The following is a 288,358-nucleotide window of genomic DNA, read 5'->3' as shown; positions in this document are numbered from 1 at the left end:
GTTGTAAGGAAAAGAAAAAACAGTAGAAATGTAATATAAACTGGATAGTTTTTATACTATAATAGAATGTTACAGTTATCGTATAGTTCATTATTTTAGTTTTGTGCATTTTTATTACACCAATTTATACACCAGAAAATTAACAAACAAAACGAATAAAAACTATTATTAAGGAATAGAAATAATATAAAGCATCAGCAGAAAACGAATAGTGTGTGTTTTCATAATGGCCAGGGCTAAAATATAAAACCATTTTTTTTCCTTATAGAAATAATAATATCTCTATGAATATTTTATATTCTCATTTCCAGGCAGGAGATGGAGCATTTGGTAGCTTTTCACATGTTTTCCAGGATATCCTAATATTTGCTCTTTTTTTTTTTACACCTCTTTAGCGAAAGTTTGATTTTATATCAGTATAACACTCCACTTTCAAATAAACTCATAAAGTAATAGATGAAATTGATAGTAAAACCATTACAGTTTCTGTTTAACAGTTTCACGCTGTTATTGCATAGTAATCATTGTCTAAACTTTTTATTTTTTTTTAATATTGTCTTTAACACTGTCTACAGTGGCCCTACTGTAATTTAACATCTTCTTGGGCAGGTCTTCATGTCAAGAAGACAATAATTAAAATTGCTTTGTTTGTGTAGCTTCATATTCCAGAGATCACTCTGATTTCTGGCACAGGGTCACCAGAGAACCCAACCTGTTGATTTGTAACCACGGGTTGCTATTGGTTGCCAATCAGAGGATCACCATGATTTGCTAATAATTAGATTGGTGTGAAAATACATATGTTTCTTTTATTCAAGGTGGCTAAAAACTTTCTGTTAAGCAAACTGATACATGCTAAAACTTCAAAACTTGCTCTAATCGCTAAATTTGTGATTACGCCTTGAAGGTAGGTGAAAAATACAGTGGGAGCTTTAAACTGGCATGTATATATGCAGGGTAAGACATTAGTGTTCACATACTGTACATAATTGGCTGTATGGGCAAAAGACACTACTTAAAGTGGAACTACTTTTATTTTTTATAAACAAGAACTTTTAAGGACAACGCAAGCCAAGAAGCATATCTGTCAATCAACTATATGTACACATTCCTAAGAACACTTATGCCCATTAGATCTGTTTCTTCACAGTGGACAATACAAGCTATGACATTTAATAGTTTAATGGCAGTTTAGCAGCAGAAGTGAGTGTGAGTTAATCTCAATTTTAGAAAACTCAAGGCCCTTTGTATTGTATAGCCTGTGTCTAGTGCCTCGTACACATGCAACGATTATCGGCCGACCGATCGTCCGACTTTTGTCCAGAGTGGTGTTTTGTTGGTTGGAATGTGCCTAGACTGCACACGAATTTTCTCAGCCAACAAAAATCTACTTCAGAAGTGATGTCATGTGCTGGTTTACTTTCCGTGTGTTTTTTCTTCTCTGAGCATGCCCAGTCTTGCTCATCAGATTTTTGTCTGCCGAAATCTGTACTGACTGACGGAAAATCGGCCGTTGTGTTGACGGCCAACAAAAATTTTATAGCCTGCACACCAGATTTTTTTTGGCCGAAAAGTCGGAGTCGGTTGTCGGAAGCATCATACTAACAAGCCGAAAATCGGCCGATCGGACGTTGGCCGAAAATTCCCAGCCAATAATCGATGCGTGTGTACGGGGCTTAGGACCCAAGGGAGCTCCACAGAAAAAAAAGGATTGTATTGAACACTTCAGAATTATTTTAGCATAGATATTTTTTTTTAGAGAAGAATAGGTTCACTGTATTAAAGAAGTACAATTGATAGTGTACTAAGCTTTATTTCCTCATTTAACAAACAGCACAATACTTGTCACTGCCCTTTTGTCAGACCTACTGCATTTTAAACAGCCTTAATAAGAGAGAGCTCCATGCAAAGCACAACATTCCCTGCTATATAGGTTAAGTGAAAAGCTGTTTACCTGCCTTCTTCAGTTATGTTTATTTCCATATTCCAAAAAAAAATAATGTTCCAAAAAGCCTTGAGTCTGCAACAGAAAATGAAGCCTCTCTCAGAAAATGTCCTGATTTGGTGGTTCTGAAAATCATATCAGCCATCAGTCACAGTGTACCCTAAACATTGAGTCTGCCCCTATCTACACCCTCTAATTAGAGGAAGTTGCTTCCACCTGCCACGTGCGAACTTGCAGAATTTATCATGAAGGTACTACTGCAACTCTAAATTAGTTGGAGGAACATGAAGTACACACAAACTGATACTGTGAAATATTTTAAGTTTTTTATCTTGACTTTTTTATTTTTTTTAGAAGTTTTTAAAAGTTTATTATTTAAATTATGCAGAGAATGTTCTTTGTTCTCCTTTTCTTGCACAGTCTTTGTGGCGTGCAGACTTCCAGTACGATGATCAGCAATAGGACCGACTTTGCGATCAGCTGGAGCATCTCTTCTGATAGTTGAAGGTTTGCCAATGTGTTGATGTTTACCACCACTGAAGGAATATTCTACAGGATTCATAGCCACACCACGGACATGTGGCCAGCAGTTTCTCTTAGCCTTATATTTGTGGTAAGCACAACCTGCCTTCAGGTTGAGCTTATTAATACGTCCACCACCAGCAACGACTCCACCAATTGCTCTGTTTGCAGATGAGATAATTTTCTTGGAGCCAGATGGCAGCTTTGCTCTGGTGTTCTTTGTTTTAGGATTGTCGGAGGTGTCTGTAGCATTGTTGCCAGATGCACAAGACAACTTGCCACGATCACCTGGCTTCTGCTCTACACAAGCAATAGTTCCTTCGGGCATAGTGCCAACAGGGAGGACATTACCAATGTTTAGCTGACCTTTCTTGCCACAGTACACAAATTGACTGGTATGCATACCCTCAGCCCCAATGAAAAGTTCAGTCCTCTTTTGAACCTGTAAGGGTCATGGAAGGCAATTTTAGCAAGTGGAGCACCCCGGCCAGGATCGTGGATAATGTCTTTCACAATGCCCTTGATGTAGCCATGCCTTTCTGTGAAGTCTACAGCCCTGAGCTTAGCAGGTCCTTTCCTGTGCTTTACATGGGCTCTGAAAACAGACCCTGCACCTTTTCTCTGTCCCCTGATTACACGTCTCATTGTGTACTAGGCCTGGGCTGTCCACAAAGAGGCTGGAGGACCCTTTTAAAGTGTTTAATTTAACTTAAAACGCTTTAAAGATGACTGTCCTGCAAAAAAAAAAAAAAGACCTTAATATTGTTATATTCACCTCTTTTGGGCTCAGCGTTTCCTACTTCCTTACATTCCAGTGCTGCAGTTTCCATCAATGCCTTTGGCATTTGACACTTCTTGGAGGGTCGAATGCCTGTTTCCCCACTGTTGCTCTGGGACACTATCTGGGACACTATCGATATAGGACACAGCAGTGACGTAGGGGTTGGAGGAAGGAACCAAGGCACTTGGTGGGTATTACAGGTATCTGATACTTCTGGAGGTTTCAGAAGCTGTAGACACTGACAGAGGACGCAGTGCTGGAATGGAGAAGTCAGAGACATGGTTCTCCGGGGATTATAAGGGCTCTTATTTTTACAGGACACACTCATTTTGTATTTGTGCTTTGAATAATCAGAGATGAGAGACAACATAAAATATCTTGTTTGTATATTCATGATACATGGCCTATGTAAAGTCCAGCTATGGCTTTATAGTTATACACTTAACATTCAGCTCATTGTGTTGCCTTTGTGCAAGCCGAAGAACAGCACACCACATGGTATCTCTGGCATCTCATTCTTGACCCATGGGACTGAGGTAATGACAGCATATCAGCTATTTGTAAAACAGTCCTAACTTTATATAAAGATTATCAATAAAGTTTGCATGAGCTCTTATCATAACCAGTTATGCAAATATATATCAGGTTGGGAAGGCTGTGTCATGCCAAATGGGGACAATATTCATTTTTGTGACAGATGGTTACAAGGCAGTTATTACTTATGCTGAAATGATACACAGAATGCATTGCATTACATCTTTATGTAGGCAAGTGAAATAACAAACCAGAGGCAGGCCAATCACCCTGTCAGCTTACATATGTCTAAGGAAGAGTTAGCTAAAATGATATTGCGGTTTCAAAACAGACTTTCTCAGAATGCACAGCTATCTAATGGTTGAGTGGCAGTATCATCGGTTGCAGCAGTCAGGGTCATTTAAAAATAATCTCTTTCTTATTAGATGAGGAGGGAGGTAAGTAACATTGTAGAATAGCGAAGCGCAAGCATTGTACATAGCACCAAAGGCCCTCACTGGGATCATTAAAACAGAACTCCTTTTTTTTCCAATGCACAATTTCTTGAAATTCCAACTTAAAAATAGCTCATTCATGCACAGTTAAAAACGATGTGTTTTGTGGCTTTTTCAGGTCTACTGACTGCTGATACAGTGTAGGACCTGGGATTTTCTATGACCTCTTGCGGCTGAACAGCAGAGAGTTCAAAGACTTTCCACACCTCCCTTTTGGTATTTCATTATAGTCCTGTATGTGCATATGGGGCAGAGATCATCACCACAGAGAACAATGTAACTTTTCCCAGGCTTGTCATATGTTCTTCCTGCAATTATTGAAACAATTTACAACTGGCTGATGATAGAATTGGAGAAATGGAGGTAAAGGGGATAATGGTAACATCCTTAAATTACCTCCCACTAATACTAACAACAGACTAGTAAAGATGGTACATAAGGTAGCACAAATTTTCACATTTGCATACATGCAAAATTTTCCCTTTCAGAGTGTTCACATTAAAGAAAGATAATTTAATCTTTACAAGATTAGAATGAGGCGTAGCAGAAATGGGCCTGAAGGTGGGCCACAAGCAAAAAAGCAAAATTTGTTCTCGGTAAGAAGGATGACATAGGAAAGGTAGAGTAGTTTAATGTAGCCAATCATGAATTTTATGGTAGCTTTATGTACCCTGGATTGGTGATCACTGAGAATAATAGTTTGAGAGAAGAGATTTAAGAAGAAGTCACATTTAAGTTTGTACCCAGGAGACAAAGTATATGTAGTACTGTTACGGAACAGGGCACCCCTGAGCAGGTACCTCCGTTGACAGATGCTCCTAGTGCTTCCCGAGGGCTCCAAGCACTCCACCAGACACCGTAAGCACTTCAGACTCCACGAACCGCCGCAGCTTGGTTAGGGTCTTGGCATCTCCTACCCACCCTGGACCAACGACAAGGCCCCAGGATCCTGTGGGTGAACCTCTCTTTCCCCAGAGAGTGCAGCAGAACAAGCTCTTACACAAGCTCTTACAAGAGCTTAGTGATTCTCTAAGGGAGTATGGAAGACCATAGCAATCCCTGCAGCAGATTCCCCCAATAACGAGACAAAGCTCCGAGATGAGGGTAAAACAGGAACAACATTTATTGGAAGAACAGAGCACACTTTTATACAGAAATTGGAACATCCTTCCCCCAACAACCGCTTTCCCATTGGTCAATTGTAAAGTACTTGCAGTTCTCACTAAGATCCTCTCCAGCATATGCAAATGAGGGCTTAAAAATGAGTCAACAGGGATTGGTCAGATAGCTTTGACCAATGCAAGGAGACAGGAGCCCCAGGGGGCAATCAATGTACACAATAGTCAGACACAGAACAATGGTTCCCTAACGAGCCCTCAATACACATTACTCTGAGTGTCAATAGACCGCCCGTCTCCTCAGAACTTCCTGTAATGCCCATATTAGGAGTTGGCTTCCTGTTCCTTACAATTTACAGGAATACGTTTTAGCTTCCAGGAGAGGCAAGGCTCCATTAGCCACATATTTAAAGAAACACAAAAAGACACAAAAATGCATAACTCCCAGTCTACTGAACAGAACCCCTACATTCAACCCATCCCCAGATAGCCTGGATCTGAGCGCTCAACATATCCAAACAGCGCTCAGATGCCACAAACACAGTCAAATTTCCATGGGGTTTACGTTTAGCCTGGGCTCATGAGAGGGTCCATAGTCCCATTGCAGGAGGCGAGCAACCAGGCTTCTCCAACGCCCAGTGGCGAGATTGGTCTCGTCACATCTCTCCCCCTTTCCAAAAAGACTAAGAGGGTACCTGACCTCCTGCCGGTCAGTGCCCTTGTTAGTCCAGCAGCCCACCCACAAAGCAGAAAAAACAGTACGGCCCACCCACAATAAATGGTTACTACACCTGGTTAGAGGAGAAACTTGTCCATGCCCAGGTGCCTCACCACGGCTGTGTAGGGGACTGGTAGGCTGCCTTGGTGGGTTGCTGAGTGGGCAGAGACCAGCGGTACTCTGTCCTGGTGCCAGCACTACAACCGGAGTAGTCTGGTTGGAGCCTGGTTGCTGGAGACGGACTGTCTCCCCCTTAGGTGCATAGCTCTGCTGTGGAATGGGGAGACCGGTTGTCTCCCCCTTGGATACACAGCTCTGTCGTGGGGGGGTAGGACCGCCCATCCCTACCCCCTGTGTGGTAAGTGCAGAGACCACGGTCCCATCTGCACCGGTGGGGGGCTTACAGTCTCCCCGTGGTACATTAAGCTGCTGCTGGGGAGAGGGGGTAACAAGCTCCTCTCCCGATAGAACACTCTGCCCATTAATGATCCGCCGCTGGGGAGAGGTGGTAACAATCTTCTCTCCCATACATACTTCCAGTCTTTGCGGAGGGAGACCGACTGTCTCTCCTCCCAACACAGAGTCCTGCTGCTGGGGAAAGGAGACTGGGCTCTCTATTCCCTGTAGGATACTCTGCCGCTGGGGAATGGAGACTGGGCTCCCAATTCCCTGCTGTATCTCCCGCTGGGGAATGGAGACTGGGCTCCCAATTCCCGGCAGGACCGGTGGAGAGACCTTGGTCCCATCTGCACTGGTGGGGGGCTTACAGTCTCCCCCTGGTACATTAAGCTGCCGCTGGGGAGAGGGGGTAACAATCTCCTCTCCCATACATACTTCCAGTCTTTGTGGAGGGAGACCGACTGTCTCTCCTCCCAACACAGAGTCCTGCTGCTGGGCGACAGGACCGACTGTCTCTGCCCCCTTTAACTCAGCCTGCCGCTGGAGAATGGAGACTGGGCTCCCAATTCCCAATAAATCAGGCTGCCGCTGGAGAATGGAGACTGGGCTCCCAATTCCCAATAAATTAGGCTGCCGCTGGGGAATGGACACTGGGTTCTCCTCTTCCCTTAACTGTACCTGTCGCTGGAGTTCCTCCCAACGTGCCAGCTGGCCCTCTCTCTCTGCCCTGTCTAGCAGAGTCCCGAACACAAAGTTCTTCACAAACCGCTTGGATCTCTCCAGTGGATTGGGTCCGAAAAAGTTCAGCCGTAACCACACCATACGGTCATATTCTCTCAGAGAGTATCTGTACTCCACTGCTGGTTCCATCCCGTCGCTTGCCACCAATTGTTACGGAACAGGGCACCCCTGAGCAGGTACCTCTGTTGACAGATGCTCCTAGTGCTTTCCGAGGGCTCCAAGCACTCCACCAGACACCGTAAGCACTTCAGACTCCACGAACCGCCGCAGCTTGGTTAGGGTCTTGGCATCTCCTACCCACCCTGGACCAACGACAAGGCCCCAGGTTCCTGTGGGTGAACCTCTCTTTCCCCAGAGAGTGCAGCAGAACAAGCTCTTACACAAGCTCTTACAAGAGCTTAGTGATTCTCTAAGGGAGTATGGAAGACCATAGCAATCCCTGCAGCAGATTTCCCCAATAACGAGACAAAGCTCCGAGATGAGGGTAAAACAGGAACAACATTTATTGGAAGAACAGAGCACACTTTTATACAGAAATTGGAACATCCTTCCCCCAACAACCGCTTTCCCATTGGTCAATTGTAAAGTACTTGCAGTTCTCACTAAGGTCCTCTCCAGCATATGCAAATGAGGGCTTGAAAATGAGTCAACAGGGATTGGTCAGATAGCTTTGACCAATGCAAGGAGACAGGAGCCCCAGGGGGCAATCAATGTACACAATAGTCAGACACAGAACAATGGTTCCCTAACGAGCCCTCAATACACATTACTCTGAGTGTCAATAGACCGCCCGTCTCCTCAGAACTTCCTGTAATGCCCATATTAGGAGTTGGCTTCCTGTTCCTTACAGTTTACAGGAATACGTTTTAGCTTCCAGGAGAGGCAAGGCTCCATTAGCCACATGTTTAAAGAAACACAAACAGACACAAAAATGCATAACTCCCAGTCTACTGAACAGAACCCCTACATTCAACCCATCCCCAGATAGCCTGGATCTGAGCGCTCAACATATCCAAACAGCGCTCAGACGCCACAAACACAGTCAAATTTCCATGGGGTTTACGTTTAGCCTGGGCTGATGAGAGGGTCCATAGTCCCATTGCAGGAGGCGAGCAACCAGGCTTCTCCAATGCCCAGTGGCGAGATTGGTCTCGTCACAAGTACTATGTCCTTTCTTTACTTTGCCCCCTGGGGAAAATAACTAATTAGTCAAAATAGAAGTGAAACCTTTTCTTTAGCAATTAAATAGCTTGGATAACCCAGACTTCATGCCAGGGGTAAGAGACACTTGCTTTGGGAACTTAAAGCTTAAGGGGTTTACCAAATTCAACACTTTATTGTCAATGGCTAATGAATTTCCAGGTACTGATCAAACCGTCAAGTCTATCTCTTTTTGGCAGAAGGTGCAATTAGCACATTTCTTGCGGTCGCTGCCCCTGGCGGCTTCTTATGTTAGGCGCCTCATGCCTTTCGAGATCTTATGCATGGAGAGCTCCCCTTTGCGACATGCAATCTCATTGCTATACCAAGTATTGATAAACCACGTGCCTACGTATTGGCCCCCATATATCGCGCGTTGGTAACGAGATCTGGGATTATCCTTTATGGACTCACAAGTGGAGAGACTCATGTTCTTCTCTTACAAAACCTCTGTATGCTCTAAACACCAGGAAGCAGGATACAAACTCTTGACTAGGTGGTATTATACCCCAACCAGAATCCATAAGATGTTCCCACTCTGTTCAGACCTTTGCTGGAGATGTGGGGAGGAGCCTGGTTCCCTCCTCCACTACTTCTGGTCATGCCACCTTCTGCAATCATATTGGTCCGCGGTGTTGCAGCTCACCCAGAAATTCACCGAACATAAGCTCACTTTGGACCCTGCACTCTTTCTGCTGCATCATCACCAGTTTCCCAGGGCGTCCTACAAGAAATCCATCTTGCCGATACTGATTACATTGGCTAAGAGCTGTATCCCCCTGTTCTGGAAGTAGACTCAACCCCTCTCAGTGGCCATCTGGCTAAAAAAAGACTAGCCTATATCAATGAAATGAAAAATCATGTTGCCACGGAAAGCAGCTTGAGGGACCAGTTTCTTGATCGGTGGTTTTACTGGCATGAATTTGTGTGCTCTGAGAAGTACAGCAATCTTGTAACTTAAATCGGCTCTCATTATACGTCATGACATTTCTACCCCCCCCCCTTTTTTTTTTTTTATTCCTCATCCCCCCTCTCCTCATTCCTATCTTTCTCTTTTGACTGTCATACTGCTTATCTCTGCTTTTCTTCATTTCTGAGTACTTTTTAGTGCTCTCTTTTTCTATTTGCTATTTGAAAAAATTTGTTCTCGGGTATGCTTACCGTCTGGATGACACTTTTGTGCCTGTGCTTGCAGTCGCCCATTGGGCTGTGTTCCATAGCCTTCGTTTGCAGGCCAGTAGGTTTGTATATGTATGTATATATCTTGATGCATATTGTATTCATACTATCTTTCTCTTTCTAGTAATTGTACTGATGCTTGTGTAAACCCTCAACTGCCCCTGAGGAAGCGGCTTCCGCCGCAAAACATGTCGGGCTACAGTTTTGGGCATCATCCATCTTCACACAGATGCTAACCAGGGTATTCTTCTGGCTGGTAATGGGTCTGTAAATTCCTACAAAGACCCCTGTGTAGAACACAATATACTGATGGTATGCAATTACGAAATGGCTTGTAATTTCTATGTTTTTAAATCTATACTGTAATACTGATTTCCTTTCCGAAATACAGTATACATTTTACAATTGTTGGGTTTTTTCAATAAAATTATACCTTTTACATTATATGTTTCCAATATATATTGTCTCATGATGGCACCCACTTAAAAAGTCCCCTATACACGCCCCCTCCATGTCCTTTTTCTCCTGGATGGATTGATGGATGAACAGGAGAAGGGACTGAAACCTCTGCAGCTCCCGCAGAAGATCTGTGTTTTCTTCCACATTGGTAATCTATGGCTTACAAACCTGAACAGTGACATAATCTGATCAGTAACTGCTAAGAAAATGTGAAAGAAAGATAGTCAAAAGAATGTTGGCTCTATATTCGAAGCAGGATGCTGTTGAATTAGAAGGAACAGGGAACCCGGAGATCTATAAAACAAGCCTTATATAATATCTGCCATGGTAATAGACTGAGGTGGCTAGGGTTTCTAGAGAAGATGACAGGTAATAGGACTGTAAAGAAGGTATTTTACAAGAAACTGGGGAAATCCCGACAGAGGAACAGGCTCTAAAAAATTGGATGCATTATGCAAAAGAAGACTTCAGAAAGCTTGAGGTCAGAAGATGTAGTTGCATAATGTTGAAGAGAAAAGTAGAAAAGCCCTGTGTATCATAAACAATTACTATGTTTTAAATAAAATGCTGATTATATAATATTTGTTTTCATCGTATTTGCAACTAAGTGCTACTGATCTTTAGCCTTTTTGTAGCAGTTTTTAATACATGCAAGCACTTCAGCAGTGGATACACATCATTGCTCTGAAAGAAAAAAAAATGCAGATTTTAAAAGACTGAAAATAAATTTTAATTATATTAAATTTGCATTACAAAGCTTATATAAGATTTTAGAGGTTTGGTTAAGATTTAGTTTAAAGATTTCTAAATTCTGGTAACATTTTCATAGAGGGCAGAGGCAAAGGGTAGGCAGGAGGGATGGCTGCCCCTGCCACAGAGATTTCATGTGGGGGGCACCATGTGATGAGCTGCACCCTCCTAATCACATGCATGCCCTACCTTTTGTTTTGACTGTGGCTGGTTCAGTGCTAATTACAAACAGAGCAAGAAGACTGGCAAAGGCAGAGAACAAACAGCAGGAAGGTCCCAGGATGTTAATGTGCTCTTTCAGGTCTACATAAAATCTAAATGGTGGACCCTGAGCTGTGCGTAAATACTGAGACAAGCTGGCGGCAGATAGGAGTAAGATACCAGCTGCAGAAGACAATTGGACATATACATCATGGCATCCCTGAGCACTGGATGATCTTTTCCTGACACTGCTCTGATGAGCCTTTGTAGAATTTGCTATTGACTGCCTAGCACTTTGTATACTCCTTTAAATCTTTTTTAATGGTTCAGATGAATGACAAGCCATATAAAAGATATTTAGTACAGTAGCAATTAAATTTGTTTTAAAATAAAAAGTGACAGTAATCAACATTTATAAAGGTTATATTAAAGTCTAAAATATTTGAGTGATTACTATGTAATTGTGCTCAATGGGGTTCATTTACAAAACATGGAAAGAGCAAAATATGGTGCAGCTCTGCATTGAAACCAGTTAGCTTCCATTTTTTTTTTTTGTCAAAGCTTAACCTTTTTCCACCTGCACTAATGAAAGGGCTTACATTGCTGAAAGGGCATCCATGGACGTCCTCCTGTGATTGCACTGCCCACGCGCCCCCCTGGGGTGCATAGGCGGTGCACTCTGTGTTGGGGTAAAGAATCAACCACAGCGGGCCTTTACCACGTGATCAGCTGTGTCCAATGACAGCTAATCATGAGGTAAACACGAGTCAGTTATCGGCGTTCCTTTCCTTAAGCTGACAGTGTGAGGAGAGGAGGGGAGAGGAGAGGAGGGCTGATACCTGGCTTAAAAGGGACATCTACAGTGATAATCAGGGCACTGATTATCAGTGTCCTGATTATCAGTGCAGTGCCCACCAGTGCTGCCTATCAGTGCCCACCAGTGCTGCCAATCAGTGCCCATCAGTGCCCAACAGTGCTGCCTATCAGTGTCACCTATCAGTGCAGCGTCATCAGTGCCTCCTCATCAGTACCCACCAGTGCCATCTCATTAATGCCCATCAGTGCAGCCTATCAGTGCTGCCTCATCAGTGCCCATCAGTGAAGCCTATCAGTGCATATCAGTGAAGCAAAAAAATGACCTGTTTGCAAATTTTTATAATAAATTTGCAAACATGTTTTGACGCAAAAATAAAAAACACAATGATGATTAAATACCACCAAAAGAAAGCTCTATTTGTGTGAAAATTATTAAAATGTCATATGGGTACAGTGTAGCATGACCGCACAATTATCATTATGACAACGCTGAAAGATGAAAATTGACCTGGACAGGAAGAGGGTAAAAGTGCCCAGTAGGCAAGTGGTATATTGAACAAGCTGAAGTTAGAACCTGATTGACTACCATGCACAGCTGCACCAGATTCAACCCCAGTGGCAATCACTTTGCATATAGCACATACAGCATGAGTTGACTGGCAGCAAAAGGTTAAAAAGCTCAGTAGCATGAGATTAAAGTCACCACTGTAGTCGAATCCTAAAAGTCATATCGGACTCATCAGTGAAAATCCAGACCTAGGTGTTACATGGTGTGTGAATAAAAATATCAGTTTTCTTTGTACCTTTGGAGCGCCACAGATAAGATCGGACAGTCAGAAGTCAAACACCTTTCTGGTTCCAATGCCATTAGTGTTGCGTTCCGCTTTGAGCCTGTAATAAATGAAAGCATCTGTGAAAAATCCTTCCGTACAAACTGGCACAATTACCAGGAGGTATAAACAAGAAAACCAACACACGTACACACAGATAATCAGTGCAGGTGTAGCAAATTAATCTTGTAACTGGTAAAGTCTTTCCGGATAAACAAATATTCGTCTAGCATCGAGCCTGCCGAACACTTCAAATCTTTGTTCATAGTTTCATTTATTCATTTTTGTCATGCTACCAAAAGTATCCAAAGCGTGTAAGGATAATATACACTGATGAAATTAATTTGACTAGCCAGCGTAAATAATTTGCTAAAGCCTGAAAATGGTAATGTGTCTGCAAGCTGCCAGCATAAAGATGTGGCAGAGGTGTAGATTAAGATGACTGAGTTTTATTATGATTCAAGGTACTAGCTAGTAGCATGTATTGATTGAATATTTTTATGCACTAATCTTATATCAAATTTCAGTTAACATTGTACCATGGTGCCCTGAAATCTGATTTGTATTTGATACCTGATATATCTGAGATCTTTGTAGAAAAGGGTAAAAAAAAGACAGGTAGGTCAAAAATAATTTAATTGTACCATTAATAGGTAAATACGATATTTTTACATTGAGTCAATTCTCGATACAATGAAAGATATTTGTCTTATTAACCACTTGCTGACCATATAACTTTCATATACTGCGGCAAAGTGGCTCTGCTACGCCGGATCACTTACCTAGTACATGACTTGACACTTCCAGGACTATACACTGCGGGAGGTGATCAGCGGGTACCATGGACCCGATATCCACCGACAGATACTTCGGTACAGAGGGAGAACAGAGGTCTGCCTCTGTAAATAAGCCTGGACTTCTAGAAGATGACACCACATTGTTTACCATTTTGACATCGGCGGGTTCCCGTGAAATTCTATAGGTGTACCAGTTTCGGTACATCTACAACAGTATTTGGGACTTCCAGGGACGGAGTCCTTTTGGTCTCAGTGATACCTATTTTCCTGATTTGTGGCTTTTCCACAGAAAATCCAAGGAACATTATAAGATCATAACTTTATGCCATTGTCTTCTTTCTTAACAATCCTCCATACAGCATGTCAAATATTGGGTGGACAGGCAGAAATACCAGACCATGTTTTTAAGAAGATACATACAATATCCACATGTCTTGCTCTGTGATTGACTTGCAGTGATACCTCCCATATCCCTGATGAAGGAGAGCTCTTTCTCTGAAACACGCCGTGTGCAGGAAGTCACAATTTCACCACTGCACCCTCCACAGTCGGTGCATTTTCAGTTCATTACTATTGTGCTGTATCTATATCTACACTATTATGTATCTTGTGCATTTTTTGTATCTTCACTTGCATGTGCAACTATTTTATAATCTTTTTTATATTTTTCTATGCATTAATAAACAATAGCTTTATTTACATTTTTTTTTTTTCATTTGTCATGATCCAATATACAATGCCTTAAAAGTCTTAACACCAAGGGGAATTTTCTTTCTTCTATAGTATACAAGGGATGTGGCATAGGCAGAGTCTAATCACCAGCATCTCTGGACATTTAAATAAGGCAGATCTCCATTCTGTCAGTAGGGAAGGCATGGATCCTGTGTTCCTGGATCCATACCTCCCACAGTACACAAAATCACTAGCTAGGCACATAAATAACCCATAATTAACCCTGATGTTAACCCCTTCCCAGTCAGTGTCATTAGTACAGTGACAGTGCATATGTTTTAGCACTGATCACTGTATTAGTGTGACTGGTCCCCAAAAAGTGTCAAAAGTGTCAGTTAGTGTCACGTTAGTGTATCGCAGGCCCGCTATAAGCTGCTGGTCACCACCATTGCTAGTAAAAAATAAATAAATAACAGATCCTGTAGTTTGTAGACGCTATAACGTTTGTGCTATCAATATACAGATTATATGGATTACAGATTATATGGACTACGAATATTGGGATTTTTTTTTACCAAAACAATGTAGCAGAATACACATTGGGCTAAATTCATGAAGAAATTATATTTTTCCAATTTCTTTATTGGATGTTTTTTTTAGCCGAAAGTCGAAAATATATATATATTTTTTCAACATTGTTGGACTTTTTTGTTTATAGCGCAAAAAATAAAAACCACAGCGGTGATCAAATACCAACAAAAGAAAGCTCTATTTGTGGGAAAAAAAAAACCATACATTTTATTTGGGTACAGTGTTGCACAACCGCGCAATTGTCAGTTAAAGTAACGCAGTGCCCCATCGCAAAAAATGGCCAGGTAAATCTTACGAAGGGCAAGTGGTTAAGAAGTTCTTAAATGTCATCAAAATGTTTATCTGCACATGTACACATTGATGTAAACCTTGTTCTTAGGATTAGGGAACCTTTTGAAGGATCCATAATCAAGGTAAATATTAATCTCATAAGCCTTTGATTGAATATACCATTGTCTTATTCACATTGTATATGCTAGTTCTGGAGCAGTTAAAGTGGTAGTAAATTCATGCTAGATAAAGTAAAACCCCAGAGTTCTCTTCTGTCATAAATGTCTCCCCTGCCTGTCAGCAGATAATGTGATCTGAGCCACACATGTGCAGCTCAGGTCACATTTACAGCCCGCTCTGTGTGCTGCGGTGACGTGACTCCCATGTGCATGTGCAGGAGTGAGGTCCCCGCAGCTCAGCCATTCAAGCAGTCAAAGATAGGAAACCCAGAAAGAAGAATGGGCGAAGATGGAAGCACCAGGGGAGCCGTGATAGCACTGTGACGGATGGCTCTGCTTGCAGGTAAGTCTATCATAATGTGCTTGTATGCAGTGCATACTAGTACATTATGACTTAAGCCTGCAGGGAGACTGGATTTTTTACAAATGAATGTACTACTGCCTTAAGCCTCTGTACAGCATTAGACCTTGTTTACACTTAGTGGTGTTGGGGGATCTTGTAAAAATAGGCGGTTGAACCAAATTTTATTAACCCCGCAACCAGTAAGCTGTAAGGAGGGATAAACATGACCATGATGCTTTGCACCACGGTGCATCACAAATAATCACCCTGTCAAGTGAATGGTACTTTGCCACAACCACCTGCAATGCATGTGGTTGCAGCACAGTGGTGAGGGCTTTAGGGAGTTAAAACAGGTGGTGAGGCGAGAACATACACATACTCACCGCCTGTCAAATGCCCTTTGAAAAATAATCTGCCGTGGATTGCTATTCAGGGGTTTTAACGCAAGTGTAAATGAACCCTCACAGTAAATGAAGTGACTGTCCAGAAACTAGTATAGAACCTGTGAGATGCGCAATAGTGTTTTTTTTTAAGACTTTGCAGACAGGTTTTCATGAAAGAATGCCACTAAGAGGGTTTAGGGTCATTTTTGTCTTTTAAATCAGGTCTCCCACCTGGTTCTGGAGGACGTATTTGCCCAACTCATGGAACTGGTGCTAGGTCAGGGGCAAGCAGGAAACAGATGGAGGCTGCTTTTTTCTTGTTCCAGGGAAACAACACTAACACTGGAGATAACTCGTGACGATTAATATTTTGAATACTATGATTTTCGGCTTGTTGGTATGATGCTTCCGACAGCCGACAGCGCACTTTCGGCCAAACAGAATCTGTCATGCAAGCATTAAAATTTTTGTATGCCGACACCAGAACGGCCGATTGTTCGCCAGTCAGTTCAGAATTCGGCCGACAGACAGCAGATTTGCAAGACTGGGCATGCTCAGAAAAGAAAAAAGACCAGGAAAGTTAACCATCACATGACATCACTTCTGCAGTCGGCTGTTGTTGGCCGACAAAATTCGTGTGCAGTCTTTTGCAGTTTTCAACAGACAAGACAGCCCTCAGCCAAAAGACGGCTACATTCACATCTAGGCGTTGCTATTTTTTCAGGCATTTTACAGGTGTGTTTTTTTTTTCTGGTGTTTTTGCAGCGTTTTTTCAGCGTTTTTAGGTTGACAAGTAACCAATGAAAAAAAAGGCCTGTAATCTGCCAAAAAAGAAGCTCGTATACTTTTTGAGCGACTGGTGTTTTGCTTAAGGCGACAGAACGCTCAGATGTAAACAGGGGCCATTGAAATGAATGGGATTTGTCTTGTTGGGAGTTTTTAGAGATGGGGCTTAGGCTAGAAAATCGCCCAAAAACGCCTAGATGTGAATAGAGCCTAAGCCATGTTGCTACTACTGAACTCTGAATTTGTTTCTCATAAAGGTGAATCACTGTAGGTTGTCCAACTTTTTCAAAATGTCTTTGCATTGCTCAGGATATTCTATCGTACACACACCTGATGTCAGACTTACTAGTCTATATTTTATAACTTTATCTTTAAATACTGATACGCTTCTTATTTTTGTTAAATTCAAGGCCCATTTTTGATTGAATTTACAAGTACAAGACATACCTCCCTCCAGTACAATATACACTTATCAGCTACTGCCACTTTCTAAAAATGTATCAAAATATAACTTAGATCACTGGAACTGAAGAAGTGGCTTTGAAATGTCTTCAACATTACAAAATACATCTAGTACTGACCTGAATAAATGAGAACCTTCCTAGACAACTTATATCACTGTGCAAATAATAAAAATGTAATGTGTAATATTGTGTCTTGAAAAACAAATTATGTGCCAACAAAGAGCGAACACGCTGATTATTGACCCTTGTAAAGGCAGCTTTTGCTTAGTGTCACACTCAGATTAAACTCATATCCTTCTTTCACCTCTGGTCTTAGACATTTGTGTTGCTTGAAAGAGCAAGCTGAAATTAGCAACTCCACTTAAAGTGGTCATGTCAGGAGATAGTGGTAATAAGTCAACCGTTTTCTGGTCTGTGCAGAACAAATTGTTTTCTTGTCGTTAATCATGAGATGATATTAGATTTTTGTAACAGATATATTGTTATTGAAAGGCAATACTGTAGAAAATAAGCCTGTACTTTTGATAACTCGGTATGTGCCACAGCATAGTACTATGAAATTATACCATAACACTTTAGTGAAAAGTCTGACATTTTTACTAATTTTATTTTACAGTAATAGCTTGGTTTGCGAATAACGCAGTATATGAGCATTTTGTAAAACGAGCACAATTTTTTTTTACATTTTGACTTGATATGCGAGCGCTGTCTTGATATATGAGCAGTAGTTTTAATGTAAAAAAAAAAAAGAATTACACTCACAATTACACTTTTAATGAGTCTGGAACTCATCCATGTAAAGCGGCTGGTGTACAGAATACAGTACTGTAAGTGGCCAGAGGAAAGAGGGCGCTGGTGGCTCCCAGCGCTTCTTGGAGAACTCTGAGTTACTCGGAGACACTCGGACACACTTGCGGCTGGGTGGGGCGGGTGTAACGTGCGTTCGGAGCACCTGGAAGTGTCAATAGTTCCTGAGTGTCTCTGAGTTCTCCAGGAAGCATTGGGAGTCACCAGCGCCCTTTGGCCACATACAGTACTGTACACTGTACACCAGCCGCTTTAGTGTACATATACACCAACGGCTTTACTGTACTGTACTGTTTACAACAGTGGCTTTACATGGATTAACACCAGACTCCCTAACATTGTGAGTGTGATTCTTTTTTTTTACATGAAATCTGTCATCCTTCTAGTTTTTTTTTTTTTCCACTACAGAAGTAATGTACAGTACTATACAGCAGCCGTCACTAAATGGTGGCCCGTGGTCCATTGACGGACCGCACGATGCTTCCGCCTGGACCGCGAGGCTGCCTCCTGTTATCAGTCATTGGTTTGCTGGGACCGCGGGTGTCCCAGCAACCAGTGACGTGCTGTGTGCGCGCCACGCCCCTCCTTACCGCGGCTTCCGGCTCACTCCCAGCCGGTGTCCTGTCGGGCCGCGAGTAGGGGAATGACTTCACCCGCCCCCTGCTCCTGACTGCGGCTCCCATTCAGCCCAGCAGTGAGTTGGGGCGTGACATTATGTGCGTGCCCCGCCCCCCTTCTGCTCACGGCTCCAGGCTCAGCTACTGGCTCCAGGTATGTGGAGCACAAGGGGAGAAAGCAATGTGGTCCCCAATTTCATAGCTGAACTTGTTAAATCTGATGAGTAGGCCCCTTTCACACTAGTGCGACTTGTCCCGCGATTTTGGACCGCAAAATTGCATGACAAGTCGTTTTCCATTATTTTCAATGAGCCCCATTCATATCAGTGCGTTTTGAAGTCGCACCGACTTCAAAGTAGTTCCTGCACTACTTTGCCATGATTTGATTGCGTTTTGAGCCATAGCCATAGCCATTGCTTTCAAAATCGCATCAAAATCAAAATGTGCCCATCAGAGTGCCCCCTAACATAAAATGTGCCCATCAGCGTGCCCCTTATTTTATGTTAAGGGTCACGCTGATGGGCATATTTTATGTTAAGGGGCACTCTAATGGACATATTTTATGTTAAGAGCAATGCTGTTTTAAACGTTTTGTTTTGCCCATCAGCGTGCCCCCTAACATAAAATGTGCCCATCTGAGTGCCCCCTAACATAAAATTTGCCCATCAGCATGCCCCTTATTTTATGTTAAGGGTCACGCTGATGGGCAAATTTTATGTGGTGGTCCTGCCCTAAGGTTAAGAGATTTTGGATTCGGGTTTACAATTGAATTTATTCACTCACGCAAGTTAATCTACCCAAATCCCCCAAACAAGCTTTGCTTGGACACTCCTCTGTGAAGGTGCTGTGCAGGGCCAGGAAACTGGTGGCATTCATCTTCACAGCTGCCAGATTAGCAGTAGCCAGGTCATGGAGGTCCCCAACCATCCCGTTTGATCTTGTAAAACATAAGCTAACGTGGATTATGCTCAATGAACGCCTCTCGGCCACCCTTCTGGATAGACAACCTCAATTCGGCAAAATGTGGGAACTTTGGATCCAATATCTATCAGCTCCTTTGTAGCCTGTGTTCGCCTGAGCCCCCTTAGCATAGCAGCATTTGCAATAACCCGCTCATTCTTGGACATTTGCCTCTTTTCTCTCTTTTTATTTCTGATGCTCCTTTCTCTACTGCTTTTCTCTCCTATTTTCTTCATGTTTTCTCCCTCTTGTTGTTTAGCCATGACAGGGTTAGGGGTCGTTGAACCCCGCTGTAGTTTTTGCTGTGGCGCTCACCCTCTTACCCTAAGACCCTACGATGATTGAGGTCGGGGGGGGGTGAGGGGGGCATCACGCACCCTTCCAGGGTGCCTGGGTGGCAATCGCCCAGTTGGTGGCTGGGCGCTCTGGGCTTCACGGATCATTATGATGATGGGAACGGTCTTCATTGCTAGCCTTGTTGAATGTGTACTGTTGTACTCTCTTTGATTTGATCTTAATCTAATGCTTTTTCTATGCCCTGCAGCCCCCTTTATTGTTTGTAATGTTTAGATCTGCTCTGTTTTACTTGTTATTGCTCGATTTGGAAAAACCCAATAAAAACTATTAACAATGAAACAGAGCAAAAGATAGGAAAGTGTCAAAGATGGATAGAGGAGAGGGAGAGAGAAGGGGTAAAAAGGGGGTGGGTAGACAGCCGGGCATCGCAGACCTCTCTGATCTTGTCAGGTCCATATTAGGCTTATGGACCAGGGCTTCCCATGGATTTTGGCTAGAGCTTTGTTAATGTGCAAATCATAGTGTATACTCATACTCATACTCATAGGTTCCTGGACTGTAGGGCATTGCCTTCAGATATGAAATAGTTTGCCCTGGTAACAACATCCTCGGAAACATAGGGAGAGAATGAGGATAAGAGGCATGAATTTTGCAATCTGCTCTGGAGTCATGTACCAACAGAAAAGTCATTTTGGGGCATTTTCCTGTGCCAAGGCATTGATGGAACAACAGCCTGCAGCTAATCAAATTTTGTCCCATTCTGAAATGGCAAGAGATTCCTCCATATTGCATTCCCAATCGTGGATATAATTAAGTTTAATGTTGTCGTGAGGAGAAACTAGAGCTGCCTATAAGAGTGATATTAGACTGACTGAGTGTGGATTATCTTTACATCTATTCTTGAAAGGGGTCATGAGAACTGGACAGGTTGTTGTGTTCTTAAGAAGCATGCAAATTAAAGGGGTTATTTGAAGCAGACAGAATGATTCTGATAACGGAAGATGCCAAGGTTCCCGAAGGTAGTAAGACAATTTGAAACTGTCTAGTGTTAGAAGTTCATGTACATATTTTATGCATTTTAGCGACCACCTTGCAAAAGCCAACAGATCACTGAATGCCAGGGGAAACACATGATCGGAAAGAATCCAGAGCCTGGGGACTCCTCCCCACATAGCACATAGCTGAGATCAGATTATTTTATAGACACAGCCTCAAGCTGCACAGTGTGTAGCTGGCTACTGCAGCTGTGCTGCCCTTCCAATTAAGGAATTTAATATGTCAGAACTGCAGCAAAGCAGCCACCTACACAATGTGCTGATTGGCTGTGTATGTAAATGAATCCGTTCTCTGCTATGTGCTGTGTGGGGAGTTGGAGATTTGTTGAGTGCCCCATGACCTGTGTGATGTGCGCGCAGTGCTAAGACAAGGTCATCTAGCACCCAGGGCGAAGATGAAAAGTTGTTCCCCCTGATGTGTGAGCATCATGTCTCAGCATAAGTCTCTCCCCCTAAAAAAAAAAAAAAAAAAAAAAAAACACTGATCAGTGCACTCACCCCCTAAGCATAAATTGGCCCACAGATCCTGCCCCCCCCCCCATGTGAAGTAGGGGTACAACATTTTTAAAAGTAAATAAAAACACAAAGATAGTTTTTGACAAGTCCTTTATTAAAAAAAAGAAATAAACATTTCTCTTTCCAGATTCCGATAAGCTACCCCTCTGTATCTCCACAACCACCAAGGCTGTGGGGAAGAGGCCCTTGTCCTCATCAACATGGGCACAAGGTGCTTTGAGGTGGGAGCCCCCCTCCCTTAAAGCACCCATGTTGAGGGCATGTGGCCAGATATGGTTCAGGAGGGGGGGCACCTATTGTTACCCCCCGTGTTCCCAGGACAATTCTCCCACCTGTAAGTTCCACCTCCCCTTTCCCCTCCAAACTTACATGAGGGAAATCCCTACAGAGCGAGAGGAGGTGCAGATAGGCCTACTCCTTTAAGGACAGCTCTCATCCATAAAGCAGATATCACAGGAGCGCTCTTAGATCAGACTGCACACACAAGGTTTGATTACCCAACTCCTATCTCTTCCAAGAACTGTTTTTCTCCCAGAAGCAGAAATGTGAGTGGGGGGCAGGTAATCAAATCTTTATAGTCCAATGTAAGAGCGATCCTGTGTCATCTGCGAGAGGTACACTGTTCTGGCAGGTGGGGGAGATCGCAGCCTGCACCGACACCTCCTCCTAGAACAGCAAGAAGGAAGTGTATTCAAATGATATAACCATTCGGTAGCCTGGGTGGCTTCAACCATAAAAGAAAATAGACTGAAAAATCTGAAGGCCGTCCAGATGCCTTGCGTGGGTAACTCATCTAGAGGGGAGGTATAAAAATGGAGGCCTAAGCCAGGTAGTTGATAGATAGGCAGCCTGAGGTGACCAACCGATCAGTAGAGTAAATTGAGTCTTACAAGCTAACCAAACATAAGAGAAACACAATAAATGAGAAGCTCACTGGAGCAGGCCCTAAGTCTGGGGCAAAGAGTCAGCCAACCACAGAGTATGGGAGGGTGGAACATAAGAGTCTACAAGTAATAATATAATAATGCAAAAAGAAAACAAAGCCTAATAAGAATTACCACCGGTGTATTAAACAATTATAAAACGGAGGCTGAGAGTACTCCATCAGGAGATGGGAACAACAAAGGTAGGTCAAAATAAACTGGTTTTGGTGTTAGATGGGGCTGGGAAGATAGAGCAAAAAAGAAAAAAAAAAGATAAAAGGGGGGAAATTTGGGGGAAGCTGGAGAAGCGGGGGGAGTAGGGGACATACCTGAGGTCGTAATAGTTAACATAGACAAATAAATGCCTGGGAAAGCAATCCCTAGCCAGTAAAGTGTAAGTGGTGTGAGGCAAACCAATATAAAATATAGTGTGGAATATGCCAAATAACAAACAATTAGTCATAGTGCAACAGGATTGGCCATAGTGCAATAAAAAATATGGTATGAGGCAGTCCCGTTGGAGGCAGTGGGTTAAGTATGTGGGCCAATCCATATTAGTCCAAGAAGGGCAGCGTTGGATCCTGGTAGAATAATTTACTACAATAAACAGGCAAAAGTGTCATGGCATAGTGACATACAAGAAAAGTTTAAATTGTAGAGTGGATCAGCCTTTGCCAACTGGTCGAAAGCCCTGAGATCACTGTCTATGAGTTTCTGTCTTGGTTATTGTCTTTGCAAGTTATTTGCACATCAAGTGTACATTAAGATCCAATGCAAAAGGTCCTCAGCCGCAGAACACCGGCTCGAGGACAATACCAAATTTGTGCTGACACCTCCATTTCCACCAATTCCCATAAACCCACCGTTAACTGTGATTACACAGAGGAAGCCATACCAGAGACGGGTCCTTACTCTGATGTTACACAGTAAAAATGGATGCCTCCAAGGACCCCAACTGCCATGCCACAACAACCACCAACAGGTCCCCCATCCACAGGGTGGGACGGTGTGAAGTTTCTTTGTCGTCCGTTGCCTCAAAGTGCTCTCAGACCTTGCGTCCCTGCCTCCACTTTGTTGCTGCCCCTCCCTAACCATTAATGCCACCAATCAAGGTATGTGCCCCTTATCCTGAACTCTTGACCATGCTATTTATTTAACCCTCTGACTCCTGGACTCTCCTGCTAGCCCAGTCATGCCTACCCTTTGCCTATTTTTTTTTTTTTGCTTCAGGCATATCTACCTATGGTATAAATTCACAGAAAGCATAAAAACTGTTTGTGGATTTTCCTACATACAATTCTATTTTTTTTAAACCATTCTGTGTTGTTTGTTTCCAGCACACGAAACAACTCAGCAAGAAGCATTCCCATTGGAATTATCTTAATATGTTAGCCTTATTGCCTTTTGATTGAACTGTATGCATTGTTAGTATAGACTGTACTCACTGGTACATCACTTCACTGCAGTCGCAACAGTATCACCTGCATAGCCTTGTATCAGAGACCCTGCTGTTCCTTATTAAATTTTAACACAAAGAAAGGTATGGAATTAACTTGAATACATTTTCTCCCTTGCATTTTACTTTATTAGATGGAAAGTTTCATTTAAAATTAAGTATATGAAATTTTTGTGGTAGACGACACCTGAAGAAAAAGGTTTTCTATTTTCCTCCTTACTTACAAAGTAGATATGCTGTAACTGTATAATTCTTGTATAAGCATGGCTGAAATTTTTCAGCACAAAAAGGCCTAAGAAAATTAAAGGGTATTGCCTTTCTGCATTTCATATAGTTGCCCGTAGGGATAATGGCCAGACATTTTTGACTATAATTTGTATTCATAAAGTAAAACTTGCTTCAAATATAAAGAACTTGTTCACTGACTTATGTTCTTCAACTGCAGCTGTTAAAACAATCATTATGAAAAAAAATGAAAACATTTAACATGAAAAAACTTTAAAGGCTTTATAGTCTCTTTTCACCTAATGATGTGGCTAGTAACACACCTCCTGTTCTAGTGAGAAACAGTTCTTTAGAAATGAGCGAAAGAGAAACAGCAGACAGCAGCATTGTCAGTGTGGGGGGAGGATAGTGTTAAATATATTAGCAGATTTAGATACACTAACAATATTGAAGCCAAACTCCAGCTCACACTTAAAGCGGAGCTTCAGCCCCCCCACCAAAAAATTAAAAGTCAGCAGCTACAAATACTGTAGCTGCTGACTTTTACTTTTAGGACAATAACCTTTCCAAGGATCTTGCGGTTTTTCCAAACCAAACCGATTCTTGAATTGGCTCTCAGGTGCTGGCGCCACCATCTTGGGTAAGGGAAATCAGCATTGAAGCTTTGCGGCTTCACAGCCTGTTTCCTACTGCGCATGTGTGCCTTTTTGGCTCCAGAGAGAGAAGAGATAACATCTACAGTGAGTACAAGCACTACACTGACACCAGAACACATAGTTAGGCACATTTAGCCCCTTGATAGCCCCTCCAGTTAACCCTTTCTCTCCCTGTCACAGGGTCACTAGGTACAGTGTGCAGATTTTTTACTGATTATTGTATTAGTGTCACTGGTGACCCTAAATAGCATTAGTGTCAGTCCCAGATAGGTTTAAGGTACCCACCACATATTGCCTAATAAAGTTTAAACCCCCATTTAACACTTTTACTGCCCTGTTACAGTGTCATTAGTACAGTGTATAGATCCAAAAGGCCAGAGGTTAAAGGATGGGAAAGTGACATCTTATGTGTGTCAATAGTGACTACTGTGCCAGAATATCTATAGTTACCTTGGGATCAGGTCCTTGCCCAGGCACCCCAGACCTTTTCCAATTTCTTGGGGCATTTTTGGCTCATATACGTGAGTTTTTATAAGGGTAGGACAGATTCAACCATCGACCTCCATTGTGAGACCGTGGGAGTGTAACGCTCCTGCGTTTTTGTAGTAGGCTGGATTTGCAGCTGCAGAATCTCCACTCAGTAGTCATGTAGAGATGTGTTGAATAACCAGATCCAACTCTCCAGACTCATCACTGTGGGCCTGTCAGCTTCAGCATACAGATATACACACTCAATAAGATGTTCCTGGAGTGATAGGATGTATATGTTAGTATGAAGATGATGTGCTGAAGGGACAGGTGTGAACAGTGACAGAGATGGTAAGCACTTGATAGAAATGTTCAGGAGAGTATTAGATGGTATTAGGTAGAATGCAGATAGGTTAGTAATCGAGTATGGTAACAGGTGGTAAGGACAGCAGATGACAAATACAGGATAGACTAACCCAGTGCAAGGATAGATGGTAGTAGACTCAAGAGCTAGCAATCTATGTAACAGTGCAGATGATAGAATTAGTATGCATAGATAGTAACAGTCCTTAATGTGCAGAGGTAGATAGTGTAAGTAAGGTTATGGAGGATTCCCCTGTGGGGTACTTATCACTAGTAAGGTTAGTAGTAGAAGGGTCCAGGAATGAAGGAGTGATCCAGTAGCGAGATACAGGGATCAGTAGCGAGGTTCCGGTCTGTTTCCAAGTAAAAGAGAATAGCTGGAGGTTCCGGTAGCAAGGCAAGCTTGTAAGCATGTGGACACACGGCAGGTTGAACGAACAATGTGAGAGAGAACGCCGGCGGTTGAAATAGCCGCTCTGCGGCGCTCGGCGATGACGTCATCCGTCTTAAAGGTCTATGCGTACCACCTAATTAGAAAGGTGGGACGCATATTTGAAAAGAAAATGGAAAATAAGGGTACCAGAGGTACCAGAATCTTACAGTACCCCCCCCTTAAGGCCGGCTCCGGAAGGCCTATAGCACTGGTTTCTCCGGGTATTTCGAGTGAAACCTTCGTATAAGCCTAGGTGCGTGAACATCAGTGGTATCCAACCAGGTGTCGTCTTGGGGTCCATAGTTCTTCCATCTTATGAGATACTGGAGTCTTCCTCTGTGGATACGAGAATCCAAAATCTCCTTAATCTCATATTCTTCTCTGCCTTCAACTTGTACTGGAGGTGGAGGCAAGATGGTAGGCCTTATTCCTTGATTAGGAACATGGGGTTTCAGTAGCGACACATGGAAGATGGGATGGATCTTGAGATCTGCTGGTAAGGTGAGCTGTACTGCTGCTTTTCCAATAAGTTTCTTAATTGGGAAGGGTCCCAGAAATAAAGGTCCAAGCTTTTTGCTAGGGATCTTTAATCTTAAATTTCTTGTCGATAGCCAAACGAGGTCCCCAATAGCATACTGAGGAGAAGGTTTTCTACGTAGGTCGTAGTACCTTTTTTGTTGGCTGTGGGCGTGTGAGATAGTGGTATTAAGTAAACCCAGAGAGTCCTTTATTTGGGTAAGATAGTCTGAGGCTACTGGGTTACTTGATGGTAGGATGCGTGGTGGAAGAAGTGTGGGATGAAACCCATAGTTCAAGTAGAACGGACTTTGCTTAGTAGTACTGTGGGTTGCGTTGTTATAAGCAAATTCCGCCAGAGGGAGAAGGTCCACCCAATCATCCTGTAGGTATGATGTGTAGCAACGCAGATATTGTTCTATACACTGGTTGACTCTTTCAGTCTTTCCGTTGGTCTGAGGGTGGTAGGGAGAAGTGAGCTTTCGCTCAATCCGTAATATTTGACAAAGAGCTTGCCAAAATTTGGAGATGAACTGTGAACCACGGTCGGATAAAAGAGTCTTTGGAATTCCGTATAACTTGAACACATGTTTCATCAGTAGTTCCGCTGTTTGTTTAGATGAAGGTAGTCTACGGATAGCGATGAAATGTGCCATCTTTGTCAGGTGGTCCACTGACACTAGAATGGTATTAAATCCTTTAGAAGGTGGTAGTTCTACTATAAAGTCTAAGGACACAACTTCCCATGGAACCTGGGGTATTGGTAGACTGCAGAGTAGACCAGATGGTTTTGTAGTGTCAATTTTGGACCTTGCACAGATGTCACATGAAGATACAAATTTTTGTACAGACGTCTTCATATCAGGCCACCAAAACTGCCTAGTAAGCAAATTAAGGGTTTTCGTCATACCCATATGTCCTGCCATGGGCACATCATGTGATAACTCCAAGATCTTGGTATGCATAGTAGGGGGTATGTAGAGTTTGTCGTTGTAGTAGAGGAAGCCTTCTGCATCAGTTTTTAGTTGTGGTGGAGGTGAATCCAATCTTATACTGTGCAAAATCTCTTCCTTCAGGGAACGAACAACCCCAATAATACGTTCATAGGGTATTATAGGAATAGAAGGGATTTCAGCGCAGTTATCTTCGGTTAATCGTGATAGCGCATCCGCTTTTTTATTTTTGTCTGCAGGCGTGTAGGTCACTAAGAAGTTGAATCTTAGGAAAAATAATGACCATCGTACCTGCCGGTGGGAGAGAGGTTTTGTTAGTCTGGAGGTATTGAAGGTTTTTGTGATCTGTATATATTAGTATTGGTAACCGGGTACCCTCAAGTAGATGTCGCCAATTCTCCAGTGCCAGTTTTATGGCAAGCAACTCCTTTTCACCCACTGGGTAATTCACCTCTGGGCTGCTTAATGATTTTGAAAAGAAAGCAACTGGGTGGAGTGGTGAAGTATTTGTTGGTCGTTGGGAGAGAACTGCTCCTACTGCCATATTTGACGCATCTACCTCCAGAATATATTGGAGGGATGGGTCTGGATGGCGTAGTATGGGAGCAGAAGTAAAGCTTGATTTTAACAAGCAGAAAGCTCGATTTGCTTCTTCTGACCATTTGAATGGTTTCTTTATACTTGTCAGTTGTGTGAGAGGTCTCACAATGGCAGAAAAGTTCTTGATGAACTTCCTATAGAAGTTTGAAAATCCAAGGAATCGCTGTAATGCCTTACGAGATGTTGGTATAGGCCAGTCCAGAATACAGGATATCTTGCTCATATCCATCTTAATTCCGGTTTTGGATATGATGTATCCTAGGAATAATATTTCTTCTTTATGAAATAGGCATTTTTTTAATTTCACGTATAGATTGTGTGCGAGTTATCTGGATAACACAAGTCTTACATGTTTTATATGTTCAGAGAGAGATCGAGAATAGATAAGTATATCGTCCAGATATACTACAACACAGACATCAAGTAAGTCTCTAAAGATGTCGTTTATGAACCTTTGGAAGGCTGCGGGAGCATTACACAACCCGAATGGCATCACAAGATATTCGAATAATCCGTATCTGGTTCTGAATGCTGTTTTCCACTCATCTCCGTCACGGATTCGGATTAGGTTGTATGCCCCTTTCAGGTCTAATTTAGAGAAGTAAGTAGCCCCACGCACTTGTTCAATAAGTTCAGGGATGAGCGGTAAAGGATAGCGATCCTTTATTGTAATCGTATTTAATTGCCTATAATCGATAATAGGCCTAAGACTTGAATCCTTATTGCGGACAAAAAAAAGTCCTGCAGCTGTGGAAGAAGTAGAGGGTCTGATGAACCCTTTTGTCAAATTCTCATCCAAGTATTCCTTGAGATGAGAAAGTTCATCCTGTGAAAGAGGATAAACATGACCGAAAGGCAATTTGCTGTTAGGGAGGATCGATAGTGCAATCATAATCCCTATGGGGAGGCAACATTTGAGCATTTTTTTCAAGGAATACTTCGGACCGATCCTGATAGCATAGTGGTGCAATCTCATCTGACACCACAGACATGATCTTTCCATAAGATGGGAGGTTACACGTAATCTCACAATAGTGAGAAGGGAAAGACAAAGTCAGTTTTTTCCAATTTATGATTGGTTGATGTGTGTGTAACCAGGGGAGTCCCAAAATAATAGAAAAATGGGGTGAAGATAGTATATCAAAAGTGGTGGTCTCCATATGAGACTCGTTAGTAGTGACGAGGAGTGCTTGTGTCTGGTTGGTGATTGGACCAGAAGATAGTGGGATACCGTTAATGAAACTAACAGAAACAGGTTTAGGTTTTGAAATAATAGGTATTTTATTTAAGGTAACAAAACATGTATCAATATAGTTTCCACAAGATCCGGTGTCGATCATAGCCTTGGTGGTAATCCTAGTCTGGTCCCACTGTAATGTCAAATGAACAAAGAGATAGGGGTTAGAAAAGGAAGTCGTTAATCCTCCTAGCAAAACATGTGAACACTCACCCTCTTTTTTGCGGACAAGGGGACAGACACTTATCAAATGATCCGGGGATGCGCAGTACATGCAGAGGTTTCTGGATCTTCTTCTGGCTCGTTCAGTAGTTGATAAAGGTGGGCGTATGGTTCCTACCTCCATGGGAGTAGGGTCAACGGCCGAAATCCGAGAAGGACTAGACAATGGCATTCCCATTTTCTCAGCCCTTCTTTCACGCAGTCGCCTGCCGATGTTGATACTGAGTTGTATTAAGGCATCCAAGGTGCCAGGTAAATCCGCTCGGGCGAGCTCGTCTTTAACAGCTTCTGACAACCCGAGTCTGAATTGAGTTCGCAGAGATGTATCATTCCACCCTGAATCAAGGGTCCATCTTTTGAACTCAGCTGCAAAGTCTTCTACAGGTCTCCTTCCTTGTTTTAAAGCCCTCAATTGAATATCAGCAGTACTCTGCCTGTTGGGGTCATCATATAAACTAGCGAGTTCCGCTAGTAATAAAGAATAGGAGTTCAGAAGCTGATCATTTTTCTCAAACAGAGAGTCTGCCCAGGCCCGTGGATCACCCGTTAAGTATGAGATAACGGTACAGACTTTAATTTGATCATTAGGGTATGTACGAGGTTTTAACAAAAAAAGCAATTGACATGCGTTTTTGAATTCACGAAATTTTTTCCGATCACCTGTAAACACTAGAGGAGGGTTTATTTTAGGTTCAGGGGGTTGAGCAGCAGTGAGCCGTGAAAGACGGGTTACCTGCTGTATCAGAGTCTGATTTTCTTCTTTTACTTCAGTAAGAGCAAGCATTAATGCATTTACTTGTTGTGTTAATTGTGTCACTTGAGTGGGTAATTCTGCTGAATCCATTTTTTAGGTTCGTTCAATCTGTAACGCTCCTGCGTTTTTGTAGTAGGCTGGATTTGCAGCTGCAGAATCTCCACTCAGTAGTCATGTAAAGATGTGTTGAATAACCAGATCCAACTCTCCAGACTCATCACTGTGGGCCTGTCAGCTTCAGCATACAGATATACACACTCAATAAGATGTTCCTGGAGTGATAGGATGTATATGTTAGTATGAAGATGATGTGCTGAAGGGACAGGTGTGAACAGTGACAGAGATGGTAAGCACTTGATAGAAATGTTCAGGAGAGTATTAGATGGTATTAGGTAGAATGCAGATAGGTTAGTAATCGAGTATGGTAACAGGTGGTAAGGACAGCAGATGACAAATACAGGATAGACTAACCCAGTGCAAGGATAGATGGTAGTAGACTCAAGAGCTAGCAATCTATGTAACAGTGCAGATGATAGAATTAGTATGCATAGATAGTAACAGTCCTTAATGTGCAGAGGTAGATAGTGTAAGTAAGGTTATGGAGGATTCCCCTGTGGGGTACTTATCACTAGTAAGGTTAGTAGTAGAAGGGTCCAGTAATGAAGGAGTGATCCAGTAGCGAGATACAGGGATCAGTAGCGAGGTTCCGGTCTGTTTCCAAGTAAAAGAGAATAGCTGGAGGTTCCGGTAGCAAGGCAAGCTTGTAAGCATGTGGACACACGGCAGGTTGAACGAACAATATGAGAGAGAATGCCGGCGGTTGAAATAGCCGCTCTGCGGCGCTCGGCGATGACGTCATCCGTCTTAAAGGTGTATGCGTACCACCTAATTAGAAAGGTGGGACGCATATTTGAAAAGAAAATGGAAAATAAGGGTACCAGAGGTACCAGAATCTTACAGGGAGGCTCTGTTTGTTTTCACTTAGACAGAGTGACCATTCTAGCATAAAACACTACATAAAAAACAAATAACTGCTTGTGCATAGTGGGGGAACCTGTATCGAAGATACCGAAGAGGAGTATTCTAGGATCTATGTCCACAGACAGATCCCTTATGGACTATATCTCTGCCACTATTGCATGCCAAAAATTCTGTATAAGTGGACAGGACCACACAACATGCATAAAGGTGCCAATCTGGGCATTGGTCAGACTGAGTAGGGTATACCCTGGAGAGTCTCTGATGGGTGTAATATGATCTGCAGAGGAATTTAAGTTGAATGTACCTGTCCCTGGCTGATATCATCAGGGGAATATATTGCTGAAGTATGTCTTCTTTCCAGACATGAAACAAACAGGTGTTCTTCCCAGTATCCCTACTAGAAATACTTAGGTACAGGGAAGAAAGGATTCGGTCTGCATTGCTTGTTATAAGGAAGCGCTCTACTACATGTGGGGTCAACGTTACCTCAGTAGGGAACTGCAAATGAGTTGCATGTCGCAACTGTAAATAGCGTAAGAGCATCCATGAGGGGAGGTTGAATGTGGCTCTTGAATGATAATAGTTGTCCCTCTGGCATAATATGCTGTAACTTCTTGATATCATACCTAACCCAGAGACTAGGGTCAATAATGGATTGGAAATGTTGCAATTGAGGATTGCCTCAAAGTAGGGTGTGAGAAGAGATAGAATTAGCCGCACTCACCATCGCCGATACCTGTCCCCACACCCTGAATGTTGTGCGCATTGGTATTGTCATCACATGATGTGTCTTCGGACCCCTAAACACAAAATTGCTTAATGCAGAGTAGGAACCCAACACGGCAGCTTCCACGTTCACCGCTGGGTTTATTTGCGACTGGGTAAACCACCAAAGTACTGTTACCAGCACAACTGCCCAGTTGTACTGAGGGAAACATAGTAGCGCCAGTCCGCCAAGAGAAAGAGGCAGCTGCAAGGTAGATTTAGCAAATCTAGGGGTGGATCCTGTTCAGATAAAGGTAGTCACAATTTAGTCAAATTTGTTGAAAAAGGAGTAAGAAATTTGGACTGTGGTATTACAGAAAACATATAAAAATTTAGGAAGGAATGTCAAGGAAGCGCTCTACTACATGTGGGGTCAACGTTACCTCAGTAGGGAACTGCAAATGAGTTGCATGGCGCAACTGTAAATAGCGTAAGAGCATCCATGAGGGGAGGTTGAATGTGGCTCTTGAATGATAATAGTCGTCCCTCTGGCATAATATGCTGTAACTTCTTAATATAAAAATTTAGGAAGGAATGTCATTTTGAGCAGATTTCAGATAGAGTGGTAGGAACCTCCATGTCTGACATCTAAGAGCTAACTGTTGTAATAGAGGGTATATATTATCAGTTAAGTATAGTAGGGGATCCCTCTGAATCTCAATCCCCAAGTAGCGAAATCTGGAGACCCGGGTCAAGGGCGAGGAGGCAAGGTAGGGGGGAGGTGACTGTGAGAGAGAAAATAGAAGCGATTTGATCCAAATAATTCGGACACCCGAGAGATACTCAAATTGATCCATGGTTTCCAAAACCACAGCTAAGGAGTAAGATGCTTCAGGTAAGTAGGTAAGTACAGGAGAGTTTCATCTGCATATACGTTTTTTTTTCTCTTCATGGGCCTACCTGAAGACCCCTAATTGCAGAGGAAGATCGAACCAGAATAGCCAGAGGCTCTATCGCTTGAGCAAAGAGACCAGGAGATAACTGTATTCATGTCTAGTGCCTCTCAGCAAGCTAAAAGATGGGGATAGAATACAGTCATCACTAGCCATGGGAGCCTTGTATAGCAGCTGTATCCAGGAGATAAATTTAGGCCCGAAGCCAAAATTCCAGAGCACCTTCCACAGGAACTGCCACTCCACAGAGTCAAAGGACTTCTCTGCATCAAGAGAGGCCACGACTCCAGGAGACCCATTGGTACCAATATGGGAAAGGTTGGTGTAAAGGCGTGGTGTACAGGTGGCGGAGATTGATGTCAGTGCCCTTACCTGGCATTAAGCCAGACTGATCCCCATGCACCAGAGATAGGATTACCGAGTTAAGGCGGTTGGCCAGAATTTTTGTGAATATCTTGTCATCAATTTTGATGAGAGAGGTTGGCCTACAGGACCTGCACAACTCAGGATCCTTTCTGGGCTTGGCCATCACAACAATCACAGCCTCCGACATTGATGGCGGTAGGCAATTTTCCTCCAGCACAGTCTGCAGCAGCTTGTGGAGATCCGGGACTAAGACCTCTGCATTAGTCTATCTGGACCCAGGGTTTTACTCATCTGGAGTGAGTCAATTGCAACCTGAACTTCCTTAACCATGATTGGGCCATCTAAACTCCTTTTAGCCAAGTTTGAGAGTACTGGAAAGTTTATGGATTCCAGAAATGTGGTTAGCCTTTCTTGGGAATAGTCTATTTAGGAGGCATAAAAGTTCTCATAGAACTGTACAAATTGGGCATTTATCTGTACTGGGTCAGAGTGTTGAGAGCCATTCCCGTCCTGAATATTGGTGATATGTGATGTGGTAGAGTGTTCCCTCTCCAGCCAGGCCAGGGGCCAACCCTCCTCTCTCCTGTTCAAAAATCTGCTGGGATTGGGACAGGAGAAGCTTCCTACAGGCCATAGTACGTATCAAAGCTATTTCTTTATACAACATTTGCAAGTCCCTGTAAGTTCCTTCCTGTTTGTCATTTACATATTGGGATTCTAAAGCTTTCGCCCTTGTTTTGGCTTCCTCTAAGGAGACAGCGGATTCTTTGAGAGCTTTACCAATAGCAGCTTGATATTGACCACTCGCATGTGCCTTAAAGGCATCAAAGCTATTTCTTTATACAACATTTGCAAGTCCCTGTAAGTTCCTTCCTGTTTGTCATTTACATATTGGGATTCTAAAGCTTTCGCCCTTGTTTTGGCTTCCTCTAAGGAGACAGCGGATTCTTTGAGAGCTTTACCAATAGCAGCTTGATATTGACCACTCGCATGTGCCTTAAAGGCATCCCAGGTCACAGCTGGAGCAGCAGTACCTTTGTTATGAACCCAAAAACTGTACAGAAGCAGGACAGCCTCTGGAGGCTAGGACCTGGACCCATGTCCTTTTGGAGCTGGAGGAGCAGTGGGGCATGATCTGATATGCCGCGGGTCAGTATGGTTACATCCTGTGTACAGGAGAGGAGGGGGTCAGTCACATAAATAAGGTCTATACTGGAATATGTAGCATAGGTCACAGAGTGGCATGTACACTGCTCTTCCTGTGGGTGCTTCCACTGCCTCACGTCACATAGACCAAGAAGCTCAGCCCACCGGGACAAGGGAGAGTCAGTAGCAGAGTCTAGGTTGAGTTTATCTAAACCAGGGTTTGGGGGCATATTAAAATCAGCAGCCACAAGGACATTTGCCCTGGGGTACACCGCCAGAGTTGGTGCCAATTTATGCAGTAGGGAAACATTATCCGGGAGGGGTATAGATCCCAACAATTGCCAGCTCAATATTATCACAGATAGCATGCATGAGAGCATAGCGACCTTTGGGATCCAGGTGAAGATCCAAGAGACTAAACTGTAGAGACAGTGCAAGGATGCATGAATAAATAAAACCTGATCATTTAAATGACCCCTGCCAGTGTTAGGTGGTTTGCCTTTTCCATGTAAATTAATACATTCTGCTGGAAAGCTTGAACGTATGAAACACAACATACTTGCTAGCTGAATCACAAGATGAAAATAGAAGAAAGAATGTTTAATAAGAAAACAAAGCCATCACATCTAACAATTTGTAAGCTCCAATATATTAAATATTTAGTTTTTGGTTTAATACTACTTTAAATTCTTTAGAGCAAAGAAGGATTAGGAACCCCATTTTGGGGTTTTCAGTGCTATTGGGGGCTTTCTTAGTGAAAGATTTCCTCTCACCTATTGACCAAATGACAAAGACTGCATCAGTCAGAAAATGAGGGAAAATTAGGAGCAACAAAGACAGAAATATATATATATATATATAATCTACTGCGGAGCCCCACATATCAGTAAAAATCTGGTGGGGGTTCTATATCTACTCCATTCTATCCAAAATTAAAAATACTTTAACAGAACATATATTTTATATTTTTTAATCCAGGTGTGTAAAACAAAGAATTCTGTTATTTGCTAGGGTTTACTGAACTTTACATGCAGACTTTTCTGTAACAAGTGTTATTTAATCCTTGTGGACAACTTACTGCTGGTGATCTATTGTTAAAACTCCTTCCATTTTTTTAAGATACTAACTTTTGCCAGTCCTAGTCTATAATTTTGCACCTTCAGGTGGTGAATTGTTGATGTTATCATCAATATCTATTAATTCATATGGAGGAGTGACCCTGCATGCTTGTCATCACATACATTTACTGTGCATTTAGTTCCCTGAAACTTAAGATTGTAGCCTAAAATATTCCATTTTTTTGCTGCCTGCCAAATTTAATAAACTTCTAAGTCATTAACACAAGTAAATGCCTGCATTTAATAAAAAAATATTTTCAAACGCTAGCCAATGTAATTGTGGTAGTGGGGATGTAAAGGGGAATGCGATCATGGCCAGGGAGGGGCAGCATGGTAATTGATCAGGGCTAGCAGGGGGTTAGAGAGTTGATGGTGTTCAGTAGGAGAGTGAATGTTTTTTGGGGTCAGAAGAAGGGAGAATGATAGCTAATCATGGCTGAAAGACAAAAATGGGACCTGATCATGGGTGTAAAAGGGGGGTGGCAGACCATGACTTAATCATAGCCAAGGAGGGAGGCTGGGCAGGACTTGGTTATAATGGAAAGAAGGAAGGGGTTCATGAAAACCATTGTAGGGGGACATAAGAGAGGAGCTTTACGATTTTTATTCCCCTATTAGTTTATGAAATGAGTCAGACAAGAGGCACATGGCTGTGTAACAGATTTTTTTTGTGCTGCATGCTGTGTTTCTAGAACTTGTACTGTACTGCTGGGAGCGTGATGATAATGCAAACTGGGCACTCCAAAAACTGTGTAAGAAGACACTGGGCAGCCATGATGTTCAGAATTCCTAAGTCAGCAATTACATTTTTTAGAATAGGAGACAAAAGAGCAGCTTAACCCCATAGGCAGTGACCCCCCTCCCAAAACATACCTAAATCTGTAAATATCTAACTGAATGGCTTAACAGATGGTCTGGAATTGAACACTTCAGTATGTCAGGTGTTGCTTATCATCTCAAAGTCTGTTAACAATAAACATTTACAAAGGTTATCAGCATTTCCCACTGAGTGAAGTGGGGTTAACCATCATAAACCCCATTAACAGAACCTAGCATGATACACATGCCTGTCCTGCTCTAAAAAAAAAACCTAAAAGTCCAAGCTTAAAGAATAAGTTCACCTTTTGGAACAGGTTACATATGTTTAGGATGAAACATGTAACACGTTCCAGCAGCTGCAGCCATGCCCCCTCTACCCCCCCCCCCCCCCCCCGGCGACAGGGCGGTCTTCTTCTCCGGGCGTCGGCTGTCAGTTTTTGAAACTAACATGTCTGTGTGCGGGGCGCCGCCACATTGTTTATTCACAATTCTCTGTGAATAGGAAATTACATGTCCTGATAGCTTTTGCGGCTGTTGGCTTGTAGTTCTCAATGATCTACTACGGCGTAGTTGAGCACTGTAGTAGTTCATTCATTCTTCCTGCCAGTGAGCATCTGCTTACCCGTAGGAGGTACAAGCAAACAGATAGCTGATTGCTGGTGCAATAATTTACAGGCTCCCAAAACAACAAATAGTAAATGCTATTTTTTTTACCTGCAAATAAATGTGCATTTATTATTTTTTGCTTAAAGCTCTTTCTGTCCACCCCTTTCTTGAAAATCAAAACTTTAGGGTATTACATAACTCCTGAGATGATAACATTACAGCCAGATTAAGAGCATATTTACCTGTATCAATAACTATCAGCATTTTAAGTCCAAATACCACAACCCTAGGAGGTAGCGTAGGAGGATTAGGCCCATTACATCTCCTAGATGAAATAGCCATGTGATATCCATCATATTTGTATTCATTTAAATGGAAATTTCATGCTGGACATTGACAATATTATACAAATGATTAGAATAGTATAAATTGGTATTCCAGGATATTAAAGTATGTATAAACTAGTATTTGAGGAAGTGGCAGCTGCATAGTCAGAAACGCTTGTGACATCCCATGTTTTGTGTCAAACATGTCAACCATCTTTTGTCCCTGGTGTTTTACGTTCAGCTTTATTAGGGTATAAATCATTGCAACTATTGGTATTTTTCTGCAGTGTGGGGCTACTGCTTCCCGTTAATGTCTCTTTGAAGGGTGCTACTATATTGTAAATCTCTGAATATTCCTGTATTCCTAGGTATTGCAGATGTTTACAGTATTTTAGGCCATAACTGTAATACTGTGAACATTAATATTTATTATAAATATCTGATAGCAGTGCTTTAGGGGTATAAAGGGTTAATTGCATAGTTAACCAAACCCATTGACAATCGCTCTCAGTCTGCTACCATTAATACTGACAATTTATGTGATTATTAAAATCGGTGTACATAAATATCCAAAATTGTCCAATAAATAAAGGTGTATCTTCAATCCAAATAGAGACGATTCAAAAGGTGCATTTGTGCAAAAAATAGTGTGACTAATTTCCTCCACCTGGTGTCACTTCTAGGTGCTCTAAATTCTCATCTCAAATAAGGGAATAAAACGCCTGTGTTTATGTGTCTTTCCTCTAGCGTGGTTCCTTATAGCTTCTGGGACCTTCCTAGGGGATCCTGTGTATGTTTCCGATCGTTGGTGTATCTCTGGGGCTCCTTACTTAGGGCTCCTTGTGATGCGGGTTCTTTGGTTAATACCACCACCTCTGGGGCTCATTGAATAAAAAGGGCCATCATGGTGTAGTATTATGAACACTTTTTATTTAAAATAAAGTATTGCACTTACAGTTATCTTGCTTGTTTTTCGGCATAAAAACAGTCTGAACAGCGCTGCGGGGACACCGTCCCGTCCGTCACGTCACTTCCGGTTTATTGGTACCTCCTCAAGAACAATTTTGGATATTTATGTACACCGATTTTAATAATCACATAAATTGTCAGTATTTTGTTGTATTTTGTAAGAAATAGATTTGTAAGCACTGAGCACTTTAGATATTAATTTCACTACGTGTTTTAAGAAGAATTTTATCACAATTTTATATTGAAACACATTTATAATTTAATTGGATTTATTTCATTCATCCTTGAAGCGCACCATCACCCCCCTTTTTTAACCGATTCTTAGACTGTTTTATAGTATCACTATTGTGGTGCAGCATTAGGGAATGATTTATTTCCAGGATAGCGCAGGAAACATTTATACATATACACCTGCTACCATTAAGGTTGTTGCCCTACGAGCTGTAAAATTTGTGCAAGGTGAGGCTGAGATGCTGAAAGTTTACGAGCTGTAAAATTTGTGCAAGGTGAGGCTGAGATGCTGAAAGTTTACGAGCTGTAAACTTTGTGCAAGGTGAGGCTGAGATGCTGAAAGTTTACGAGCTGTAAAATTTGTGCAAGGTGAGGCTGAGATGCTGAAAGTTTACGAGCTGTAAACTTTGTGCAAGGTGAGGCTGAGAGTGTCAATATCGCACATAAGTGACAGCGTATGCGAGTTTGACCAGCCATTCGTCACACGTTGGAAAGACAGCTACCACAGACAATGAAGGAAGAGCAGATATTGTCAAGGCTGCAGAAAGTGTGTAGAGACGAGGACATCTTAAGAGTCTGTGTAATTATGAAAGAACTTTTTCAGTAAGTAATTTGTCAAAAAGAAGGTTTACCTTTAACTTTTGCATTACATTTAATAGGTGAAATATAAATGAATGTACAATGTTCATATTTACAAAAAAATAACCATAATGATAACTGATTTGATTTAAAATTACTGTTAATAAAATGCCTAGAGCTATTTCTCCAGTCACAAAGTCACGTATAAAAAAATGTTCTTTGCAAATAGGCTTTTTTAAACACATTTTTTTATACATTTCACAGGAGCCATCCTCAAGGTTAGTACACTTAAATGGCTCTACATCATGGGTAGCATAGCAACATAAAGCATACATGAAAACTGACCTAATTTGTCCTAGTTTGTCCTCTGCTCAGGATTAATCAGCTTGTTGTAGTTAAATGGCTATGCTCCATTTTTGTAATTGGCTTTTCTGAAATATAAGCAACAGTAATGAAGGAAAATGTAATGCACCACTCCAGAAATTACAGCTAGCATATTTGTCATAAAAGTGCTACTTCTGACAAATCATCAAAATACTTGGCTGTTTTCATAAAAAGCATAGAGACACTTAAAGTAGTAATATCACTAAATGCTGTATGTTTTGATGCTTCTGAAAATGATTTAAAAAGGTGGATTAAAGGTAATTTCTGCCGCTATAAGAAAAATTAGACTTGTGTGTTGTAGATCACATAGTGTGTGAAAGGCATTAAAGGTTATTTACCAATTCCCAAATTTACAGAGCTCAGACCAATCTGTGCAAACATACCAGCTGTCCAAAGCAAACATTCACTTTTGGAAGCTGCCACTAATGTATTTTTTTTTAAGATAGCAGACCCATTTGAGCACTGTGAATACCTTAGAGATAGAGGAGAGAGAAGCATAACTTTGTAATTGCTTGTTTATTTTATATATATATATTTTGTTTAAATGGAGCAACAAAATGCCTTTACCAAAGCAACAAATCAGGATTTTGCATTAATTTTTCTAGTGTTCCCTAGAAAATGTCAGCTATGTTTATGAAGGGCTTTGTTTTATTTTCCTTTGTCTTAGTTTTTAAAAAATAATCACATTACTTATAGAACATGTCAAATTTTCATAAAGTGGCTGACAACTATGTGTTTGGAAAAGTATTATTTGTAGAAAGGCTTCATGAAATATAATGTAGAGTTTAAGCATCATCATCTATATCATTGTCTCCTGCATGCTTTGGTTAAACCTGTAGGATGTGAGTACAGGAAATAGTTTTGTAAGATATAGGGCTTGGGTGCTCTCACAGTTGGAAATTAGTGATAATATTTTTCTATTGGTGGTTTAGGAGAGTGATATACATTGCTCAAAAAAACTAAAGGAACACTTGGAAAACACATCAGATTTCAATAGGGAAAAATATTATGCTGGATATCTATACTGATATGGATTGGGTAATGTGTTAGGAATGAAAGGATGCCACATCGTTTGATGGAAATGAAAATGATCAATTTACAGAGGGCTGAATTCAAAGGCCCCCCGAAAATCAAAGTGAAAAAAATGATACAGCAGGCTAGTTCATTTTGCTGAAATTTCATTGCAGCAACTCAAAATGGTACTCAGTAGTTTGTATGGCCCCCACGTGCTTGTATGCATGCCTGACATTGTCGGGGCATGCTCCTAATGAGACGACGGATGGTGTCCTGGGGTATTTCCTCCCAGATCTGGACCAGGGCATCACTGAGCTCCTGAACAGACTGAGGTGCAACTTGGCAGCATTGGATGGACCAAAACATATTGTCCCAGAGGTGTTCTATTGGATTTAGGTCAGGCTATCATGGGGGCCATTCAGTGGTATCAATTCCTTCATCCTCCAGGAACTGGCTGCATACTCTCACCACATGAGGCCGGGCATTGTTGTGCACCAGGAGGAACCCAGGACCCACTGCACCAGTGTAGGGTCTGACAATTTGTCCAAGGATTTAATCCCGATACCTAATGGCAGCCATTGTCTAGGCTGTAGAGGTCTGTGCGTCCCTCCATGGATATGGCTCCCCAGAACATCAAAGACCCACCACTAAACCGGTCATACTGAACAATGGCTGCATAATGTCCTCCACGGCTTCTCCAGACCCTTTCACGTCTGTCACATGTGCTCAGGGCGAACCTGCTCTCATCTGTGAAAAGCACAGGGTACCATGTGCAGACCTGCCAAGTCTGGTGTTCAATGGCAAATGCTAATTGAACTCCATGGTGCCGGGCAGTGAGCACAGGGCCCACTAGAGGACGTCGAGCCCTCAGGCCACCCTCATAAAGCATGTTTCTGATTGTTTGGTCAGAGACATTCACACCAGTGGCCTGCTAGAGGTCATTTTGTAGGGTTTTGGCAGTGCTCATCCTGTTTCACCTTGCACAAGGGAGCAGATACTGGTCCTGCTGATGAGTTAAGGGCTTTCTATGGCCCTGTCCAGGTCTCCTAGAGTAACGCCCTGTCTCCTGGAATCACCTTCATGCTCTTGAGACTGTGCTGGGAGACACAGCAAACCTTCTGACAATGGCACGTATTGATGTGCCATCCTGGAAAAGTTGGACTGCCTGTGCAACCTCTATAGGGTCTAGTTATAACTCATGCTACCAGTAGTGACACTGACTGTAGCCTAATGCAAAACTAGTGAAAAACAGTCAGAAAAGATGAGTAGGGAAAAAGAGGTCAGTGGCATCCACCTGCAAAACCATTCCTGTTTTGGAGGTTGTGTCATTGTTGTCCATCTAGTGCACCTGTTGTTATTTCCATGAACACCAAAGCAGCTGAAATTGATTAACAACCCCCTCTGCTACCTAACTGACAGGATCAATATCCCAGGAGTTTAATTGACTTGATGCTATACTCTGATTAAAAAGTGTTCCTTTAATTTTTTTTGAGCAGTATATATAGTATTGCTAATGTAAATAGTTATACTCCTTGGAATGGTCCTTGGAATGGTACAGTGCTATAATATAAGCTTAGCTGCATTGCAGACGGAGGAGCAGCAGTAGCCTTTGTAGACCGGTCTGCCTGCCAGTCTCCCTTTGTAGACCAGTCTACCTGCCATTTCATACTAGCAGTACTGTAGCAATGACCTCAGATGTAGCTGCTGGATTTTAACTGACTCTCCTGCTTTCACTACTGGTGATCTGCCCTGTAACTGCACCCAGACCATCACAGACCCAACAACAGTGACAGACAGGCAGACTTCATTATGTTCAATCCTGTTCTTGCAATTTATTGACTCAAATGGGTCAGGGGTACAGGATAAATATAGCAGCAAGCAAAAAATCTCTCTGCACAATAAACTACTCAGTCGTTTAACCCAGGGCCGGGGCAAGGGATGGGCAGGAGGGCCGGTTGCCCTGGGCGCAATGGTTTATTGCAGGGATGGGGGTGCCTTGATCCTAAACCTAAGGGAAGGGGGGGCGCACTTTGGCATCCTTGCCCTGGGCGCTGGATTATCCTTGTCCCGGCACTGGTTTAACCCCTACCTCAAGTCATCTACTGAACTCTGCCTCTGTGACAGATTAATGTGCACTTTGTAGCCCAGACATGACTACTGTACCATTAGGTATCTTAAGTCTCTGTCACAGAGCAGGTTAGATTTATTCAGACCTCTCTCGCATGTCAGTTGGGGAACTTTAAGCTCAGACAGGCACCTATCTGAAAAGGACTTGTCTTCAGATTATGCTTCCTCCCCAGACAAAGAGCATAGAAGGCAAAGATTGGACCTCTCTGGAGCTATACCCTTCCCAGGCAACAGACCTAGGAGGCAAGGCAAGGACATCTCTACTAGGAAAAACATAGGGGGAAAAGATGGCTCTAGAAGATCTCTCCAAATATTTATGCTTTCCAAGCTTACATCACTGGCATACACCCCTGATTAGCCAAGGCAGAATAAACATGTATTCACTCATCAGAAACAGGCAGAAGCAATCAATGTTCTTGGGCTAGGAAAAACCCAATGAACACAGATAACATAAACAAAGCTCAGGTGGCTACAATCAAACAGCAAACAGTAAGGGTCCTTTCACACGGCAGACAGATCGCGTCCACCTGTCAGTTTTCCAGGCAGACTCGATCGGACCCTCCAGTCTCCTCTATGGAGCAGCAAGTGTCAATGGATGTGTGTCCATTCACACTAACCGGCATCAAATAAGATCCTGTCCTCTAAAAAGAGATGGATGGGGATTTGTTCCCCATCCATCTAGCGGATCAGATGTCAGATCAGAAGTCAGTCGTGTGTAAACGGACAGGCGGTCTGTGTCTGCTCTACATAAGCAGAGGGAATACAGGTCAGCCATCTGACAGATTCCCCGCTGAGCAGGCAGACTACAACGGAGCCCACCCTGTGTATAAGGCGCCTTGCTTTTGACTAGGCATGCTCCAGCTTAAGACAGAGATCTGAATTTTGAATTTGATTTGAATTGCCACTGTGTTCAATGCATATTTTCATATGATATCTATTTTACAAATCAATCACAAAACCTGAGTTTCTCTTCAGGTTTAAACAAGCTCACCCAAATAACTTCTTTATGAAGTCTAGGTTGGTCATTGCCAGTGCTAAATCCTGGCAGTAATATTATTTTTAAAATAAACCTCCACGGCCTCTCTCTCTCATGGCCATCAAAATATTCCATGTGGAAATACTCTGTTGCACTCTGGAGGGATGGAGCCTAAAATCCAGCTGTCAATTTTCAACTGCTCAAAACATATTTTGTACTTTTACTGTGTTCTATGTGATGAACTGTTTTTATATTTATAAAGTCTCAAAACTCTAGCACAGTCACCACCACTTGTATCCCACTTCTCATGTATCAGCAAAGGAAATACAAGTTTATTATCAGACGTATCAGAGCAACATGTTGCAATGGGAACAATGTACCCATACTTAAGCAAGCTCCTTTTTGCTTTTGAAACTTACAATTTTATTTCTCTTTCCAAGTTTTAGTAGACTCTACATATTTTAGTATTTCCGCTTCAAGTAATACATTTTATACAATATAAAATTATTTACATGCTATTTGAGTTTAACCAGTTGCTGACCACCCGCCGCACATTTACTGCGGCAAGGTGGCACGGCTATACAAATCGAAGTACCTGTACATCGCTCGCGCCCACGGGTAGGGGCACGCACCTGGTGATCGGATTTGTTTCGTTTCAGACCCGATCATTTATCACGTCCAGGCCAATTATTTATGGCCTGGACCTGCTGATCGGTTCTGCCGAATCACAGAACATTCTATGTCTGTATAATGTAAACACATGCACAGGGAATTATGCAATCTCCCCTCCTGAAGCCCTTTTCGGTTCCAGCGAGCGAGGAGAGAGCATCAGACAGTGAGTACACAAGCACTACACTGACACCAGTACACATAAGCACATATTTCAACTGCTGATAGCCCCCCCCCCCAGTTAACCCTTTCACTGCCTGTCACAGTGTCACTATATACAGTGTTCAGATATTTTACTGATTACTGTATTAGTGCCACTGGTGACTTCAGTTAGTGTGAGCAGCAGTTAACAGTAGTTAGCATCAGTCCTAGATAGGTTTAGGGTACCAGCCATATTTTTCCTTATACAGTTTTACCCCCTGATCACCCCCAGTTAACCCCTTTACTGCTCTTTCACAGTGTCATTATTAGCATACAGATCTTTTTCTTGATCACTGTATTAGTGTCACGGGTAACGTCAGTTAGCATCAGCTTTAGCAACAATCCAGGACAGCGTCAGATTGCATGCCACATATTCAGTAATTCATTTTAACCCTTTGATTGCCAGTGACACACACAAACAAACACACTAAACACCTCCATTATTAGTATAGTGTCTGAATGGATCAATATATTTGATCAGATCAGAACTTTACAAGCATCCCCATAATATAGTATAGTGTTCCCAAAATGCAGTGTTAGCAGGATCAGCCCCAACACCTGCCAGCACCTGCGTTTAGCCCCTCTGCCCAGCCCCCAAGAAGTGCATTATCAGTAGATCTCTATCACTTCTGATACACAGCACACAAAACTGCAGTGTTAGTAGAGTCAGGCCTGATCTCTGCTAGCGCTAGCAGTTACATTTTTTGCTAGCATTTCAAACAATCCTTGACAACAAGGTGCTTTTTTACCTGTGAGTCTCACTAGGTACCTTTAAGTTTATTGGCCAAAATGTCCAAATAGAGGTACACTAGTGAAGAACAAAATAAGAGGGGTTCCCCTAGTGGTGGGACATTATAGGCACTTCAAACGTAGAAACAAATCATAATAATATAAATGGAACTTTACTCAATAAATATACATATAACAATGTTAAAAATAAGCAAGCAGTGTACAATATATATCACAAAATGCAAGAGATAACCACAGTGGACAGGAGGTAAGTACCCAACGCGTTTCGAAGTGACTAACAACTTCTTCTTCAGGGGTAACCTTGGGTGGTTTTCTGTTGATAATTAAATACAATCACAAACATAGTCTATTTCATTTTAAATCCCATTGTAAATAAACATCTGAATATGCATATAAATAATGCTTATTATCAATTGTCAAACACTTACATCATTTGCTTTTTTGTGGAGTTATACTGCTTGCGAGAATTAAAAATCAACCAGGTTTTGGAGAGCCTGACTGGTAAACCGTGGCCAGAGCAACAAAGTATAGATGGTAGGTGGTGGTCCAAAAATGGCTATCACAGGTGTGTGTTTCCAGCATGAGCTGGTGGGGGCAGCTGGAGTCCAACAGAGCTAGAGATCCTGCTGAGCAGAGATAAAAGGAGTATGATAAATTCTATACAAAAATTAGAAAGATATCTACTTATTAATTGAAACTGAAAAAAAAAATCAGGTATCAAAAAAAAAAAAAATGATATGGAGGGGTACAAAGACCTATTTCCACCCATATATCCTACCCATATATCAACAATGTGGTCTAAGGTTGCAATACATAAAAAGGAAAAAAAGGAAAAACGGGGAAAAAAAAAAAAAAAAAACAGCAAAAAAAAAAAAAAAACTGTTTTTCACAGAAGATCTGTACAGATCTATAGTGACCCAAAGCAATTTATTAGCCGATCAATTTATTGCCGCAAATTCAAATTTGACCCTTGCCAGGGATTTAGAACGAAATGTATCACTGTTTCCGAATTTAGAACCTTTCTGGGACTATCCCTCATCATTGGCATTACTAAAAAGAGTGAATTGCAGTCATAGTGGTCTACTGACCCAATTCATCATATGCCCAAGTTCTCTGTCATAATGGCCAGAACTAGATACGAGAAAATCTTGCGGTTTATGCATTTCAATGACAATGAAATCTGTTGTCCTCGGGATGACCCTGGATATGACTGGCACCACAAAATTCGGCCCCTCGTAAATCACTTCAACCAAAAATTTGTAGCCTTGGATACACCCCAAAACGCTCTCTTTTGAGTTGATGAGTCCCTGATTAGGTTTTCTGGCTGCCTTGATTTCAAACAGTTCCCCCCCAAGCGTGCCAGATATAGGGTCAAGATGTATAAGCTCTGTGACAGGGCATTAGGCTTTACATGTAGTTTCCAGATTTACAAGGCAAAATATAGAAATGTGGAGCCCCCTGACTGCCCAGACTACATAGGGAGCAGCGGCAAGATTGTTTCGGACTTGGTGTCATCCTTATTCGGAAAGGGGTACCATTTATGCTTGAACAATTATTACACAAGAATGCCGCTTTTTAGTCACTTTTTTTGATTCTGGAATTGGCGCATGTGGCAACATGCGGCCTAATCCCCGGGGCTTCCCCCAACGGCTTGTACATGCCCAACTTAAACGGGGGAGAGAGCCTGCTTTAAGTGTAATAAATTGTTTGCAGTGAAGTGGAAGGACACACGGAATGTTTTCGTGCTGTTTTCTATTCACGCAGATATGACAATCCAAATGACCAAAAAACGGCCGCTGGTGGTGTTGAGAAGCCCCTCTGTGTCCATAAATACAACCTTAACATGCACTTAATTGCCCGTAAGGCCAGATGCTGGTGTGACACCCGCTATTTTTATCCCTACTGTCCTGGCCAACCTGGTCTCTGGATAGGGGACTGTTTTCGTCCCTAACACACACTAGTGGAGTATTAGTATAAGGTACAGCACGGCACAGTCTAGGGGACACTTTCACACAGGGTCTCAAAAGATGTTAGATGGCTACCACATTTTTAGACACCCTCGCCTTGAACCCTTAAAGTTTTTTACAGTTACAAAAAAAGTGTATAAAAAAAGTTAAACAAAAAAAAAAAACATAAAAAAATAAATAAATAAATAAAAAAGCTAAAAACAGTTGTCGTTTTATTGAGTTAATTTTCTGTTCTTACTGTTTTAGTGTACTTTATAATATACTGCTATACTGTAATGTTTTATTGTTACTGTTTTTCATTGTTAACCATAGTTTGCTTTGCAGATACCACCATTCTATTATTTTACTGTACTGTACACTATTATATTGTACTGTTTTATTGTTACTGTGTTTTATTGTTAACCATTGTTTGCTTTGCAGGTACACCCATCAGTTGCAGCACTGATTTGTTTATCCTGACAGCAACAGCATTTGCTCTTAGCATATAAGTAATTCAATGATTGCAGTTCTGTAGGAGGTGATTTCACCACTGCAGTTTAAAAAAGAGCATATATGTCGAAACATAGGGGATGGGGTGGACACAAAGGGCAGATCTCCCCTACACTTTTCTTGGAAGAGATTTTTTCATTCACATCAATTGATGTGAATGGAGTATTCTGTCATGTTCTTTTTTTTTCGTTCAGCCCAAAAAGAACATTGCATGTATGCTCTTCATTAGAAGTGGGTGGATGCTGGGAGGTCTAATGGTGGGCATACCACACACTTTCTGGCAGTGATTTCTTAATCCACACCAATCAATGTGAATGGATGTGAATGGAGGAATCTGTTAGCTTCTCTTTTTTCGTTCAGCTCACAGGCTGCATGAAAAAAAAACAAAAACATTACAATATATGCCCAACAAGTACCAGCAACGTAGTGGTACATCACTGGAAATTGAGTGGTCATCATCTTTGTATCATTTTTTTCAGCCAGCAGTCGGCTTCCTTGTAAAAGCAATCCTAGTGGCTAATTAGCCGTTAGACTGCTTTTACAATCAATGGGAGGGGCCTCCCCCCTCCTTCCGCCTTCCATGGCTTTCTTGGCCTCTTCTGTCCCATCGGGTAACCCGAGAATGCAGCAGGTGGTTCCAGAATGGCTCCAATCATCTCTATGGCCTAAGATACCAGAAGCTATGAGCATTTTATCACTTCAGTTTTGCCAGATATAAACAGCGCCATTTTTAATTTGGGAAGGCATCTTATCACACTAATCTTGGTGTGGTTGGATGCTTTAAGGGCAGAGGAGAGATCTAGAGTCTAATAGACCCCACATTTTCTAAAAAGAGTCACTACTTGTGACTACCTGACACTACTATAATAGTGGATATGTATATCCCTTGTGATTAAAAAAAAAAATAATAATGGGAAGGTGTAAAAATTAAATGGAAAATACAAATAAATAAAAATAGATAAAAAAATTAAAGCATCCTGGTCCCCTTCGCCCAAAGGCGAACGCAAGCATTGGTCTCGTGTCAGTAGGTAAAAGGAGAGATATATGGCACCACACACTGGGATTGTAAGAGAAATAAATACAATATAAATGATCCTCTATATCACACCAACATAAACCATGGGTAAATAGTAGAAAAATTGTAAAGTGCTGAATACTATAAAACTGATCAAGTGAAAAATGTATGTAAAGGTGGGGTGATCGATATATTAGCATGACCAAATGCAACAAAGATAAATTAATACAATATAAATAATCCTCTATATTACATCAATCATAAATCATGAATAAATTGTAGAAAAACTATAAAGTGCTGGTCCTCTCCACCTCTCCTTTTACCTATTGATTATTATATATCCCGTTGGAATATATATTAGAGGTAGGCTGCAACTCAGAATTTCTTATATATTATCCTAGCGTGGGTTTTTTCCCCTTTTTTATTGGTCTCGTGTCGTATGTAAACAACAATTGCACCATGCATGTGAGGTATCACCACGAATGTCAGATCGAGGGCAATAATTCTAGCAGTAGACCTCCTCTATAACCTTTAAAGGCTTTTAAATGCTTTTAAAAATTTATGCAGTTTGATGCCGCTCCACGGTCATGCTCAATTTTAAAGCATGTCATGTTTGGTATCTATGTACTCAACATAAGGTAATCTTGATATTTTACCAAACAATTGAGTAATATATTGTGTTTTTGTGCATTCGATTTTAAAAAAGTGTTTTTTCCCCCCAAAAAATTGCGTTTGGAAAATCTCTGCGCAAATACTGTGTGACAAAAAAAAAATTGCAATACCCATCATTTTATTTTGTAGGGCCTCTTTTTTTAAAAAAATATATAATGTTTGGGGGTTTCATGTAAACAAAAAGTGTCCTAAAAGGCTTGTTGTTGTAGTTAGAAGAGTGGGTGATGCATGGCATAAGCTTCTAATATTGGGCAGAAAATGCCAGGACAGTTCAAACAACCCTCAAATGAACCCTTTTTGGAAAGTAGACACCCCAAGCTATTTGTTGAGAGACATGTTGAGTCCATGGAATATTTTAAATTTTGCTACAAGTTTGTGGGAAAATTACACATTTTTTATTTATTTATTTACACAAAGTTGTCACTAAATGATATATTGCTTACACATGACATGGGTATATGTGGAATTACACCCCAAAATACATTCTGCTGCTTCTCCTTAGTACAGTGATACCACATGTGTGAAACTTTTTAGGGGCCAAGCGGTGTACAGAACCCCGAAAACCAATTACCACCTTCAGGCTTTCTAAGGGTGTAAATTACTAATTTTACTTCTACACTACCTATCACAGTTTCGGAGGCTCTTAAATGTCAAGCTAGCACAAACCACCACCCCCCCCCCCCCCAAATGACCTAGTTTTGGAGAGAAGACACCCAGAGCTATTTGCTAAGAGGCATGTTAAATCCATGGAGTATTGGAAGCTGTGTGTGTGCTGAGTGTGTACGCGTGCAGCATGTGCGGCGAGTGTGTGATGAGAAGGAGCTGCGGGGGAAGCCGGGTGCGGGAGACGTGCGGGAGACCTCCGGGGGAAGCCTGTGACCACCGGTAGTAAAGTACCGAACTGCGGCGACGGCAGTGGCGGTGGACGGTCAGGAGGGCTGAAGATCTGGGAGTGAGCTGGTGACCCAGAACAGCATCAGGGATGTGAGTAGGTGACCGATCAGCTGCTTGGCAGCTGGTGGGGGGGGGAACCAGAGGCGAATAGCTAGTGACTGTGGGCGACTGACTGTGACCTGACTGTGACTTGCGACTGTGACCTGCAACTTACTGTGACCTGCGACTGACTGTGCTCTGTGACTGACAGTGCTCTGCGACAGACCGAGTGCTGCAATTGACCATGCTCTGCGACTGACTGTGCGCTGCGACTGACCATGCTCTGCGGCTGACTGTGCACTGTGACTGACTGTGCACTGTGACTGACTGTGCTCTGCGACTGACTGTGCTCTGCGACTGTCCGTGCTCTGCATGTTCTGCGACTGACTGTGCTCTGCGACTGACCTTGCTCTGCGACTGACCGTGTTCTGGGACTAACTGTGTTCTGCGACTGACTGTGTTCTGCGACTGACTGTGTTCTGCGACTGACCGTGTTCTGCGACTGACTGTGTTCTGTGACTGACTGCGACTGTGAGTACCGGTGAGTGTCTGTGAATACCTGTGAGTGTCTGGGGTATCTGTGAGTACCTGAGTATCTGTGAGTACCTGAGTGTCTGGGAGTACCTGTGAGTGTCTGGGAGTACCTGTGAGTACATGAGTGTCTGAGAGTGTCAGTGAGTGTAGCGGTGTACCAGAGGGAGAGAAAGCAGAGTTAGGAAGCTACACAGGATAGACCTAAATTACTGGATCCCCATTAGATTAGATTAGTAGGTACAATGCCCAGCGGGTGTGGAGATGTGATTCGGTGTACATCTTGTGGTATGTATACGTTCCTTGATCATGCAATCGAGGGCGAATAAAAATGCACAAAATGTAAGCACGTTGCTTCCCTGGAAGCTCAGGTCCTGAATCTAGGGAAGCAGCTGGCAACACTGAGACGAATGTCCATACCAAAAGGAGAGCTGGGATTGTACCTGACAGGGGCAGGCTGGAGCCTGGACTGAGGTGGGCGGAGAGACGGAGGTGCATGCATTAGAGCAGAGTAGATGGGTGACAGTTAGGAAGGGTAGAAGGGAAAAAGGCAAGGAGGCCGATCCTGGGCTGGAGCACCCCAATAAATATGCCCCGTTGCATGATGGTGGGGTAACTGGTCAGGGACCAGCATTGCTGGAGCAGAGCGACGCCCCTAGCTGCCAGGGGAAGAACTCTTCCAGTGAGGCCGGGAGAAAGGGAAAGGAAAGACAGGTGCTGGTGGTAGGGGACTCAATCATTAGAAGGACAGACAGTGCAATCTGTCACAAAGACTGTGAGCGCCGAACAGTCTGTTGTTTACCGGGCGCTCGGGTTCGGCACATCACGGATTGGGTGGACAGATTATTGGGTGGGGCTGGGGAAGACCCAGCTGTCATGGTACACGTGGGTACCAATGACATAGGCAGAGGAAGATGGAGAGTCCTAAACGATTTCAGGGACTTAGGCACTAAGTTGAGGAGTAGGACCTCCAAGGTAGTATTTTCAGAAATACTACCTGTACCTCGAGCCACACCAGAGAGGCAGCGCGAGATTAGGGAAGTTAACAAGTGGCTGAGGAGCTGGTGTAGTAAGGAGGGTTTTGGGTTCCTGGAGAACTGGGCTGACTTCTCAGTCGGCCACCGGCTCTTTGGTAGGGACGGATTGCACCTAAATGGGGAGGGTGCAGCCGTACTGGGTGAGAGGATGGCCATAAAGTTAGAGGGGCTTTTAAACTAGGTGATGGGGGGGAGGGTACAGATGTAGAATTAGCCAGCGGGGAGCAGGTTTCAGAGGGCACAATTGGGGACATTAGCAGTAGGGTGTTCAGAGCTCCTAAACCCAAGGTGGGTATGGGGAAAAATCACAAGAGCAGCCTAAAAACAACATCAGACGAGGATATATGCAACCAGTCAAAATTACGAGGTTTGTATACCAATGCCAGAAGCCTGGCCAACAAGATGGGAGAGCTGGAGCTACTGATGCTTGAGGAGGACTTAGATTTTGTGGGGACAACAGAGACTTGGTTTGACAGCTCTCATGATTGGATGGCGACCATTCAGGGGTATTCCCTTTATCGCAGGGATAAAGAAGGTAAAAAAGGGGGAGGGGTATGTCTGTATATTAAGAACAGTGTACAGGTAAATATGAGGGATGATATTAATAATGGAGCTATGGACGAGTCAGAATCCCTATGTATAGAACTTAAAAGGGAAGGCACTATAGGGAAGGTAATATTGGGCGTATGCTATAGGCCCCCCAACCAGAGGGAGAAGGGGGAAGCGGACCTCCTTTTACAGATAGGATTGACAGCAAGGATGGGAAATGTCATTATAATGGGGGGCTTTAATTATCCAGATATAGACTGGGCAGAAGGAACCGCACATTCAGCCAAGGCTCGGCAGTTCCTAAATGTTTTGCAGGACAATTTTATGGGTCAGATGGTGAACGCACCGACAAGAAACAATGTGGTACAGACCTGATCACGGATATAGAAATATGGGGCAACTTAGGAAACAGTGACCATAGGTCAATTAGTTTCAGTATTAATCATAGAAATAGGAAATACAAGGGTAATATAAGGACACTGAATTTCAAAAGAAAAAATTTCCCAAAACTGCGCTCTCTGCTAGAAAATATCAAATGGGACAGAACCCTAGGAACAAAGAACACGGAGGAAAAATGGGAGTGCTTCAAGAGCATACTAAACAAAGGGATTGGCCAGTGCATTCCAAAGGGAAATAAATTTAAAAGAGCAAAACCCTGGGTGGCTAAACTTCAACATAAAAATGCATATTAATACTAAAGAAAAGGCCTTCAAAAAATACAAGACTGAGGGGTCATTGGCAGCATTCAAGCATTACAAAGAGTGTAATAAGAAATGTAAAGATGAAATCAAGGCGGCTAAAATAGAACACGAGAGACATATAGCGGAAGAGAGTAAAAAGAACCCCAAGAAATTCTTTAAGTATATAAACAGTAAGAAAGCGAGGCCAGAACACATTGGCCCCATAAAAGACGACAAAGGAAATATGGCCACAGAGGACAGAGAAAAGGCGGAAGTGTTAAATAATTTCTTCTCTTCAGTCTTCACAAAAGAATAGGGGGGGCTACACTAACCCAGCTTGTAAGGCTAAATTAATAATACACCTCAGGAAGTACCACCATGGCTAACAGAGGATAGACTGAGAACTAAACTAGAGAAACTTAACATAAATAAATCACCGGGACCGGATGGCTTGAACCCGAGGGTTCTTAAAGAGCTCAGCCAGGTGATTGCCAGACAATTATTCTTGATCTTTAAGGATAGTCTACAGACGGGTATAGTGCCAGCTGATTGGAAAAAACTAACGTGGTACCAATATTTAAAAAAGGGCCGATATATATTCCGGGTAACTATAGGCCGGTCAGCCTAACATCAGTAGTCTGCAAGATTTTGGAGGGGATGTTAAGGGACCACATACAAGATTTTAGTAATGAAAACTGTATTATTAGTAGTAATAAGCATGGATTCATGAAAAATCGTTCTTCCCAAACCAATCTATTAACCTTCTACGATGAAGTGAGCTGCCACCTAGATAAAGGTAAGCCTGTGGATGTGGTGTATCTGGACTTTGCAAAGGCCTTTGACACCGTTCCCCACAAACGCTTACTGTACAAACTAAGGAAGGTAGGTATGGACCATAGGGTGAGTACCTGGATAGAGAACTGGCTCCAGGGGAGAGTACAGAGGGTGGTGATTAATGGGGAGTACTCGGATTGGGCGGGTGTTGAAAGTGGGGTCCCCCAAGGTTCTGTCCTGGGGCCAATCCTGTTTAATTTATTCATAAATGATCTAGAGGAGGGGATATCGAGTACAATCTCAGTATTTGCGGATGATACTAAACTAAGCATGCCAATGTCGTCTATGCAGGATGTGGAAACCTTACAAGCGGATCTAAACAAAATAATGGGGTGGGCAACTACATGGCAGATGAGGTTTAATGTTGAAAAATGTAATAAGTAATGCACTTGGGCGTCAGAAACACGAAAGCAAGCTACTCACTGGGGGGGAAACCTCTGGGTGAGTATAGGATGGAAAAGGACTTGGGGGTACTGGTTGACAACAGGCTTGGCAGTGGCATGCAATGCCTAGCCGCTGCAAGCAAAGCCAACAGAATACTGGCATGTACTGTATAAAAAAAGGGATTCACTCCAGAAATAAAGAGATTATTCTCCCACTCTACAAGACTCTGGTCCGGCCACATCTGGAGTATGCTGTCCAGTTCTGGTCACCGGTCCTCAGGAAGGATGTGCTGGAACTGGAGAGAGTCCAGAGAAGGGCAACAAAAATAATTAGGGGAATGGAGGGCATCGGCTATGAGGAAAGACTACAATTACTGAACTTATTCTCTCTGGACAAGAGACGATTGAGGGGGGATATGATATCAATGTACAAATACTGTACTGGCTACCCTAGCAAAGGAACAAACTTTTCAGAGAAAGGGAATACAATAAGGCACGTGGCCACTCACTAAAACTTGAGGAAAAACGGTTTAACCTTAAAATACGTAAGGGGTTCTTTACTGTAAGAGCAGTAAGGATGTGGAATTCTCTTACACAAGCAGTCGTATCAGCAGGGAGCATCGATAGTTTCAAAAAACTATTAGACTGGCACCATAAAGACCACAACATTCAGGGGTATACAATGTATGGTTAACAGCAAACACGCACACACATCATAGGTTGAACTGGATGGACTGGTGTCCTTTTTCGACCTCGTAAACTATGTAATATAAGGACACTTACCTGTCCAGGGATCTATCGATGTCCTCACCTGAGTCAATTCTTCAATCAGTTTCGGATCCAGGCATATTTTGTAATGCCACGCTGCACTTTGTGAATGGTCCTGTAGTCTTCTGTGGCCACATTTGGCATGTCATTTTTTTTTGGGAGGGGCAGGTACCTAGTTTGGACAGGTACCCGCTCCCACTTCCGCTCAGCCCGCCTCCTTCCCTGCATCCTTCTGGGACATGCAACAGGTCCCAGAAGATTACCCGGCCATTCAGTGTGACTTGCTTTTAGTAGCTGCTACACTTTAATGCGCAGCTCTGTTGGGAAAGAAGATGGTTTAGAAGTTGGAGTGGCTTTAAAACTAGGTGTTGGAGAAGAGGTCTCAGAGGAAGGGATAGCTGGCAGTGAGCAAAAGACCGAGGGTACTAGTGCATACACTAGTAATATTATACCTGCGCTCAAATCCCAATAGCTTGTTCATCTATTTGAACTATGAGGTGCTAAAGGGGTGTGAACACATAGTAACACTACAAATTCTGGATGAACCCTCTGTACACTGCTACACCCTTTCCAGCAAACTATGCAATGAAAAACAGGGATATAGTTCACATATATTGCAATACATGTTTAAGCTGACCAACTGCATCAAAGTTATCCCTCTTCTGGCCAGTCCTACACTGCCTTGCCACCGCAAATGCTTCGGTGGACACCATGCCAACATGGGGCATTGTATGGCTGTTACTTATGCAACTGAAAAAATATGAAAAATAAAATGTATTCCACTTGCCTAACTGATTTCCATAGAATGACCAAGTGCCTCCATTATGAAAATGGATCTCTTGCATTTTGTTCAGAACACTTCCTGATGAAGTACTGCTGTATTGATTTGGGCACTAGGGACTGATCATTATAACAATTCAGTAGCTACAACGTAATGAGTTTCCTGAGCAAAATCTTTATCTAGTGGTCACCTAGTTTGAAAAGTCTTAAGGTTATTTTGAGCCAACTCAATAAAATTATATAATCCCATTCTCTGCTCTGTGACTTATATTGATTTATTATTATGAAAGGCTGCTTCAAGACTACATTTCATTAACCCTTTAATTGTTGAAGGTTATCTAAAACACTATCTGTATATAATCTGAGACCTTCTTTCATGCTAGGTTAATTTCATCTAGTAATTAGATTACAGAACTGCATGAACAAATTATAACAATAAACTCAATGAGCAAGTAAGGAATTATGCACAGCCATTAACTGCAGCTTGTGCTTTAATAACCAGTCTACCTGAAACTAATATTTCTTCTTTTTTTTTGTTTTGGTTTAGGTAGATGGCAGATGGACAGTCATAATAACACAAACAGATCTTGCTGCTTAAATTCAAAATAACCTAAGAAGCCCTTGGTTAGTTCAGGTGTCCAGCATGACAAACGGAAATATCTGTTTTAAATTTATTTTATACTCAGCAGAGCTTAAAATCATTTATTCATTGATATCCAACCCATCCCAGTTCACAGAGCTGATGTGATTAAAACCCTTCCAAATACAGGGTTTGACCTAGCTGTATGTATTATGGAACAAGAAGCCGGTCAGGAGAGACTGTGCGATTGCTGACCTCTACTTTGAAAAACGAGTTGCCTGGCTGTCATGCTGATCCTATTGCTCTAATACTGGGAGGCACTGGAAGAGAGCAAAAATGCAGAAAAGGACTTTTTATTTTTCTCTGACTTTCCTAGCCTGCATAATTGTTCCAGTTCAGTGAACCAAAAGTACTGAATCAATTAGCATTTTCAGAAGGAAATCACCAATAGCATATCCATATTTCTCATATCATATTATAAGATAAGTTTATTTTAAGGCTAGACTCCAGGATAACAGATCAGTAGAACATTAACAAGGCAAGGTTGGTTGATTAGCAAAGTCAATCTTGACTATTCACTATTGCAATTAAAAGAGAAGTATGGGATTTTTCTTTTAAAAGAAGCATATTTACCTAGGTGGATGCAGCGTTGGTCCGATGCTGCATCTGTCCCCCGCCAGCTCTAAGAATGAGAACCAAGCAATCAAACACTGCTGATCCCTTGGTTTTCAGAGCTCTGTGAGCAGAGAACTGTCAGTCAACGCTGTCCGATCTGCCCCCCCCCCCCCATTGCTCACTGTAGCTCTGGGCTGTGGAGGGGGCTGGAGCTGGCTCTTAGTGGCTTGCTAAGAGGCAGAGCCAGGTGCCAGTCCAGAGTTGTGGGCAGATCCCAACCATATAGTCGTGATCTTTCCCCAGCCTGGACCTGCTCTGTAACGTCAACTGACAGCGGGCTTTGGTCCACTGTCTGCTGAAAACAGGTCGCAGGGGTGCAGAACAAATGGTACTCATGTGATTCACAGGAGAAGTATAGCCAATCAAGCTTTGGCTGTACTTCTCCTTTAAGCAGTAAAACAGGGTCACCTCTCCATTCTCATCCTGTGATTGGACAATGCAGCATGAGATTATCCTTCTGCTCATTCTGCTCCTTTCACTTACTCCTTGAAACAACAACATCATTTTCTTTGTCGTTGCATGTGTACACGAACCCCCATTGCTGCTCCTCCATCTCCAAAGCTTATTTCTACAATACAGGGAAATACCAAGACAAATTCAGATACTTAGACTAGCTGCATTCAAAAATACATGAATGATTTTATGGATACATAACTTCATTAATTGTTTTTTTTTTTATAACTTCCTAGGGACCATGACATCTTTAAAGAATATAAAGGTAATTGTATAGCAGACATTCAAAGATTTCAGATCCTAATTTCAAGTGCCAACCCACTTCCCTAGTGTACTGTTGGAACCCCCAAAAGATCCTGTTTTCTAGGGCTAAGCATACTTCTCTTACCATTAACATGGTAGTGTTTCCGAATTGGTGATTGGTCACTCATGTATTAAGCACCACATGGTAGGAAGCAGAGAAGGTGTGCCTGTGCTCCATACCTAGAAATGTAGGTTTTAAGGAGGCTCCAGCAGCCAACTGGGAGGTGACTCTTTACTAAAGTTGGCCATACATGGCTCAGTTTTTTTCATTCAGTCAAAAACTGAATTGATTCCCCCATCCACACATTCACAGTGGATGTGGGAATCCTCCCCGCTATGTCACTGTATTTTTACAGCAGGACTCCCCTGCCATCAGAATACACTGGTCAGTGCTGCAGCCAATTGGTTGCATGCAATGATCAAAGCAAAATGTTTCAGCAAGCCGGTTCATGAGAAGTCCATCAATAGAATGACTTCTCATGGATGGGAATGGCCATAGATGGATTGAAATTCAGCAGGTTCCTGCTGATCCAGCCAAATTTCGATCCATGTATGGCCAGCTTTGGAATATAAACATAAGTTCTCAGATGCTAAGATGAAGTTGGTGCCTTTATTATACTCTACATTATAACTACATTTACCAAAATTAGGCGTTTCACTTTAGTCCCTTATCATCTCCATGTAAATTGACGTTACAGAGCACTGTAAACTTTAAAGTAGGTCTAAACCCAAAATGGAGAGCATGTAATTTGATAAAGCACAGTGTAATCCAAACAATTGCCATGTATATATATTTTTTTCATAAAATACTTGTTTTCACCCTTTTTGCATAATTATTTTAGTATCAGTGCTGCTGAATCCCAGCAGCCTTGTAGCAGCCTATGTACATACATTCCTGCATTGGCAGCTTGTCTTATCTCTAATGATGACAACAGTAGACCATGTATGCATTCAAACATTGACAATTACTTTTACAATGACATTTCCATGTCAAAGACTTTAGTAAGTAGGTTTACACATGCTTCAATCTGGCACAATAGCATATATCTGATCATTTTTATACTGTAATTATTATCATATCTTTATTTCTTGAGCAGCACATTGTTGCTTGCCAGTAGGAAAAGTGATTTATCTTTGTATTTGAGTTGCACGACCTTTGTTCTTGGCTTTCAGTGCTTTGCCTTCATGCATTAATCACATATCATGCCAGAGATATTTTTAGATGCATAACTGTGTACATTAGATGTTGCTACGCTCTCTGCATGCAACTCCAGTGCCCTAGTCAGTGCTCAAGCGTATCTAAACACAAGAAAGAAACACTGATTGCAGCTTACATGTCTTTATATGTGGTGGCAGCATTCATTTTCTTTTTTCATGGTTTTCCCTTTATTTTAACCTGGTAATCATATCAATAAATGAGTTCTGTGGTCACATTATGCACTTTTATTGAATAACATTGTAATAGCAATACAAACAGTAGTAATTTTTGACAATCAAATATTAGCTTACTTGAAAAATCTCCTTTCATGTTGTGAGTTCTGCCTGTCTGCTTGTCATGTGTTTCCACAACAACTGCATGCCTTGAAGCCTTTCCTCTGCTGTTTACTTTCCGTTTCTAAGGACTACAATTCCCATGGTACTCTGCTCCCAGTGAACAGTGATTCCTGTTCTGATTCCGCCTCCTGAAACTCCTTCTCTCAGCATCTCTTTAGTTTAGAGGGCAGGCTCTGTGAAATGTGTGACACAGAAGTGCCTACTCTCAGGGCATAGTGAATTTGTGTCACAGTGTTCAAAGAAGTAAATGTGTGGGGGTCTTCACAAAGTATGTTTACAAACTTCAAGGTCATTCTAATTAAACCTGACCTCCAGGAATTTACCCACTTTGTAAAATGTGCTGGCTTACTATGAGTTAAGTTTTATTTATAAGCTGAAAAACAGGACATTGATAGGGTGTATACTAGGGAATCTCATAATGAAGCTTAAACAGCCCAATACCAGGGGAACACCAACCCAGTAATTCAAGAAAAAAAAAAAAAAAAGGAGGCTTTATATTTTGTAAATGTGTTCACATAATACAAAGTGCTCTGTTGGGCAGGAGGAAGTGAGAAGCAGGTAGAGCAGCTACATGTATCCCTGCAGCTACAGAAGCTGACACCAGAAGATCCAGCATGGAATCACTGGAAGTATAGCAACAATTCTAAATTAAAGTGATACATTTTAAATTACCTTTTTCACACCGGTACCTCATGGCTCTTTAAAGATTTATGACACCGAGAGGTGGGGCGGAGCTTAAAGCAGAGAATTTTACCTAAAAATACCCCCGGGACAGTCAGGGCTAGTGCATTTAAGCAATGATAGCCTCTGAACTGTCCCCTGTTTTATTTACCTGTAAGAAGAAATACTTACCTTGAAAATATCTTGTCCAGCGCTGCCATCTCAGGTGTGGGCAGCTGAAGCCGGAGCGTCCCTCTTCGTGTCCTCTTCCGTGACGTCGGAGTCCCAGAATGTCTTGCTCGTCACTTCCAGGGCAGGTGCGTCATCCCTGCACATCTTCTGGGCATGCCTAGAAGCTGTTCAGCAGGGAATGCCGCGCCTAAACCGGAAGTGACGAGTGACTCCCGTGCAGGCGCATTGACTCCTGGGATTGATGATGCTCATCTCCCAGGAGTCAATGCAAGGAGGAAGTGACATTGTGCGCCGTGTCCGCAGAGGGAGGAAGAGGAAGGACGGTAAGTATATTTTCATTAAAAACAAAGTAAGTGAAACAAAAAATTTCTTTTAATTATCCAATTATTTTTTAGGTTTGTGTAAGCTAGCGGATGGTGAAATTTTTTTTTTAGGGTGAAACTCCGCTTTAAGAGCACCTGACCGCCGTGATTGGCTGTCACGGCGGTCATGTAATCAGAAAACTTCAGATCGCAAGCAGCGATCGGGAGCTTTCAGTTAGGCGGCAGTAACTGTGTCGGGAGCGTGCAGTGCGTGCTCTCGGCACAATTGTTTGTGCAGCTATTACCGCAAAAATGCATACTTGCTTGCAGCCGGCGCAAAGGGGTTGAAGGGATAAGTCCATGAGTTGGTATGTACCTCGTTGGACTTACAGTGGATGTAAACCTGATTCATGAAATTTGTCTGTAGTGTTTACTTATCTCTCTTTAAAGCCCTAAGTCCCGTGGATTTCTCCTGCTCTGTTCTTCTGTTATCAGCATTATAACTTCTGACAAGTTCTCCATCAACTGAGATAAAACCAGGCTGAATTTTGTGTCGGGGAGGTTGCTATAAATAGATTAGCAGAGAGCTGGTCTATTCATAGCACAGCTCTTTCTGCTTCTGCCTATGTGGAGAGGGACCGTGTGCCTTTCCTCCAATCAGCTATTTCAGAGTGTATTTCCAAACTTCCCTCCCATAGGTGAATCAGGAAGAGAAAATTCTAACAGGACCTGCACTTTCTAAACAGTGTAGAAAGCTGAAGAGGGCACATATACAAGTAAAACTTATGTAGGAGGATTTGTTTCATCTCTGTGTATCATCTGTGAGGCTGTGACGCTGTGAGGCTGTGAGGCTGGTGACTTCACTGGATATATATGAGTGTTTACATCCACTTTAAAGTTAGATAACAACCTGTATCCTAGTGCCTGTGCTATATAAAAAAAAAAAAAAAAGAAGCAGATTCTATCTGTTTTTTACAGTGCCTCCCGGTGCTCATGTGACTCCCGGCTCTCTCCTCTCTCTGTCTGAAATCTCAAGCAGGCGGGGCCAAGAAATTCCTCTGAGGTCAGCCGGGGAGGCGGGGAGGAAAGGAGTAGAGAGATAGGAGTCACGTGAGCACGGATAGGTGCTGTGAAAACAGGTAAAAATTGGCTTTTTTTTAATAAAGCACAGGTACTAGGATACAGGTTGCTATCTAACAGAGGGGATGGTATAAAGATGAGATTGTTTTTCAGTGGGGAGGGGAGCAGAACGGAGTGAGAGCTGACAGGCATGGAGGGAATGGGGGAGGAGGACAGAGGAAGACAGAGAGCTTCAGATAGCAGCGGATGACAGAGGCACGTACACTGACCACCATGTCAGGGCTCAGCAGCCATGATATACTATGGTCAGTTACCTTTGGGGAGGGCCAAGCCAGGCAGGATCAGCCAGGTTTTTTAGGCGATACAGGGGGCCAATTTACACAGCACAAGCACTGTGTTGTGTAACATGCTTTATCCTCCTCCCACCCAGCCATTGCACCCTATATGGCCAGGTGGGAGCTTCCTCCTTCTAAGCGGACTTTCAGGAACGTCCTTCAGAAGGAGGGATATCGCGCAGCTGCGTGCACACGCAGCTTCGCGATCTCGATGTGCCTGTATCCCTTGGACACAGCGCAACATTATTCGGCAGGTGGGCCCTGTGATTGGCACTCTGATCACATGACGGCTGCATCCAATTACAGCCATCATGTGATGTCAATAGAGCTGTTTTCACGGAGATCAGCTCTCCTTCTCCTGACATAGTGAGGAGGAGGAGAGCGGATCAGTGCTGGCAAGCGGCGATCAGTGAGTATAGAGCTGTTTTACTGCTCTTTACTCACTGATCACCCTGCTAGTGTCTACACACAGTGTCCCCAACACACCAATACAGTGTCCTCAAACCCAGTAAAAACACCTGTCACACATCTGTCCCAGTACAATAATCTGTTACAGTGAACATCTGTCCATGATCATTTGTCCCATCTGTCCATGATCATTTGCCACATCTGTCCATGATCATTTGCCACCTCTGTCCATGATCATTTACCACATCTGTCTGTGATCATCTGGAGCACATCATCTGCCACATCTGCCAGTGATCATCTGGCGCATCTGTCCGTGATTATTTATATTTACCACATCTGTCCATGATCATTTGTCACATCTGTCCATGATCATTTACTACATCTGTCCATGATCATCTGGCGCAATCTAGAGTACATTATCTGCCACATCTGCCAGTGATCATCTGCCGCATCTGTCCGTGATCATCTGCTGCATTTGTCCGTGATCATTTGCAACATCTGTCTGTGATCATCTGGTGCACATCATCTGCCACATCTGTCTATGAACATCTGGCCCTCATCATCTACCACATTTGTCCGAGATCTTCTGGCTCACATCATCTGCCACATCTGCCAGTGATCATCTGGCGCATCTGTCTGTGATCATCTGGTGCATCTGTCCATGATCATCTGCCACATCTGTCCGTGATCATCTGGTGCACATCGTCTGCCATATCTGCCAGTGATCATCTGGTGCATTTGTCCATGATAATCTGCCACATCCGTCCATGATAATATGCCACATCTGTCTGTGATCTGCCACATCTGTGCCAGTGAACATCTGCCACATCCCAGTGATCAACCTCTGTCACAGGGCCTTCAAAAATGTGATTGGCAATGAAATGTGTACTTTATGCCCCTAGAACGCCTGAAGGTGCTACTTGGTTGTTGGGCCTGTGTATGTGGCCAGGCTGTGGCAAAGTCTCACACATGTGGTATTGCCATACTCAGGAAGAGTAGAAGAATGTATTTTGAGGTGTAATTTTTGCTACGTACATGCTATGTGTTAGAAATATCTTATAAAATGACACATTTGTTTAAAAATAAATATGTTTTCATTTTCTTTCCACATTTTCCAAAAACTTGTTGAAAAAAATGACATGTTCAAAAGACTCAATATGCCTCGTAGAATATACATTGGGGTGTTTGCTGTCCAAAATGGGGTCATTTTGTGGGTATTTCCATTGTCCTGGAGCTCCAGGACCTTCAAAAATGTGATAGGTACTCAGGAAATGAAATGTGTAATTTATGTCTTTAGAACGCCTGACGGTGCTACTTGGATGTTGGGCCTCTGTATGTGTATATGGCCAGGCTGTGGAAAAGTTTCACACATGTGGTATCGCCATACGCAGGAGGAGTAGCAAAATGTATTTTGGGGTGTAATTGTAACTTAAGTTTATCTATGCCATGTGTAAGAAATAACTTGCTAATATGACAATTTTGTGAAAAAAAAAAAAATCTTCATTACTCAAATTATTGTGGACAAAAAATTGCAACTTAAAAAAACTCACTATGCCTCTTACTAAATACCTTAGACTGTCCTCTTCATAAAAAAAGGGGTAATTTATGGGGTATTTGTATTGCCCTGACATTTTAGGGCCTCAAGAAATGAGATAGGTAGTCAATACCTCAGGATTTATAAATTTTCAATGATACGTAGCCTAGCTTGTAGGCTCTATGACTTTCACACAAACCTTTTATCATACATTATCAGGGTGTTTTTTACCAAAGACATGTAGCAGAATACATTCTGGCCTAAATTTATGATAAAATGTGATTTTATTGGAATTCTTTTGAAACAGAAAGAAGAAAATATTGTTGGTTTTTTTTTCAAAATTTTCGCTCTTTTTCCCCTTATTTCGCAAAAAAAAAAAAACAGCGGTGAATAAATACCACCAAAAAAAAAGCTCTGTTTGTGTGAACAAAATTCTAAAAATTTAATTTTGGTACAGTGTAGCATGTCATTCAAAGTGCGAGAGCACTGAAAGCTGAAAATTGATCAGGGAAGGAAGGAATAACTTTACGACCGCCCGCAGTTATACTGCGGCAGGCAGCTGCTCCTGCGCAAACCGCCGTAGGTATATGTCAGTCGCGCACAGGCAGCTAGGGGGCGGGCGGGCCGTCGGTGGGGCGCTCCCACCCCTGCTCGTCAGTGGGAAGCCGATGCATGGGGCAGGTGGCTCTGATTGCCGCCTGACACCCGCGATCGTGCCCCGCTGAGAGAGAAGAAGTGTTGTAAACACAGCTGACCATTCTTCTCCCTGGAATGATTATAGAGCCCCTGTGATCCTTCTATATAGGATCAAAGGTCTCTATGATCATTTCACAAGCCATGCCCCCCCACAGTTAGAATCACTCCCCTAGGCTAACCCCTTGATCACCCACAATGTTAACCCCTTCCCTGCCAGTGTCTTTATTACAGTAACAGTGCATATTTTTAGCACTGATTACTGTAGTAATGTCACTGGTCCCCCCAAAAGTGTCAGTCAGGGGTTCAATCTGTCCACTGCAATGTCGCAGTCCCGCAAAAAATTGCAGATCACCGCCATTACTAGTAAAAAAAAAAAACAATGAAAATGACATAAATCTTTCCCCTAGTTAGTAGACGCGATAACTTTTGCGCAAACCAATCAAAATACGCTTATTGTAATTTTGTTTACCAAAAATATGTAGCAGAAAACAAACTGGCCTAAAATGTTGAAACATTTTGATTTAAATTTTTTTTTTTTTTTGAGGTATGTTATATAGCAGAATGTTAAAAATATTGTTTGTTTTTTTTCAGAATTGTCGCTCTTTTTGTGTTTATAGCGCAAAAAATAAAAATCGTACAGGTGATCAAATACCACCAAATAAAGCTCTATTTGTGGGGAAAAAAAGGACATCAATTTTTTTTTAGGTACAGCGTCGCACGACTGCGCAATTGTCCATTAAAGTAATTCAATGCCGAATGACAAAATATGGCCTGGTCATTAAGGGGGCAAATCTTTCCGGACCAGTATTCCAGCACCTGTTTCAAAGTGGTTAAATTCCTGGGGTTCAGCTGTAAAGTGATGGTAAAGGTTGTTTTTAATTTATACCTACAGATAAACCAATAATAAGGCTTACCTGTAGGCACAGTAAATATCTCCTAAACATGCACCGTTTAGGAGATATTTACTCGTACAACGTAGGTGACGTCTCCAGCGCATGCACACTGCTGTCCATAGAGAGAGCCGCACCGCTGCCATGACTCCTGCATGCATGCACGTGAGTGACGTCATCATGGCTCTGCCAGTCATATGGCCACAGACTGCTAACCCAGAAGGAAGACTGGATGAAGATGGAAGCCCTGTCAGCGGTGACAGCGTGCCGCTGGAGGGCTTCATTTTATGGTAAGTCTTTCATAATGTGCTAGTATGCAATGCATTTTAGGACATTATGACATTAATTTGCAGGGAGTTTTTTTTTATTATTATTTTAATAGAAGAAGGCTGTAAATAATTTAAATAAAATATGGAAATAAATATGTGATTTTATGTATTGACCATAGATACAATTTAACCAGTTGCCACCCGCCCACCGTCAAATGACGGCGGAGTGGTGCGGCTCTTGTTCTGTGACGACGTCATATGACATCGTCCCAGAACAGCCACTCTTGCACACCCGCTGGGGTGTGCAGTGCAGCAATCGTGGCTGCGCTATGTTCCTAGGACCCAGTGTGACACTGATCTTGGTAAAGACCCAATGATGTGGCTCTTTACCCATTTGATCGGCTGTGTCCAGTCACAGCTGGTCACATGTAAATGCGGAAGTGCAGTTTATCGGCGCTCCTCGACTGAGACTGTCAGAGTGTGTGTCGAGGAGAGCCGATCAGCATCTCCTCCTCGAAGGGGAGTCCAGGACACTGATCATCAAAAAGAAAAAAAAATAAGCAGACTTTACTTCCCCTTTAGTCTCCTCCTTTACTGTATTTTCCTTAATCTTAAAGGGGAGTTCCACCTAAAAGTGAAACTTCTGCTCATTTGCTTCCTCCGCCCCCTCCATGTGCTACATTTGGCACCTTTCAGGGGGGAGGGGGGAATGGGTACCTGTTTTTTACAGGTACTCTCCCCCACATCCGGGAGATGGCACCACGGCGCTGTCCTTCAGAAGTTTGGCCCCTCCTCCTTCCCCTGCCGCTGAGACAATCCGAATGCGCAGCACGCTTTGTGCATGCGCATTAGGAACCCCCCTTTGAAGCCACAATGCTTCACTGCCGGGTTCCCTCACCGGCAATGGCGGCGGCTGGACTCCAGGACAAGTAAGTGTCCTAATATTAAAAGTCAGCAGCTACAGTATGTGTAGTTGCTGACTTTTAATTTTTGGAGGGGGAGAGGGGATGCTGGAACACCGCTTTAATTTTCTCCTTTACTTTTTCTTCTTCTGAATTTCCCCCTGTATTAATCCCTCATCTGAATTTACTCTTTTTATGTTTCCTCTGAATTTTCTTCTTTAGTTTTCCTCCATCTGAATGTCCTTCTTTATTCTTCCTACATCTGAATTTCCTTCTTTACTGTATTTTCTATTAATCTGAATTTCCTCCTTTACTTTTTCTTCATCTGATTTTTCCCCCGGTATTTATCCCTCATCCGAATTTCCTCTTTTTATGTTTCCTCTGAATTTCCTTCTTTAGTTTTCCTTCATCTAAATATCCTTCTTTATTCTTCATACCTCTAAATTTTCTCCTTTACTGTATTTTTCCTTCATCTGAATTTCTTTTAGTTTTCCCCCATCTGAATGAACTTTTTTATTCTTCCCACATCTGAATTTCCTCCTTTACTGTATTTTTCCTTATCTGAATTTCCTTCTTTAGTTTTCCCCCATCTGAATATCCTTCTGTATTCTTCATACCTCTGAATTTCCTCCTTTATTGTATTTTTCCTTCATCTGAATTTCCTTCTTTAGTTTTCCTCCATGTGAATATCCTTCCTTATTCTTTATACTTCTGAATTTCCTCCTTTACTGTATTTTTCCTTCATCTGAATTTCCTTCTTTAGTTTTCCTCCATCTGAATATCCTTCCTTATTCTTCATACTTCTGAATTTCCTCCTTTACTGTGTTTTTCCTTCATCTGAATTTCCTTCTTTAGTTTTCCTCCATCTGAATATCCTTCCTTATTCTTCATACTTCTGAATTTCCTCCTTTACTGTATTTTTTCTTTATCTGAATTTCCTTCTTTAGTTTTCCTCCATCTGAATGTCCTTCTGTATTCTTCCAACTTCTGAATTTCCTCCTTTTCTGTATTTTTCCTTTATCTGAATTTCCTTCTTTAGTTTTCCCCCATCTTAATATCCCTCTGTATTCTTCATACCTCTGAATTTCCTCCTTTACTGTATTTTTCCTTCATCTGAATTTCCTTCTTTAGTTTTCCTCCATCTGAATATCCTTCCTTATTCTTCATACTTCTGAATTTCCTCCTTTACTGTGTTTTTCCTTCATCTGAATTTCCTTCTTTAGTTTTCCTCCATCTGAATATCCTTCCTTATTCTTCATACCTCTGAATTTCCTCCTTTACTGTATTTTTCCTTCAACTGAATTTCCTTCTTGAAGCTAAAGAGCGATCTCAGAATGAAGTGCATCAATTAATAAACGAAGACATTAAGCAATCATTTTTCAGGCTTGACTATAGCGCTGGGTAGGCTAGTGTGTAATGGGAAGATGAATGCTCAGCGCTGATGTATGGTAATGTGCAATAGTACATTCCCTAGCACTACCTCTATTCATCAGGGAGCTTCGGTAAGGGGAGTCATTTGTTATTGGCTGGCTCTGGTCCTCAAGGATAACATTCCTGCCCTTTGATTGGTCAGCCGACTGCTGCAAGATTCTAAGCATCTTATTTTGATGATAAATATGAAGGCATGCTAGGCTGTGCAGGAGTGTAGTGTGCAGGCACAGCTCCTCTCCTCCACTCCAGGACTGACAGGCTGTGTCTCCCAAGCCCTGAACAAGACAGGGGAAGAGGCAGAAAGTTGTGATGCTTTTCTTCACTCAGTGCTTTGGGGCTGTGTTAGATCTCATCCACCTAAGGTTTCAGCATTACCAAGCCAAGCGGGTCTTCTCCTCTGCTGGACAATTGGTGTGTGTGGTGAACCCAACACAAAACTCAAAGGTGAGTTGTCACATTGAGATCAGAGAGCAGACAGCTCTTCCTAGAGCTTCCAGTGCAGACTGACAAACAGCAGATTCTCCATTCTCCTGGCTTGCACTGAGCTCTACTATTGATTCATTGCTTCTCCTGGTGTCTTATGTAACGGGTGATTTTACAGCATTCCTAATAGGATTCATCGTTTGCATGCAAAACACATCTGTAGGGCAAATGTGTTATCTTAATGTGGGAAGCAATTAGATGAAGTTTTCTTGGTGCGATGGCGTACACAGGATGTGTTTGTCTAGTTGCTGGAGATGCATGTTATGTGCTGCTTGTGCTGGAGGCTGCGATGCACCTTGTAGATGCAGGATGGATGGGAAGGTCAGCCCGGCATAGTCCACCAAAGAAACCTATGGTAGGGGCTCCAGCCTGAACACAACTTTGACCAATGGACAGGCTGAGATGTCACTAGAAAGGTACATGTGCAAGTGCGACTGATTGTACCGATCTCTGTAGCCTGCTATACAAAGGCTAAGAACCAGAGGGTACAAAGTGGGCATGGTGATTATACCAGGCAGATGCTAAGAGAAGAACCCAGGATGAAAGATGGTGGGGAAACTAGTTACTAAGGACAACAACTGTATTTCCCACAGTTATATTTATCTACCACTTTATACATGTTACCAAGTAACTAATACTAATAATAATACTTTATCAACATCATCATCATCACCTGCTAAGGACGACTGTACTTTATAGTAATCTACTACTTTATACATGGTACCAAGTAACTAATACTAATAATAATACATTATCAACATCATCATCATCAGCTGCTAACTACGACTGTACTTTATAGTAATCTACTACTTTATACATGGTACCAAGTAACTAATACTAATATTTTATCAACATCATCATCATCACCTGCTAAGGACGACTGTACTTTATAGTAATCTACTACTTTATACATGGTACCAAGTAACTAATACTAATATTAATATTTTATCATAATCATCATCACCTGCTAAGGACAACTGTATGTTATAACTATCTACCACTTTATACATGGGACAAAGTAACTAATAATAATATTTGATCATAATCATCATTACCTGCTAAGGACAACTGTATTTTATAGTTATCTACCCCTTTATACATGGTACCAAGCGTCTAATATTAATATTTTATCATCATCATCATCATCATCATCATCATCATCATCATCATCATCATCACCACCACCTGATAAGGACAGCAACTGTATTTTATAGTTCTCTACCACTTTAAACATGGTACCAAGTAACCAATATTAATAATTTATCATCATCATCACCTGATAAGGACAGCAACTGTATTTTATAGGTCTCTACCACTTTAAACATGGTACCAAGCGTCTAATATTAATATTTTTATCATCATCATCATCACCTGATAAGGACAGCAACTGTATTTTATAGTTATCTACCACTTTATACATGGTACCAAGTAACTAATACTAATATTATTATTTTATAATCATTATCACCACCTGCTAGGGACAACAACTGTATCTCCACAGTTTTAGTTTTCTACTACTTTATACACTACATTGTACCAAGTAACTAATAATAATAATATTTTATAATTACCATCATTATCATTACCTGCTAAGGACAACTTTTTTTTTTTTTTTTTTTTTAGCTGTTGATATGTAACTAACAATATTTTATAATCGTCATCATCACCAGCTGCTTAGGGCAACAGCTGTATTTTCTTTAGTTGCATTTATCTACCACTTTTGTACATGTTACTGTGTAATAATATTTTATCATAATAGTAATACTCATTATCACCTGCTATGTACAACAACTGTATTTTTTACAGTTTTGTTTACCTACCAGGCTATACATGCTACTATGTAACTAATAATAATCATCATCATCACCTGGTATGGATCAATGAGTGTTCTTCAGTTCTATGTAACTTATCATCATCACCTGCTAAGGACAGCAACAGTATATATATATATTTTTTTTTTTTTTCATTTTAAACATGTTATTCTGTAACTATAGTAATCATGCTCACTTGCTAAGGATAACACCATCTTCTGAAATTTTATTTGCCTTCCACTTTAAACATGTCGCTATATGCTAAAGGCAAATATACTGTGCACTGCAAGTTCAGTTGCTCCAGAGCTTAGTAAATGGGGTAAAGCTTCCCTTTGCAAAGGATACTCAATCACATGCAAGGAAGATAATAAACATAATTTTTGTTTGTACACAATTGGATAATAGAAACCAGCAGAGCTTCCCTTCATTTCAGAGCTTCCCCTAAGATCTAGAGCAAATCCATTTAAAGTGTACAGTATATTTGCCTTTAGTAAATCAACCTGTATGTAAGTAATGCTAATAATAAGTGGTACTATGAAGATGGGTGATGAATAGACAGGACAGCTCCTGTGTGTATGGGGAAGGCAGGGCTGGCAGGAGCTGTCCAGACAGGAGGGTGCTGAAAGATGATCGCTCCCTACTCGCTGTACTCGCTGTGTGCCGCTGGAGAGATTCCTCCACACTGATCAGAGGGAAAACAGCTGTTTACATGGTAGCTGTGTGTAGACTGTGCTGTGATTTATTATTGGTGTATAGCTGTTGTCAGGAATAGACTGAGCTCAAGATTTATCGCCTTTTAGCTGCAGTTAGGATGTTGTTAGGCAAGTGCTGAAACATTATCTGAGATACTCTGTAGATTAGGTAAGTTTTCAAGTTTGTGATTTAGCTGCTAGTAGTAAACTACATCCAGATGGTTGGGCAATCTATATGGGAGGTGGTGTTAACAATTATGATTAATAACCCTAATGCAGATAATGACTATGCACTCTGGCTTACACTGACACAGGCAATCACTATAATCGACTGTGAAGTGCAATTTATGTCACAATAATTAATTATGTTGTTAGTATTGGGATTTAACAGAGATCTGCACATTGCTTTATGGTAATAATGGGAAAGCTCTTTCAGTCATTTTTTAACCACTTTACTACCGGAGGATTTTGCTGTCTTATGTCCAGGCCACTTTTTGCAATTCGGCACTGTGCGACTTTAACTGACAATTGCGCGGTCATGCAACGCCGTACCCAAGCGAAATTTATGTCCTTTTTTTCACACAAACAGAGCTTTCTTTTGGTGGTATTTGATCACCTGCGCGATTTTTACTTTTTGCGCTATAAACAAAAAAAGAGCGAAAATTTTGAAAAAATAACAATATTTTTCACATTTTTTTATATAAATCCCCCCCCCCCCAAAAAAAAATGTAAAAAATCTAAATTTTTTATCATTTTTGGCCAATTTGTTTTCTGCTACATATTTTTGGTAAAAAAAATCACAATAAGCGTATTTTGTTTGGTTTGCACAAAAGTTATTGCGTTTACTAACTAAGGTAAAGATTTCTGTAATTTTTGGTGTTTTATTTTTTAAAGGAGTAATGGCGGCGATCTGCGATTTTTTAGCGGGACTGCGACATTGCGGCGGACAGATCGGACCCTTGACTGACATTTTTGACACTTTTGGGGGTACCAGTGACATTACTACAGTAATCAGTGCTATAAATATGCACTGTTACTGTAAAAATGACACTGGCAGGGAAGGGGTTAATTTTATTGGAGAGGGAGGGGTTAATGTACGCCTGGTGCTTACTGAAATGTGTGGGGGGAGGTGACTGAGTGACACAGGGACAGATCGCAGGTTCAGCTATGCTGAACCCTGCAATCTGACCCTGCCTGTCACTTAGGAGATCCGCCCGCTTTGTTTACACAAGCAGGCGGATCTCCACACTCGATTCCCCGCCGATCGGGGAAGAGCGGCGGTGATCACCGCCGCTCCTCCCCTGGCCCGACTCCCGCTGTGACTGAAAACAGCGGGAGCGGGCCTCCGGCGGTGCGCGCGCGCCGCCCACAAGGGCGTTATCGAGCCACATTGCTGCAGTAGCAGCAATGTGAGCGGGGCTAAAGTGGTAAAAACTCTGTGTATAGCTGTGAGTATAAACCACATGTGGTTCTGCTTTGTACAAAATATGCATTTTATTTATAAAAAATAATGACTGCTCCCTATGTGTACGCATAGGTGTGCGCAGCCTATTGCTTAAGGGTGTGCACCTGAAAGCTCAGACACACATGCCTTTCTCTGCAGCCTCAGCTGCACTGGACAGTAAATTAATGGGAGGTGCCCTGTTCATTCACAAACTGAAGCATTGTAAACAGTTTACTATGTTTCGGTTATAAATAAAAACATGTAGTGTGTTTACTGTATTCATTTAGAAATGGAGGGGGGCAGATAAATGGCATATTTACTAGCCTCTTCCCCCACTGTCCATTCTGAAACATCCCCCACAGCATCTGGGGGGGGGGGGGAGAGAAGAGGAGGGAAGCCAGCATCACTGCTGGGGGAAAAGGTGCAACACGGGGGAAGCCTGGGCAGTAGGGGGAATCTGCATGTAGTGGTTAGGGTGTGCCGAGGCTTAGCCGATACCCCTCTGTGCATGCCTATGTGTGTATGGTATATAAAACAGTTAGAGATCCAGTTAGGTTTAGCTCTCCATCTCAGCAGCATAGCAGCAGTTTTCCAAGTTCTGACATTTCTAGTAATACCAAAGATTAGAGATGTAAATAAAGAGACACAGGTTGCTAGTCTTTATTCATGGCATGCAATAATACCCATATATTTCTTTTATTGGAGGCTTTGGAGTAGCGAATTTATGGAGAAGGTGCTTGCCAACATTTCATCTAATTTCTAACTAGATACAGACTATTATATGGAACACTACATAATCACCTCTTATGATAAGCATACACTGTAAATACTAGTTTTAGGGAATTAAATTATATAATTAAGAATAAGTCAGAAGTTTGCATTGATTATTCTTTTTTCTTTTATAGGCATAGCAATTTCCTTTGTTCTTAAAATAGCTTCCTTTAAACTTGTCAATAATGCATGTTGTTCTACCACTGTTAGCATACTTAACATACACAGTAAAGCACCAGAGCTTATTTAACAGTTGTCTTCAAGGCTCCAGCTGTTGCTAGTTTGATCTCTGCTGTACACCTCTTTGGATCTTTGTTCACATTCTTTACTTTGCTTTTAACAAAAAAATGACAATGCCAATAAGCCTGATTTATTAAAATGTAAAGTACATAAAAAAAGAAGTGATTCTGGGTCACATTTACTAAAACGTGAAGTGCAGAGATCCAGATTTACTAAAGTCCTCCCTGCTCCTCCCTATACCTCTTGCCCTCTAGCTCCCTTGTCTCCTCCTCCCATTCCCACCTCCAGGACTTCTACAGAACCTCCCCATCCTCTGAAACTCCTTATCAAAATCCATGTCCAGCTATTTCGTACTTTTTCTATCTTCTAACGAAAGTGCCTGTGATGATCAGTATCCGCGGATTGTCTGCAGTACTGTCTCCGTGGAAGCCTATTGAGGAGAAACGCCGCGTCAGAAGTAGGAGGAGCCGCTCCGCCACTCTACACACCGCCAGTATTGTACTGCAGACAATCCGCGGATACTGATCGTCACAGGCACTTTCGTTAGAAGATTGTTGTAAGTGTATTTCATCTTTTACAATAAATTTTACTTGGGGATAATGCACTATTTGTGGCCTCCCTTGCTTTTCTCTCATATGTGGAATTGCTGTGGATGGTAAACCGAGTGCAAGTGCCAGGAGAAACTTTCCCATCATTTCAGTACAGGAAGAAAGAAATGTTTTGAAATGCTCTTCATTTACATCTGGTAAGGAGCTGCCTGAACACTTGGTGAAGGGAATATTGATTCACCATGAGTTTTTGAGGTGCTATCAGAAGTTTCTTGAAAACGACCATTTATATGCCCTTTCTATCTTTTAATCTGGTAAGAAGCACATTCAAAAGGTGGTGGGAAACTGTCACACCTTGTCGAAATCACTTCATCACCAGCTTATTTTCGTCACATTTCTACATCACCATTTTCTTTGAAAAGAGATTGAGTTTGTTCAGCACTCATTTTGGACATTTATTGTGTTGTTAAGTTGTTGTTCAGCACGTGTATGAACACTCACCACTTTTCGTTTAAAATTGTATTCACTTGGTGGATAATTATTTATTGATTTTTTTGTTTATATGTATATATGTTTATATGATTTATATTAATAATAATAAGCGTAAAACTAGCTAAAATTAAACGTTGCTCTCTTTAAGCATCCATCCTATGTAGGGAAATCTGAAGGAAAAAAAAAAGAGATTCTCCTTCACATGATTGGATATTTGAAGTGAGCACAGCCTCACATCGGTTCTTTTCCTATCTTAGTAAATCAGGCTTTGGAATCACTTCACTGCACTTCACTATACTTCACACTGATGTGTCATCAGGATACAGCCCTCTTCAAAATAGGCAGCATGCTTTATAGAAATGGACACTTCAGGTGTGCTTGATAAATTTCCATTCTACCGTTAGTAATTATCAGCCATGGCTAGAGTGAGTGTTTTTTTTCCCATGGAGAAAACAATTATTCTAGTGTTGGTTGCCAAGCAGTAAAGGCAGTGTGCTGATTGAAATCACGAACTAAGGTCATGTTTTGCTACGGGATTAACAAAAGTCTGTATTTAAATCCAAATACTCCAGAACTCACTAAAATAAAGGACCTATGGATGAAAATGGACCATACTATAGGAAACACTGATATATCCTTATGTTTCTCCTTCCTGGTTCCAAGCCATAGTTAAATTCTGCCTTAAATAGGGAAATAAAGGGCTTCTTTTATCTTGTTTTAGCTGAATGAAAGGTAGTTGATATTTATATGAGCCCATTCAGTCTCCAATATACAGTTGATTATCAAAGTTTAAAACAGAAACTCCGGGCAAACATTTTTGCTCCTAAAATGTTTACCACTTTAAAGCGTAACTCCACTTTGGTTGAGAAAAAAACATTCCCCTCTGGGTGATCTATGTACATTACAAGGATTTTAACAAACTTTGTTGGAGATTCCTACCTTTTGTTATTCAGAAGAAATCATTGTTTGTTCCTCTGTGCCTCTGTGCTAAGTGGGTCAAATAAGAGTGGTTTCATAATTATCTGTCAGCTGTGGCAGCTGCAGGGCTCTAATGAGGAAAGCTGCTGGGCCTGCATCCCTTTAGACATGTTCCTATTGGGAGTATCTCACCAAAAATGAAATTTTTGTTGCAGGGGATGCCAGAGATCTGAATTGTATTAGGCAGACTTTTCGGAAAATTGGTGAGCCAATCACACAAGCAGGAAATGATGCTTCTAGGGTGTGGTCAGTACACATTCTGTGTACAGAACAGCTCCAGGTAGTCATATTGCATTGCATTTCCAGAAAATTACAACAGCTGCAGATTAAAAAGCAAACTTATTTTTTTAATAACATTAATTTACAATATGATTTGTGTCGCAATTGTATACGCTATATTGTTTTTTCTTTATTTGCTATTTTTTTCCCCACAAAAGTGGAGTTATCATTTAAGGTTTGCTACCCTCTATTTATTTATGCCAGATAGTATAGCTGCATTGTCACTCTTCTCTTCATACCCATTCATACCCATTCATACAGTGCCTTGTGTTCTATGAACCAGATTAAAATAATATAAGTGGTGCGCTACTCAAAATGTGAACATAATCAATTGTCTCCAGTGATAAATAGTAATAAATAAATAAATGTGGAATAAATACAAAATTAAATTACACAACATATATACATATAACAACTGTAAAAATAGTGAAAAAATCATCCACCAATAAATTCATCCACCAAAAAAATTATCAAAAAATGAATACAATGTTATTGTAGTGAGTATAATGGGTAAAAGTCTATAGTCCAAAATTGTGCAATATGTGTATATCCTTCAAACGATGACAGTGAAAAATAGTGCAAACTTGATATATATAAATGGTGAGAACGTACCAAAACCCTTTCACCAAAAAATAGCAAACACCCATGTGTTGAACCATTCACAATATATAGAGTATTCTGTGAATGGACAAGAGGAGAGGAGGGGTGGAAAAATGAAAGTGTGGCTTATGTGTCTGAGAGCCACAACACTTATTGTCTTAGTGCCAGAAGTATAGCAAAACATGTACTTTTGGTGGCACTATCTAAATCTTTTTTTTTGTTTTTGTTTTGTTACACAACAGATTTTAAGAAAAAAAATGGTTTACCTGGAGTTTTGATTTAAAGTTAACAGAACAAGAGGTTTATTCAATGTTAAAGTGATTGCAAAGTCTTTTTTTTTTTTTTTAATTTTATTTATTTATAACAAAGAAACAGAGGAGGTTTATTTGAACAACATTCACAAAGTCTGATCCATTATAATCATTATGCCAGCATATATCATTATTATACATCTATTATTATCATTATTATACATTATACATCTATATTAAGTTCCTCATCGCTTATCTTATCAGGGCCCATAATGTGGGTGCCTAAATGCCTATTTTCCATGTCTAGAACCTCTAGAGTATTCTCATATTGGGATACCGGGGGTACTTATTTTTTTTTTTTTCACAAAAAAAGTGCTTTATTAAGGTAATAAAGAATGAACAATAAAACATAAAAGTTCAGTAAAGACTGTAAGGGGTACTTCTTAGTAAGAAAAGTGGAGTGGGAGAGGAGAGAGAGGGAAAAAAAAAAAAAAGGGGGGTCAGGGGGAAGTAAGGGGGTTAGTGAGGAAACCCCCAACTGTGCAGAATATTTTCCCACTGGACTTATGTATAAATCCTAGATCCTATATACTGTGTCTTTGTGTCTGTGTTCGTCTCGTGCCCTTCTTTCAAACCATCTCATCTTTTCATCTTGTGTCACACCACCTCGTATTTAAGTGTAGCACTACCCCCTAGAGGACTACTAAGAATTGTACTTTCTGGATTCCCCTGGGTTACCCGTAGCAACAGTCTGTGGAAACATCATTTTAGATGCTTAGCTCAGACAATGAACAGTCCAGGGGCTTTTGTTTTTGTGTTTTATTTAGAACTGGGATAGGAGAAGGGATGAGTGGGATACTCCAACTATGAATTATGCAGAAATCTTAGGACAACTAGCTGTAGTGTGCGGCAAGGCCGCTGCTTCACCCCGTCTCTGAAGTGAAGATAAAAAATATGATCCTGTTTTAGTTTCTCTTCAGGGTCCTAACTTGGCACCCCCTTTCTAACTTGCTGTGCTTGCTAGCCCCTGTCCACTGACTCTCCACTGGAGTGGTCCCCTTCCTGGGCAGACCCCTGGCAAGCTTCCCGGTACTCATGGACACTGTTTTTCCCAAGGTTGCTCTGCCTCCAACTCCACTCGTCAGCATTCACTGGATCTCCTGGCTCAGCACCGCACTTCTGGCTCACTAGGCCGACCGCCTGTGACCACCTTCCATACAGACAGGAGGAGAGACAGCCATCACCCTCCTCCTTGGACCTGGCTCCCCGCCCAAAGATACCCTGTCACATGTGCCTGTGGCTTTTATAACATACCCCAGGATGCACCACTGTTTGTGCCAACCCAGTGGGTCAGTTACAAAGCCTGTGTGTAACTGACTGGGTTTCCTCCACCGTCCAACATGCTCCCCTATTGGATACAGTGGGGACACTCCCTCAGCCCAGATGAATCACACATGGACACATGCAACAGGCATAACAATTGATCAGGCTCCCCTGATAAACAGATGAAGCAGACTATGATTTGCCTGCTGCTCCCCTGTTAAGCAGGCAGAGCAAACTATTCTCCTTCCTAGCACCTATCTAGGAGGGTGCTACATCAGCATCTTTCAACCACCCTAGTACATCAGTGCTACAGCTATCTGTCCAAACCACCTGGATGCCCATCACCAAGGTAAATTTTCATTTAGGCACACTTCCAAGTGGTTAGGTTGGTGGAGTAAAATTCATAAGAATTATCCATATTGTTCAAAGAAAATACAATCTGTATGCTTCTACTATAATAATGATTGTTCATGGTGACATTTGTCAAAGGGGTTCACTAAACAAATGACATAAATCATTCTATTTCAAAACACATTATTAACTTCTTCTGTAAATGTAAAATGCATTTTTATTTCCTAAAAAAACAAAAACAGCGGTTTGGTACTGCAGTGTTTATCAATTCCATTTATCAAGAAGTTCCATAACAGTGGCTGAGCTTGTAAGATAAATGGAGAACGGCCTTTTCCTGGAATGGTACATCTATCTCTGCTTGTACATCCACAAAAATAATTCTTATGCATAAACTCCTGCTCACTCTGACACATTCAGATCTTTTGATTTAGTAAACCTATTTAAGCATTATAGGCAAAAGTATAACGTTTTAGGATAAAACACTTTATCAAGTTACAACTCTAATGAGGAATACTACTTACCAGTTTTACCATTAATAATTAAGCACAGTTTGATGTTCTTTGTAGAGGAGAAATGGGAAATAAAATGTCTTTACTGAATGTTTTCTGTATGTTAGGGACTACTCTAAACTCCAGACTCTTAGGTACTTCTATATATATTTGTCTATATGCTACTGCTCATTATTTGAGTGTTGCATGTCACTATCCAGAATACAAGCACATTTAGAGACACTGGACCTGATTCAGCAAGCTGCATTGGCCCTCACATTTACCCAATGAATTGGCAAACCTTGGGTGATACACAGAGATGAAACAAATCGTTCTACATTTGTTGTATCTGTTTGTCTGAAGCCCTCTCTTCTCTCCAGCCCCTAAAACACACAGATCCAAGGCTATTTTTCAGCTCCAGTGTGCAAGGAGTGGGGATTTGACATCACATAGAGAGGAGAGCTAAGTGTAATCTGAGACCTGAGTGGAGGGAAAGGACATACCCCTGTCTACACATCTGAAGCTGTCAATCACCTTCTGTGTGCTGGGGGTGGGGTACTGTGTTCTGAGTTTCTGTGTTGTCAGGATAACATGTCAGAAGCAACTAAAGCAGATAGCAGAAGGAAGAGAGGGGAGACAGAAATAATACTTCGCCCTTTGGAATAAGACTTGTACCCATTATAGAGGGATATGCTCTGTTTATTTTTAATTTTTAGAGGTTTACAATGAATTTAAATTTTATTTCCAGATATGAAAATGTTTATATAGTTATATTGGTCCAGGATAATCCCTGGAAGCCAGAGATCACTGTAGTAGACACTGCTACTACAGTGATCTCTACTAGTCTCCAGATTCCACGATGAGTGGCTGCCCTGCTATATTGTGAACACATGAGGTCACTGTATTAGCTTTGCCTACTGCAGTCATTTTCAGCTTCTCTGGGAATCCCACAGCTATGATGGTATATGCATATTTACATTGGTCCAAGCTGAACTAATGTAACTATGTAAAAATATAGATTAGTGATCGACCGATATAGTTTTTTTAATGCCGATACCGATATTTTGGTCATCGGATATCGGTATAGGCCGATATCGGCCGATATTTTCGGACATGTAAAAAAATTTTTTTTTTCTGAAGGTACTCCTTGTGGAGGGATCTGGGGGTCTAAAAGACCCCAAACCCCTCCTCGGCACTGAAAAGCATTCAAAACGCCAAGTTTGGCTTTTTTAATTCGGCGCAGAGTACCTGGAAGTGATGTCATGACATCACTTTCGGCTTTTTTTACATGGAGACCGGCGCATGCGCACTTGCAGCAGGGATTCTGGCTTTCACGGGGACACATCTTCACGCTACACGGGTCTTCTCTTCAGCGGTGGCGGTGGAGGTAGGATACCCGGGTCTCCCGGTGGCACTGGAGACCCGGGTGACACTGGAGACCCGGGTGAGCCGTGGAAGGTGGCGGGAGGGGGGGGGGGACGTCCCCTCTCACTCCTTGTAATGACAGCCGAGCGGCTTCTCAGCCGCATCGGTTGTCATTACAAGTCAGCCGACCGTTGGCTATGGACACCGGTACCGGGGTGATGCCTCTAGCTGCCGGCATTACCCCAGGACTTTCCCTAATTATCGGCAATATTGGTAACCTCAGGGGCCGATTCCGATATATCGGGGAAAGTGCATATAGGCCCCCGATATATCTGTGTTGCCGATAATCGGTTGATCTCTAATATAGATACCTGGAATCTATCTAAAGAGATTCTTTATTGTACTAAAATACTTTCAGAAAGGATATACTTGCCAAAATGAGGCTAAATACTTACCTCTCCTCCTGTTTTTGCTGCTTAAGGCTGCTTTTTGCAGAGAACTGGTTCCCTGAAGTCAGCCGAGAAACGTACACTTTCTGGGGAGATCTTTTTGATCTCCATGGTCCTCTGCAGCTCTCAATGGTTCTGCCCCCTGACTTCACATCACTGTAGAATACAGTAATGAAGTGAGGTCAAAGAAAGGAAGTTGTGAGAAATGCAGCGGACCATGGAGACCAGCAGACCATGGAGACTAGCACCTCTGGAGCAGTAATTAGAGCACTTGATTGTTTTCAGGTAGGTATTAAGCCTCTTCTTTACAGGTATGTAATTTAATGAAAGCATTCTAGCACATGATAGAGTCTCTTTATTGCACTGGGAGTGCCATTATTGCATGTGATAATATTGCTTAATATACCAAAGTAATATAAAGCTACAGTATGTGCCAGCAAACAAATAAAAAGTGAGCCTTGAGATGCATACAAGGAATGCTTCCTAAATGCTCAGTAGTTAAATTAGAACTATGGGCAAGCCCGGCAAGACAATAAAGGATGGCACAGGGGCTTAACTACAGGGGTTGCAGGGGTTGCAATTGCTACCGGGCCCCATGCTCCAGGGGGCCCGGTAGCAAACCAGTGGGTGAACTTCCAGGATCTCAAAGGTCACACTTATGACCGGGCCCTGGCATTGCACCACTGTGGGGAGGCCCCAAGATTGCAGGAAGGGGGCCCACTGCAGAACTTGTGAAAGGATCCTGCTGCGGGACCATAATAAAAGGCCATGCAACGAGAGTAAAGAGCCCCAGGATCAGTGGGAAGAGCCCCGGGCTTGAAGGGAAGGGCCCCGGCGCCAGGGGTCTGGGGGGCCCTTCATGGTTTCTTGCATCGGGGCCCTGAAGGTTCTAGTTACGCCTCTGGGATGGCATATATGTGGCAGCCAGTCAATAACCTTGACACATAGGGGTTGATTTACTAAAGGCAAATAGCTCCAGACCTTAGTAAATGAGGAAGAGCTCTGCTGACTTCCATTATCCAATCATGTGCAAGAAAAAAATGCTGTTTTTTTTTTTTTTTTTTTTTGCATGTGATTGGGTGTTCTTTATAATTTGAAACTTGACCTCATTTACTAAGCTCTGGGGCAACTACACTTGTAGAAGTGCATAGTCTATTTGCCTTTAGTGAATCAACCCCATTTGCTTTTGTTTTTTCTAGAGTTCTGCTTTAAGTTATTTATGCAGGTATTGCTAAAATGTACTGGCCAGCCCTGTATATTATTTTAGTAATCTGTTGATCTGTGAACCCCATGCTGTGACATCAATCACCAGGTTATGTAAGGCCTAGATTTTGGCTGCTAGGCTCAGACACCATCACATGGGGAGGCATTCTTGCAGGCTAAGGGGGAGCAAGATGCTAAGAGTGTGCAGGTAACATGAATATATGGGGATCGGGGAAAAGAGGGGTCCTTTCCAGGGACACTGTCATCTTTTTCTACATGGGCAAGGTGACAGTGCCTTTTTAAGATGAAGCAAGGTCCTGTATTACTGCAAAAAACACACAGGAGGGTGAAACCACCTCATGCATTACCATTGCTAATATTTATTGAATCCACACAGACAATTGAATACTCACATGCAAATAAAAAACATTAGGCAAAACAGAACAGATCTGCTTCAGCCAGGACGCACAGCTGAGGAAAGGGGCGTGGCCCCAGGAACATGTCAGCTGTCCAACCGTTTATTCCCAGGACGAGAGATAGTGAGTCCCGGCTGGAGCCGATCTGTTCTGTTTTGCTTAATGTTGTTTATTCGCATGTGACTATCCATTTGTCTGTGTGGATTAAATAAATATTATCAATGGTAATGGATGAGGTGGTTGCGCCCTCCTGTGTGGTTTTTGCAGTGTGTTCAGAGGATTTCCTGGCCGGAGGAGGGCTGCACCCTTGATTGGCATTTTGGAAGAATATTTTGCCAGAAAATTCCCCCTGGGTTTAGCGCTAGAACCTTTGTTTTAGGGCCAGCATTATCTAGATTAATATTGCACGGTATTCCATTACAGTTAAGCCAGCCATACATGGAACAAAATTTGATCTGTTCCTGCTAATCCAGATGAATTTCGATCCATGTATGGGCCGGCTGGCTTTACTCACGTCGATCTACTGATTGACTTGTGTACAACCAGTCAGTTGGAACTTTTTCTCTTAATTAGTGCCACCGGCCGTGCTGATGTGTGTATTCTGATTTCGGGAGCAATCTCCCTGTTGCCAAAACACAAAGGCTCATTGGTGATGGTAAGAATTCCCCCATCTGCACTGAGTGTGTGGATGGAGGAATCAAGTCATTTTCTTTCATTTATCCAGCATGTTTAACAAAAGAAAATGACTTGCTTTTGGCCAGCTTTAGCCATTAAAGGCATTATCCTCAGCTATGTTTGCTATAGTGATAAAAAGTACTGTTCTGATTAGCATTTAATGCTTACTGATTGGCTTCACTTCGTAGACCTTCTGGTGGAACTGGAGCAATGCTACATTTCCCAGCATGTTGTAATGTGGACATATAATGCCCACCCATGGTATACATATGGTACAGAGCTAGAACTTAATGTTCTTGCTGACAGATAATAGGAGCACCACTTCATATGTGTGCCTAATTATTTATTAAAGGTACTCTGCTTAACTTCAATGTTACATATAATAAGAAAGCTTGATAAACTATTAAAATGCTATAATAAAAATGTCATTTAGCACTAAGCGTGATCAGCAGAAATATGAAACCAAAAGTCCTTTCGGAACTGAAAAATCAAAATGTATCATTTCTTAATACAATATAATATTTTTTCATTGTACATGTTAATGTTTCTCTGTCAGAGGGAAGCACAAGAGAAAGAGAGCTAATGGCATAAAAGAAGTGATTTGAAATGTCAAGGTTGTGTCATAGAATTGTATCATTACTGTATGCTGAGCTTTTTTTTTATCTTGTAAGCCTTTTATATTCTACTATACTGTACCCTTTGTGTAAAACTAATTTTCATTTACATAAATTACAATCATTCTGATGAGACCCATAAGTCACAATACAATGGAACCAGGCAATCTGAATCATATATGATTAACAAATTACTGTAGGCTGAAGCACTTATAAAATAAAAGGAATTATATAGGATCGGCTTAATTGTTTATGTGGCAGGAGCCCTCCCATCGTATTTATTTAAGAATTCCACCCAACTTATTAACTAAGAATGAGTTTAGGTTGCCAGGTAAACATGTTGTTTGTTCTGTCAGTTTACTTTTAATACACAAATTCATTGATTGTTTTCAAAGGGCTAATATAGGTCACTTCCAGAACTATTGACCACAATTTAAGCAGAACTCCAGCCAAATATAAAAAAAAAATGGAAAGCCCATTAGGACAAACATAAAATAACAAAACCAGCTTTGCTACAATATTCAGCTTCAGTTTGGAGTTTTCCCCCACAGTTCCTTTTTCTGCCACTAGATCTCCTAGATATTTGATGTCCAGCATAATTTTACCCATTTCCTCTGAGCTTATGTCATCCTAAACCTACTCCAGCCTGTTACTGGACAGTCAAAATAAAAGCAGCATAGTAATTAGCTCATCACTATTACACTCCATTTCTTTTCCTATCAGCATGCTCCTTGTCAGAACATGAACATGGCTGATTATGATATTGCTTCCTTTCATATTCTAGCTTTGACATATAGGGACTGCGGGACTGACACCAGTTCAAATCCAACTTGTATGGCATTCATTTTTTTTTTTTTTTTGGGTGTAATCTTTACTTTATTTCTAAAGAAAAGTAACATGAAGATAACATTACATGAAAACAATATCAGCATTGCCTGGTCAGGAACCACATATATTCAACAGCCCTGTGTATGCAATCATAAATCTGGTATACAGAGATGACAAATGGAAAAGAAAAGAAGAAGAAAAAAAAGAAAAAAGGGGTCATTCTCAAACTTATTTAAAAACTTGTTTGCTGACATTCCAGGTTCCTCTGCGTCAAGAGCTTGGCTCTGCGGTACCTTCTTGTTGAGTGATATCAACCCAGGCAGAGACAGTGCAACCCCCCCCAATTCAGACCACAGATATGGCGTGGTGGTCCCCACCCATAGCGACTGGCCATTGGATGTGCCCTGAAAGTCACCATGGAGGAACTGCCACGCGACGACGAGAACCAATATATGTCAAGTAACATAAGCGTATAAGACAAATAAACTCACCCTTCCTGTATGGGTAATTCCAAAAAGGGGGGAGATATTGGGTAAAGGAGAAGAGTATGGCATTCATTTAAATAATACATTTAATGATGAATTAATGGCTACATAGACACAATAGTTTTTCTCTTTTCAGTCTGCTTAGAGTTCAGATTTAAAAATGGATTTGAGTTTATTAAATATACGTGACTTGATACTATTTTCTCCAACAAACTGCATTTATATTTTAGATGTCACCAGTGAAGTAAACAAGTATTCCACTTAGCCACTAAGCTTTTAAAATGTCATTTTTAGGTCAAAGGACGGGAAAGCACTCCTCTGAATGTGACAGAATGATTTTGTCTAGACAATTTACTGCATATTTTGTCCAATTTTAGCTTTGTGTTGATAACTTTAGCATTAAATAATGTTAGAATGTAAATATCTATTTTGACATTGCTAAAATGAACTGATGGCTGTACTGCAACTTTGCTTCTAGTTGACTTTGTTTCATTTGGTACTAAGGGTCACTAAGGGCCTCTTTGAAGTTTTTTCACTATATGAAACATAGCCCATTTTAAATACCAGTGCTGCGTTTTCTTTATTCGAGGCATTCTACTGATGAAGTTATATTAATATTTTCCATGGCTAGCAATCATTTTTGGGAATGTAATGAATTAGTGTTGTTTTTCTTTTTTTGTCATACTGTTGGTGGCAGGCAATTTCTGCACATGCAAACTTCAAGTTCCTTACATGTATGAAGACCCTAGATCTGGGCACAGCATCTGATGATTTCCTGAGAGCCATAATCTGTCTTTCACAATAGAAATAATTCTTAAGTAGAAAATAAGAATGATACCTGGAGGTTAGAGCAAAACATAAAATGAAAGACTGCATGACCGAAGATTGATGACCTTGACCCAGACCAGAGATAGTTTAAGCATCACATTTGGGATTCTGAGGGATAGGTCTCAGTTAATTGGTCACCTAGTGTCAAAATGGAGAGGTTAACAGTAGAGAGATACTGTATGGATGTTCTGTTTTACTTAGTACAGTTGCAGTTTATGCTTGCACTTATTTGTCCATCTGTCTAATTGTAATCATTGCTACCCAGGACACAATTATATAGGTTAATGATAAAGAGGCCATCTCTGGCACAATTGTGTCAATGTGGTATATTTTCATTAATGATGCTTTCCTTGTCTTTAGTATCAGAAAACTGGAGCTTGCATTTTCAAGAACAAGGCATAAAGGGCAGCTCCATTTTTCTATTCTGACAGGTTCTTTTTAAGTAAGCGCAGCTTTACATTAGATTGTTTTTTGCTAATGTCAGTACATCATATAAGCTGAAGCTACCCACACTAATACTACTCTACAGGTCCCATAATTGTCATTCCTTTAGGTATAGCTGAAAAGCAATGTCCCTATTGCAACAATAATGTCTTCCCTAAAGAAAGCTATAATCTGGAGGGCTGCAAACTCTAACTTCACTGTGCTGAAGATCTAGTGGAATCTTCAGTATCAAGCACACTTCCTGATATACAACCCCTGGCAAAAAGTATGGAATCACCACTCTTGGAAAATTTCAATTCAATTGTTTACCGGGTAGAAAAAAAAACGAATCCCAGATATGCATCAAAACTATGTTAATTTACCATTCCAATCTTCTGACTTTAAGTAACATCAAAAAAAAATAAAGAAAACTGTAGTCAATTGTAATTGGTTTTGCAGATCAAACAATGGAAATATATGGAATCACTCAATTCTAAGGGAAATATTATGGAATCACCATGTACTTTGCAGTTCTAAAACAAACATCTGCATCAGAATACATCTGCTAATTATTCTGAAGTTTAACCAGTTCTGGACTGGAAGGATTTTCCCCCTTAATAACCAGGCCACTTTTTGCGATTCAGCACTGTGTTATTTTAACCACTTAAGCCCCGGAAGATTTTACCCCCTTCCTGACCAGGGGGTATTTTGCGATTCGGCACTGCGTGACTTTAACGGACAATTGCGCGGTCGTGCGACGCTGTACCTAAACTAATTTGGCGTCCTTTTTTCCCCACAAACAGAGCTTTCTTTTGGTGGTATTTGATCACCTGTGCGATTTTTTGATCACGCGCTATAAACAAAAAAAGAGCGTCAATTTTGCAAAAATAGCAATATTTTTCACATTTTTTTATATGAAATTCCCCCCAAAAAAAATGTAAAAATCAAAATTTTTTAACATTTTCGGCCAATTTGTTTTATGCTACATATGTTTGGTAAAAAAAATCGCAAAAAGCGTATTTTGATTGGTTTGCGCAAAAGTTATCGCGTTTACTAACAAAGGGAAAGATTTTTGTCTTTTTTTTTTTTTTAACGCGTAATGGCGGCGATCTGCGATTTTTTTTGCGGTACTGCGACATTGGGGCGGACAGGTCGGACCCTTGACTGACATTTGTGACACTTTTGGGGGTCCCAGTGACATTTCTACAGTAATCAGTGCTATACATATGCACTGTTACTGTAAAAATACACTGGTAGTGAAGGGGTTAACTTTATTTGGGAGGGAGGGGCTGTGTGTGTCCCTAGGGGCGTGCTTTCTACTGTGATTGGCTGTGGCTTCAGCTGTAAGGACACTGATCAACGGATCTACATACTAGATCCGTGTGATCAGTGTCTTTACAGCGAGGAGAATGTCAGGTGGCTTGTTTACACAAGCTGCCTGATATTCTCCCTCTCCCCCGCCGATCGCAGAGTGCCCGGCGGACATCGGGTCCGCTGGTCACACGCGCGGGGGGGTCCGTGACCACGCGGGAGCGGGAGCGCGCCTCCGGCGGCGCGCGCTCGCTCCCTAGACCCTCACAAGCGACGTAGACCTACGTTAGTTTGCCTGTGAGGAGCTGACCGCCGACGTAGATAGTCGTGCGGTGGTCGGCAAGTGGTTAATGGAAAATTGCGAGCGGTCGTGCGACACTGTACCGAAATAAAATTGATGTCCTTTTTTTTACCCACAAATAGAACTTTCTATAAGCGTATTTTGATTGGTTTGCGCAAAAGTTATTGTGTCTAAGTACAAACTAGGTGAAAGATTTATGTCATTTTTATTTATTCATGTTTTTTACTAGTAATGGAGGTGATTTGCGATTTTTAGTGGGACCGCAACATTGCGGCGGACAGATTGGACTCCTAACTGACATTTTTGACACTTTTGGGGGGACCAGTGACATTACTACAGCAATCAGTGCTAACTGTTACTGTAATAATGACACTGGCAGGGATGATCAAAGGGTTAATCGTTAGCCTAGGGGAATGTTTTCTAACTGTGGGGGGAGGGACTTGTGAAATGACCACAGAGACCTGTGATCCTATATAGAAGGATCACAGGCACTCTGTGATCATTTCAGAGAAAAGAACAGTCAGCTGTGTTTACAACAGCTGACCGTCCTTCTCCCTCAGTGGGGAGCGATCGCGGTTGCCCAGGCAATCACGGATCGGCATCCCCACTGCCTAATGGGGGTGGGAGCATGCCGCCGGTGGCGCACGCTCGCCCCCCCCAGCACCACTCCCGCGACCGATGTACCCTTACATCGTTTCACGCAGCCGAGCCAACCTGCCGCAGTAAAACTGCGCTAGGCGGTCGGCAAGTGGTTAAAAAGAGTACTTGCACACCTTGGTGGGCTGTTGCACCAACCTGGTTGACATGAATTATGGCTCCAACACAAGAGATGTCAAGTGAAACAAAGGAGAGGATTATAAAACTTCTTCAAGAAGATAAATCATCACAGAATGTTGCAAAAGATGTTTTTTGTTCCCAGGCAACTGCGTCTAAAATCTGGACCAAGTACAAATCAAATGGAAGGTTGTTAAAGAGAAGAGTACTGGTGGACCAAGGAAGACATCAAAGCATCAAGATAGAAAACTTAAAGTAATATGCCTTGAAAACAGAAAAGGCATAACAAAACAAATGAGGAACAAATGGTCAGAAACTGGAGTCAATGTCTGTGACCGAACTGTAAGACATTGCCTAAAGGAAAAGGGATTTACATATAGAAAAGCCAAATGAAAACCATCATTAACGCCTAAACAGAAAAAAACAAGGTTACAGTGGGCTAAAGAAAAGCAATTGTGGACTATGGATGACTGGATGAAAGTGATATTTAGTGATGAATTCCGCCTCTGCATTGGGCAGGGTGATGATGCTGGAACTTTTGTGTGGTGCCGTTCCAATGACATGTACGAAGATGACTGCCTGAAGAAAACATGCAAATTTCTGTAATCATTGATGATATGGGGTTGCATGTCAGGTAAAGGTACAGGGGAAATGACAGTCATTAAATCTTCAATAAATGCACAAGTTTATATTGAGATTTTGGACACTTTTCTTATTCCATCAATTGAAAAGATGTTAGGTGATGATGAAATCAATTTCAGGATGATAATGCATCTAGCCATAGGGCAAAAGCCGTGAAAACTTTCCTTCAAGAAAGATATATAGGGGTTTATTTTCTAAAGCTAGAGAGGGCAGAATTTGTCACAATTCTGCAGAGAAACCAATGAGCTCCCAGGTTTTATTGCTAAAGCTTTATTAAACAAGCTGAAGTTAGAAGCTGATTGGTTTCTCTGCAGAATTGGGACTCATTTTGTCCTCTCTAGCTTTAGTAAATAAACTTCATAATGTCAACGGCATGGCCTGCAAATAATCTGGACCTCAATCCAATTGAAAATCTATGGTGGAAATGAAATAAAATGGTTCATGACAAGGCTCCAATCTGCAAAACTGATTTGGCAACTGCAATAGGAAAAAGTTGGAGTCGGATGATAAAGAATACTGTTTGTCAATAGGTAAATCTATGCCTCAGAGAATTCAAGCTGTTATAAAAGCCCCATAATGTCAATAATATGGCCTGCAAATAATCCGGACCTCAATCCAATTGAAAATCTATGGTAGAAATTAAAGAAAATGGCCCATGACAAGGCTCCAACCGGCAAAACTGATTTGGCAACTGCAATAGGAAAAAGTTGGAGTCAGATGATAAAGAATACTGTTTGTCAATAGGTAAATCTATGCCTCAGGGAATTCAAGCTGTTATGAAAGCCCCATAATGTCAATGACATGGCCTGCAAATAGTCCGGACCTCAATCCAATTGAAAATCTATGGTAGAAATGAAAGAAAATGGCCCATGACAAGGCTCCAACCGGCAAAACTGATTTGGCAACTGCAATAGGAGAAAGTTGGAGTCGGATGATAAAGAATACTGTGTGTCAATAGGTAAATCTATGCCTCAGAGAATTCAAGCTGTTATAAAAGCCATAGGTGGTGCAACAAAGTACTAGTGATGTACTGTAGTGTTTTTTTTTTTTCATAATTCCATAATGTTTTTCTTAGAATTGAGTGATTCAATTTTTTTTTTCTGCTTGATCTGCAAAAACAGTTGTAATTAACTATAGTTTTCTTTCTTTTTTTATTTATTCAACAGTTTCATAAAGCCAGGAGATTGGAATGTTAAATAAAAATAGTTTTGAGGCATGTCTGTGATTCGTTTTTTTTTTTCTACACAATTAAACAATTGAATGAACATTTTCCAAGAGTGGTGATTCCATACTTTTTAGCAGGGGTTGTATGTCTAGGTGTGTGTTGGATGCCTCGATCTCCACTGTGCTCAATGGTTCCATACACTGCCCCCTACATCCACTACTTGACATTGTTGCGATGCAAGGGCCAGCAGATGAAACTGCAGCATGTCAGGTATCCAACAAACTCAAAGGCATGTCAAATGATGAATATTCCTTAGTTGCCGGGTGTTGCAGAGTGGGATCACTGGGTGCAGCGGAGTCCATTCAGATCAGACATTGTGGAGTAAACAGGAACTGGCTTCTTTATTGGAACATAACACAGAAATCAAAAGATGTCTCCTTCTTGTAATAAGAACAACAGACAGGAAAAGATAACCAACAAGTTCAGTACAGTGTACAGGATATTATAACACATCATAGAAAATGCATAGCATATCACTGAGCATTAGCGACATCTAGTGTCCTATTTGTGAACTGCAGTTAATCTGCTAAGCTGAAAGCTGTTGTATCTCCAACCCCGCTTTGGCACATTGGAATTAGAGTTCACAGCCTACTAGAAGGGTAAGTAATAATACTTTTTTCTTCTGCGGGGAGCATTTTTTTGTGATAACAGTGTAATTTTTGGTGTGTAATAGCCAAGTACACACTAACAATGGGTTGCACAAAAAAAACCTGTCAGCTTCAGTCAGAGACACTGTACTAACTATGCGAGGTTGGTCCAGCGATCTCCCCTTAACTGAGCTGTTGTGTTGTGACATGGGATGACCCGTCCCACTAGAACACTCCAATCAGCGCTCTCTGCCATTGGCTAAGAGCCCTGATCAGGAGTGAGTCGGTTGCTGGTTTTCCAGCATACACTTCCGACAGAAGGGGGCCGGAAGGCTGGCTTCTGTCGGACAGACCGACATGAACTAGCAAATGTCTCCCGACATTGGGCCCGTGTGTATGGGGCCTAAGGAGGTTCCCTTAAGCATATAAATACATGTACACTCATTGTTTGTTCTAGCTTTGATTTGCAAAGCTGTTTATTCACTTGAATATTTGCTTACAGCTCAGTCTGGGCAGCAGAGAATTATACAATTCCAGGAACACATAATTCCTGAGTTGTACAATTAAGCACATTTTGAACTAATCTGTATGCATTTATTCAAATGAATCAAGAGTGATAATTTGTCCATTCAGATGACATGCAGATGATAATAATGCTGTCCACCAAGTTCAGCATAATTAAAACTCAAAATCCCAGTTAATTCAGAATAGGGTAACAAAAACAGTGGAGTATGGCCCAGTTTACTATAACAAGGAAAAAAAAATCCCTTTTGATTTTTAAAGGCAATAGAATAACTACTCAGATCTTCATGCTACAATGTGTTATAATATTAGTAGCCACTTATTGTGCATTTAGAAACAAATTCAGTTCTTTTTTTACTACTAACAATCAGGTCAACTTGAACCAGTTCATGTGGATGTGTATTCCACATTTTCACAGCTCTTACAGTAAAGAACACTTTCTTTATGTAAAGATAAAACCTTTTTTCCTTCCAGTGCCAAAGAGTGTCTTTTGTGCCTTAACATGAACAGCTTTTAATATGACTTTACTATATGGGCTATTTATGTTCTATAAGAGGTGATAGTTACCTTTAATTCTTCGCAGGGGGGATAAATTCAGTTTAGTTCATAGTTTTTTCTAGCTGAGGTCATTCATGCCCTTTAACAATTTAGCCTCACTTCTTTGTATCCCCCCCAGATTGCATTTTTAGCCCCCAAGTTTATAACTTTACATTTATCAACATCAAACTGTAAAACCTAACTCCAGGCAAAAATAAAAATTAAAGTGCATTGTGCATTAATTACCTAATTCCCCAGTCTTCATTCCAAATACTAGAAAAACACTCTCAGGCCCATAAATAGGGGGAGATACAGTATCTCACAAAAGTGAGTACACCCCTCACATTTTTGTAAATATTTTATTATATCTTTTCATGTGATAACCCTGAATAAATGACACTTTGCTACAATGTAAAGTAGTGAGTGTACAGCTTGTATAACAGTGTAAATTTTCTGTCCACTCAAAATAACTCAACACACAGCCATTAATGTCTAAACTGCTGGCAACAACAGTGAGTACACTCCTAAGTGAACATGTCCACATTTTGCCCAAATTGTCAATATTTTGTGTGGCCACCATTATTTTTCAGCACTGCCTTAACCCTCTTGGGCATGGAGTTCACCAGAGCTTCGCAGGTTGCCACTGAAGCCCTCTTCCACTCCTCTATGATGACATCATGGAGCTGGTGGATGTTGGAGACCTTGCATTTGAAGATGCCCCACAGATGCTCAATAGGGTTTAGGTCTGCAGACATGCTTGGCCAGTCCGTCACCTTTACCCTCAGTTTCTTTAGCAAGACAGTGGTCGTCTTGGAGGTGTGTTTGTGGTTGTTATCAAGTTGGAATAACTGAAATTTGGGCTACACCAGAGGCATAACTAGAACCTTCAGGGCCCCGGTGCAAGAAACAATGAAGGGCCCCTCCCTCTAATCCTGGTGCCCTTTACTCTCATTGCGGGGCTCTTTATTATGGTCCTGCAGTGGGACCCTTTCACAAGTTCTGCAGTGGGCCCCCTTCCTGCCATCTTGGGACTTCCCCACGGTGGTGGAATGCCAGGGCCCGGTTGCAAGTGTGACCTTTACGATCCTCGAAGTTCACCCACTGGTGTCAGTAATTTAGATTTTTTGGTATTTTAATTATATTATTTTTTTATTATTTTATTTTATTTTTTACAATGTCACTGATTATGACTCTGTCCATTCAGAAAAGGAAGGAGCTGGTAAATTACATATTTACCAACCCCTTCCTGGTTCTCTATTGTGACACAACCCCTGCAGCAGCCGGGAGGAGAGGGGAGGGAGCACAGTTTGGAGGGGGCAGCACAGTGGGGGGGGGGGGGGCTCAAGGGAGCGTACAGGGGCCCAGAGACAGTAGAACACAAGTGAACTGCAAAGGAGGAGTGGTGGGGGCAGCATACAGAGGAACCAATCTCCTCCATTTTCCTACTGCAGCTACAGGAGGAAAAAGGAGGACAGCGATTTCTCTACTTGCTGTCCTCACTGCCCCTCCTATCCAGGTGTACAGGGGAGCCGCACAGGCTGCAATTGCAACCCCTGCAACCCCTGTAGTTACACCCCTGGGCTACATCACTTACAACCTTATTCATTTGGCATAAACTATTATTCTTGAATCCCTTATTTTTGTATTTAAGTACATTTTTTATCCCTTTACATATTTAATTTACATCCACCATCACCTTTTGTCTACATTTATGCTTGTTCATAAAAGATCATTTTAAAAAGAAAAACAAAAAAAATGTTTTTGTTTGTTAACTTCTGTCTTTCCTAAGGCTCCATTCACATCTGAGCATTCCACGAACATGTGCAAAAGTGAGATTTTTTTGCGCACATTCACAGGACATGCATTTGTGGTGCCAATTATTGTGGCAAGCAGACATGTGTTTTCATGCATCAAACCATGAAACCATGAAAAGATACAGAAGCTTTTTGATGCATTTGTTGCACGTAGGGTTGCCCTATATGTGTAGTGCAAAAACGTACAGAAACCTGCAAAAATGCACCAAGTGCTGCAAAAAACTTGTTCACAAAATGCTGGGTGTCAACCTAGTCTAAATCCAGGCTGACTGAATATTGTTTTCTAACAGATGCTTATTTATATGGTGTTTTTTCAGATCTCTTAAGTATCTGCCCTACAATAGAGATTAAAGCTCTGGAAATTAGACAAATTGACCCTTACAGTGCCCCCTGCCCTCACACTACAAAGGTTACAAAGGTTAGCTAATCATTTAGTCTAGGGTTTCAAGGGTATGGTGTATTACTTACCATATTCCTGACTCCAGCAGGCTTCTTCCATTTATGCGATTGGTCCAACTCGGGGTCATAAGTAAAGCACTTCAGGGCAGGCCATAGTCCCAAGCTCACCTTCTTATATGCAATGTGGGGTAATAGCCCTGCACTGTACCTGATCTTACCAAGGGGACTGCCTTACCAAATTTCCAGTTTGAAAGATAATGTTTTCTAGTTGGGTCTTCTATTTTCTGTTATTTAAAATCATCCTGTAATACGTTTATAAATGTCTGTCCATTTGCTGCACTAGCAGTGACATTTTACTGGCTAATTAGGATAATTAAAATCTTTGCCTGTTACTACTACCCAAGCTTGTGCAGCCATTTCTATATGAAGCCAAGTATCTATCCCAATAATAGTGGAAGCTGTAACATACTTCAACAATAAATTTTAGTTGCATTTACACCTGTAGGTAACGTCACTAATCCTTAAAGGATAAGTCCACCCTAACACTAAAATCCCTGCATCTATAGATCTCCATGATCTAACACTAACCTATCTAGCACTGTAAAGAAGAAACCAGTATACTTAACTTTTTTGAAGCCGATCCGACCTGATCTTACGCTGAGCTGTTAGTGGCAGCTTCGCTGTGGAGGCGGGTGCAGAGGACACAGCCGACAAAGGAAGCCCCATAGTAACTCTATGGGTGACGTCACTTCCCATTTTATTTATTTTTATTGTCGGCCGTGTTGTTTGCAGAGCGTCCGATGCTGGAGACCAGATTGGATCGGCTAAAAAAAAAGGTATGTATACTGATTTCTTCTTTACGGGGCTAGATAGGTTAGTGCTAGATTGTGGAGATCTATAGAGTCAGGGATTTTAGTTTTAGGGTAGACTTATCCTTTAAGCTACCTCATACTCTCCATTACCAAAATCCTCTTTCACAATCTCTCTTAAATCACTTCCTACATACAGACATACACCAATGCCTTTTCTTTTTACCCTGCCTGTCAAAAAAAAAAAAAAAAAACATAGCCAGAGATATTAAATCCAGTAGCATGATGCATTAGGCAAAGATTCTGCAGTACCAGCTAAATCATATTGTTCTTCATGCAGCAAAACTTCAAGTGCTCCCCTTTTACTTGACAGACTTCTGGCATTTGCAAATCGATTGGCTCATCACTAGTTCTTATCCAAGCAGCTTCCTCATGTACAATATGCCTGGCAGAGCTGTACAGACATGTCAGACTTACTGCTTTAACATGATGCATGAAACTTGAACAGGCTTGCTTAATAAGGCTGCCAAAAGGGCAATGATGATGTGCCAAGTACAGCAACCTATAGCAAGCAGTCATATTTCTGTTAATTACATCCAAACTGGTGATAGATGAACCCCCGATGTAAAGAAATATTTGTTTAATAAGACTGTGAAAAGGGCAATATAAATGCAAAATACTTAATAGCAATGGGGCATAAATATACTGTATACACATGCATAGATAACTTTTAATATAAAAATAACGGTGAATGTAAACCATACTGGCAATCTTACTCTTAGAGGGCCCTTAAGTACTGTGCAATTTACAGTAACCATAAGGCTTTGCAGGTATTGATCCACTGAGTTTGGAGAAGCTGAATTGTGGAAGCACAGGCTCAATTTCTTGCACTCTCAATTAGCATATTTATGTTACTATTTTTGTTACGATTTCCCCTAAGAATTGAAGGCATTATATTCAGTCTTACTTATGTCATCAGTTCCTCACTGAATTTCTGCTGTGATAGTAATGTTTTTATAGCAGACCAGTTTTCAGTTAGGTGACAAGTGAGGCAAGGCTGCCAAAGTCTGGGACAGCTGTTTATTTTTAAGACTTTATTATTTTCTGTTAATGTGCTGATCACTTTCAGTAAAACTTTACTTTATAGGCTTTTACAATGATTACAAGTCAGCACTTTGATGCTGGTCTGGATGATTGTAGAAGAGGAAACCACAATTTACATTACACAATGTCACATAGCTCTATCTGAGGTCTCTCAAATAAAATGTTAGTGTACTGCATCTGATTTAAATATAGCAATTTTTATGTAAGAAGTGGAAAAATAGGGTAACAAGGCCAAAGGGTATGCCCACGTAATCTGAATTCCCATTTTATAGCAGATTATTTTCAAAGAGTATAAAAGTGGCCAAACCACAACTTTGGAATCTATTGCTCGTGCATGCAAGCAGTCCCTAGGTTACAAACAAGATAGGATCTGTAGGTTTGTTCTTAACCACTTGCCGACCGCACGCCGCAGATGTACGGCGGCACTCTTGCTCTCCCAGGCAAAGTCCCGTACATGTACGGCCCTCGTCTGGGAGGAGCTAGAGGGCGACCGCGCACCGCCGGAGGCGCGCTCCCACACCCGCTGTTCAGCGGGGAAGCTAGTGCGTGTGGCAGGCGGCTCCGATGGCCGCCGGCCACTCGCAATCTCCCGCCGCTGACAGAGAAGGACGGGCGGCTGATGTAAACACAGCCGTCCGTACTTCTCCCTGAAGTGATCACAGATGTCATGTGATCCTGCTATATAGGATCACATGACATCTGTGATGACTTCACAAGCCACGGCCCCCCCACAGTTATAATCACGCCCCTAGGGACACATTTAACCCCTTGATCACCCATACTGTTAACCTCTTCCCTGCCAGTGTCATTGTTACAGTAACAGTGCATATTTTTAGCACTGATTACTGTAGTAATGTCACTGGTACCCCCAAAAGTGTCAAAAATGTCAGTTAGGGGTCCGATCTGTCCGCCGCAATGTCACAGTCCCGCAAAAAAATATGGCTTATTATATTATTGCTTCGGCACTGTAAATGTAAAGGTGCCACATGATGTTTCCACAGCTGGACCTCAACTTACAAATTTCTAACGTTTGATGAAGGTTAGATCTTGCTTTGTGTCTCAAAGTTAATGGTCTAGTCCAGTGCCCAGGCTTGGTAATGGTGTTGATTTACTGAAGACAAATTTACTTCAAAAGAAGTTGCACTCTACTAGGGCCCCAGAGCTTAGTGAATGAGATGAAGCCAGCTCTGCTGACATCTGTCCCCCAAACTGGTGCAAGCAAAAATGCTGTTTTTTGTTTTCCCTGCATGTGATTAAGCTATCTTTATATGTAGTAAATCAACCCTATTGTTTCCACAACTGGGCCTTTGTCAAGTATGCAATGTTTATTGCAGTGAAAAATCCCTGGGTGTTTTTCAGGTGTCTGGCACTGAAAAATACTTTTGACTGTTGTCTTCCTGATAATACACTCTAATTTTTATTTCAAGACAAAACCTGACTCCAATTTCCCTCTTATGTTGTGTCCTTACCAACCAAACTGCTTACATAGTGGTTGATTTACTAAAGACAAATAGATTGTTTTCTTTGCAAGGGAAGTGGCATTTTGCATGGAAATTTTTCCAAGAACCTATAAACAGTAGAAATAAGCTTAAAAGTACTTAATTTGGGTTAGTGTGTTTACAATCTCCGTAGGCAACGAGGACCGAGGCTTAATCTATAAGCAGTTGCTGAAAATCAAGTGAAAGCGTCTTCAGATATAGTTTCTTCTGGCTGGCACAGACCTTCCTTGGTGTTAAGTCATTATGGAGTCCTCCTTGTCAGCTTATGACAACCTTTTTTTAGGAAAATTTACCATCCCCACATGGACGTGGCCCCTTTCCCAAAACGTGTGTTTCAGTTATAGAATCATTCTCAAATTCTACCTCAAGATGGCACTATGATATTGTACATGCCATAGGTTATATACAGTATGTAAAAAAAGCCAGGCTATTTTTTTCCCAAGTTACAAACTTGTTTACCGTTGTTACAGAAAAATAGACTGATCCAACTGTCAACTGAAATGCAACAATGGCATCTAAGTTCCCATTGTTTGAGGAAAGCCTGTGTAATTGTTACCAAGGCATTTGTTTGAGAAGTACCCCTCAAACAAACTTGTGTTTCTATGTCTAAACAGATTCTTTTTAAAACATGTCTGAGGAAAAAAATCATATAATTATATATGTACAGTATATATTTATCAAACGCAGCATAGTATTTATATACTGTCCAACCATTGTTCACAATGTATGGCAATTGCCTCTCAAATAATAAACTGTAATGTTTTTACAGATAAAACCTGCCTCATCTCTCCTCTTACATTGCATCCTTACAAAGCCGCTTACATACTGTCCAGCCACTGTATAATATTTGTGACTTATTCTCTCAGATACAGTAGTACACTGTAATGTTTATTTCAAGCTAAAACCTGCCTAGTCTCAACCTTTTACATTGAGACCTAACCAAAAGTTAATAAAAATCAATTACACATCTAAAATATGTTATGCCAGAATACTATGTCATTGACACTGCATGTGAAAATCATACTGTTTTAACCCATATACAGCTTAAATGCATCTTTCAAGCATGTAAAGGATTGGTGTTTTTTCCATGTAACCCTCAAAGTTACATAACAAGGACCCTCTGCCCACTGTATGGTATCTGACGTTTTTTTTTACCTGGTTAGGTGTTTCCCATGGTAGTGGTAGTACCTAGCTGCCCATGCCCTTTATTGACAACAGCTTGCCTATTAAACCCAAAAATAGGCAGAGTTTTTCAGGAGGATTTGTGCCTTATAGACTTCAGTGGGATTTGTTGTTAAGTATAGGTTTCATGAGTTTTAGATGGGATTCAACAAACCATCCTTGAATCGGACCTGGGTAGATTCACCCATCCTAATCAGTAATTAGTGTAGGGTATTGAAAGAGCATAACAAATGCAATCTCATTAAAATGAAGTACGATCCTTCTTCCATTTGGGGACAGTTCATCTACTTCTCTAACAGTAATATATTATTTATGAGGTTTTGTACACAAGTGAACTGCTTCTTGAAAGATTTTATGTCAGCCTTTGCTTTAGTAATAAGGAAGGTTTGTGTGTTTTGCCCGAGGTGCTTCTAGAAACACTGTCTAGATTGCTACAAACCTCCCTACTAAGCTGCTTTTTACATTTGTCATGTTTACTCATATGGTCTTTTTATTAATAAATGCTGTTATTTCATGGGAACATGAGCTGCATTGTATTTCCTGTCATACTTGGAAGACAATGCTCTAAATATCAAACTAGGCTTCACATGCCACTGCTTTTCCCCTGTGCCATATTGGAACAATGAGGAAAAACATTAAAGCAGATCTATAACTAATTGATAAATCCCCAAAAAGATTTTAGCATATTAATGTAAATAAATTGTTTTAAATTTTTCTGAATACCCAGCCTCATTAAAATAGTATTTAGGTATCCTGTTATGATATTCTTGTTCAGCCACTTCCCATTATAGGGTGAAAGGTGTCTCCTAGTTGTGCTCCTGTGTTGTCACTGACATGCATAGCAATGGCATGGTACACTGTTGCCACGATTAAGAAGCCAATCTAACCAGAACGCTTGCATGTAGACAGGGGGTGAATGAGAGAGGCTGGAGGAAATCAGTAGCACTAAGATGCAAAACAGGATAAAAAAAAAAGAGGAAAACAGTATTTCACGTAACACTGTCTATAATCCAGTTAGGGTTTGGATATACAGTACTTTAATACTACTGTTGGTGGCAGTTGTAAAAATCCTTGTAATAGAAGGAGTGATAACAATTACTTTGCTGTGATCTTGTCTCAAAATATCATTCAAACTCTCCTCCCTGCCCCTCCCAAGAGCTCCTGTTCTCAAGCTCTCTAGTCTCAGGACTTCTCCACAGCCTCTCGCATCCTCTGGAACTCTCTACCTCATTCTGTCGGGGCTATGTTTAACTCTGGCCACCTTTAGGTGATCCCTGAAAACTCATCTCTCTCCCTATCCCGCTTCCACCTAACAATTGAACTTTTAATTCTTCCATCAGCTCATCCCTCACAATCATTACCTTTTGTACTACTTGCCCTACTCTATTAGATTGTGGGTTCTTATGAGCAGGGCCCTCCTAAACCTCTGGTATTGTATGGTATTGTAACTGTACCATACTGTCTCCCTTTATATTGTAAAGCACAAACTGTTGGCACTGTATAAATACTGTATAACAATTTAATTCATTGCTCAGTAAAGACCAAAGATACTTTGTATTAAAGGGTCTTTCACAAAGATGAGCAAATTGACTTAATTGAATACAAATTTTAGACCCCAGATCCCTCCATAAAGAGCACCTGTCACTGCCTATTACTGTCACTGTTTACATTCCTTGTGACAGCAATAAAAAAGATGTATTTTTTTAAATAAATAGAGTTAAAAAATAAATAAATAAATAATAAAATAATTAAGAAAACATTTTTTAAAGCACCCCTTTCCCTCCGTGCTTGCGTGCAGAAGAAAACGCATACGCAAGTTGCACCCACATATTTTTCTTTTTTTTGATTGAACCAGATGGATTTGTGTCTTTTTTCAACCTGACTGACTATGTAACTATGTAACTATATGTACACGTGTTCAAACTACACATGTGAGGTATCGCCGCGATCGTTAGAGCGAGAGCAATAATTCTAGTACAAGATCTCCTCTGTAACTTGAAACAGGTAATGATTAAATTTTTTTTTAAAGCGTCACCTATGGAGATTTTTAAAGTACCATCATTTGTCCCCATTCCACGAGTGTGCGCAATTTTAAAGTGTGACATGTTAGGTATCTATTTACTCGGTGTAGCATCATCTTTCATGTTCCAAAAAATTGCATTTGAAAGACTGCTGCGCAAATACCATGTGACATAAAAATTTGCAACAATCGCCATTTTATTCTCTAGGGTCTCTGCTAAATATATATATATATATATATATATATATATATATATATATATACATACAGGGCTCAAAATTTCAAGTCCTGAGCTACTAGCCAGGCCTTAAGGGTTACTCGCCACTACTTGCCCCACCTAACCCCTACCCTGCCCCGCCCCTAAATGCGCCATCAAAAAATTATTTTATAAAATTACACTGTTAAATGTCTTTGCATGACTGCAGAAGTTGCATAAATAAATATTAATAACAACAGTGTGATTGTATGTGCGTTTTACCTGGATTTTAGGTGCATTTCTATTGAATTCTATTACACAGTGCATTTTCTGAAGCCGCATCAAAGATGCAGCATGCAGGACTTTAAAGCGCTTTCATGAAAACGCACTTTGTAATAGAAATTCAATAGAAATGCACCTAAAATCCAGGTAAAAAACGCACATACAATTACACTAGCCAAACCACAGTTCACCAGTTATTAGGGATAAGAGAGTGAATAGGGGGGGCTGGGGGGGCTGGGGGGTCTGGGTTGTAAGAATATATGTTAATGAAGAGCAGAGTGAAGGGCTGTAGAGAAAGTGCTAAGGCTGCATTTTGGGACAGGACAAGGTTAGCTAAATGGCTGCTTGGAATGCTCGGAGCTGGGACCAGAGGCTGCAGGACATTCAGTAAAGATTTATGGAGAGGACAGCTGAAAGGGAGAAGTGTATGAAGGGTTAATGTGAACAGAGGACTTATGATTGTGCAGGGAAGATAAAGACAAGTGGGAGGAGACAGACAAAGTGAAAGTAACCTGGCAGAGTAGAGCAAACCAACAGGGGAGGGAAGCTTGGAAGGAGAGAAGTGATTAACGGCTGCAGGAGAGATAAGTGGCTGGAACTGAGGAGTCCAGAAATCATGCATTGTGCTGCTGCAATAACAGGAGGGAGAATGACATTCACTCCTGTCAGGCATGTGAAGGCAGAAGCTCCTAGTGCGCCCCCCCCCCCCTCATCACAGATATGGACACTGCCCACCCCTGCACGTCCAGACAGTGTTCTGTTTCTTCCTCTCCTTGCTCGCATTCAGTCATTTTTCACTTTCAAGGCGAGTGAAAAATTTGAGGTCTGTATATATATATATATATATATATATATATATATATATAGTACAGACCAAAAGTTTGGACACACCTTTTCATTCAGAGAGTTTTCTTTATTTTCATGACTATCAAAATTGTAGAGTCACACTTCAAGAGGTAGTCACCTGAAATGGTCTTCCAACAGTCTTGAAGGAATTCCCAGAGATGCTTAGCACTTGTTGGCCCTTTTGCCTTCACTCTGCGGTCCAGCTCACCCTAAACCATCTCGATTGGGTTCAGGTCCGGGGACTGTGGAGGCCAGGTCATCTGGCGCAGCACCCCATCACTCTCCTTCTTGGTCAAATAGCCCTTACACAGCCTGGAGGTGTGTTTGGGTTCATTGTCCTGTTGAAAAATAAATGATGGTCCAACTAAACGCAAACTAGATGGAATAGCATGCCGCTGCAAGATGCTGTGGTAGCCATGCTGGTTCAGTATGCCTTCAATTTTGAATAAATCCCCAACAGTGTCACCAGCAAAGCACCCCCACACCATCACACCTCCTCCTCCGTGCTCCATCCGTTCACTTTTTCTGCGTTGCACAAAGACACGGTGGTTGGAACCAAAGATCTCAAATTTGGACTCATCAGACCAAAGCACAGATTTCCACTGGTCTAATGTCCATTCCTTGTGTTCTTTAGCCCAAACAAGTCTCTTCTGCTTGTTGCCTTTCTTTAGCAGTGGTTTCCTAGCAGATATTCTACCATGAAGGCCTGATTCACACAGTCTCCTCTTAACAGTTGTTCTAGAGATGTGTCTGCTGCTAGAACTCCGTGTGTCATTGACCTGGTCTCTAATCTGAGCTGCTGTTAACTTTCTGAGATTTCTGAGGCTTGGTGACTTGGATGAACTTATCCTCCGCAGCAGAGGTGACTCTTGGTCTTCCTTTCCTGGGGCGGTCCGCATGTGAGCCAGTTTCTTTGTAGCGCTTGATGGTTTTTCTGACTGCACATGGGGACACTTTCAAAGTTTTCCCAATTTTATGGACTGACTGACCTTCATTTCTAAGGGCTCTTTCACACGGGCGATCCGATCAGATCCGCCTGTCAGTTTTTTAGGCGGATCTGATCGGATCCTCCATGCAGCTCTATGGGGCAGCGGATGTCAGTGGAGACACCTCCGCTGACACCCGCTGCCATCCGCATCCGATCCTGTGCGTGAAATCTGGACGGATGGAAACCCTATTTTTCCATCCGTTCAGTAATCGGATCGGATCTGATGAGAGCGGACAAGCGGTCCGCTTTCATCCGATCCCCCATAGAGGGCAGCGGGGGCTGAGACACCTCCCTCTCCGCTCTGCAAGCGGAGACGGAGCTGTCATCCGCCGGCTCAGCGGGGATCGCGGATCGATCCCCGCTGAGCAACACGGATCCGCCTACGGAGGCGGACCGTGTGAAAGAGCCCTTAAAGTAATGGTGGCCACTTGTTTTCCTGTACTTAGCTGCTTTTTTTCTTGCCATAATACAAATTCTTACAGTCTATTCAGTAGGACTATCAGCTGTGTATCCACCTTACTTCTGCACAACACAACTGATGGTCCCAACCCCATTTATAAGGCAAGAAATCTCACTTATTAAACCTGGCAGGGCACACCTGTGAAGTGAAAACCATTTCAGGTGACTACCTCTTGAAGTGTGACTCTACAATTTTCATAGTCATGAAAATAAAGAAAACTCTTTGAATGAGAAGGTGTGTCTCAACACTCTCTCAGAGTCAGTATAAAGGTGGGTATAAAGAGTTTTTTCTAAATACTAACATAGCGAAGGCACCTCCTAAAACAAGCTGTCTCTAACCTGGAGTACTGGATAGCAAGTCTTAATATTGCTAACCTCAGCAAGCTCACACAACCAGGCAATGACTGAATACAGCAAAGGTTTAGTGAATCATTTCATTTTGCCTTTACACTTCATGAATTCTTGCTGGCTAGGGCAGGTAATTTTCCTTCCCAGAAAAACCGTTAACATAACTTTATGTCAATGTTTGGTTAAAGGTGCATTTTAGGCTAATCTTATTCTTATGCATATCTAAAATACAGTATTTTATTGTAATGACTCAACTTGTCACATGGCAGCCATTTTTGGAAGCGACTGACTGGTTACTGTGTTAGTTTAGACAAGCGAAGAGAATACTAAAATAATGAGAGCTCTAGAGAGATACAGCAAGGATGAAATAATATAGAGTTTTTCTCCTCTGTAAACTCAAAAAATGTCAAATTCAGTGTCTGTGTTTTTTTCCTGTTTATAATCTATATAATAATGTATATAATATATATTTAAAAAATTAGAAATGGTAAACTCTATGGCTGCAAGTACTTTTTTATATACATTTTATAAAATTTTCCAATCCAAATATACAAAAACATATAAAAAAAACTTCAAAAATACTTGTCGACTTACCCCATTATCTTCCCTCCTCCGCTCCCCCACCCTTCTCCCATCCTCCCCCCCTCCCTATACCTTCTGTGTCCTGAAACTATACTGTGTTTCATCTTCATCTGCTTGACTTCTGGCTACCCTTTATCCATCCAAACTTTTATGTACTCATTAGTCTTTTTAAAGTCTGTCCATTTCCTGCATTTATTTAGGAAATTCTCTACCTGTTCCTCATCTCTGCTACCCAAATATTCCATTCCAATCAATTCTGTTAAACCAGTTTCCTAATGTGTGGGACTTTCTTCTTTTGACCATTTTTTTGGTATTGCTCCTTTTGCCGTGTTAATCAAATATGGTATTAATGTATTTTTATACTGCTTATGTGATTTGTCTGTCTTATGAAATAAGCATACCCATGGATCGTCCAGAATGTATTCCCTTGTAATTTCCCTGCTATATTTTTGTACCTTCTGCCAGTAAACCCGGATCTTGGGGCAGTCCCACCAAATATGGCACATTGTGCCCCTCATACCACAGCCTCTCCAGCATGACTCTGATTTCTCTGGGTGATATTTATGCACTTTTACCAGCGTTATATACCATCTCAAGATGTTTTTATAATTAATTTTGGTGGTGTTGACATCTGTCGTATAACAGTACACGGCTCCCAGCACAGTGCCCACCTCATCTTCATCCAAACGTGATCCTATTTCTCTTTCCCATGTTTCTATGAATGGAGGTATCCCCAGTTCCACCATCTCTGTTAACATTCTGTATATCTGAGATATACCATGTTTTATTTTTTTTAGTGGATTACATATTTTCTCCACCAGGTACAGATCCTTTTCGGATCCAATAGGTTGTGGTAAAGTGCTCACAAACTATTTTAACTACTTCTGGACCGCCAGCCGCCAATTTACTGTGGCAGGCTGGCCCTCCTGCGTGAACCGATGTAGGTCTACGTCGGTCGCGCACCTGCACCTAGGGGGCGAGCTCACCAAGGTATGCAAGCACTCTTTTTAACCACTTGCCGACTGCCCACCGCAATTTTACTGTGGCAGACTGGCTCGGCTGCACAAAACGACGTAGGGGTACGTCGGTCAAGGGGGTGGTGCTGGGGGGCGAGAGTGCACCACCAGCACTGGGCTCCTGCCCCCACTCGTCAGCGGGGGGCTCCGATGCATGGGGCAGGGGGCTCTGATTGCCACCTGGCATCTGCGATCGCTCCCTGCTGTGAGAGAAGGATGGTCGGCTGTTGTAAACACAGCTGACCATTCTTCTCTCTGGAATGATCATAGAGTGCCTGTGATCCTTCTATGTAGGATCACAGGTCTCTGTGATCATTTCACAAGCCCCGCCCCCATACAGTGTTCCCCACAAAGACAAGATAGCATAGATAGCAATAAAAATGTGTTTGTGTCCCTGTTGGAGAAATTTACCATCACTTCCTGCACAAGAAATAAGGAAACATTCCCCCTAATAGGGACACAAACTGGAAAAGAAAAATGGAATAAAAGTATTTTGGCTTTGCTTCCCCATATAATGTACCTGTACATAATTCCTAATGTTGTTCATTGAGATCTTGAACCTTACAGGTATTGGAGGGCAGTTAGATACTGTCTGCTTAGCATACTGTTTTGAAAGGGTAAAAGTGACTTTATTGTTCAGCACATGCACAGAAACACACCACTCAGGATCCTCTTTCTAACATGTTTCATCCTCTGCAGCACATGTGTCCAACACAAGACAAGGGGGCCGACTTCGACCCGCCAGGCTATTTTATGTGGCCATCACACCTCTCCTGCAGCTACGACACCCCCCTAATTTCCGCCATCTAGCTTGTCTCATCAGTTGGCAAAAGAGAGGAGGACAGAACTCCTCTTACAGATCGTGTACATCTCTGTGCTGCTGCAGCACCCCTCACTTGGTCTCAATATTCAGCAGACTTTGGCAGCTGACTCTAGCCCTTCTCTGCTTCTCCCCCAGACCCTACACTTTCTGCTCCCTGCTCCGCCCCCCAGCATTTTTCTGGAAGCAGAACAAGGTAAGGGGGTGCACTGTGCTAAAATGGAGGGTGGGAGACTCTTGCCTTCTGATGGTGGGGTGCTCTGGACAACTAGTCTTACAGATACAATCGGCCCTTTGAGAGCAACCAAAATGCCCATGCGGTCCATGATGAAATTGAGTTTGATACCCCTACTCTACGGTGTATGGGGGAAACAAACCCCAGAGGCGTGAACACCTGCAGAGTGGAGTTTAGGATTGCAGAGGTCTTTGTAGCAGCTTAATCTTTTGTGATCTGCTTTGCCTATAGGATTTTTATCCTATAGTAAATGTCCACCTATCAGGCCTGACTTACTGAGGCTGTGTATGAGCACTTGCTGATCAAGTAACTTGAACAGCACAGAAGCTTAGTGGTAAGCTTTCTTGCTTTTCAGCACTGGGTTCCTCAGTTTGAAACCAGGCCAGGACACTATATGCATGGAGTTTGCATTATCTCGCTGTGCTTGTTTGGGTTTTCTCCCATGCTCCATAGACATATTGGTAGGTTATATGACTCTTATATAAATTGACCCTAACATGTGAATGTAGGATAGGGATCTTAGAACATAAACTCCTTGTGGACAGGCATTGAAGTAAATGTAGAGTATGAAAAGTGCTGTGTAAATGGTTGGTAATATATAAATGCCTGTAGTAAATACTGTAAGTGGTTGTGTTAAATGCATCTAGGGCAGTGGTTCTTAACCTTGTTGGAGGTACTGAACCCCACCAGTTTCATATGTGCATTCACCGAACCCTTCTTAATTGGAAAAATAAAATATGATTTTTTTCAAATTCAAAACATAGGTATATATTTAGGTATATATTTATACATAGGTGCACAAAATGAACAAAACCATTAAGAACATAGAACAAAACCATTAAAACATGATTTTCACACAAAAACATAATAATGAATATTTACTGCAAATCAGTGTGACTTCTGCTGTTGTCTTTCAGAGACCTGTTCAGAAATGACCTCCGCCGAACCCACGAGACTGACTCACTGAACCCTTGGGGTTCGATCGAACCCAGGTTAAGAACCACTGATCTAGGGAATCCCCTTAGAGCCACAAGTAACTGGGATCCCCCCCCCCCCTGCACAGCTAGGCACCCCAAATTTTCACAGATACTCTTGACTCAGAGAACAGTCTGTGACTTTGTTTTTTGTTTTTTTTTTATTGATGGTAATAACTTGGATAGGGATGGGAGGTTATGGGATGCCCATTTGACTTTAACTTCAGGAACAGTAAGCAAGTGCTTATTGATCAGCACAGCCATGTAACTGTGCTGACCTATGAAAACTACATCTAAGGCTTCCTCTTTTGGTAAGGTGTCCAAGGAGAAAGAATAGCTTCTTATTGGTCAGTGTAGTAACGTGGTCACACTGACAAATGAGTGCTTACCATTGCAAGAATTGTGCTGGATGCTCACTCTGGAGCTGTTTAATGCAGTGTAGGGAACTGCTATACTGGCAGCATGGGGCATCACAGCCACCATGTACAGCGGGGCCCAGATAATTCAAGTTATTTCACCTCTTCTTTTTTTGGGAGAAAGGTTGAAATTACCTTTTGAAGTCCTAATGTAATATTTTTCATTTTTACATATTTCATATTTTTGTTACTGTGAAGTAAATGTAGAGATTTATATAGTGACACCGTGGGAGGGTAGATTAGCTGCATCAATGATTCAGCTGTTGAGATATCAATCAAAGGGACTGATTTATTTATTTAATTCAGCTGACTTTGTCAGAAGGAGCAATAAAGCAGAACTTTTGTATAGCACTGGAAAGCAGAATGCATAGTCCCAGTGCCATGGCAAGGTCATCTAGATCCTGGGGCGAACGTGCCAGATTGCGCCCCCCCCCCCCCCCGCACCCAAGATGTATGAGCATTATGTGTCAACAAAAATCCCCTCCCCCCAAACAAAAATTAGGCATTAATCTGCATGCTTACTCCCAAATATAACTTCCACCTCCTTCCAGCACAAATATTTGCCCCCCAATTCCCCCCCCAGGTCAAATCCTCCCTCTCCCCATTTGCCTCCAGCACAAATCCCCCCCCCCCCAAAAAAAAAGCATCCCTCCAAGCATCCCCTCACTCCAAATCCCCCATTCAAACACTAATTCCCCTCCCTCAATTCCCGCATCCTAGAACAAATCCCCACCACACAAACACACAAATTTACCCTCCTAGCACAAATACCCCCCAATCATCCTTACTAGCACCACCCCCCCAAAAAAAATTAAAAATATTTCTCATTATACTTTTATAGCACAAATTCCCCCTCCTAGCACAAATCCTTCTCCCTCATCCCTCTTCCCAACATAAATACCCCCAAATCACCACTCCTAGCACACCTCCCCAAATTTACCCTCCTAGAACAATTCTTACCCTCTGCTGCCCCTCCCCAAATTCCCCTACTCAACACAGAGCCCTTCCCCCAAATCTCCTTGTGGTGCCCCCCCCCCCAGCTCACACGATATCACAGTGCCCGGGGCAGCCTCCCCTACTGCCTACCCCTTGTCCCGGCCCTGCATAGTCTGTTATGGCTGCTTTTTATTACATACAGTATAATAAAAATGTATAAATAAAATATTTATATAAGTTGATCAGAATAGTTATACCAAACTTATCTTTTTTTATTCATATTGAATAATAATTATGACTGTTTGTTCCCTTTAAAGCGAACATTAGAATAATATTTTCATACATATGCTTTCAGCAAGCATGCCCAATTCACTCTAAAAGCAAATCTGTTACACTTTAAAAAAAATGAGTGTAAGTTCTCCTTGCAAAGAAAACAGTTAGTACTTTTCTGTCTCAAGGCCCACTTTGCCAAAAGTTTGCTGCATTGAATAGCAAAGCTCAACATGCCTAGTCCTTAACTACACTCCTCAATTCCTTTCGCTGACCACTGTGTCCTGTAGAGGCATAGGACCATAAGTGGAAAAAACTACAAAATGCAGCAGGGAGCAGGCACTCCTAGGTGTTGAATGCAGAAGATTTTATAGCAAGGATCACTCTTCAGTGCAGTGAAGGTCAGCAACAAGGACTTCACGGCCGGCAAATATTATTTGACAAGCAACACAATGGGCAACAGAGAATGGTTAAAAAGAAATGTTTGGAATTTTTTAATTTATTTTGAGAATCATACTTACCTAGGTGGATGCAGCATTGGTCCAATGCTGCCTCTGTCCACAGTTGCCTCTAACACTGAGAACCGAGCGATCGAACACCACCTACTTCTCTATTCTCACAGCTCCCTGAGCAGAGAGTTAGTGACTGTCAGTCAGCATCTCTTTTCTCTGACCCCCCGCACTCACTGGAGCACTGGTTTGTGGATGGGGTAGGAGCAGCCAGTCGCTGAGAGGCTGAGCCGTGTGGTGGTCCAAGCATGTGGACGGATCCTTACTTGTTGGGATCTTGCTCGAACCTGGATTGGCTCTGTGACGTCAGCCAACAGTGGGCTTCAGCCTGCCGTCTGCTAAAAAGGAGTCACAGCAGTGCAGAACAAACTGCACTCCTTTGATCCACAGGAGAAGTACAGCCAAACTTGCTTTAGCTGTACTTCTCCTTTAACAGGCATGGAATAGGGTAGAAGATTTGGCTGTCCTCAATCAGCTCCATGGGCAGCTATGCTAGCATAACTCTGTATTTTCTCTCAGAACACACATTTTCAAAGAAATAAAAAACTAACAGTTACTTGAGTTACTCATTACAGCAATTACTGAAAGTGAGAAATAACCAGCTTCATAACTGCTAATTATGGGAATGTCAGAGAACATTGTCTGATCTTGAGCTCACAAGATAATCAGCCACAAATTGGATTTTCAAAATTTGACTCTAATTAGCACTGCTACCTCTGTAACTGTTCTCTGTCATCTTATCTGCTTTTCTGACCCAGATCCCTTTCTGTATGCTTTATTATTTGCCACCAAGCCACGCACTGTGTTACCATATTTCATGAAGACTTATTTCAGAGGCTTAGCAGAAGTTATTTACTCAGGGTGAAATCACAAGTGCTTCTGTTCCCCCACCAATATCTCTTTGGTGTTCAGAATTTGCATACATTCAAAGAATGGAGGACATGACTTCTTCCCTTCAACACCACAAAGAACCAGGTTTTACTGGCATGAGTTTACGTTTTCAGATGAATACCGATCACTCATCACAGAGTGAGTTGAGAATACTCGCCTTAACAGCTACCAGCTGACTTTTACAGTTCATCATAACAATGGTTACGTCTAATAAAAATGACCCATAAAAAGGGGGAAGTGCATATGCATTTCATAAATAAATAAAATATACTTTTTTTTATTTATTTAACTTTATTTATTTTTTTATTTTATTTTTTTACAATTTCAGGTTGCTGAAGCTTACTTTTAGTAGCAAGCAAAGAAATTGGATTTGCGCATATGAATTAACAGGCAAACATTGCATTAATACTGTCACAATGTATTTAGGTTAGGAATGATGCCTGCAACCACAGTTTGCTTTATTCACACGGGAGCCAAGCCTGCAGATTACTCCAGGAAGGCAGGTATACCAGCAGTATGAGGTGTGCTTTTCCATGCAGAGGGCCCAAACTGGACATGTGGCATGACAGGTAGAACTGAACAGATGAAACGGATGATTAAGGAACAATAGCATGCCACACAGAAATTTATGATTTGCCACTTAGCTTGGCACATGCACAGTTTATTGCTGAATTAGTCATGTACATTAATTGTGTTTTTCTTTTACATTCCATGGTGCACTTCATATGAACAGAAGGTGCAAAAGCAGCATTATTTGGGTATTCAACATGCACAGCAAATTAGGATTATGCCATACTCATTGAGCATGAATGTACTGTACATTCAGCTAGATGAAAGAGTTCAGGGATCACAGTCACTATGGATTATTACATCTGTGGCGTGGACATGCTGTGACAATTTATCCCTGCTCTTGTTTATTTGCCTAAATAAAATAGCCCCAGTTTAAAAGCCTTCCCTTTTAAAATAGCGTAAATATGGCAGCATTATTATTATAATGATGGCATGGAGATAAAAAAAATACATTTTTCAGACTTTTTTTCTTGCTGTGAAAACCCTTAGAAGATGCATTTTTTATGTATTGTCCCAACATTTCTGAACAGTTGGTGACTAACAAGTGTCTTTAATATTGTTATATGAAGAGTACATAACCATGCAAGCAAAGATTTTTGTGACCCCGGGGTACATTGTAATTAAAGTATGGGGGACATCATTGAATTGCAGCGCTGAAAAATGTAAACTGTGAGCAGAAAACTTGATCAAAGTCTTTCACAATAATGTTTCATATACTGATCTCTTCAGCTTTGCTGGATGTAAATAGCCACTGCAGAGTCTCTGTAATGTGTTTTATTCTGCAATTAAAACCATAGTGAAAGGAGTTGTGACTGCTAAATTACTAATTCATGGAGCCTTCGTTTTCAATGGCCTCAAGTAATGTCAACTGTAACTAGAGCTTTAAATGTTTTGTTTTGCTAAATAACTTCTTTAATCAAGAGGTGAAGCTCTATTCAGTTCTCAATTGATTAATAATTATCTTTATACATGTTTTGTATACTGCATATAAATGTGACATCCCCTTAAAATGAACTACTTATTTAAAATGCAAATATGCAAATCAGCATGTACTATAACTAAAATATGAACTGGTTGAAGCAAAGTGTTTAAATAATGTGGGAATGAACAACGGGAAATACGTCAGTGTAAATATTGGTGCATTTTTGGTGTGCCAAATTACCACTGGTAAGAGCCCCAGTTCATACAGTGCAATTTGATGTGTGCCTTGCCGACATCTGTGCAATTTCATGCACAGATAATAATTCAAGTCGCACATGAAATCGCCAAAAATAGTGCAGGAACCTCATTAAAATTGGTGCAAGTCGGAGCTGCACTGATTTGAACAGCTCCATAGGCACAAATAGGGTGTGACTTGTCATGCAATTTTAAACTGTCAAATGGCAAGTTTCTTGTAGTGTTGCATGAGCTGTGCCAAAAGTGACATTGGACAGTTTCTATAAATGTCACTCACATGCACCAAAACAATCACTTGTGTCAATGTTCTTATTTATATAGCACCCTCCTAGGTAGGTTCTAGAAGAGAATATAGTTTTGGGTCTTTCTGCTTAGATTGCCCTCTGCCTACCAGGGAGCAAGATCTATTGGTAGGGTCTGCTCATGGTGCTCAGGTGCAGCCCAGCTTGTCTGAAATGTTTCACACTGGTCCAATAGGGAGGCATATTAGACATTGGGATAAAAACTGACAAGTGAGGGCACAGGCATTGTTACAGCCCTGTTGATTGTCAGAGGAAAGTGCCTCAGTGCATGCTGGATGACTGTATAAATGCCAAGGGCACCTGTGCTTGGGGTCTTCGGCTGGAGAGCGGGGTCCCGAAGGGAGGGGGCGGCTGCCCCTCCTCTGTAGAAGCTGCTATGCGGCCTTGGGTGGTCGGCCTGAGGGCCTGAAAATCAGATTGGAGCTGAACCCTGATGTCCTGCAGAGCTGACTGGAAGGGATCTGATTCTGCCTACAGTGAGTACAGATCTGTGTCATGGGGCCTGTACTGTTAGGGCCATCCCTTCAGCTAAAAGAGTCAGTGGACAGGTGTCAGACAAGGGGATGCTAGAGAGTGTTGTGATAAAAGTAGTTGCATCAACTCTGCTGCTAAAGAGAGCAAGAAGAGTAAATTCAGTATGGTAAAAGCAGTGTGACTGCTTCCACAAGTAATTCGGTGAGGCCAAGTGGGAGTTGTCCTTATCTACTGTGAATAGTTCAGTTGGAGTATCCCACTATTCCCTTCTCCCATTCAAGTTCCACAATAAATACAAAAAACGAAATACCCCGGTCTGTTTATTGAGTAATGAGCCAAACAGGAGTAAGGAGGGATATGAGAAAAATCCCCTAGCAACTTTCTGCAGGTAATCAGAGGGAGGACTTAAAAGTCAAAACACATAAGCCCTACAAGTGCTACATTTGGGGGTGTCGTCCGGTATTTTCCTCTGAGTTACAGCAGTGGTTGCTACCAGCAACGACCGGATATATATACCCAAGAAATGCTATGTCTTCTTATGTAAAGTGCTGGAGTGCCAGTGAGGAAACAATGTGCTGTACTGTGGAAGAAAGTAATGTCTGCTTTACAGTGATCAGTACAAGTGTGCTTTCAAGTTATGGCCAAAAAAGCAGTAACCTGGGACGCAGGGGTTGTGTCAGACTCAGTACATGTGCTGTAGAAGAAAATGTCTGCCGTGCATTCGGTAACAGCAGGACAGTTTCCAGTAGTAGTGAATGAAAAGGTGTAATAGGAGCTCAAGTAAAGACAGAAGAGGCAGATGTATGTGTGTCTGTGGCAGGGAACACAATCTGCAATGCAGTACCATTCGTGCAGGCTGAGCAGTGTTATGGCAGCAGCAAAGGGATCACTGCACCACACATGAGAGAGCCCCCCAAAGAGATCTGCCTAGCAGGAGGAGCCACTGCCAGTGAGTCAGCTAGTTTGGGGATGTAGGCGGAGACGCCATCCGCGGACCTCCAATCTGAACGGAGGAAGGGAGCTGAAACCTCTCTTCCACTGATGGCTGTAGCTGAGGAGAAGACAAGTGTGTGAAGGAGCAAGATGGCGGATGCCGGAGTGAGCCCGAGCGTGGGGGCTATCCCACGTGTTGGCGGAGAGCGTGCAGAGTGGACTGAGATGCAGAATTTAGACCCTTTCAGACACAGGAGTCTGATTGATGCCCAAAGGATGTCTGGCATTATGCAGCAGAGGGGACACGGAGTATCTTGACCTGATATGTGGCAAATGCGAATGTGTTTGTACGGCTGCGAGCTAGTGTGGGTACTGCAGTGACATGTTCCTGAAGTTGGAGCAGAGCGATTGCAATCCCAGAATACTATATGTGAACTGGGAGGTGAGGACAACCTCTGAACTGCTAACGGCAATAGTGGCTATTCCCTTTGGAAGAGGACGAGTTGAGCCATGAACACCAATGGGGCCAGGACCAGTGGTGCTGGCCCGCACAACCATCTTCCAAACCAGGGAGACCCACATTTCAGAGGTGCAATACACACAAGTCGTGAGGGTCTGAGCAGTGGCCACAGGGTTCATTAGTTGCAGTCGCAGCAACAAAAGGTCCAGCTCTTAAAGAGACAGTAGGGCATCAATAGATCCAGAAGTTGAAGTCCTCCAGTTCGTGCATTGAGGAGGAGGCAGGGATCATTGATGTGGGGGTCACCCAGCTTTGGGTGCCGATGCGGATCCCTGGAAGAGGGAATCGGTGAATGGGGTTTAGATGTGGAGACTGAGTGGAACTGAAGGAAGAAAAAGTCCTACAAGTTCCAGTTCACTTAGTGAAGAAACAGAAGCAGCGGTTGTTCGTATGATTGTGAAGCTCTGAAGATGTCACAACTGATGTGGAAAGATTGGAACGCACGTGGTGACGTCAATAGACGTGGTTGGAACGCACGCCTTACTTGATGCAATACACCTTCAACCCGACTCATGATTACAGGTAGGGAACTGGGGTCTAAATTATCTGTACCTGTACCTGTGTCTTGGGCAATAAAGCACATACGGAATCACACTATAAGGGGTCCAATCTCCTTTTTTTTGTCTTTGCACGGTAATTATGCCCTTTGGATCTATGAGACAAGGAAGGAACAAGATCGTTATTCCTTTGGGATTGCTCTCTCTCTGGTTAAGGTGACCATACAAGCTAATTTGATCTTATTTCTATACAGCAAGTAAGATCAAATACATCTTGTGAGTTGGCATTTCACCTACCTCTATGACACTTTGGGGTGTTTAACTCTTTACCCTCCACTGGGAAGGAATCTGGCAGACGGTTTACTTATCTCCTTCACTCCTTTGATCTTCACAGAGCACTTTTATGAAATATATTTATAAATCAATAGCTCTTCACAAATTTATATACTATATTTTTGCAATATGGACACTTTCTTTGGACTCACACCTATGCACTACGATTATTGATTGGATATATGAACTGTATATAGTTTATTGTTTATCATCATTTATGGTCTTACTGCTATTTATTTATATGTTATAGCAAGCGCTGTTGATAGCGGGCATTAGGCTTGCTAATTTTTTTCAGTTTTTCACTTTGTTCACAGCAGCTGCTCTCTAGTAATTTTTCACATAGAGGACACATTATATTATTAATTTGCTACCACTATCAATATTTTTTTGGCGGGGGAGTAATTTATACTTAATTGTTATTAATTAATTCATATGGCATAGCAAGCAAGCACTGTACGTAGCGGGCTGTAGGCTTGCTAATTTTTTTCATTATCTCTTTAAGGACACTTTGCGAAGATACTTCATTAAAGGACACTTTGCAAAGATTCCTTTGGGCCAATGGGCCAGTGTTATGTTGGGGGAAAATCTGTGTGAGTTGCTACACTTTTTAAGAAGAAAAAAAAAAGGGGGTAGTAGTGGCTCATTGTCTCTTCAGAGAAAGGGGTGCCTGAGAGAAAGGGCCCCTTGAAGAGTTCTTACAGACACTCACACGTAGGCCAGACATTGCTAAGGCTCCAGCAATGACAGCAGGAGAAGATGTGTTGAAGAGGGAAGGACACTGTGACTCTGCATCTCTTCATCCTAACCTGTGGGTCTGACTAGAATAGGAAAGAGTCAGTACCCTTGTAATTGAGAGGGACTTTGCCAATTGCTAATCATGTGGTTCCCGAACAGAACAAATACAGGATATGCTTAGTTAGTCAGAATAGCAGGTTGTTCTGTTTGTCTATTAGAGGAACACAACAATACGACAAGTCAAGAGTTGCCCTTAGGGGGCTGCATGCAACCCCTGTCTCTTAATGAATGCTAGTGATAGATATTCTTCAGGTGAGAAGGTCGCCTCTGCGGAGAGGACAGTCTCACTGTAAGTAAATAGAATTTTAACTTGCTACATGCTTATGTTCTCCTTATAGGCTTGGTAAGGCATTTCCATGCCTCTGGGGAGATTGCTCATGGTCCATTTCTGTGTATATGTGTACAAATGTTATTTGTAGTATAGTTAGTCAGGATGTTTACCCATTTCCTGTCAATCAGCTTTGTTTGGCAGGGGGTGCATAAATATAATGCACTTAGTGGATACTTCTGTGTAATTTTGTAAAGCCCTACGGGGACAGAGATACATTTTGAAACAGTTCTAAAATATACACCATTACCAGAGTGGTGTAAATAGTGAGCTTGACTTCAATTTTGCACCACAATTTTGGTGCACATGGAAAAAGCAATCTGAAATCTGGAGCATAACACCACCATGTGGAAAATTAATTGTGCACCACTTTTATTAATTTGTTGCAGGAAGCACTAAATTGAACAGACATATAGAAATTGTAAAAAAAAAAACCTCTGCACTATAAAAAACGGTGCTATAATATATATATATATATATATATATATATATATATATATATATATATATATATATATATATAAATAAAATACTGTAGCAGCCTGCACCCTGACTACTCTCTTAAAAGGTAGTATTCCAGATAGGAAACAAGAAAATTGGAGCAGCGCTTACTATATCAAAAGGGTCATCATATGGTTACCATGCAATAGTGCAATACTATATCTAAAATTGTATAAACCCAATTCCAAAAAAGTTGGGACACTGTAAAAATTGTGAATAAATATAGAATGCAATGATGTGAAAGTTTCAAATTTCAATATTTTATTCAGAATACAACATAGATGAGATGTCATATGTTTAAACTGAGAAAATGTATCATTTTAAGGGAAAAATAAGTTGATTTTAAATTTCATGGCATCAACACATCTCAAAAAAGTTGGGACAAGGCCATGTTTACCACTGTGTGGCATCCCCTCTTCTTTTTATAACAGTCTGCAAACGTCTGGGGTCTGAGGAGACAAGTTGCTCAAGTTTAGGAATAGGAATGTTGTCCCATCCTTGTCTAATCCAGGCTTCCAGTTGCTCAACTGTCTTAGGTCTTCTTTGTCGCATCTTCCTCTTTATGATGCACCAAATGTTTTCTATGGGTGAAAGACCTGGACTGCAGGCTCGCCATTTCAGCACCCAGATCCTCCTTCTTCGCAGCCATGATGATGTAATTGATGCAGTATGTGGTCTGGCATTGTCATGTTGGAAAAAGCAAGGTCTTCCCTAAAAGAGACGATGTCTGGATGGGAGCATATGTTGTTCTAAAACTTGGATATACCTTTCAGCATTAATAGTGCCTTTCCAGATGTGTAAGCTGCCCATGCCACACGCACTCATGCAACCCCATACCATCAGAGATGCAGGCTACTGAACTGAGCGCTGATAACAATTTGGGTTGTCCTTTCCTCTTTAGTCCAGATGACATGGCGTCCCAGTTTTCCAAAAAGAACTTCAAATTTTGATTCTGACCAAAGAACAGTTTTCCACTTTACCACAGTGCATTTTAAATGAGCCTTGGCCCAGAGAAAACGCCTGCACTTCTGGATCATGTTTAGATATGGCTTCTTTTTTGGCCTATAGAGTTTTAGCTGGCAACGGCGAATGGCACGGTGGATTGTGTTCACCAACAATGTTTTCTGGAAGTATTCCTGAGCCCATGTTGTGATTTCCATTACAGTAGCATTCCTGTATGTGATGCAGTGCCGTCTAAGGGCCCGAAGATCACGGGCATCCAGTATGGTTTTCCGGCCTTGACCCTTACGCACAGAGATTGTTCCAGATTCTCTGAATCTTCGGATGATATTATGCACTGTAGATGATAATAACTTCAAACTATTTGCAATTTTTCTCTGAGAAACTCCTTTCTGATATTGCTCCACTATTTTTCGCCGCAGCATTGGGGGAATTGGTGATCCTCTGCCCATCTTGACTCCTGAGAGACACTGCCACTCTGAGAGTCTCTTTTTATACCCAATCATGTTGCCAATTGACCTAATAAGTTGCAAATTGGTCCTCCAGATGTTCCTTTTATGTACATTTAACTTTTCCGGCCTCTTATTGCTACTTGTCCCAACTTTTTTGGAATGTGTAGCTCTCATGAAATCCAAAATGAGCCAATATTTGGCATGACATTTCAAAATGTCTCACTTTCAACATTTGATATGTTATCTATATTATATTGTGAATAAAATATAAGTTTATGAGATTTGTAAATTAGTCCATTCCTTTTTTACTCACAATTTGTACATTGTCCCAACTTTTTTGGAGTTGGGTTTGTAAATGAACATGTAGCACGCAATGGCCTGGTCGAGCCTATTGCATGCTACATGTTCGTGTACTATTCTTGTTGGATATTTTGACAGGCGCTTTAACGTCCAATGTGATATAAGTGTTCTACCTTTTAAAATAAATCATATAATTGCAGTTTTACACTATGTGGAGGCTTTTGTGTCTTTTATGGTTCTTTGGAACACATGGTGTAACTAAGAGGGTGGCGAACCTGCCACAAGGTTGAGACTTGAGATCCTCTGAGCTGCCCTTTAAACCTTCTCCCGGGAGCTATACATACCAGCTTATTTGACTCGGTGTCTGGGTTCACAAATTACGGTAAGCACATAACCTTCTTGGCAGTGGACATTCACGATTGGGTGATTTGTATATGAATCGTTGTGGCTGCCATCCATAATTATTTGCATGGCACTAGGATCTCACAATTGGCCTTTTTTTATTATCAATTGGACTTTGCATGTTCCCCATTACTGTTTTATCAGTATACACTAATCATTTGTATGATATGTGCCAGTTTTTTATATTTATTGGTGTACTTATACTAAATTGTTTTTCATAGTGCTGCTCTTTTATAACACATATTTTCCTTGCACAATGGTTTGTCATTTGTAGTACTAGCAGCTAAAAATATTTAAACTAGTTTAGCGTGGTATTTCCCACAACATAACTATTCTACTGCACTCACCAAAACTCTTTGACCTCTTATGGAAGGTGTAAGCACTTTAAACATAGGTACTCTCAATTACTTAAACTCCTATATGTCCACTCCATTCCTGTTGCTACTGCCTGAGGTGCATGCATGTAAGAAGAGAAAGCAAAACCAGAGGCAGCCTCTGAAAGCATGATACGGTTTTTATTTTCCTTCAACTTATTTGCATTGCGCAATTTATTTTTTTCAAGATGGTTCCCAACAAACATGGATAGGCCCTTTAAGAACAGCAGCAAGGGATTAGTGTATTGCGAGGGATGCCATATATAACCATTGTGGCGTAGTATAATGGCCTTCATTTGTATTAATGGTGGTTCAGGCTAGTAAAGGGTTAAACAGAATGAGGATATTTAAGGAGCGGAATCACCAGCAATGGCTAAATATTGTAAAACACAAACTGCACCATTTTCAGGACAGCTATATTTTTATCTCTGTATGTAGAGTTTGGGTGATTTTTAAAAAAATGTTTTTAAACCAATTTTTACTAAGTAGAAAATGCATCCTGCAGTGAACTCTGCAGAGAACTCTCTACCTAAAGCTAAGGACAAACATGTAATATAATGCAAGGTACCATTCCTTAGAAGTGGTGTTTTCATTTTCTTCATGCTGCTTTTTTTTTTATTTCCACCTGGTGATCCTGCTAGTAACACACTACCCATCTTAGGGCTCATGCGCCCTGGCATATTGTAAGGTGTATGGCCTTACAGTGCAAAATATATGCCTGTGTATGTGACATTTGGGAGCCACATTTGCCATGTAATTCTTATCATAGGAATGTATTACAGAATGCGCTGTATGCGGGTATACACGTGTAAACACCAGTACTTCAGTTTACATGTACACGCGGTTAGACCTATTTAACCAAACACAGAAGATATGCTTTCAGGAAAATATGTCCATTGTGTGCACAAGTAAGCGCAATTACCAACATTAACACAAGTATACTGTACGTCTGTTTATAGTGTGTTCTGTAATACATTCCTATGGGCAGAATTACATGGCAGATGTGCTCCTGGGTGTCACAAATACAGACATAATTTATGCTGTATGGCCGTAGGAACTTAAAGTGGTTGTAAAGGTATAACGTTTTTTTTTTTTTTTTTTTACCTTAATGTATTCTATGCATTAAAGTAAAAAAATCTTTTGTGTGCAGCTCCCCCTAGCCCCCCTTATACTCCTCTCTTCTCACAGGGCAGATTTATTGCGGTGAGAGCTATTGACTGCTATCTGTGGCAATAGATACAGACAGCGCAGCTTGGGATTGAACATGCAATTGGGCCACCATAGGAAGTGGCTTCCTATGGTTGATCACCAAGAAGTGGAGGAGCCAGGTGCGCCAGCTGGGGACCTGAGAAGAGGAGGCTTGGGGTTGTTCTGTGCAAAACCATTGCACAGAACAAGTAAGTTTAACATGTATATTATTTTATAAAAAAATAGGATTTACAATCACTTTAAGGTGACAAAGTTCATTTTCACTGTACTGTATCTATGGAAGAGACAGTATTGTCACCTTAGGCAGCTCGTTCCTGATTTACACTACACATCACCTGCATCTCTGTTTATTTTAATAACGTAGGGGCAAGGTGTTCAGTTGCCCACAAAGGTGAACTGGGCAGGCTGAAAGCACAGCTTGGGATTTCAGTGCACCAGAGGCAAACTGTATTTCTGGCAGGATCATCAGGTGTTGTAAAGAGACAAAACATGGTCAAATGTGCAAGTATTAAACAGATGTACTGAATAAACTGTGTATGCTTTTACAGTATAATATTAATATGTACTCACTTCTTTTATTGGTAAACCTTCTTGGCCATTTTCATTATGATGACTGGGTCCCTTTAAAGCATCTGGGCAGGGAATAAAAAAAAAAATATATATGTATATACACATATATATATATATATATATTTATATATACAGTTCCTTGAAAAAGTATTCTTACCCCTTGAAATTTTCCACATTTTGTCATGTTACAACCAAAAACCGTAATGTATTTTATTGGGTTTTTATGTGATAGACCAACACAAAGTGGCACATAATTGTGAAGTGGAAGGAAAATTATGAATGGTTTTCAAAATGTTTTACAAATAAATATTTGAAAAGTGTGGTGTGCATTTGTATTCAGCCCACTGAGTCAATACTTTGCAGAACCACCTTTCGCTGCAATTACAGCTGCAAGTCTTTTTGGGTATGTCTCTACCAGCTTTGTACATCTAGAGAGTGAAATGTTTGCTCATTCTTCTTTGCAACAAATCTCAAGCTCTGTCAGATTGGAAAGAGAGCGTCTGTGAACAGCATTTTTCACGTCTTGCCACAGATTCTTAATTGGGTTTAGGTCTGGACTTTGACTGGGCCATTCTAACACATGAATATGCTTTGATCTAAACCATTCCATTGTAACTCCGGCTGTATGTTTAGGGTCACTGTCCTGCTGGAAGGTCAACCTCTGCCCCAGTCTCAAGTCTTTTGCAGACTCTAACAGATTTTCTTCTAAGATTGCCCTGTATTTGGCTCCATCCATCTTCCCATCAACTCTGACCAGCTTTCCTGGCCCTAATGAAGAAAAGAATCCCCACAACATGATGCTGACACCACCATGTTTCACGGCGGGGATGGTGTGTTCAGGGTGATGTGCAGTTTTAGTTTTCCGCCACACATAGTGTTTTGCTTTTAACCAAAAAGTTACATTTTGGTCTCATCTGACCAGAGCACCTTCTTCCACATGTTTGTTGTGTCCCCCACATGGCTTCTCACAAATGTGACTTCTTATGGCTTTCTTTCAACAATGGCTTTCTTCTTGCCACTCTTCTATAAAGGCCAGATTTGTGGAGTGCACAACTCATAGTTGTCCTGTGGACAGATTCTCCCACCTGAGTTGTGGATTACTGCAGCTCTTGGCTGCTTCTCTGAATAATTCTCTCCTTGCCCGGCCTGTCAGTTTAGGTGGATGGCCATGTCTTGCGCCATACTCTCTCCATTTTTGGATGATGGATTGAACAGTGCTCCGTGAGATGTTCAAAGCTTGGGATATTTTTGTATAACCTAACCCTGCTTTAAACTTCACTACAACATAATCCCTGACCTGTCTGGTGTGTTCCTTGGCCTTCATTATGATGTTTGTTTACTAAGGTTCTCTAACAAACCTGTGAGGGCTTCACAGAACAGCTGTATTTATACTGAAATTAAATTACACACAGGTGGACTCTATTTACTAATTAGGTGACTTCTGAAGGCAATTGGAATCACTAGACTTTAGTTAGGGGTATCAGAGTAAAGGGGGCTGAATAGAAATGCACACCACAGTTTTCACATATTTAATTGTAAAACATTTTGAAAAACATTTATCATTTTCCTTCCACTTTGTGTTGGTCTATCACATAAAATCCCAATAAAACACGTTTAATAAATTTACGTTTTTGGTTGTAACATGAAAAAATGTGGACAATTTATAGGGGTATGAATACTTTTTCAAGGCACTGTATATATATATATATATATATATATATATATATATATATATATATATATATATTTATCTATTTTTTGATATATATATATATATATATATATATATATATATATTTATCTATTTTTTGATATATATATATATATATATATATATATATATATATATATATATATATATATATATATATATATATATATATATATATATATACATTTTTTTAGTTTCTGCCCAGATGCTTTAAAGGGACCCAGTCATCATAATTAAATTAGCCAAGAAGGTTTACCAGTAAAAGAAGTGAGTAAATACCCACTGCCTGCACAGGCAAACACTGCTGTATTAAAGAGAGGTGTCCCTCTAAAGTCTGGCACGTCCTGTATTCATATGTAGTTATCTGGATGAACCACTGGAGGTAGCGATAAACACAATAAAATCAACAAGTGTCACTTTTTCAGCAGGCAGAGTGGCCAATTTATGTTGATGATAGAGTCACTTACTGGGTCATTTTGTCCTTTACCGGGGACTTTGGCTATCTATTATGGAGACAGTAGTTGTAGGCAGCATGCACTTAAAAAATATATAATGTGTGCTGGCTAGGTTACAATAACTCTCTAAATTAATGTTGATAGTATAAATGCAGCTGCAAAATATAATCAATATCTGTCTTCTTTGCCATACGTCATGTTAACAGTCCCACAATCTGTTTTCATTAATTAGTACTTAATTCTTAGGGCTCTGTTCACCGTAATTAGATACTTTAAAAACACCTCAACAAATCTGGTCTTCAGTGCTGCATCTGCCAAGTGTACATTATATGTATAATCAATACCAAAAGATTTATGGCTAAATCACATCCATAGACATCTAGCAGGAATCCCATTACCCATTTATCTATGATCACAAAAGCTTCCATAAAAATTGCTACTCAGCCAGATGGTTTGTATTTTCTAAAATACATCTTTCACCAATACTGTATGTGACTAGACGTTGTGATATTGTACTACACACAATGGGGTTGATTTACTAAAAGTGGAGAGTGCAAAATCTGGTGCAGCTGAGCATGGTAGCCAATCAGCTTCTAACTTCAGCTTGTACAATTATGCTTTGACAAAAAAAAAAAAAACTGGAAGCTGATTGGTTTCTTTGTAGAGGTGCACCACATTATGTACTCTCTAGCTTTAGTAAATCAACCTCAATGTATGTTAAAAAAATATTTTTACTTCAAATCTAAAGACTGAATAGAGATTAAAGCCCCGTACACACGCACAGATTGTTGGCCGACCGATCGGCCGTCTTTTGTCCAGTGTTGTTTGATGGTTGAAATGTGCTCTAGACTTGCACTGGACTTTTGTTGGCCAACAAAAACCAACTTCAGAAGTGATGTCATGTTCTGGTTGACTTTCCGTGTGTTTTTTCTTCTCTGAGCATGCCCAGTCTTGCTCATCTGATTTTTGTCTGCCGAAATCTGTACTGACTGAGGAACAATCGGCCGTTCTGTTGTTGGCCAACAAAAATTTTATAGCCTGCACACCAGATTTTTTTCGGCCGAAAAGTCACAGTTGGTTGTCGGAAGCATCATACTAACAAGCCTACAATCGGCCGATCGGACGTTGGCCGACAATTTACAGCCAACAATCTGTGCGTGTGTACGGGGCTTTAGCAAACAAAAACAGGGAAGATAATTCTACTTACAGGAGATGTGTCATTTGGACAAACCAGAGTCACATGACTCTCTTCTAGTATGCATAACTTATATTGGACCTGAATTTAAAAAGTCAAGACTTGTTATATTATGAGAAGCATCTAGAAACTTGAATTGCGATTAAGCAGTCCCTAAAAAAATGTAATTACTCAAAAAAAAAATAGCAGTGTTCATCTTGTGCCTCCAGTCTCATAGTTGTATATCTTCAGCATGAAAGCCATGTACGTTAATTCCACCTCTAACTGCAAGTCTCAGATTTAGGGTGAGATTTGGTGATGTCATTACTTTACTGATCACTGTTCCCCATGCTGGAGAGGGAGCTGTATATGAGACTTGCATTGCAAACATCCCCATGTTTTCTGCCTTCATTCTGTGTATATGTTTTCTGGCCCCTTTCCTGCTACTTCAGTAATATTGACCTATCAGTTATCAGATTGACAATCATCAGGGGGGCAGCTCTGGTACAAGGAAGCAAAGACCTGCTCTTTTACAAAGATGACCACCTCCACAAAGAGACACATTGCAAAAAAGGGCAAAGTAAATCAGTAATGGATAAATATCAGTTGCAGTCTGCAGTCAATGCGGATAACTAACCATTTACCCTTCACCTGCCTGTCTGTAAACTGATTTACTGTCTATGGACACTAAAGAGCATCTCTGGTTGTAGGTTAGTTTCAGGATTGAAGGTAGGATTGGCATGCTTGTTTAACCCTAAAGAGGAAGTAAAGTCTGTAGTGGAAGGTGGACTCTTGCCATATTGTGAAAGGATTACCAGCATACTTTCAAATTATGGCACACCTACCTTACAAATGGGCCCCTCCCCAGCACTGTTTGATGCAGGCTCTGTTCCTCTTTTCTGCAACTGCCATCTCTTCTGCTGATACTTTTGGGTCCCATGACATCCTCATCCTTTTCTGAGTCGGGACCACAAGTTACAGCATGGTGAACATATCAGCAAAGGTAGCAGCAGAATAGCAATTCAGTAAGCAAACACCAAAACGTATTGCACCCATGTTTCCATTAAAAAAACACTACAGTAAACCATGAAGTCTGTCCTTTCTTTTAGAGTGGATCTTTAAAATAATGCGTGAATGAATTGCTGGAATGTCACAATACACAACAGGAGTATAATTTTTCCAAAAATGTCATACCTTTAACTTAAATGTCCTTTATCTCCAGTTAAATTGCTTTGCCTGGGCTGAAAATAGGTAATCATTCTACTGCAGGCAGTGGGAAGCATTTCATCAGTTTCCTTTTCCCCAGTGATATGGCTGCAACACTGTAATTTGTAGTAAGTTACAAGGTAAAAGACTGCAGCAGGGGGAGATCTTTGTCAGACCTTTGTAAAAACAGCCAAAAACTACATGCATCTCAGTCCAACAAGCCGATTCCTATTTTGGATAATACCTGAACAAACATGGCCATATGCTTTGCAGAGAAAAGCAGATAAACACATTTTGAGGGAATATTATAAGTGTTACATTTACACATTATTTAGCAAGCATGTATTTATTTTAAAAAATACTACTTTAAAAGAAATGATGGTCATATAGTTTTTATTATGGCAGAGATAAATGCACTGCATATACTGTATACAGACACTGTAAAAATTATTATTTGTCAATGTTGTTAACTTTTTGTATTGCTGGTGTCCAAGGTCATTTTAATAATTACCAGCCATGTCATTTAATTATCTGTGTTTTTGTTTTAACTTGATCACTTCCTACAACATAGGAAAACTATTCTTTCAGGAATTTGTGTTCTCATTTGTATGGGTAACTTCATATTTCTAATGAAACACTCATTACCAACCCTAGGTTGAGGTCCTGTATAAAGTCAGATTGCTCCTTTGGGATGCATTGAAGCCAGCCTGAACTGCTAATGTGTGACTACTCATTTTGGCTATTTCTATTGATTACCCAGTGTTGTTTACTCTTTAGGATTGAAGGATTCACAGGTAAACCTTTGTATCCTTTTAACTGTGTGGGGACAGTTTGTTTCTACGTTAAGTGAAAACTGCACATCTTATTTCAGAAGAAGCACCACTCGGGAGGGAAAAAAATCCCTCTTCTCTTCCCCTTTAACAGAATAGGTAATTGGCCAAATGATCAGACAAGGCATAACTGTTACTTGCAGTCTACCAAACAGGTGCAAAGTTATAAACACAAATGCAAAACCGGTTCAGGATGGCAAAGAGTATGCATCCACTGCAGAATAATACAAAACAGATTAAGAATGCTGCATAAGCATAGACTCTTCACAGCAATGTTTCTGTGGCTTAGTCTGAGTAACATGTGGCTAAAGAGTATAGGCTTTAAAAAAAACCTTTAACAACAGAGAATCTATCTGAGAATCCCTACTTCAGTAAAATAGCACAGAACACAATTACTTGTGATTATACTCACAGACAGCATTCCTCACAGTGAAGCCCAGTGTTGCTCTGGTAACATAGGCAAACATCTGGAGGGATCCAAGGACAAAGGGCCACCCCACTGGAACACGGGTATTGAGGTAGCAATTGGGGAGGTGTTCCCCACATTAGATGGGTCTTATGGAGAACCAAAATTAGGCTCCTGCCCAGCTGTCTGCACACCAGTTCTGGCAGTGGAGGACCGCTCACCTGCCAGCAGATCACTTGCCTAGCTACCTCTGTCTCATTAGGTGCGACATGCTCAGGAATGTAGGAAGTTTTGGAAAATGAGTAAAATAGGCCCGTGCCTGCATCTGAGCATGATGAGTTAGCGGTAACTCAGCTACAGTTCACCCCACTTGAATGTGCTGTCATCCTGCACTTTCTGTCATCCTGCGCAAAGTGTACAGAGAGTCCACTGAATTTAACAATCTGGGAATGTTTTAGAGGTTGAACCTCAGTTCCATCTTCAAGGACAAGAGGCGACTGTCTTCAGCAGAAGCATGGATCTAAACTGTGTGAACTTTGGGCTTTGTAATATTGTCAGGTTCCATGGCTTCACCTGGGAGTCTTGGAGATAATGGTGTGGAAAAGCAAGAGGCAGATACCAATTGACCTCTAGTAGGAAGATACATTTGTGGTTTATGAACTTGGACAAGTTATGGGCAGCTCTGTAGGTTCCTATGGGTCTGAGAAGTTTACAATGTAGTTACCTCATTTTTTTGGGGGTTTCTTCTCTGAAAATCAGCTGTTATATATCAACTCCCAGGACTTTGTTCTTCCATCCGTATTTGCAATTTTCCTTGCGGGTGTTTGCCTTTATGTCAGACTAGCACTCTGTTCCCAGGTTGTAGAGCAAATTCTGACACTTCTAACTCTTCTTACTCCACCCATGAAGGCTGCTCTGTCCAATAAACCTTTGGAGTTTGGAAAGGCAATGTTGCCAAATCTAGGAAGGTGGGATATGTTCTCTTGTGAGAGCTGTTTTGCATAGGTCTGTGAACCCACCAAGAATATGGCCAAACATAATATGGTAGTTTGATAGTCCTGTCATTAAAGTTACTCTATGGTTGTATTTCAAGACCACATTGACTAAGTAATAGTTTATTTTCCTTAATTTCTCATGAGTGTCTTAGCAATTGTATCAGGGTGCGAATAAACCTCTTACATGCCCCATTGCCTTGTGAGTGGTACAAAGTAGTGTGTGACTTCCTAAATCAGAGCTCCACCTAAAGGGAAAGCTCTGCTTGTCTGCCCCCTTCCCCCGCTCCACTGCCACATTTGGCACCTTTCGGGGGGGAGCGGGTACCTGGTTTTGACAGGTACCTGCTCCCACTTCCAGGTGAGTTTGCCATGGTCCGGCCCCCCTCCTCCTTCCCCCACCACTGCTTGATTCACAAAGTGCAGCACGCTTTGCTAATGCACAGTGGTGTGTGGCTTCACTCACAGTTTTCCTTAGCCAAAATGGTGACGGCAGCACCCGAGAGCCGATTGAAAAAGTGGCTCGGGTGGGGACTCCTGAACAGGTAAGTGTTCTAATATTAAAAGTCAGCAGTTACAGTATTTGTAGCTGCTGACTTTTAATTTTTTCTGAAGGAGAATGGAGCTTCACTTTAATGTATTGTGACTGGCACCATTCTTGGAAGAACCCACTTTCCAAACAGGGTCCCTGTTCTGAAAGTATCCTCTGCAGACAGTCATAAGGCAGGCAAAAGTGTTTCCATACACCATCTGAGCAGTCATGGCAGTCTGCTGCACCACCAACTTGGTAAAATGGTCTATCATAACAAGAATTTGACTGTATTAATCTTTTTGCATAAGAAAATTGATGGTCAGTAATTCCAGTGGGGTAGACATGTGCCAAGTCAGAGATGAAATTCAAACCTTAACACCCTTTAATACTTAACAGACCACACATTGTTAGCAAACGTATACAAGCAACTGGAACAGACCCCACTCTTAAACCAGGTGAACATTTTGTGGACACCTCAGTGTCCTGCTTCCATATGGATTCTTTCTTCTACAGAGAGAGCCTAGGCCATTGATAGTATGACCAACCAGGTCACTGATGTGGAACACTTCCCTGCAAGACAGTATGCCATCCCTCATAATGAAACGGGACCATACCCTCGGCAGTTTGTTGGTTTCTGGTAGTGGCTTTGACTGATCTCACTGGAGGGTTACTCCCATGGCTGCTGATCAATTGCCCAGCTCCCACTGCCTCATCAGGTCTGGGCTACTGTTGTTCAGGGCAAATCCATGAACCCAGTTATTTGTGGGAAATGGAGTTGAAGGGGGCCTTTGTCTGCAATTGAAAATGATGGGTAAATGGGTTACACCCCTATATTACCAGCATATGATTTATAGCAAAACACAACATGCTGGGTAAAAAAGGACAGTTATCTCTCATTTTCCAGCAAGTGTAAAGAAATTTTTTTATTTACTCTGCCACACAACACAGCTAGGAAGACTAGTCTACTACTTTCTGATTAGGCTTTACTGGATCACCTCCCATGAGCATGTTGGATGCAGAGAACTGACACTGAAAGCTGAATTGCAAGGCAGAAAATAATTATGGAAGCTGTCTGCATGTGTAGTGTGGCAAGATTTGTGTAAATAGGTATCTGCTTTCACTTATTGGCTACTAAGTATCAAAGAATCCTTTAGTTGGTAAAATACGCCCTTTAAAGGCCATGCAGACCACTCCACACCTTCATAAGTAGTGTGCCAAGTTACAGATGCTTTATTTACACACACATATAGAGTTGTGTGGTTGGGGGGGTATTTTGCTACAGCCAGTAAGTGGATGACATATAGAAGACGCCAGAATATATCTTGATTCTTTATAATTAGGGCAATACAAGAGACTGGAATATTTACTGATCACCAATGAGAGAATTGGATGTCTAAAATTGAATTAGTCATTGGGATAAATCATTGGGATGGGCCACTGCTGGAAAGTCATTGATCTGCATAAACAATGGGCTTATTTCATCAAAGAAGCAAACTAAGAGCCTTTAAACATAAAATAGTAACTTACATCTCCCCCATTGGCTCAAAAGCAAATGACAATTATTATTATTAAGGATTTCTATAGCGCCAGCAATTTACGCAGCGCTTTACAATAATAGAGGGAGACAGTACATATATAATACAATAAAATACAAGAGGATTTAGAGGGCCCTGCTCAGAAGAGCTTACAATCTAATGGGGTGGGGCAGGTTTACAAGAGGTTGTAAGAGTAGGGAATGAGCTGATGGCAGATTAGTTGGCGGTGTGATAGGCTTCCCTGAAGAGATTCGTTTTCAGGGATCGTCTGAAAGCAGATAGAGTAGGAGATAACCGTACAGGTTGAGGTAGAGCGTTCCAGAGGATGGGAGAGGCCATAGGTGTGCGCAGCCTATTGCATTAGGGTGTGCACCCCAAAGTTTAAATACACATGCATGTGTTTGCCTACATGTATATGGCCCCGGTACATTACTCTCCCTGATGGCAAAGTGAAATAGAAGTGTGTGGCACTTCTCTTATGGCAGAGCAGGTCCGAGGGAGATCTTTCCCATCTCCTCACTGGCAAACAGAGCGATAATGCTAATGTGCCCTAGGTGATTAGGGTGTGCCCAGGCACACCCGGCACACATTGTGCGCACGCCTATGGGAGAGGCCCTGGAGAAATCCTGGAGACGAGCATGGGAGGAGGAGACAAGGGAGCTTGAGAGTAGGAGGTAACAAATAGTAGGAGTAGGAGGTAACACTATGCTATATTTTATATAAACTATTGGTAAATTTATTTCAACTGTTGTTTTGTGTTGATTTATTGTTTCAGTATTAATTACAGGTAGGATCAGGTATCTCTTTAACAAAAAACATAATATATTTTTGTAAACAGTTCCTGATTTTCTTTCTCACTCAGAAAAAGCCACACCTATCAATCCTATCCTATTTACCAATTTTTATTAACCCATACCTACTATTTGTTACAGCCCATTAAGTGTGTCTCCCATCACTGTTTATCCTAATGCCTGACAGATAGTGGTCCTTTACTGTCATTTCCTCTGGTGGGTCCAGGATACCCTAGTTATTAGTATAGTTAATGCACCTGACAGACCTTTACTTAGAGGACTTTGCTGAAAGCAACATAAATGGCTCTTACATAAGCACTGAACCAAAAGGTGACAGCTCAATTTGCATGTATGATTTATTAAAGTGGTATGTGTGTAAGCTGTATCCATGGAGAGGGGGATATGGGTGGGTTAGAACTGAAACGTGCAGTTCATGAAAAGAAACTGTTAAAGACATGGTATGAAAGCCAATGCAGCAAAGTAAATACTTTAATGACCTAAAATGGCTTTAGGCCTAAACATGTTGCAAAATATATATTATTTTCGAGTTTAAAGAATCTCCCCAAAATTAGACTTTTCCCAAATTACTACAGCTCAGACTCTCAATGATGGCATTAGGGGCCTTCTGTTTTTTTCATATTTCTTATGAATCCCTACTGACCTGGATCCAGTTTTCAGTTGACTCAAACCCTTGCTACAGAAAATGATTGCCTTCTCTGGCAGATGGCAAGCAATCCATCACTGAGCTCCATATGTGCGCGCAGCCTATTGCATTAGAGTGTTCACCCCAAAGCTAAAACACACATGCCTTCCTCTGCAGCCTCAGCTGCACTGTACAGTGAAAGAATGAGAAATGCTCTGTGCTGAGTGGCTTCCTGTACATTCACAAACTGAAGCATAGTAAACACAGTTTACTATTCTTCAGTTATGAATGGATACAATGAGTTCACTGTGTTCATTTAGAAAGGGAATGGGCTGGTGAGTCACATATTTACTAGCCCCTTTCCCCCCTCTCCATCCTAATACAAACCCCACAGCAGCCAGGTGGAGAGGAGAGGAGGGGAGCCAGTAGAACAGTGGGGCCAACACGTGGGGAAGCACTAGCAGTAGGGGGAATCGGCACTACACGTAGGGATTAGGGTGTTCCAATGCACACCTGGCACACCCCCTGCGCATACCTATGCTGAGCGCCATATTGCAATAATTTCTTGCATTTATTCGTTTTGATGACTTGGGGCAAACATTATCAGACAATTGACATTTTTGACAAATTTCTTGTGTGTGCAAATAAAAGTGTACATCAGCAAACATCTGATTACAAATTGTGCACAGAATGTTGTGTTTTTGATGTAATGACAATTAAGCCAGCCTCGATTTTGGACATCAAATACAAAATTTACTTGAAGAATGTAAGTGTAAATTGAATGTGAATTGAGTGTGAATTAAAAAAAATGACCTTAATTCCATAAATGCAGATCAGTCGTTTTAGGTGTTAGTTTGAGCTCCAGACGTAGCTTACTTTGACAAGACATTTCTTAGATATTTATGGTGCTTTTGGTGTAATACTACAGTTGTTCCACATTAGCCATAGATAGTAGTAGGAAAGTAAGAATGCTTGCAATACCTTTTGTGTTGCCAACTGAATATATTTTGAGCTGTAAGCTTTTGAATAAAAACTTAGGGGCATATTTACAAAGCAGTGAATCTGACATTCAGCAATCACATACACAGGTGCATGTGTTTTAAATGACATTCATTGAATTCACCACCAAAGAATGTTTGGTAAAAGTCCTAATCTCTGCTTTGTAAATCGACCCCTTTCCTTCTTCAGGCATGGTTTTATACAGGTTTATCAGTGTAATTGGCTGATTGATCAATGACTTTACCTTGCAGATTACTAAATAGGTGCAGATTTAGAAGCAATAATACAAAATAGCTTCAGGGTAGCAAAAAAAAGGCATACACTGCAATATAATAAAGGTTGCTCTGCCTGGAGCTTTGAGTGACCTGACGTCACGCATTGTCAGTGGGTTTCGATCCGGTAACATTTACATGTGAGTTGTTTACTGGCTTTTACCACATACAGTATATACTGCGGCAGGGCGGCCCGGCTTTCCAAAATCATGTATAGGTACGTGCTTTTGTGCACGGGTTCTCAGGGGTGCACGCGTGCCGCCGGAGCGCCGCTCCCGCTGTAATCAGACACAGCGGGAGCCAATCAGTGGGTCCGGCTGCCGTGACGGCCGCTGGCCACCCGTGATCGTGCAGGAGAATGACAGAACGGCCGTCTGCCTATGTAAACAAGGCAGACAGCTGTTCTGCCACAGAGGCAGAGAAAGATCTTGTGTTTCAGCTAAGCTAAAACACGGTTCTCTCTTTTCCTCTAGCAGCACATCCATCCCCCTACAGTTAGAAAGCATTCCCTAGGAGCACACTTAACCCCTTGATCACACCTAGTGTTAAACCCTTCCCTTCCAGTGTTATTTATACAGTAACAGTGCATTTTTCTTTTTTTTTTTAGCACCGATCACTGTATTGGTGTCACTGGTCCTCAAAAAGTGCCACTTAGTGTCAGATTTGTCAGCCGCAATGTTGCAGTCCCGCTAAAAATCACCGATCACTGCCATTACTAGTAAAAACAATAAAAAAAAAAATGAAAAGTCCATAAATCTATCCCATAGTTTGTAGATGCTATAACATTTACGCAAACCAATCAAAATACACTTATTAGGAATTTTTTTACCAAAAATATGTAGCAGAATACATATTGGCCTAAACTGATGAAAACATTTGATGAAATACATTTTTTATTGGGAATGTTATAAAGGAGAAAGCAAAAAATATAGTTTTTTGTTTCAAAATTGTTGCTCTTTTTTTGTTTATAGCACAAAAAATGAAAACCACAGAGGTGAAAAATACTACCAAAAGAAAGCTATATTTGTTGGGAAAAAAAGACATCAATTTTATTTGGGTACAGCATCGCACGACAATTGTCTGTTAAATCAGCGCAGTGCCATATCGCAAAAAAAAAAGGCCTGGTCATTAAGGGGTAAAACCTTTTTGAGCTGAAGTGGTTATTGGAAGTGTATTTCAAAGATTTTAATAAAAGAGCAACGCACCACAGCTTTTTTCTCTTTTTTTGATTTTTGATACACGGGATTACTCCCACTGTTCTGGAGGGAGGAGGATTCTAAGCGCAGCTACTCTGGTTGTGTAAATGCTTACTGTCCTATTTTATGCTGTGAGGTGATGGTATCTTCACAGTGATTATTGAAATCAGGTCCTAGTAATGAGGGTCTCTATCTTCTTCCTGTTATCTGGGTAATGGTTGCACTTTGATGTCTAGTCTTAAGCCTAGCACACACTATTTGTTATTTTTTTTCGTTCAACCCAGCAGACTGACAGCTCCAGAGGAGCCCCTGTACTAACTATGCAATGTTAGTACTGCAATCTCCCCTGTTGTGCTATTGTGTTCTGACAAGGGGGAGGGCCCCTCATCAGAGCATACCAGTCAGCAATCTCAGCTATTGGCTGAGAGCGCTGATTAGGAGCCGATCGGCAGACCTTTTTTCTATCATAGAAATCATCAGAAGGCGGCTGAACGTCTGGCTTCTGTCCAACCGGCGGCAGTACACTTCGGCCAAATGTCGACCAGTTTCTATTGAACCGGCCGTGCTGTCAAACATTCGGCCGGGGTGTACTATACTATACTCCTACCACTGCAGTCAATTATTTACAATTCCAACTCTCCTTGCTTCTTTCATGAAGGAATTTAACAAATTGTTGGACTTCAGACAGGTATAATTTTCAATCCCAAATCCAGCAAGTCTAGATGTTTTAAGGCTCTTCTGTGAGCATTGGGGCCTGTTGGCCCCCTAAGGCTGCATTCACACTTAAGCGTAGCGTTTTACCGCGTTTTTTACCGCGATTTTACCGCGATTTTCAGGCGGTTTTTTCAGGTGTTTTTGGAGGAAGGCATTGACATCTATCAAAAACGCTGGTAATCAGCCCAAAAAGAAGCTCATGTACTTTTTTCAGCTACAGGTGCTTTGCAAAATGCTCAGATGTGAACAGGGGCCATTTAAATAAATGGGGTTTTACTTGTTGGGCCTTTTGGAACGTTTTTTTTGAGCGTTTTTGGAGCTGGAAAACACTCAAAAACGCCCAGGTGTGAATGGAGCCTTAGTGTACAGCCAAATGTAACATGCTAGGGTGAGTGGCCTTGGCCTGAGCTTTAACATGTACTTTATGGTTGTATTTCCAGACTACTTCAGCTTAGTAATGTATCCATTTCCCTAGTCAGTGGCACTATTCTTGAAAAGACCGACTTTTAAAAACATGGTCCCTGGTCTAAATGTATCTTCTGTGGACAGCTATAATAAAGGTAGAGGTGCCACACCATCTGGGCAGTGGTCTTGGCAGTTTGGTCATGGGTCAGTATTGCCATTGCTAATAAATTGACCTAAAGAAACAAGAGAATCCCATCTAGAAAATGTGGTTACCTTTAGAGATTATGTGGTCTTACCAGAAATAGTGAAAAAATAAAAATGTATTATTTAATTTCTAAAATGGCATGGCAAAGACTGTATTAAAAATGTACACAACATCCATCACCACCACTATGAGACAACGTTTTGTCTGCAATGCAAGAACCCCTTAAAACCAACACTGCGTGGCTGCCCAGAGCAGATAAGTAATTCAGGGAAATAACCCTATCCCCTATTACTATACCCACACTTTCTGTCCACAATATTACCTCCTGGGAGGACAGTTATACATTGTATCTGACTGGGCAGTCATTGCCTAGGACAGATGTAGTAATAGGACATAGAGGGCATTAATATTAAAGAATATAATAGTGTATACATGCGTACTGTCAATGGTTAAGCAATTAGAAACCAATCAGAAATAATCCACTACAATGGTTGGTGTTAAAAATCTTCCAGCACACAGGCTTGTGTCAGGAAGCTATTTCCACGTTGGTAGTTCACCAAAGCCAAACTTGCTTAAACCAGAGCACAGCAGATGTAACCATTACAGTGATACCAGAGTTGGCAATAATAATATTGACTGTCAATGAGTGAGCCATATGCTTGAAATCATACAAATGGCAAACAATTATTTTGAGTGGAGGTTTCATTCACGCTGTAATCAGTATGAGATGTGAATAAGCACTTACTGAATCCAAGCCAAAAAGCTGGTTATACTGCAGTGTATATGTTACACTGAAGGAGCAAAGCAAGTGATAGATATACACAGCAAGCAAGATAGTTCATTAGTTGCCAATCACAAGGATAGTAAAGCAATGCCCACCCACCAATAGACAGTTTATGTCAACCAATACCGATGGTGAAGATAACCTATATACAGCTGTTCACCAATACAGCAATTGAAAATTCTCTCACTGTTCCCAGTTTTCAAGGTCCACTATGTACTGTAAGAAGGTGTGCAGTGTATAATGAACTATTCAGGTTCAAGTATAGCACAAGGACCGCTGCCTAACCACTTGCCCTCTCACCCTGCCCTGCATATGGTATGTTGCACTTGCACTGTTCTCTCTGCTCTCGGCACTGGCATTCCTACACAGCACTTAGTGGGCAAATGTGCAAGGTTTCGAGGAATGTGCATGTACATGTGTGACATCACAAATGTCATGTTATCAATGCATTCCACCATAAGGCATTCCTCAGCTTCGTCAGGACCCATTGAAGCTTGGTAAAGTAGTCCACCATTACTAGAACTTTAAAGTATCCATCTTCTGACATGTTAGGTTTAAGAAAGTCAATGGTCAGTACTTTCAGAGGGTCAGATATTGGCCAAATCAGAGGTAGAATTTGGACCTCAGCACCCTTTGACATTGAACAGACCACACATTATTGGCAGAATTGTTTAAGCAACTGGGACAAACGTATACACATGGCTTGTCTTTTAAACCAGGTATATGTTGTGTGGACACTCCAGTTTCCCACTTCCATGTGGATTCTCTCTGCCACAGAGAGGGTGTGTGCCCTTGACAGTATGACCTGCCAGGTCACTGATGAGTCAAGATGGAACATTATCCTATAGTACAGTATACCATCCTTGAGGATGAGACAGAAACACTCGCTCAGCAGTTTGTAGATTTCTAGAAGTAGCTTCAAACTTTCTGTAGAACAGGGCAATAATCATACTGCTTTTATTAGGGGGGCAACCACTGAATCCTCTGTCTGCACCTGTGATGTTCGCCTTCTCCTCCTTGGAGGAGTGTTCCTGTCTGCATTTCAATGCAGATGGCTTTATTTGGAGCTGAGCCATTCTTTCTGTGAGTTTCAAGATAGCCTTGCATGGAGCTGTCTATTCAGGTTGCAGGGGAGTCTAATGATTCATACCTACAATGGTCATAGGTGCATCCAAGCCTCTAATGCCTCGTACACACGCAACGAATTTCCGCCGACCGGTCGTCCGTCTTTTGTCCAGAGTGGTGTCTGTTGGTTGGAATGTGCTCTAGGCTGCACACAAATGTTCCCGCACGACAGAATTCTACTTCAGAAGTGACGTCTTGTGTTGGATTGCTTTGTATGTGTTCTTTCATCTCTGAGCATGCCTGGTCTTGGTCATAAGATTTTTCCCCACCGAAATCTGTACTAATGAGACATAAATCGGACGTGATTTGACGGTCGACAAAAATGATATAGCCTGCAACACCAGGATTTTTTCGGCCGAAAAGTTGGAATTGGTTGTCAGAAGCATCATACTAACAAGCCGAAAATCGGCAGATCGGTCGTCGGACGAAATTTCCCGGCCAAATTTCCACTCGTTTGTGCGGGGCTTTAGGCTCTGCTCCTGACACACTATGGTTGCTTCTAACAGTTTGTAGAACTTCAATTTGGGTTTGTTTCTATCTTTCTCTTGCAAGGTTACTCTGACCCTGCCAGACAGCAGTAATCTATTTTTGAGGTAAATATCTGGGGGTGCACGAATTACATAAATGTTGAGTTGGGAAAATGACAGAAAAACCTATTTTTCTCATTTTATGCTATTGCTATTCCAAAATCCTAAAAATATATTTATACAAATCTGCTCCCAAAATAAAACCTGTTCCAAGTAGGATATATAAAACATTAGGGTGGGCTACAAATGCTGAAAGGCATAATGTGCTTAACTGGGATATCGTTAAAAAAAAAAAAAAAAAAAAAAAAGCTCTAGGACTCAGGATTAAGGGAGAAAAAGGCCCAGGGACACAAGTGGTTAAAGACAATTAGTATGGATCGTTTGAAGCACAGAACGAGAGAGACAGTGATTATATAGGAGATGCCAAAATCACTTTTGCCTCATTTCCAAAATAAAGAGCATTTCTATTGTTCATTAATCCCACAAACTGTTAAGGTAGTGACTATGTAAGAAAAGAAACGATGACAGGTCTGGTATTAAGTGAATCACCCACTTGATGGATAGCTCATCGCAATGTGCTACATTTATTATTTATATTTGCCGCACTCTAAGCAAAGTAAACAAAAGATAGAGCAATTAATGCATAATGCACATGGAAAGAAAAATGTTATCCTGTGATTTTTAACCCAGCATGCATAGCTTGAAATCAACTGAGAAATACCAATATTACAACAACAGCATCAACTGCAAATGTATGCTCATTTGCAAAATAAAGATTTACTACATGCTGTTAATTCAGAAATAAACTGTTTTTGGCATCCATGCTGATGCTAGTGGGATATCGTAAACAAAAAAGGTAATGTTTCTTGACATGAGCTTTACATTTAGGCACCATGCACATTGTAGTCCAAAGGATTCCTAGGAGAAAAGCAGCTGGAAAAACACGGTAAAAGATGCGTTTTTGCATGCGTGCTTGTTTACATTTTCAGATGATTTTGAAATCAGATCTTGTTTGGCTTCAAATGGCATAATTCATCTTATAAATACTTTTTTAGTAATATGAAATTATATCACTGTATATGGTGGGAAAGTCCAGGATAAGCACAGATCTTAGCCAAGCAGAAAATGTCCGACCAACTGAACATTTCCATATTCCTATGATTATTTGATCCTATGATATTCACTGCAATTGACATGTGATCACTATATGATTGCAGGCTGCTATTCATCAGCTGATTGCTCATGATTGCTGTATGGCATGAGTTTGCACAATCAGTACCTGAAAATTGCAGGTAAATTGCTAGTTTACTTTTAGCTTTATATAGTATATGCACTGAAAATATACACACAAATTATCACTGTCATCTAGCAGGTAGAAAAGATTATAGATATAGGGATATTTGAAAACAGAAATCATTCTCATATTATCTATTAGTGGGATGAGATGGAACCATGTTCCTGTCATCTATGCCGTCCCTGAATTCCTTATGGAATCCAAATCCTATTTGCTCCTCTTCAAGGTGGGCGAAAACCGAGCAATGGTGATTGAGTTACGCTAAAAGCATAACTGCTTATAAATGTGATTGTATTGTCATCTGGAAAATGAATGTTTCTCTCTAGGTGCATTAAATCCGCTTTGTATAATGGCATCAAAATATCCACAAACAATCGGGGCACTTAAACAAACCTAATAAAATGTCCCGAATCAGTAAGTGATGGATCTCCCAACAATAATAGTGCTACTTACACTTTCTTCCACATCAGTCCTACTTTCATAATTAGATTTAGACTCATACAGAAGCACAAACCAGGCTGTTCCATGTATATATGATCTTTGCATTCTGTATCATCCAAATGTAAATGCAGGATAATTACTGAATGTGACATATTGTTTATTGATTAGAACAAATGATAGCGCTCTTAGAAACTGCCACATACTATCAGGCATTCTTCTCTTGCCTGCATTTTCTTATCCAATGACCAGAAGTGCATGAATACAAGTGAGATAATCCCCTTGCTAACCTTGCTTTAATTTGCCTGGAAATGTATCGGACCTGGTCTTTAACCACCTCAATACAGGGCACTTAAACCCCCTTCCTTCCCAGACCAATTTTCAGCTTTTAGCGCTGTTGCAATTTGAATGACAATTGCGCGGTCATGCAACGCTGTACCTAAACCAAATTGGTGTCATTTTTTCCCCACAAATAGAGCTTTCCTTTGGTGGTATTTGATCACCGTCAGGTTTTTTCTTTTTTGGTGCACAAATAAAAAAAGACTGAAAAGTTTGAAAAAAAAAAAAAAAGTTTTTTTGTTTAAGTTATAAAATTTTGTAAATAGATATGTTTTTTCCTGCACTGATGAGCACTGATGATGCCGCACTGACAGGCACTGATGAGGAGACACTGATGGGGTGGCACTGATGGGGTGGCACTGATATGCAGCACTGATGGGCACTGATAGGTAGCACTGATATCCAGCACTGATGGGCACTGATATGCGGCACTGATAGATAGCACTGATATGCAGCATTGGTGGGCACTGATAGGCAGCGCTGATGGGCACTGATAGGCAGCACTGATGGGCACTGATTGGCGGCACTGATGGGCACTGATGGGCACTGATGGGCACTGATAGGTGGCACTGTTGGGCGGCAATGATCGGCACTGATGGGTGGCACTGATGGGGGGCAATGATGGGCACTGATAGGCAGCACTGGTGGGCAATAATGGGCACTGGTGGGTGGCACTGATAGATGGCAATAACGGCACTGGTGGGCAGCACTGATAGATGGCATTGGTGGGCAACACTGATAGGGAGGGCACTGGGGGGCTCTCTGAGCCCTGCTTGCCATCCCTGGTGGCCATAGTGGGCATCCCTGGTGGTCATGGGTGGGCATCCCTGGTGGCTTAGTGGCACCCCTCCCCCCCCAGGGCTGCACTGGTAATCAATGTTCTGATTACCAGCACAGACCCCCCCTGTGATCAGTGAGTAATTAGAAATACTCACTGATCACCCCCGCAGCAGCACCGATCCTCTCTTCTTCTCCTCACTGACAGGATCTGTCAGGAGGAGAAGAGATCGAAGCCGTTACAACTAGGGTTGAGCGGACACCTAGATGTCCGTGTTCGACGGGTTCGGCCGAACTTTAAAAAAAAGTCTGGGTCCGTGTCCCGGACTTTTACCGAACTTTTCCCGGACACCGAACCCCATTGAAGTCAATGGGGACCCGAACTTTAAGGCACTAAAATGGCTCTAAAACACCAAAGGAAAGGGCTAGAGTGCTGCAAATGGCAGCAAAACGTAATTAAGAGCATGGCAAGTGCTCTGCAAACAAATGTGGATAGGGAAATAACTTAAAACAACAAAAAAAAACAGAAAAATAAAACAATGTTCTTCTTCATCTCTGAAGGACGAGGCCCATATGGAGTAGGAGGGAGGTTGAGGTGGTGGTGGATGTGGCGGTGACATAGGCGTGCGCACAGGGTGTGCTGGGTGTGCCTGGGCACACCCTAATCACCTAGGGCACATAGCATTGCCAGTGAGGAGATGGGAAAGATCTCCCTGGGACCTGCTCTGCTCTATTTCTCCTTGCCTACAGGTACATGGCCCCGATACATTACTCTCCCTGCTGGCAAACACATGCATGTGTATTTCAACTTTGGGGTGCACACCTTAATGCAATAGGCTGCGCACACCTATGGGCGGTGTAGGTGGAAGCGGCGGTGGAGGAGGACCAGGGCCGGATTAACAGCATCATGGGCTTGGTGCTGAGGATTTTGAAGGGCCTTAAGGGCCGTGCCTTGCCATGCACCCAGAGGAGGAAGGGTGCAGCCATGCATGCCTAATTCAACATGGGATGCTGTCTCTGAAGCCCATAAACACATCCATGCATCGCCAACTGTCCCTCCTTGTCCGGCCTTCACGCTGTGTGGGGAGGTTCTGAGGGTGCTGCCTGGGGAAGCGAGCATAGAAGCCAGACTTCTGTGTTTACAAGTGACAGAAGAGCGGTAACAGTGAATATGGCCAACCCGGGGCCTATATAAAAGGTAGGGGCCTGGAGCTGCAGCTCCAATAGCCCCTACATTAATCTGGCCCTGAGGAGGAGGACGAGGTAGCCAACACTGCTTCTTTTCAAAAATTTTAAATGAGGGTACACCCCAAAAGAGTGAGAAAGAGCAAAAATGGAACAATGGGTGGGTAAGGTCGGTATCCATTGCTATTCTGCATAAGGTACGGAAAAGTCCCGTGGGATCCATGCCTGGTTCATTTTAATGAACGTGAGCTTGTCCACATTGTCTCTGGACAGGCGGCTGCGCTTGTCTGTTATAACGCCCCCAGCCGTGCTAAATACCCGTTCAGATAATACACTGGCTGCAGGGCACGCCAGCACCTCCAAGGCGTAAAGGGCAAGCTCAGGCCATGTGCCCAATTTGGAGACCCAGAAGTTGAAGGGGGCAGACCCGTCATTGACTACATGTAGGCGTGTGCACACATACTGCTCCACCATGTTGGTAAAATGCTGCCTCCTGCTAAGACGTTCCATCTGAGCTGCTGGTGCTGCTGTTTGTTGTGGCGTGCTGACAAAGCTTTTCCACATTTCGGCCATGCTAACCCTGCCTTCTGAGGTGCTGGCGGTGCCCTGGTTGCGTTGGCGACCTCCTCCTCCTCCTCCTCTGCCTTGTGCTTCCACTGTGGCCCCGCTGTCAGATGGGAATGCCAGCAGCATGGCGTCTACCAGCGTGCGCTTGTACTCGCGCATCTTGCGATCGCGCTCCAGTGAGTGAATTAAGGACGGTACGTTGTCCTTGTAACGGGGATCCAGCAGCGTGGCCACCCAGTAATCAGCACAAGTTAGAATGTGGGCAACTCGGCGGTCGTTGTGGAGACACTGCAGCATGTAATCGCTCATGTGTGCCAGGCTGCCCAGAGGCGACGAAAGGCTGTCCTCTGTGGGAGGTGTATCGTCCGTGTCCTCTGTATCCCCCCAGCCACGCACCAGTGATGGCCATGAGCTGGCCTGGGTGCCACCCTGCTGTGAACATGGTTCCATCTCCTCCTCCAGCTCCTCCTCCTCCTCATCCTCCTCATCCTCCAGAACTGTGCCCCTGCTGGACAATTGCGTCCCTGGCGTTTGCGTGTGCAGGAACCCACCCTCGGAGCCCCTTGCGAATGACTGCCCTGAAAGCCTTGGAAATGTTACCTCTTCATCCTCCTCCTCCTCCTCATCCTGTGCCACATCCTCTTCCATCATCGCCCGAATTGTTTTTTCAAGGAGGCATAGAAGTGGGATAGTTAAGCTGAGAACGGCGTCATTGCCACTGGCCATGTTGGTGGAGTACTCAAAACAGCGCAACAAGGCACACAGGTCTCGCATGGAGGCCCAGTTATTGGTGGTGAAGTGGTGCTGTTCCGCAGAGCGACTCACGCGTGCGTGCTGCAGCTGAAACTCCACTATGGCCTGCTGCTGCTCGCACAGTCTTTCCAGCATGTGCAAGGTGGAGTTCCACCTTGTGGGCACGTCACATATGAGGCGGTGAGCGGGAAGGCCGAAGTTACGCTGCAGCGCTGCCAGGCGAGCAGCAGCAGGGTGAGAACGCCGAAAGTGCGCACAAACGGCCCGCACTTTCTGCAGCAGCTCTGACATATCGGGGTAGTTTTTAAGGAACCTCTGCACCACCAAATTCAGCACATGCGCCAGGCAAGGGATGTGCGTCAAACCGGCTAGGCCCAGAGCTGCTATGAGATTTCGCCCGTTATCGCACACCACCAGGCCGGGCTTGAGGCTCGCTGGCAGCAACCACTCATTTGTCTGCTGTTCCATGCTCCTCCACAACTCCTGCGCGGTGTGTGGTTTGTCCCCCAAACAGGCAAGTTGTAAAACTGCCTGCTGTCGTTTACCCCTGGCCGTGCTGAAGTTGGTGGTGAAGGTGTTACGCTGTCCGGATGAGGAGGCGGTAGAGGATGAGGAAGCGGAGTAGGAGGAGTTAGGAACAGGAGGCAAACTGAAGCGCCCTGCAATCCTCGGTGGTGGAAGGACATGCGCCAAATTGCTATCCGCCTCAGGCCCATCCGCCACTGCATTTACCCAGTGTGCCGTTAGGGAGATATAACGCCCCTGACCGTGCTTACTGGTCCACGTATCCGTAGTTAGGTGGACCTTGGCACAGATGGCGTTGCGCAGTGCACACCTGATATTTTCCCCCACTTGGTTGTGCAGGGAAGGGATGGCTTGCCTGGAAAAGTAGTGGCGGCTGGGCACGACGTACTGTGGGACAGCCACCGACATAAGGTTTTTAAAACTGTGCGTCTCCACCAGACGGAATGACAGCATTTCAAAGGCCAATAATTTTGAAATGCTGGCATTCAGGGCCAGGGATCGCGGGTGGGTAGGGGGGTACTTCCTCTTCCTCTCAAGTGTTTGGGAGATGGAAAGCTGAACGCTTCCACGGGACATTGTGGAGATGGTTGTTGGTGACCCAGGTGGTGGTGTTGCTGACAGATCGTCTGTTTGCGGGGTGGCAGGTGCCGGTATCACTACAGATGTGGCTGGAGCGGCCGAGACTGCAGCAGAAGAGGAAGCAGGATGAGCCAGAGACGTTTCTTGGTTTTGAAGGTGTGTACTCCACTGCAGCTCGTGCTTTGCACTTAGATGCCTGATCATGCAGGTTGTGCTCAGGTTGAGAAGGTTTATGCCTCGCTTCAAGCTCTGATTGCACAGGGTGCAAACCACTCGTGTCCTGTCATCAGCACATTTTCTAAAGAACTTCCACGCTAGAGAACTCCTTTGAGCTGACTTTGGTGCGCTCGTTCCCTTGCTGCGTTGGGCAGTAGCGGGCGTAGTGTCTAGGGCACGGCCGCTCCGCTTCTGCACCCTGCTCCCTCTTCTGCTGTGCTGGTGGCTCTGTGCGACCACCGCCTCTTCCTCCAAACTACTCAGGTCACCTGCATGACGTTCATTCCATGTGGGGTCGAGGACCTCATCGTCCTCCACATCATCTTCCACCCAGTCTTCACCCCTGCCCTCCTTGTCGGTCTCCACAATGCTGAACGCCGCAGCAGTTGGCACCTGCGTTTCGTCATCATCGGAGACGTGCTGCGATGATCCTTGCATGTACTCATCTTGAGAAATAAGTGGTTGGGCATCGCTGCACTCAATCTCTTCCACTTCTGGGGCAGGGCTAGGTGGATGGCCCTGGGAAACCCTGCTGACAGAGTCCTCAAAAAGAATAAGAGACTGCTGTATGGCTTGGGGCTCAGACTGCTGGCCTGATTTGCAAGGGGGTGAGGTGAAAGACGGTTGGACATTGGCTGCAGGTGCCAACTCTGACCTTTCTGCAGTAGACTGGGTGGGAGACAATGTGAAGGAACTGGAGGCACTGTCAGCAGCAAACCAATCTACTATCGCCTCAACTTGTTCTGGCCTCATCACTTCTAGGGGCGTTTGATGCCCTACCAAATACTGATGCAGGTTCTGTCGCCTACTCACACTTGAGGAAGGTGTTTCACTTGTGCGTGTAGCTGGCACAGATCGACCACGTCCTCTCCTTGCAACAGGAGCTCTACCAGCAGCACCACGACCCAGGCCACGGCCCTTATTTGACGGTCTCCTCATATTTCTGTAATTTAAGATCTTGCCCTAGAAAGGTTTTTATTGAATAGCGGAATAGGAAATATGATCCAAAAAAGTGTATGTATCTCGCACGTACAAAACCACACTAGGCCCCAATTACTATTGTTTCTACCCCTAAAAGGATGGATGAGGAGTAGGAGGAGTATGGAACAGACAGCACCCTCAAATCTTCAGAAGTATGAGATGAACCCCAAAAACTTGGAAAGGTGGATCTCACACGTACCGACACAGACTATCCCGCAATTCAATTGATCCTCAAAGGTTTTTATTGAATAGCGGAATAGGAAATATGATCAAAAAAAGTGTATGTATCTCGCACGTACACAACCACACTAGGCCCCAATTACTATTGTTTGTACCCCTAAAAGGATGGATGAGGAGTAGGAGGAGGAGTATGGAACAGGCAGCACCCTCAAATCTTCAGAAGTATGAGATGAACCCCAAAAACTTGGAAAGGTGGATCTCACACGTACCGACACAGACTATCCCGCAATTCAATTGATCCTCAAAGGTTTTTATTGAATAGCGGAATAGGAAATATGATCAAAAAAAGTGTATGTATCTCGCACGTACACAACCACACTAGGCCCCAATTACTATTGTTTGTACCCCTAAAAGGATGGATGAGGAGTAGGAGGAGGAGTATGGAACAGGCAGCACCCTCAAATCTTCAGAAGTATGAGATGAACCCCAAAAACTTGGAAAGGTGGATCTCACACGTACCGACACAGACTATCCCGCAATTCAATTGATCCTCAAAGGTTTTTATTGAATAGCGGAATAGGAAATATGATCAAAAAAAGTGTATGTATCTCGCACGTACACAACCACACTAGGCCCCAATTACTATTGTTTGTACCCCTAAAAGGATGGTTGAGCAGTAGGAGCAGGAGTATGGAACAGGCAGCACCCTCAAATCTTCAGAAGTATGAGATGAACCCCAACAACTTGGAAAGGTGGATCTCACACGTACCGACACAGACTATCTCGCAATTGAATTGATCCCCAAAGGTTTTAATTGAATAGCGGAATAGAAAATATGATCAAAAAGAAAGTGTATGTATCTTGCACGTACACCACCACACTAGGCCCCAACTACTATTGTTTGTACCCCTAAAAGGATGGTTGAGCAGTAGGAGGAGGAGTATGGAACAGGCAGCACCCTCAAATCTTCAGAAGTATGAGATGAACCCCAAAAACTTGGAAAGGTGGATCTCTCTCACACGTACCAACACAGACTATCCCCCAATTTAACTGATCCCCAAAGGTTTTTGATTAAATAGCGGAATAGAAAATATGATCCAAAAAAAGTGTATGTATATCACACGTACACAACCACACTAGGCCCCAATTACTATTGTTTGTACCCCTAAAAGGCTAGATGAGGAGTAGGGGGGGTATGGAACAGGCAGCACCCTCAAATCTTCAGAAGTATGAGATGAACCCCAAAAACTTGGAAAGGTGGATCTCTCTCACACGTACCAACACAGACTATCCCCCAATTTAACTGATCCCCAAAGGTTTTTGATTAAATAGCGGAATAGAAAATATGATCCAAAAAAAGTGTATGTATATCACACGTACACAACCACACTAGGCCCCAATTACTATTGTTTGTACCCCTAAAAGGCTAGGAGTAGGGGGAGTATGGAACAGGCAGCACCCTCAAACCTTCAGAAGTATGAGATGAACCCCAACAACTTGGAAAGGTGGATCTCTCTCACACGTACCAACACAGACTATCCCCCAATTTAACTGATCCCCAAAGGTTTTTGATTAAATAGCGGAATAGAAAATATGATCCAAAAAAAGTGTATGTATATCACACGTACACAACCACACTAGGCCCCAATTACTATTGTTTGTACCCCTAAAAGGCTAGATGAGGAGTAGGGGGGGTATGGAACAGGCAGCACCCTCAAACCTTCAGAAGTATGAGATGAACCCCAACAACTTGGAAAGGTGGATCTCTCTCACACGTACCAACACAGACTATCCCCCAATTTAACTGATCCCCAAAGGTTTTTGATTAAATAGCGGAATAGAAAATATGATCCAAAAAAAGTGTATGTATATCACACGTACACAACCACACTGGGCCCCAATTACTATTGTTTGTACCCCTAAAAGGCTAGATGAGGAGTAGGGGGAGTATGGAACAGGCAGCACCCTCAAACCTTCAGAAGTATGAGATGAACCCCAACAACTTGGAAAGGTGGATCTCTCTCACACGTACCAACACAGACTATCCCCCAATTTAACTGATCCCCAAAGGTTTTTGATTAAATAGCGGAATAGAAAATATGATCCAAAAAAAGTGTATGTATATCACACGTACACAACCACACTAGGCCCCAATTACTATTGTTTGTACCCCTAAAAGGCTAGGAGTAGGGGGAGTATGGAACAGGCAGCACCCTCAAACCTTCAGAAGTATGAGATGAACCCCAACAACTTGGAAAGGTGGATCTCTCTCACACGTACCAACACAGACTATCCCCCAATTTAACTGATCCCCAAAGGTTTTTGATTAAATAGCGGAATAGAAAATATGATCCAAAAAAAGTGTATGTATATCACACGTACACAACCACACTAGGCCCCAATTACTATTGTTTGTACCCCTAAAAGGCTAGATGAGGAGTAGGGGGAGTATGGAACAGGCAGCACCCTCAAATCTTCAGAAGTATGAGATTGTGTTCACTGTACCCCACAAAGATTGAGTTCACTGCACCCCACAATGATTGTGTTCACTGCACCCCACAAAGATTGTGTTCACTGCACCTCACAAAGATTGTGTTCACTGTACCCCCCAAAGATTGTGTTCACTGCACCCCACAAAGATTCTGTTCACTGTACCCCACAAAGATTGTGTTCACTGCACCCTAAAAGGATGTTGTTCACTGCACCCCACAAAGATTGTGTTCACTGCACCCTAAAAGGATGTTGTTCACTGCACCCCAAAAAGATTGTGTTCACTGTACCCCCCCAAAGATTGTGTTCACTGCACCCCACAAAGATTGTGTTCACTGCACCCCAAAAAGATTGTGTTCACTGTACCCCCCAAAGATTGTGTTCACTGCACCCCAAAAAGATTGTGTTCACTGTACCCCCCAAAGATTGTGTTCACTGCACCCCACAAAGATTCTGTTCACTGTACCCCACAAAGATTGTGTTCACTGCACCCCAAAAAGATTGTGTTCACTGTACCCCCCCAAAGATTGTGTTCACTGCACCCCACAAAGATTCTGTTCACTGCACCCCACAAAGGATTTTGTTCACTGCACCCCAAAAAGATTGTGTTCACTGCACCCCAAAAAGGATTTTGATCACTGCACCCCAAAAAGGATGTTGTTCACTGCACCCCAAAAATGATTTTGTTCACTCCACCCCAAAAAGATTGTGTTCACTGCACCCCACAAAGATTGTGTTCACTGCACCCCAAAAAGATTGTGTTCACTGTACCCCCCAAAGATTGTGTTCACTGCACCCCACAAAGATTCTGTTCACTGTACCCCACAAAGATTGTGTTCACTGCACCCCAAAAAGATTGTGTTCACTGCACCCCAAAAAGGATGTTGTTCACTGCACCCCAAAAAGGATGTTGTTCACTCCACCCCAAAAAGATTGTGTTCACTGCACCCCACAAAGATTGTGTTCACTGCACCCCAAAAAGATTGTGTTCACTGCACCCCAAAAATGATTTTGTTCACTGCACCCCAAAAAGGATTTTGTTCACTGCACCCCAAAAAGGATGTTGTTCACTCCACCCCAAAAAGATTGTGTTCACTGCACCCCAAAAAGATTGTGTTCACTGCACCCCACAAAGGATTTTGTTCACTGCACCCCAAAAAGATTGTGTTCACTGCACCCCAAAAAGGATGTTGTTCACTGCACCCCAAAAAGGATTTTGTTCACTGCACCCCAAAAAGATTGTGTTCACTGCAGCTCACACACAGAAAAATGGATGTGGATCACTGACACCTGCCTATCTCCAATCCCACACCACACAGCAATATCGATTGTAGTTTGTAGAACACAGTTTCCCTAAAATTCAGCAGACTCTGTCCCTAACAGGATTGAGAAGAGATCGTAGATCAGGATTGAGTGCAGATTCACCCCACCCCCCACACAGCAATATCGATTGTAGTTTGTAGAAGACACTGACCCTATAATTCAGCAGACTCTATCCCTAAAATGCCTACAACTCGCCCTGCCTAAACACTCCGACCTGTCCCTCAATTCTATCCGGACACAAATGGTTTTTTCCTGCCTATCTTTCCCTAATCAGCAGCCAGCACGTTGATGTGTGCTCTGTCCCTGATATAAGCAGCATAATGACGCCGCTGCGGCTGCCTCGAACTTATAAAGACTTGGTCACATGCTTCAGACGGCCAATCACAGCTACTAAGACATTTGCAGGCATGGCTGGGATGGCTTAAGGCACACCAGTTAAACGATTGTTGATTGGCTGTTGAAAGCCCGCCATGAAAAGAGCGCCAAAGCATGCAAAACCCGGAAATAAAACGACCGAACACGGATTTTTACCCGAACATACAGTAAAGTGTCCGTGTCCGTGTTCGGGTACAAAAAATCCAATTATTCGGTACGAACACGAATAATACAGTCCGTGTTCGCTCAACACTAGTTACAACGGCTCTATTTACATTACATGACGGCTGTGATTGGACACAGCCGTCATGTGATCAGGAGGGCCAATCACAGGGCCCTCCTGCCGAATGATGTTGCTCTGTGTCCGAGGGACACAGGCACATCGAGATCGCGCCGCTGCGCGTGCCCGCGGCGGCGCAATCTCTCTCCTTCTGAAGGACGTTCCGGAACGTCCATTCAGAAGGACGAGACTCCCGCCCAGCCGTATATGTACTATGGCCCGGGTGGGAGGTAGTTAAAGACCATTTAAGAGTATATTTATTAATACTGAGAAATATAAGGTTAATGATGAATAGAAGGAATTTTAAGGTGCAGTAGTGTATGTTTATTTTCCTCTTTGTTGACAAACGGCAAATGTCCAAACCTCAATGGTCTTCCCAGCAAAAACTTCCAGGTCCAATAGTTTTCATCCACCATCACCTTGTGGCATTTAAATGATCATGAGAACGGTGAGTAATAAGCCCAGGACTACACGGGAGAATCTTGTCAATGATCTCTAGGCAGCTGGAACCATACTCACCAAGACAACTATTGGTAACACACTACACCGTGAAAGACTGAAATCCTGCAGTGCTCGCAAGGTCCCTCTGCTCAAGAAAGCACATGTACAGGCCCGTCTTAACACCAGCAGTGTTTCCTGGCTGGATCTCAGACCCTATTTGTCCAACTCCACCTATTTACTGCATAAACTATTCTCATCATTATAGTTTTCCTTTTGCTTATTTTTCACATATAATTTAATAGCTAGATTTAAAATGGCAGTCAGTTTTAGATGAACATAACTAAACCTTTTGGAATTTCTCTAGAAGCAAGTGCAGTCTTCCTATGGCAGCCACACCCCACCATCTGGGCAACAGGCTGGTTTCAGGCAAGAAACTTCACATCAGTATAACTAATTAGCTTCAGTTTCATGGCTCAGAAACTAGTATGTGACCTGGCCGGGTATTTTTAAAGGGTATGTAAACCCTCACCTTGTAAAGCAACCCATACCGTTTAAAATAGAAATGAAAGGTAAAACATTTGTGCACATATATACAAAGTATGACAAAATACCCGTTTCCCTTTTTTTAAGTAATCAATCACATGCTCTCTGTTCTCAGCTGCATAGAGAGGTGAGGGAAGAGAAACAGCAGGACACTGATCTTCCCAATAAATGGTTGTGCAGGGAGGATGTGTCAGCACCAGTCTGATCATTGGAGGAGAGCAGCCTGAGTTCTTGGCACAGCTAGAGAACCAACCACACTGTGCTCTCATACCTGTGATCAGTTAGAAAAGCAGAGGGACTGGCAGGAATACCAGGGATTTCACACAAAGGATTTAGGGCAAAGAGAATAGGATACTTTTTTTTTTTTATACAAGTAGGTAGTACAGTAGGCACATATCAGGAATATGAAATGTTGGGTTCACATATTGGGTATACATATGCTTTGGATCGGAACAATGCCGATAGAGTTTTATCCGTCCCTGGCCTAATTTTTAAGAGTAATGCATGTGTGCACACAGAGAAATGCTGACACTGACACAGTCAGGGTGAAACAATTCTGCTTTATTGCTTCCGGTTTTTAAGAATATAAAGTCCTTACAGAACATTTCAGGAAATGTCTTGTAGGCATGGCATTAAGTATAGACAGTTAAATTATAATCTTATTTGATTGGATGTATCTATGTGCATATAACTTTCTTCCAGGATATGACTATCTTCTGTCCTAGGTGTGTCTCTCACTGGAGGCGCCATCTTGGAAATCATCTGTTCTTCTTGTTTTCTTATTGCTTCGATTTATAGGTGAAAAGTGATCTGGCAATTATGTTTGAGCAAGGAAAGTATTTCATATAAGTAAATAGCATGCATATTAGCATAATAGCACTATAGCATAAAATATCATAAATGGGTATAAACGGTTTATAAGCTTGTATATAATGACAAATAGATTAAGGTGTGTCTAAAAGTAATTTAGAAAATTCAAATATTTAGCACCATAGTACCAACATCCCCAGATAGCATTTTGAATGGAACATATCTCTGAAATCACAGAGCTCCCGCCATAGGCGAGATGGATGAGGGCTTGGAAAACCAAAGAGTGGGACTTTAACGGTACCAGTAAGCATTAGATATTCACAAAGAGATAAAAAATTAGAACTTTATTAATTTTACATATATAAAATCATCCGCTTAGCATAAGCTGGATGAAGGAGGTAAAAGATACAAAAAACAAAACCAAAAAACAGACGTAATTGGTAGGAAAAATCACATAGGAACATATAACAATGTAAACAAGACCATATGTAGATTATATGCAAGTGGCTACTCTGGTGAACAATCCGGTTGTAGTCCACAGAGCAGCGCCCAACATGTTTCGCCGGAGGCTTCTTCAGGGGCGTTAATATGTTAGATCAATGGTCGTGATACTACATCAAAACATGAAAAAAGAAGAATGGCAAGCGGGGCGCAGTACGCGCCCGCTACATGGGATTGTGGCTGTCTTAATGTTTAAAAATAATAAAGTTTTTGTTTTAAAAAAAAATTTTTGAATATGTCTTTAAGCCGCGCGGCGCGCACGGGGCTCTCAGGCGGGAAAAACGTGTCTTCGCGTCATAGGGCTGACACGTGACCTTCTAGATCTTTCGGTCACGTGGTCAAATAGGCCTTTATAAACGGCTGCGTGAGGGCTCCGGGCACATTTGGCCAAGTACGGCGCAGCGAGCTCGAGCTATAATACAGAGCTATAATACTGAGCTCGCTCGCCGGAAACGCCATGAAGACGATGATCCGAAGAGTCCTGGAGAAGGCAGCGGAAGACGGCGGAGAAGACTGGCTGAGAAGATGCCTCGGCCTGTCGGGCGAAGACTCCGGCGAAGAAGCGGTCGGGGCTCCGGCGAGAGAGGAAGCGGTGGACCCGGCGCCGGCGCATGAAGGAAGACTGGAGGAAGCCCGGACATCGGAGCGGAGGCCGCCGGCGGGATCAAGACAGGATCGGATGCCGGAAGCGGAGGCAAGGGACCCTTCAAGTCTGAGGATCCGGCCTCAAGCAAGCGGCGCGCCTGAAGGGGTCCAAAGTCTTCCATCAAGTCCGCCAAGGAGTCGGCTTCAATCAAGCAGGAAGATACAGTGGAGCATCCCGCCCGCCAGGCCAGCAGCGGAGCCCGAGGAGTCCTTCCGGAGCCCGGAGGCGGAGGGTACCGCTAGGACGGGCCGGCGCGGAGGCAGAAGACTCCAGAAGAGGAGGAGGGCGTCACCTTCCCCGGCTCGGAGCAGCGACAGGAGGGAGAGAGCACAAGGGAGCGGCGCGGCTGGGCAGAGTGCATCCCCCCGGGTGAGTGCTGGCCGCGGGCGGCCCTCCAGTGAGGCGCGGTCATTATCAGGACCCAGGCCGCTGCAAGGGGATGTTGGATTTCCCTCTGTGCTGCAGGAGGCCCCACCCACCGCCCTCTCCGGATTGGAGGCCCCCACCGCCCTCTCCGGATTGGAGGCCCTTGGGGAGCATCACTTGCCCACTCCTGATGCTGTCCAGCCCTCTCAAGCTGGTGAGTTATCACAGCAGTTGCTGTCACAACTGTTGTCAGCAATTTCAAATATTAATGAGAAGTTAGCTGTAAATGTTCCTCAAGTACCTCCGGTGGCAAGAGTTTGGTCAGATCCAGTGGCTAGCAACTCTATATGTAATGTTGCTGATACTGTTGATACTACTCTTGCAAAGGAAGGGTCAGTGCTTAGTATGCCTGCTACTTGTTATAAGGAAGCTTTGCCGTGTGAAATCTCTCCTTTGGGATTTCACTTGACCAATGTAACTAAGGAAAAGATATGGAGAGGTGAATTTATAGACTTATTCTGTTTACTACCTAATTCAAAATCTGAGAAAAGAGATGATCCTGATGACAGACGCAAATCTCCTCCTAAATCATTTTATAACTGGCTGCAAGCCTTTTGTATATTTTCAGCAGTCCTGGGAGAGAAACAGCCAGATAAGTGTAGTGGTTTATTTCAACATCTGGAGAACATCCTTGAGGCCTACAGAAATTTTGGGGGCTTCGGTTGGTTCTCATATGATGAGTCATTCCGCCAGAAGATGGCTGTTTATCCCAGCCTTAAATGGGGGATGAAAGATGTTGGCTTATGGCTGAACCTTATCTCTCCGCAGAAGCCAGTCTTTACAAAACAGCCAGGAACAGCGCCTGTCAGCAGTACAGTCTCAGTTTATAAAAAAGGTGTATGCTATGCCTTCAATGAATCGTCATGCAAATGGTCAACATCATGCCGTTACAGGCATGAATGTTCTTTTTGTTTCGGCAGCCATCCGGTTGTGAAGTGTTTTAAAAGATCTTTCACTCAATCTAAGGATAATCCCAAAGGCATCCACTCCAGTGAAACTGGAAAGAATGCATCAGTGGTTACTCCTGTATCCAAACAAGGAGAAAGCTAAATTGTTGTTGGATGGTTTTGCCAACGGTTTAAAAATTCCTCGTTTTTTAGGTACTGGCTGTACGGCGGTAAGCAATTTAAAATCAGTTATGACACATAAGGAGGTGGTTCGGGAGAAATTGTTAAAAGAGATCTCAGCTGGAAGGATTGCAGGTCCTTTTCTTTCCCCACCTTTTAAGGATTTTAGGGTTTCACCTTTGGGATTGGTACCAAAAAAGGAGCCAAACTCTTATCGCTTGATCCATCATTTATCCTTTCCCAAAGGTGATTCCTTGAATGATGAAATTGATCCCGAATTGGCTACAGTTACGTATGCCACTTTTGATGAGGCTATCCATTTGATTAGAAGATTTGGTCAAGGAGCATTGTTAGCTAAATCGGATATCCAGTCTGCATTTAGGCTCTTGCCCATCTCTTCTGAGTCATTCAATTCTTTAGGTTTTTGCTTTGAGGAATTGTTCTTTTATGACATGTGTCTTCCGATGGGATGTTCGTTGTCCTGCGGATACTTCGAAGCATTTGCAACATTTCTTCAGTGGGTGGTTGCCTATGAGTCTGGATTTGATGGAATTATCCATTATCTGGATGTCTTCCTTTTTGTCGGTCCTCCAGATTCTCCAATATGTTTTTGGATGTTGCAGCTGTTTTTGAGGATTATGCAGGGCTTCGGAGTTCTGATTGCGCAAGAAAAGACATGTCTTCCTTCTACTAGAGTGGAGTTTTTAGGTATAGGCATTGATACCGTGAAATTACAATTTCAAATTCCAGCAGATAAGATATCCCGTTTGTTATCAACAATATCTAACTTTCTCCGTAGAAAAAAAATTTTGCTTAAAGAAATCCAATCTTTTCTTGGTTTGTTAGCTTTTGCGTCTAGAGTCATGCCGGTTGGCAGGATTTTTTCTAGGCGAATGGCATTAGCAACCTCAGGTTTAAAATCCCTGTTTTCCCATATTAGGGTTTCGGCTGATATAAAAGCAGACCTGTTAGTGTGGTCTCAATTTTTATTGGACTTTAATGGCATGTCTTTTTTCCAGGATGATTTTGTCTTCTCAGCAGATATGGAGCTGTTCACAGATGCAGCAGAATCGCGAGGTTTTGCGGCCATTTGGAAGACACACTGGTGCTGAGGTTCCTGGCCACCAGCGTGGTTTGTTAACAAAATTACAAAAAATATTGTTCTTCTTGAACTGTTTCCAATCCTGGTAGCATTTGAGCTTTGGGGTTCTCAATTTGCTAATAGGCGGATTTTGATCCATTCTGATAACAAAGGGGTTATCTTCGCTGTGAACTGTCTAGCTTCTAAATCAATATTGGTTATTAAATTGCTGCGACATTTTGTTTTACTCTGTCTAAAACTTAACATCTGGGTAAAAGCTAGGCATGTCCAAGGAAAAGACAATGTTATAGCTGACACGTTATCTCGTTTCCAGATGACGCGTTTCCGTCAGCTCTTACCAGAAGCGGACCCGGAAGGGTTTATGTGCCCGAGTCACCTTTGGGATTTGATCTAACTTTAATCTCTAATGCAATTAAAAAATCCATTGCACCAAAAACATGGATTGATTATTCAATGGCATGGAAAAGGTGGTTGGATTTCAATGATAACATTGGACTGTCAGGTTTCTCCCCGTCAGAGCAGACAATTTTAGCTTTTCTTTGCACACTTTTTCAATCTGGGCATTTGTATAGTCACATAAATAAAATTTTGGCGGGTGTGTCGTTTTTCTTTAAACTTTATCATTTTCCTGCATGTAATACTTACTTTACTGTACGACAAGCTTTGAAGGGCTATAAGTTGGGAAATCTCAGACCAGATGCTCGTAGGCCGATAACGGTGGACATTCTAAGGAAGGTGTGTCTTGCAACTTCTATGGTTTGTTCATCTGATTATGAGGCACTACTGTTCCATACAGCTTTTATTCTAATGTTTTTTGGTGCATTACGTATTTCGGAGCTGTTACCTGACAATAAGTTAGGCCTTTCTGGTCTGGGTTTTCCAGAAGTTGTTCTTTCAGATACATGTGCAAATATTTTTATTAGTAGTTGAAAAACAGATGTTGCTGGTAGGGGTCAATGGCTCAGCTTGCAGGCTTGTGGTGACTCCATTATTTGCCCAGTTATTATCCTGACAAAATATCTTTCCAAAAGGCCTTTGGTTAATGGTAATTTTTTGGTTCATATTAATGTGGTTCCTTTGACTAAATTTCAATTTTCAGCAATTTTCAAGCGCTGTTTATCAATTCTGGGTCTAGCTCATTTCAAATTTTCATCCCATTCCTTCCGTATTGGAGCCGCCACAGAAGCTGCCAGGTTGGGTCTTGATGTTTCCCTCATTAAGCGTTTGGGTAGATGGGACTCGCATAGGTTTGGCCTGTATATCCGACCTAATTTATCTCTTTAAATCCTCTCAGGTTCTAGGCAGTACATTTGGATCTTTGGACACTCATTTATTTATTGGGCCCATAAGAGAGCGAGCCAACGGTGCTATACAGCTAATTTATCTTTACCTTCTTCATCATTTAAGATTCTTTGGATGGGCGTGAGAGGTCTACAATGGTCTAGTCTTTTTACACATATTTCTAGGTTATCTCAGCTATGGCCGTCACCTGCGTTAATAATTATTCATTTGGGTGGTAATGATGTCGGTAAACTTAAAACGTTAGAGTTGATGCTATTGATAAAACGTGATTTGGTTTTATTAAAATCTTTATTTCCTGGTGCTTCTGTGGTATTCTCAGAAATGGTGCCTCGATTGATATGGTTGGTATCGCCTGAACTGCGTTCACTAGAGAAGATTCGGAGAAGAATTAATCATTCAATTGCAAAATTTGCTCCATCGGTTAATATTTTTTCGTATCGTCACGTGGACCTCGAAGGCGGTTTTTCGGGTTTATACAGACAAGACGGTGTTCACTTGTCGGAAGTTGGCCTCGATATTTTTAATTTAAGCTTACAAAATATGATTGAATTGGCCGCGGTGCTGGGTTAGGCCGCATTTTGTTTGCAACAAAATGCGGCTGGTGGGGACTTCTGATTTATTTATTTATTTAATTATTTATTTACTTATTTATTTATTTATTGATTCGCTTGAGTTTTTTATGACTAAGCGATAATTTTATTTACATATTTATTTTGATTTTGGATTATTCAATATTATTCGTATTTTGATTAATAAAGATATTTGAGTATTTATTTATTGATTCAATTATTTATTCATTAAATTATTTATTTATTTTAATGCCAATAAAAGTGCCGCGGCCATTTTAATTACCATTAAATTGTGTTGGTTTTATTTATTGGTTGTAGTTAGATGATAAGTGCAGTCTACATTCCCATGGCAAGCGGGGCGCAGTACGCGCCCGCTACATGGGATTGTGGCTGCCGTAATGTTTAAAAATAATAAAGTTTTTGTTTTAAAAAAAAAAAATTTTGAATATGTCTTTAAGCCGCGCGGCGCGCACGTGGGTTTTCAGTTGGGAAAAACGTGTCTTCGCGTCATAGGGCTGACACGTGACCTTCTAGATCTTTCGGTCACGTGGTCAAATAGGCCTTTATAAACGGCTGCGTGAGGGCTCCGGGCACATTTGGCCAAGTACGGCGCAGCGAGCTCCCCTCCCCCCCACCCGTCGTTGCACTTTTATGTGGCTTGTCACTCTCATGATGAGGGGGGACTTCTGATTTATTTATTTATTTAATTATTTATTTACTTATTTATTTATTTATTGATTCGCTTGAGTTTTTTATGACTAAGCGATAATTTTATTTACATATTTATTTGGATTTTGGATTATTCAATATTATTCGTATTTTGATTAATAAAGATATTTGAGTATTTATTTATTTATTCAATTATTTATTCATTAAATTATTTATTTATTTTAATGCCAATAAAAGTGCCGCGGCCATTTTAATTACCATTAAATTGTGTTGGTTTTATTTATTGGTTGTATTTAGATGATAAGTGCAGTCTACATTCCCATGGGTATTACATACAAATAATACAGCCACAGCATTGATTTAATGAACATAGTGCCATGCAGGTCCAAAGAGGGAAACCACACCAATTGGACAGATAGCCCTAGAGTCCGAAAAATAGCCATAGGGTGGCATGCACGCATAGAGTAGTGGGAAACGCAAAGAATAGCTGGGGGGGGGGGGGGGGGAGATTGTATATAATACTGTTGAAATAGGCATTTTACTAAACCATCAATTACATCCATTACACATACACACATGGCAATATTCAGGATATTTTGACCAGATTTCGCAAAAGCAACCAAATAATTCAAAGCAACCTACCTCCAACATTTTCAATTATTTCACACAGTTAATAGACTTTAAAGTGAAAGTGGTTGATTTTGGCTGAAAAATGGCAAGTACTGTATGTGGTCAGCATCAGAGAAAGGCGGCTACCATAGAAGGAATAAAGCTGCTTGTTGAATACATTTAAATACTTTTTAAGAACAGGATAACACAAGCACAACTGTAGTTCAATAAACAATATCCTAAGTGATTTTAGGGCAAATGTTAAAAACAAACTAGAGCCCATTTCTTTTTATTGCTGAGTCTCGGAAACACATATTCACTGACTTTGATTTGTTCCATGAAAGTGTTTTATACACTGACCCCTGCCCTATTGAAAGGAATTTCCTGATGACTTTTGACAAACATAAAAAAAAAAAAAAATCACACCGCTGCTTTAGTATACTTAAGATTAATTCACTATAACTGAAAATGATTGTTTCCATAAATCACAGCTTGCTTTTAGGCTTGGGCACAGTCTTTATTGATATTTATGCTTGGGGTAGAACAAAATCAATTGTGCACATAATAAAAAGCTTCCAGTAAAATAAAAGAATGGCATTCTTACACTGCCCTGGAATGTAATGAAGAAGAACGTACACTAAGTAATTTCTGAATTTGTGCTATCAACGTGCCAAACATGCAAAACAGGTTCATTTAAATTACAGAGACTACTGAACCAGAGGGAGAATAGAACACTGTGGCAGTCATCATCATTTTTCAAATAAAGGAGAAGCATTTCACACAGGACTCGTTAACTCATCGCTATTGATAGAGTATATTAGATTAAAGTTATTAATTCTGTCTAGTGCAGGGGTGAGGCAGTGCTTTTAGTAGTATGAAGACCAGGGTCAGCACTGGTCAGAAGGGCTAGTGTGCCTAGAAGCATTTATAGCCTGGTGTTATTTCTTTATTTCAGCCATGTATAGGTAAAATAGCACATTTTAATAGCAGCATACACAGTTCTTTAAAGATGAGACTTTTGCTGTACCGTTGCTGTACCACAATAAAAAATAGTAGCAGTACATACTGTAAACATTAGTGGTTGGCTTGGCTTCATAAGCATTGACCATGTAAGAACTGGTGTATCTCATATGCCAGGCTTGAGTTTGCAAGTAGATCTAAGTGTCGGTTCACACTATGGCGATCCGACTTCTGGGGCGACCTGTGAAGTTGCGTGCACCGCAACTTCGGCGCGACTTGCATGGACTTCACATAATGGAAGTCAATGCAAGTCGCTCCGATGTCGCCCCGAAGTAGTACAGGAACTATTTTTTAAGTCGGAGCGACTTGAGTCGCTCCTATTAGAATGGTTCCCGTAGCACAGAATGGACCGCGACTTGTCAGGCTGACCAGTCGCCTGACAAGTCGCGGTAGTGTGAACCGGGACTAAAAGCTGTCTAAGAAAATAATAGTATCGTTGTTGTATTTACATACAACAGCACTCTCTTTCATGCCCCATCACAATTGGTGCCACTTTTGTTGTACCTAGCAGAAGTCTGGCTGTGTTATCCTTTACCTGTTTGCAATGCTGTATCCATACTGCCAGAAGTGACACACTCTCACTCATGTGTGAACTCCACAGGGCGGGCCCAAGATATTGTGCTTTCTGGTTCCAAGAATGAAATGCTGCCCCCCCCCCCCAAAAAAAAATTATCATGTCCACCCAAAAGACCCCCAAAGGCCCCAAAAGGCGCCCACATCCATTGTTTTATATAAATATAACATTTAGAAAATATTATATTTACAGTTATCTTGTTCTATAACTCCCCACTGGACCAGTCCACAAAACACCCACTGTCTGTCCTCAGTCCTCCTGTCACTCCTTTGTCTGCCATGGCCACAGCCCTAGAAGATCCAACCTGTCCTGCTTGAGATGGAGTGCGCTGATGTCTGACGTCATTGCGCACACCATGATTGCGCGAGGGATGTTCCCCGGAGACACTCCGCCTCCTCATACTCATCAGTTTGCACTACGGGTGGCAGTATGAGATGGGGAAATGCTGCTCGTAATGTGCCGCAAACTGATGGCACAAAAAACTGCTGAAAAAAAATTTTGGGTGTCAATTTGCCGCCCTTCTAATAGTGATGCCTGGGTCCAATGGACCCAGCAGGACCCATGGTAGTGCCAGCCATGGAACTCCAGCACCATGCACCATGAACTACAATATCAGCACTTGAACAGTTATCCTGCAGGAAGCATTAAGTGCTATCAGTGCACATCCTAAGTATTCTGTATTGTCATCAAATTAAGTGTGCTACAAGTTTGTTTTTTTATGCTGCTCTAAAACATATTAATATAGTAACACAAAAAACATTTTTGTATAAATTTGGGTTGTAAACCTTAAGTAGATTTTTGCTTGTAACAAACAAAAAAAACTGGACAGTGTGCTTTAATGGTGCAGAAGTGCTGACTAAGGGCCAGTGACTAGAGCACATGTGTCAAACACAAGGCCCGCTGGCCGAATCTGGCCCTCCAGACCATTTCATGTGGCCCTCACACCTCTCCTAGAGCTGCAGTAGAGCTCAAGCCCTCCTTTGGGACTCCTCCAGACCCTTCACTTTCTGCTTCCTAGCCCTGGCCCCAGCCTCTTCCCAGCAGCAGCACAAGGTAAGGGGGTGCCCTTTGATGTAAGGGAGGGAGGGGGGGAGACTCTTGACATCTGATGTAAGGTGGTTGGGATACTCTGGACTTCTAATATTACAGATGCAATCGGCCCTTTGAGGGCAATCATAATGCTGGTGCGGCCCTCGATGAAGTTGAGTTTGACACCTCTGGACTAGAGTGTCACTTTGCTCAGTCACATAGCAATTACCTCAGAATGTATGATGAAGGAGAACAGGCAAGCAAAACAAATTGAAAGTGCCATTTTCTGGCTACCCAGTTCTTTCATGGACAGATACGTCACACAAGTCATGTTTTTCATACATTAGGTCCAATATGCTACTACCTGCACATCAATGAGGCATTCATGGAAAATAACAAAGCAGAAAATTATTAGCAACCATAGATATGACTTGAACATCATGACTTGTTAGTGAGGGGCTATACCCAAGAAATCACTATAAAGAAATGTGACCTTTCATTGTTTTACACAGTCCCATGTTTCAGGACTTTTGGCATTTGAGTATGTTCTAGACTGAAGAATAAATATTTCAGTTCTAAGAGTGAGAACCACAGATGAACGGCTTGGCTGCCCTATCTTTCATATACCTGTTTGTTGGTAGGGATGAGATTCAGGTGCACGACTTAAAATCGTGGCAAATTCCTGGGCTTCACAAACTTCTTAAATCACAAACATTTGGACAAAAAGTTGGCATGTTGGCACAAGGAACTTTATACAATGGAGTGCATAGTCTTTTTCCCTGGTCAGCTGAGTCACAAGGGCCAATAACTTGAAAGAATGAATATCCCAGCGCTTTTTCTATAAAGTTGTGGGCTCATTGCAGCCATGTTGTCAGTGTGTGTTTGGAACTGTTAGGGAAAAATAGCAATTTTAATTTTTAATTTTTTTTATTTTGACAATAGTATGGGTCCCCCATGGTAGTGTCCAGCTCCATTTTGTTGCAAGGCTTTAATAACAAAAATGTGTCCTCTATAAACTTCAGTGGGGTTTGTTGCAAAGTTTGAGGACTTTAACCACTTCCATACCCGGCAATTTTTTAGCACTCTGCTCCTACATGTAAAAATCATCATTTATTTTGAAAATTACTCAGAACCCCCAAAAATTATATATATATTTTAGCAGAGACCCTAGGGAATAAAATGGCGGTCATTACAACTTTATATGTCACACTGTATTTGCACAGAAATTTTTCAAACACGTTTTTTTTTGGGAAAAAACTATTTTATGAATTAAAAAAAAAAAAAACACTAAAGATAACCCAATGTTTTTGTATAATGTGAAAGATGATGTTACGCTGAGTAAATAGATACCTAACATGTCACTTTTAAAAATTGCACACACTTGTGGAATGACGCCAAATTTCTGTATTTAAAAATCTCAATAGGCAATGTTTTACATTTTTTTACAGGTTACCAGTTTAGAGTTACAGAGGAGGTCTTGGGCTAGAGTTGTTGTTCACACTCTAACATTCACGGCGATACATGTATGGATTGAACGCCGTTTACATATGTGGCCGCGATGTACGCATGCGTTCATTTCTGAGTGAAAGCATGCGGGGAACAGGGGCACATTTTTTTTTTTTTTATTGTTTATTTTTTTTTACACTTTGCCTTTAATTTTTTTTTTTTCTTGAGCACTTTTATTCCTATTGCAAGGAATGTAAACATCCCTTGTAATAGGAATAGTTCTTGACAGGTCCTCTCTATGGAGAGATCTTGGGTCAATAAGACCTGAGATCTCTCCTGCAGGCTGAAAAGCCTAAAATGAAAAAATAAATAAACTATCTTAGCTATCCAGCCAAGATCACGGCAGTATTGACAACTGCCAGGCAGGGCGTGACGTCATAACATCGTGCCCGGGCCTCTGAGAGTCATAGAGACTGCTGGGGACCATCTGATCCTTGGCAGTCTCTATGGTGTACTTCCGTCAATAGCGGATTGCTTCCAGCTCGCGGATCGCACGGGCAAGCCGGTAGAAGCACCGGAGGGCGGCGCCTGTAAGAATGATCAAGCAGCCGAACAGTCATTATGATTGTCTATATGGTGCAGGGAATTGCCAGCTAAACAAAATTATATCTGAATGATGCCTGCAGCTGCAAGCATCGTTCAGATATCCCCACATAAAGCCCTGGATGTCATATGACGTCCAGCAGTAAGGAAGTGGTTAAACTTCAAGAAAGTTTTAAAAACTGTGCAAAAAACTAAAGCCAGACAAAATTCACTCATTCTAATTTGTTGGTTACTTGAGCACACATAGATATCTCTCATGGATGTATTGTCCTGGATAAGATATATTGATAATATCGCTGATATGGAACAGGATGGTTTCTTTGGGTTTATGGATTTTCTTTATTTTCAAAATTTAACCAAGAAATTTAGAATGCTGCAATCAATCAAAAGGGATAAAATTGCTATCATTTTGTTCTCCTAACCTACATTAAGGAACACGGCATTAGTACTTGATTGAGCACAACTACAAGAATACACCAGATTCAATTTTGTCCTTACTAGTCTTTGGTGTTGTTGCTGCATTTGTTTCTTCTTTCAAACTTCTTTTGCAGTATTTTCACCTGGTAATCCTGCAAATAAAATACTTCCTTTCCCTGGGTGTCTACATCTTTCCTGCTTTCTGTCTCCCTAGGCTACTCTCCTGATATGGACTATAACCATGCCTGTATCATTTTATCTCCATTATATAGAAGGCAGGGCCATTGGTTGATTACAGACGATAACTAGAAAGGATAAATTTATTTGGTGCAGCTCACAGGAAGTGACAAAGGCACTGGATTTCTGGCAATATCAACAGATATTTTATGTATTTTCTGAAAATGTTCTTAGTCTAAAAAAAAAAAAAAAAAACAAGCGAAATAGGGCAGCCAGCACTTCTAAGTACTGTAATCTGCAATATTCTACCTTTTTGATCTTGGGTTTAGTTATAATTTAGCTGTTGATTTTTTTATGCTTACATTCTTAATTGTCCTAATAATGGGAGTGTAGTAAGTTTTTTCCATTGTAGAAAGTAGACATATAAAGTCAGAATATTTTCTAGGATATAATCAGAGCACCACCGGTTTTGGGGTCCCATGGAGATTGAGGGGACATTTAAAAGGCACCAGAGAGTTTTTGCTTTCCATTGGTGCTTAGTTATACTTTAGCTGTTGATTTTTTATGCTTACATTCTTAATTGTCCTAATAATGGGAGTGTAGTAAGTTTTTTCCATTGTAGAAAGTAGACATATAAAGTCAGAATATTTTCTAGGATATAATCAGAGCACCACAGGTTTTGGGGTCCCATGGAGATTGAGGGGACATTTAAAAGGCACCAGAGAGTTTTTGCTTTCCATTGGTGCTAAGGCTATAAAATGTTGTAGCTATGGAAAGGGTTTTTCTGTGTTATTCTGATTGGAAAGTGGAGATTTACCTTTGGAAGAGGTCCAAAAACAACATGGGGTGATCTGTCATATTGTAATGAAGAGCTTTTTCTTCACAGCTGTAACAAGAGACTTTAGCAGCTTTTCTTCTTTGATATTCTCACTGGTAAACTACACTATGTAAATGAACAGCAAGAATGAAGATTATGAAAATGATCCTCAGCAGTGAAAACCAACATATTGAAAATCATTTTGGATGAAATTCACTCTACAAGTGTTCCCATTCATCCAATATCAGTGTAATGGCACAAAATCAGTTTGTATATAACTACCTTCGGGAACAGCTCATAAGCCCTTATTGTATAGTGACATCAGCTAGAATACTTAGTGTCAACCCGTTTTATTCAGGGGGTAGGGGCAAAAACTAAGCAGATCAGCTAATATCAGCTAATATACAGTACAGATCAATATGCTCATCTTTGCTTATTCATATCAAGAGCATTCAAAATGGACCTGCTAGAAGTTTAAATGAGGCAAATGATGAAAGCCCCTTAGAGGCACCCTGAAGGATGTTGTCACCTAAAACAATGAGCAGTATTCATAGGATATCATAGGAGTACAAAACAAAGGACTGAAGAATTCAGAGTGAGCAGCTAAGATGCTGTAATACCCGTTTAGTGTGGGCATCAAGACAGAATATACTGTAGATACAAAATAACCTTTAAAGTATAGTACAATAAAAATACCATAATGCTATTATAGAAGCACACGCAGAAAAGCCTTCTCTGCCATGTCCTCCTCTTTGATTTCCTGGGATCCTTACGTACACTGCAAGACTGCTGACCCTCCATTGTATGTTATGCTGTCAGAAAGCCTGACACTGGAGGAACAGTAAAGAGAAGTGGCTTTGGGAAAGCGGTCATGCAGTTGGAAGGAAGCCTGCAGGAACAAATAATAAGGTTACTATTGCTGCTTATTCCTACCCTCCTAGACTACACAAGCAATTTGTCTACCATTTAAATAATAATGATCTCTTGTTCTTCTCAGAAGATATTTTTTGAGTTAATTTTTTTTTACAGTTTTTTAGGCATTACTTTTGATGATCCATATGCTGTGTACCTGGCCTGGAACTAACATGTGGTCTGTAAGACAAGCAATGACAGCCTACATCACTAAGACAAATATTTTGCTTTAAAACAGACTGCCTTTTAAATTCAACCAGTCTTAATAGAAATATGAAGGCCTGGCCTCTTTTTAAGAATGCTCGTTGCTTGGCTGTCATACTGACTTTCTTCTCAAAATTAATTTAGAGTCACTGGCTTTTAATGACTTTGAAGAATAGGTCATCTGATTTTGTACCTTTTTTTCAGGTCAGTAGCCTAAAAAGTATTGAAGCCAGTCAGTCAGAATAACAGCTACTCAACTAGCAGTTTAAGAAAGAGCTCAGCAATGACAACCTCTTTATTTTTTTATGACATATTTAGTTAAAGGCCTCTCATAAAAAAAATAAAAAAAAAATCTAGACAAAGCTTGGTGGTCCTCCACTCCCTTATTGGCACAGGTAAAAAAAATGGCATGGAAACAGTGGCGGAACGACCAGGGTCGCAGCAGTCGCACTGCACTGATTGAGCCCTGGCACTGATTGAGCCCTGGCATTTCACAAACTGTGTGGGGGCCCAAAGGTCTGGTCTGCGGATCCATGATGGGGTTACTGGCTTCAGTTGTAAGTAGAGAGTGTATGTTGCATTCACTTACACTGCCCAGACAGAGCCAGCACTGACAGTACGCTCGCCCCGCCAACCCCCCCCCCCCCCCCAGAGCCTCGCACGGACAGGAGAGGAGAGAGTGAGAGCTAGATCTACTCCTCCTTCCGCCCCTGTCCTCCTGTGTGTGCCCATGGTGAAGGGGGGGGGCTCCGCGGACTGTGTTGTAAGGGGGGGGCTCTGCAGACTTTGATGTAAGGGGGGCTCTGCGGATTCTGATGTAAGCGGGACTCTGCAGACACTGATGTAAGGAGGGCTCTGTGGACTCTGATGGAAGGGGGGCTCTGTGCACTCTAATGTAAGGGGGCCCCTGTAGACTCTGATGCAAGGGGGGCCTCTGCAGACTGTGGTGTAAAGATGGCTCTTCAGAATGTGATGTAAGGAGGGCTCTGGGGACTGTGATGTAAGGGGGGCTCTGCAGACTCTGATGTAAGGAGCACTCTGCGGACTCTGATGTAAGGGGGACTGTCATGTAAGGAAAGCTCTGCATACTCTGATGTGTGGGGGACTGTGATGCAAGGAGGGCTCTGCAGACTATTGGCCGATATTTTTTTTTTTTTTTTTATGTCTACAGGTACTGTGGTGGAGGAATCTGGGGCTCAAACCCAAACCCCTCCTCTGCACCTAAAAGCATTCAAAATGCCAAGTTTGGCTGTTTTGAATGCTGTATGTTTTTTTAATTCGGCGCCGCCAGTACCCGGAAGTGATGTCATGTCATGACATCACTTCCGGGTACTCGGCGGCGCCGAATTCAAAGAAATGGAGACCCGGTCAGACGGCGGCGGTGCATATGGAGACCTGGTCAAATGGCGACGGTGAAGGTAGGATGCCCGAGTCTCCCAGTGGGACAGGAGACCCGGGCGAGCCGCAGAAGGAGGTGGGAGGGGGGACGTCCCCTCCCGCTCCTTGGAATGACAGCCGAGTGGCTTCTAAGCCGCATCGGTTGTCATTACAAGACAGCCAACGTCGGCTATGGACACCGGTACCGGGGTGATGCCTCTAGGTGCAGGCATCAACCCGGTACAAGCACTTTTCCGAAATATCGGTAAATCAAAAGGCCGTTTCCGATATATCAGGCAAAGTGCATATTGGCCCTCAATATATCGGCTTTGCCGATAATCAGTCGATCACTACCGCAGACTCTGATTTTTAGAGGGGACTGTGATGTAAGGAGGGCTTTGAAGACTCTAAAGTAAAGGGGGCTGTGATGTAAGAGGGGCTCTAGGTATTCTGATGTAAGGAGGGCTCTGCGGACTCTGATGTAAAGGGGGCTCTGCGGACTTTGATATAAGGAGGGATCTGTGGACTCTGACATAAGGGGGCCTCTGGACTCTCATGTAGGGGGGACTCTTGGAACCCTAAATAAAGGGGAATGCTGGGAACTATGATGTATGTGGGGGCTCTGGTTACCAGAGACCCCCTTATATCTGAGTTATCAGTGTTCCTTCTTAAATCAGAGTCTGCAGAGTCCCCCCCTTACAGGGTAAGGGTACGCTGTGTGTTCAGATGTAATGAGAGCTCTGTGGATGCAGACATAAAGGGGAACTCTGCAAGTCCAGATGTAAAGGGGAACCTGAAGGTTCTAGTTATGCCTCTGCATGGAAAGAAAAGATTTCTATATATTTTAAGGACAAACGGTGTACGTTTAAATGGGTCTGTACTCTCTGGATTAAACATTTATCTTTACCTAGAAACTTTGACCACTCAATCTTGACATTGCCTAGTTAATGAGCGACTCACCTCCCCTCACCTCTTACCTACCCTGCCAACCCAGACTGTCCCCCTTCCTACTCTTTACCCCCTAGTTGGTCTCTACAACACAATTAAGATGTTTTATGAGATTTTCTGTTGGAGAATGTAGAATAAATGACTTCCTTAACCTCAGACTATTACCTGTGTATAATTGTATTGTATTTCATTATTGTATTGTATGCTGATCTTGTGTATGTACCTTGCTTGATTGGAATTATGCTTGTTACCTAGGGATGGGCCGAACACCCCCTGTTTGGTTTGCAGCAGGACTCCCAAACAGGGGAAATGAGCCGTGATTAAGGCCTGAAACTTGTTGGAATTTTATTGGATTGTTGTTTACATGCTACACTAAAATGAAGTTTTAGCCTATGTCCATAGCACCAGTCTTTCTCCTTTTTTGTATGGATTACATGGAGGTTTACAGAGACCTCACAGGCTGGGTGTAGTGTTCTTAGGGTCACTAGGCAGTGCACAGGAGGTAGTAGCTAGGATGCACCTGTTCCAGAACAGTGGAAATTTTCTAACCCGAACAGCGAACCCCATTGAAGTCTATGGGAGCTGAACAGGAAAGGCCATTTTGAAGGCTTATATGCAAGTATTTGTCCATAAAAGCAGTATTGGGGTCTGGGTACTGCCCTGGGGGGACATGTAACAATAAAAAAATATTTAAAGACGATCGTTTTTTCAGGAGCAGTGATTTTAAATATTCTTAAAGTGCAACCATAAAAATGAAAAATTCCTTTAAATATAGTGCCTGGGTGGTCCCCTTAATGTACCTGTAAAGTGGCACACCTGTAGCATGCATAAAACATGCTACAGCAAAAATTATATTTCTAAAGAAAAAAAAATGAGTCAAATCCCATTTAAAATGACTCATGGTTAAAATTGCCAGCACCTGGCTATTGAAAAAAATAAAGAATAAAATGCCAAGATTAACAAAAAAAAACTGGCATGGGGTTCCCCCCCCCCTCCCAAATCTATATCAGACCCTTATCAGAGCATGCAGTCTGGCAGGTCAGGAAAGGGGAGGAGCCCATACCAGGCCACATGCCCTCAACATGGGGGGTGCTTTTGGGCAGGAGGGGCTCTGTATCCCCATCCCAAAGCACCCTTTCCCCATGTTGATGGGGACAAGGGCCTCTTCCCGACAACCCTGGGCTGTGGCTGTCTAGGGTCTGCAGGGGGGGAGCTTATCGAAATCTGGAAACCCCCTTTTTCAAGGATGCCCCCAGATCCCAGCACCCCCTATGTGAATGGGTATTGGGTACATCATACCCCTACACATTCACCAAAAAAGTGTCAAAAAGTAATAACCACAAGAAACAGTTTTTGACAAGGGGTTACGATGTACTCGATACCCATTCACATTGGGGGGGGGGGGGTGGGATTTGGGGCCCCCCTTGTTAAAGGGGAATTTCCAAATGCTTATAATCCCTCTGCCCGGAGACCCAGACAACCACAGTGCAAGGTTGTCAGGAAGAGGCCCCTGTTCTCATCAACATAGGAACAAGGTGCTTAGGGGTGGGGGAGGGGGGCACTCTGAAGCACCCACCCCCCCCCCCCATGTTGAGGGCATGTGGCCTGGTATGGTTCGGGAGCACATCTATGTTGTTTTGCCGATTTGCTTCCCCTTAAAATCCATACCAGAACCTAAGGACCTGGTATGGATTGGGGGGGGACCCCATGCTTTCTTTTTTTTTTACCGCCAATTTTTTTTTTATGCAGCTGTCAGCGGGGAAACCCATTGAAAGCTTATGATTCATCGGTTGTTAAGGATGCGCGGTCGGCTTTGTCCAGTCAGAGCGCAGAATGCATTGCAGGGTGTTCATGCTCAGGCCGAACCGTTCGCCCATCCTTACTGTTACCATGTATATTTATAAATGATTATATAAAAAAATTATTGAAAATGAAAAAATAATATATATATTACAGCATCTAGCTGCTAGTGCAACTGTACTTATACTTTTCTTAACCCTCCCTGTAAAGTTTGTACAAATACCTGTTGATCCTGCCAGTGAAGTCTACCTTATGCAGCTTCTTGTTATGGGGTGACAAAGCTGCTGCATTGCTCCGGAATTCAGAGCAGCATTGTCATTCTCCTCTAGGCTTTTGCTGCTTCAACTACAGTGGTATAAGTGTACACTGTAGGGGGCATGGCATTGCCAATGCTGAATGGTAAGCCTGTTGCTTGTCAACCAGCAACTGACCACAAACCACAAAGCCTAGCCCATACACTGAGAACTTTTTATTTATTGTTTTGTGTTTCACATTTGTCACTGCACTTCATATATGTGTCTTTTTTCACTCACTAAGGATAGTGGAGTGTGTGTCTTCGGGCCTGCCCTGAAGTCTAGGGGGACAATGTGTGGACCTGGGGTCCTTCCTACCTTGCCTGTAGGTCTCTCTTTGGGGAAAGTCTCTTACCATAGTGGCTGGTTTCAGCTATCCATAAGGTGGCTAGGTGGACCATAGTGCCTTGACCCCTGGGGGGGACTTGAGAGGTCCTTCCTTTTTGAAAGGGGACCATTGATGCACCATGTGCCATTTTTTGTTTGTGTTCACATGCACTTTTTTGGTTCACATGGTCCTTAGTTTTTGTTCACTGCACTGCGGACTAAAAAAAAAAATAAAATCAGCAGCTGACCACACCTAGCCCTGTCCACTTATTTAATAACATTACATCTGTTGCAGAAACTCTTCCACTGTAGTGTGGGTAATAGGGTTGAGAGACACACATAAAATGTTTGGCTCACTTTGGGGAGGTATAGGTGTTTTTGTTTTCTTTAGGGTCCTTTCACATGGGCTTTCCACCCGGTGGACTCCATTTTGCTCAGTGGGGACTGATCCCTGCTGAGCAGGCGTATGACAAGTCCATCTTCGCTTACTTTGCAGAGACAGACCTGTCAGATCCCTGCTCTCCTCTATGGGAGATCAGATGAAAACGGACCGCCTGTCCAATTTCATCCCATCCTATCTGATCCGATCCGATCTTCCAGACGGATGGAAAATAGGGTTCCCATCCATCTGGATTTCACGGACCGGATCAGATAGCAGCGGGTGTCAGTGAACATGTCACCGCTGACATCCGCTGCTCCATGGGGCTGAATGGAGCATCTGATCAGGTCCGCCTGAAAAACTGACAGGCGGATCTGATCGGAATGCCCGTGTGAAAGGGGCCTACACTTTGAGGCTTGTAGATCACAAAGTAACTGCATGTGGGACCTATTTAGACTGTCACACAGGTGCCTTTAGATTAACTTTAAGTAGCAACTCTATTTGTTTCACTTGTGCAAAATTCTTCTTGTTTTTTCCATTCAATAGTTTTGTATTATAAAAAAACAAAAAAAACTGTTCTAAGCAGTAATGCTCACGACTGTAATGAAACTTTCATATCATTTTCATATAGCACAACACAGATATTAAAATGTATTTCATTCATATTAATACCTGCGTGGCTTGATGGGTGACTTGAGCCTTGGCTGTTTGTTTCAAAATCAGAACCTGCCCATGTGTCAGTTCTGTTCAGTAGGAAATGTTGGCAGCTATCGGGACTTTTCAGAGAAACATTTGCCACTGCTGGGCCTTTATTTCTGTTCTGCATGATCAATTCATCTTCTGCTGCATCTCTTCACTGATAGTGTGGAACTAGTACAACAAAGAGCTGTCCATCTACACAGAGTGACAGGTAAGTAAAGGCACTCCAAATGTAAGCGGCAGAAAGATAGAAATATGGGTGTTACATTTATTCCAAGACCACAACTATTACAATAGTGTTTCCTCAGGATGTGCTGCACACAGTGCAATGTATACATCTTTGGAAGGTATTATCAATGCTTTTACAAAAAAGCAATGTAATTGTACTGTAATTCTAAATGTAAAAATCCAGATTTCAATGCATTTAACATTGTTACACTTTCCTTTTTGCTCTCTTACGTGTTCTATGCACAGCTGGCAGTCTTTTAAAGCAGTTTTCGTCAATATAACTTTTTCATAACTACATACTCCTGTGGATAATACTTTTATCTTTCGCAATACTCAGAAAGACAGCACCATCTTTGTTCGGGCATCATCCAGGATGAGGACTAAAACCCTTTCCCTAGATGCCACAGACATGTGAATTCCAGTGTCCATGCCAGGGTTTCTAAAAAGAGGGTTCATTGGAGCCCCAGGGTTTCTCCAGAGGTTGCTAAGGGTTCCTTGAGCAATGAGCAATTTCCTCCTCTCAGATAAGTTTCCACCGACACCATTGATCTTTTTAACTATGTATAAGGGGGTCATTCTTCCCAATGTCCACAAGTGTAAGGAGCATTCTTCCCACTGACCATCACACTAATGTATCATGAGTTGTACATATAGTCATTTTTAGCAGGGGTTCCCTCAGACCGGAAAGTCATTTTTCAAGGGTTCCTCCATGTTGAACAAGTTGAGAAAGGCTGGTTTACGCAGTAGCGATTTTGTCCTAGGTTTTGCACACACACTGCTTCTCACTTTGTGACTTAGGCAACCCTGGGTCTCTTGTATTGTACAGCGTTCCTTAATCTCAGATATGTGCATTCATACTGTTCTACACACCAGGAATTGTATTGCTGTATTCTTATTGAATTTATCAATACAAAGAAAACTGTGAATAAATCTTTAACCACCCACACTCCCTTACAAAAATCTAGCTTGTTTATTACTCATTTGCTTTTATGCAAATTCAACTGTATTGGATTGCATAGACTTGCTAAGTATAATTGTAATTTGAGTTTAGTTTATGTAAAGATGGAGAATAGCTATTGAAAATTGAGGTCCCAAGGTATTAAAAGAATATCACAAGAGGATATTCCAGAGACAGGGGCTGTAGTTTAGCATTATGCTGCCCTAGGCGATTATGAATAATGAAGAGTCAGGCTTAAATTTAACTTAAAGCAGAGTTCCGGCCTCGGGGGTGAAATTTAGATAAAAATACCCCCGGGACAGTCAGGGCTAGTACATTCCAAAATGGATAGCCTCTGAACTGTCGCACTTACCTTTTAGAAGAAATACTTACCTTGAACATTTCTTCTCCAGCGTTGCCATCTCAGGTGTGGGCAGCTGAAGCCAGGACGTCCTCTTCTGCGTCCTCTTTGGTGACGTCGGAGTCCCAGAATGCCCTGCACCAGCCCCACTCATCACTTTGGGTGCAGGCGCGGCATCCCTGCACAGCTTCTGGGCATGCCCAGAAGCTTTTTAGCAGGGAATGCCGCGCCTGCACCGGAAGTGACGAGCGGGGCCGGTGCAGGCGCATTGACTCCTGGGAGCGATGACGTTCAGCTCCCAGGAGTCATCGCAAGCCGGAAGTGACGGCGCGGGCTGCGGCCGCAGAGGGAGGAAGTGGAAGGAAGCAGAGTATATTTTCTTCAATAACAAGGTAAGTGAAAAAAAAAAAAAACGGGAGCATCCATTTCTTTTTGAGGTGACACTCAGCAAGCGGATGGCCCAAAATCGATTTTGAGGCCAGAACTCTGCTTTAACAGTCCATTAAACAGCATACAAACAGGATGATTTTGTGTTGCTTGATCTAAAGGGAGTCTTGTGACTCCTCTCAGCTGCCTCAGCATTTACCACCACTTTCAGAAGTGTTTTGCTATATTTACTTTTGCGCTATTTACTCTTTTCTAAACAAGCATTATTTATACTTTTTAAAACTAGTGTACTAGGCACTGGCCTACGGGTGTTCTGTGGTGAATAAAGCCCTGCCCATATCAGTGGTGTATTTTGGTTTTGTACTGCACTAAGCAAGACTAGCCCCCCCATCTAAATTTGTCCCACCCAAGCTGCTTTAAAAATATGTATGCCTGTGCAACTGCGACAAACAACGTAAGTTTTACTATCCAAAGGGGATGCTTTAAATGCCTTTACAGGTTACCACTTTAGATTTACAGAGGAGGTCTGGTGCTAGAAATGCTGCCCATGATCTGACTTTTGCAGTGATACCTCACTGCAAAAGTCACATCATCCTTGTGACAGCAATAGGCATGTGACAGGTACTCTTTATGGAGAGATCTGTGTCTATAAGACCCCAAATCCCTCCTCTGCACTTAAAAGCATTCAAAACACCAAGATTAGTGTTTTTGAATGCTTTAGATTCTTAAAAACTGGTGCTGATGGTTTCCAAGTAAACCGGAAGTGATGTCATTGCTTCTGGTTTATTGTTATGAACAACCAATCAAAGCCAATTTGGGCTTTACTTGGCTGTCCAGCCAGCCGGCGGATGTGCTGGCTGGTTGCTCAGGCCCTCCAGTGGGACGGGAGAGCCCAAGAGAGTTGTGGGAGGGGGAAAGTCCCCTCCCACTGCTTGTAGTAGCAATTGAGCAGCTAGTGAGTGGCTTCAATTGCTATTATTAGAGAGCCGACCACTGGCTCTAAAAAACAATACTGGGGTGATGCCTGCGGCTACAGGCATCATCCCAGTACAGGAGCTGCCCCCCTGAAAAATGCCGCCCAAGGCAAATGCCTTGTTTGCTTTGCTGTAGATACTCCCCTGGCCCAGATGTCTAGCAAGGGGAAGGCAGCTGTGGAGAGAGTATGGAATAATGAAATGCAATAGCACTTTTAAAAATTATAAAAATAAAGCATGCCACAAGGTCTTTGTTTTTGCTGAATCAGGCTCTTAAAATTATTATATTTTTACAAGAACTGTAATTTACCTTTTCTATTTTCCTTGCACATGATTGGGTATTTTTTGCAAAGTGAAATTTTAGCACATTCACTAAGCTCTGGGAAAAATTCTCTTGCAAAGTGAACTGTCCATTTGCCTTTAGTAAATCAAACCCTAATGACTCTGAGGCTCAATCAGGATGACATGTGGCTGCAAAGCATAGTCTCCATAAGATCCTGTAACAAGAGTGAGTCAGTCTGAGAATAATTACTTCAGTAAAAATAATTCAGAACACAGCTACTTGTGATTATCCTTACAAACAAAATTCCTCATGGTGAAGTTCAGGGTAATGCTGGTAACACAGGCCAAGGACTGGAGGCAGTGGAGGCTGGTGCTGTAGGATTTTGGGGGGCGGGCCCCTCCAAGTCTGCAATCACCCTATGGGTGGAGCCCTACTGCTGTCACGGCTCCCTTGGTGCGTGGCGCCCCGACTTATGTGTTGACCCAGTCTTCTTTCTGGGTTCTGGGTCTTCAGCCTCCTGCTCTGATAGGCCAGGGTGGGAAGCCGGAAGCCAAATGTTGATTCACTGGTAACGCAGGGTGGGAGGGTTCACATGAGGACAACATGAAACAAGCCGAATGGGGCCTCGGGCTCTGGTGACGTGCTTGTGAGGGAATGTTTTGCTATGAATTTAGGTGAGTTTAAAGCATATGTATTTGTTAGTTAGTATAGCATTGTTAGATTTTTGAGGCCATATGTTTTAAAAATCTAAGGCTCCCCCCATTTATATGCAAAATAAACCAGTCGGACTAGTTTATGGGCTAAGCAGAGGAAGCTTTTTTGAAGGATATGATGCAACAGGAAGTAGGGGGCGGAAATTAGGTTTCAAAAGAAGCATGTGGTCAGACAAAGGAGTTGGTTTTTGGAGACAAAAAGACAAGACATGTGTGTTGGAAGTTCAAGGACTTTGGAGATGGTTTGTTAGACTTTGACCAAGGAACCATGAAGAATATTATATCTTGATTCCGTCTCTAAGTTGAGTAACTGTTTATTTTATTATTGAAAACATATTGTATGTGCTTATTTTGCAAGAAAGGATAATTGGCCGGTGCATGTTGTAGGCATATTTTGTAAGTTGTTCAGTTGTATGTGCAGCTTTTCTGTTTAGTAAAAGCATTGATACACTACAGAGGTCTAAGCTTCCTTGGTTTTACCGCAAGAACCTTTAAAAAAGGTGCAAACAAAACAGGGGGTGATGGACCTGGTGGAGACATGTTGGTCCGGGGCCCTGCACAGTGCAGAGCCACACACATGATGGTTGATTGTACAGACTAGGGGGATGGATTGTAGGGGCTGGGGGGGGGGGTCGCCCCTGCACCCCTTGTGGACCACCCGCCACTTGCTGGCGGGATCAGAAGACAAAGAGTCACTCTGAGTGCCCCCCTGGAACCCAGAGAGTTATGGGAAATTGGGAATTGGGAAATTGGGAAAATTGGGAAATTGCCCCCCTGGAACCCAGAGAGTTATGGGAAATTACAGGAACCCAGAGAGTTATGGGAAATTGAGTTAAAAAATCCTGTGCCTGCATCTGAAGATGGTGAGTAAATGGGCATTCTTTTACACTTTTTTCTTTAATAGGGAAACTGTGCTTGAGAACTGATGATGAGATGAGCGAAGAGAATGCTTTCTATCTTTGACAGAATGCATACAGAAATCAATGTTCTTTAATCATTTAAACGCAAGGGAAATATACTCTCTTTGGCTGCTTTGTGAAAATATATGATCCTTTTTTTTTCAGTCTGTTTTGTTTGTGTACTTTCTCTTGCAGAGTCAAACTATATAATTAAAAGTAAAAGAAATGACTCTGCTGAGTTATGCTCCATGCCCAGAATTTCGGCATTGCACTTCTAGAGACCATTTATCACATTAATCACTGCAGCTTCCGCTCTTTCACACTGTGCTAAAATATCTAATAAAGATGACACACTGCCTTCTTATAAATTCTCCTCCAATGACAGCACTATGACATGCTTTAATTTTTGGTGTTAAGAAAACAAATGAGGTGACCTCTGTGCAATCTCTAATAAGTATTACAGGTTGGTAATCATTTATGTGGCGGGGAAGTGAAAATGAATTTCAATAACAAGCAAAAGCCCTAAATCATTTTAATTTCCCTGCTAATACACAAGACAGCAGCTAGAATATATGACATACTGTATATAGCAGACAGACATAACCGTACCCAAGCGCAGGAGGGAAGGATTTCCTAGCTGATAGTGACAAAGAAATCTCCATTAAATATTATCCTACTAACATATTTTTTGGATAAGCATAATTTTAAGAAATAATTTCCTTAAATATTGAGTCTGCTTATCTTGTGCTGCATTATATGAAACGTATTGTACCTTTAAAGCATAGGTGCCAGTAAGTGACAGCTCACACCAATTATCTGCTACCAGCAGGGACAGAGCTTTCTTGCTCCAAAAGGAAGGTACTTCAAGGCAAATGTGTATGGTTAGTCTAAGTTTCTTTCCTATAGGCAGGGTCATCTTTAATATTGATTGGACCCTGGGTAAACCTTTTTGGGCCCTCTTGAATCAACTATTTTCGGGCAGTGCGTGCTCAAGGGGCAGCTGCTTTGGGCCCCACCACAACGACTGGGCCCTGGGCAGCTGCCCCTTTTTCCCTGCGTTTAAGACGGCCCTGCCTATGGGAATGAGACTAAGGATTAAGTCCTAAGGATGAGGACTAAGGATTTGAGCGCCTTTTATGTGAAGAATCAAACCATTAATAATTGTGTTTGGAATAAGAATGATGCTGGAACTTCAAACAAACAGTTTAAGCATGGATACCACATTTCTTACAGTGGAACTTCACTCCGCCTCCCTTGGTGGCTTCACCCCCATCAGGCACCACCATTATGGTGAGTGCACAGATGTGCCTATGAGCTCTGCCCGACCTTCGGATCCTGACAGAGCATGGACAAACATGTGAGTGACTTTCTGAAAATGTGCAAAACAGGGAGGGTTTTAGACTTCCCTGTCTTTGCACATGAGTGGGAAACCCCGCAGGTTGCGCAGAAAACTCTGCATTTGCGCATATGACCAGGGAACCCAGAGCATGCGCAGATGTGCTTCAAGGCTCTTTTGGAACCTGAGCCCTGTGGCACATCTGCCCATGCACAGAGAGTTGGAAGTGGGGTGGGAGTCACTTTGGGTGGGGACTCATGGAACCCAGCTTACCTTGCAGAGGTCAGGAAACTCTTGTTTCAGCTCCCCAGGCCCCTCTTGTCTATTTGGGGCACAGGGTGACTGAGAAAATTATGGACATCTACTTAATGGACACTGAGAATGTGGTTTGGATTACTTCAAATGGGACAATAATATTTATTAACAACATCTCTTAAGAAATATATGAAGACTACTCCTGGTTTGTTTGATTCTGAACTATACATGTTTATTGAAAGAGCTGATCACATTGATCTCTGTTTCATGTACACCAATGTAGGATCCGGACAGTCTGTTGCTGGTGGTCTCCTGCTATTGTATGTTTATTGAGGTGTTGTGTGTTTCTGCTAAACTTGTCTGTCCCATGGTTAATTGTAAATTGTATCACCTATTGTTTGCCTGCTAGCATTCTCTGCACTCCACCTAGCCTGGTTTAAGTGCTGAGTTAATTAGCATGTTAATTATTTTTCTGTATACTGTTGCGTTTGCATATGATGATGTGATCAGCCTTACCTGGTTGTGTAGTATAAATTTTCTCTGAGTTTTCAAATAAAGAGTTCCAGTTTCATACAAGCTATTTGTCGGCTAGTCTTGTATGGTGCGGCTATAATCTATGTCCAGTCTGGAGGAAGCGGTATACTGAAGGAAGCACTCAAGCGAAATGTGGGATGGTTCAATCACAGAAAGAATTTCATATCTGAGTGAAAACACATACGTGCTGCTTTGCAGCACAAAAAAAGTACTTTTCTAAAATAATGGCCATTTGCAAGAGAGAGATTTGGGAGGGAGCAGGGTGGCACAGCATTTAGGGTAAGGGTCTGCTTTAAACACCCATGTTATTTTAGTTTAGACCCTAACCTTTCTAAACTTGGTAAAAGCTCTTCTATTTTAAAAGTTTCTGGTCATCCACCTAAAAAAAAAAAAAAAAAATTGCTATACCCAGTAGGAAAATATTATAAGAAATTACAAAGGGAACCGAATGATGCTCAGAAGACACGAGTTGGAGTCAACTCTATTACAGCCTCTGATACACAGATGACTGGGCCAAAAAAGGAGTCAGATCATTTATTATTCCCTTTGGTCCCTACTTTCTCTTTGTATAATTCTATACAGACTTTCAAAAAGCAAGAGACAATCCAAAAAGATACAGCTTTGTTGTGGTCTCTCTTTAGAAATCAGTGTCAACAGTCATAGGTGTACCCTATGTTTATTGTTTAGCTGCGAAAAATAAATTGTTATAAAAAAAAAATAGAATATATAAAACATCACTTTTTTTATATATCACCATTACATATGAAAGGTTAGGCACCCCTGTACATACAAGGCATTTGGAACAACAAGTACCGCACCCCTAATTTGAATCTTGTCAAAATACAGACTGCTTAGGGCATTTTTAATTAAAGGTACACATAGCTTTCTCAGAAATCCTTGCCATCTGCTCCATTGTTTCTCTTAGCTGGTACATTTGTACTACTTACCGTATCTGTGCCTTTCAATGGCGGAAATGAATGTAAATGTTATAACAATATAATACAGTCATTGATGCCAATCTAATATTTGGTTGCAAGCTGTGATCAACAGTATCCTCCCACGTCCCGTTCTCAGACTTATCTTCCATTGCCATTTTCACATGTTTTTAAATTAAGCTGCAAAATGATTCTACATAATTAAAGTGATTTCTGTGATCCTGGTGTTAGTAAATCTCTCACATAGCAGCTTAATTTTGATAACTTAATTTCTGATGTGGATACCAAGGCTATGCCAAAGAGATTTTCTTCATCCAAGAGATTTTACAAAATCCCATTAGCATATGCAGGAAAGATAGCAAGTGAGACATGAATGCAAAGATTAAAGGGATTTAAATTGCTTGTCTTTGAATGTATAGCAGGTACTTGTATTAACTGTTGGCAGGAGTTCTGTTTTAGATCTGAGACTTCTGGCTTTTTGGGTATGAGACGGGGATCCATTCTTGCTGGCAGTTCTGTATATATGCTGCTAAGAAATCTTCCGGCTACAGGGACCTTGTGGAAAAGGTATACATAGTGATTGCACAATGTACAAGAACTTGGCATCTTGCTTTTAGTAGTAGTATCATAATATAATTTCATTTTCTTAGATAATGATTTCCATTTCAGGGAAAATGCTCAACATGACATTTCAAAGGGAGGATATCTACGTTATTTGTATTTCACTGCATACTTTCTATAATGACTGAAAGCCATAATAGACTATTTTTATTTCACTACATACTGTCTATAATGACTGAAAGCCATAATAGACTATTTTTATTTCACTACATACTGTCTATAATGACTGAAAGCCATAATAGACTATTTTTATTTCACTACATACTGTCTATAATGACTGCAAGCCATAATAGACTATAACAGTATAATTTCAAACACACGTTAGTCGTACTTTTGTACATTGTACCATTGTTCATTTTCTGTTTTGTTTATCCTAAATACAAGTTTTGTAATTACAATTTTCAAATGCATTTTTGAAAAAAATAATAAAGGAAATTGCATCTTCCCATGTATATGTATGCTTTGTTTAGTTCTGAATTATCCATGTGTTTACAGACTTTAGTATACGTTCAAAGCTATTAGGATTTCAGGTAGTGGAAATGCTTAATGGCCAAAAGTTAGCAGACACCTTACCTTCACACATATAACTGTATTGCCAAAGGTTTTTTGATACCTGCCCTTCACACCTAAGACTATATGGCCAAATAGTTGACCAAAAAGGTGGTGGACACCCCCACCAAATGACTGAGTTCAGATGTTTCCAGAGAAGGGTACTGTTAATGATACAGCATTAAAAGGCATTGTGGACAATTGTGCACTTCCAAACTTGAGGCAACAGTTTAGGAAAGGCCATTTTATGTTCTGGCATTACTCTGCCCTTGTACAAAAAGCTAAATCCATAAAGACATTTGGTGTAGAATAATTTTAACACCTGACCTTATTGAAATATTTTGGGATAAATTGGAACACCAATTTCATGCCTGGTCTTTTCATTCAGCATCAGTTCCAGACCTCACAAATTCTCTTTTGGCTAAGGGGCAAAAATTCCAATAGACATACTCTAAACTACAGAAAAGTATAGGCTACTTTGAAATTCACTTACAGTAGCACGATCTCAGGGTAGAAGGTCAGTGCGATTTCTGGTGCTATTTTGAAAGACATCTGTGCGGCTTCATGCACAGATATTTATTGAAGTCGCACCCGATATTGGCAAGTAGTGCAGGGACTATTTTTTGTAAATCAGTGTGGCGCAGTAAATGTGATTTGACCTGTGAAATCTCATGACAAATCGCTCCAATGTAAACAAGGTCTTAAAGACATAAATAGGAGAGGGAGGGGGGTGCAACTTCATAATATTGGCTATGATTTTGGAATAGGATGGTAATGTATGTGTGAAGAAGTAAATGACTGCTAGCAACTGCCTTCAGGGAGAAGACCAATCAGACATTGTTTCCCTCTAGGACAAGTGTAGCCAGAGCATAGGCCATTCCACTCCCCTCTGCTTAGCAATATGAACAAATGATTAAAGGGTAACTCTACTATGGCAGTCTAGAGGCCTTCTTTAGTTGGTTTACAGAACTTTCCCAGAAATCTTATTTCTGGCGTGTGTGATTGGCTCATTGATTTTCGCAGAGCTCAGGACTAATGGGCCATACACACTATAAGATTTTCTGAAGACTTTTTCCTTTAGATTTACCAAAACCATATAATATGAGGTCAAACCTAAACACTTTCAATTTGTATGCAATCTGGCAGGCCCTTTAACTACATAGAAAAGGTAAATCTGAAGGAAAAAGTCTTCAGAAAATCTTATAGTGTGTATGGCCCTTAAGATACAAGTCAGAGCTCCTGTGCAGCAAAGATTTCATTTTTGGTAACATACTCCCAAAGAGTTAACTACTTCTAAGGGGATGCTGACACTGCAACTTTCCCTGCAAGTGCATCAGCTGATTAATAATGTAAAAGTCACTCCTATTCAGATTCTCATTGCACAGTGACATAATCAAACATACAGCTTTTTCTTCAGAGCAGATACAGCTAGGAATCTGCAATGTTTGTTAAAACCCTTGCAATGAACATAGATCACCCAATAATTGTTTTTATTTACAAAAAAGTGAAGGTACTTTGTAAGCAGATGATTCATGTTCTCTGCAGAAGACTTATTAGTCAGGATTTGTATATATTTGAAGAGAAGGTAAAGTCCAGCATCAACATCAGCCATTATTTTAGGTTTTAGACTTGAACAAGTAAATCATTCTTTCAATTTTTAATTGCTGTTATTGACCCCGTAGGGGAGACTTCAAATTGTTTCCATCCCTGTGACAGCAAGACAAAAAAAGAAGGGAGTGTGAAACATGGGAAAGATAGTTAAAGACAGTAATAATAACATGATAGAGGTTCTAACCCTCTCCCTTTTTAGTGAAAAATTGTTTGTGTGAGGGCTGTAAGAAAAATTTACGTTGCTGCCTGTCCCAACAGGAAGCGAGGGAAAACATCGCCAATAGGGAAACAGACCACAACAAAACCATACAAGTGGTGGGATGTCCGAAAAAAGTTGTGAATAGAGTTAGACTTAACTCACAGCTCATCAGCACTTGCTTTTCTCTACTAATTGTGATTTTCCCGAACCAATACTGCTTCCAATATTTCAAGCATGTGAATTGGGTGCATCTGAGTTAGAGGGTAAGTCTTTAAGAGAAACTATCTCATCCCTAACACCAACTTTTTTAACTATAAAAAGGTTCATTCTGAAAGATAGATAGCTATGTACAACGTTATGGATTCATTCTTTAGACTTCTACCCTCAAATATGAAAGCAGAATTACACATACAAAAAACAAACAAAAAAACATCAACAATTGAAAAACAAATATCCTGACTTTACAACATGGCTTTTGGGATCCTCAGCGTTCTGAACAATTTAAAAAAAGGCCTGTAATGTCACCGTTACCATGAATGTACTGTAAATTTGTGGCACTTTAACATGGGGGTTCCAAAGTTGAGGAAGACCGTGCATTTTGATGCAACGGAAAACAGCACAAGAAGTTATCAGGAAAATAGTAAGAAAGTTCCGACACACATAGGGTGTATGCCCAACTGTTGAATAAGCTTCTCTAAACAGATCTTAAAAATTATAGCATACAACAAGGCTTAGGTCATAAATAATAATAGTCCATGAACCATATAAAATTATAAAGCAGTAATGGAGGCAGCCATCCTCAGAGTGTGTCCATCTCTGTAGGGAAAACAAACAAGAAAAGAGGGGGGGGGGCACCACCCAAGGGCAATAATACAAGTCAGATATTTGTTACTACAGGAATAAAAACACTCACAAAAGTAAGTAGTAAGCATGCACATCATCAGATAATGGATCCCCGGGATCCAATGGATCTGCCGGGACTGAGCCTATATCACGATTTATCTCGGCTCCCGTTTCCCCGATGACATCACTCCCACCGGTGCATTCCATGCTGCTTGACGTGGACTTCCTGGAGTCACAGGGTATCTGTGTCTCTCCTCACCATCTACCAGCAATACTGACCTACCGGCCGAGCCTGCATGATAGAGCCGAGCAGGGGATGCATTATATGATGATGAACACACTTACTACTTACTTTTGTGTGAGTATTTTTAATCCTGTAGCAATAAACATCTGACTTTTAAAACTGCACTTAGGTGGCGATCCAATCCCCCCCCATTTTCTTGTTTGTTTTCCAACAAGAAGTTATCAGTTCACTAGTTTTCTGGATGGATGAACATTTTTTCATTTTTTTTGTTTACATATTCCGAGCAGATAAAATAAAATACTTTCAATTGTATATTAACCAGACCAAAAGCAACAAATAAGAGAAATGTATTGTTATAGTTTACATACACTTTAAATGATCTCCAGAGAATCATACAATTCATAAAAATGGATTGCCTGAATTCATAAATTGCACTGTTCTCATAAGATGAAACTACGCTTTAGGTAGATGTTGAGAAGAATCAACAAGTCATTAGTCAGAGATTCCCCTGATTCCTTCATTCCAATGAAGCATCTTATTTCTTCTCCAAGAAAGTTAAATAGAGAAACTTGAAGAGCCAACCTCAGTCCTTAAAGTGAAACAGGCAGGATTTTTAAACACAGAAGAGACATGCTATGTCTCTTTCGCATTACAGTCACTTACCTGCCTGTCCCCCCCCCCCCCCCTTCACAGTGAGCTGTGCATAAGCTTATTGTATAAATTTGGCAATGCGCATTGCTGAGCTGACTGAACTTCCACGCATGCTCAGGAGTGACATTGTTTCTGCCCAGCCAATGAGAGCGGCTGGTGATCAATACCTGGAACCAGGTCGCCAACCCAAGATGTCAAGAGCCGACAGGGAGCTCCAGGATGCCACATTGCTGGAATGAAGGTGCGCATATTTCTGCTTCAAAATATGTGTTTTATCATGCTGTAGTGGGTAAATGTCTTGTCTTCCTTTTTTTTTTTTTAAAGTTATTTTTATTGATTTTAAAAGGGTATAACATACAACATAGAGCCTATTGGGCTTACCCAGGCTCAACAGGTCTCAAGGACAAGAACTATCCATACATAGACAACTAACTATAACCCCCCCCCCCCCCATGTGCAACACACCCACCCCCGTATATTAGGTTAAAGTAATCCACAGTATGATCGGTATGAAGGCGATACACCGTAATTCGGTAATTTGCGGTATAATTGGTATGAAGTCGATTCACCGCAAGCTTAGGTCTACTAGTACATAACCATCAAAGCATATAAATACAAAAGTTATACCCTTTGACAAGCACCTTCCCTACCCAGATTGGAGAATTGTGATGGAAATACAAAAATAATGGTAAGATTTTCATTTTGAGAAGATTTATTCTTCCATTTAATGACAGGGGTAAATACCGCCAAGTCTCCAACCTATGCTTAACCCCTACTCTAGGTGATATCTGAATACCCAAATAAGAAAATTTGGATACCCACACAATAGAAATATCTGGATCGGCATGTGATTGTGCCCTGGCATCGATTGGCATCACACTCGACTTCATTAATTGTGTTCCTCTTTAAAGATCTTTATTTGCTCTGAACCTGCCGGTTGCTCATCTCTCATGTTTCATTCTGACTACAGCAAGCATGGAAGCAGATCTGTGCAGGAGTGGTCACTTTGTGTATATCTTCTATACTATGCAGCATGCCTGTATCTCCCGTAATCTGCTAATCTGCCACACCCCACCCATAGTCCTGCTTTGTTGATTGACAATGGCTCATGGCATTAGTCTTATTTGTAAAATAGCAGCTTTTGGAATCTAACGCAGGCAGACAAGGGCATACTTCCTCCCTGTGTGTTATGTCATACTTTGCCAGCATGCATTCTATACCCACCTGCCTCCTTGTTATGGGAAATAAGGATGCAAAGAAAGCTGTAAGCTTATGTGGCCACCAATTCAAACATTAAAAATGGTACATCATTTGTTTTTAAGTAATGGTATTAGAGTAACAATCATTATTTGCTGTCTTACTATGGCCTTAGTACTGTGTTCCCAAATACTTTAATATCTTGAACGCCCCAAGATCTTTGTATTTTCTGTACAATGACAGTAATGTAGCCATTATTTTGGTTTAACATTCTCTTCTAAATATCTTTTTATCTTAGAATCTATCCAGAGGGCTGAATTCATACTGCCTGTAAAACAATGTATCTCATTTATTTAAAAAAAAAAATATCTCCGATCTACATTTATGTTTTTTTTTCTTCAAAGAAAAATACAAATCAGCAAATCAGAATAGATTTGTAACAATTTCAAAAGGCGAGTCAAATGCCCAGTGGCAAAGTAAAATCAATCTGAAAAGACTTATAGAGTCGCATTCTACACTGAAAAATGTAGTACAAAGCCAGTCCAAAAACATGTTATTATCATAATTACATATCGTGTTTAGTCACTCAAAACATCAAAGAAATCATTTTTGTTGAGGCTGAAAGCTGACCTCTATTCAGCTTATTTTGCTTTCTTTACAGTTATGCGTTCATAGGATAATTTTATGTGCAAAGAATTATTTTTGGTGTAAACATTTTCTATGCGGTACCATCATTCAGAAATGTATTGAGATTTTGCTTCAAGCAGAACTATAATGGTTTTGGGTCAAATGGATTTACATTTTTCAGTTTATCAGCAGTTAAACATTTTTATATCTTTCTTTTGCTGTGTATCAAATTTTAATCTTACAAATGCACCGTAAATACAAGGTGCATGCCTAACACAGAGTTCCCAGAGTTTAATTTAGTTTTCTAAAGAAAGAGCACAACAAAACTTGCTTACTTTCTTTCTCTAACAGGAACTCTATACAGCCAGGTAGGGAGGAAAGGGGATAGCTTTTTTTTTTTTTTTTTTAGCTTTTATAGACCGAAAAAACTTATGGAATAAAGCCTAGAGCTCTACCAGGAAGAGATGAATGGGGTACTCACCCCTCAAAAGTCTTACCTATGAGATCCTAGGCTGCCATAAACTCCTGGGTGCCTGCCTGCATCCGCAGCCACAACCTTGCAAATAGAGGAAGAAGGAATAGCGGCACTTCCAGGGAATAAAGCAGCTTCTTTAATGAAAAATCTTTAAAATAGTAGACATGCCATACACACTCAACCCACGGAGGGTCAGTAAACGCGTTTCACTCTTCTGTGCTTAATCATTGCTCATGGAGTGTGTATGGCATGTCTACTATTTTAATGATTTTTCAATAAAGTTGCTGCCTTTATTACCAGGAAGTGCCAGTATTCCTTCTTCCTCTATTTGTAGAGCTGTACCTGTGTTGGTAGGAAATGTAACCATTCAGCAGCCATATGCAATATTTCATATTTTCAAATTCTAAAATTCTAGTACTAGTGAGAATAAAAAAAGGGCATATATATATATATATATATATATATATATATATATATATATATATATACACAGCTGCAAGAAAACGTATGTGAACCCTTTGGAATGATATGGATTTCTGCACAAATTGGTCAAAAATGTGATCTGATCATCATCTAAGTCACAACAATAGACAATCACAGTCTGCTTAAACTAATAACACACAAAGAATGAAATGTTGCCATGTTTTTATTGAACACACCATGTAAACATTCACAGTGCTGGTGGAAAAAGTATGTGAACCACTAGACTAATGACATCTCCAAGAGCTAATTGGAGTGAGATGTCAGCCAACTGGAGTCCAATCAATGAGATGAGATTGGAGGTGTTAGTTGCCCTATAAAAAACACACACCAGTTCTGGTTTGCTTTTCACAAGAAGCATTGCCTGATGTGAATGATGCCTCGCACAAAAGAGCTCTCAGAAGACCTACGATTAAGAATTGTTGATGTGCATAAAGCTGGAAAGGGTTATAAAAGTATCTCCAAAAGCCTTGCTGTTCACCAGTCCACGGTAAGACAAATTGTCTATAAATGGAGAAAGTTCAGCACTGATGCTACTCTCCCTAGGAGTGGCCGTCCTGTAAAGATGACTGCAAGAGCACAGTGCAGACTGCTCAATGAGGTGAAGAAGAATCCTAGAGTGTCAGCTAAAGACTTACAAAAGCCACTGGCAAATGCTAACATCCCTGTTAGCGAATCTACAATACGTAAAACACTAAACAAGAATGGATTTCATGAGAGGATACCACAGAGGAAGCCACTGCTGTCCAAACAAAACATTGCTGCACGTTTACAGTTTGCACAAGAGCACTTGGATGTTCCACAGCAGTACTGGCAAAATATTCTGTGGACAGATGAAACCAAAGTTGAGTTGTTTGGAAGAAACACACAACACTATGTGTGGTGAAAAAGAGGCACAGCACACCAACATCAAAACCTCATCCCAACTGTGAAGTATGGTGGTGGGGGCATCATGGTTTGGGGCTGGTTTACTGCGTTACGGCCTGGACTGATTGCTATCATCGAAGGAAAAATGAATTCCCAAGTTTATCAAGACATTTTGCAGGAGAACTTAAGGCCATCTGTCTACCAGCTGAAGCTCAACAGAAGATGGGTGTTGCAACAGGACAATGACCCAAAGCATAGAAGTAAATAAACAACAGAATGGCTTAAACAGAAGAAAATACACCTTCTGAAGTGGCCCAGACAGAGTCCTGACCTCAACCCGATTGAGATGCTGTGGCATGACCTCAAGAAAGCGATTCACACCAGACATCCCAAGAATAAAGAGGAATGGTCAAGAATTACTCCTGACCCTTGTGCACGTCTGATCTGCCACTACAGGAAACGTTTGGTTGAAGTTATTGCTGCCAAAGGAGGTTCAACCAGTTATTAAATCCAAGGGTTCACATACTTTTTCCACCTGCACTGTGAATGTTTACAATGGAGTGTTCAATAAAAACATGGCAACATTTCATTCTTTGTGTGTTATTAGTTTAAGCAGACTGTGATTGTCTATTGTTGTGACTTAGATGATGATGATCAGATCACATTTTATGACCAACTTGTGCAGAAATCCATATCATTCTAAAGGGTTCACATACTTTTCCTTACAGCTGTATATACAGTATATATTATGATAGTTGTATGTTAACATTTTAAATACCTTGGTTTCCATAATTCTTTTTCATATGTTGTGTACATGGGGACAGCCAGTATTGTTCCTTACATACTAGGGTTCTGCTTCCTAAATGTGCCTTACTGATCTTTTTCACCATGTTGGCTGACTTAGTACTAACTATGAAAACATAGAAGACTGATGGCATGTTGCATCGAATCTGCCCTTTTTAACATTTATGTCTGCATTTAGGCCTATGTTTATATAACACATTTTTTAATTATTGGACATTTCATTTAAAGCTGAACTCTGGGATAAGCAAATCTTGTCAAAATATAAGAAGCATGTATGTTCTTAACTGAATCTTGTTGCTTTTTGTGTGTTTCTCCAGATATGTACAGTAAGTAATTCAGTATGAAAATATGCCTTTGTGCATGAGCTTTCTGTTTAGTGCAGTGATAATGTCTTTGTTACTTTTACAAAGATAATATCTAGGTTTGCAAAGGCATTTAGTGCACACAAAGTGGATTTATTTCCTTTGTGTTAGCCATAAATCTAACATCAATGCTTAAAGTACCAATTGTAGAAGCAGTAATAATTCCCCACTTTTTACTGTCTAATATAAGTTAGATAAGGCAAAAGTATTTAGGAGGGGTGATACCAAGTTTGAAAGCCATCCACTCTTACCGTTTGAACAGCCCAGCTAATACTAACCATAGATGGATCCTTTTTTTGTCAGCCAGCAGATTGAGCAAAAGAAAACCAACCTATTCTTCCCTCTACACATTCGAGGTGGATGGAGGAATTCTCTGCTGCATTATTGAATTCTGGCAGCGGGACTCCTCCTCTGCCAGAATACACCGATTGATCGAAAATATTCAGTCCTGTTCTGGAGAAGTTGATCACTAAATCAACTCCTTTCGATTGAGAACAGCCATACATGGATTGAAATTTGGCTGGTTCCTGCTGAACTGGCTTGATTTCGATCCATGTATGATCAGCTTAAGGCATCAGGTTACTACAATTGCAGGTAAAAGGCATTGTTTGCAGTCAAGATTACAGAAGTAGCAATTTCATCCAATCAGTGAGATCTTTGGTTGTAACCATGTCATTCCTGATAGTTTCTGCAATAAGGGTCAGTGGAATACTTTGTCAATCTAATACTGCCCTTAATTAGAGTAGGATGGCTCTTAAAGTCTGCTCCAGACATGCTCCTTTCATCCCACATAGACAAGCCGGCTGCTGGCTACCACAGCCCGTCTCCACTCTCAGTCAAAAGTATGAAAAATTTAAGCTGCACTACAGAGCCTAGCTCTTCTTTCTGTGTTTCATTTGCCAAAAAAAGACTGCATATATTGATGTCTCCACCTGAAACCAACCTTCCTTGGTGCTTTTTACCACTAATGGCTTGCTAGCAAGCCTCAGACAGCAAAAATAAACTAAGATTGGCTTTAACATTTTCCTACTCTATCAAAAATGAACAAGAGAGAAAATTATTGTCAAATGCATACCTTAATTTTCCATTCCTAACATATCTCAATGGAAGTAAACACATGGGTGGGGGCTCCACTCCCTGAGCTCCCATAGGGCAGTGTTTCCCAACTCCGGTCCTCAGGGCACACTAACAGGCCAGATTTTAAGTATTACCTTGGGGAGATGCAGACTAGAATACTGCAATCACTGAGCAGCAAATGATATCACCTGGGATTGACTTCAGTTTTCTTGCAAACCTGGCCTGTTAGTGTGCCCTGAGGACCGGAGTTGAAAAACACTGCCACAGGGCACCATCCAAACAAAATGCAGCCCACTCAGTTGGCCCATGTTTTATAACTAGTCAATACATATTCTGAGGTAGAATGTATGCTGCAGACTCTATCTCTTTGCATGTAGCAAAATTCCTAACTTACGTTGCCACCTTACTTAATAAGACTGAATTCCCTGAGGTGATAGCTTCATAGTGCTCTTTAGGTGGGTCAGTTCTGCAAGGAAACTCATGACATTAAAGTTTCCCATAAATGTATTGTACAAACTCAAAATTCATTAAACCATCTGGCAGCACCAACTTTCCAGTGATGGAAGACCTCACAAACAACACAGAACAGAGAGTGTTGTGGTGACTTGAGCCATCCCCTTGCAGTCTGCACTCTTCATAGACTGCATTTTATCCCTTGATCCACCGCGCTCCCTAGTGGAACTACACATTCACCTAAAAAGCTGACAAATGGGTATTGTGCCCTACTCCAAAAGAGAGACACAGTTTTTAGCACCACTCATGTCTGCACATATAATCCTGACAACCTGAAGAAGAGGTGAGAGAAGCTGTGAAATGTACTTCATGCGTTTCAACACTCTGTAGCCAGGTGTCACAGCAAAAAGGGGTTAGGAGCCCACTGACCAACCTCCCCAATCACCCAATAACATCCTTTAGTGCAGAAAGGCTGAGCACTGCTCCCTAATAGGAAAGGGATTCCCAAAAAAATACTTTGGACCACCAGAGAACTTTAGGTAAGGCAGCCTGGTGGAAAATTCTGTGACTCAGGGGGAGGTTGCTTATCTTACTTCTGTGACCCCATCTACAAAGAACAGTGGTCAGCTGAGGTAAGTATGTGGTCCTTGGAAATTCATGGGACCAAGCCCAACTCATGTGTATGCTGCCATGAGGTGGTCAGGAAAAAAAGATTTTGAGTATACATATGCAATAACATTTTAATTTTGCACACTTATCACAATACCTTTCCTTTTATTATGGCCAACAATTAATAATTATTGTTTTCTGTCACTGTATAGGTTTATTGCATTGTTCTAGTGACAAAAACCTAGTCAATAATTGTTACATTATTTATACATCATTGAACTGCCCTGCTGGGCCACAAACATATATGTAATATGTACTTTGCAAGTTCACTCTATTAAAAATAATGATAAACAAGTCTTACCTTGTCATTATTTGCTATTAGCTTTACTGTTAAAGGTTAATGAAATATGCTAAAGTAATTACCGAATTTAATGGTTTGCTAAATGTGAATACTGAATCATCTCCATTTTTCCAGAGAACGAATATATTGAAGTTAACATTTCAAATTCTAATCTTCCAAATCATTTTACAGGGTATTTCAAATTCAGTTTTCTAATAGAAACATTTATAGTCCTGGAGTACTTAAGTACCTTGACTCATGCTAAGAGGTTTAGCAGAATGCACGAGAAAGTTCATTATTTTTAATTAGTGTAATTGCTAATGTTGCATTAAGAGTTTGGTTAGTGGAAGTAATTACAGTAAGTGTATTAGATGTGAGTATTGGCATTCATCTTGTGACATTATTAAAATTTCAGAGATAAAAATATCCCTGGTGGTTTGCAGCTACTACATTGTTTACCAAAGGATGAGGAATTAATCATAGCGTCAATGCCCACCAAGCAAGCAAAGAATAATTATATTTTAGCAGGATTCTGTTATCTAGGGAATAGCTTGGAAGGTGTTATTTTATGATGACTGACTGTGTGTGTTTGTGCCGAAATTATTAGAAGGAGAAAATCAGTATGATGACAGTGGACACCTCATACTTTGTATACAGTATTATGGAAGGTAAATAAAAAGCTGCATACTGTTTTTGGATGTTCAGCCTACCTAAATGGTATCCTGATAATGTAACAGAATCATGGAGCAGTGCATTCTGGCACTGGGTTCTCAGTACTGCATAATGTTGGCATGAGACTGCAGGTTATTGACATTGGCGCCCCTAAAGGAAGACACGGATGAATATGCAAAAGTAGAGGGTTGAGTGTTAGAGCTTGGTTAAAAAATAGTTTAAAAAACTTAGTGTTACTAAAGTCAGGACCCAACATTCAATATACCTGGTCTCCCACAATACACAGAACATGAAAATGCGATCATAAACTGCTAAATATCTTTTCTAATCAGCAGTTAGAGCAGTCTTGTGACATCTATCAGTGTCCAGCAGAGCACTGATTAAAGCTTGTATGAGGAGTTTTCAATCTCCCCTGATTGTCCTATGAGGTTGAAGGACCCCTGACTCTTTGTTTGGATAGTGCTCATTGGCCCTGTGCTGATCCCTTGCACTCGCCCAAGAATTTTTATTTTCTAGCAATACACACCAAACTGAGCATGCGCAGCTTGCCCCCAAGACACTGGTAGTTTGGGGGACTGCGGAAAAAGGGGAGGATCAGAGAAAACAGGATTAAAAAGCTATTTGTGTTTGTTTTTTTCAAATGTTGTTATGTGAGTGTTCATGTTTTGTTCTGTGTAGAGCTAAACCTGAATTGATCTGTGATTGCATAATGAGAGTACATTTTTTAAATCCTTAATCCTAAATTAGACTAGTATTAGGCTCATTTTATGGTTAGGTTACATGTTAGTATTGGAGGTAATTAGGTGTTAAAGTGAACCCATTATGACAGGTTACCCTAATGTAGATACCAACAATATCACAAGTCTTCCTTTTGCTCCCTTATTAATATTGTTTGTTTGATGAGAAGAAAGAAGGTAAGTCTTGTGTAAGCTCCAAGTCATGACTCTGAGGTTACATAGGGATGTAGTTTCTTTCTCTGCCTAGTTATAAAAGCTTTTGGTGCTTGGTGACCCATTGAAAAGCACCAGAACAACCACAGGAAAAAAGCAAAATGAGTCACATGCTTCCGGCCCTGCATTGTCTCTCTTAGCGCCCTTAATTATTTTACTTGTATGCAAGTGCACTGATTATGGCAACTGATTAGATTATGTGAGTGGTTCACTTAAAATGCTTACCAATCATGTGATTACCATGATTAATCAGAGATAGAGTTAAAGCTGGATACACACTATACAACATTTGTTGTTAGATTTCTTTTAGATTTAGACTCGGTCCACACTAGCGCGACTTGTCAAGCGACAAGTCGCGCTCCCTCGCGGTCCATTGACCGCTACAGGACCCGTTCTAATTGGAGCGACACAAGTCGCTCCGACTTAGAAAAAGGGTCCTGTACTATTTCGGGGCGACCTCGGAGGGACTTGCATAGACTTCCATTATGTGAAGTCCATGCAAGTCGCTCTGAAGTCGTGGTGCATGGCAATGCACAAGTCGCCCCCGAAGTAGTACAGAGTCGTGTCGCCTTAGTGTGAACCGACTCTTACCTTTAACTATGTAGTGCGAGGGCCTGTCTAATGGCATACAAATTAAAAATATTTAGGTTTACCTCATATTATATGGTTTTGGTAAATCTAAAGGAAAAAATCTAAAGACAATTTTATAATGTGTATCCAGATTAAGGGTAGCTTATAACCCCCCCCCCCCCCCCGTCACATTGCATCTCCTCTCAATTACAGCAGCTACAGCTGTGACAAAAGAAGGAAGTCTGTATGACAGTTACAGGGAAATAGTACTAAAATATAGAAGAAAAAATAAAGTATATGTATAAAATCATTATATTAGGTTAGCTGGTTAGTAGATGAGTTGGTGAGCTAGTTAGTTAGTATATAGGCTGATGTTTTAATTGAGGCAGATTTATTAGTGGTATTTTTATGTTTTAATCATCGGTGAATAACAGCCAGCACAATACTGGAAATTGCCTAATGTATAGAAATCCAAAATAAAACACTGGCATAGGCATGTATCAAAACCTATGCATATTCGAGGTTCCTTTATTCAGAATAAATACAGTAGGAGAACATAATTATTAACATTTTTTGAAAATAATTAACTATACAAAATGTATTACACATTAAACAAACTAAAATTACGTTTCCCATTTTTGTTAATTTCTCTGCTATCATAAAAAACACACATATATATATATATATATAATACATTTGGAGTATTTTTAAAAACAAATTACCAAATTAGGGAACAAAATGGTCCAAAAATAAGTCTGGTATGCAAAGCAGTAAAAAGTTATTGTTAAGTAAATGGTGTATACCAAAATTTGGTCATGAACATTATGATGACCCCTGGGCTTGTGGCATGTAAGGGTTAGAAGACAAAAATTATTATTAAAGTGGAGTTCCAGTCTGTAAAAAAAAATAATTAAAAGTCAGCATCTACAAATACTGTATAATTATTATAAGGACATTTACCTGTCCAGGGATCCCACGATGTCAGCACCCCTAGCTGTTTCATCAATCGGCTTTGGGTACAGGAGCTGGCATCTGTAGTAAGGGAAACAGGAAGTGAAGCCTTGTGGCTTCACAGCCTGTTTCCTACTGCACATGCATGAGTCACGCTGCGCTTTCTGAACGGCCCGCCATCAGTGTGGGGAGGGGCCAGAAATGTTGTAGCTTGCCGAGCTGCAACCTTACCAGGAAGTGGGAGTGGGTACCTGTCAAAACCAGGTACCCGCTCCCACTCAAAAAGTGCAAAATGTCGATGGAAATGGAGGGGGGAGGGTGCAAACAAGCAGAGCTTCCCTTTTTGTGTAGAGCTCAGCTTTATCAATCTCCATTGAAATCCTATGCAAATGGTTTGCATCCATTAACTCACAAGTTGATCTGATATTTTAGGTCTGTTAAAAACAAAAAGCATCATGACCTCCCACCCCAGCTTTTAGACCAACATATTAGGCATTTGGGCCAATATATCCAGAGAACCCAAAGAGAAAGGGCCCCCAGCCACGTAGGTACAGGATCTTACATCTTTTAGCACTTGCCTGTTGCTTTAATAGTGGTTCTCACTGCTGATAGACACTGGGATCTTTCACAGATCATGGCCTGTCAGAAGTGAGAAAACACAAAAACACAAAAATCTACTACCCACAGTGAACTGGTAAAAGAGCCCTATAACATTTTATAAAAACCTTTCATTGAAAATGAAACACTAACTCTAAAAGTATGGAAAGTAACACAGCCAATTTTCCAATACTCAGGATTTACAGAATATACAACCACCAGGGACAATAAAAACTTACCTGAGATTGAGAGATTAGAGAACTTTGATAACTGGAAGCAGTGGGGAGTGGTAAGATTATCACAGATATATGCAGCTAGAGCACTGAAGAAATTTCAGGAATTTAAGGAGGAATTTGGATTAACAAATAGAAGTTTCTACCAATAATAACAGTTGAGGCATGCATTAACAACACAATTTAAAGGGGGAGGTCTAAAATGGAGTAGAGCCCCGCTATTAAAAGTGTTGGTAGAAGCCACTTCTTTGAAGGGTCTGATCTCAAAACGATATAAAAATATACACCTAAAAGCACTAGAAAAGGATAGTCAGCCCTCTAGTAGAGTAAAGTGGGAAGGGGTTGTGGGGAAATTAACAGACATCCAATGGAATGGTATAGTATCCTCAATAGATTCACTATCTTTATAAGCAGCACAAAAAATGACACAACTCTATAATATTCATAGAGCATACTATACACCAAAAACATTGTTATTGTTTGGGGTCGTCCGGATGCATGTTGCCCCAGATGTGGGGCTGCAGATGGGGACTTGACTCACATTCTCTGGAGGTGCCCCAAATGACATAGATATTGGAAAGAGTTGTTGGATAAAATTAATTCAATATTCAAGATAAATCTAAGTTTGGATCCATTATTGTGTATATTGGGGTATATAGAGCAGAGGGTGGGATCAGCAGCTAAACAGATGGCAGTGTTGAGATGCCTCTATTATCAAGCTAGAAAGGTGATCACTGGAAAGTGGATACGTTCTAAACCGCCATCCATTAAAGATTGGTTGAGGAGGGTTAATAACACAATAATAAGAGAAAAATTGGCCTGTATAAGGAAGGGAAGTAGAAATTGATTTGAAAGGATTTGGAAAGCTTGGATTGAAACTCTGGGGGTGGTACCTGAGATTGAGAATATTTAGAATGTTTGTTTTTGTATTGGGTGTATCTTAAGTTCACATGAGGCGAGGGAGAAGGGGGAGATCTGGGGGGAGGGAAAGGGAAGGTAGAAATGTAATTTATATGTAAAGGTATATGGTGTTTTTGTATCGTACTTTGCATATTGGAAAATAGAAAATAAAGATGAATTTATAAAAAAAAAAACACAAACTTGTCTTCATTCAATTTATGTTAAAAAAAAGATGCTCAAATGGTCTGTCCCGCACTTCTTTTTACGGATAATCCTGTCAAGAATTCAATTTAATGTAATTAATTCTTCATTCTATGCCTTCACCCACTAGATGAAATAATCTAATAGACATTCATTATGGTTCTTGAGTGTGCAATTTTGATGACGGTTTAAAGTCTAGTTGTCATGTTCTGTGGGTGGGTGAATCAGCAAGACCAGTTCTTTTTTTTTTTTTTCCATTTCACGAATACTTCTTAATCACCAAACATACAGTCAGGTCCATAAATATTGGGACATCGACACAATTCTAATCTTTTTGTCTCTATACACCACCACAATGGATTTGAAATGAAACAAACAAGATGTGCTTTAACTGCAGACTTTCAGCTTCAATTTGAGGGTATTTACATCCAAATCAGGTGAACGGTGTAGGAATTACAACAGTTTGTATATGTGCCTCCCACTTTTTATGGGACCAAAAGTAATGGGACAATTGGCTGCTCAGCTGTTAAATAGCCAGGTGTGTGTTATTCCCTCATTATCCCATTTACAAGGAGCAGATAAAAGGCCCAGAGTTAATTTCAAGTGTGCTATTTGCATTTGGAATCTCTTGCTGTCAACTCTCAATATGAGATCCAAAGAGCTGTCACTATCAGTGAAGCAAGCCATCATTAGGCTGAAAAAACAAAACAAACCCATCAGAGAGATAGCAAAAACATTAGGTGTGGCCAAATCAACTGTTTGGAACATCCTTAAAAAGAAAGAACGCACACCAAAAGACCCGGAAGACCACAGAAAACAACTGTGGTGGATGACCGAAGAACTCTTCCCCTGGTGAAGAAAACACAACAGTTGGCCAGATCAAGAAAACTTTCCAGGAGGTAGGTGTATGTGTGTCAAAGTCAACAATCAAGAGAAGACTTCACCAGAGTGAATACAGAGGGTTCACCACAAGATGTAAACCATTGGTGAGCCTCAAAAACAGGAAGGCCAGATTAGAGTTTGCCAAACAACATGTAAAAAAGCCTTCACAGTTCTGGAACAACATCCTATGGACAGATGAGACCAAGATCAACTTGTACCAGAGTGATGGGAAGAGAAGAGTATGGAGAAGGAAAGGAACTGCTTATGATCCTGTATAATAATAATAATGATCCAAAGCATACCACCTCATCAGTGAAGCATGGTGGTGGTCGTGTCATTGTGTGGGCATGTATGGCTGCCAATGGAACTGGTTCTCTTGTATTTATTGATGATGTGACTTCTGACAAAAGCAGCAGGATGAATTCTGAAGTGTTTCGGGCAATATTATCTGCTCATATTCAGCCAAATGCTTCAGAACTCATTGGACGGCGCTTCACAGTGCAGATGGACAATGACCCGAAGCATACTGCGAAAGCAACCAAAGAGTTTTTTAGGGGAAAGAAGTGGAATGTTATGCAATGGCCAAGTCAACCACCTGACCTGAATCTGATTGAGCATGCATTTCACTTGCTGAAGACAAAACTGAAGGGAAAATGCCCCAAGAACGAGCAGGAACTGAAAACAGTTGCAAAAGAGGCCTGGCAGAGCATCACCAGGGATGAAACCCAGCGTCTGGTGATGTCTATGCATTCCAGACTTCAGGCTGTAATTGACTGCAAAGGATTTGCAACCAAGTATTAAAACATTAAAGTTTGATTTATGATTGTTAATCTGTCCCATTACTTTTGGTCCCTTAAAAAGTGGGAGGCACATATACAAACTGTTGTAATTCGTACACCTTTCACCTGATTCGGATGTAATTATCCTCAAATTAAAGCTGACAGTCTGCAGTTAACGCACATCTTGTTTGTTTCATTTCAAATCCATTGTGGTGGTGTATAGAGCCAAAAAGATTAGAATTGTGTAGATGTCCCAATATTTTTGGACCTGACTGTAAACAAATACTCAAGCTATGCCAGTAGTAGAATTCAGCAATATGCATAGCTTTAACGTTACATTTTTGTTCCTTTTTCAGTTATGTCAGCCACAGGAAAATGCATAGAGAAGCAAAATAGAAACAATTTTTATGATTTTTTTTTTAACATGGCCATCATAAGGGCTTCTGAAATAGATTGTAATATGTATATCCAAAGCCCCAAAACAAAATGTAGCAAATTCCAGCTTACAAGTCCTTAAAGTGGAACTACACTCCATCTAAGCTCCACAAACAAAAAAATGCTATTTAATTCATTTTTGATATTCAAAGCAATCTTATCCACCTATCCATGTCTCCATGCTTTATTTTGTTGGGAAATCACTTTGAAAAAACATCCCTATAATTTCTGGCCATGGCCATCTTGAGTAAGGGAAGATAATTCATGTAGCATTTACTTCCTTGAATTCATCTGCCCTTAGTTCGGGCATGCAAATGGGAGAGGGTGTGCATGGTTGAGAAAGTCCCTGCTCCCCTCCTGAAGATTCCAGGGATGTATGACATCATTTGCCTAGGCATGGAAACCAGGAAATAACTAAATACATGTAAAAAAAAAAAAAGTTTGGCAAATATGATATAACTTCCTATCCATTTACTAATGCTAGCAGCATAAGAATTAATAGTAGTCAATGTTGATTGAGAAAGTGAAGTTCCGCTTTAAGGCCTCATGCACACAGGATGTTTATTTTACTCTTCTAGAAGCCAGCAGCGTTTTTGCAGAAAAAATGCCTGATGCTTGTAAAAGTTTCTAAAGCTTTTAAGAGCTTTTACAGGTGTCAAGCTCTTGGACGTTAATTCATTTCATTGGCCAGAATGAATAATTTATTCTGTTCATTGAAATTAATTAATGCTCAAGCACTAACAATTGGGCGTGTTAGAAGCTTCCGGATGTTTTTAGTAGGGATCGACCGACTATCGGCAAAGCTAATATATCGGGGGCCGATATGCACTTTCCCCGATATATCGTAATCGGCCCCGGAGGTTACCTATATTGTCGATATTTCGGGGAAGTGCCTGTACCGGAGTGATGCCTGCAGCTAGAGGCATCACCCCGGTACTGGCGTCCATAGCCGACGGTCGGCTGTCTTGTAATGACAACCGATGCGGCTGAGAAGCCGCTCGGCTGTCATTACAAGGATCGGGAGGGGACGCCCCCCTCCCGCCACCTTCCACAGCTCGCCTGCACGGCCGCCAAAGGAAAGACCCGATCAAAGCTGCATTCGGCTCTGATCGGGTCTCCATGTAAAAACCCGGAAGTGATGTCATGACATTACTTCCGGGTACTCGGCGCTAAATTAAAAAAAATTGCAGCATTTAACCACCACCCACCGCAGATATACTGCGGCCGGCAGGCCGTCGCTGCTGGGCAAAGTGACGTAGGGGTACGTCACTCGCTCAGCCGCCTCTGGGGGGCGAGCGCGCTCCGACGGAGGCACGCTACCGCCTGCGCTTGTTCACTGAGATCCCCGCGCGAGTGATCGGCGGCTCCGATGTCCGCCGGTCACTCGCAATCTCCCGCTGGAGAGGGAGAAAGGCAGATGGCTGATGTAAACACAGCCGTCTGTCATTCTCCCTGATGTAAGGACAGAGACTACACGATCGTGCTATGTAGGATCGTATGTCTCTGTGGTTACATCACAAGCCATGCTCCCCCCACAGTTAGAATCATGCCCCTAGGGATACATTTAACCCACTGATCACCAATAAAGTTAACCCCTTCCCTGCCAGTGTCATTTTTACAGTAACAGTGCATATTTATAGCACTGATTACTGTAGTAATGTCACTGGTACTCCCAAAAGTGTCAGAAATGTCAGTTAGGGGTCTGATCTGTCCGAAGCAATGGTCACAGTCCCACAAAAAAAATTGCAGATTGCCGCCATTTTTTTTACCAAACATATGTAGCAGAAAACAAATTGGCCTAAAATGTTGAAAAATTTTGATTTTTACATTTTTTTTGGAGAATTTCATATAAAAAATGTGAAAAATATTGTTATTTTTTTGAAACTTGACGTTCTTTTTTTGTTTATAGCGCAAAAAATAAAAATCGCACAGGTGATCAAATACCACCAAAAGAAAGCTCTGTTTGTGGGGAAAAAAGGGCGTAAATTTTGTTTGGGTACAGCGTCTCACGTGCAATTGTCTGTTAAATTCACACAGTGCCGAATCGCAAAATAGGGCCTGGTCTTTGAGCAACCAAATTTTCCGAGGCTTAAGTGGTTAAAACAGCTAAACTTGGCGTTTTGAATGCTTTTAAGTGCAGAGGAGGGGTTTGGGGTCTTTTAGACCCCCAGATCCCTCCACAAGAGTACCTGTTAAAAAAAATAACAAATTAAAAAAAAAAAAAATTTAATGTACAAAAATATCGGCCAATATCGGCCGATACCGATATGCGATGACCAAAATATCGGTATCGGCAATTAAAAAATGATATCGGTCGATCACTCGTTTTTAGTAGCTTCAATCGTTTTTTCTGCTGCTTCTGGACGCATTGGCAGTGGGTTTTTTTATTGCCTCTAAAAGCTCTTGCCACTAGATGCTGCTAAAAGCCTATGTGTGCATGGACTCATAGACTAACATGGAGGGCATTTAGAGGCAGGAAACAAAAAAAAAAAAACAGATGCCCCTTGGAGCAGCTGTAAAATGTCCAGTGTGCATGTAAATGCAGTGTAAATGTAGAGGTTGCATTTGCATTCTGTTTGCCAAGCTAAGAAATTTTTTGGCAATACAGAAAATATTTGTTGATCCTACCAGATGCACATTGTCCTGTGAGCTAACGGTATCAGGACAATATCCCCCCGGACAATATCCCCCGGACAATATCCCCCCAGACATAATCCCCCCTGGACAACATCCCCCCGGATAATATCCTCCCGGGACAACATCCCACGGGCAATATCCCCCGGGACAATATTCCCCCGAACAATATCCCCCTGGACATAATCCGCCCTGGACAACATCCCCCTGGATAATATCCTTCCGGGACAACATCCCCCGGGCAATATCCCCCCCCGGGACAATATCCCCCCCGAAAACATCCCCCTGGACATAGGGTTAGGGCTAGGGTTAGAGGGGGGATATTGTCTAGGGGGATATTGTCCAGGGAGGATATTGTACGGGGGGATGTTGTCCAGGGGGGATATTGTCCGGGGGGATATTGTCCTAGAATTGAGCTAACTGTGTTATCTCTCTTTTGTAAATTACTAGTCCCTTCAATCCACCATGTAACAGAGATAAACAAAAGCGGACATGCTTGATGTCCAGCATGTTTGACAACTATGACGCCTTCCATTGATATCATGAATAATACATATAGACACGAAGGACAGGAAGTGTGTTATTGGCAGTATTACTGGGGAGGGGGAAATGAAGAAAAAGCCTGAAAAAAAAAAAAGAAAACATATGCAGCCTCCACATCTAGGCATTATTAAGTTGCATTATATTAAATGTTATGCTCTTGGATTTATATTCCCTTTTCTATTTGCCATTCTAAACCAACCATCAGTTGTAAATGTGTATTGGATGGGAAAACCAGTGCGGTCAGTTTTAATCATAAAATCAGGATTATATGGACTGTGTAGCTTAGGACTACAGGAGGTTTTACTAATCCCCGGTGATCAAGTAAATTGTACAATGTTTAGTTGAGTAAGAGACTGTTGTATTAGTCAAAAATGTCTTTAGAACCTACTGCAATCTGTTCTTTAGAAATATGTTCTCTGATGCTGTTGCTTTTGTAGTGCTACTGGTAGCAATTAAATTACAAATGAAATGCAGAAATACAATAGCGATGGAAATCCTTCAGAACTGTTTAGATCTTGAAAGACAGTAACAAGATGGTGAGGAAACATACCAGATACATCATATGTTTTCCTAATAAATAGCAAATTAATGTGTTATGCAGCTAACAGAACATTAGCAGAATCTTTATTGCACAGTTTCACTTTTTACTACGACCATGGAGAAATGCATGAGCTGGTTTGCTAGAGACTAACAATTATCATTCCTATTCTCTTTTATGTCTGACTGCTTCTGTGCTCAGCGATTCCATAAAAGTTGAGTGTTATTGCCTATTTTCTAAAGTAACGTCTTTTCTCTTTTAGAATGCTCCAAAAAGATGTTCAGTCCCTGAAGATTCCTCTCTACAAACCACACATCATCAGTGCCATGAAACCATCCGCGACTCACAGCTGACTTCATGCACTTGTCCTTTGTACGCTTGCAAATGGGAAGGTCATTTGGAGGTCGTTATTGCTCATTTGACACACGTACATACAATTAACATACTGCATGGAACAGAAATTGTCTTTCTGGCTACTGACATGCACCTCCCAGCACCGGTAGACTGGATCATTGCACATTCATGTTTGGGCCACCACTTTTTACTTGTGCTCAGAAAGCAAGAAAAATACCAAGGACACCCGCAGTTCTTTGCTACAATGATGTTGATTGGTACACCAGCACAGGCTGAGAATTTCAACTATAAACTGGAGCTGAACAGGAACCGTAGAAGATTGACATGGGAATCCAGCCCTCGGTCAGTCTTAGACTGTGTTGACTCTGTAATTACGGATGGGGATTGCCTTGTGCTCAATGCCTCAATGGCTCAGCTCTTTGCTGATAATGGAAGTCTGGCTATTGGAATAGCAATATCTGCAAGTAAACTTTGTGCTGCTCAACCTGAAATGTAATATTTAAGAGACTGATCTATAGATCGTTCAAACTTTTTGGCTTTTTAACCTCCCTGGGCTTTCTAGAGCTTGTACATATGAAAAAACACATTCAGGCAGAAATATACAATTGACATTTATTTTAAATGTGTTTAGGTCTAGTTTCTGTGACAACTTTTGACTTGACTCATAAAGAACTAATGGCATACATGAAATGTCAGTAGGATACAATGTGCAGAGATATGTATGTTTACATGTATAGTCATATGTTCATATATATGTTTATCTTTATCTATTTCTACCAATAGGTAGTGTTAACATTACCGTTACAAAGATGCTTAAAATCCTGAAATATCAAAGAGATAAAAAAATGCTAGATATAAAACATATTTATGTTTTAAAATGCTGGGGTCATTTAGGAAATCTCAAAATAGAACTGTTGCAGCTAGCATGACTAAATATCTACTTTGTATTTTCACTAACTATAGAAAATGTATAGAAAATAAAAATGAATGATTGCTATGCACAACAGTACTACAGAATGCAGTGAAAGGATGATTTTGCTATGTATGTGTATGTAAAGCCAAACTTTTTTTTTTTGGGGATAGACTGATTAATGGTTAAGACCCACTTTTTCTGGCTCTGTTCTGTCAGACATGGAGATTTCCCTTCACTTCCTGTTCCAGAGACAAAACAGAAAGTAAGAGGAGATCTACCCAAAGAAGATTTTTTTTTTCCACCTCTTTTCCAGAATAATGGGAAAGAATCTCTGCAGTTGGAACCAGACCACAATAAAAACAGACATACAGTAGGTTTTCAACCCTCTCACATTCTACCCAAATGTAAGAAAAACATTTTGGCTTTGCATAAACTTTAAAGGTGTGCAAATACGTACAAAGCCTTGGTGCTTTGCTACATGGCGGTGTCTTGATCATAGTGCTGCACAACTGTTGATTTGTTGAGACATTGTAACATGAAGAGAGCATGCAGTGGAGGGACTGATCACAACTGACACATATCCACAGTCCCATTTGCCTTTCCAGTATTTGTTATTACCCATGGAACCCATAATTTGGCCACACTTCAACTAAAATCAGAGAATAGTAGAATGGAACATTACATAGATCACGTTTACTTTTTAAAAATTCACAGTGCATTGCTAAGCAGTGGAAAATCAGTGGCTTATATGCTTTCTATTAAATTACCATCACTATAGCAAAAAGGTGCTGTAACGGAACGTGACCCCACACTGTGGCTTGTGAGCTTCTGTCAGAATACAGCTTCCTCCAGTCTGAACATAGGTATCAGATATTACAGCCACCCTACATACAAAACTAGCCTGACCTTAGCTTGTATGGATTAAAAAACAACTCCTTTATTGAATAGACTCAAACACAATATATACACAAAGGAGACCGTCCCCCTCCTGATCAAATTACCCCACCAGGTCAGGTGCCTGATTACATTATCATATGCAGATTAAATTATGTACAGAAATATATAATAAACATATCTAAGGAACAACCAACACAAACAGTATTTTACTTTTCCACCAGTAACTAATATATGACAGTTATTCAATCAACCTGAGCCAATTAAATAGCAGACTGCTGTCCTCAAGCTCCTGAAGTACAATACACGTTATCATAAGTGTAAACACAGAACCCACAGTAAACAATAGGTGAGTAAATGAGCATATTCAACAATGTGTGGAAGACAGGTGGTGCTATGCTATGAGTCTGACTGTGTGAAGCAGTCTCTTATTCGCAATAGGCAACTAGGCCTAGAGTCCCAGAGTCTTCATACATGCCTTGAGATATATGGTTGACAAATATTACTGTCCCATTTGAGTAATCCAAACCATATTCTCAGTGTCTATTAAGTAGCTGTCCATCATTTTCTTGGTCACACTGTGTCCCTAATAGACACAGGGTGAATTACACATAAGAGGGGCCTAGGGAGCCGAGAGAGGGATTTCTCAACCTCTGCAAGATAAGCTGGGTTCCATGGGCCCCCCAACCAAAGTGACTCCCGTCACAAGTGCATATACTTAACAGCTCTGCTTTGTGATTGAATACCAGAAAAAAAAAGCAATTTAAAATGGATGTACTGATGAATGGCTAGGACCCATTTTTTCTGGCTTTGTCCTGTCAGGCAGGGAGATTTCCCATCACTTCCTGTTCCAGAGAGAAAACAGGAAGTAAGAGGAGATATATCCAAAGCAGATTTTTGTTTTCTTTTCCTCTTCTACCTGGATCATCTCAACATTTTTGGATTTCACATTACTTTTGTACAGGATGCAATGCTTAAGGACCAATAATTATAGTGAATCTCCCAAGTGGGACCAGACTGCAATAAAAACATATACTTAGGTTTTAACCCTCCCATATTCTACCCAAATGTAAGAAAAAAGTTTTGGCCTTGCATAAACTTTAATGGTGTGCAAATATGTATACAACCTTGGTGCTTTGCTACATAGTGGTGTCTTGATCATGGTGCTGCACAACTGTTGCTATGTTGAGGCATTGTAACACAAAGAGAGCTTGAGTTACAACATGCATTGGAGGGACTGATCACAACCGACACAGATCCTCAGTCCCATTTACCTTCACAGTATTTGTTATTACCCATGGAACCCATAAATTGATTTGGTCACACATCATCTAAATTCAGTAGAGTAGAATGGAACTACATAAATCAGTTTTAATTTTTAAAAATTCACACTGCATTGCTAAGCAATGGAAAATCAGCAGCTTATATGCTTTCTATTAAACTAACAACACTATAATAAAAAAGGTGCATACTTAACAGCTCTGCTCTGTGCTTGAATACCAGAAAAAAAGCAATTTAAAATGGATGTACTCAGTCTGAGTTTGTATTACGTACTGTTATAATACAGTACATTGGGTCACATATTAGCTATTAAATAGAAATACCTGTAGCATATATAGGGGTTGATTTACTATAACTGGAGAGGGCAAAATCTGGTGCAGCTGTGCATAGAAACCAATCAGATTCCAGTTTCTTTTTTTTTTTTGTCAATAGAATATGTAAACCCACCATTTCCTATCCTTTCATTCTTGATATGAGCCTGCTGTGCCATGTAATTGTATGAAAATGTATCATTTTCTCTTTGTATTACTTCCTTTGTGTGAAATCCCTGATATTCCTGCCAATCACTCTGCTACTTGTCCTGAACCCCCCCCCCCATTCCTGTACAGCCTTTCACTGGCAAGCTCCATGTACTGCTGCTTCTCCTCCCCCAGCCCTTGTACAGCTAAGAACAGAGGGAATGTGATAACTTATAAAAATGTGAAAAAGGTATTTATAATAATTTTAATATCCATACACCAGTATTTTGCCTTTAATTTCTATTTTAAATGGAATATGTTGTTTTAAAAAGTGATCTTTTACAATCACTTTAATTGAACAAGCTGAAGTTAGATGCTGATTGGCTACCATGCAAAGCTGCATCAGGTTTTGCATTCTCCAGTTTTAGGGAAAAAAAACTTCATAGATTCTTTGACAATGAACTCTCTCAAAACATTTGCAGGATTTTTGTCCATGGTAAAATCCTTAATATAAAAATAAAAAGGGTCAGATCATATCTAGTTTATCATATTTTTAGCTTCGCCTGGTAAAGGAAAACTTTGATGCTCATCAGTATTGCTCCAGATGGGTACAGGCTGTCTTGCTAGTTGTGCCACCTTTTTGAAAAGCTCAAAGGGTGCTTGCATCATTTATGCTTCTCAGAAATTATCTGCATTTTGTTTTTATTTCCAACAAAGTGTCATGATTTGTCATCATTAAATCAGCTACTTCATCCCTGGTATTACTTTCAGAACCTCCTGTTAAGATCCACTTCAGTAGGTACCAAACACTTTGCCCTGTCTTTCACATTAGACTAACCCAGCAATGCTCAGCTAGGGTTCTTTGAAAATCCTACGTTTCCTCCAGAAGTTGCTATAGGTTCCTTGAGCAATGAGCAGTAGAGTATTGATATCCTGCCTAATGGAATCTGCTAAGTTCCGGGGCCATTGTCTCTTGTTTGGGGGCATTCTTCCTACTTACCTTTTATGTAAAAGGGCCCTTTCTACTCCCAATGACCACCAATATAAAGGGACACTTTTCCACTGACCATCATATGTATGGAGGCTAAAAAAGATCTGCCGTTGGTGTCAAATACTCTAGGTACACCACAGTCTTTGGATTTTAGTTTAATTTTATGTTTACAACTTACTAAAAACAGTAACTGTGGGCTGCAAATTTAATTATTTTTAGCAGGGGTTCACTGAGACCTGAAAGTAAATTTAAGGGTAAAAATAAATTTAAGGGTACCTCCAGTGTAAAAAGGCTGAGAAAGGTTGGATTAACCTGAACTACTACCTCACCAATATCAACCTTCTGGACCCCTTAACTCTGACTTTCAGCCAGAATACTTCATAGAAATTGCCCTTTGAAAAGTCACCAACCACTTTCTAACTGCTAAAACCAATGAGCACTATTCTATACTCATAATATTAAACCTTTCTGCTGCCTTTAACCACTTAAGCCCCGGAAGATTTTCCCCTCTTCCTGACCAGGGCCTATTTTGCGATTCGGCACTGGTGATTTAACGGACAATTGCGCGGTCGTGCGACGCTGTACCTAAACGAATTTGACGTCCTTTTTTCCCCCACAAACAGAGTTTTCTTTTGGTGGTATTTGATCACCTGTGCGATTTTTTGATCATGCGCTATAAACAAAAAAAGCGCGTCAATTTTGCAAAAATAACAATATTTTTCACAGTTTTTTATATGAAATTCACAAAAAAAAATGTAAAAATCAAAATTTTTTAACATTTTCGGCCAATTTGTTTTATACTACATATGTTTGGTTAAAAAAAATCGCAAAAAGCCTATTTTGATTGGTTTGCGCAAAAGTTATCGCGTTTACTAACAAAGGGAAAGATTTTTGTCATTTTTGTTGGTTTTTTTTTTAACGAGTAATGGCGGCGATCTGCGATTTTTTTTGCTGGACTGCGACATTGCGGCGGACTCTTGACTGACATTTTTTACACTTTTAGGGTTACCAGTGACATTACTGCAGTAATCAGTGCTATACATATGCACTGTTACTGTAAAAATTACACTGGCAGTGAAGGAGTTAACTGTATTGGAGAGGGAGGGGTTAAGTGTGTCCTAGGGGCGTGTTTCTAACTGTGATTGGCTGTGGCTACTAGTGTAAGAACAGAGATCAACGGTCCTACATAGTAGAACCGTCTGATCTCCATTCTTACACAGGGGAGACTGACAGGCGGCTGTGTTTACATTAGCCACCTGGCTTTCTCCAGCTCTAACGGACGATCTCGAGTGCCCGGTGGACATTGGGTCTGCCGGCCACACGCGCGGGGGGGTCCGTGACCGTGCGGAGTGGGAGCGCTCCTCCGGCGGCACGCGCTCGCTCCCTAGAGCCCCACAGGCTAGCGACGTAGCCCTACGTCGCTTTGCCTGTGAGGGGCTGGCCGCCGAAGTAAATAGTCGTGCGGCGGTCGGCAAGTGGTTAAGAGTTGATCATTTACTTTTTAGCTCAAATTCTATATATCCATCTTTGTAGCTAGCTTTTTGTTGCAACTTAAGGTTGAAACATGGCTTATGCAAGGTTTATTGCTATTAAATATATTTTTGACAGTCTAAGGACAATAAGGCTTTTTTAGAAGGTGGTCAGGGCACGGAAAAGAAGAGGCTTCAAAGAACTGGTCACACAGTAAAGTGGAAGCCTGTCAGAGTGAGGAATAAGGTAAGTATTGCAGTTTATTCCTATATCCCTGGATTTAACACACATTCAACACTTGCAGTACCATGGAAGAGGCCACAATGCATGAATACCTTTTAAAAAAATTCTGATGTTCAGCTTTAAATGACTGAACCTGCACAACAGACATGTAAATTTACAAATGACTGCATCCTGCATTTTCCAAGTGACCCTAAATGTCCCCAGATATTCTCAACATGTTTTTTTTTTTTAAGCAGAATGTATAGTTTGCAAATCAAAATTAAAAAAAACAAAACAAAACATAATTTTGACAATATGTACAAAAATAAATATTTGTATTTAAATGCGATGGCCTAAGTAGTTTTATTGCTATTTTCTCTTCTTTTTTGAGGTGGAATATTTTGTAGTGCCATTGGTGATCTCCTTTAGAAAATGTGAGGTGCATAGCTGCCACGCTGATGATCAAGAAGTCATTGTCCTTCTAAGTTATTGACACTGAACAAGTACACAGATCATGAGTTCTGGCTTTAGTCTGACTGCTGTATGCTTGCTACAAATAAGTAAATAAAAGTTCTGAAAACAAAAGCGACCAAGAGACAAGCATTTCACAAAAAGGTCAGCAACAGTAACCCTCATATATCAATTTTGACAGTTGTACTTTATAGTGAACCTGAACTGTACATGCCATTACTCACAGTCCATAGAAGACATCTCCGCTTCCTTTAATTTGAGATCCAATTTTAGTATCGGCACACTAGGTGCCCAAAATCCAGGTGCGCTTTCGGTACTTAAGTACAGTAGTGAAGTAGTTCTACTTAGTTACTATACATCTCTGGTAATACTTAAAATCTGGCCTGTTAGTGTGCCCTGAGGACCAGAGTTGAAAAACACTGACATAAGTATACACAGTCTTTGCCCAATACTTTGTTGAAGCTCCTTTGGCACCAATTACAGCCTCAAGTCTTTTTGAGTATGATGCTACAAGGTTGACACACCTATTTTTGGGCAGTTTCTGCCATTCTTCTTTGCAGGACCTCTCAAGCTCCATCAGGTTGGATGGGGAGCGTTGATGCACAGTCATTTTCAGATCTCTCTAGATATGTTCAATCGGGTTCAGGTCTGGGTTCTGGCTTGGCCACTCAAAGACATTCAAGGAGTTGTCCCAAAGCCACTCCTTTATTATCCTTGTCCTGTTGGAAAATAAACCTTTGTCCCAGTCTAAAGTCCAGAGCGCTCTGGAGCAGGTTTTCATCAAGGATGTCTCTGTACATTGCTGCATTCATCTTTCACTCGATCTTGACTTGTCTCCCAGTTCCTGCCACTAAAAAACATCCCCACAGCATGATGCTGCCACCACCATGATTTACTGTAGGCATGGTATTGGGCAGGTAATGAGTGTTGCCTTTTTTCCTCCAGACATGACGTTTGCCATTCAGGCCAAAGAGTTCAATCTTTGTTTCTTTAGAAAAGAGAATTTTGTTTCTCATGGTCTGAGAGTCCTTTAGGTGCCTTTTGGCAAACTCCAGGCAGGCTGTCATGTGCCTTTTACTAAGGAGTGGCTTCCATCTGGCTACTCTACCATACAGGCCTGATTGGTGGAGTGCTGCAGAGATGGTTGTTCTTTTGGAAGGTTCTCCTCTCTCTACAGAGAAATGCTGGAGCTCTGTCGGAGTGAGCATCGGGTTCTTGGTCATCTCCCTGACTAAGGCTATTCTTCCCTGATTGCTCAGTTTGGCCGAGTGGCCCGCTCTAGGAAGAGTCCAGGTTGTTCCAAACTTCATCCATTTATGGATGATGAGGGCCACTATTTTCATTGGGACCTTCAATGCTTCAAACATTTTTCTTTACCCTTCCCTAGATCTGTGTCTCAATACAATCCTGTCTCGAAGGTCTTCAGACAATTCCTTGGACATGCACTGTTAACTGTGGGACCTTATATAGACAGGTGTGTGCCTTTCCAAATCATGTCCAATCAACTGAATTTACCACAGGTGGACTCCAATCAAGTTGTAGAAACATTTTAAGGATGATCAGTGGAAAAAGCTCAATTTTGAGTGTCATAAAAATGGCTGTGAATACATGATTTGTGATTTTTTTTGTGCTAGGAAGAAGCATATGGGTGGCCCTGTCTGCATATCAGGGGGGCCTGATCATTTAGTTAGGCTGTCACATGCTTCCAGGTGTGACCTGTTGTGCCTGGGGAGTCTCCCCACTGTATCCAATAAGGGCTCTTATTGGACAGTGGAGGAAACCTAGCCAATAGAACACCAGGACTTGTGGCTATCTCAGTGGGCGGAGTTTACCGCAATGCATCCTGGGATGGACTATAAGACTGAGCGGAGCATGTGACAGGGCATCTTTGGCGGGAAGCAGAGTCCCAGGAGGAGGGTGATGGCTGTCTCTCCTCCTGTCAGCGGTAGTGAAGGTGTCCTGGGCAGTCAGGCTACAGGACGAAGGTTGAACTGAGCTGCAGAGGGAGTGAGGATACAGAGTGCTGTGGACTGAGTAGAGCTGCTGGGCAGAAGTTTTGAGGAAAAACAGTGTTGTGAGTACTTGAAACCGCCCAGGGGTCTGCCTAGGAGAGGGGACCACTCCAGAAGGTCAGAGGGATCCGGGAGCCAGCCAACCTGTGGAGCAGGCTTAGAGAAAGGGGGTGCCAGTGTTTAAGCCCTGAAGATAAGTGAGAGGCAGAGGGTGCCGGTGTAGGCCCTGAATAGTAGCAGCACAGCAGTAGTATAAGTAGCTACCTCAGCAAGGTGTGCTTAAGGGAGCTCAAGAGGACTTCTTTATGAAAGGAAAGCAGTCCAGAGTCAGTTTGGAGCTAACAGGCAGCAAGCCAGCGTTAACCAGCGTCAACTTGCGTTGACCGGAATTTAGCCAGCGTCAAGTCAGCGCCAAACGGCATTTACAGTTGTCCCCAGCCAATTGTGCATAGTTGAGCCAAAGGAGTATCCCACTCAATCCCTTTTCCCATCCAAGTGCTTAAATAAATCTAAAAAAATCTAAAAAACCCAAAGATACTGGACTGGTCATTGTCACAGTGCTCACACTTGGAGAAACATGCACAAAGGTACTTTTGTTGCACCCGGTGACCCAGGGGGACCCATATTCAGCACAACGGCTGGAAATCGTGCTACATAAGATTTCAAAAAAATTCTTTCACATTGTCATTATGGGGCTCTGTTTGTGGAATTTTAAGGAAAATAATGAATTTAATCAATTTTGGAATAAGGCTGTCACATAACAGAATGTGGAAAAAGTGAAGCGCTGTGAATACTTTCTGGATGCACTGTACATACCAGAACACCTGAGCATTCCAAAAGGTGCCTCCTATGTGGTAATAGCAATGGATTAGGTTTAGTGTTGAGCGAACACGGACTGTATTATTCGTGTTCGTACCGAATAATTGGATTTTTTGTACCCGAACACGGACACGGACACTTTACTGTATGTTCGGGTAAAAATCCGTGTTCGGTCGTTTTATTTCCGGGTTTTGCATGCTTTGGCGCTCTTTTCATGGCGGGCTTTCAACAGCCAATCAACAATCGTTTAACTGGTGTGCCTTAAGCCATCCCAGCCATGCCTGCAAATGTCTCAGTAGCTGTGATTGGCCGTCTGAAGCATGTGACCAAGTCTTTATAAGTTCGAGGCAGCCGCAGCGGCGTCATTATGCTGCTTAGATTCAGGGACAGAGCACACATCAACGTGCTGGCTGCTGATTAGGGAAAGATAGGCAGGAAAAAAACATTTGTGTCCGGATAGAATTGAGGGACAGGTCGGAGTGTTTAGGCAGGGCGAGTTGTAGGCATTTTAGGGATAGAGTCTGCTGAATTATAGGGTCAGTGTCTTCTACAAACTACAATCGATATTGCTGTGTGGGGGGTGGGGTCTGCACTCAATCCTGATCTACGATCTCTTCTCAATCCTGTTAGGGACAGAGTCTGCTGAATTTTAGGGAAACTGTGTTCTACAAACTACAATCGATATTGCTGTGTGGTGTGGGATTGGAGATAGGCAGGTGTCAGTGATCCACATCCATTTTTCTGTGTGTGAGCTGCAGTGAACACAATCTTTTTGGGCTGCAGTGAACACAATCTTTTTGGGCTGCAGTGAACACAATCTTTTTGGGCTGCAGTGAACACAATCTTTTTGGGCTGCAGTGAACACAATCTTTTTGGGGTGCAGTGAACAAAATCTTTTTGGGGTGCAGTGAACACAATCCTTTTTGGTGTGCAGTGAACACAATCTTTGTGGGGTGCAGTGAACAAAATCCTTTGTGGGGTGCAGTGAACACAATCTTTTTGGGGTGCAGTGAACAAAATCCTTTTTGGGGTGCAGTGAACAACATCCTTTTTGGGGTGCAGTGAACACAATCTTTTTGGGGTGCAGTGAACAAAATCCTTTGTGGGGTGCAGTGAACACAATCTTTTTGGGGTGCAGTGAACACAATCTTTTTGGGGTGGAGTGAACAACATCCTTTTTGGGGTGCAGTGAACAAAATCCTTTTTGGGGTGCAGTGAACAAAATCATTTTTGGGGTGCAGTGAACACAATCTTTTTGGGGTGCAGTGAACACAATCTTTGTGGGGTGCAGTGAACACAATCTTTTTGGGGTGGAGTGAACAACATCCTTTTTGGGGTGCAGTGAACAACATCCTTTTTGGGGTGCAGTGAACACAATCTTCTTGGGGTGCAGTGAACACAATCTTTGTGGGGTACAGTGAACAGAATCTTTGTGGGGTGCAGTGAACACAATCTTTGGGGGGTACAGTGAACACAATCTTTGTGAGGTGCAGTGAACACAATCTTTGTGGGGTGCAGTGAACACAATCATTGTGGGGTGCAGTGAACTCAATCTTTGTGGGGTACAGTGAACACAATCTCATACTTCTGAAGGTTTGAGGGTGCTGCCTGTTCCATACTCCCCCTACTCCTCATCTAGCCTTTTAGGGGTACAAACAATAGTAATTGGGGCCTAGTGTGGTTGTGTACGTGTGATATACATACACTTTTTTGGGATCATATTTTCTATTCCGCTATTTAATCAAAAACCTTTGGGGATCAGTTAAATTGGGGGATAGTCTGTGTTGGTACGTGTGAGAGAGATCCACCTTTCCAAGTTGTTGGGGTTCATCTCATACTTCTGAAGGTTTGAGGGTGCTGCCTGTTCCATACTCCCCCTACTCCTAGCCTTTTAGGGGTACAAACAATAGTAATTGGGGCCTAGTGTGGTTGTGTACGTGTGATATACATACACTTTTTTGGGATCATATTTTCTATTCCGCTATTTAATCAAAAACCTTTGGGGATCAGTTAAATTGGGGGATAGTCTGTGTTGGTACGTGTGAGAGAGATCCACCTTTCCAAGTTGTTGGGGTTCATCTCATACTTCTGAAGGTTTGAGGGTGCTGCCTGTTCCATACTCCCCCTACTCCTAGCCTTTTAGGGGTACAAACAATAGTAATTGGGGCCTAGTGTGGTTGTGTACGTGTGATATACATACACTTTTTTGGGATCATATTTTCTATTCCGCTATTTAATCAAAAACCTTTGGGGATCAGTTAAATTGGGGGATAGTCTGTGTTGGTACGTGTGAGAGAGATCCACCTTTCCAAGTTGTTGGGGTTCATCTCATACTTCTGAAGGTTTGAGGGTGCTGCCTGTTCCATACTCCCCCTACTCCTAGCCTTTTAGGGGTACAAACAATAGTAATTGGGGCCTAGTGTGGTTGTGTACGTGTGATATACATACACTTTTTTGGGATCATATTTTCTATTCCGCTATTTAATCAAAAACCTTTGGGGATCAGTTAAATTGGGGGATAGTCTGTGTTGGTACGTGTGAGAGAGATCCACCTTTCCAAGTTGTTGGGGTTCATCTCATACTTCTGAAGGTTTGAGGGTGCTGCCTGTTCCATACTCCCCCTACTCCTAGCCTTTTAGGGGTACAAACAATAGTAATTGGGGCCTAGTGTGGTTGTGTACGTGTGATATACATACACTTTTTTGGGATCATATTTTCTATTCCGCTATTTAATCAAAAACCTTTGGGGATCAGTTAAATTGGGGGATAGTCTGTGTTGGTACGTGTGAGAGAGATCCACCTTTCCAAGTTGTTGGGGTTCATCTCATACTTCTGAAGGTTTGAGGGTGCTGCCTGTTCCATACTCCCCCTACTCCTAGCCTTTTAGGGGTACAAACAATAGTAATTGGGGCCTAGTGTGGTTGTGTACGTGTGATATACATACACTTTTTTGGGATCATATTTTCTATTCCGCTATTTAATCAAAAACCTTTGGGGATCAGTTAAATTGGGGGATAGTCTGTGTTGGTACGTGTGAGAGAGATCCACCTTTCCAAGTTGTTGGGGTTCATCTCATACTTCTGAAGGTTTGAGGGTGCTGCCTGTTCCATACTCCCCCTACTCCTAGCCTTTTAGGGGTACAAACAATAGTAATTGGGGCCTAGTGTGGTTGTGTACGTGTGATATACATACACTTTTTTGGGATCATATTTTCTATTCCGCTATTTAATCAAAAACCTTTGGGGATCAGTTAAATTGGGGGATAGTCTGTGTTGGTACGTGTGAGAGAGATCCACCTTTCCAAGTTGTTGGGGTTCATCTCATACTTCTGAAGGTTTGAGGGTGCTGCCTGTTCCATACTCCCCCTACTCCTCATCTAGCCTTTTAGGGGTACAAACAATAGTAATTGGGGCCTAGTGTGGTTGTGTACGTGCGAGATACATACACTTTTTTTGATCATATTTCCTATTCCGCTATTCAATAAAAACCTTTGAGGATCAATTGAATTGCGGGATAGTCTGTGTCGGTACGTGTGAGAGAGATCCACCTTTCCAAGTTGTTGGGGTTCATCTCATACTTCTGAAGGTTTGAGGGTGCTGCCTGTTCCATACTCCCCCTACTCCTCATCTAGCCTTTTAGGGGTACAAACAATAGTAATTGGGGCCCAGTGTGGTTGTGTACGTGTGATATACATACACTTTTTTGGGATCATATTTTCTATTCCGCTATTTAATCAAAAACCTTTGGGGATCAGTTAAATTGGGGGATAGTCTGTGTCGGTACGTGTGAGAGAGATCCACCTTTCCAAGTTGTTGGGGTTCATCTCATACTTCTGAAGGTTTGAGGGTGCTGCCTGTTCCATACTCCCCCTACTCCTAGCCTTTTAGGGGTACAAACAATAGTAATTGGGGCCTAGTGTGGTTGTGTACGTGTGATATACATACACTTTTTTGGGATCATATTTTCTATTCCGCTATTTAATCAAAAACCTTTGGGGATCAGTTAAATTGGGGGATAGTCTGTGTTGGTACGTGTGAGAGAGATCCACCTTTCCAAGTTGTTGGGGTTCATCTCATACTTCTGAAGGTTTGAGGGTGCTGCCTGTTCCATACTCCCCCTACTCCTAGCCTTTTAGGGGTACAAACAATAGTAATTGGGGCCTAGTGTGGTTGTGTACGTGTGATATACATACACTTTTTTGGGATCATATTTTCTATTCCGCTATTTAATCAAAAACCTTTGGGGATCAGTTAAATTGGGGGATAGTCTGTGTTGGTACGTGTGAGAGAGATCCACCTTTCCAAGTTGTTGGGGTTCATCTCATACTTCTGAAGGTTTGAGGGTGCTGCCTGTTCCATACTCCCCCTACTCCTAGCCTTTTAGGGGTACAAACAATAGTAATTGGGGCCTAGTGTGGTTGTGTACGTGTGATATACATACACTTTTTTGGGATCATATTTTCTATTCCGCTATTTAATCAAAAACCTTTGGGGATCAGTTAAATTGGGGGATAGTCTGTGTTGGTACGTGTGAGAGAGATCCACCTTTCCAAGTTGTTGGGGTTCATCTCATACTTCTGAAGGTTTGAGGGTGCTGCCTGTTCCATACTCCCCCTACTCCTCATCTAGCCTTTTAGGCGTACAAACAATAGTAATTGGGGCCTAGTGTGGTTGTGTACGTGCGAGATACATACACTTTTTTTGATCATATTTCCTATTCCGCTATTCAATAAAAACCTTTGAGGATCAATTGAATTGCGGGATAGTCTGTGTCGGTACGTGTGAGAGAGATCCACCTTTCCAAGTTGTTGGGGTTCATCTCATACTTCTGAAGGTTTGAGGGTGCTGCCTGTTCCATACTCCCCCTACTCCTCATCTAGCCTTTTAGGGGTACAAACAATAGTAATTGGGGCCTAGTGTGGTTGTGTACGTGTGATATACATACACTTTTTTGGGATCATATTTTCTATTCCGCTATTTAATCAAAAACCTTTGGGGATCAGTTAAATTGGGGGATAGTCTGTGTTGGTACGTGTGAGAGAGATCCACCTTTCCAAGTTGTTGGGGTTCATCTCATACTTCTGAAGGTTTGAGGGTGCTGCCTGTTCCATACTCCCCCTACTCCTCATCTAGCCTTTTAGGGGTACAAACAATAGTAATTGGGGCCCAGTGTGGTTGTGTACGTGTGATATACATACACTTTTTTGGGATCATATTTTCTATTCCGCTATTTAATCAAAAACCTTTGAGGATCAGTTAAATTGGGGGATAGTCTGTGTCGGTACGTGTGAGAGAGATCCACCTTTCCAAGTTGTTGGGGTTCATCTCATACTTCTGAAGGTTTGAGGGTGCTGCCTGTTCCATACCCCCCCTACTCCTCATCTAGCCTTTTAGGGGTACAAACAATAGTAATTGGGGCCTAGTGTGGTTGTGTACGTGCGAGATACATACACTTTTTTTGATCATATTTCCTATTCCGCTATTCAATAAAAACCTTTGAGGATCAATTGAATTGCGGGATAGTCTGTGTCGGTACGTGTGAGAGAGATCCACCTTTCCAAGTTGTTGGGGTTCATCTCATACTTCTGAAGGTTTGAGGGTGCTGCCTGTTCCATACTCCCCCTACTCCTCATCTAGCCTTTTAGGGGTACAAACAATAGTAATTGGGGCCTAGTGTGGTTGTGTACGTGTGATATACATACACTTTTTTTGGATCATATTTTCTATTCCGCTATTTAATCAAAAACCTTTGGGGATCAGTTAAATTGGGGGATAGTCTGTGTTGGTACGTGTGAGAGAGATCCACCTTTCCAAGTTGTTGGGGTTCATCTCATACTTCTGAAGGTTTGAGGGTGCTGCCTGTTCCATACTCCCCCTACTCCTCATCTAGCCTTTTAGGGGTACAAACAATAGTAATTGGGGCCCAGTGTGGTTGTGTACGTGTGATATACATACACTTTTTTGGGATCATATTTTCTATTCCGCTATTTAATCAAAAACCTTTGGGGATCAGTTAAATTGGGGGATAGTCTGTGTCGGTACGTGTGAGAGAGATCCACCTTTCCAAGTTGTTGGGGTTCATCTCATACTTCTGAAGGTTTGAGGGTGCTGCCTGTTCCATACCCCCCCTACTCCTCATCTAGCCTTTTAGGGGTACAAACAATAGTAATTGGGGCCTAGTGTGGTTGTGTACGTGTAATATACATACACTTTTTTTGGATCATATTTTCTATTCCGCTATTTAATCAAAAACCTTTGGGGATCAGTTAAATTGGGGGATAGTCTGTGTCGGTACGTGTGAGAGAGATCCACCTTTCCAAGTTGTTGGGGTTCATCTCATACTTCTGAAGGTTTGAGGGTGCTGCCTGTTCCATACCCCCCCTACTCCTCATCTAGCCTTTTAGGGGTACAAACAATAGTAATTGGGGCCTAGTGTGGTTGTGTACGTGCGAGATACATACACTTTTTTTGATCATATTTCCTATTCCGCTATTCAATAAAAACCTTTGAGGATCAATTGAATTGCGGGATAGTCTGTGTCGGTACGTGTGAGAGAGATCCACCTTTCCAAGTTGTTGGGGTTCATCTCATACTTCTGAAGGTTTGAGGGTGCTGCCTGTTCCATACTCCCCCTACTCCTCATCTAGCCTTTTAGGGGTACAAACAATAGTAATTGGGGCCCAGTGTGGTTGTGTACGTGTGATATACATACACTTTTTTTGGATCATATTTTCTATTCCGCTATTTAATTTAACTGGGCCTCCATGCGAGACCTGTGTGCCTTGTTGCGCTGTTTTGAGTACTCCACCAACATGGCCAGTGGCAATGACGCCGTTCTCAGCTTAACTATCCCACTTCTATGCCTCCTTGAAAAAACAATTCGGGCGATGATGGAAGAGGATGTGGCACAGGATGAGGAGGAGGAGGAGGATGAAGAGGTAACATTTCCAAGGCTTTCAGGGCAGTCATTCGCAAGGGGCTCCGAGGTTGGGTTCCTGCACACGCAAACGCCAGGGACGCAATTGTCCAGCAGGGGCACAGTTCTGGAGGATGAGGAGGATGAGGAGGAGGAGGAGCTGGAGGAGGAGATGGAACCATGTTCACAGCAGGGTGGCACCCAGGCCAGCTCATGGCCATCACTGGTGCGTGGCTGGGGGGATACAGAGGACACGGACGATACACCTCCCACAGAGGACAGCCTTTCGTTGCCTCTGGGCAGCCTGGCACACATGAGCGATTACATGCTGCAGTGTCTCCACAACGACCGCCGAGTTGCCCACATTCTAACTTGTGCTGATTACTGGGTGGCCACGCTGCTGGATCCCCGTTACAAGGACAACGTACCGTCCTTAATTCACTCACTGGAGCGCGATCGCAAGATGCGCGAGTACAAGCGCACGCTGGTAGACGCCATGCTGCTGGCATTCCCATCTGACAGCGGGGCCACAGTGGAAGCACAAGGCAGAGGAGGAGGAGGAGGAGGTCGCCAACGCAACCAGGGCACCGCCAGCACCTCAGAAGGCAGGGTTAGCATGGCCGAAATGTGGAAAAGCTTTGTCAGCACGCCACAACAAACAGCAGCACCAGCAGCTCAGATGGAACGTCTTAGCAGGAGGCAGCATTTTACCAACATGGTGGAGCAGTATGTGTGCACACGCCTACATGTAGTGAATGACGGGTCTGCCCCCTTCAACTTCTGGGTCTCCAAATTGGGCACATGGCCTGAGCTTGCCCTTTACGCCTTGGAGGTGCTGGCGTGCCCTGCAGCCAGTGTATTATCTGAACGGGTATTTAGCACGGCTGGGGGCGTTATAACAGACAAGCGCAGCCGCCTGTCCAGAGACAATGTGGACAAGCTCACGTTCATTAAAATGAACCAGGCATGGATCCCACGGGACTTTTCCGTACCTTATGCAGAATAGCAATGGATACCGACCTTACCCACCCATTGTTCCATTTTTGCTCTTTCTCACTCTTTTGGGGTGTACCCTCATTTAAAATTTTTGAAAAGAAGCAGTGTTGGCTACCTCGTCCTCCTCCTCAGGGCCAGATTAATGTAGGGGCTATTGGAGCTGCAGCTCCAGGCCCCTACCTTTTATATAGGCCCCGGGTTGGCCATATTCACTGTTACCGCTCTTCTGTCACTTGTAAACACAGAAGTCTGGCTTCTATGCTCGCTTCCCCAGGCAGCACCCTCAGAACCTCCCCACACAGCGTGAAGGCCGGACAAGGAGGGACAGTTGGCGATGCATGGATGTGTTTATGGGCTTCAGAGACAGCATCCCATGTTGAATTAGGCATGCATGGCTGCACCCTTCCTCCTCTGGGTGCATGGCAAGGCACGGCCCTTAAGGCCCTTCAAAATCCTCAGCACCAAGCCCATGATGCTGTTAATCCGGCCCTGGTCCTCCTCCAACGCCGCTTCCACCTACACCGCCCATAGGTGTGCGCAGCCTATTGCATTAAGGTGTGCACCCCAAAGTTGAAATACACATGCATGTGTTTGCCAGCAGGGAGAGTAATGTATCGGGGCCATGTACCTGTAGGCAAGGAGAAATAGAGCAGAGCAGGTCCCAGGGAGATCTTTCCCATCTCCTCACTGGCAATGCTATGTGCCCTAGGTGATTAGGGTGTGCCCAGGCACACCCAGCACACCCTGTGCACACGCCTATGTCACCGCCACATCCACCACCACCTCAACCTCCCTCCTACTCCATATGGGCCTCGTCCTTCAGAGATGAAGAAGAACATTGTTTTATTTTTCTGTTTTTTTTTTGTTGTTTTAAGTTATTTCCCTATCCACATTTGTTTGCAGAGCACTTGCCATGCTCTTAATTACGTTTTGCTGCCATTTGCAGCACTCTAGCCCTTTCCTTTGGTGTTTTAGAGCCATTTTAGTGCCTTAAAGTTCGGGTCCCCATTGACTTCAATGGGGTTCGGTGTCCGGGAAAAGTTCGGTAAAAGTCCGGGACACGGACCCGGACTTTTTTTTAAAGTTCGGCCGAACCCGTCGAACACGGACATCTAGGTGTTCGCTCAACCCTAATTAGGTTAGTACTTTCAACTACAGGTTTTACGGTTTCAGTGAGATTTTGACACCAGTACAATCAAAACCGTGCAGCCAACACATGTTGTCCATCATTTGCATTTATGGGCTTATTTATATTTAGCTGCTGATAAATCAGAGAAATAGATTTACATTTTTTGCATTTCTTAATTTAATCCAATATGAGTGTTTCATTTTTATGGCCCTTTTGCAAAAATAAATTATATATATATATATATATATTCAGTTCATTTTTGCATATAGTGCTCATGTACTTTTGACCTACCACAGAACTATGAATTTTCCCAATAGTGTATAGAAAAATGCAAATTATTTACCCTTTTCATGCAGTTACATTGGGATTAATCTGCCAGGCGAAGGGTTTCTGGGCAGGCAAACGTAGCCTATTCAGGTAAAAATAAATGTCCAGTGCAGGGCATCACTCTCTTTTACATTATAGACAAATCAGAAAACTGCAGGCTAGTGAAAATAGGACCCTTTAATGGGCAGGATTTCTACTATTTAAACAAAGGCAGAAAATCCCTCATAATGATTGCATTAGTATACCATAAAACTCATTCCAGCAAATTAAGGAGAGACAAACATATCTGTACCAGGATTAGCATTTGGTTATTTTATTTAGTTAAATGTTGGAACAGTATTTTATCTGATCGTAGTTTGGTTTTATGTAGCAATAGTCTCTGTAGTTAATGAAGTGAAGATTCTGCAGGATGCATACAACACGTTGAACAGCACCGAGAGATGTCATCATTCAATAAAGGTGTTAAATCTACCAAGTCTAATGTCTGTTCTCCAGAGATCTCACTTGAATTTGATACATAGCTGAGCTGCGAATTAGTGCACATGAAAATTTTCTTTACATGCTGATATATTCCCAGAATATTATATGAAAAGTATTTCTTTTTTAAAACTATACACATTTTTATATTAGGTAAATTTTATTTAGCAGTGCCCAATATTTCACTACAGCGTTACTACCCATAAGGTTACACATGATCCAATGCATACACACTATGATTTTTTGACCTATCTGTTGTTCATCAGTTATGACCTGTACAAGTTTTTGGATTAAAGCTTTTTACGATTTGCAGGATGTCTTTTGGATCGAGTCACTGTCTGCTAAGTCTACTGAGACCGTAAGTTACAGCAATCTTACCACAACTGCATCAAATTATAGAGGTCACACTTGCAGTGCTTAGTTTGGAGAGGTAGAACACTACCACAGTACCACACTACTATTATAAAGTTAAGACTGTGAGTGTTATTTATGAAAACTAAGGACTGCAAAATCTGGTGCAACTCTGTATAGAAACCAATCAGCTTTAAAGGCTAATTGAAGCTGAAGTCAGAAGTTGATTGGCTACCATGCATAGCTGCACCAGATTCTGAGTGCTCCAGTTTTAGTAAATCTTCCCCTGTATGTTTTCCCGTTTGTCTCCATTCATCTGGCAATACTTTTGTATTGTCACATGCATCTTATCTCCAGATAACATTTGGGGGTTGATTTACTAAAACTGGAACACTCAGAATCAGGGGCAGCTGTGCATGGTAGCCAATACGTTTTATTCTGTCCCTGTGTACTTAAAGTCTAGGGTTGTATTTAACTATTAAACATTACCCCTAAAAGACATCTGTAGGGGACAACAGGTGTTTTTGAGGCAATCTCACCCTAATCTACTTATTTTACATCGAATTAATAAAGCATTGCAAAGAGCAATGACATTAGTAGTAAACAACAACCAATTACCTTTTAGTTTCAATGCCAATTAGCTGGTATGGGTTGCTTCATCAAAAGCTTCTATCCCCTTGTTTCTGTAAGGTCTGCATGACCAACTTTACAAGATCAACTATTTGCTCATTGGGGTTTTCCCACAGGAAATTGGGGAGCACTGCCACAAGTCAACTGAAGCAGTTGTCCCTAACTACTCTTAGTCGGAAAAAAAACACTAATATAGCTTTAAATTTCACCAAGCATGATGCCAGAGATTACTAAAATGTATACTAGAATTTTGGCAAAAATGTATTTTGCTAATAGTCACCGAAGCTACTGCCAATAGGACCTGTTACCTTATAAATAACTTACTGGTGCAAAACCAATTATAAAAACTGTACTCCATTCTACAACCCAAGACCTGGCTTTTCCTCTATTGGGCACCACAATCTAGGGCACCATAATCTGCTCTTTAATACAGCATATAAATAAATGCCTTTTTAAAGGGTTGAGGAGGTTGGTGTGTCTCAGCACAACATCCTAACTCGCAAATAGGCACATATACTTGCAAGTACTATACAGCCCATCATCACATTTTTTCTGCCAGGAATGCCTGATGCTCATATATCAGTACAGTGTGCAAGAAGCCTTATAAATGTTGTACATCAATACTCAAAGTGATTTTTTTTTAAAACACATTCTTTGTATCTGAAATAGCATTAGTACCAATTACAATTCACATCAAACAACGGGGGTCTTAAGCATTAATACACAGGTAACAACGGAAACAACAACCATGTGGCACATGGGAGTTCTATAATCCCCTGTATAAAATACAAAATAAAATATGAACAGGCAAAGACCATCAATGCACTGGTGGTGGTATCTGTATGGATATCCATTAATATACAGTATTTTTATACATTGGGAGCAGTGAGAGGTGGAGAAGAGGGAAAAATAATTAAAAGGAGAGGAATTCTGTTGGCTAAACTATACCACTATAGTATAGCACTGTTATAACAGCAAGAGGGAATAGGAAAGTGGGAAGAGAAATATGGGTAGACTCACCAGAGGGGGGGTGACTAGATCTCAAACAGTTAGAGCAGAGTGGGGGGCTGGGAGGTGTCAGAAATAAAAGGAAGGTTAGGATTCAAATTTGACATGTGAAAAAGGGGAGAATTCGTGGCAGACTTGGTGGTCACAGGTCCAACGAGGTGCGTCAAAGAGATTTCTTTGGGACTTTCAAGGTGCCAAATTATGTAAACTATACAATAAAAATGTCAATTTTATTTATACCTAAATAATAAAAGAATCACATGTGTAATAATGTATATATGTGCACATTAACAAACTGCACACTATAATCAGGTGATTTGCTTATTTTTACATTTTTCTTTTTAGTTGCTCAAATCATCATCAACTCTCTGATATACGTCTATATGTATAAATTAAAGCAGTTACATGCTTGTATTAATACAGCGTTGTAATGACAAGGAAACAACATCTCAATGCGTTTTGTTGCTTAAATTCTTTAGGTGTGTGAAAGGAGAGTCTATCTATAACTTCACAAAAATGATCTTTCACTCACAAGAGCCAAAATAGAATGTAAAAATATTGAAATATGGCTTCTGGAGAAACAATGATTTTCTTAAATGGCAGCACCTACCTTAGGCAAGACAAAAGACAACCAGACGGACACCCAACGAACATTGAGGTGAGCAACCTGGGATATTAAAAGGAACCCAGGATACAAAAATATGATTACAAGATGTAGATGTCTTAAAGGAATAGGTGCAATTAACTCACTAATAAATTAGACAACCACTTAATCATAAACCTAAATAAATTGTGTTATAAAACAGGATATCTTATATCTCTTATTCCCATCCATTATGTGGTATCTAGATGAGTTTTTAAAAGTTCACATTGAGAAGAGTGTTTAATGTTCTTCAAACTGAGAGTGATATCTGCATAGAGTTCTATAAAAAGAAAAAAAAAGACATAGCTGAATATCAATCCTTGCTATAGTGTCCTTTCCTATTAATAATTCTCACAAATCAGTTTTGGATAGGTATAAATCCTATCCAATGAGAGTTATGTTTGACTGCTGTCTGCGTACATCAGATACCAGGAGTGATTAGAGGTGGAGATGATGGCTTAGTTATTGACTTTTAACAAAAAGGCAATTTCTCTATTTCAGTAACGGTGCTGTTTGCTCTGCCAACTACATGTTTTGAGAAAAAAAGGAGAATTTGAAAGAACTGATAGAATGAATGTTGAAGCATCTACAATGTTAACAAGCTTGAGGAATGCAGAGGTATACTTTACAGGCTTTATATAATCTGTTCCCTGTCCAGGCTCACACACACTGGCTATCCTCTATATGACATTTGTCTCTATAGACTACATTGCTGTTCTACAGCCTTCTGCCTCATTGCGGAATTTGATGCCAAAAACTGAAAGGCTTGGAGAGCTCAATAAACAACCTACAAATCATTTCAGTTCTACTGGGAATGTTTTTTTTTTATCCTTACACAATCTCTTTATTACAACAAAAACTAATTTAACTGAATAACAGCATAAATCAGGATCAGAAGAGAAAGATCATCACCAATTGAATAAGATAAAAAATCTGAATCTTTAGAAGGTAACTCTTTTAAGATTCCCAAATCCAAATAAAACAATTTATGAATACAGATGATTAGTAGATACAGTACACTCAAATCCATCAAAAAATAGCCATCTGATTTCAAGTGTAGAAAGGATACAAATGTTACAAGGAAACAATGTTTCTCTGAGAGCACCTGCATATAAAATGGGATCCACAACCTTACAGCTCTCTCCAGACTAGGAAAGCCCTTGGTAAACACTATAAATTAGGCCAAGAGTGCACTGCCATAGTGTACAGTCCTAAAAAAAAAATGCATTTTGTTAATGTATCATACTCACAGAAAGACTAGATGTACACGCATATCAAAAGTATTCCACTAAATGTGGCTCTGATCTACAGGGAGCACCTTCAAAATGTCTAAGCCAGGATGCAGCACTGAGATAGTGCTTTTGTTGGTGGTCAAGTGTTGATGGTAGAAAGTAGGACAGTTAGGCCTGGTCAGAGGTCTTTTGAACTTCATGAAATATTTGTGATATGTGTGCACATCTAGTCTTTTTGTGAGTATAATACATTAATAATATACAGTTTTATTGAAGATTATGCACTACGCTGGTGGGTTCTCCACTTTTATAATGTTCAAATCTACTGTATGTACCATGACAGCTTGTTCCTCTCCAGTCCCAACCAACAATTGTTCCATCCAATCTGCAATGTGCTGAACCCAAGCCCCTGATAAGCAACATACTGCTCTGCGATCACGGACTTTGTGACAGATTGCCTTATCTGTCCGTGCAATAATTTAGTACCCTTACAACCAGTATCTGTTTATTGTTTTCTGTAACCTTGCACCATGCTCACTAGAGGGGAGTCACTCTGCTTAAAGCGGAGTTACGGGCACAAATCGACCTAATCGATTTTGTGCCCATCCGCTGGATCTTCTTCACCTGAAAAGGAATTGAATAGTTAGGCATTAGGGTTGAGCGAACACCTAGATGTCCGTGTTCGACGGGTTCGGCCGAACTTTAAAAAAAAGTCCGGGTCCGTGTCCCGGACTTTTACCGAACTTTTCCCGGACACCGAACCCCATCGAAGTCAATGGGGACCCGAACTTTAAGGCACTAAAATGGCTCTAAAACACCAAAGGAAAGGGCTAGAGTGCTGCAAATGGCAGCAAAACGTAATTAAGAGCATGGCAAGTGCTCTGCAAACAAATGTGGATAGGGAAATAACTTAAAACAACAAAAAAAAACAGAAAAACAAAACAATGTTCTTCTTCATCTCTGAAGGACGAGGCCCATATGGAGTAGGAGGGAGGTTGAGGTGGTGGTGGATGTGGCGGTGACATAGGCATGCGCACAGGGTGTGCCGGGTGTGCCTGGGCACACCCTAATCACCTAGGGCACATAGCATTGCCAGTGAGGAGATGGGAAAGATCTCCCTCGGACCTGCTCTGCTCTATTTCTCTTTGCCTACAGGTACATGGCCCCGATACATTACTCTCCCTGCTGGCAAACACATGCATGTGTATTTCAACTTTGGGGTGCACACCTTAATGCAATAGGCTGCGCACACCTATGGGCGGTGTAGGTGGAAGCGGCGGTGGAGGAGGACCAGGGCCGGATTAAGAGCATCATGGGCTTGGTGCTAAGGATTTTGAAGGGCCTTAAGGACCGTGCCTTGCCATGCACCCAGAGGAGGAAGGGTGCAGCCATGCATGCCTAATTCAACATGGGATGCTGTCTCTGAAGCCCATAAACACATCCATGCATCGGCAACTGTCCCTCCTTGTCCGGCCTTCGCGCTGTGTGGGGAGGTTCCGAGGGTGCTGCCTGGGGAAGCGAGCATAGAAGCCAGACTTCTGTGTTTACAAGTGACAGAAGAGCGGTAACAGTGAATATGGCCAACCCGGGGCCTATATAAAAGGTAGGGGCCTGGAGCTGCAGCTCCAATAGCCCCTACGTTAATCTGGCCCTGAGGAGGAGGACGAGGTAGCCAACACTGCTTCTTTTCACAAATTTTAAATGAGGGTACACCCCAAAAGAGTGAGAAAGAGCAAAAATGGAACAATGGGTGGGTAAGGTCGGTATCCATTGCTATTCTGCATAAGGTACGGAAAAGTCCCGTGGGATCCATGCCTGGTTCATTTTAATGAACGTGAGCTTGTCCACATTGTCTCTGGACAGGCGGCTGCGCTTGTCTGTTATAACGCCCCCAGCCGTGCTAAATACCCGTTCAGATAATACACTGGCTGCAGGGCACGCCAGCACCTCCAAGGCGTAAAGGGCAAGCTCAGGCCATGTGCCCAATTTGGAGACCCAGAAGTTGAAGGGGGCAGACCCCTCATTCACTACATGTAGGCGTGTGCACACATACTGCTCCACCATGTTGGTAAAATGCTGCCTCCTGCTAAGACGTTCCATCTGAGCTGCTGGTGCTGCTGTTTGTTGTGGCGTGCTGACAAAGCTTTTCCACATTTCGGCCATGCTAACCCTGCCTTCTGAGGTGCTGGCGGTGCCCTGGTTGCGTTGGCGACCTCCTCCTCCTCCTCCTCCTCCTCTGCCTTGTGCTTCCACTGCGGCCCCGCTGTCAGATGGGAATGCGAGCAGCATGGCGTCTACCAGAGTGCGCTTGTACTCGCGCATCTTGCGATCGCGCTCCAGTGAGTGAATTAAGGACGGTACGTTGTCCTTGTAACGGGGATCCAGCAGCGTGGCCACCCAGTAATCAGCACAAGTTAGAATGTGGGCAACTCGGCGGGCGTTGTGGAGACACTGCAGCATGTAATCACTCATGTGTGCCAGGCTGCCCAGAGGCGACGAAAGGCTGTCCTCTGTGGGAGGTGTATCGTCCGTGTCCTCTGTATCCCCCCAGCCACGCACCAGTGATGGCCATGAGCTGGCCTGGGTGCCACCCTGCTGTGAACATGGTTCCATCTCCTCCTCCAGCTCCTCCTCCTCCTCATCTTCCTCATCCTCCAGAACTGTGCCCCTGCTGGACAATTGTGTCCCTGGCGTTTGTGTGTGCAGGAACCCACCCTCGGAGCCCCTTGCGAATGACTGCCCTGAAAGCCTTGGAAATGTTACCTCTTCATCCTCCTCCTCCTCCTCATCCTGTGCCACATCCTCTTCCATCATCGCCCGAATTGTTTTTTCAAGGAGGCATAGAAGTGGGATAGTTAAGCTGAGAACGGCGTCATTGCCACTGGCCATGTTGGTGGAGTACTCAAAACAGCGCAACAAGGCACACAGGTCTCGCATGGAGGCCCAGTTATTGGTGGTGAAGTGGTGCTGTTCCGCAGAGCGACTCACGCGTGCGTGCTGCAGCTGAAACTCCACTATGGCCTGCTGCTGCTCGCACAGTCTTTCCAGCATGTGCAAGGTGGAGTTCCACCTTGTGGGCACGTCACATATGAGGCGGTGAGCGGGAAGGCCGAAGTTACGCTGCAGCGCTGCCAGGCGAGCAGCAGCAGGGTGAGAACACCGAAAGTGCGCACAAACGGCCCGCACTTTCTGCAGCAGCTCTGACATATCGGGGTAGTTTTTAAGGAACCTCTGCACCACCAAATTCAGCACATGCGCCAGGCAAGGGATGTGCGTCAAACCGGCTAGGCCCAGAGCTGCTATGAGATTTCGCCCAGGCCGGGCTTGAGGCTCGCTGGCAGCAACCACTCATTTGTCTGCTGTTCCATGCTCCTCCACAACTCCTGCGCGGTGTGTGGTTTGTCCCCCAAACAGGCAAGTTGTAAAACTGCCTGCTGTCGTTTACCCCTGGCCGTGCTGAAGTTGGTGGTGAAGGTGTTGCGCTGTCCGGATGAGGAGGCGGTAGAGGATGAGGAAGCGGAGTAGGAGGAGTTAGGAACAGGAGGCAAACTGAAGCGCCCTGCAATCCTCGGTGGTGGAAGGACATGCGCCAAATTGCTATCCGCCTCAGGCCCATCCGCCACTGCATTTACCCAGTGTGCCGTTAGGAAGATATAACGCCCCTGACCGTGCTTACTGGTCCACGTATCCGTAGTTAGGTGGACCTTGGCACAGATGGCGTTGCGCAGTGCACACGTGATTTTTTTCCCCCACTTGGTTGTGCAGGGAAGGGATGGCTTGCCTGGAAAAGTAGTGGCGGCTGGGCACGACGTACTGTGGGACAGCCACCGACATAAGCTTTTTAAAACTGGGCGTCTCCACCAGACGGAAGGACAGCATTTCAAAGGCCAATAATTTTGAAATGCTGGCATTCAGGGCCAGGGATCGCGGGTGGGTAGGGGGGTACTTCCTCTTCCTCTCAAGTGTTTGGGAGATGGAAAGCTGAACGCTTCCACGGGACATTGTGGAGATGGTTGTTGGTGACCCAGGTGGTGGTGTTGCTGACAGATCGTCTGTTTGCGGGGTGGCAGGTGCCGGTATCACTACAGATGTGGCTGGAGCGGCCGAGACTGCAGCAGAAGAGGAAGCAGGATGAGCCAGAGACGTTTCTTGGTTTTGAAGGTGTGTACTCCACTGCAGCTTGTGCTTTGCACTTAGATGCCTGATCATGCAGGTTGTGCTCAGGTTGAGAAGGTTTATGCCTCGCTTCAAGCTCTGATTGCACAGGGTGCAAACCACTCGTGTCCTGTCATCAGCACATTTTCTAAAGAACTTCCACGCTAGAGAACTCCTTTGAGCTGACTTTGGTGCGCTCGTTCCCTTGCTGCGTTGGGCAGTAGCGGGCGTAGTGTCTAGGGCACGGCCGCTCCGCTTCTGCACCCTGCTCCCTCTTCTGCTGTGCTGGTGGCTCTGTGCGACCACCGCCTCTTCCTCCAAACTACTCAGGTCACCTGCATGACGTTCATTCCATGTGGGGTCGAGGACCTCATCGTCCTCCACATCATCTTCCACCCAGTCTTCACCCCTGCCCTCCTTGTCGGTCTCCACAATGCTGAACGCCGCAGCAGTTGGCACCTGCGTTTCGTGATCATCGGAGACGTGCTGCGATGATCCTTGCATGTACTCATCTTGAGAAATAAGTGGTTGGGCATCGCTGCACTCAATCTCTTCCACTTCTGGGGCAGGGCTAGGTGGATGGCCCTGGGAAACCCTGCTGACAGAGTCATCATAAAGAAGAAGAGACTGCTGTATGGCTTGGGGCTCAGACTGCTTGCCTGATTTGCAAGGGGGTGAGGTGAAAGACGGTTGGACATCGGCTGCAGGTGCCAACTGTGACCTTTCTGCAGTAGACTGGGTGGGAGACAATGTGAAGGAACTGGAGGCACTGTCAGCAGCAAACCAATCTACTATCGCCTCCACTTGTTCTGGCCTCATCACTTCTAGGGGCGTATGATGCCCTACCAAATACTGATGCAGGTTCTGTCGCCTACTCACACTTGAGGAAGGTGTTTCATTTGTGCGTGTAGCTGGCACAGATCGACCACGTCCTCTCCTTGCAACAGGAGCTCTACCAGCAGCACCACGACCCAGGCCACGGCCCTTATTTGACGGTCTCCTCATATTTCTGTAATTTAAGATCTTGCCCTAGAAAGGATTTTATTGAATAGCGGAATAGGAAATATGATCCAAAAAAGTGTATGTATCTCGCACGTACAAAACCACACTAGGCCCCAATTACTATTGTTTCTACCCCTAAAAGGATGGATGAGGAGTAGGAGGAGTATGGAACAGACAGCACCCTCAAATCTTCAGAAGTATGAGATGAACCTCAAAAACTTGGAAAGGTGGATCTCACATGTACCGACACAGACTATCCCGCAATTCAATTGATCCTCAAAGGTTTTTATTGAATAGCGGAAAAGGAAATATGATCAAAAAGAAAGTGTATGTATCTCACACGTACACCACCACACTAGGCCCCAATTACTATTGTTTGTACCCCTAAAAGGATGGTTGAGCAGTAGGAGGAGGAGTATGGAACAGGCAGCACCCTCAAATCTTCAGAAGTATGAGATGAACCCCAAAAACTTGGAAAGGTGGATCTCACACGTACCGACACAGACTATCATGCAATTTAATTGATCCCCAAAGGTTTTAATTGAATAGCGGAATAGAAAATATGATCAAAAAGAAAGTGTATGTATCTCACACGTACACCACCACACTAGGCCCCAATTACTATTGTTTGTACCCTTAAAAGGATGGTTGAGCAGTAGGAGGAGGAGTATGGAACAGGCAGCACCCTCAAATCTTCAGAAGTATGAGATGAACCCCAAAAACTTGGAAAGGTGGATCTCACACGTACCGACACAGACTATCACGCAATTTAATTGATCCCCAAAGGTTTTAATTGAATAGCGAAATAGAAAATATGATCAAAAAGAAAGTGTATGTATCTCACACGTACACCACCACACTAGGCCCCAATTACTATTGTTTGTACCCCTAAAAGGATGGTTGAGCAGTAGGAGGAGGAGTATGGAACAGGCAGCACCCTCAAATCTTCAGAAGTATGAGATGAACCCCAAAAACTTGGAAAGGTGGATCTCACACGTACCGACACAGACTATCACGCAATTTAATTGATCCCCAAAGGTTTTAATTGAATAGCGGAATAGAAAATATGATCAAAAAGAAAGTGTATGTATGTCACACGTACACCACCACACTAGGCCCCAATTACTATTGTTTGTACCCCTAAAAGGATGGTTGAGCAGTAGGAGGAGGAGTATGGAACAGGCAGCACCCTCAAATCTTCAGAAGTATGAGATGAACCCCAAAAACTTGGAAAGGTGGATCTCACACGTACCGACACAGACTATCACGCAATTTAATTGATCCCCAAAGGTTTTAATTGAATAGCGGAATAGAAAATATGATCAAAAAGAAAGTGTATGTATCTCACATGTACACCACCACACTAGGCCCCAATTACTATTGTTTGTACCCCTAAAAGGATGGTTGAGCAGTAGGAGGAGGAGTATGGAACAGGCAGCACCCTCAAATCTTCAGAAGTATGAGATGAACCCCAAAAACTTGGAAAGGTGGATCTCACACGTACCGACACAGACTATCACGCAATTTAATTGATCCCCAAAGGTTTTAATTGAATAGCGGAATAGAAAATATGATCAAAAAGAAAGTGTATGTATCTCACACGTACACCACCACACTAGGCCCCAATTACTATTGTTTGTACCCCTAAAAGGATGGTTGAGCAGTAGGAGGAGGAGTATGGAACAGGCAGCACCCTCAAATCTTCAGAAGTATGAGATGAACCCCAAAAACTTGGAAAGGTGGATCTCACACGTACCGACACAGACTATCACGCAATTTAATTGATCCCCAAAGGTTTTAATTGAATAGCGGAATAGAAAATATGATCAAAAAGAAAGTGTATGTATCTCACACGTACACCACCACACTAGGCCCCAATTACTATTGTTTGTACCCCTAAAAGGATGGTTGAGCAGTAGGAGGAGGAGTATGGAACAGGCAGCACCCTCAAATCTTCAGAAGTATGAGATGAACCCCAAAAACTTGGAAAGGTGGATCTCACACGTACCGACACAGACTATCACGCAATTTAATTGATCCCCAAAGGTTTTAATTGAATAGCGGAATAGAAAATATGATCAAAAAGAAAGTGTATGTATCTCACACGTACACCACCACACTAGGCCCCAATTACTATTGTTTGTACCCCTAAAAGGATGGTTGAGCAGTAGGAGGAGGAGTATGGAACAGGCAGCACCCTCAAATCTTCAGAAGTATGAGATGAACCCCAAAAACTTGGAAAGGTGGATCTCACACGTACCGACACAGACTATCACGCAATTTAATTGATCCCCAAAGGTTTTAATTGAATAGCGGAATAGAAAATATGATCAAAAAGAAAGTGTATGTATCTCACACGTACACCACCACACTAGGCCCCAATTACTATTGTTTGTACCCCTAAAAGGATGGTTGAGCAGTAGGAGGAGGAGTATGGAACAGGCAGCACCCTCAAATGTTCAGAAGTATGAGATTGTGTTCACTGTACCCCGCAAAGATTGTGTTCACTGCACCCCACAAAGATTGTGTTCACTGCACCTCAAAAAGGATTTTGTTCACTGCACCCCACAAAGATTGTGTTCACTGCACCCTAAAAGGATTTTGTTCACTGCACCCCAAAAAGATTGTGTTCACTGTACCCCCCAAAGATTGTGTTCACTGCACCCCACAAAGATTCTGTTCCCTGTACCCCACAAAGATTGTGTTCACTGCACCCTACAAAGGATTTTGTTCACTGCACCCCAAAAAGATTGTGTTCACTGCACCCCAAAAAGGATGTTGTTCACTGCACCCTAAAAAGGATTTTGTTCACTGCACCCCAAAAAGATTGTGTTCACTGCACCCCACAAAGATTGTGTTCACTGCACCCCACAAAGGATTTTGTTCACTGCACCCCAAAAAGATTGTGTTCACTGTACCCCCCAAAGATTGTGTTCACTGCACCCCACAAAGGATTTTGTTCACTGCACCCCAAAAAGATTGTGTTCACTGTACCCCCCAAAGATTGTGTTCACTGCACCCCACAAAGATTCTGTTCACTGTACCCCACAAAGATTGTGTTCACTGCACCCCACAAAGGATTTTGTTCACTGCACCCCAAAAAGATTGTGTTCACTGCACCCCAAAAAGGATGTTGTTCACTGCACCCCAAAAAGGATTTTGTTCACTGCACCCCAAAAAGATTGTGTTCACTGCACCCCACAAAGATTGTGTTCACTGCACCCCACAAAGGATTTTGTTTACTGCACCCCAAAAAGATTGTGTTCACTGTACCCCCCAAAGATTGTGTTCACTGCACCCCACAAAGGATTTTGTTCACTGCACCCCAAAAAGATTGTGTTCACTGTACCCCCCAAAGATTGTGTTCACTGCACCCCACAAAGATTCTGTTCACTGTACCCCACAAAGATTGTGTTCACTGCACCCCACAAAGGATTTTGTTCACTGCACCCCAAAAAGATTGTGTTCACTGCACCCCAAAAAGGATTTTGTTCACTGCACCCCAAAAAGGATGTTGTTCACTGCACCCCAAAAAGGATTTTGTTCACTGCACCCCAAAAAGATTGTGTTCACTGCACCCCACAAAGATTGTGTTCACTGCACCCCACAAAGGATTTTGTTCACTGCACCCCAAAAAGATTGTGTTCACTGCACCCCAAAAAGGATGTTGTTCACTGCACCCCAAAAAGGATTTTGTTCACTGCACCCCAAAAAGATTGTGTTCACTGCACCCCACAAAGATTGTGTTCACTGCACCCCACAAAGGATTTTGTTCACTGCACCCCAAAAAGATTGTGTTCACTGTACCCCCCAAAGATTGTGTTCACTGCACCCCACAAAGGATTTTGTTCACTGCACCCCAAAAAGATTGTGTTCACTGTACCCCCCAAAGATTGTGTTCACTGCACCCCACAAAGATTCTGTTCACTGTACCCCACAAAGATTGTGTTCACTGCACCCCACAAAGGATTTTGTTCACTGCACCCCAAAAAGATTGTGTTCACTGCACCCCAAAAAGGATTTTGTTCACTGCACCCCAAAAAGGATGTTGTTCACTGCACCCCAAAAAGGATTTTGTTCACTGCACCCCAAAAAGATTGTGTTCACTGCACCCCACAAAGATTGTGTTCACTGCACCCCACTAAGGATTTTGTTCACTGCACCCCAAAAGATTGTGTTCACTGCACCCCAAAAAGGATTTTGTTCACTGCACCCCAAAAAGGATGTTGTTCACTGCACCCCAAAAAGGATTTTGTTCACTCCACCCCAAAAAGATTGTGTTCACTGCACCCCACAAAGATTGTGTTCACTGCACCCCAAAAAGGATTTTGTTCACTGCACCCCAAAAAGATTGTGTTCACTGCACCCCACAAAGATTGTGTTCACTGCACCCCACAAAGGATTTTGTTCACTGCACCCCAAAAAGATTGTGTTCACTGCACCCCACAAAGATTGTGTTCACTGCACCCCACAAAGTATTTTGTTCACTGCACCCCAAAAAGATTGTGTTCACTGTACCCCCCAAAGATTGTGTTCACTGCACCCCACAAAGATTCTGTTCACTGTACCTCACAAAGATTGTGTTCACTGCACCCTAAAAGGATTTTGTTCACTGCACCCCAAAAAGGATGTTGTTCACTGCACCCCAAAAAGGATTTTGTTCACTGCACCCCAAAAAGGATGTTGTTCACTGCACCCCAAAAAGGATTTTGTTCACTGCACCCCACAATGATTGTGTTCACTGCACCCCACAAAGATTGTGTTCACTGCACCCCACCAAGGATTTTGTTCACTGCACCCCAAAAAGGATTTTGTTCACTGCACCCCAAAAAGGATGTTGTTCACTGCACCCCAAAAAGATTGTGTTCACTGCACCCCACAAAGATTGTGTTCACTGCACCCCACAAAGGATTTTGTTCACTGCACCCCAAAAAGATTGTGTTCACTGCACCCCAAAAAGGATGTTGTTCACTGCACCCCAAAAAGGATTTTGTTCACTGCACCCCAAAAAGATTTTGTTCACTGCACCCAAAAAAGGACGTTGTTCACTGCACCCCAAAAAGATTGTGTTCACTGCACCCCAAAAAGATTGTGTTCACTGCAGCTCACACACAGAAAAATGGATGTGGATCACTGACACCTGCCTATCTCCTATCCCACACCACACAGCAATATCGATTGTAGTTTGTAGAACACAGTTTCCCTAAAATTCAGCAGCAGCAGCCTCTCCCTAACAGGATTGAGAAGAGATCGTAGATCAGGATTGAGTGCAGAGTCACCCCACCCCCCACACAGCAATATCGATTGTACTTTGTAGAAGACACTGACCCTATAATTCAGCAGACTCTATCCCTAAAATGCCTACAACTCGCCCTGCCTAAACACTCCGACCTGTCCCTCAATTCTATCCGGACACAAATGGTTTTTTCCTGCCTGTCTTTCCCTAATCAGCAGCCAGCACGTTGATGTGTGCTCTGTCCCTGATCTAAGCAGCAGAATGAAGACGCTGCGGCTGCCTGGAACTTATAAAGACTTGGTCACATGCTTCAGACGGCCAATCACAGCTACTGAGACATTTGCAGGCATGGCTGGGATGGCTTAAGGCACACCAGTTAAACGATTGTTGATTGGCTGTTGAAAGCCCGCCATGAAAAGAGCGCCAAAGCATGCAAAACCCGGAAATAAAACGACCGAACACGGATTTTTACCCGAACATACAGTAAAGTGTCCGTGTCCGTGTTCGGGTACAAAAAATCCAATTATTCGGTACGAACACGAATAATACAGTCCGTGTTCGCTCAACACTATTATATTTTTTTTTTTACTCATCTTGTAATTGTAGATAGAAAATACTCACCTCTTCTTCACTTCCTCCCTCTGTGCCGCGGCTCCGCCGTCACTTCCTCCTTTGCGATGATTCCTGGGATGATTCCGGGGCGACGCCACATTCCCTGCTAAACAGCTTCTGGGCATGCCCAGAAGCTGTGGAGGAATGCGGCGCCGCACCGGAAGTGAAGAGAGGGGCCGGTGCAGGCGCATTCTGGGAGAAGAAGACACGGAAGAGGATCGCGCCGGCTTCAGCTGCCCACAAGAGAGATGGCAACGCTGGAGAAGAAATTTTATAAGTGAGTATTTCTTCTTGCAGGTAAGTGCGAACCGGGACAGATCAGAGGCTAGCCATTGTGGAATGTACTAGCCCTGACTGTCCCGGGGGTATCTCTATTGAAAAAATGTTTTCGTGCCCGGAACTCCGCTTTAAGCAATGCCACTCCAAAACATGTATGAAGTTAAGGCAGCCATAGGTGTGTGCACGGGGTGTGCCGAGTATGCCCTCCTTCACTCTGATCCCCCCTCCTCATCAATCTTCAGTGCAGTGTGCTGAGAGAACCTGGAGGCGGAGCACAGCTACTGCCGGGGGGGCTGCTGTGCAGGAAGAAAGTTTAGCTGAGCCGATGTTCTTCTGAGAAGTGTCTATTTGGCTCCTGAGGTAAACTGGCAGTTTCATACATGTTTTGGAGTGGCATTGCTTAAAGCGGAGTTCCGGGCACGAAAACATTTTTTCAATAGACATACCCCCGGGACAGTCAGGGCTAGTACATTCCACAATGGCTAGCCTCTGATCTGTCCCGCCTCTGATATGTCCAGGCAATGAGAAGTTACTTTATGACCTTTCTATTTAACCATATGCTATCCAAACTCTGTACAATCAAAGTCTAAACTGACTACATAAACTAAACACTCTATGTACAAAAAAAACAATCCTTGACCACTTGACCTCCGGAAGGTTTACCCCCCTTCATGCCCTGGCCATTTTTTGTGATACAGCTCTACATTACTTTAACTGACAATTGAGCAGTCACGCGACACTGTACCCAAATACAATTTTTCACCCCCCACACACACAAATAGACCTTTCTTTTGGTGGTATTTGATCACCTCTGTGTTTTTTATTTTTTGTGTTATTAACCACTTAATGCAAAGTGACGTAGACCAACGTCGGCTCATTTTAAGTGGTTGTACCAGGGGCGATGCCTCTAGCTAGATCATCAGGTACTGTTTTATAGAGCCAGCGGTCGGTTTTCGTGCGGTAATGACCAATGTGGCTCAGGAGCCGCTCGATCATTACCCCGGCGAGCGGGAGGGGACACCCCCCTCCCACCGCCTTCCGCAGCTCTGCCTGGGTCTCCCGTCCCAAAGGGAAACCAGAGCAACCAGCCGGTGCCTCCGCCGGCTGGATGGCGTCCCGATCTAAGCCGAATGTGGCTTCGATCGGGTCTCTGATGAGTTAACCCGGAGGCGGCGTCCATGATGTCACATCCGGGATACTCGGCTGCTAAAGGCAGCAGATTCAAAAAGTGACTGTATTCAAAAAATAAAGTTTTTGGCGTTTTGAATACATGGAAGTGCAGTGGAGGGGTCCAGGGTCTTTTAGACCCTCGATCCCTCCATACAGAGTACCTGTCACTGCATATTGCTGTCACAAGGGATGTTTACATTGCTTGTGACAGCAATAAAAGTGATCAGATTTTTTTTTTAAAAAACCTGTGCTAAAATTAACCGTAGTACTACTGCGGCAAAGTGGCTCGTTATCTTCTGACGACGTAGACCTACGTCGCCAGACTCCTCCCCCTGTAGGCAGCGCTCCCGCTGTTTTCATTCACAGCGGGAGTCGGGCCAGGGGAGGAGCAGCGGCGATCGTCGGGGAATCCAGTTTGGAGATCCGCCCGCCTGTGTAAACAGAGCGGGCGGATCTCCTAAGTGACAGGGAGTGACAGATCGGAGTGTTCAGCATAGCTGAACATCCGATCTGTCCCTGGCTCACTCAGTCACCTCCCCCCCCACACGTTAGTAAGCACCAGGCATACATTAACCCCTCCCTCTCCAATAAAATTAACCCCTTCCCTGCCAGTGTCATTTTTACAGTAACAGTGCATATTTATAGCACTAATTACTGCAGTAATGTCACTGGTACCCCCAAAAGTGTCAAAAATGTCAGTCAAGGGTCCGATCTGTCCGCCGCAATGTTGCAGTCCCGCAAAAAAAACGCAGATCGCCGCCATTACGCGTTAAAAAAAAAACCATACATGGGTAGCAGAAAACAAATTGGCCAAAAATTTAAAAAAAAATTGCTTTTTACATCTTTTTTGGGGGGAATTTCATATAAAAAAATTTTCAAAATATTGTTATTTTTTCAAAATTAACGCTCTTTTTTTGTTTATAGCGCAAAAAGTAAAAATCGCACTGGTGATCAAATACCACCAAAAGAAAGCTCTGTTTGTGGGAAAAAAGGACGTAAATTTTTTTTTGGGTACGGCGTTGCATGACCGCGCAATTGTCAGTTAAATTCGCACAGCGCCGAATCGCAAAAAGTGGCCCAGACATAAGACAGCAAAATGCTCTAGTGGTAAAGTGGTTAAAAAAATAAATAAAATAAATAGGAAAAAAAAATATTAATTTTTAGCCACCCCCGTCGCCGTGAGCTCGCGCACGAAAGAAAACGTATATAGAAGTCGCAAATGAAATCGCTGTTCAAACCACAATGTTAAAAAAATTTAAAGCGTCGCCTATGGAGATTTTTATTGACTGTAGTTTGTCGCCATTTCACGGGTGTGCGCAATTTTAAACCATAACATGTTGGGTATCTATTTACTCGGCGTGAGATCATCTTTCACAATATATAAAAAATAGGCTATCTTTCCTGTTTAGTTTTCTTTAAATGCAGTGAAATTAGATTTTTCGTAATTTTTACCAAAAAAATGGTGTTTGAAAGATCGCTGCGCAAATACCGCGTGACAAAAAATATTGCAATGACAGCCATTTTATTCTCCAGAGTCTTTGCTAAAAAAATATATATCATGTTTGGGGGTTTTAAGTAGTTTTCTAGCAAAAAAACTGATTTTAACTTGTAAACAAAAAGTGTGAAAAATAGGCCCGGGGCTTAAGTGGTTAACAAATAAAGGCTGACAATTTTGAAAAAAAAAAAAATAATAATAATTTTTACTTTCTCCTATAACAAAAAAAATATAAACATTATAAAAATTCAAATATTCTGCTACGCTTTGGTAAAAAAAAAAAAAACCAATAACTGTATACTGATTGGTTTGTGTCTATAAACTTTGGGATATATATTATTATTTTTATTTATTTTTACACAAGTAATGGCGGCTATTAGCAAATTATACCAGGACTGCTATATTGCGGCAGACAATCGGACACTAACTGATAATTTGTGGGAATCAGTGACATTAATACAGTGATCAGTGCTAAAAATGTGCACGGTCACTGTACTTATGACACTGGCTGCTGGGACGGGGGTTAAACATCTAGGGCAATCAAAGGGTTGACTGTGTGTCTAACCAGTGTTTATTTGTGTACTGTGGGGGGGGGGGTGTTTTTACTAAGGGAAGTTATGGATTGTATTCCCTTTGCAGGGACACAAAATCCATCCCTTCCCCTCTGTCAGAGATCTGCCTTGTTTACAAAGGCAAAGATCCATCCTGTGTCTCTGCCTGAGGATCAGTAATCACAGCAGAAGTTACATGCCCCCCCCCTAGGCAGAAGTGCAAAATCACATACAGTGTCTCACAAAAGTGAGTACACCTCTCACATTTTTGTAAATATTTGATTATATCTTTTCATGTGACAACACTGAAGAAATGACACTTTGCTACAATGTAAAGTAGTGAGTGTACAGCTTGTATAACAGTGTAAATTTGCTGTCCCCTCGAAATAACTCAACATACAGTCATTAATGTCTAAACCGCTGGCAACAAAATTGAGCACACCCCTAAGTGAAAATGTCCAAATTGGGCCCAAAGTGTCAATATTTTGTGTGGCCACCATTATTTTCCAGCACTGCCTTAACCCTCTTGGGCACGGAGTTCACCAGAGCTTCACAGGTTGCCACTGGAGTCCTCTTCCACTCCTTCATGACGACATCACGGAGCTGGTGGATGTTAGAGACCTTGCGCTCCTCCACCTTCCATTTGAGGATGCCCCATAGATGCTCAATAGGGTTTAGGTCTGGAGAAATGTTTGGCCAGTCCATCACTTTTACCCTATATATTCATACACACGCCACGCGCATGTGTGTTTGAGCTTTAGGGTGCACACCCTAATGCAACAGTACACCCATGAAGGCAGCACACAATGTACTGTAAGCACCAAAACATTCATTGTGGTGAGCTACGTTGCTAGAAAAAGTAATACATACAGTGCATTGTGAAAGTATTCGGCCCCCTTAAACCTTTTGCCACATTTCAGGCTTCAAACATAAAGATATAAAACTGTAATTTTTTGTGAAGAATCAACAACAAGTGGGACACAATCATGAAGTGGAATGAAATTTATTGGATATTTCAAACTTTTTTAACAGATAAAAAACTGAAAAATTGGGCGTGCAAAATTATTCAGCCCCTTAAGTTAATACTTTGTAGCGCCGCCTTTTGCTGCGATTACAGCTGTAAGTCGCTTGGGGTATGCCTCTATCAGTTTTGCACATCGAGAGACTGAAATTTTTGCCCATTCCTCCTTGCAAAACAGCTCGAGCTCAGTGAGGTTGGATTGAGAGCGTTTGTGAACAGCAGTTTTCAGTTCTTTCCACAGATTCTCGATTGAATTCAGGTCTGGACTTTGACTTGGTCATTCTAACACCTGGATATGTTTATTTGTAAACCATTCCATTGTATATTTTGCTTTATGTTTTGGATCATTGTCTTGTTGGAAGACAAATCTCTGTCCCAGTCTCAGGTCTTTTTGCAGACTCCATCAGGTTTTCTTCCAGAATGGTCCTGTATTTGGCTCCATCCATCAATTTTAACCATCTTCCCTGCCCGTGCTGAAGAAAAGCAGGCCAAAACCATGATGCTGCCACCACCATGTTTGACAGTGGGGATGGTGTGTTCAGGGTGATGAGCTGTGTTGCTTTTACGCCAAACATAACGTTTTGCATTGTTGCCAAAAAGTTAGATTTTGGTTTCATCTGACCAGAGCACCTTCTTCCACATGTTTGGTGTGTCTCCCAGGTGGCTTGTGGCAAATCTAAAGTTACACTTTTTATGGATATCTTTTTATGGATTATGGCTTTCTTCTTGCCACTCTTCCATAAAGGCCAGATTTGTGCAGTATACGACTGATTGTTGTCCTATGGACAGAGTCTCCCACCTCAGCTGTAGATCTCTGCAGTTCCTCCAGAGTGATCATGGGCCTCTTGGCTGCATCTCTGATCAGTCTTCTCCTTGTATGAGCTGAAAATTTAGAGGGACGGCCAGGTCTTTGTAGATTTGCAGTGGTCGGATACTCCTTCTATTTCAATATTATCGCTTGCACAGTGCTCCTTGGGATGTTTAAAGCTTGGGAAATCTTTTTGTATCCAAATCCGGCTTTAAACTTCTCCACAACAGTATCTCGGACCTGCCTGGTGTGTTCCTTGTTCTTCATGATGCTCTCTGCGCTTTAAACGGACCTCTGAGACTATCACAGTGCAGGTGCATTTATACGGAGACTTGATTACACACAGGTGGATTCTATTTATCATCATTAGTTATTTAGGTCAACATTGGATCATTCAGAGATCCTCACTGAACTTCTGGAGAGAGTTTGCTGCACTGAAAGTAAAGGGCTGAATAATTTTGCACGCCCAATTTTTCAGTTTTTTATTTGTTAACAAAGTTTGAAATACCCAATAAATTTCGTTCCACTTCATGATTGTGTCCCACTTGTTGATTCCTCACAAAAAATTACAGTTTTATATCTTTATGTTTGAAGCCTGAAATGTGGCAAAAGGTCGAAAAGTTCAAGGGGGCCGAATACTTTCGCAATGCACTGTAAGTATGAGTAATGCAGTAATGTATAAGTGTGAATGGGCCCTGACACAAATTGAAAGGGCATGCACATCAACATTTTTTTTTATGACGAAAAAGCAGAAAAGACTATACATTCACCTTTTTTACCCATAGTCCTTCCTTATGGGAATCAGCAAGGATAAAAGAATAACCTGTTATTTCAACACAGGGAAATCTCATTATTTTGTTTTAGCTGTTTTTACTTATCTGACTATAGAGACCTCTGATCATATACAGAGGCATAGAAAGGTGGCCTAAGTATTCAGTATTTCTTTTAGATAGAAGCCGGACTATGGTCCTTGCTGCAGTTTTGATACAGTAATGAATGGGCAACTAGTGATACTTGTCAGCATGCAGGCAAATTGTTGCAGTCTGTTACTAGAATAGTCATACCTGAACTTTTGTTTTGTTACTAGTTTGTCTGTGTTTTAGTCTCACAGGAAGGGTTGATGCTCAGATTTCATTTGGTATTTCTGCAGATTAACAATATAAATTCCTGTTCTGACAGCTGGCAATTTTACTGATGGCACCACCAATGGACTGAGAAAATAAAGGCTCTGTTCCAAAGTACTGCTGCTTCAGTATGCACTTTTTCCTTCCCATCACAAATAACATTGGAAAATGCATCAATCAATAAAAGTCATTTGAAATATTGTTTCAGTGTTAAGGGATCGGCGAGATAGATTTCTCTAAGGTGCACAAAAACAAAATGCTGGTGCATTGTACATTTGCTGCTGACCTTGCTGTCAACATAAAAAATAATAATTATACTTAAATCTAAAATACAGGCAGATGCAAGTTTGTATTTTATAAAAAATAATTCATATTTTCAATGTTTGTAGATAAACATTAAAATGAGATCTACCTCAGAATGAAATAACCCAAAATAGTTACTTACTATAAATAAGTTTATTTTATTTAATTGTACTTTATATACAGTAGTATAAATACATGAGTCTTGATATTAATCTCATGTGCAGTAATTCCTTGTACTGCATTCAAAATTGGACTAAGGGGAAATCTGTGTCAGCCAGTGCCTATTGCATTGCATGAAAATTTAAACTGATTGTGCAAGCGGTCTCCGGGTTACAAACATCCGAATTACAAACGACTCCTACTTACAAACGTAGGGAGACAACAGGAAGTGAGAGAAAAATCTAGCCCTAGGTAGGGAAATTCACTCCTGTAAGAGTTCTCATGGGAAAAGGTGTCTCCACTAAAGCTTTATCACCAATCCTTGTTTCCACAACAACCCCAAATTTTCAAAATCCAATTGTCATAGGGACAGAAAGTGGAGCTGAAATCTTCTGAACGGGGGCACAGACAGCAAAACATGCATTACAGGGGTGTTAGCCCTTCCCTATGCTATCCAAAAACCTTAAAAAATATATTTTTTTGGCTGGAGCTACACTTAAAAATGTACCTGTTCCGACTTACAAACAAATTCAACTTAAGAACAAACCTACAGACCCAATCTTCTTTGTAACCCGGGGACCACCTGTAAAGGCCAATTATTTTTAACTAAAATAAAAAAGATGGTATACTTACCTGCTTTGTGCAATGATATTGCACAGAAGGGTTCCTTAAAACTTTTTTTCAGTCCCCTGCAAGCGCTCTCCTCTTCCTCCTGGTGCCCCCATAGCAAGCCCTGTGCTATGTGGAGCCCTTGGGGGCACACCCCTGAGTCTATTGACAGCAGCCAGGCCCCCCCCCCCCCACACCCTTCTCACAGGATTTGGCTGACAGCAGGGGGAGCATGGCTTCCACTGCTCAGAATCTCCTGTAGGAAGAGGAAGCAAAGGGAGAAAAGCTGCACCCTGGACATCCCTAGATCCTGAGTGGAGGCAAGTAAGTGTTTAGAGCTGGGAAGTTTTTTAATGCAGCAAATGCATTTAAAGCATAAAACTGTTAGCATTTAGAACCATTTTAGGTCTACGTTACCAAGTCTTGACATGTTTTGCAGTGTTTAAAATATAGCTATAAAAATTACATATACCATATGTATAATGCAATCTGTCAATAGCATTAATGCAACATTTTTTGTTTTTCTAATTCCCTCATACCTGTTAGATCTTTATTTTTATTTTTTTCACTTTGATATAGGGTGACAGTGTTGTTCTTTCTGCAGTGAAATTTCATAGTCTGGTATAGGATTCCAGCCATCAAAACCCAGTAGGCTGGTGTCAGTTCTACACCAGACTCTACTGCTTACAATGATTAGTGAATCCATCAATTAAAATGTACACTTTATATGCATCAGTATGACAAAGGAGTGTCACTAGGTGTTGGCACCTTTTATTCTTTTATATTATATTTGCTTACAGACAGCATAAGGATTTTTATTCTACTATTATTTGACTTATTTTAGTTAAAAAGGCTCCGTTTCTGGTAGTTTTAACAAGGACATGTGTTTTCATTGAGCTGTAACCCCTACATACAGATTCCTCCAGTACAGGGTCCCTCCCAGCCCATACCCATAGTACAGACCCCCCCCCCCCACCCCACCCAGCCTCTTCTCAGCACAGACACCTTCTCAGTATAAACACCCCCTCCCCTCCAGTATAGAACCAGTATAAAACCTTTTCCTCAACTTTCCAATCACTCACAGACCTCACATGGAGCAGCAGCTTTGCTTTGTGAGCCGAGCCATGGGTTGACAAATTCTGCCACAAAGTGATTCATATGCAATCATATGGTGGCTCATTCATATATAAATCCTGCTGCAATTTGCATTTGAATAAGCGGTGGCCATACTGTAGCAGGGGCAAAGCCTTTGTGGGACAAAGCCTCTGTACTCGAGACTCTGGGACTACAATAAAAATATAGGACAGTCCCGCCCAGATCAGGACTGTTGGGAGGCATGCATCAGAGTCCCCCATTACCTTGCAGCTTAGCAAGGCAGAAGCCAGGAGGCTGAGCAAGTCTGCTTAGAGTAAGTTCTGTCTGCTCTGAATTCTGAGGAAGCATTGTCATACAATGGAGACTGCAGGGAGTGGGGGAAGAGGACACCACAGACAGCCCCTGTTGAAAGGCATCCTCAGTTTGTGCAGTGTGTGAGAGTACAGTGGGCCCCATCCTTCTTGGGGCTCGTGAGCCCAGTACCCACCACACACATTTAGGATATGCCACTTCAGCCTTACTTTTAAGTCTTGAACAGTTGCACAGGCTCCTCTCCTGTACTGAATTACTTACTTAGCCTCTCTTTTAAATACGGTTTTGGGCTACATTCCTTAACCACTTGCCGACCCTCCACAGTAATTATACTGCGACAGTGTGGCACGTGCAGGCACAAAAATTGTGCATGCTCCAGTTTAGGAGTGCGCTGTGTGTTCCCCTGTGACTTCTGTGTCCACCGGACCCCAGTACTAGGGGCTTGGTGATGTCACAATGTCATTAAAGCTATTATGAATTCATTCATAACAGCTGTGTTTCCTAAGCTGTGATTGGTCCACTGTTATCACATGGTACCTGGGCCAATCACTAGTGATCACAGCTGTCAAGAATGTAAATCATTCATGACAATTAAAAACTTTGCTCTTACATAGGATCTTCATTGTAACAGCAAACAAAGTGTAAAAAAAAATTATTGATCAGCCCCTCAGAGTAGTACAGTGTTACCATGGTGATACTGAACTACTCTGATGAAAGTATGTAAAAATAATAGTCAAAAATGTAAAAAAAAATATTTAAAAAATAAAAAGTTAAAAAATTGAATAAAAAATTATTTATTTAACATACTGTCACTAGTCATTGTCCCTGATCACCGCCACATCAGTCATATGATGACAATGTACTGCACTGGTGACAATATGTAAAAAATAAAAAAATAAAAAAAATGTGGAAAGAAACCAATTTTTTATGTAATTTCTTCATTTTCAAAAAAATTGTGTCAAAAAATTATAACTTCAAAAAAACTTGCAATGCCTCTTATATGCCTCAAACTGTCTACTTTCCAACAAGGGGTAATTTGGGGGCAATTTGTACTGTTCTGGCATTTTAGGTCCTCAAGAAATAAGATAGGCAGTCAATAAATCAGAAATGATCCATTTTCATATACATATACAGTACACCATAGTTTGTAAACGCTATAACTTTTACACAAACCAATTAATATAAACACATTGGGATTTTTTACCAAAGACGTGTAGCAGAATACATTTTTGCATAAATATATGTCAAAATATATTTATTTGGATATGTTTTATAACAGAAAGTAGACAATCTTTTTTTTTTTTTTCAAAATATAAAAAAAAAAACCACTGGTGATCAAATACCACCAAAAGAAAGTTCTATTTGTGTGAAAAAATTATAACAATTTAATTTGCATAGAGTATTGCATGACCGCACAATTGCCAGATAAAGTAGAGCAGTGCTGAAAAGAAAAAAAATGTCCTGGTCATTAAGGGGTAATATCTTCTGAAGCTCAAGTGGTAAACAAAAAAGGAGTCCTGGATGGCAGATAGGTTCAGCACACTATTTCTGCTATACCCTTATGGGAAAACACAGTGTGATTTTTTTCTAAAAGTGAACTCACCCTTTTAAGGCTGCTTTGGCAAGTACCTAGGACTTAGAGGGACCCAAAATATGATATACGCAATATTTTATTGCCTGATAATTGTGATGCTGGCTGGGTTTTGAAGTTTAGTAGCTTACAAGGTTCTGAAGGTTAGTAGCTTACTAGTAATAGCAGGACCCCACAGTTCTGCCTGTAATACTAGAAGTACATTCATTGTAACCAAAGTGTACAAGCAGGTAAACAGCCAGTCCATTATCAGAGACGTCTTACCCTGCATTACAGATAAACTATATTACCAAAAGTATTGGGATGCCTGCCTTTACACGCACATGGACTTTAATGGCTTTCCAGTCTTGGTCTGTAAGGTTCAATATTGAGATGGCCCACCCTTTGCAGCTATAACAGCTTCAACACTTCTTGGAAGGCTGTCTACAAGGTTTAGGATTGTGTCTATGGGAAAGTTTGACCATTCTTTCAGAAGCACATTTGTGAGGTCCGGCGCTGATGTGGACAAGAAGGTCTGGCTTGCAGTCTCCGCTCTAATTCATCACCGAAAGTGTTCTATCAGGGGAAGGTCAGGAATCTATTCAGGCCAGTCCAGTTCCTCCACCCCAAACTAGCTCATTCATGTCTTTATGGACCTTGCTTTGTGCACCAGTGCACACTTATGTTGGAACAGGAAGGGGCCATCCCCAACTGTTTCCAAAAAATTGGAGTATGAAATTATCCAAAATGTCTTGGTATGCTGAGGCCTGAAGAGTTCCCTTCATTAGAACTTAGGTGTAGTAAAAATAAACCCGCGCCTTTACAGAGCAGCGAACTCAAAACACCTGGAATGTAAAAGCAATATGTACAACAAGAGTCGCGCTAGATTATAATAATGATGTGCTCTCTCATGTAAGGACCTCCCAATCCTCTAAATAATGCCAGAGACCCCTGCAGTTACTTATAAGGGTCTGCCCCCTTTAAGACTCTCCATCACTCCTAATATTGTTGATCCCCCCCGTAAGCCCACTCCGTTTTTCCAGATGAAGGGTTTCTACCCTTGTAGGCGTTGCTCTGTTTGTAAACTTAATAACCTTAAGGGTAGAAAATATACCAGCTTCTCTTCTAACGTTACAGGCAAATCATATGAAATAGAACATTTTGCCACCTGTAGCACCAAGAATGTGGTGTACCTTGTCACATGTTCCTGTGGACTACACTATGTAGGCCGCACCATCCGCCCCTTCCAGGTACGGATGAACGAACATGTGGCTAACATTAGAAAAGGGTTTCCGAAACATTCACTGTCAAAACATTTTGATCAGAAACATGCCAAGGACCCTGGAGGTACCTCATTTATGATCATAGATGTGTTACAGCCACATTGGAGGGGTTGCCATGTCAGGAGAGAAGTCTCTAGACTTGAGACCAGGTGGATCTACTTGCTTAAGGATTATAGGCCGTTTGGTCTCAATATAGAGTGGGATGTCAACGCTTTCATCAACAATAGTTGATTTGGCTTACATATACGGTTCCTTCCCCTCATATGTGCTTTTATGGTTAACATAAGCTTTATTAGGTGGTTTTATACCACCTATTCCTGCTGTCTATTTTTATGCTATTGTATTTTAACCTTTTAGTCATTAATTGCCCTTATTTGGGCTTTTTATGTGGATTATATTGTGCATAATTTCTTATATGATATTATGGATTTTTAAAATATTATTCAAGTGGTATGTATATTTTGCAATCATTTTCAAGTGGTATGTATATTTTGCAATAATTTTCTGTGTCAGTATGTATTTTTGTATTGTTATGCTTGTCAGTTGACACCAATTTGCAGTGGCACTCCGTTTTTCGGGCGTGTTGGTATATATTTATAATTTTTTAGTTATATTTTTATAAATTGTTTCAATTTTATATTGGCCAGTCTTTTTAAACTTGTCTCCTTGCGACCGTTTGAATATGTGACGTGAGGTTTGGTTCTTTGTCAGAACCGTATGTAATATTAGGCCGGGCTGTCTATGGTCCATTGTTGTCCACACTTCCAGGTCTGGCAGTGTTTGCGCTTCAGCTGTGAAGCGCTAGTGTCACTTCCTGGGCATGTCATTACGCAGGAAGTTCTAGTAACACACCAGTTCCGGTTTTTGTGCAGTGTTTGCGCCTCAGCTATGAGGCGCCAGCGTCACTTCCTGGGCGGGTGGTCACGACAGGAAGTTTCAGCTGTAGCTCATTTCCCCACTTCAATCGGTTATATAAGAAAAGGTGTGACGAGACGACGGTTACGCCCCCTTGATAACGTCTATGGACGAAAAGCTTCGGGAGGTGCCGTTTCCACGTCTCCCATCACGCCCGAATACCGGAAGTGCCTGCCCTGCTCCTTGGTGTCATCTATCATGCTACAGGCTCTTAATGTTCACCTATGGGTGAGTGCATTTCTATTATAATAAATTGAGTTTCAAGCAGTATTATGCTATGGGCTTGTTTCGTTTTGTATCCTATGTTGTATACACTTGGTGAAAGCCGACCCAGCCCATTCCAGTTGATTTGGAGAATTACCTTGGTGGTCCTTTTCCTTGTGGCGGATTACATCTGAAGTCTACCGGAGCTGTCTTGCTGGATATAGGTGGTAGTAGTCCTCTAACTACTCACTGCTTAATTCCTTCCATCCTCTGGTAAGAGGCTTCATGTGGTGGTGGGTTTCACGGAGTGTTTTGTGTCATCCTAACGCACACCAGGGTGGATATCTTCACATTGCATCACCTCTATGAACTGAAATTGTTCTTTTGAACTTAGAGTGGACTTTATAGCTCTCTTTTATTCATTGCTGATGCTATCAAGTGTCCATTGTGCTGTTTTTCATTATTTAGAGGATTGGGAGGTCCTTACATTAGAGAGCACATCATTATTATAATCTAGCGCGACTCTTGTTGTACATATTAGAACTTAGGTGCCAAGCAAAACCCCTGAAAAACAACCCAACACAATAATCCCCCCTCCACCAAATGATTTGGACCAGTGCACAAAACAAGGTCCATAAAGACATGGATAAGCAAGTTCTAGGTAGAGGAACTTGAACAGCCTGCACAGAGATCTGACCTCAACCCAATAGAGCACCTTTGGGATGAATTAGGCCTTCTCGTCCAACATTAGTGCCTGACCCCACAAATTTGCTTCTGGAAGAATGGTCAAACATTCTCATAGACACACTCCTAAACCTCGTGGACAGCCTTGCGAGAAGATTTGAAGCTGTTATAGCTGCAAATGGTGGGTTAACTTAACATTGAACCTTAGGGACTAAGACTGGGATGCCATTAAAGTTCATGTGCGCGTAAAGGCAGGTGTCCCAATACTTTTGGTAATATAGTGTAGCATGTGTGTATGTGTGTGCAGTGCTGCAAAGACAACCCTCTCACAATGGATGCCAATGAACGTTCCACAAACAGAGTGTACAGAACATGCAGAAAGTAGTTCAAAAGGCATGCCAAAATGTAAAAAAAAAAAGATGGATGGCTAGATAGGATAAGAATATGTAACAGAAAGTTAAAATGAGAGAAATGTTACAGAATACAAATCACACATACACATAGGATGAACTGGATGGACCTGTGTCTTTTTTCAACCTTATAAACTACGCAAATGATGTAAACTATATAAAGAAGGAGCATTAGATAAAAGGAGCTAGAAGCCAGTTACTTGTAGCTACAAAGGGTCAGTAGTTCATCTGTCTAACCTACATTGTGTACCCATTGCTAAAAAAAAAATCCTGCTGACAGGTGTCTTTTGTACTGCACCTGATTTATATAGAAATGCGATGTTTAAATATAAAACTTCTAGATGAAGGGACACCTTTTTCAGAAACTCAGATCTTATCCTAGAAATACAGAGAATACTATTTCTGACAAATGTACTGGTTGATCACATAATGGAAAAAAAACTACTGTACAGTATATACAGCATCATAGCACATCAATACCGGCCACCTTTACCCCCTTCCTGCCCAGACCAATTTTCAGCTTTCAGTACTCTCACACTTTGAATGACAATTACTCATGCTACATTGTACCCAAATTTTTTTTTTTTGAATCAACAAAAGTCTTTATTGAAAAAATAAAAACATTGACAAGGAACTTGTGTGCTTGTACAAGAAAAACGCAAAATACAATGCAAAGACAGTGTACTTGTAACATGCGGCCATACACATATAACAACTAGAGCGGTGGCATACTATGCAATCCCGAGATCATGAGGAAGGACTAAGTCGGTTTCAGACTCAACAGGGCATAGGAAGAATTCCCTACATGCTATCAATAGTTCACAGAGTCCCCACTCCAGAGTAGCCAAATCAGGAACATCATGCAAGAAGAACAATGTGAGAAAGTAGAGAGCAGGTCTAGATACACGTCTCCGGGGCCTGGACCCATCTATCCCAGATTTTGTTGTATTTGGATGGACAACCATGGTGAGCATATATCAGCTTCTTATAGGGCAAGGTATTATTGACTTCCCTAAGCCAGTCATGAAAGGATGGGGGGGGGGGGGGGGGGGTGGCACGCATCCATTGTCGTGCAATGCACTTCCTGGCTAGAAATAAAGTCTCATGCAGAAATTGGGCAGTAAATTTGTCCAAATAAATTTTTTATCATTTATTTCACACAAATAGAGCTTTGTTTTGGTGGTATTTATTCACCATTGGCTTTTTATTTTTTGTGATATAAACAAAAAAGAGAAAATATTTGGAAACAATATTTTCTACTTTCTGTTTTTTTTTTTTTTTAAACAATAAAATCAAAATTCGTCATAAATTTAGGCCAGACTTTATTCTGCTACGTGTCTTTGGTAAAAAAAAAAAAAAAATTCTGATAAGTGTATGATGATTGGTTTGTGTGAATGTTATAGTGTTTATGCTACGTACAGTATCATTGAAAATTGATCAATGCTGATTTACTGACTGCCTATCTCATTTCTTGATGCCCTAAAATGTCAGGACAGTACAAATACCCCCTAAATGACCCCTTTTTGGAAAGAAGACAGTCCAAGGTATTGTCAGGATGCCAGGTAACTAGACCACATGGGGATGCAGGTAAAATTAAGCAGTTTATTGGAGCAAACAAAAATAAACACACATAAAGAGTGAGGAAGTGATTGCAGGAAAAAGGTGGGGTCAAGTCCAGAAGCGGGTAGTCATCCAAGCCGGGGTCGAGTCCAGAAGCGGGTAGTCTACCGATGCCAGGTCATCTGCCGATGCTGGGTCGTCTGCCGATGCGGGGTCAAGAGCCAGGAGAGTTGTCAGCCAAGCAAGGTCATACAAGGAGGAACACAAAGAACAGAAGACTGCTAGCAGAGATGCACCTTGGAGCACAAACGCAAGGGCAAGGACTGCAACCCATCAGGTGATAGATATAGTCAGGTGTCTAGCATCATCACTCTGCAACACCCATGCAGCAGGTAAGTGCTGATGCAATCAGTTTATAAGAGGCAGCAGTCTGCACATGTCCAAGATGGCTGCCACCAGGAGGGCAAGACCTTGACAGTCAGATAGGTCACATTTTTAAAGCCCTGGGGCACTAGCACAATAGAATTACCCACAAAATGACCCCATTTTGGAAAGCAAAAACCCAAATGTATATTCTATGAGGCATGATGACTCTTTTTAACATGTCATTTTGTTTTCCACACGTTTTTGGAAAATGTGGAAAGAAAATGAAAACATATTTTTTTTACACAAAGTTTTCAATTTATAAGATATTTATAACACACAGTATGTACATACCAAGAATTACACCCTAAAATACATTCTGCTCCTCCTCTTGAGTATGGCGATAGCACATGTGTGAGACTTTCTACAGCCTGACAACAAACAGAGGCCCAAAATCCAAGTAGCATCTTCAGGCTTCTAACACATAGCATGTACATACCAAGAATTTTACCCCAAAAAACAATCTGCTGAGCAAAGGGTAAGAAAAAAAAAAGATTACGTGTGGTTTTAGTAGTGCAGTTGTCCACACTAGAGACCACTTGTCCTGGCAGCAAGCAGGAACGTGGTCAGCGACAGCAAAAGCAGTCATCTAGGCAGCAGGCAGGAATACTGTCCATAGTAAGCACAAGCAGAAGGCAGAGATATTGCCAGCACAGGCAGAGCATTGGTGCAGACAGCAGGCAGAGATGTGGTCAGCAACAGCCAAAGGAGTTGTCCAGGCAGCAGGCACAGATATGCCAAAGAATTGGTCCTGGCAGTAGGCAAGAACATGGTCCATAAGCAGGCAGTACAGGTTGCAGACAGAGGAATGGTCTGTTCAGGTAGCAGGCAGAGGCTTAGGGACTCGGTCAGGTAAGACCTGGGAACAGGGGTAGAGGCTTCCCCCCACCCAAATCTCTTTGAAGCCTCTGAATTTCCAGACCCTAATTTGAGAATTTCGAAACACGGAAAAAGCCAAAAACATAGTTTTCTCCATTTGGAAAAACTATTCATGAGCCCCTCACAAACTTGAGACCCCGGTCTTGTCTTGAATCCCACTAACACAGTGGCAGGGAAAAGATCAGTTTAGGAGGCAGGCAACAAGCATGGCCATTTAACAGGCCGAAATAGCTTGATATAGCGGATAGTAGACTCTGGAAAAATATCTTCACTTCACATATACTTCAATAATAGTGTAGTGATGTGCGATTTTAGTTGCTGGGTAAGACACACAGAGGGCATTGTTCCTTCTCTGCTCCACTGATCCTCCTGCTGTCTGAGCCCCCTGTGTACCTGGGCCCCCTACAGGAGGACCGGTTGTCCCCCCCTATCAGTGGCCCTGCTTGGGATTATAGTTCCCGTCTGTTTGAGGGTGCAAGATATTACAAACAGAGGTGCAGTCATCAGACAGCCCAAGTAATCTCACTGCTGTGGACGATTCCACTCATAGACACCTTCTGAGGGAGTCCTGTTGCTTTGTAAGCCTCCCTTGCAGGTGGGTTAACCATTTTAGGACCAACATCCGTGTAATCAGGGTTTGGAGGCTCTTTCCCACCCAAAGTGTCTCTGCGCCTTCAAATTCCAGGTCCCAAATGAGGACTTGCCAATTCAGAGACTACTAGTGTTGAGCGAACACGGACTGTATTATTCGTGTTCGTACCGAATAATTGGATTTTTTGTACCCGAACACGGACACGGACACTTTACTGTATGTTCGGGTAAAAATCCGTGTTCGGTCGTTTTATTTCCGGGTTTTGCATGCTTTGGCGCTCTTTTCATGGCGGGCTTTCAACAGCCAATCAACAATCGTTTAACTGGTGTGCCTTAAGCCATCCCAGCCATGCCTGCAAATGTCTCAGTAGCTGTGATTGGCCGTCTGAAGCATGTGACCAAGTCTTTATAAGTTCGAGGCAGCCGCAGCGGCGTCATTATGCTGCTTAGATTCAGGGACAGAGCACACATCAACGTGCTGGCTGCTGATTAGGGAAAGATAGGCAGGAAAAAAACATTTGTGTCCGGATAGAATTGAGGGACAGGTCGGAGTGTTTAGGCAGGGCGAGTTGTAGGCATTTTAGGGATAGAGTCTGCTGAATTATATAGGGTCAGTGTCTTCTACAAACTACAATCGATATTGCTGTGTGGGGGGTGGGGTCTGCACTCAATCCTGATCTACGATCTCTTCTCAATCCTGTTAGGGACAGAGTCTGCTGAATTTTAGGGAAACTGTGTTCTACAAACTACAATCGATATTGCTGTGTGGTGTGGGATTGGAGATAGGCAGGTGTCAGTGATCCACATCCATTTTTCTGTGTGTGAGCTGCAGTGAACACAATCTTTTTGGGCTGCAGTGAACACAATCTTTTTGGGCTGCAGTGAACACAATCTTTTTGGGCTGCAGTGAACACAATCTTTTTGGGCTGCAGTGAACACAATCTTTTTGGGGTGCAGTGAACAAAATCTTTTTGGGGTGCAGTGAACACAATCCTTTTTGGTGTGCAGTGAACACAATCTTTGTGGGGTGCAGTGAACAAAATCCTTTGTGGGGTGCAGTGAACACAATCTTTTTGGGGTGCAGTGAACAAAATCCTTTTTGGGGTGCAGTGAACAACATCCTTTTTGGGGTGCAGTGAACACAATCTTTTTGGGGTGCAGTGAACAAAATCCTTTGTGGGGTGCAGTGAACACAATCTTTTTGGGGTGCAGTGAACACAATCTTTTTGGGGTGGAGTGAACAACATCCTTTTTGGGGTGCAGTGAACAAAATCCTTTTTGGGGTGCAGTGAACAAAATCATTTTTGGGGTGCAGTGAACACAATCTTTGTGGGGTGCAGTGAACACAATCTTTTTGGGGTGGAGTGAACAACATCCTTTTTGGGGTGCAGTGAACAACATCCTTTTTGGGGTGCAGTGAACACAATCTTTTTGGGGTGCAGTGAACACAATCTTTGTGGGGTACAGTGAACAGAATCTTTGTGGGGTGCAGTGAACACAATCTTTGGGGGGTACAGTGAACACAATCTTTGTGAGGTGCAGTGAACACAATCTTTGTGGGGTGCAGTGAACACAATCATTGTGGGGTGCAGTGAACTCAATCTTTGTGGGGTACAGTGAACACAATCTCATACTGAAGGTTTGAGGGTGCTGCCTGTTCCATACTCCCCCTACTCCTCATCTAGCCTTTTAGGGGTACAAACAATAGTAATTGGGGCCTAGTGTGGTTGTGTACGTGTGATATACATACACTTTTTTGGGATCATATTTTCTATTCCGCTATTTAATCAAAAACCTTTGGGGATCAGTTAAATTGGGGGATAGTCTGTGTTGGTACGTGTGAGAGAGATCCACCTTTCCAAGTTGTTGGGGTTCATCTCATACTTCTGAAGGTTTGAGGGTGCTGCCTGTTCCATACTCCCCCTACTCCTAGCCTTTTAGGGGTACAAACAATAGTAATTGGGGCCTAGTGTGGTTGTGTACGTGTGATATACATACACTTTTTTGGGATCATATTTTCTATTCCGCTATTTAATCAAAAACCTTTGGGGATCAGTTAAATTGGGGGATAGTCTGTGTTGGTACGTGTGAGAGAGATCCACCTTTCCAAGTTGTTGGGGTTCATCTCATACTTCTGAAGGTTTGAGGGTGCTGCCTGTTCCATACTCCCCCTACTCCTAGCCTTTTAGGGGTACAAACAATAGTAATTGGGGCCTAGTGTGGTTGTGTACGTGTGATATACATACACTTTTTTGGGATCATATTTTCTATTCCGCTATTTAATCAAAAACCTCTGGGGATCAGTTAAATTGGGGGATAGTCTGTGTTGGTACGTGTGAGAGAGATCCACCTTTCCAAGTTGTTGGGGTTCATCTCATACTTCTGAAGGTTTGAGGGTGCTGCCTGTTCCATACTCCCCCTACTCCTAGCCTTTTAGGGGTACAAACAATAGTAATTGGGGCCTAGTGTGGTTGTGTACGTGTGATATACATACACTTTTTTGGGATCATATTTTCTATTCCGCTATTTAATCAAAAACCTTTGGGGATCAGTTAAATTGGGGGATAGTCTGTGTTGGTACGTGTGAGAGAGATCCACCTTTCCAAGTTGTTGGGGTTCATCTCATACTTCTGAAGGTTTGAGGGTGCTGCCTGTTCCATACTCCCCCTACTCCTAGCCTTTTAGGGGTACAAACAATAGTAATTGGGGCCTAGTGTGGTTGTGTACGTGTGATATACATACACTTTTTTGGGATCATATTTTCTATTCCGCTATTTAATCAAAAACCTTTGGGGATCAGTTAAATTGGGGGATAGTCTGTGTTGGTACGTGTGAGAGAGATCCACCTTTCCAAGTTGTTGGGGTTCATCTCATACTTCTGAAGGTTTGAGGGTGCTGCCTGTTCCATACTCCCCCTACTCCTAGCCTTTTAGGGGTACAAACAATAGTAATTGGGGCCTAGTGTGGTTGTGTACGTGTGATATACATACACTTTTTTGGGATCATATTTTCTATTCCGCTATTTAATCAAAAACCTTTGGGGATCAGTTAAATTGGGGGATAGTCTGTGTTGGTACGTGTGAGAGAGATCCACCTTTCCAAGTTGTTGAGGTTCATCTCATACTTCTGAAGGTTTGAGGGTGCTGCCTGTTCCATACTCCCCCTACTCCTAGCCTTTTAGGGGTACAAACAATAGTAATTGGGGCCTAGTGTGGTTGTGTACGTGTGATATACATACACTTTTTTGGGATCATATTTTCTATTCCGCTATTTAATCAAAAACCTCTGGGGATCAGTTAAATTGGGGGATAGTCTGTGTTGGTACGTGTGAGAGAGATCCACCTTTCCAAGTTGTTGGGGTTCATCTCATACTTCTGAAGGTTTGAGGGTGCTGCCTGTTCCATACTCCCCCTACTCCTAGCCTTTTAGGGGTACAAACAATAGTAATTGGGGCCTAGTGTGGTTGTGTACGTGTGATATACATACACTTTTTTGGGATCATATTTTCTATTCCGCTATTTAATCAAAAACCTTTGGGGATCAGTTAAATTGGGGGATAGTCTGTGTTGGTACGTGTGAGAGAGATCCACCTTTCCAAGTTGTTGGGGTTCATCTCATACTTCTGAAGGTTTGAGGGTGCTGCCTGTTCCATACTCCCCCTACTCCTAGCCTTTTAGGGGTACAAACAATAGTAATTGGGGCCTAGTGTGGTTGTGTACGTGTGATATACATACACTTTTTTGGGATCATATTTTCTATTCCGCTATTTAATCAAAAACCTTTGGGGATCAGTTAAATTGGGGGATAGTCTGTGTTGGTACGTGTGAGAGAGATCCACCTTTCCAAGTTGTTGGGGTTCATCTCATACTTCTGAAGGTTTGAGGGTGCTGCCTGTTCCATACTCCCCCTACTCCTAGCCTTTTAGGGGTACAAACAATAGCAATTGGGGCCTAGTGTGGTTGTGTACGTGTGATATACATACACTTTTTTGGGATCATATTTTCTATTCCGCTATTTAATCAAAAACCTTTGGGGATCAGTTAAATTGGGGGATAGTCTGTGTTGGTACGTGTGAGAGAGATCCACCTTTCCAAGTTGTTGGGGTTCATCTCATACTTCTGAAGGTTTGAGGGTGCTGCCTGTTCCATACTCCCCCTACTCCTAGCCTTTTAGGGGTACAAACAATAGTAATTGGGGCCTAGTGTGGTTGTGTACGTGTGATATACATACACTTTTTTGGGATCATATTTTCTATTCCGCTATTTAATCAAAAACCTTTGGGGATCAGTTAAATTGGGGGATAGTCTGTGTTGGTACGTGTGAGAGAGATCCACCTTTCCAAGTTGTTGGGGTTCATCTCATACTTCTGAAGGTTTGAGGGTGCTGCCTGTTCCATACTCCCCCTACTCCTAGCCTTTTAGGGGTACAAACAATAGTAATTGGGGCCTAGTGTGGTTGTGTACGTGTGATATACATACACTTTTTTGGGATCATATTTTCTATTCCGCTATTTAATCAAAAACCTCTGGGGATCAGTTAAATTGGGGGATAGTCTGTGTTGGTACGTGTGAGAGAGATCCACCTTTCCAAGTTGTTGGGGTTCATCTCATACTTCTGAAGGTTTGAGGGTGCTGCCTGTTCCATACTCCCCCTACTCCTAGCCTTTTAGGGGTACAAACAATAGTAATTGGGGCCTAGTGTGGTTGTGTACGTGTGATATACATACACTTTTTTGGGATCATATTTTCTATTCCGCTATTTAATCAAAAACCTTTGGGGATCAGTTAAATTGGGGGATAGTCTGTGTTGGTACGTGTGAGAGAGATCCACCTTTCCAAGTTGTTGGGGTTCATCTCATACTTCTGAAGGTTTGAGGGTGCTGCCTGTTCCATACTCCCCCTACTCCTAGCCTTTTAGGGGTACAAACAATAGTAATTGGGGCCTAGTGTGGTTGTGTACGTGTGATATACATACACTTTTTTGGGATCATATTTTCTATTCCGCTATTTAATCAAAAACCTTTGGGGATCAGTTAAATTGGGGGATAGTCTGTGTTGGTACGTGTGAGAGAGATCCACCTTTCCAAGTTGTTGAGGTTCATCTCATACTTCTGAAGGTTTGAGGGTGCTGCCTGTTCCATACTCCCCCTACTCCTAGCCTTTTAGGGGTACAAACAATAGTAATTGGGGCCTAGTGTGGTTGTGTACGTGTGATATACATACACTTTTTTGGGATCATATTTTCTATTCCGCTATTTAATCAAAAACCTTTGGGGATCAGTTAAATTGGGGGATAGTCTGTGTTGGTACGTGTGAGAGAGATCCACCTTTCCAAGTTGTTGAGGTTCATCTCATACTTCTGAAGGTTTGAGGGTGCTGCCTGTTCCATACTCCCCCTACTCCTAGCCTTTTAGGGGTACAAACAATAGTAATTGGGGCCTAGTGTGGTTGTGTACGTGTGATATACATACACTTTTTTGGGATCATATTTTCTATTCCGCTATTTAATCAAAAACCTTTGGGGATCAGTTAAATTGGGGGATAGTCTGTGTTGGTACGTGTGAGAGAGATCCACCTTTCCAAGTTGTTGAGGTTCATCTCATACTTCTGAAGGTTTGAGGGTGCTGCCTGTTCCATACTCCCCCTACTCCTAGCCTTTTAGGGGTACAAACAATAGTAATTGGGGCCTAGTGTGGTTGTGTACGTGTGATATACATACACTTTTTTGGGATCATATTTTCTATTCCGCTATTTAATCAAAAACCTTTGGGGATCAGTTAAATTGGGGGATAGTCTGTGTTGGTACGTGTGAGAGAGATCCACCTTTCCAAGTTGTTGAGGTTCATCTCATACTTCTGAAGGTTTGAGGGTGCTGCCTGTTCCATACTCCCCCTACTCCTAGCCTTTTAGGGGTACAAACAATAGTAATTGGGGCCTAGTGTGGTTGTGTACGTGTGATATACATACACTTTTTTGGGATCATATTTTCTATTCCGCTATTTAATCAAAAACCTTTGGGGATCAGTTAAATTGGGGGATAGTCTGTGTTGGTACGTGTGAGAGAGATCCACCTTTCCAAGTTGTTGGGGTTCATCTCATACTTCTGAAGGTTTGAGGGTGCTGCCTGTTCCATACTCCCCCTACTCCTAGCCTTTTAGGGGTACAAACAATAGTAATTGGGGCCTAGTGTGGTTGTGTACGTGTGATATACATACACTTTTTTGGGATCATATTTTCTATTCCGCTATTTAATCAAAAACCTTTGGGGATCAGTTAAATTGGGGGATAGTCTGTGTTGGTACGTGTGAGAGAGATCCACCTTTCCAAGTTGTTGAGGTTCATCTCATACTTCTGAAGGTTTGAGGGTGCTGCCTGTTCCATACTCCCCCTACTCCTAGCCTTTTAGGGGTACAAACAATAGTAATTGGGGCCTAGTGTGGTTGTGTACGTGTGATATACATACACTTTTTTGGGATCATATTTTCTATTCCGCTATTTAATCAAAAACCTCTGGGGATCAGTTAAATTGGGGGATAGTCTGTGTTGGTACGTGTGAGAGAGATCCACCTTTCCAAGTTGTTGGGGTTCATCTCATACTTCTGAAGGTTTGAGGGTGCTGCCTGTTCCATACTCCCCCTACTCCTAGCCTTTTAGGGGTACAAACAATAGTAATTGGGGCCTAGTGTGGTTGTGTACGTGTGATATACATACACTTTTTTGGGATCATATTTTCTATTCCGCTATTTAATCAAAAACCTTTGGGGATCAGTTAAATTGGGGGATAGTCTGTGTTGGTACGTGTGAGAGAGATCCACCTTTCCAAGTTGTTGGGGTTCATCTCATACTTCTGAAGGTTTGAGGGTGCTGCCTGTTCCATACTCCCCCTACTCCTAGCCTTTTAGGGGTACAAACAATAGTAATTGGGGCCTAGTGTGGTTGTGTACGTGTGATATACATACACTTTTTTGGGATCATATTTTCTATTCCGCTATTTAATCAAAAACCTCTGGGGATCAGTTAAATTGGGGGATAGTCTGTGTTGGTACGTGTGAGAGAGATCCACCTTTCCAAGTTGTTGGGGTTCATCTCATACTTCTGAAGGTTTGAGGGTGCTGCCTGTTCCATACTCCCCCTACTCCTAGCCTTTTAGGGGTACAAACAATAGTAATTGGGGCCTAGTGTGGTTGTGTACGTGTGATATACATACACTTTTTTGGGATCATATTTTCTATTCCGCTATTTAATCAAAAACCTTTGGGGATCAGTTAAATTGGGGGATAGTCTGTGTTGGTACGTGTGAGAGAGATCCACCTTTCCAAGTTGTTGGGGTTCATCTCATACTTCTGAAGGTTTGAGGGTGCTGCCTGTTCCATACTCCCCCTACTCCTAGCCTTTTAGGGGTACAAACAATAGTAATTGGGGCCTAGTGTGGTTGTGTACGTGCGAGATACATACACTTTTTTTGATCATATTTCCTATTCCGCTATTCAATAAAAACCTTTGAGGATCAATTGAATTGCGGGATAGTCTGTGTCGGTACGTGTGAGAGAGATCCACCTTTCCAAGTTGTTGGGGTTCATCTCATACTTCTGAAGGTTTGAGGGTGCTGCCTGTTCCATACCCCCCCTACTCCTCATCTAGCCTTTTAGGGGTACAAACAATAGTAATTGGGGCCTAGTGTGGTTGTGTACGTGCGAGATACATACACTTTTTTTGATCATATTTCCTATTCCGCTATTCAATAAAAACCTTTGAGGATCAATTGAATTGCGGGATAGTCTGTGTCGGTACGTGTGAGAGAGATCCACCTTTCCAAGTTGTTGGGGTTCATCTCATACTTCTGAAGGTTTGAGGGTGCTGCCTGTTCCATACCCCCCCTACTCCTCATCTAGCCTTTTAGGGGTACAAACAATAGTAATTGGGGCCTAGTGTGGTTGTGTACGTGCGAGATACATACACTTTTTTTGATCATATTTCCTATTCCGCTATTCAATAAAAACCTTTGAGGATCAATTGAATTGCGGGATAGTCTGTGTCGGTACGTGTGAGAGAGATCCACCTTTCCAAGTTGTTGGGGTTCATCTCATACTTCTGAAGGTTTGAGGGTGCTGCCTGTTCCATACTCCCCCTACTCCTCATCTAGCCTTTTAGTGGGTACAAACAATAGTAATTGGGGCCTAGTGTGGTTGTGTACGTGTGATATACATACACTTTTTTTGGATCATATTTTCTATTCCGCTATTTAATTTAACTGGGCCTCCATGCGAGACCTGTGTGCCTTGTTGCGCTGTTTTGAGTACTCCACCAACATGGCCAGTGGCAATGACGCCGTTCTCAGCTTAACTATCCCACTTCTATGCCTCCTTGAAAAAACAATTCGGGCGATGATGGAAGAGGATGTGGCACAGGATGAGGAGGAGGAGGATGAAGAGGTAACATTTCCAAGGCTTTCAGGGCAGTCATTCGCAAGGGGCTCCGAGGGTGGGTTCCTGCACACGCAAACGCCAGGGACGCAATTGTCCAGCAGGGGCACAGTTCTGGAGGATGAGGAGGATGAGGAGGAGGAGGAGCTGGAGGAGGAGATGGAACCATGTTCACAGCAGGGTGGCACCCAGGCCAGCTCATGGCCATCACTGGTGCGTGGCTGGGGGGATACAGAGGACACGGACCATACACCTCCCACAGAGGACAGCCTTTCGTTGCCTCTGGGCAGCCTGGCACACATGAGCGATTACATGCTGCAGTGTCTCCACAACGACCGCCGAGTTGCCCACATTCTAACTTGTGCTGATTACTGGGTGGCCACGCTGCTGGATCCCCGTTACAAGGACAACGTACCGTCCTTAATTCACTCACTGGAGCGCGATCGCAAGATGCGCGAGTACAAGCGCACGCTGGTAGACGCCATGCTGCTGGCATTCCCATCTGACAGCGGGGCCACAGTGGAAGCACAAGGCAGAGGAGGAGGAGGAGGAGGTCGCCAACGCAACCAGGGCACCGCCAGCACCTCAGAAGGCAGGGTTAGCATGGCCGAAATGTGGAAAAGCTTTGTCAGCACGCCACAACAAACAGCAGCACCAGCAGCTCAGATGGAACGTCTTAGCAGGAGGCAGCATTTTACCAACATGGTGGAGCAGTATGTGTGCACACGCCTACATGTAGTGAATGACGGGTCTGCCCCCTTCAACTTCTGGGTCTCCAAATTGGGCACATGGCCTGAGCTTGCCCTTTACGCCTTGGAGGTGCTGGCGTGCCCTGCAGCCAGTGTATTATCTGAACGGGTATTTAGCACGGCTGGGGGCGTTATAACAGACAAGCGCAGCCGCCTGTCCAGAGACAATGTGGACAAGCTCACGTTCATTAAAATGAACCAGGCATGGATCCCACGGGACTTTTCCGTACCTTATGCAGAATAGCAATGGATACCGACCTTACCCACCCATTGTTCCATTTTTGCTCTTTCTCACTCTTTTGGGGTGTACCCTCATTTAAAATTTGTGAAAAGAAGCAGTGTTGGCTACCTCGTCCTCCTCCTCAGGGCCAGATTAATGTAGGGGCTATTGGAGCTGCAGCTCCAGGCCCCTACCTTTTATATAGGCCCCGGGTTGGCCATATTCACTGTTACCGCTCTTCTGTCACTTGTAAACACAGAAGTCTGGCTTCTATGCTCGCTTCCCCAGGCAGCACCCTCAGAACCTCCCCACACAGCGTGAAGGCCGGACAAGGAGGGACAGTTGGCGATGCATGGATGTGTTTATGGGCTTCAGAGACAGCATCCCATGTTGAATTAGGCATGCATGGCTGCACCCTTCCTCCTCTGGGTGCATGGCAAGGCACGGCCCTAAGGCCCTTCAAAATCCTCAGCACCAAGCCCATGATGCTGTTAATCCGGCCCTGGTCCTCCTCCACCGCCGCTTCCACCTACACCGCCCATAGGTGTGCGCAGCCTATTGCATTAAGGTGTGCACCCCAAAGTTGAAATACACATGCATGTGTTTGCCAGCAGGGAGAGTAATGTATCGGGGCCATGTACCTGTAGGCAAGGAGAAATAGAGCAGAGCAGGTCCCAGGGAGATCTTTCCCATCTCCTCACTGGCAATGCTATGTGCCCTAGGTGATTAGGGTGTGCCCAGGCACACCCAGCACACCCTGTGCGCACGCCTATGTCACCGCCACATCCACCACCACCTTAACCTCCCTCCTACTCCATATGGGCCTCGTCCTTCAGAGATGAAGAAGAACATTGTTTTATTTTTCTGTTTTTTTTTGTTGTTTTAAGTTATTTCCCTATCCACATTTGTTTGCAGAGCACTTGCCATGCTCTTAATTACGTTTTGCTGCCATTTGCAGCACTCTAGCCCTTTCCTTTGGTGTTTTAGAGCCATTTTAGTGCCTTAAAGTTCGGGTCCCCATTGACTTCAATGGGGTTCGGCGTCCGGGAAAAGTTCGGTAAAAGTCCGGGACACGGACCCGGACTTTTTTTTAAAGTTCGGCCGAACCCGTCGAACACGGACATCTAGGTGTTCGCTCAACCCTAGAGACTACTGATATCAGTCCTCTGCTCTATAAGCAGACCACCGGTCAACCCCTCACCCTGCATGGGTGAAAACTCTTGAGTACTAAAAATGTCCCTTTAACTCTCGTTTAAAGGGACCACAACCCAAATAGTGGGAAAGTATATCTCCTGTCTAGGACCCATCTCTGGCATCCTGTTCAATGGATATTGTATGTTTCTGAATAGTTACATCTGATCTACAATCCTGTACCAGCCTGAAGACAAAAGATTTGCTGTTTCCACATACCTCTAAAGAGAGATATGTGTTACTTCTGACCTTGAAAGCACTGTACTACTGAGCTCTGTACTGCTCTGTGCATTACATACTACTGGCATCTAGACTCTGCTCTGTGTTACTTACTTCTAGCCCCCTGTACTATGTGTTACATATAAATCACCTCTGCACTCTTCATTACTTACTCCTGACCTCTGCACTCTGTGTTACACATAAGTGGCCTCTGAACTCTGCATAACTTACTCTTGACCCCTGCACGGTATGTGAATTGATACTGACCACTGCACTTTGCGTTACTTACTCCTGACCTCTGCACACTACTTTACTTACTCCTGTCCCTGCACTATGCATCACTTACTAATAACCCCTGAACTCTGCGTTACATTCTACTTACTCCTGAACGCATAAAACCATCCTTAGTTTTTGATTGGACATTGCTACTTTATCTCCTTAAAAAAGTGTGCTGAATTCGGGTGATCTTTAATCTTTTACATGCTGTTTAGGTAAATCCCCACCTCTCCAGGGTTTCTTTCCCTTGTTCTATATCTAACAGGAACCCATCTCCATAAATCTTGATAACCAATCAGCAATGGCACTGAAAGTGCACATCTAACTTCAGCATCTTGCGCTAACCTGAAAAGGTTTTTACTATTAGGCTCTTTATTGTTGGAAGACTTACAGAACTAAAAACCTTTATACTCTTATTGTCTCTCTGATTTGAAACTTCAGCTGGTGGGCTTTAAGTAAGTAGGAAGTAGCTACAAAAATGCAGTTTAAAATACATTTTTTTTTTTTTTTACATGAATATATGGATTAACCACCTCCCACCGGGCCATTGTACATATACGGCTGGGTGGGAGTCTCGTCCTTCTGAATGGACGTTCCGGAACGTCCTTCAGAAGGAGAGAGATTGCGCCGCTGCGCGTGCCCTTGTCCTGTGTCCCTAGGACACAGAGCAACATAACTCGGCAGGAGGGCCCTGTGATTGGCCCTCCTGATCACATGACGGCTGTGACCAATCACAGCCGTCATGTAATGTCAATACAGCCGTTGTAACGGCTTCGATCTCTTCTCCTCCTGACAGATCCTGTCAGTGTGAGGAGAAGGAGAGGATCGATTCTGCAGCCGGGGTAATCAGTGAGTATTTCTAATTACTCACTGATCACAGGGGGGGTCTGTGCTGGTAATCAGATGATTTATTACCAGTGCAGCCCTGGGGGGAGGGGATGCCACTAGAGCCACCAGGGATGCCCACCCATGACCACCAGGGATGCCCACCATGGCCACCAGGGATGGCAAACAGGGCTCAGAGAGCCTGCCAGTGGTGCCCCCCTATCAGTGCTGCCCACCAATGCCATCTATCAGTGCTGCCCACCAGTGACCATTATTGCCATCTATCAGTGCCGCCCACCAGTGCCCATTATTGCCCACCAGTGCTGCCTATCAGTGCCCATCAGTGCCCCCCATCAGTGCCGATCAGCTCCGCCCATCAGTGCCACCCATCAGTGCCCATCAGTGCCGCCTATCAGTGCCCATCAGTGCCGCCGATCAGTGCCCATCAGTGCTGCCTATCAGTGCCCATCAGCGCTGCCTATCAGTGCCCACCAATGCTGCATATCAGTGCTATCTATCAGTGCCACATATCAGTGCCCATCAGTGCTGCATATCAGTGCTACCTATCAGTGCCCATCAGTGCTGCATATCAGTGCCACCCCATCAGTGCCACCCCATCAGTGTCTCCTCATCAGTGCCTGTCAGTGCGGCGTCATCAGTGCTCATCAGTGCAGGAAAAAAACGTATCTATTTACAAAATTTTATAACCTAAACAAAAAAACTTTTTTTTTTTTCAAACTTTTCGGTTTTTTTTATTTGTGCACCAAAAAAGAAAAAACCTGGCGGTGATCAAATACCACCAAAAGAAAGCTCTATTTGTGGGGAAAAAATGACATAAATTTGGTTTAGGTACAGTGTTGCATGACTGCGCAATTGTCATTCAAAATGCAACAGTGCTAAAAGCTGAAAATTGGTCTAGGAAGGAAGGGGGTTTAAGTGCCCAGTATTGAGGTGGTTAAAACACATATTTACATTTTCATTGAGCTTTCTGTGAAACAACAAACCATCAATTTGCTTCTCTAGAATTCTGAGAATCTGGCCCCAATGATCTACAGAGTGTGCCATTTTAATCCTAATAAGCTGCTTTGTTTCTAAAGTGTCAGGTCTGTTCAATAAATGTCACAGCAGCAACTCTGGCTGAAAATTTTATCAGCAAAAGTATTTTAAAAGGTTTTTTTTAAATAATTACTTGGTAGGTTACACAGGTATAGTGGAGGGCAATTTTCCTTGAAGCAAGGAAAATAGAAAAACTGGAAGAGCATGGAGTGAGATATTTCTTTTAAGTAAACAATGTAATTCAGGTCTGCTTCCCAAAAGAAAGGCGAATGTACAGGAAAGATGCCCTGTTTCTTTGGTTACTGGGATGAAAATTGGAGAAGGGCATCTGCCCGTTGCAGCTTTGAAGCTGTTATTTCATTGTTATTTTCCTGATAAGCAGTTTAATAGAGCCGGAATATACTTCTGAAGCTATCAGATCACTTGTCAAAAATACCATCAAGCTGAAATTTTTTAATTTTAGACCTCTGTTATTTGTGAAATACGAATGGAGTAGAAGCTTTAATTCTTCCTATTTTCTCTCTCGCTTTGAAATTGCTATTTTCAGGCTCTACTTTTATATCTCATGCTGATGCTGATGCACAAAGACAAATTTGTATGGCACGTGGATATATTTGTTAGCCATTATTTGAATTTCTTTGTTCACACTGGCATACATAGTCTATGTGACTGATAGCTATGGAAACAGCTCCAATCCTTCACACCCTGTTCTCATATATCAGCCCTATTATGTGTGTGGGCTGCAATAAAATGCACTAGGTGCATTATCCAATTAAAGCAATTTTAGTTGTATTCTGCAAAGCTGTGAGCAATACTTCATACACTATTTAATAGATAAAAACATCTGTCTGGTAACCCAACACGGAATATTCCTTTAAACTTTTAAAGTTTAGTTACTTAATAAGGTCCTAATACAACACGCAATTTAAAAAAGGCTCTTCTTATTAATAAGGCACTGAAAACAATCACTCTTTCTTAGTTTAGAGTCTAGGTCATGCTACACAAGAAATTGAAGCTCTCTGACCAAATGGACAAATACTAGGCAACGTGGTACATGACACACACCTCCTTCCTCCTGATTTTCATGCAGACTTTTTCGGTATGTAGGAGTTGGAGCTTTAGCAGCATTTCTACCCTCCCTCTTTTCCAGTTTCTCCCTCTTAGTTTTTTCGCTGTCTTGCTTTCTTTCCCAAACCCCTTCCCTCTTGCCCATTTTTATTATGAAACATAAGATTCTCCAGTCAAGGGGAATTGAATTTCATGTTTTAGCTGATCGTTCAGTAATGTTTTGAACCATTTTCTGTACTGATCTTATATTATTATTCGCCAATGCTAGTAATGGCACAAGGCTATCAGCACTCAACTACTCGTGGGAAATGTAAATGATGTAGTTAAAAAATAATCCCTGAATAAAGACAAATAATACAAACCCTTATAGCTAGACAAAAGGAACAGACGACCTAGGTGTGCTGCTGTCAAAACTGAGTTTGGACTCCATCTGTAAACAAAGAGAGGGAAAGGAGGGAGACAGTGCAACCACTCTGGTGTAGTAAGTTCCAAGAAGGTTTATTTACAAAGAAAAGTTAAAAATGAATACTCACAAAGTATAAAAACCACCCATGTATATATGGGAGTCCACGGGAGAGTGTAAGCCTGTGATGTAGGCACTGTCCCAAAAGGGTGCAGCTGGATGGATGGATGATGACCTGCTACAGGCACAAAGTCAGGATCTCTGTGCCACTGGCTGCTAATGGGAAAATGGCTCTAACAGCCCGGTCAGAATGTGTAGTGCCGCGGCTTCCTCATTCCCAGTGTCAATGGGCAATGGATGGTAATGTCCACCTGGAGTTCAGCGTCACAGGACACTTTTCAATTGACCTTCCTCTTCTTCAGCTTTCTTTGTAAATAAACTTTCTTGAAACTTACTACACCAGAGTGGTCGCTCTGTCTCCCTCCCTTCCCCTCTCTGTACTGATCTTTGTATGCTACATACATTTCTATGGACCCACATGGAAGAAAAATATATTTAACCACTTTACCGCTGAGTACCGTAGTACTACTGCGGCAAAGTGGCTAGTTATTGTCTGACGACGTAGTACTACGTTGTCAGACACTCCACTTGTGGGCGGCGCGCGGAGGCTCGCTCCCGTTGTTTTCAGTCACAGCGGGAGTCGGGCCAGGGGAGGAGCAGCGGCGATCGCCTCTGCTCTTCCCCGATCGTCGGGGATCTAGTGTGGAGATCCGCCTAGTGTGGAGATTCTTAGCCCCCAAGTGCATAACTTTACATTTATCAACATTAAACCTCATTTGCCACATAGTTGCCCAATGAAACAGTGCATTGAGGTCAGCTTGTAAGTTGGAGACATCCTGTAAAGAAGTTATTCCACTGCAAAGCTTGGTGTTAGCTGCAAAGATTGAAATGCTACTTTTAATCCCAGACCCTATATCAGGGTTTCTCAACTCCGGTCCTCAGGGCACACTAACAGGCCAGGTTTGCAAGAAAACTGAAATACATCACAGGTGATATCATTTGCTGCTCAGTGATTGCAGTATTCTAGTCTGCATCTCCCCAAGGTAATACTTAAAATCTGGCCTGTTAGTGTGCCCTGAGGACCGGAATTGAGAAACACTGCCCTATATCATTTATAAAGGTATTAAAAAGTAAGGGTCCCAACACTGAACCCTGGGGTACACCACTGATAACTTTAGACCATTCAGAGTAAAATATTACGGTGTAAAATATTATCTTATACACAGCATCCTTGATTGAAAAGTTACAAACATATGTAACAATGCTCATTGTAACTGAAATGTGCAGGTTTGCTAATGCATTATCATAGTTAATCTTTACTGCAAGAAGTTCCTTTTTTCTGCCACAAGATGGAGCTTTATGAACTAAATAAAACTTAATGAAATTAATCATCAGTTAAGAGGATTGCAGTTTGGGAATTGTGGTTCCAGCAAGAAAGAACTCCAATGTTAAACCAAACCAAAAGACCTTCTAAGACCAGCCTGCTTTTGTATGGGAGGGGTTATATAAATTAGAAAACCCGGGAAGCCAGAGGGGAGTCTGGGAAAGGAGACTGGTGTGGGAGCAAGTGCAGGCCCTGTATGGGAGAGAGACAGGGAGAAAGACCAAGGAGAAGACTGTGCTTTACAGTTCTGGAGAACTGGGGAAGCTGCTGCCATCTGCCAAGACAAGTCTGCGTCCATCTCATTGTGTGTGGGAGCCAGCGATTATCCTAGGGCCTAGTGCTGGGAACCCAGACCTGCTGGTTTCTGCTGTGACGCTGTGAAGTCTATCTAAAGGCTGTTGCAACGTAGAGGTACTGCTGCCTGAATACTGCAGAGGCACACCTAAAATCATTTAATTTTAAAGGGGGGCCCCGTTCATCACAGAAGGAGACCTGCTGCTAAAAATACTGTGCTGTTGGTAAGTGGAATATTAATCCTTTGTGTCACACTGACTGACTCTGTAGTGAAATTCATTGTAAGACAATCCTTTGATGTTCTGCAACAATCCTGCTGTTTAGAATTTTAACCCTGAACATCCGAGATACATCTCATAATATACTGATAATTAACCCCTTGATGGACACTTTGCCACTCAGTTCCCTGGGGAACTCAGTGTTCTACATTTCTTTATTACAGAAAACATTTTCTTTATTTCTTAAACTTCTTAAAGTGCTCCAACATGGCTGGCCTGTAGATTTACTTTGAAAACTGCATTAGAGCGCTTGTTACCCTGTTTAGTCAAGAGTTTACAGTTATTTTACCGTCATTTCATTGTAGCCTAGGCCCTAGCCCCCTCACTGTAAGTGACTCTAGGCGGCCACTTAGGCTCCGTTCACATCTTAGCGTATGGATCACGGGCAGAACCGCCGCAGTTCCGCCCGCGATCTGGAGATTATTGCAAATCGCGGGACGCCCGTGCATTGCCCGTTTATTTGCAATAGACCCCCAAACGGTGAGCGATGTTGCCGCGATTTCCGCCTGCCGAATCGCGGTAACATTGCGCAAAAAAAAATCGCGGGACGCATTACGACCAAAAAATTTCAAGAGCTTCTTTGGATCGTATTGCGTCCCGCGATTTTTTTTGCGCGATGTTACCGCGATTCGGCAGGCGGAAATCGCGGCAACATCGCTCAGCTTTGGGGGTCTATTGCAAATCAACGGGCAACGCACGGGCGTCCCGCGATTTGCAATAATCTCCGGATCGCGGGCGGAACTGCGGCGGTTCTGCCCGTGATCCATACGCTAAGATGTGAACGGAGCCTAAGTCATTGTTCTATTGATACCAAATTCACCTTAGCCTTATGTTGTTCATTTCCAGTGGGGAAAGCTACAGTTTACGCTGCTTTATCAAAACCTAAGGAGGCACTCCTACTGCATTGATTGATATTTGAAACTGTATATGCTAAAATGTGTCCTGCATTGTGATTTCCTGTTATCATACTCCAAGGTCTTGAGTCTCATTTCAGGGTGACCCTGAGGCATTTACCAAACCTTGTCAATTTGTGTCTGTTGATGGGTATACCCAAGGTGTCAGAGGTACAGAGGTCTTTGTAGAGGTCAAGGTAAGAACAGAGGACCCAATTCAACCAGCGGCTCCTGCGGGGATAGCGCTACACATAACATGGCTACCAAGAGACTATCAGACACTCTCATATAAGTACAGACTGTACAGATTCAAAAGCATACCCAAAGGCATTACTTATGATCAGTGAGACGACTGAACCATATCCATTTGAATAATGTGGTTTCTACCTGAACATCCCCAAGAAGGCCTACACTGTAATAAAACCTTACTTCAGTTGAACCATTTTATACGTGGATAGGGTAAGGAGGCATTACAAGCTTTGTAAACATTTAAATGCTGTCTATGTTCCTAAAATAGCCAAAACCCTGCCCCATGGCGTTAAAAACTAAAAGAAAATCTTTGACTAGTGTTAGACCTTAATAGTACTGCATACTATACTGCACCATCGTAACTAGATTATCCTTATCCAAGCTGTGTTACATTTATCCTGCTCATGCTACATCTATGGTACAGACATTACTTCTGGGGATGGGCCCTGACCAAATTGTATTGCTTGAAGGTACACTCTGGGCAAAACTAAAAATTAAACTTTGAGATAAGAGGCTGTATTGAAATTAATGCAAAAGTGGGCATACATTTTTTTATTACCTTATATAACATAACTCATCCTCTATAGTTGTTCGTCTTCCTTTTCATTGCAGGCATAAAGAAGTTTAAAGAATGCCCCCCCCCCCCCTCTTTGCAGTTCTGGAAAGGACTGGTGAATATGATGCTACCACTCTACTGGGCATCATATATCTCCAGGGGGTGTCTGAAAAAGTTTGACAAGGTGTGGAGGGCATGGATTGATTCTTCGGATACTGTGGGTTGAATACCTGAGCTAGATTTTCCTTTGGTTTAACCTCGCAAACTGTTCATGGCCACTCTAGCCATACAGGGTGTGCCTGCACCATGGGAGACACACATGTGAAACGTCCCATAATCTAACCATCCTATGGTTCAGTATGGAGGGGCTCCTAGTTTCTACCTTGTATATTACCTAATCTTGGTTCAACATCTTGTTAGTATGCTGGTGGTGTTTTTTGGAGGGTGGGTGGTTAGAGAGTTGCTTCTCTGTCTAGTTAGTCTCCCCATTTATGGGGCGCTCCTTGAACCAGATCCACTGAGCGTTTTCATGTGTTTTTTTACACTGTATAACTGTGTTTATTGTAATTGTTTTGTTGGTGTTTTCTTACGTTTTGCATAAAACTCAATAAAAATAACTTAATAAAGAAGTTTAAAGAAGGGGAAAACAGCATTGAAGACAAACCACACAGGGGGAGACCATGTATTGCAAGCACTAACATGATTTGTAAGTGATTGGATGAATTGCTTTGTGTGGAAAGACAAGACACAATCTGTGAGCTTGCTGAATAACTGGACTGTGGTCACAATGCAATATGAAGATGGTGGAAGACTTAGGGTATTGGAAAGGGTATGCAAAGTGGGTACCTCGGCAGTTGACACCTGTTTGAGAGAAGGGTAGAAGTCTTCACTGATCTGCTGGAAGTGTTTAAAGCAAATAAAGACACATTTTTTGCTGATCTGGTGACAGGGAATGAAGTGGGGGTATATCTTTATGATCCAGAAATGAAGAATCAGTCCACGGAATGAGGTCATACTTCCTCCCCAAGGCCTAAGAAGTTTAAGAACCAGATCATCACAGAAAGCCATGGTGGTCATCCTAAGAGCAATCCATTTGACTTTGTAGGTAAGTTGACCATTGATATGCTCTATGGGCCCATTTATATAGGACTTCAGTTCCCTTTAGTAGTGTTGTTTTATCCTTGTTTCTAACTTCTAACAGAGTTATTCTTGGTTTTTATTATTTTCCCTCTATATTCATAGACACTATATTTTTCCTAATCTCTGGCCAAGTCACTATTCTGTGTCATTCACAATAGTGACATGCACCATCCCTTATTTGCCTCCCTTTATTATTTATCATTTATCATTTTTTATCCCTTTCAATATTGATTATTTTTTGAGCCCACTATGTTTCTGCTTTGGCAGAATAGGATGGGTAAATCCAGTTATTTTTTATTTCCTCTTTTTTTGTGTGGAGATGTTTTGTGTATATGTGGGCTTGGCTAAATCCCCCCCCCCACCCCCCCCCCCCGGGCTAGTAAGTGTTTCTCATCCGTCCTCTAGTGGTGAAGCCCAGCTGCACCACAGTGCTGATAAGTGCAAAGGGTTGCAAGCCAATATTTTACATTTTATGTTATTTCATTATTTTTTTCCCCTTTGGTCATTACGGACAGATTCAAAAAGTTTTCATTTTTCTTCCATTTATTTTGGTATCTGTTTGGTTTTCTACGTATTCATTGTCATAATTATTATGGATTTTATTATGTATCGTCCTGGCTTACATTTCGGCACAATTACCAATTTCTTTATGTAAGGTACAGAAAGGTCCTGAGAAAGCGGTGATACCCGCAAAACACCATACATATTTGTTACCATCATTATTTTGATGTTTTTATTAATTCGTTTTTATATGTAGGAAGTTTTAGGCACAATGGATTTTCTTATATGTTAAATAATAAATTGAATGTTTTTAATATTTGCACCAGTTTTCTGTTCTCAGTGGTATATTTAAAGTCCCATTATTTGTTCTTTGGAACATTGGTTATTTGTGCAGAGCCCAGATGTGCATATCACACAGGGTTCAGGGCTCAGGAGTGCATATAACATCCGGCGTAGGGCTCAGGAGTGCATTTCACAAAGGATACAGGGTTCAGGAGTAGGGATGATCGAACGGTTCGGGTCCACCATCGGTTCGGCCCGAACATTGGGTGTTCGAGGTTCGGCCGAATTTAGAACTTTTTGCCCAAAAAGTTTGGAATTCGGCAACCAGAACCGACCAAAATGCAATGCTTCAGGAAATGGGCTTTAAAAGCCCGTGATTGGACCAGAACCATTAGCAAAAGCCAATTGAGGGGGCAGGAGAATGCTAGGGATGTGATTGGAGTGACTAGGGGGTCCCTAGACCAATCATTAGTGAATACGCCCCCCAGTATATAAGATAGCCCCCGCCATATTCCTAGCATTGTCATACTGGACATGGAAGAGAGTGGAAGCAGTTCTGTTAATTTTACTTTAAAAGTGTCATTTAGCATTTATTAGTGTGAGGAAAGGGATATCTAGTGTAGTTAGAGTGCTCCTTTACACTTGTTAGCTTCAAAAATGTAGTTTCTGTAGGGAAAGTGTTAAGTGTAAGGGGACCGTAGTGTAGTGTAGGGTTAACTGACAGTGACTGCTATGGAAGGGTGACAAAACCCTTCCATAGCAGGGTGACCGCTATAGAGAAATGATCATTTCTCTGAGTTGCTTCGGGACAGGAATATGGCTTCTCACCAGCAAGCATTTTTCATGCTGCAGTGGTTGCCATTGCCAGTGCTTTTTTGAGGACATGTTTGATGTCAGACATGACATCTGAACATGTGTATAGGGGGTATATATACACATATATGTCTGTATATATACCCCTAGACCAGTGTTTCTCAACTCCGGTCCTCAGGGCACACTAACAGGCCAGATTTTAGGTATTACATTGGGGAGATGCATACTAGAATACTGCAATCACTGAGCAGCAAATGATATCACCTGTGATGTATTTCAGTTTTCTTGCAAACCTGGCCTGTTAGTGTACCCTGAGGACAGGAGTTGAGAAACACTGCCCTAGACATATATAGGTGTGATAGTAGCAGAAATATATGCTTGCGTTAATTAAATCATTTACAGTAATATATTTCTGCTACTATCACACCTATATATGGCTAGGTGTCTATATACATATAATTATGTGTGTATATATACCACTATACACAAGTTCAGATGTTTTGCTTGCCTCAAAAGAACCCCTAAAAATGCCAAAAAAAATGCTAGCGTCAAAAAAAAATGCCCAGGTGTGTTTTTGCTGGCATTTTTGGGGGGTTTTTGGAGGCAGGCAAAACATCTGAACTTGTGCACAGTACCACTATACACAAGTTCAGATGTTTTTCCTGACTGCAAAGAACACAAAAAAATGCCTGCTATTAAACCGGCAAGGTGTGAAAACCGAGAAGAGAAGCCAACCCCCTGAGCTGAAAGTGTTCTAATACAAACAATCCTTTTTTTTATGGTTCTGGACATGCTACAGAGCTGAAACTTCACAGGTACACCTTTTAGACCCCCCAGATACGAAATCACACAAAAAAAGTTCTTAAAAATTGTCATTTTTGATAAAAAAAGCCAATTATAGAAAAAATTAAAAAAAAAAAAAAGAGATTTTTTGATTTTTACTTTGGATTTCAGATCTAGGGGGGTCTAAAAAGTTTACATGTGAAGTTTCAGCTCTGTAGCATGTCCAGAACCATAAAAAAAAGATTGTTTGTATTAGAAAACTTTCAGCTCAGGGGGTTGGCTTCTCTTCTCGGTTTTCACACCTTGCCGGTTTAATAGCAGGCATTTTTTTGTGTTCTTTGCAGTCAGGAAAAACATCTGAACTTGTGTATAGTGGTACTGTGCACAAGTTCAGATGTTTTGCCTGCCTCCAAAAACCCCCAAAAAATGCCAGCAAAAACACACCTGGGCATTTTTTTTGACGCTAGCGTTTTTTTGGCATTTTTTGGGGTTCTTTTGAGGCAGGCAAAACATCTGAACTTGTGTATAGTGGTATATATACACACATAATTATATGTATATAGACACCTAGACATATATAGGTGTATAGTAGCAGAAATATATTACTGTAAATTATTTCATTAGCGCAAGCATATATTTCTGCTACTATCACACCTACATATGTCTAGGTGTGTATATAAATATATGTATGTGTGTATATACACCACTATACACAAGTTCAGATGTTTTTCCTGCCTCAAAAGAACCCCAAAAAATGCCAAAAAAAACGCTAGCGTCAAAAAAAAAAAATGCCCAGGTGTGTTTTTGCTGGCATTTTTTGGGGGTTTTTGGAGGCAGGCAAAACATCAGAACTTGTGCACAGTACCACTATACACAAGTTCAGATGTTTTTCCTGACTGCAAAGAACCCAAAAAAATGCCTGCTATTAAACCGGCAAGGTGTGAAAACCGAGAAGAGAAGCCAACCCCCTGAGCTGAAAGTGTTCTAATACAAACAATCTTTTTTTTATGGTTCTGGAAATGCTACAGAGCTGAAACTTCACATGTACACTTTTTAGACCCCCCAGATACGAAATCCAAAGTAAAAATCAAAAAATCTCTTTTTTTTTTTAATTTTTCAATAATTGGCTTTTTTTATCAAAAATGACAATTTTTAAGAACTTTGTTTGTGTGATTTTGTGTCTGGGGGGTCTAAAAGGTGTACCTGTGAAGTTTCAGCTCTGTAGCATGTCCAGAACCAGAAAAAAAAGATCATATAGGTGTAAAAGGAGGGTCCCACATCCCTGTTCTACTGAAAAATTATCTTTTTTTTTTCATGGTTCTGGACATGCTACAGAGCTGAAACGTCACATGTACACCTTTTAGACCCCCAGATACTAAATCCAAAGTCAAAATAAAAAAATCTCTCTTTTTTTTTTTTTCAATAATTGGCTTTTTTTATCAAAAATGACAATTTTTAAGAACTTTTTTTTGTGTGATTCATAGTTAATGGGGCATGACCCAGAACCCTAGGGACTTTTTAGGGGCATTTATTGGGTTTTAGGGCTTAAAAATTGTGTTTTTTGATTACCAAAGTTCGGGTCCCATTGATTTCAATGGGGTTCTGAAATCCGGGCCGAACTTTCGGGAAGTTCGGATGTTCTGGCCGAACCGAACTTTTCAAAAGTTCGATCATCCCTATTCAGGAGTGCACATTGCACAGATTGCATGGCTCAGCAGCGCATATGGCACAGTGCTCAAGAGTGCATAATGCATAGGGCACAGGGTCCAGGAGTACAGTGCTTTGCAGCATGTGTCCCACAGGGTGCAGGTTCAGGGGCAAATAACACACCAACAGTGTACAACCAAAGATTCCCTTATCATTCCCCCCCAGTACAGAACTCTCCCTCTAACATTCTGATCGCTCAGCCAGTACAGAGCTCTCCCTCCTCAGTACAGAGCTCTCCTCCCACTCCTTAAATTTGCCCCCTCCTTTCCAGTATAGAGTGGAACAAAGAGGAGATGCTAGTATTCACCTGAGAGTGTCACAGAGGAGTCCATGTTGCTGGCTGGGGGGCAAGGGTTGCAGGAGAAGATGCTGCTGCAATGTTATGGCAGCTAACCTCCTCCTCTTTGGGAGCAGGGATATGCACCTCAGTCACTCAAACACATGCTGTCAATTGTATGCATGGAAGCCAGCAGAGGAACAGAGGAGTGCAGAAATCTTCCCCTGCCAGCTTCTGTGTTTACCAGTAAGTCAATGAGCACAGAGCCAGCACTGGAGGTGGCAGTACATAGTATCGCTGCATTCAAGACCAAAAAAAAAAAAAAGCCCTGGTTCTGATGTATGTTTAGTTGTGCGTATGTTTCCATTATGTAGTCATATCAGGTTTATTAAATAATACTTTCATCCAAGATATTAGTTTCAATTCAAAGCCTGTATGTATACATTTTACTCCAAAACAGTATTTATTCGTAAAGCAGTGAATTCCTTTCCTCACATGTCTCTAGTTAATTAACACAATAATGGCAAGCATTTCTATCAATTACAAAGCCACCTGCTCTATAAAAGCATGATTTCCATCAGCCTGTGCAGCCACCCTGCTGTTTAAAGACATTTTGTCATAAAAGAAGTGTTGCACCTCAGTGGGGATTGAGTCAATGTTGTATTTTACAGCTTCACGCAAGAAAACATAGGTTGTAGGAATTATTCTGGCACAGGAGAATGACCTTTCTCATTTCAGTTTTCATGGAGCACTACATGTACAATATGTAGCTGAGGTGTTTTGTCTATTGAACTTATCCTTGCATTATTGCAGAGATTAAAAAAAATTGTAAATGCAATCACTATGTTTTAAAATGTTAATATGTAGCAGGGTGTCGGGTAAGGAAATTCTAGATGGTTAAGCTAGTTTCTATTAACTATTCCTCCCTATCGTTTTTGGTGAGTTGCAGTTTTATGTCTTCTCACTTTGCATCCATCTTACCCTCTGGAACAGGGTATATTTAGAATTGGTGGGAGGTTAGAGGTCGGTTCAATTAATGAGATTGTACTGCAAGCAAGGAATTTAGTAGACCCCTTCTAGGTCCCAATGGGAAAGCCTGGGGCCTTCCATCCAATAATGTAGCAGCTTCATGTATCAGCTTTCCCTGTGAAAATGTATTCTTAATCGGGCTAAGCATAAAGAGAATTGTAACTTTGTCAATGCATACCCTGTTACTCTGGTTGAAAAAAGACACAAGTCTAGTTCAACCAATAAAAGGGAAAACAAAAATCATACAATCTTATATACACAATCCTATACCCACAGTTGATCCAGAGGAAGGCAAAAAACCCCAGCAAAGCATGATTCAATATGCTCCAGCGGATATTCCCTGGATCAACTTTACCTATAAATGTTTGTATCCAGTTATGTTATGTACAATATATTTAGGGAAGAATGCAAGCCTTTTTTAACCATTTGCCTAATGGGCACTTATACCCCCTTCCTAACCAGACCAATTTTCAGCTTTCAGTGCTCTCACATTTTGAATGACAATTACTCAGTCATGCAACACTGTACCCATAAAATTTGTGTCTTTTTTTTCACACAAATGGAGCTTGATTTTGGTGGTATCCAATCACCACTATGTTTTTTATTTTTTGCGCTATAAATGAAAAAAAATGCAAATTTTGTGTAAAAAATGCATTTTTCTTCATTTCTGTTGTACATTTTGCAAATTAGTAATTTTTCTCCATAAATTTTTAAAAGGTATAGAGTCCACAAGCTATGGTGCCAATCACTGAAAATTGATCACACCTGATGTACATTTCTTGAGGCACTAACAAGCCAGGGCAGTACAAAGGCTACACCTTTTGATAAAGGCAGATGTGCTGAAACATGTTAAGGTCACGCCACAGACATTCTACCCATGTATCTCTGATGTACCTTTGATGCATTTTACCTTGGGATGTCTGTAAGTGTAATTGCTTTATTTTAATTAATACATTGTAGCAGTATTACACTATATTTTGCTCCTTTTTGGTTTATGATCACCATACCCGAATGAGAGGCAATATACCAGCTGCTGCAACACACTTGGACACCCGAAGTTACCATATGGACTCGATTACCAATTTAGACTACTTACAAGCTTTGAAGATCTAGGTACTGTACAGTACTCTAGGTCCTCTCTTTCTGGTGAGCACATATTAACTTCCGTCTGTCGGTGTTGGGAATTCACGTACACCAAAATCACCTATTTCAATTTAATTTGGACACCATTCCTTTCACTTTAAATAGACACTGGGATTCTTTGATATGGACATATCACCATGAATCCTGAGTATGGCGATACCACATGTGTGAGACTTTTTCACAGCCTGGCCACATACAGAGGCCCAACATGCAGGGACCACCATCAGGTGTTCTAGGGACATACATTACACATTTCGTTTCTTGGCTACCTCTTACACTTTTTAAGGCCCTGGAGCACCAGGACAATCAAAACGCCCATAAAATGACCCCATTTTGGAAAAAACACCCCAACACATAATCTAGGAGGCACAATGAGTCCTTTGAACATGTAATTATTTTTCCACATGTTTTTGGAAAATGTGGAAAGAAAAGGAAAATGTATTTTTTTTTTTTTTGTACACAAAGTTGTCCACGTATAAGCTTTTTCTAACACATAGACTGTACATAGCAAAAATAATGCCCCAAATTACATTCTGCTACTCCTCCTGAGTATGGCGATACCACATGAGAGACTTTTACACACTCTGGTCACATACAGAGGCCCAAAATGCGGGAAGCCCCCTCAGGAGTTCTGGGGACATAAATTTCAATTCTAATTTCCTGACTACCTATTACACTTTTTTGAGGCACTGTAGGGCACTGATGAGCACTGTAGTGTTACTAATGAGCGCTGTTGTGGCACTTTTGGCCACTGTAATGGCATGGATGTGGCACAGATGAGCACTGATGTGGCACGGATGAGCTCTAAATTGGCATGAATGAGCACTAATGTAGCATGGATGTGGCATGGATGAGCACTGATGGGTCATGGATGATGCACGAATGAGCACTGATGTGGCATGGACGTGACACAGATGAGTACTGATGTGGCATGGATGAGCATTGATGTGGCATGAATGAGCACTGATGTGGCATGGATGAGGCACAGATGAGCACTGATGGGGCATGGATGAACACTGATGTGGCACAAATGAGCACTGATGTGGCACTGGTGTGGCACGTATGAGCACTAATGAGGCACGGATGAGCCCTGATGTGGCATGGATGAGCACTGATGTGGCATGGATGAGCATAAATGAGGCATGGATAGGCATGGCTAGGCATAGATGAGCATGGGTGAGCATGGATGAGCATAAGTAGGCATGGATGAGGCATGGATGAGTCATGGATGAGCATGAATGAGGCATGGATGAGCCATGGATGAGCATGAATGAGGCATGAATGGGCATAGATGAGGCATGAATGAGGCATGAATGAGCATGAATGAGGCATGAATGAGGCATAGATGGGCATGGATGAGCATGAATGGTCATGAATAAGGCATGGATTAGCCATGGATAAGCATGCATGAGGCATGGATGGGCATGGATGAGCATGAATGAGGAATGGATGGGCATGAATAAGCCATGGATGAGTATGAATGAGCACACATCTGCGCTGTGGGCATTTCAGATCCAACCCACAAGCACTGCTGCATCTGCTCAGTCCTCTCCTCACACACTGTGTAAGGATAAGGGAGGAACTGAACCGGACATGTGGACGGAGCGATCGAGTGGTAAAGGGCTGCAGTCATTGGCCCTTTACCCTGATCCATGATGCACCAGGTTCGGAGGACACTTCCGTGTGCACACCCTACACCAAAAGAATCACCAAAAGAAAGCTCTATTTGTGTGAAAAAAAAGGACGAAAATTTCATATGGGTACTGTGTTGCATGACTGAGTAATGGTCATTCAAAATGTGAGAGCACTAAAAGCTGAATATTGGTCTGGTTATGAAGTGGGTTTAGGTGCCCAGTGGATAAGTGGTTAAAAACAAAAAACAGCATGGGCCCCGACCCCCCAAAATTCATACCAGACCCTTATCCGAGCATGCAGCCTGGCAGGCCAGGAAAGGGGGATGAGTGAGTGCCCCCCCCCGAACCATACAAGTCCACTTGCCCTCAACATGGGGAGGGTGCATTGGGATGCCATGTTAATGGGGAGAAGGGCCTCGTCTGCGGGTGGGGGGCTTATCGGAATCTTGAAGCTCCCTTTAACAAGGGGGCCCCCAGATCCCGCCCCCCCCCCCCATGTGAATGGGTTTCGAGTACATCGTACATGTACCCATTCACCAAAAAAGTGTAAAAAAAGTAAAAACCACAGGAAACAGTTTTTGACAAGTCCTTTATTAAAAAGAAAAAATAAATAGTGTCCCTCGATGTCAATCGTCAATCACGACGTCCTCCACACCTGAAAAATAGAAATAAATTACATGACGTTAGAAGGGGCCGGTGCCACCAGATGACATTGCCGGGTGGCCCCGCCCCTTGCTTATAACAGAACTGTGAAAGCTGAAGATCAGGCATACGGCGGGTAGCCTCTTAAGAAGCATTTTTACATTTTTTATTTTTTTATGTTTTTTGGGTCCGGCGGGCATCGTGATTGACGAAGGATTTACAAGTTCCCATGTATAATCCTTAGGAATATTCAATAGATGTCCAGAGTCTATGATAAATGATGGTAAAGCAGAGACAATAGGTTGCAGGAAAAAATTGATATACTGTATTTCGAAAGGCCACTCATAAAGCAGTTTGTACTCGCTATTATAGGCCTACCTGGGGGATTATCCACTGATTTATGCACCTTGGACAGGTGCTAAAAGTATGTAGTATTACAGTGTTTAGGTAATAGGAAGCCCTTTTCTTTAATGTTAATCACCTCATTTATATATGCTTCTGGCACTAGTGCTCTAAGCTCCTTCATAAAGTCCGGTAAGGGGTCACCAGATAACCATTTGTAAGTGTGGCTATCTCCCAACAACCAGAGGGATTCCTGCAGGTTTTAGCTACGATCTTGAAAAACCAAACTCCCTCCTTTATCAGCCTAGCGGACAATGATGTTTTTATTAGTCATTAACTCTCTGAGGGCCACGACCCATCTTTACTTAAGTTGGCCTTCTTGTATGAATGTTGGGTATTGCATAATTTCATGAAGTCACTATAGGTGGCTTCATAAAACATTTCAATGAAGGATCCCTTGGATTTAGAAGGATAAAAAACAGAGCTAGGCTTAACGTTTGCGTGTACAACTTCTCCCAATGTTCATGTAATATGGCGAGTGTATGGATATGGTCATCAACTTCACCATGATCCACATTAGGGCTCTGATGGGCAAGTGTGTCCATATCCTTAGTATTATCATAACTGATATCATGTCTTTTTTCTGTAAGTTTATGTATACAGCTATTTAAAGCGGTTGTAGACCCTAAAAAATAAAAATAAAAAATAAAAAAACCTGCAAGACAAAGGCATAATGAGCTAGTCCCCCCGGACCTTCAGAGCGCATGCGCCGCTCGCGCGAGCGGCTGCATGCACTGTAAATATCTCCTAAACCATGCCGGTATAGGAGATATTATTTGTACCTACAGGTAAGCCTTATTATAGGCTTACCTGTAGGTAAAAGTGTCAAAAAGCGGGATACTACCGCTTTAAATTTAAAAAACCTAATCCCTTACTTTGCAGAGAAGGTTCTGACTCACCTAATATATGTGTGGAAAAATTAAACATTTTGATAGTGCCAGCTGTATCCACCCTCCGCTCTTTCATGTTTACCCCTACATCCCCTGCTAGCTATTCTCCTTTTCTTTTTTCTGGGCGGCTGGAGGGGCTCACCCCAAAAAAAAATTAGCACGAGGGGGAAGGGGGTGGTATATCTTGAGTAGTACAAGAGGTACCAATCTGGTTGGTCCCGGTCAGAGGGCCAGAGACCCCCATCATAGGCCTCCCTGTGATTCCTGTCTAAAACATTCAAGATCCTCACTCAAGGGGGCATACTTTTTCTGTGTTGGAACAGCATTTACCTCACTAGTTGTCTAATCAGTCCCAGAGATTATATTACAACAACTGTCCTTGATGGAGAGAGGAAAAATAGAAGTACCACAAGGTTTTATATCTACACTGGCTGATTTAATGTCATGTGTGGGGAAGGAGGGCTTAGGGAATAGGTGATGTGGGGGAATCATTTTCTTAAGACCAGCCTGCCGAGAGGATTGAAGGCTATGTTGGCCCTGGTTGTTAAAGTGGTTCTAAAGGCAGAAAGTTTTTTTATCTTCATGCATTCTTTGTATGAAAATAAAAAACCTTCTGTGTGCAGCAGCCCCCTCAGCCCCCCTAATACTTACATGAGCCCCATCTTGATCCAGCGATGTGCCATTGGCTCCCACTAGTGTCAATAAAAATCAGTTAGCCAATGAGGAGAGAGAGGAGGCAGGCTGAACCGCGGCTTAGTGTTTGAATGGATACACAGAGCTGCGGCTCTGCTCGGGTGCCCTTATAGCAAGCTGCTTGCTGTGGGAGCACTCGACAGGAGGGACCTGAGAAAAGGAGGATTTAGGCTGCTCTGTACAAAACTACTGCACAGAGCAGGTAAGTATAACACGCTTGTTATTTTTAAAGAAAACAAAATGAGACTTTAGCATTACTTTAAATGGTGATGGACAATGACATCCAAAGTTAATATTATCGATACCACTAGCAGCACTAGTCTTACTTTTGATGTCATCAGCAACAGTGACAGTCATAGTTTGTTTGACCACAGCTGTAGAGGATCTAAGATGGTTAATATATTTGTTGTTATTCCTGCCAGTATTCTGATTAGCAGAAGTATATTTGTTTGGAAACCCTACATTGGTATTTGGTCCCTTAGGACGTTTCAATTCAAAAACTTTCTCTTTTTGGTAATCTTTAACATCCCTTTCTAGTTTTTTATTCTTATCTACAATTAAGTTGTCCTCAAATTTTTTGACATTATTATTACACACCTCTATCCGTTTTGGAGGAGGATTCATATGTATCTATTATTTGTTCTCTCTCTTTTACCAAATTTTTGGCTAGCTCTAGCTTCCTTTCTCTTTGTGTGATGAATAATTTATTCCATTTGATTGTACAAAATTCTGCTAGGAGTTCCTAGTCTTTTTTGAGGCCATATCTAGAAAATCACACTTTTTGATACCCAAGCCTCTAGAAGTAATATTAAACTCTAAACATTTAGACAAGAAGCACTGATCACACCATTGTACACATTCCAGACATCTGGCGTCATCGAATTATTAAAAGGATCTGCACTTCTCCACCTTAAACATTTGGGAATGTGGAGCTACCCTGGTATCAACACGTCTACTGGAGTAGGGGCATACTTATTGAAAATGTTACATAAGTCTCTTAGTTCTGTCACTATCCATCATAACACACACATACACACACACAAAAAGATAGGTTAACAATATACACATTTATGTATACTATGGTGTCACAATATGCAATTCCTGAATTTTGCACCGATCGAGTGTCATAACCACCCTGATGTTATAAAGAGTCATCAGATAAGCATAGATACATTTAGTCCTTGATATGAAAAATTCCTGGGTCAGTAATCCACTATGCCCAAGAATGGAGGCTGCCAGCATCCAATCCCAAAAAAGAAAAACAAACCAAAACAGTCAGAGTTGGACCAAAAAATACAATAAAAACATTTCTACCACAAGTTCTAGGAGAATTTTGAGTATACAGAGGCTGAACGGGATCTGTTTTTACTTAAGACTGTGTGCTTTTTTATGACTGTTTTTTATTCATGGCTACACAATAAAGGTTTTTATTGCATTCTTTGGAAGCAAGTTTATCGATCCTCCTACTTATTCACTATAAGAACACCCTCTATTACCAGTGCACGGTACATAGGTTGTTTTCTATTAAGCACCCAGCATCTGTTGTACCATAAATATTGCAGGGGTCAGGTGTATGTCATATACAGCCTAGTGTATACAGCCCCCTTTAGACAGAACTCTACTGGCAGCAACAAATACCTATGACAGCACACAAAAATAAAACAAATTAGGGTGGCCAAAGGCCACTCATCACATCAATACTGCAGATGTCCTCCTGATAGCAATCAATCTCCCATACTTTGTCCTAACCAAGCGACAGTTGTCCAGCAATGCTCTGGTTCTCCCTCTCAAACTTAGTGCCCATGTGGTCCTCTGGCTCAGCAGTGCATCCACTCTGATGGCCAATCCTGAAGGCTGGATGAAGGTGGAATAGCAGGCCACACTATCCCTGTAGCACAGTGGATAGTGGAAAGTCTAAGTCCATTTTAATGGCTACTTTAAATAACTTGTTTTAGTCAAGCAGATCCTTTATTTCCTTTATGAATAGTTGCAATCACTGAGTGCTGTACAAACTGTGTGTAGCATCAGCTACCTAAAGTATACAGTGTTCTGGCAGTGGGGTGGGGACATCCCATCTGCTGCCAGAACAAAATCGAGTCAGGCAGATAACTGCTTAGCCATTTACAGGAAGGCTTGTATTATATCAATGAATACGAGGCTTCCTGTAAATGGCTGAGCAGCGCTAAACCTGACTTGATTTTGTTCCAGGAGCGGGACAAGAAGTTCCTGTACCATTGCCAAAACACAGCACTGAAAACTGTATGTAGCTGAAGCTACAGTTTATATACGCATGGCTCGCAGTTTGTGGTGTATTAGCACCATTGTAAACTGCCATTTAGCAAAAAAACAGGCATTCCGGAGGCAACAGGACCGCCTCCTGAACACTTGACAGCAGCCGCCTAGCAGCACTTTAACTTTACCACCACAGATCATTTTTCAGAGCTTTGGTTAGCGTGAACTCAGTCTAATAACAGTCATTATAATGCCACCCATATTAAATGATCATTGTAAGCTGACACCTATGCTTCACATGTGCCAGGTTGCTGTCACCCTGTTAACCACTTTCATCCCCTTCCTGCCCAGGCCAATTCCCAGCTTTCAGTGCTGTTGCACTTTGAAAGACAATTGCGCAGTCATGCAACACTGTACCCATATGAAAATGTATCATTTTTTAGACAGATAGAGCTTTCTTTTGGTGGTATTTAATCACTGGTAATTTTTTATTTGTAAACAAAAATTGAAATAAACTTTAAATAAAATCAACTTAAAAAATTAAGAAAAAAAAGGTTTTCTTAGTTTCTGTTGTACAATTTTTGCCAAAACAAATGTTTTCTTCTTCATTGATTTGAGCTGATGAAGCTGCACTGATGGGCACTGATAGGCTGAACTGATGGGCACCGATAGACTGCACACTGATGGGCATTGATGGGGTGGCACTGATAGGCACTGATGAGGCAGCATTGATGAGGCTACACTGATATACTGTAGGTCCCTCCCTCGTAACATCACACAGGATCTTCTGTGTCCTGCAGGTCTGTCAGTTTACTATGAACATGGAGGAGACAGGGTATGCAGCTCTCGCAGCTGAAAGGCTACCTTAGCCTAGCTGCTACACCATTAATGGACACTCTGACCCCCCTTATCTACACCCCTGTTATCAACTCACTGGACAGTGCTGTGCCAGGCTCTAGAAGGATCCCACCAATATTGTTGTGATGCACCACACTACATGACTGACAGCTGGCTCTGCCTTTCAGCTTGCAGCCAAGAGCCAGAGCCATCTGTACCCAATCAAAGCCTGGTGTTAGAGTTAGTGTGGGACAACTGCATCTCAACACTGATGCTGCAGCATTATGGTAAGTATTAAGGTTTGTATTTTAATATTCCATACTTCTCTAAGTAGGTCCACATATTGTACAGTTTTGGTATACCTAAAATAGATTTGATAAAGATGGTACAGTTTGATTGTAATGCCTGTGGTGAGCTTTATACACCATTTTCTTATAGGGAATTTTACAGTCTGCTAGATTTAAAGTGGTGTTCTTGTGTTCATCCACCTCAGCAATAGCTTTTCTTGTCAGGAACAAGGCACCCTGCAGGGAAATTCACTGACCCAGGCCGTACACCTATGTTGAATTGTTTATGTGTGTAAGGCAGAGATTCAAGGGAATATAATAGGTTGTATCACACTGCAGCTTGAGGTTTGGCTT

At 42.0% G+C, this 288,358-nt stretch overlaps 1 protein-coding gene and 1 pseudogene across 2 annotated transcripts; one reads left to right on the top strand and one right to left on the bottom strand.

Annotated features, from left to right (window-relative positions):
- Nucleotides 1-2,210: 2,210 nt before the first annotated feature.
- On the bottom strand, nucleotides 2,211-3,113 carry LOC309548179 (large ribosomal subunit protein uL2-like; annotated as a pseudogene). The gene has a single exon. The product of its transcript is annotated as a large ribosomal subunit protein uL2-like (transcript).
- A 64,982-nt stretch (nucleotides 3,114-68,095) lies between these two features.
- Nucleotides 68,096-203,759, top strand: SIAH3 (siah E3 ubiquitin protein ligase family member 3). The gene is made up of 2 exons (XM_082245332.1): nucleotides 68,096-68,496; nucleotides 202,789-203,759. Exons 1-2 carry the CDS (start codon nucleotides 68,362-68,364, stop codon nucleotides 203,374-203,376), a joined length of 723 nt encoding a protein of 240 aa, XP_082101458.1. The 5' UTR covers nucleotides 68,096-68,361; the 3' UTR covers nucleotides 203,377-203,759.
- The last annotated feature ends 84,599 nt before the right edge of the window (nucleotides 203,760-288,358 follow it).

The sequence above is a fragment of the Pelophylax lessonae genome (genome assembly GCF_965119305.1).
Source record: "Pelophylax lessonae genome assembly, chromosome: 2".
Lineage (NCBI taxonomy): Eukaryota > Metazoa > Chordata > Amphibia > Anura > Ranidae > Pelophylax > Pelophylax lessonae.
The sequence above is the reverse complement of the archived record's forward strand: the minus strand, read 5'-3'. Positions and strand labels throughout refer to the sequence as shown.

Coding starts and splice junctions, on each gene's coding strand:
- SIAH3 (XM_082245332.1), top strand. CDS start 68,362: ATGCTTTTCTTCACTCAGTGCTTTGGGGCTGTGTTAGATCTCATCCAC. Junction 68,497..202,788: donor ACCCAACACAAAACTCAAAG/GTGAGTTGTCAC, acceptor TTTCTCTTTTAG/AATGCTCCAAAAAGATGTTC.